This window comes from Saccopteryx bilineata, chromosome 5, assembly GCF_036850765.1.
Source record: "Saccopteryx bilineata isolate mSacBil1 chromosome 5, mSacBil1_pri_phased_curated, whole genome shotgun sequence".
NCBI classification, from domain to species: domain Eukaryota; kingdom Metazoa; phylum Chordata; class Mammalia; order Chiroptera; family Emballonuridae; genus Saccopteryx; species Saccopteryx bilineata.
In genome coordinates, this window is record NC_089494.1 from 251,238,657 (window position 1) to 251,486,942 (window position 248,286).

Here is a 248,286-nt window from a genome sequence, read left to right on the forward strand (position 1 = left end):
GTAGCCTGACCTGTGGTGGTGCAGTGGATAAAGTGTCGACCTGGAAATGCTGAGGTCGCCGGTTCGAAACCCTGGGCTTGCCTGGTCAAGGCACATATGGGAGTTGATGCTTCCAGCTCCTCCCCCCTGTCTCTCTCTCCTTTCTCCCTCTCTCTCTCTCTCCTCTCTAAAATGAATAAATAAAATTTAAAAATTGTTTTAAAAAAAAAAAGAAATTGTGTCATATCAGGGTCTTAACCTTGGTATCATGTATTGATTCATTGGACATTCAGCAGTGGAAATAGCCACAGCAGCCTTGGTGAGTGTGAACTCATGTTATTGAGGCCATTCATGGCTCCCATCTCTGTCACTATGGCCATCTGTTTTCATGTGTCCATTATCCAGGACTAGGGTGACAGAGGCTGGACAATGTTAACCAGACAAGTCATTTTGTGGTAGGCAATTAGACATGAGCAGAGCAAAGACTATAGGCCAGGCTGGAAAGGCCACCAGGGTGGAAAACCCCAGGTGCCTAGTAATGAGCAAAACTGGAAAACAAGGACCTCACCCCCAGGGTGACCTCTCCTCCCTTAGCCGGTCATGCAGTTTAGACTCCCTGATTTCGTGTCACTGCACATAGAATTCAGACCCTCTCCTGACCTTTCCTCCCTGGCTTAGCACTGGTCATGTGGTTTTAGATTCCCTTAGAGGAGGAACAAACAAGAAAGCCAGAGAATAGTGCTTAAGCATTAACCCCTAGATATGACATCTAGGCCTCAGTTATGTTTCAGCTCCAGGCCCGGAAAGGCAGCAAAACCAGACAAAAGAAAGCCATAGCTGACCTCAGGACCAACTGCATTGACTTATGACCCCCCGCCTTGGTGCCGACCCATCAATGAAGACCACGACCCTAAAAGACACATCTGGAGAGCTGATGAATATTCTATTCAGAACCTGCCCTGAGACCTCTGCTAAAATCCTCGCCCCTATAATGCCTTAGGACTGAGGTCCTGGGTGCAAACCCTTCGGCAGCATGCTACCCCTGCTTCTGCTTCCTTCTCTAACTTCTTTTAGGTGTGGTGCCCCTCTCCTCTCCTAAGTTCTAAGGGACCCTAAGAGACTGGCAAGCAGGGGAGCAGTGGGCAGTGGCCACTCACCTTGGGCTAACCCCTGAACCTGTCTCCATGGCCCCTTTCTCTCTGACTTGTTTCTTGTGCAACCAATAAATTCTTCCTTTGCTTGCTGCACTTTGTCTCTTGACTGAATTCTTTCTCTCCAAAAGAGAAGAATCGAGGTCTTGTTGCTCCCCCTGTAACAATTTGTTCCTGTCCCACGGAGGATGCTCTCTGATGGGTATCACTGGGTCTTACAAAGATCTTTTCACCTAGCACCGACTCCTGTATGTTCACTCACATGCCTCTATCCTAGATCACCTTTTCCCTGGTCATCTAATATTTCTCTTTCCAGATGTCTGACCCATTGTCCAGCACAGTTGCATCTTCCCATAAGTCAATATATATTTTAATCTGAAGTGGTCACTCCTCTAGCCACATATAGCTGATAACCAGGTGCACAGCTTGTATGTCTTCCCAAACTAGATGGGACAATCCCTTCCATCCACACTCCATAACTCGCTTACATAGTTCCTAACTAAAAGTGGCTAGATAAGCTAACCTTATTCTGTGCCTGAAATGACCAAAGTATTGTTTTTGCCACAGAGATAACAAAGAATAGGGGAAAAAAGGTAATGTTAAAATTAATAATTGTTGAGAATTTTCCAAAGCTATTTAAGGACAACAATTCTCCAAACTAAGAACTGAAACAAATTCCAAGGAGATTAAATAAAAAGTGGCCATATATCAATCATAAAAATAATACTGAAGAATATCAAAAAGAAAGGAAAGGTCTTAAAAGACAGATTGTCCATAAAGGAATGGAGATTAGGCTCATTTATGACTTATCAACAGCAACAATAAAAAACAGATAGTATTAAAATAATACTTTCAATGTATGAGAAAAAAGAATGTTGAACTATTATTCAAGAAAGAAGATAAAGACATTTTCAGATAAATAATATATGAGAAGCTCAACTCTAGCACAGACACTCCCTAGAGTACAGTCCATGGAATGTATTTTAAACAGAAAGAAAATGATCACAGATAGAATATCTGAGATAGAAGGGTGAGCAAAAACAAAATAAAATTGAGAAATATGTGGGTAAATCGACATTAACACTGACTGCTCGAAATAACTACAAAATGTTGAATCGTTGAAGGAAAAATAGAAGAGAATTAAAATACAGGATCACAATGAGTTTTAAATTAGGGGAAAAAGTGATTACAGCTAAATTATTTAAGGTCCCTGCGTATGTGGGAGGATGTAAAATGGTGGTGGTGATGGTGGTGGTGGATAAATAAGTATGCTAGAGGTACGAGGGTAAGAAAAACACATTGAGCACATAACATCCCAACACAGAAAGGGAAAAATGAAATGAGATTTATACATATAAATCCTATATGTAAGTAAAACAATATGATTGTATTCGAAAGCCGCAAAATGAAACAATATTTTTTTAGGTGTATATATCAAACCATGAAGAAAATTTAGAGAGTTATTTAGAGGAAATTCAGCATAGTGGTTGCCCTGGGGGGAGGTTAGGATGGGGGGAGCAACTAGAGAAGTGCAATGAGGGAGGGGCACACAGGTTTCTATTCTTAAAGCTGGAGAGTGGTACTGAGGGGTTTACTATTATCTTTTAAAAGAATTATAAATGTTTTTAAAATTTTTTGTATATGCAAGACATATTTCATAAAAAAAAATAAAGAGAAATATGTGAGTTGATGATGTTAATTAACTTGATTGTGGAAATCCTTTCACAATGAATACTTCTACCACATCATTCTATTGTACACTTTAAATATATGGTAACTTTATTTGTCAGCTCTACCTCAATAAAGCTGAAAAATAAATGATAAAGTAAGTAAACAAACAAAGAAGGAAACCAACTTAGAAAGCCTGGCCTACCTCTGAGCAGTCAAAGCCCGATGGCTGTTGGTCGTTACCTGTGGCTCGCAGATGCACATTAGAGAAGGAATGGAGAGGATCAATCTGTACAATCGAATGATCCACTCATCAAATATCTTAAATATTAAAAATATGAAGGCATCAATTTGATTGAGTAGAGACCAGTTAGGAGTGGTTCCACTCTGGGCATATACAACCATTTGGAGGGGCTCTTGCTGGGGAAAAGAGGACAGCAGACCGGGTGGAAGTCACTGCCCCTGGTTTAGTTTCTTGGAAACTTCCCTGGATGGTGAGTGCAGGTCTGGCTGTGATGTGTGAGGACCCTGTGTGTGCTCCCTGCGTTGGCATGGTGTGCAGACTGAGCTGTATTCTGCAGGCTCTAGTTCTTTCTATAGCATTACAGTGTGTCCATAAAGTCATGGAGCACTTTTGACCGGTCACAGGAAAGCAACAAAAGACGATAGAAATGTGAAATCTGCACCAAATAAAAGGAAAACTCCCAGTTTCATACCTATTCCGTGCAGTTTGATCTGTGGGCTCATGCACAGATTTTTTAGGGCTCCTTAGGTAGCTATCCCGTATAGCCTCTACAGACTCGCCACTGACTGATGGCCTACCAGAACAGGGTTTCTCCACCAAACTGCCGGTTTCCTTCAACTGCTTATTCCACAGAGTAATGTTATTCCTATGTGGTGGCACTTCATTATAAACGCGCCAATATTCACGTTGCACTTTGGTCACGGATTCGAATTTAGCGAGCCACAGAACACACTGAACTTTCCTCGGTACCGTCCACATCTCGACTGGCACAGCCGTGGGCTGCTCCACTGTATACACAGTGTTACGTCATCATCTGAGCATGCGCACATGCTGCCACATCATCCTACAGAAACTGGGAGGGTTTTCCTTTCATTGGTGCAGATTTCACATTTCTATCATCTTTTGTTGCTTTCCTGTGACCGGTCAAAAGTGCGCCATGACTTTACAGACACACTGTATTTTTCCTCCAGGAAAGGCACAGCAATATGTTACTGGTTAACAACAACAAAAAAGATGGTAGTTCTCATCAAGCTTGTCTTTCTTCTAAGTTGCTTGAACAGTGTCTGCTTCGCTCCCTGAAGATACTTGGATAAATAGCGGTGTACATGTTATTAAATATGCAAGGAGTTTGAACATTAAAGGTGCCATTATCGGTATTACAGTTATCAGTAGAGAAGTTGTATACCTAATTCTCCATATATCATGATAAAAATTAACGCACTGTCGTTAATACAATGTCAGAGACGATGTTAATGCAAAAATTAACTACGGCAAAGTGCAAAAGTGAAAAGAGGGAATTGTAAATGAAAAGATTAGAAAGATGGTAGCAAGAATATATCATTAGCTTCTGGAATTAATCCAAAAAGTTTTCCAAAGCAGCAGGCTGAAAAAATTCACTTGGGGGAAGTTTTACCTGTCGTCATTTACAATGACATAAACGATATATAAAATGGCTAGTTAAAATGCAGTATTGATATTAGATTGATAATGAATAAATAACCAAGAAGTACCAAGACTGCGTCCATCTGAACGGTCATAATGGCCAGACACTGTGCTTTGTCAGAGAGAATGAAGAAGACAGAGATTCTGTGCTTACAGAGTGAGTCCAGCCGCCAGTTTCCTGTCTCTTAGTAGGTGCTTACTGAAACGTGAGCTGAATCATGGTGATGTGGTTGGTGTACTGGGTCAAAGTACGTTCAGAATACCAAAGAGTAGGTCAGTACTCAAGCTGAATCTTTAAAGAAGGGCAGGGCGTATTCAAGAAGGGAAATTTTCATCTAGCAGAGATCAAGGGACAGAAAAATTGTGTCTGCCCGTAGAAAATGTAAGGTAATGCAAAGGTAAACAGAAGCGTAAGCCCTGAAAGGTTCAGAGGGCCTGGAACAGAGGAGGAGGGTCGACTGGGCCATGTCGTGAGAGATAGCTATTCCAAAGCAAACGGCTTGCACTTGTTCCTGCAGAAGATTTGGAGCCTACAGGGATTTTTCTGCAGGGGAGTATGCATACATATTTCTTTCTGTATGGAGAGTTCTGGAGCATAAGAGAGGCTGGATCCAGGGAGGAATGGCCTGTCTTAGGCTCTGTGCTAGGGACCACACAAAAATAAGGAGACCAGTTATTGACTTCTGGAAAGTGGCAGCCTAAGTGGGGTAGGCAGGTACATCAGGGAACAGATGATTGCTTATACAACGGCTATTGTATAGATTGTGAGGACTGACTCTCTCCATTCCTATTGTATAGGCTGTCCTAAAGATATACAGAGTGATGCTTTGAAAGAATGCAGCAGGGCTCTCTACCTCATGGTGCAGAAGGCAGGGAAGGCTTCTGGGAGAAAATGTCTGCTGGAATGAGCCTAAGACTTCAGGAAATAAAGGTATATAGGCTGCTAACTTTTTTTTTTCCTGACAGAGACAGAGAGTCAGAGAGAGGAACAGATAGGGACAGACAGACAGGAAGGGAGAAAGATGAGAAGCATCAATTCTTCATTGTGGCACCTTAGTTGTTCATTGATTGCTTTCTCATATGTGCCTTGAGCGGGGGGCTACAGCAGACTGAGTGATCCCTTGCTCAAGCCAGCAACCTTGGGCTTAAGCTGGTGAGCCTTGCTCAAACCAGATGACCCGGCACTCCAGCTGGCGACCTCCAGGTTTCAAACCTGGGTTCTCCGCGTCCCAGTCTGACGCTCTATCCACTGCGCCACTGCCTGGTCAGGCTAGGCTGCTAACTTTAACTCACTGCTCAGACCACACCATAAGGTCCAGAGATCACAACTGAGTCTTACCCAATGGTGTTAGTTTGGGAAAAATGGCAGGGCCTACATATAAAAGTCATTAATTTAATAAATCAATGGAATTATAAAAATAGTATTTGATCTTAAGCACAGGAACGTTTAATTGGTTAATCACGCACAGAGAGCGCTTAGCAAGGACTAGGCACCAGAGAAGCTGAGAGAGAATTTTCAAAAGTGCTCAAACTGTGGCCCATGGGAGTCGCACTTTGGGAAGGGGGTTAGAATGGGTCACATTTTGCTAGGTCCCTTTGGGTATTGAGGGTCCATTGCTGCTGCCTTCTACCTCAAAAAGGTTATTACCTAACTGACGAAGCAGATTTTTCATGCTAGAAAAAAAATAATGGTCTAAAACAAGGTTCGTTTTTAAAGGTAGTAATAAGGGGTATGGTACAAAAGGCACTTCTCTGTGGGCTCTGAAGGATGAACTCAGGAATGTGTGCTAAAGTGTTCCAGCCAGAGGCGGTGTTCTGAGTAGAGAGCCTCCCTCCTTCTTGCCCTTTCTCATTAGTTCTTCCCTTATTTCCTTCTTCTAATAGACATTCATTGAGCCTAGAATGGCTTTTTTTTATTCAAAAATATATTCCCTCACAGCAAGTTACTCACAGTTGTTCGATAAAGGGACCCCAAAAGAAGCACCCTGCCCCACTTCCCTCTTACATCCAATTCCATCTTCCAGAGGCAGGAGTCGAGGTTTGATCAGAAAACAGAACCCCAAAAAGGTGATGTCAAGCTAAATCATGAAGGAGCCTGGAAGGTACTCACTCCGGGCAGAAAAATAGCTCCCATCAAAGCAAAATAGAGAGTGTGACATGCTACAGGAAGCACAGGGGTTTGAATATAGCGGAAGTGGGAGGGGGGGCTGCAGAGGGGTGAGGGCCGGGAGCAGAGGTGCAGCAGTGATGACTCACAGGACAGGGCATGTCCTGGCTCCCAGTGGGGAACAGGAGGTCAAGTGGGATATAACAGATGGGCTTTGCATAAAAACGGTTCCTGGTCGTTCTTCAGAACTGTGTTTGCGAAGCAATTTTACACACTTGGAAGCAATCTGGGTCCATTTAGGCCTTCTCACTGTGGCCTGTGTTACCTGTAATTATTATTAATTGAGGCTGAGACTTGTGTGTATGTGAAAGGAATGTGGAAATCTGCAGGGTTCATTTTCATATTTGTCAACTTTTATTTGAAAACAGCAGGTGAAATTGTGATGTGAGCCATGTTTCGCCTCAAACTATCATGCTGATTATTTTGGTATCTATGTAATTGCAAAAGCCAGAGCTGGTCAAAGCTCCCAAATACTTTTTTATTGTTAATTTTGGCAATAAACCTGTTAATTAGTTAATTGTAAAACACTAGTGAATCAGGCAAAAAGAATCCATCTGTTTATAAAATTTCAAAGATCTCTTCTGGGCATACCATTTAAAAACAAGAGCTGGCTTGCACTGTACTGCCTACTGACTACAAGCCATTATGGGGTATTTGTCCCGTCTCATCTTAGGGCTAAGAGGTGATATTTTAGTGCAACCGTTTGGTGTATTTGAAGGTAATTTTGCAGGCACGTGGTGCTGCATGCAATTGATTTCAGGAACTGCTGGAAATGAAAATATTGGTGAGGGATATGTGACTTTTTCATCTATATACCAAGCTGGCCCTAGAAATAATTATCCAGGCAGGAAAAAAGCAGAAGGGCATTTCACAGTCATAAAAGCCAGAAGGGGGAAAAGAAAAACTAAGAACTATATGAATCTATACATAGATGGGACATAGAAATGAGACTCAGAGACATGGACAAGAGTGTGATGGTAACGGGGGGGGGGGGTGGATGGGGCGGGAAGGAGAGAGAGGGGGTGGGAGGAAGGGAAGGGCACAAAGAAAACCAGATAGAAGGTGACGGAAGACAATTTGACTTTGGGTGAGGGGTATGCAGCATAATCAAATGTCAAAATAATCTGGAGATGTTTTCTCTCAACATATGTACCCTAATTTATCAATGTCACTACATTAAGTTTAATAAAATAAAAAAGAACCTATAATTCAATTAAAATAAACTTATTTTGCAGCTAAGTTTTCCAAAATATATTAAGTATCTTTTAAACTGCAGAGCATATATCATCCATAGAACTTCTCTGTAGTTCTCAGTAGTCTAAGGTTTGGGTGGGTTTCCTAGCAAATAGAAACTTCCACAAGGACACTGCAAGCCTGTATAACTGGTCTGTTTATAAATTAAACATTTTGCCATGATCTCACATAAAATACTAAAATCCTAACCTTAGACGTATTTTCAAAATATGAACTTGGGAGAAATTGGTTTTTTTCCATCACCATGTGAAATCTGTTATAATGTGATCAACAGAATAAAAATTAAAAATTAAAAAAATAAAAAATAAAAGACTGCAGAAATCCCTAAACAAAGAAAATCAATAGTGTATCAAGAAGGGTGAGAGAGAAGACTGAGGAGCTGGGCGGGGCTGGAGTGAAAAATTTAAATATCCATAAAGAGGGATCTTCCGGAAATTTTACCATCACAGTCATGGGAATTCAATGAAAATACTCCATCTAGAGAGTATGACAAAAGTCTGTTTTTAAGAAATGTCACCAATCATCCACTTGAAATATTGGGAAGCGTCTTCACTGGGAAGGGTAGTAGGAAGCCCAGGGAAGACTGCGCCCCCAAAATAAAGCAGGGGAAAGGTCGCCAGACTTGAACCAGAGATGGGGGCTCTAGTCTCAGCTCTCACTAGAGCTGAGGGGGGGGCGAGGGGTAAAGCCATGGTGATTATCTTTCTGGAATCTCTAATATTCTCTGTTAATGAGAAAGTTGTCTGGGGACACATTTTCCCGGGGTGGAGGGGGATAGATCCCATTTGTAGTCATTTCTATGGATAACTAAGTTACTGGTAGCTATCAAATGGATGTAGGAATCGCTTTAAGAAACTCCTACTGGCCCTGGCCGGTTGGCTCAGCGGTAGAGCGTCGGCCTGGCGTGCGGGGGACCCGGGTTCGATTCCCGGCCAGGGCACATAGGAGAGGCGCCCATTTGCTTCTCCACCCCCCTTCCTTCCTCTCTGTCTCTCTCTTCCCCTCCCACAGCCGAGGCTCCGTTGGAGCAGGGATGGCCCGGGCGCTGGGGATGGCTTCTTGGCCTCTGCCCCAGGCACTAGAGTGGCTCTGGTCGTGGCAGAGTGACGCCCCAGAGGGGCAGAGCATCGCCCCCTGGTGGGCAAAGCGTCGCCCCCTGGTGGGCGTGCCGGGTGGATCCCGGTCGGGCGCATGCGGGAGTCTGTCTGACTGTCTCTCCCCGTTTCCAGCTTCAGAAAAATACAAAAAAAAAAAAAAAGAAAAAAAAAAAAAGAAACTCCTACTACCTAGAATGCCAGCTAATCTGACCTCCTTACATGAAGGCGCAGGGCCTGAGGCTATATTGCAATATGAGCTAACACACCTATAACGAGAACTCTGTAGGCACTGGGGAAGAGACGAGGCTTGAACTGTAAGGTGGCAGAAGGTAGTCTATGGTCTAAAATCATAAGTGGAGTTTTGGTGGACATCTAATTATAATGAAAGTTACGGCATTTGTCATCATCTAATTTTTTTGTTACAATTTGCCTCTCAACATCAGAATGATTTATACTGATTTTTTTTTTACTGCTGATCTTCCTAGATTTTGTTCTATGTTCTATTTATTCTCTGACTTTACTCTCAGACCTCCAGTAAACAAATTTCAAGAGAGCACAAGAAGAAGGCACCCTTCAGATATGTCTACATTTACCATTCGTTGTGTTTCTTTAAACATTCTAAAATATCTTCCTAAAATGCAATTAAAATGAGAGTAGATTCGGCCCCTGGAGAGAATCATCAAAGGCACCCAAACTTTCAAACAGTCTTTCTCTAATGTCTGCTTTTCCTTTCTGTGGGAGTCATTATTATGTCTTGATGCCACTAGCTACTTCAACAGGATGGCGCCACCTCTAACTTCCCCGCTCATAGTTCTGCCTTGACCATCGATTGCCTACGTGTAAGTGAAAATTCCATTCGCTCAATTACTTTAAGGCTTTCTCTGCTTTGGTATTCCCACCTAGGGACCCAGTGGACATCTCTCATTCAGCATTCTGATTTCTTCATGGAGTTCTCATTTTACCTGTTCAGCAAAACCTGAAGAGGAAAAGGTAACACGATATGACAAAACAGCAAGAGCACTTTTTGGGGAGTCAGGAAAGGTGGCCGTGGGGTAGTCCTGAGAGCCATAGGACCTTTAACAATTCATTTCATCTTCCCTAAGCCCCCGTTTCCTTCCACTGTGAAAACGGGCTTGACCAGATATCATTTCTGCTTGCTTCCAGTGACAACATGCTGAGATTTGATTTCCCAGGCCGTTCGGGGGGCGGGGGGCATCTATTTGCTGCCAACTCAAGCAAGCAAGCCGAGGCCAAGGCTATTACAACCTGACAGCCGGGGAGAGAGAGAACAAGAAGGAACACTGCCTTAAGTGCTCCCGATACTCCTTTTTTTGTTGTAAATAAATGAAAAGACTTCATTTTCCAGAGCAAAGCCTGAGTTGCAGATGCCATTCTTTTTTCTTCTTCATGAGGAGGTTAAAAAAATTAGCATTTAAAAATACTCCACCATGTAACATTTTGTTTGTTTCCATAATGTCTGATTTAAGGATAAAGATTTTTTTTTTTAACACAGAAGACAAAACCTCCCGATTCATTTGCCTTCCAGGGTCATTTACATATCCAATGGAACATTTCCTTTATCTGACCAGAATTGAAGATGATACAACATTCTCGGCTGAGATTAAAAGTATATAAGGGTGGAATATTGAGGGCAGTACACAATATGGGGAAGAGCAGCCCAGCTGATGCTCTGTGGATGATAAGAATGAAATGGTTCTTAGCTAAAGTGAAACGATAACCTCAAAAGATATAGATTAATGACAGTAGTTTCTAAGATTGAAAAAAAAGGAAAGGCAAGGATAAAAGAGGAACACATTTAAGCATCTCAACAAAGGATGGAGAAATTTAAAGGCTCATGTTAATTGAATTATGTGTTGTAACCAGATAATACTCTATTATACAAAGATGAAAGCCACAGTCATATCAAACCATCTAGTGGGAAGACATCAACTTGAATTTGCCAGGGCTATTTTTTTAAAGTGGCAGAGTCTAAAGTGAATCTAAATTTCACGAGTACAATTTTACTTGAACCTTCCTCATTTACAACGGTGATAAACTTAGTTTGATTGCTCAGGAACATATATCTAGATTTATGGCAAGGTCAGAATAACTTCTACACTGTTATTTTCCATCCAGAGTTCATTGACTCATTTTATATATTTATTGCATTCCCCTATGTGTCCACAATACCAAGTGGTTCAAAGGGCCCTATTTTTCAATCTTCATTTATTCAACACACTTTTCCTAAGTACCTTCTGTGTGAAAAGCACTATACTAAATTTTAGAGCCTAAAAGAAGTTAATACACTTTTTTAAGGTAAGTGCTACATCATCTTTATCTTTCCATGCCTAGTAAGGGGGCCCAGACTAATACATGTAGTTGGTAAATGTTAAAATGAATTAAATATTCTAGGGAAGCACACGTACATAAAACTATGAACTAAGGGAACCAAATACTATCTTACATGTCCAGAATCATGAACTGAAAAAGTTGGAAGAGATCTTATACTGAAGCTCATGTTCCCTGAGTTTGTTCCATGGGGTAAAAGCAACAGATGTGACTAAAGCAAAGGGGACTGGGAGAGTCCTTGGTCAAAGAAATCTGAAATAGGCCTGACCTGTGGTGGCGCAGTGGATAAAGCGTCGACCTGGAAATGCTGAGGTCGCCGGTTCGAAACTCTGGGCTTGCCTGGTCAAGGCACATATGGGAGTTGATGCTTCCTGCTCCTCCCCCCCCTTCTCTCTCTCTCTCTCTCTCTCCTCTCTCTCTCTCTCTCTCCTTTCTAAAATGAATAAAAAAATAAAAAAAAGAAATCTGAAATAAACAATCAAACAAGTTTCCTCCCCTCTCAGAAATGCCAGTGTGCTAACAGTTTATATTTCCCTCACACTCAGATATAGCACATATCATTTCCAACTGTATTCATCGGGGGCACGTTTATTGAGCTGCATCTTGTGAAACTACTGTTCTGATTTGGGGAAGGGCTCCACTGCTCCGTTTCCCTAGCTTTACCCCTCAATCCCAACCACCCTTCACCCAGTGAAAGAGAACTTTAAAACTCTGCTTGAGTAATTCTCTAAATGAGGGATTCGTCCTATTTTTTGAGCAAACCGGTTTTTATCATTGGCCAGCCTTACCTGTACAGCTCATTTGGAATTTGAGCTGACATCTGCCTCACAGTCCATTAGAGGAGGTGTTGGTGAACAGCGGTCTGCAGGAAAAATCTGGCCAATGTCTCATTTCTGTATGGCCTTCAAGCTAAGAATCATTTTTATATTCTTAAAGACTGTAAATAAAAAAAGGAGAGAGAGAGAGAGAGAGAGAGAGAGAGAAATGTGCAACAGTGATTACATTTGGTCTATCCAGCCTAGAATATTTACATAAAAAAATATCTGGATTTTTACAAAAAAGTTTGCAGAACTGTGCTCTAAAGAAGTGGTGTCCAGATTTTTCCATCAAAAACTCTGTTGTAAGCAACCTCTAAGTCAGTCCCCAAAGATCTCTGCATCATTGTATTCAAGTCCTTGTATAATCCTCTCTTCCTGAGCATGACCTAGATTTAGCAACGCACCTCAATTCTATTGCATTGCATTGCATTCCATTCCATTCCACTCAATTCTATTCTATTCTACAGACTCCCTTTTATTCTATTCTGCTAAATTTAATATGGCGAAAGTGATGGAATGCCTCTTCTACAATTAAGTTTGGAAAAGACTGACTTCTGACTTGGACTCTCTCTCTCCCACTCTCCCCCACTTGCTCTGAGGAGAGCCAGCTGCTATATTGTAAGCTACACTACAAAAAGACAAGATCAGGAGAAAGACCTCCCACCAAAAGACAACAAGGACCTAAGGCCTTCAGTCCAACTGTCTACAAGGAACTGAATCGTACCAACAACCAGGAAAGTGAGCTTAAAGCAGATTTCCCCACAGTAGGCCCTTCAAATGTGACCACAGCCCTGGCGAACAGCCTTATTTCAAGTTCATGAGAGATCTTGAGCTACAGAGAGTCAGCTAAATTACACCCGGATTCCTAACCTATTAAAACTGTGAGATAATAAATGGTTTCTATATTAAGGTGTTATATTTTGAGGTAACTGTTATCGAACAATAGATAACTAACACATACTCTGATTAGTAAAATAACAAAACAAGAAAATGAAAAAACAAACCAGAGGCATGCAGTTCCAATATATGTATATTTGGTTATGAGTTATAAACATGTAGTACTACTAACTTTTACTTTAAATACTAGGAAAGCTTACATTTTTCTTAATTTTAGATAAAAATAAATATAGAGAAAAGTTGTAATAATAACTTGTTAAGGGTGTGGACCCTACTGGATTGGTGTCTCTACTGCTTGATGTGTTTACATCTGCCTGCAGAACACCATGGTAGAGTAGCATATGAAATCGTAATGACACAAACACTCCCCAAATTGTGAGCATAGAATTTTATGTATCTGATAACTATATCATTCAATAGAATCAAATCTTTCTGTCTAAAATATTTTATTTGTTCAGAAGTGTTAGCTCCTCATTTATATTAATCAATGGACAAATCACAGATGTCACCTTGGAAACCTTTACTCAGGTTTGCAGGAAATTTTCAGATGTCTAAGAGTTTATCTGTCTTAAGAGTTGCCTGGTCACTTTAAAAGGAATGTTAACAGCTGCGAGAGAAGCAATTAGTGTCCATTCTATCCTGATTGACAGTTTTCTAAAAGGCCCAATTGCATTTTTCTTATGTTTTTCTAAAATGGCGACCTTCTGTTTCAGAGTGCCGGGTGGCTATTGAGTTCTGCGTAGAGTTAACATCATGCGGATGCCCCATGCGGCTTCCAATTAGGGAATCAAACCTAATTTCACTTCCCAACCAGACTGAAATATAAAAGAGACAGATAAGACCATCATAGTGAGGTATGAACAGAGATTTCAGGCAAGCAGAATGCATGAGTATCAACTTTTAGGAGCATTCAATTAGAAATGCAGAGGCACAGCTCTCCAAGAAACCGAGAGGCTCGGAATGAAAGGAGAGAGATTAGCAAGAACCCTGCGTGGAGCACGCTGTTTTCATACAATGCCCTAATCAGGAGGACAAGTGGCAGTTGTTGCGAAGCAGCGAGATTCAGAACAATGCCTTTCCCAGGGAAGCAGTCACCAGGAAACAAGGCCCGCAGGAGGACAATGCTGACTCGTACACATGAAAAAGGATAATTACTTTAAGACATTATGCCCAACATCTGGTGAGTTTTCTTGGACCCAAAACAAAAATACTAGAAACTTGAAAGTAGTGGGTTATTTTTCCCTTGGCTTCCAAACTTCCTATTTTTCTCACTATGCATTTCATATTATCCCAATTATCTAAGTTAGTGCATTAATACAGAAATACTATGATCTTCCATTTTCCCTAATTAAGACTATTAGGAAGACATTTTATGCTCTTATTTTTTAATGAAATTCAATTTAAAGTCACTGTATCAGATCTTATTAGCTGCTACATTATAAAATATAATATTTCATTGGGGGCGAAATGCCTGAATCAAAAATTAGATCCAAACTTCAAGAATACAAACCATCATAGGAACATAGTCATGGCTCTTTGCATATATTTCATCCTGCATAAAATAAAACTTTTTTGTGTGTCAAGTTTTATTTAATCAAGAATGTCCCCAGGAAACAGTATGGCATGGGAGATCAGGGAAGAAACAGTACCAGCCCAGCTTTCGTACGAATAGGGTGTCTAAATTAAACTTTGCACATATTTTAAGAAGGGTTGGAGAGGTGGATAAAGGACTTGACCCACATTATACCATTGTATAAAGAAATAAAATGGGAAGATTTTATTTAATTAACACAGCAAGCACATTTAAGCGTTATCTGCATGCTAAGTGTGACTCGGGACACAATGGGCGGGCATACTGAAGGCAGCTAGCCCGCTGCCCAGCACCCAGCGGCTGCTGAATGCAAGATTGTTGAATAAATGAGCAAAGTCCTTAGTCTCTTTTCTAAAGGAGCATGTGATATAGTTGGAATTAACAGACCCTCCCTCGTGTGACCTTCGCTATATACATCTGTGAGGAACAAGGAAGCATTTTTCAGCTAATCTTGTAACCGAGGCAGCTGGGGTCCTGAAAGGTTATTTACTCAAGGTCAGAGTATTAGGGGGGCGGTGGAGAAAGGAATGTCATCCCACCTGTCTGACTCCGGAGTGCCGGCTCTTGACCGGGACCTGAATCCTTCGGCTGCGGACGTTTCCCTACTCTGAGAGCGAAGGACTGCACTCCATGATCTCCTGGTAGGCTGGCCGTCCGGGACTCTTCTCAATACGTGTTCTGCCTTCCCCTACGATTCTCCCTTAGCAATGCTTACAATAGCAATCCAGCCTCCTCCAGGAAATCTTCCAGCCATAACTATCAAAACACAGTAAACATGGACACCCCCTCCGCCGCAGAGGTTGAGGGAAAAGCATATTTCCGGTCAAACCTGGAGGCGACCTGGCAAGCCAGTTGGCACATACCCAGGGTTCAGGACAGCCACCCCCAGGACAATTGATGCTCAGGGATGTTTTCTTTGTCATTGCTGAATGGAAGGGACCTTCCTCAATGATTTTCTGTCACCCCATGATAAGTTCTATGAATAGTTTAATGGCCAAATACAGGATTTCTTGGATCCCCTATGGAGGGTATTCTCAATTTTGCTGTGTTCCCAGCACATCTCACAGAGATACTGTCAAGGGCACATCGACGTTCAAGTTTTTACCAAGGCTCTGGATCGTCTGTTTCTCTTAGAACAGCTCAGCATGGGCAGGGCTTGGCTGAGACGCAGATAAAGTAACTTAGGAAATTGACAGTCAATAAAATGGTATGGGGCCTCACTTTTAGCTGATGGGGACAGAAGGATTTTTCACTGGGGGTCTAATATTTTAAAGCCTCAATAAATTTGAATAGAAGAGGTATATACAACCGATAAATAGGCCAAAAAATAAAAATGACAATTAGGATTCCTCAACCAACACCAATGAATTGTGTCACACAGCCAAAATAGTTTGGTGACTGATTTACTGTTGTTTTTGTTTGTAAAGCATAGGATTTTTGATGAACACATTATCACTCTTGAAGGAGGTTCAGCCATTCTTGGGCAATAGGCTTCATCCTTTCACTCAGAGTCTGATCTGGTGAAGAAAATCGAAAATTCTGGTTCCCCCCAAATTGACAGATTGTCAAATACAACAAAGAAGGAATTTATGGAAATGACACAGAATTGGTTACACCCAATTTTTCTGCGGTGCCTGATTTATTGCATATTAATGGTCTACATTGCATTCTACCTGTAATCATCATTGTCTGAGGTCAGAGATTTTCTTTCTTTCCCCATCTGTGGGCCATTGTTCATTGCACACCCTAGACAGAGGTATGTGATCATGGTGAGAAGTACAAAAAGTTAAATCTCAGAGGATTTTTTTTCTCAGTTTACAGAATACTTTCAGATTTCTAATTTGATTCTTGCAGTAACACTGCTATAAAAACATGCATTCGATACATCGGGGAAGAAATTTGGAGCACTTCAACAAGAAGATGATGGAGCATTTAAACATTGGGTCTGGAAATCGATTCAGGTCTTCTGATTCTTAGGCAAATACTCTTTCCACCGCTCCATGATTAAGGTTTAGTTAATTAATTATATACACCCAGTGTTCTCAAAGTGGGCAGTAGCAGTATTACTTGGCCACTCATGAAAAATGCAAATCCTCAGTCACCTCATGCCCAGACCTGCTGAGTCAGAATTTCTGAGATGGGGCCCAGCAATCAGTGTTCTGAAAACCGTCTGGGTGAGTTTGATGCCCACTAATGTTTAAGAACCATTCACATATGCTAAATACAGCCTAGCTAACATTATGATTGATATACAACCTTATATCAAACTGCCTAAGGACCAGGCAATATGTTCCTACTTATGATATCAAAAAGTCATCCCAGCCTGACCTGTGGTGGCGCAGTGGATAAAGCGTCAACCTGCAACACTGAAGTCACCTGTTCGAAACCCTGGGCTTGCCTGGTCAAGGCACATATGGGAGTTGATGCTTCCTGCTCCTCCCCCTCTTCTCTCTTTCTTTCTCTGTCTCTCTCTCTCTCCTTTCTCCTCACTAAAATGAATTTTTAAAAAAAAGTCATCCCCGAAGCAGTCCTTATACCAATAGTCCTTACAGTACACTTCCAGAAGACACCTAGTCCATGAGGAGCAGGACATGTAAAGCTTATCTCTACAGTGCAGGTGACTTGGCCTTTACTTACTTTCCGTCCCCCTCTTCCCAACCACTCGGGGCTAAAGGAAAGGGTTCGCACTTCTTAATCTCAACATCCTCCAGTGACTCAATTTTGCTAGAGTAAAAAATCTTTATCCTATGCAAGTCTTTTCTTAAAAGTTACCAATTCTTTCTGAATCTTCCCCAGTGTTCTTACCCAACTCAAGGACAGCCAGAAAGAGTAGTGACTTCCCCCCACCGTCACCCACTCCAGGCACTGTTGACACCAGCTCTTCCAAGACCTACACCCCGCCATGGGGTAAAGTGTGTGTGTCTTGGATTTCATGGAGAAAAGAGAAGGGAGGTCAGGCCCCCGTCACATGCTCCACAGCACTCCTCTCTATGGCAGGCACTCATCATCGCACTCCTCATTACCCGCTCAAAGTCACCATCTAAGTACTGGGCCCCCACATGGTCTCTATGAAAACTTTTAGAGGCCCTAAGTTCCGACAAGATAATGGTGTCTCCTCCAATATCATATGGATTTTTGGAAATAAGAAATCAAAACTTTCAGGTTAGTTTAAGATGTCCAACAAGGTTCTGCCAGTTCCCATCACAGTCGGCCCCTCCACCGGGTTTGTCGTAAGTGACCGGTGAAGGACTCAGACGGCGAAAGGGTTGGTGAGTGAGTGAATGAGAGGATGAGGTGACAGGAAGAGAATGAGGAAGAAAAGATAAAGCCACAGGGAGGAAAGGATAAGAGAAAGAAAAGAGAGGGGAAAAGAGAAGGAGGGGAGAGAGACAGGGCCGAAGGGCAGGGGAAATAAAGCTTGTTTACTATCTCCCTCTTGCTGTAGCTTAGGAAGGAGAGGTATTGGTAGTCAACGCCCTGCTCCCTCCGCTACTGCTCCAACAATCATCTGTTTCATTGCTGCCTAATTCTAGAATAAATGTTATCATCGTCTTTTCATAGAATTATGAACTGTGTCTTTATTTACTTAGACGGCACCATTTTCAACCATGCACTTGCCCATTGCTCCTGTTGTCTTTGTCATGGAATTAGGGAAATGTAGCATAAGCTATAAATTTGCAGCTGCCCTCCGCTCAGGGTGGGGGGACCACCGGCGGGCAGGTCGCGCGCCATAATACATGAAGTGAAGTCAGCGATTCAACAGTCCCTGTCCTTGGGACTTCTGATTTCTGTCCCCCTGCAAAATAAACAGCACTTGTGCTGACAGCTTTTTTGTTCTTCCCAATTCACCCCTTTTCTAATGAATCTATTGTGAACTGAGAGACGCATTTAAATAAATTTTACACACATATCAGAAGGGCAATATTAGCCGTGCTTGTTGCCACAAAATCCCATGCAAATCACAGGGAACGTACGCACGGCAATCCATTTAGCCAAAATGGGGCTTCTGAATGACATCAATCTTATACGGTGTCAACACCCAGCAATGATGTGCAGACCTTATTTTCTGCTTTTTCTTGATGAGAACAAAAGTAGGGTGTGGTGCAGAATACAAATTCATCAACTAAGTCCCCAAACACAGAGTTACTGCACAGGCTGACATTGAGTAAAGAAGGCCCATATGCTGTGTAAAAAAAGGCTTCTATATCTTTAGGTCCCCAGATCCTAATGTGACAAGGATATTATTATCCACTAGAGTCATAAAGCCTTTTATAGAGATATTTTCTCCTTTGCCCTGTTATTTTAATTTGTGCACAGATTTTAGCACAGGCAATTTCCCTCAGCAAGGGCTTTGCACTAATAGAATTAGACTGTCTTAGCTCAAAAATGGCCTTTGCTTCTTAGTCCACTGGGCTCAAAAGATTATTTCCTTACGGTGGAGAGCTCTCCACACCACCCGGAAGCCCACCGTTATCTGTACTGAACACCCCAATCCTCCACATCCTTCAAGAGGCCGCGCGGCTGGGCCCAGCATGCAAATGACAAGCGTTAGAAAGCTCTGAGAGTTTCTCTTCCTCCGGCTGGCCACCTTGGCTCCTGGACTCCCCGTCAATGCCATCACAACACACGCCTTTCAATAAAAAGAGATCCTAACAGGATTAAATGTAATTGAGAGTCAATAAGGAGAAGTTTGCCATCGGGCGGAATTATCATAGACAGTAGGATCAGAAAATAGACAATATGGAAGGTTTTCAGGGATGCATTCTACTGTAAAAATGAAACACAGAAAAGAGGGAATAAAAACACTTTATTCTTAGCTGGACCCTTTGATTAGTTCCTTTTTTTTTTTTTTTTTTTTAGTTTTGGATTTTAGTTTCCTTTCTTTTTATATAATTTTATTTAGAAAATGACATTTAATGGGATGACATTGATCAATAAGAGGACAGGCTTCATTCAGGTAGACATCTCTTAGCATTTGAACTGTGGATTATGTTGTGTGCCCATCACCCAAAGTCAAATCATTCCATCTTGCAAGCAAATCAGTTCGTGGTCTATTGAAGTGACAAGAACCACCTATTGTCATTTACGGGGGAGGTCACAAAGAGGAAGAGGGACATATGGGAGAAAGGAAAACAGAGCGTCATTTCTCCGTCGGTCTTCTTGGTTTATGTGTGTGGTAAATACCAAGTTTTCGGTTCTGCGTGGTGTGAAACGTGAGCCCACAAACGGTACATGGCGCCCACCACAGAATTAGATCTGATGCGGGCAGTTTCTACGTCATCACTCGGCAGGCAGCAGCCAGTGTTGTAGAAGGCAGCCCTCCATCTCCCGGGCAGCGCGGATCGGGGAAAGTCCCGGAGGAACTGACAACTGGATTGGAATTCTGCTGCAGGGAAGGACACACCTGCGCTGCCAGGTGCACGGGCTGTCTTCTTTTTTTTTTTTTTTTTTTTTTTTTTTCATTTTTCTGAAGCTGGAAACAGGGAGAGACAGTCAGACAGACTCCCGCATGCGCCCGACCGGGATCCACCCGGCACGCCCACCAGGGGCGACGCTCTGCCCACCAGGGGGCGATGCTCTGCCCATCCTGGGCGTCGCCATGTTGCGACCAGAGCCGCCACTCTAGCGCCTGAGGCAGAGGCCACAGAGCCATGCCCAGCGCCTGGGCCATCTTTGCTCCAATGGAGCCTTGGCTGCGGGAGGGGAAGAGAGAGACAGAGAGGAAAGCGCGGCGGAGGGGTGGAGAAGCAAATGGGCGCTTCTTCTGTGTGCCCTGGCCGGAATCGAACCCGGGTCCTCCGCACGCTAGGCCGACGCTCTACCGCTGAGCCAACCGGCCAGGGCTACGGGCTGTCTTCTTGAAGCTGCAGGCAGAAGCTCCTCTTCTGAATCAACGGCTTCAGTGTGGGTGGGAGGAATGGGAAGCAAGGTGAGCAGGTAGCATGAGCTGCCTGCCTGCAGTAATGCCTGTCATCTCAGCGTCTTTGCATTAATATCAACAGAGAAAAGTAATAGTAGCTCACTAGCACCTATTGGACACTGTAGTGGATACTGTTCTAAGTTCTCTCGCATGTATCATCTCATTTAATCCTTAGGACAGTGCTATGGAGTTGCTAGTTTTTTTTTTTACTTCTTACTTTACAGATGAGGGAAATGAAAATCAGAGACATGTGTTGTAAGTGGCCCAAGGTATCCCATAAATGCTGGTGCTCCACTCGAGCCCCGAGTGACTTGACACTGTCCATGCACTGAACCTCCACATCTGCTCTGCTGATGGCCGGAAATGCAGCACTTCTACTGTGGGAACCTGTTCATTCTGTTAGTGCCATTGCTGGGAAAGGTAGCTAGCTACCCTACTAGAACATAGGGCTTAAAAACAAAGTGGCCTGGGTCAGTACAGAAGCAAAGAAAACAATGTTTGCTGCAGACAATGGTCATCTTAGGAGAAGAAATAAACTAACCAACTACCACTTTGTGGAAGCACTAGCTGAGAAGTGTGGATATCAGCTGGCGTTGCAGAGACACAGATGTTGTGATAAGGCTAAATCAGGTATCAGGGTAGCCTAGGGAAAATTACAGGATTAGGGAAAAAACACAAACTCGTAGACACAGACAACAGTATGATGAGTACTAGAGGAGAAGAGGGTGAGGGAAGTAGAAAAGGATAAATGAGGAATAAAGGAACTTAACTTGGGGTGGTGAACACAAAATACAATATACAGGTGATGTATTATAGAATTGTACACATAAAACCTATGTAATTTCTTTTTTAGGTGAGACAATGGGAGACAGTGAGGCAGATTCCCACATGTACCCTGACTATGATCTACCTGGCAACCCCATATAGGGCCGATGCTCAATTACCAAACTATTTTTAGTGCCTGAGGCTAATGCGCTCCAATGGAGCTATCCTCAGTGCTCAGGACCATGCTCAAACCAACTGAGCCACTGGCTATGTGAGGGGAAGAGGGAGGGAAGGGGGAAAGGAAGGGAAGGAAAAGCAGATGGTCACTTCTCCTGTGTGCCCTGACCGGGAATCAAACCCAGGATGTCATACACCAGGCTGAAGTTCTATCCACTGAGCCAGGGCCTAAATCTTTGTAATTTTATTAACAAATGTCACCCCAATGACTCAATAAAATTTTAAAAAGAGAGGGAGAACCAAGGATCCAAAAGCCTTAAGCCAGGCTTATTCTACCACAACCTCATCAGGAAAGAAGAGAAAATATCATTTTGGTGTGCGAAAACAGACCGTATGGGTTGCAATATTAGCTCTACCACTTACTAGCTCTATGGTTTAGACAAGTTACTTTCTCTCTCCCTCAATTTACTCATCTGTAAAACCAGGATAACAATTGTAGAATTTAACTCCCAGGGTTCTAGAAAGGATTAAATGAGTCAATCTATGTCTTAAGTTTCTACTGCAAATGAGAATTTGACTACTGGACATCCACTGCATTAATGATTTAATACATATTTATAAATGACTTAGATATGCCGGGTATTATGCTAGGTACTGGAAATACTAAGATGGATAATACCTCAAATTGTTCACCATTCTAGATGGGCAAACAAACAGAAAACGTTAGGGGCGACAGAGATATACTAAACTGGCGATTACAGATCAGAAGTAGCAGTTAATTTTTAAACATCTCAAAACTGTAACACATACTTAAGAAATATTTGTTGCCCTGATGTGTTTAAAGTATCACCTCGATGAAGTACTGTGTATACTGGGCAACCCCTATCGATTGTACCATTGTTCCTGCACAAAGCCATTGCTGCCTTATCTACCTCCACTACTGCAACAGCCAATCAATCACCTGGGCTGCTGAAGTTTGTCTTTATACATATAGCCTAATAACGAAAGAAATCAGAAGCTAAGTAAGAAAAACTTGGGAGCAAATTATAAAGTAAAAAACAAAACAAAACAAAGAAAGCTATAGTAGTACCACAACTGAGAGAGAGAAACAAAAGGAAATATCAGGACATTAACAGTGGTTTTCTTTCCTCTCTCTTATCACTGTATATGTAGATTATAATATATGACTCTATGCAATACATTCTCTCAATAGAGCATTAACTCTCCCCATGCACAGTTTTAAAACTTTAGGTAGGGGATAATTTTAGATTTACGAAAGAGTTACAAAGGAAAAACAAAAGATTTCATATACTCTTCACCCAGCTTCCCCTAAAACATCTTACACGACCATTGTGTATTTTTTTTTATCAAACCTAACAACTTAACATTGGTAAAACCTTGTTAATTAAGCTAAAGACTATCTGTACTTCCCAGACTCTACTAACATCCTTTTTGTTGTTTCAGAATCCGACCCAAGAGACCCTGTTGCATTTAGGTTCCTGAGTACTCATGATACATAATTACACATTAACTTTTCATGCATGTGCTTCTCACCATACATAGGGTCCTCAGCACATCAGCTGTATGTATACCACTACAAGAAACTTTCTATCTGCTTCCGACATCCTACTTTCTTTGTCATCTTTCAATATGGTGCTTTTTATTTTTTTCTTTTTCCAAGTGAGAGGAGGGAAGGTAGAGAAACAGACTCCGGCATGCGCTCCAACCAGGATCCATCTGGTACTCTCAACTGGGGCCAATGCTCTGCCCATCTAGGGCTATGCTCCCAATCAAGCTATTTTTAGCACCTTTAGGCAGAGGCTCCATGGAGCCATACTCAGTTCTTGGGGCCAATATGCTCAAACCAATCAAGCCATGGCTGTAGGAAGGGAAGAGAGAGGTGAAGGGCGGGGTAGAGAAGCAGATGGTCACTTCTCCTGTGTGCTCTGACCAGGAATTGAATCCAGGACATCCATCAATGTGTTGCTTTAAAACACTGCTATGCTGCTCAGAAATCTTCAACCATGCTCTAAGATCAAACAAAAACATCTTCGAAGGACACCAGAAAAATCTCCATGTTTTAGCACCCCAACCTGTACATGCTCTTTGCCAAGGTGACCTGGCCTGGGCAACTGCCCCTCAACTCCAATGGGCCTTATACTTTTTGACTCCCATATTTTTACCTACACTCTTTTATATGACCATAGTATCTTTTATATTATTTTTATATGACACGGTTTCCCCCTGTCCATAAAGCCATATATGCCCACCTTCCTCTTACTGTCCGGAAAATTCACCAGGCATTGTTTATCATTTTGTGTCTCAATCTTAGTGCCCCAACTAGACCTGAACTTCTGCAGAGAAGAACTGTCTTGTCTACCAGATTGCATCTGTACAACACAGTTGAGTTTAATAAAGACGTACTGATTAGGCAGCAGGAAAACTTCAATCCCAATGATTACAAAAATAATGGTGACTTCCCGTTTCCGGTCTCATATGTAAGGGGCTTGAAAGTCACTGCTCCCTTCTTAACAAAAAAAAAAGCTGAACAAATTGAAAATTAACAGCTCTTCTTAGATCAGTCAGAGAATTGAGGTCACAGGGAAAACAGCTGCTGCATAAATTAGAGAGACAGAAAACGGGAGAGAGGATGAATTGCAACTGACCGGAGACGACACCTCTGCAGGAACGAAATTAGTACCAGAGTAGAAAAAACCAGGACTGTAGCTGAGGAATTGCTGAAGGATCGAGGTGGACACATTTGAGGTTAAAAATAATGGCTCACACTTACCACGCCCTTGCCAGGTTCCAGGGACAGCTCTAAGCACATTACAACTATCAATTTATTTAACTCTCACAATAGCCTGGTAAGGAGCCCATTTTACAGGGAGGAATGTCAAGGCACAACAGAGTTCAGTAAATTGCTTCAATGTCGCTTGGCTATTAAGTGTCAGAACCAAGATTTAAATCCAGGTAAACTGGCTCCAGAGCCTGCAACCGGATTGATTAAGCTATATTTGCTTTATACTGCATTCCAACCACCACTCAGGCAAGGTCACATGATTCATGGGTCGTGGGTCAGGTGACACTGGTAGACGCTGAGAAAACCTGAGACAACAAGCCATGTCTATTCTCTGCAAGTAAACAGTCATTCACCCTCAGCATTGGGAACCACGCTTCCCCGTGACCCTAACCCAGAGCTTCTACACGTCTTCCCACCTTCCCTGCTGCCATCATTAAGATGGCTGATTCTCCTTCATGCTGCCGTCATTCTAAAGGCCACCATGAAGCGTCTCTATGTCAGAACGTCTTCTAATTTCATTCTTTGGCTCATCGTGCTTTGCGCTTAGTACTGTATCCCTCCCAGGACAACTGCAGCCTAAAACATTGTGATCAGTGATGAATATGCTTTCTCTGGGTAAGGTGTATTGCTAGTAATTAAACAGTATTAATTCCATCAGCTTTGATTTATTCTGCTCTCTCGATAATGCAGCTCAATATTTTATTTTCTTTCTGCTTAGCACTGAGCAATAGAATTGGTGTTTAAGGATTATCATATAAATCTACTTTGGGGTCAGTCAGTGTTGGGAAATTTTTTCAATATATTACAAATGTGTTCATTATTCCCTCATTCATAAAAATAATTAAAAGCTACAGGCCAACACAAATTCCCTGAGCACCGAAGCCTGCCCGGCACTGCGACTGCCAAACACCGGGGTTGCCAGCTTCTTAGTTTACGAGGTTCTTAAGGAGAACTCATGCCTCCTCATTCAACAAAGGGCTCAGGTGGACATTTTCTGGCAGTGTTTACAGGAATTATAAAACGAAAACCCTACGCATTCATAATGAAAACGAGCCACTGTTCTCTTCCACATGGTTTTAGCAATTCAGAAATGACTTGCCCTAAATTTAAAAATGACTTAAAAGCAATCCCCAGGATGTGAATAACACCTGTTCATGCTCCCTTAAAAAAAAAAAAAAAAAAAAGCAAGGAAGGAAGATGAAGAGAAAGAAATACAAGGAGCTCCGATCCATCACTGTGATATCCAAGTTTCTCCTTAGATAAAACAGACATAAAACATGTGTTTTACAAGCCTCCCATGACCTCCAAGACATCTAAGTACAGTATCTATGGATTTTTAAGTATAATTAACAACTCCTGTTTTTCTCATTTAGAGCATCCAAGCTCTGTTTCCTTGACAGGCAAAAGGCAATCAATCTCGTTTTCAAATGCTAATATGAGCAATTAAATATAACATTAATTAAAATACTGCAGGGGCTTAGATTTGGGGCGGGTGGGTTCTTTTTGTTGTTATTGTTTTTCTTTTTTCCCTTTATCTTAACCTCATGGCGGTTCTAATTTACAGGATGAATTAGGGAAGCACCCTTGCTTTGAGCCATCTCTGGGATGAATAACTGGACGTTTCACCCAGCCCAGAGGTGCGGGAGCCCGCACACCGAGCGGGGAGCCCCGGTCCTAGCGTTTCTTCCACCGGCTGGACTGGACGTGACAGATCCCGTTATTTACAGTGCGATTATTAATTTTCTTGTTTTGGTAACCAAAGTACAGTGCTCATTTGTACTGTTGCAAAACTTGTAAACAGGCCCTAGGATAAGTAATATTCAAAGCAGCATGCTAATTAAAAGGAAAAATTCGGTTGTCTTGCAAGATAATAGAGGAGGACGCATAAATTGTAAGGAAGATGCATGGTGAAAATGGAAAAGACAGGCTGGATAGGAGAGGAATGAAATAAGATTTGGAAATGTGCTTTTAAAATGAACACAAATTGTGAGATAATGTCTCATTGAACAATAAAAATAACAAACCAGTGTAAAAGATGTAATAGAATTTCCTGTGTATACCATTTTAATCTTCATATAATTTCCCCCAGTGCATCCACGTTTATTGAACGACTACGACATTTCTTTCTCGCTCTGTCCAAAGTTACTGAGAGAGTATTCTCTGCTGTAAATAATCCCCCGATTATGAACATGAAAACAAGCCAGAAATTGACCGCAGTTTTTTGTGTTTTTTTTTAAATGACATAGCAGCTGCGGAGAGCCAAAAGCCCTATGAGCCATTTCTTCCAGCAGCAGACTGAGAACACAGGAAACCCCTATGCACTCCCTCCTGCATAAGGCAACTCCATACCTTTCCTTCTTTTTTCTTTCTCGATTCGAAAAACACAGAGAAGGCTCCCCTGGCCCCCCAACTCATAGTACCAGGCAGAGCACAGAGCTGATGCCAGAGGAAGTGCTGGGTCCAGTACATATGTACTATTGTGACTTTAGGAAAGTGCCCATCAGTGCGGCCTCAGTTTCTCAGTCTGCAAAATGGGGTGATAGGACTTCTTAGTTTTGAGCCCGAGATCCAGATAAACATTTAGTAAATACCACGTAAATAAGGACGCGAGAGTCCAAATGCCACATAGGTGAAGGTTTGCTGGGAGTAGAGACATGAAAACCAGAGGGAGCCATACATCTATGACTAAAAAAGTTCAGTAAAAGGTCAAACTCCACTCGACCCCATATACATCTCAGACATTTCAGCCACCAGTGTGATGAATTACTCTCTCCCCTGCCCACACTCCTGGTCAGTCAATGCATGCACGTGTTCATGAGCGTCATCAATGTTCGTTTGGATCTTAAAATTCTTAAATTACTGTATTGCCCTATGTATCATATAAGACACTCCCATGTATAAGAAGCACCTTAATTTGGGGGCCCAAAAATTGAAAATAAATGTATTACATAAAGTTATTGAACTCAAGTTTCATTCATCATAAAATTCAGACAATTACTCCTAATTACTGTCGAAATGCCCATCCATTAGCTTGTCCTCATCTGTCTCTGGTGACATGACGACTCACTGTCTTCAACAAGGAGCTCAAAAACAAGCGTGAAAAAGCGGGAAACGCAAGTAAGAAAATCTACAACCACTGTATAAAACGCACTCGGTTTTTAGACCTTAATTTTTTTTTTAAAGGTGCGTCTTATACATGAGGAATACAGTACGCAAAAGTAGAGACCATGAAAAGTAGTTTTCATTTGGTGTTACTGTGCAGTAGGAAGCCAGTTCCTGCCAAACACCAACACTCAAATATTGTTTCTGGCATTCTTAGTCTAATTTGTTTCATTTATTAGTTTTCAAAACCTCATCAGGCAAGAGAGAGGTGTACTTTTTCAGGCATAGATATAATATATGCCAAATATATCAACACATTCATTTCACTAAATAGGTTATCAATTAATCCCTTTAGAATGTTTAACTAGATCATGTTGCTTTTTTTATTTTTATTTTTTTCAGAGACAGAGAGAGAGTTAGAAAGAGGGATAGATAGGGACAGACAGATGGGAACAGAGAGAGAGATGAGAAGCATCACTCATCAGTTTTTCGTTGTGACACCTTAGTTGTTCATTGATTGCTTTCTCATATGTGCCTTGACCGCAGGCCTTCAGCAGACCGAGTAACCCCTTGCTGGAGCCAGCGACCTTGGGTCCAAGCTGGTGAGCTCCTGCTCAAACCAGATGAGCCCGCGCTCAAGCTGGCGACATCAGGGTCTCGAACCTGGGTCTTCTGTATCCCAGTCCAATGCTCAATCCACTGTGCCACCGCCTGGTCAGGCTCATGTCGCTAACTTTTAATTTTGTTTTTTTACATTAGATTAACTAGCAGGAAAATTATGGATCAAGTAGAAAATCATAGCTTATGTAACCGGGGGAAAAACTAAAGGCTTGTAAACAAGTATTTTTGTAATACGTGGTCTGCGGTTAGGTTTGCAAATCATAATATATTTTGCATTATTTTTTCTAAAAAAATATTTAAAGAATTTATATAGAAGTTTCTAAGTCTATCTGATTTCTTAATATAAAAATCAATTTCAGTGGTTTGCTATTATATTTTTTTAAATCCTCATTGATCCAAAAACATGCAGAGCAGAGGCCATCATTAAATACATCTCCAGGTATTACATGTTCAAAGTTCATAGTCACGGGTCAGCTGGGAGGACCTGTTGATTACAAAGGCAACTTGAGGTTATCTGAAGGTTCACAGAAGCAGATTTCCTTTACAAACTCAAAGGGCCTCTTCTCCAGGTGATATTGCCCAGACATCTTTTCTATAGATGTCCCTCTGAGCCATTGTTTTGAATGACCTTGGCATACTCGTTGGCTGATGAGTAAGGGACTCTGGGTTAGCAGGGTCTTCCAAATCAACGTGGAAGAAACCAAACCGTATGCTGTACCCCTGGCTCCACTCAAAGTTATCGAGAAGCGACCATGCACAATACAGTTTAAGATTGACTTTATTATCAAGTTGGACAGCTGAAATAAAAAAAGGGGGGGGGGACAATGACCATTTCTGGGAAGGTTCTTCGAGAACACAGACACACTCACTGATGACCAGTGTGAGTGTCTCTCTTGTGTAGGAGATCACAAGGGGAATGGAACCCAGCCTCTCAATCCCCTCCCCCAATTTTTTGTTTTAATCCAGCAGGGACTTCTTTGAAGGAGTTAAATGATATATTATGGTAGTTATTGGGTGATTTTATTCATTTGACACTTGTTTTACTTATTCATTTACCTCATACACAGTTTTTCAATATCTACTACTTTTCTCTCTCACACACACACACACACACACACACACCACTTTCTTCCTAGTGCCTAGAATTCTATTTGGTAAAGGAACCACCTAGCATCTAAATATATCTTATGGATAATCCAGAAAGCCCACTGGTAAACTCAAAGAGGGGAGAATAACACAACTGAGGAAGCCCCAGCCCTTTGCTTGGGTCCCCGGGACCAAACAGAGACGTATCTCACAATTCTGGAAATAGAGTCTCCAGAATGGAAAGGGTCAGCAGGCAGCGCTGGCTGTGCCTACAGCCTAGACAGCGTAGGCACGAAACTGCTCTGGCATCTCCTTTGCCCGTCTAGCCCAGAGTGGTGCTTAAGCCCTCTGAGAGCAAAGCAATGGACCCCCCGCCCAAATAGACACACATACAAACACAACATTCCATTTCATTCATGGCTGCCCCAAAGCCCAAATAGGGACTCCGTATAAAGACACCAGAATGTAGAGAATTCTCTGAGTAGTTTTACACTGAGTCCATCACTTTAGTCACAGAACTGAGTCTATGTTTTCCAATGTGAGGTTGTGCAGATCTTCGCATTGAGTATTTCCCTTTTTAAAATAATAAACCACGTCTACAGGGTGTGCTCATCTGCATTGCTCAATTCAAAGCCTACATTTAAAAGGGAGGCTTCCTTTGTAAGCCAGACAGATTCTCAAATAAGTTGGGTGAGAATGAAGATACATTTAACTGATCAAACTTTAAAATTATTGGAGATTGCTTTCAACCAAGGTAACTCTTCTTGTCTCAGCAAAGCAAAATCTATTCTCTTAATTTTTTCTTTGGTGCATTTTTAGGTCCCTTGTAAGCATCACATCCACATACAAGGCCATATGTTTTGGTCTCCAAATTTTCCTTGAATTTTTTTTTTTTTTTTTACTGTCTATATTCTGTAGAAAAAAGGTTCCTCACAGGATAAAGGATGCATAATGCTTCTACCTTTTCGTATGGAGGCATGACAAGTGCTGAACCTAGAAAAGGCCTTACGAATGGCTTTGGGGCAGAAATCCAGCCAAGCTGGTTAGCTCTTTTAAAATATAGTATAGTCCCTGGCCATTTGGCGCAATGGTAGAGCATCGGCCTGGCGTGTGGATGTTCTCGGCTCAATTTCCGGTCAGGGCACACAGGAGAAGCGCCCATCTGCTTCTCCACCCCTCCCCCTCCCTCTTCTCTGTCTCTCTCTCTTCCCCTCCCATAGCCATGGCCTGATTGGTTTGAGCACATTGGCCTGGGTGCTGAGGATAGCTTCGTGGAACCTGTCTCAAGCACTAAAAATAGCTTGGTTGCCAGCATGGCTCGAGATGGGCAGAGCATCGGCCCCACACAGGGGTTGCCAGGTGGATCCCTGTCAGGGTGCATGTGGAACTCTGTCTCTACCTCCCCTCCTCTCACTTGGAAAAGAAGAAAAAATAAAAAATAATAAAAAAGATAAAGAATTGTTGGAAAGCAGAATAGACAATATGCAAGCACACAGAGGCTTTTCAGGAAATAAAACATTCATTAGTGGCCCTGGCTGGCTAGTTCAATGGTAGAGCATCTTCCCAGCATGTGCAAGTCCCAGGTTAGATTCCCAGCCAGGGCACACAGGAGAAGTGCCCATCTGCTTCTCTACCCTTCTCCCTCTCCTTCCTCTCTCTCTCTCTCTTCCCCTCCCACAACCAGGGCTCCATTGGAGCAAACTTGGCCTGGGTGCTGAGGATGGTTCCATGGCCTCTGCCTCAGGCACTAGAATGGCTCAGGTTGCAAAGGAGCAACACCCCAGATGGGCAGAGCATTGCCCCTTGGTGGGCATGCCGGGTGGATCCTGGTCGGGCGCATGCGGGAGTCTGTCTCTCTGCCTCCCTGCTCCTCACTTCAGAAAAATACAAAAAAAAAAAAAAAAAACCCAAACAAAAAAACATGTATTAGCTATTCCTTCTTCTCCTACTTGTCCACAAAGCCAGGTGTCTCCTCCCCTCTCTGTCAACCACAATCTGCAAAATACCAGTGCTTTTAAATAATCATTTTTTTAAAGCTAACAAGTTCTTGATGATCTAGCTCTAAGAATTCAAACAATCAAAGGCAAATATCAGGCCAGCAAACAACTGCCTCCTTTGATGGCCTGGTAATTCCATCGGGGACAGGTGAGAATCAGTGTATTTCCTTTCTCGTTTGCAGAACTCCGGCCCGACAGGCACACCTGCCAGGTTTAAAGCCAGACAGTTTCTGAAAACACGCACAGTCCCACTGATCATGTACAAAAGGACAGATTCGCGCTCCGCCAGGGGACGAAAACGATGCCTGCCCACTTGGAAGGGAACAGAAAGGAAGCCACGACAATGTCATTGTTAACTGCCAGGAGTTCCGCAGCAGGTACTAAACCACCCGCGTGACACCGGCGGTGGATGTCTCTGCGTTTTCATCGCAGGAACATCCAAGTAGAGAATTGCTTAGTTCGGGCCGAGGAGCCTGCCTGCGGGAATCCTTCACCCCGCGCCGCCGCGGGAAAAATGACAAAGCCGCGCTGGAACCCGCAGGCCTCTCCGCGTCCAATCTCAAGAACAGAAAGAGACCATCATCTCGTTTCTTGTCACCGTGATTTATGAGGTTCCAACTCTTAGTAGGGAAAAAAACACACACTTCTGTGGGTTCACTTTCTTTCTTTCACTGGAGTTGGAAGCAAACACAAACTTACAGCAGCTGATGGTGGGGACAAAGCAACGCTGAGATGAAGGTGACGCTTACCACGGGGTCAGACTTGGGTTGGGACTAAAAGGCCAGTGGAAAGGGTCACATAGCAGGCTGAATATAAAGATGCAAAGAGAAAAGTATCTCAGCCTTTCCCATATGTTATAGAGTCAGGCCGTGCGAATAAGAACCCCATGCCAGTTGTGTTACAGACACAGTACTCACACACATGCACACACATAGACACACTCCTTATATACTGCCCCGTGTTGGCCAAAGTGAAAAGGTGGAGGACAGAGTCCTCCACTGGACTGCCCTCACTTTTGACACCAAATGAAAGTTCAAAGGGCCCCAAACCACCCACAGTTTCAACAACTTGCTAGAAGGACCCACAGTACTCACGGAAGCCCATTATTCACACAGTGATGGTTTATTACTGGGAAGGACACGGATTACCATCAGCCAAAGAAAGACGCGCATGGGGCAGTGTCTGAGGGGCTCCAAACACAAGGCTTCTGTTGTCTCTCCCCCCCCAGGAGCGTGGTCAGGTCACCTCCTGGTATGGACATGTCTCCTCCCCCCAGCAGCGTGGACAGGCCACCTCCTGGTATGGACATGTCTCCCCCCCAGGACCATGGACAGGCCACCTCCTGGTATGGACATGTCTCCCCCCCCAGCAGCGTGGACAGGCCACCTCCTGGTATGGACATGTCTCCTCCCCCCAGCAGCGTGGTCAGGCCACCTCCTGGTATGGACATGTCTCCCCCCCGGGACCATGGACAGGCCACCTCCTGGTGTGGACATGTGGCAATACTCAGAGTGCTGCCAACCAGGAGAGCTCCCTTGAGCTTCAGTGTCCTGAGCTATCACTGGGCTTTGTTACATCATCATGGTTGACTGATGGCCAATGTGGATGAACTCAGTCTCTAAGTTAAGTGACACTATGTGACTCAAAGTCCCCACCCTCTATCACAGGACTGATCTTTCTAGCATGACCAGCTCCCATCCTAACAAGGACATTCTGTCAGGAATGACATAGATTTCTTCCCAGAAGTTGAGGCCGAAGGCCAGTCCACCCTCTGGGAGAAACCAAATTCTTTACTCCACACATTCACACACATACACATACGTGCACTCATGCAGCTTATTTTAGAAGCTCATTGTTTCAGTCTTGGGCCGAATCTTAGGAAGTTGCTGTTTTATAAAGTGTCACAATCATGTCTGTGTTTGCCACATTTCAAAAGGCTAGAAATTGGATATTCAGACTCAGCTGAATTTATATCCCCCAGGTTACAAACAGAGACAGCCTTGTTTCAAGACTGCCTAGGACTTATATAAGATATCCACAAATAGGGTGTAAGTATGAAGCTATCAGATGGACCACTAATCCACAGACCCAAGCCGCCATGACAAGAACCGGTGGAGAGGTTAGGACCAAGCAAAGGGCAGCAGATCTCAGAGAAGGAAACAGATAAAACCACAAGAATGAGGAAAGAACAAAATATAGCCTCTTCCTCACTGTGGTCAGGTAATGGCAGGCCACATTACTTGAGCAAACCCTTCGAATGAAAACAAGTAAATGTAGTGTATAAAATTTTAAGAACAAATCTTCAAAAACAATGGAAAGCTGACAATTTAGGAGGGAATTACCAAGCCAAAGCGGAAGGTAGATGCTGAGATTGGTAGACCTGGAAGCTACGTTAGCCTGATGGAATTTTCTAATCTTAGGGTATCAGAATATTTATTTTCTGGGGTGAGGGTCAGTGTCAAAGCACAGCCACAGCATGTCAAAAATCTAGTATGAGACCTCATGCACTGAAAACTAGGACCCCCAAAGACTAAACTATCAGGATAAGGGGCAGCCAAAAGCAAACTAGTCATTGGAAATCCTCAAGTCACCTGGTGGTTCAATCTATCAAGCCTGGGGTTCTAGGTTGAGATGGCTGCAGACTGATAGTACCCCGAGTGTCTGGAAGATGAATATTTAAATTCTTTCCAAAGGGCTATACCTATATTCTAAACCTCCAATTGTTCTTACACATATTCTAAGTGTCATTTTCAGCCTATAGTCAAATAGAACCAGACAGACATAGAAAAACAATGACATTAAAAATAAAAAAAGTCACCAGAATGAACAGACAACAGAAACAAACCCACAAAGATCTCAGTTCTTAGAACTGTCAGACAGACTAGAAACAGCCGGGTTAACTGTGTTTAAATCACAGAGACGAACCTGAACTGTCTTCAAGGCTCAGGAACTATAACAATGATGCGGCAGGCGTAGAAGACAACCATCTAGATGCTCGGGTCGGAATCAAAAACCCAGGGCTGCAGTGTGTAGGTGGGAGGACCCCTCGTTTCCTCATGCTGTGAGGATTATATGTGATGGCATGGCCCCAGCACAACACCCAGCCCATGAGGGGTCTCTGCTGCTTCCCTCTCTGGCTGTGACTTAGACTTAGGAGAATGCAGAATCCAAAGGATAAATATACATTGACGTGTCTAACATTTAGCCTGAGAAAGAACAGTCTAAGGATGAGGATACAGGTATAAACAGATGTGTAAAACCAAAGCACAGGGTGCTTCACATCAGTTGGCAGCTTCGTTTCTCTTCTCCAGAGTGGCCCCTGGCTTCCCCCCTCCTCTGAGTGCCGAGGAACCCACAAAAGCTCTGAGTTTCAGGTGTTCAAGCCCTCGAACCCATGTGATGTCAGATGGGGAGGTGCGTCCTGGGGATTAGTTCTTGAGCAGCAAATCCTAGCCCAGATGTGCAGAGCACCCGTGGAGGGCGATAGGAGTCAAAATCCTAAGTCGTATGTGTCTAAGTCGATGTCCTAACAGGTACAAAAGACAGGACTCAAAACAGCCTCAGATTCAAGGTCACTGAAACGGAAAGGAAATATCTGAGACAGTGACCTCGGAGTTCAGGAGTGGTCTCAGGGAATGACTGCAAAGGGTCCCGGAGTGTCTTCTATTTGCACTAAATTATTGCTAAATAGGTAGTGTGAAAGAACTGGGAGGATGTAAAGACACAGAGTCAAAGCAAACGTCCCAGACATCTCAGAGTGTAGATCTGTCCACCTGAACCAGTGGCAATCACCTGGAACATAGCTTAAAAACTTCACTGGGCTCACCCTACTAAAATCAGCATCTCTTGGGGCCCTGCTACGGGCTAAATATCGATGCTGAAGCACCAACCTCCAGGACCTCAGCAGATGACCTTATTTGGCCAGAAAGTTCTTTAAAGAGGAGAGTACATTAAAATGAAGTCTAATCCAATATGGCTGGTGTCCTTAAACAAGAGGGAGAGACACTGGGCGTACACGCACACACAGGAAAGACCAGCAAGGACACAGCTGGAGGATGGTGACCCGAAAGCAAGCCAAAACGAGAGACCTCAGAAGAAATCAGACCTGCTGGTACCTTGATCCTGGACTCCCAGCCTCCAGAACTGTGAGAAAATTCTGTTGTTTAGGCCACCCAGTCTGTGGCCCTCCAGTATGACACTACAGTATGACAGCATGACACTATGACAACCCTAGCAAACCAACAGGCTGAGACTGAGGATTTCTGTTTTTGATAAACTCCCTGAGTGATTTTTTATACTTCATCAAGGCTCCTAAGTCTCGTAGAAGCTCTCATAATCCATGACAACTTTTTGAACAGTTTCCAACCCCAGGGACATACCTAGTCAGGCTTGGAAATGGTGGAGAATCGCCCTCAGCCCCTCTCCCTAGGAGTCAAAGCCATCTGGGCGAAGAGCCACATCTCTGTGCAAGGCAGGTCATACCATCTTCCAGAAATGCGTGGTTCCTGAGAGCCTCAGCTGGCGGTGCTGACTGCTAGGGACAGGGGGCACTCAAAACCTGCCAGAGGGGGACAGGGGAACTGGGTCAAAGAAGGGAAGGCATTAGCCAAAATCATAGATACTGTATTCCACCATATATAAGACGCACCTTTTTTTTCGAACAATGTGGGGTCTAAAAACTGGGTGTGTCTTACACAGTGGCTGTGGCATTTCCAATGCCATGGATGGAACTGAGAATGAGGCAATAGATGAAGACAGAGATTGGTCATCAGACACAGATGAGGACAAGCTAATGGGTGGGAGTTTTGATAGTGATGAGGAGTTGTATGAATTTTATGATGAGTAAAACTCGAGTTCAATAACTTTATATAATACATTTTTTTTTCTAATTTCAGACCCCAAAATTAAGGTGCGTCTTATACATGGGAGTGTTTTATATGTGGGGAAATATGATACATAACACATAGATACAGACAACCAGGTAGCGACAGCCAGAGGTAAACAGGGAGGTGGAGAGAGTGGGAAGCAGGCAAAGGAGGGGGAGGGGTGGACAGAGACTTTGCATGGGGCAGCGCGGGCATGATGCACGGTGTAGACGGTGCTGTATTGAGTGGGACACTTGAAATCACGTCAACCCAATAAATTTTTAAATAAATTTTTAAAAATACATAAACCAAAATAACCCCCAAATGCCCTGTTATCCCACTGCTTAGTCAGAGCTAGCCTTCCCCCAGTGGATCATGAGCCACCCTCTCAACTCATGGTGTGGAATGGGTTGATGGACTGTGCCCACAGAAGATCTGTCTATTACAAGCTTGCACATGTAACCTTATCTGGAAGAGACCTTTGCAAATGTAATTTAGGTTTTTGGGTTTTTTTTATATTTTTCTGAAATGAGAAGCCAGGAAGCAGAGAGACAGACTCCCACATGTGCCCAACAGGGACCCACCCAGTATGCTCACTAGGGGGGCAATGCTCCATTGCAACTGGAGCCATTCTAGGGCCTGAGGTGGAGGCCATGGAGCCATCCTCAGTGCCCAGGCCAACTTTGCTCCAGTGGAGCCTTGGCTGTGGGAGGGGAAGAGAGAGATAGAGAGGAAGGAGAGGGGGAGGGTGGAGAAGCAGATGAATCCTTCTCCTGTGTGCCCTGGCCAGGAATCAAACCCAGGACTTCTACATGCTGGGCTGATGCTCTACTGCTGAGCCAACCAGCCAGGACAAGTTAAGGATTTTAAGATGAGATCATCCTTGTAAATGGTGAGTCCTAAACCCAATGACATGTGTCCTTATAAAAAGAAGAGAAGGCAGAGGAGAGCTCTGTCCACAAGCCAAGGGATGCCAGGACGGCCGCCATAGGCGATGAGAGGAGCAAGAAGCAGGCTCTGCCTCAGGCGGCAGAAGGACTCAGTCCTACTGCGGCTTGAATGTCAGGCTTCTGGCTTCCAGAACTGTGAGAGCATACATTTCTGTTGTTTGCCACCCCCACGCATGCAGTCATTTGTTAGGGCAGCCACAGGAGACAAAAGCACTTGTGGGGTGCCCGCTAGATGCAGCCGCACCGCACCCACCTGATCCCGCAGAGGGCTGATGGGAACCTCTTGCAAAGCCTCTCAAAGCCAGAGACAGAAAACCTGCCCAGGGCACAGGACGAAGCAGCTTTCCTGGCAACTGCCTCACACAGTAACTTGAAAAATGTCTTTCCCCGAGTTTGGGTAAAATGCCTATGAGCACTACAATTGGAGGACAGTTTTAGAACCGGCACACCGGCTGTTTCCCCTTTCTTTGGAGACAAATAAAATAAAACAACATCAGGAAGATCTAAACATAGAAAATGCACAGTAAGCACCCCCCCTTTCCAGGTGAATATTGATGGCTGGACAGCATCTGTGAAAATGCTCAAATAATCCCAATGCAGGGGCCCCACCTGCACAAGGGAATGCCTGGTAGCAGAAACGGACTTTCTGAGAAACAGTGTCTTTGAAAACCAAAGGCTAATTTTTAAATATTTTATAGGAAAATGCCAATTAACCAGAAACAAGCTGTACAGATTTCTTAATTATTTGTATTGTTCCTGATACCTACATTAGACTTTGGGGGGGGGGAGCTACAAATAGCAAGCTCTGGAAAGGGATCATGTAAAAATATCTGAATTATAAAGCTGCTCTGAGGATAGTTACATATTCAGTGTCAGATTATATAATTTCTCCATCAATATTACTTTTGCAGTTACTTTCGCTGCCAGAGAGAAGTTCTTATGGAAACCAAAGTTCGCAGCAGGTGAAGCTCTCTTCCACCAAGAAAGCTTCCATCCTTTTCCCCTTCCCTTCTTTTCTCCCCTTCCTTCCTTCCTTCCTTCCTTCCTTCCTTCCTTCCTTCCTTCCTTCCTTCCTTCCTTCCTTCCTCCCCTCCTCCCTTTCTTCCTTCCTTCCTCTTTTCTTCCCTCCCTCCCTCCCTCCCTTCCTTCCTTCCTTCCTTCCTTCCTTCCTTCCTTCCTTCCTTCCTTCCTTCCTTCCTTCCTCCCCCCTCCCTTTCTTCCTTCCTTTCCTCAGTTCCTTCCCTCCTTTCTTCCTGCCTTCTGACTTCTTGCTTTCCTTCCTTCCTGCCTTCCTTCTTTTATCTCCCTCTGAGACTTACTCTCCTCTTCTATAAAATGAGGACTTGAGTATCTTCCCCCTAGGATTGGAGTGGGTATTCAATAAATTACTCTGTATAAAGCTCAGTGAGTAACACCCAGTTTATAGAGGACCCTTCAATACACACACTTGCTGTTACTGTTGACGCTGTTATTTCTCTCAGAGTCTGGGAGGGCAATGAATGAAGCCTGTTTTTTCTCTTCCTCCCATCTGGCCTCCAACAGCTTCCAGAGGGCAAAGAGTCAGCATAAAATGCTCAGTGCTGAGAACCAGAGAAATCGGGGCATGGAGGGAAAGCAGAGCATCTGGGGCAGCCTTGTGCTCAGTGGGAACGGGTCAGCTGTGGGTCACAAGGAATAAATCACTCAAGCCAAGGCTGTGCCAGGGAGGCTGCCAGGAGCCTGGCGGCGCTGTAGCTCCCTGCCTTGGAGTGGTCAGAGCGGGGATCGCATCGCTCAAGGGTTCTGGGACATCCACCCTACGTTTGTCAAATAAATATATACTGTGCTAGGGCCCTGGCCAGCTGGCTCAGTGGTAGAGCATCAGTCCCAAGCTCGATTCCCAGTCAGGACACAGAGGAGAAGCACCCATCTGTTTCTCTGCCCTTCCCCCTCTCCTGTCTCTCTATCTCTCTCTTCCCCTCCTGCAGCCAAGGCTCCATTGGAGCAAAGTTGGCCCAGGCACTGAGGATGGCTCCATGGCCTCTACCTCAGGTGCTAGAATGGCTCCGGTTGCAATGGAGCAACTGCCCAGAGCGGCCAAGCATCGCCCCCTGGTGGATCCCAGTTGGATGCATGTGGGAGTCTGTCTCTCTGCCTCCTTGCTTCTCACTTCAGAAAAATACAAAAAAATAAAAAATAGAAAAATATACTGTGCTAGGAATTGGGAATATAATTGTGAAAGGAATAAACAGCCCATTGTTAAAGAGCTTAACAGCCCATGGGACCTACCTATCTCAATTATTGCCATCCTATAAGCCCTTAATGACGATCTGCGCAAGGTATCACGAAAGAAAGAAGAGGAAACTGTGGGAAAGAACCTAGGTGCTAACATTTATTGAGCATTTTGGTATGACTTCAAGGGATTCGTGCCTGTATTCATTCCGTAGACCTCTGCACTTGATCGCATCCTTGTCTCCATCTTACAGAAAAGGGGATTGATACACTGAGGTTAGGTATCCTTGACCAAATTCACATATCAAGTGGGTAGGAGAGTTGAGAGGGTGGAACCCAGGCAGGTTAACAACAGAGGCTGCAGGCCAAGCCGTGATGCTACTGAGTCTTGATAACCTGCCATCGTGGAAGATACAGCTCAGCCACCAGGGTGGGGAAGGGGTGAACGGGGCCGTCTCCTGGAAGAACTAGCGCCGAGAGCTGTAGAATTGGTCGGAATTCTCCACTGCGACCAGCCAGAGCGCTTTCTTAGCTGTCAGCAACAAAAGCTCACCCAGGCTGATGAAGCATGGGAGGGGTCACGCTCCAGAACTAGGCTCCAATGGAGCTTTCGGGAACCGTGCCCAAAAGCACACTGCCGAACTGGGGGGAGGGGTGGAGGAAACGGCCTTAACTGCTAACAACCCAGTGAGCCCCGGGTCCCACAGTTCTGGGTGCTGTCAACAGCTGCCTTTGCTGCACCACGGCAGCCACCAGCACCTCAGCCACCTCTGCACCAGAAACTAGACGTGGCAACCACTGTCATCCTCCAAAGCTGGATGTCCCTGGTGGCATCCTCACCAGCGCCAACGCATTCTGCCTTCCACAGGCTGGTCACCTTCAAATGGAACTCTCACGTTGATAAGTCTGGTAGGCAGAGACTAGTGTCTGTATTCTTGCTCCAGAGACACCGGGAGAATGTCCTTTGATACCTGGCCTAGACAAAATTTCTAAGTCTGGACACTCCTCAAATGTAGCAAGTATATTCAACAAGTGCTGGACAGAAAGGAAATTTGACAGATTTTTTTGACTCGATGAAGGACAAGAGGATTTCAAGAAAAAGAACAGCATGTGTGAGAGAACAGATATGAGAAAGCTCATGGTACATGCAAGGAACTTACAGGAGAGGGTTCAGTGGCTCATATCAGGAATTTGTGGGAACAGAGACTAGAATGGCAGTTACCATGGTCTGGGGGTGGGGGTCATGGGGCGATGTCACTCAAAGAGCGCAAACTTCCTGTTTTAAGATGAGTAGGTTTGGGAGATTTATGTACAGTACGGTGATTAGTATTAACAGTTCTGTATTACAGACTCAAGAGTTGCTAAGAGACTAGAACTTAAATGTTCTCACCCCGAGAAATAAATGGTAATTACGTGAGGTGATGGGGGGGGGGTGTTAGCTAATGCCACATTTCTCAATATGTAAGCCTATCAAATCGGCACAGTGTGCATGTGAAACTCACACAATGTTCTACATCAGATGTATCTCAAAACAGCCGAAGGAGAAAAAAAGAATTAATCAGGTGAAAGCCACACAAGACAAGGCCTGAGACATGGAGGTCCTTCCAAAAATTTTAAGAATTTCGGTCTTTATCTTAACAGCAGTGAAATGTCACTGAAGGAGTTTAAGCAAGAGAGCGACTTCAGCAAATCTGCATTTTTAGAAGATTCCTGGGATCACTGTGGAGAACAGATTTGAGTGTAGCAAGAATGGAATCTGAGAGAGCGTTTAGGAGTGACTGCGGTAAATCACCAGGGAGATGACGGGGGTGGGCGCCAGGGGCATAAGCGAAGACAGAAAGAATCAGAGGGATTCAACAGATGCTCAGATAAGATCAACAGGGTTGAACATTTCCCGGGAGATCAGTGGAGAAGGAGATAAGGTAGCAAATCTAGCACGATGTAATAATGGATAATGCTGTGGGTCTCTGAGGTAGAACACTGGACACAGATAGGTTTTGGAAAAAAAGGCAGGGAAGATAATAAATCCAGTTTTGGTTATGGTGACTTTTAGTTACCATTTTTGGCTTCCAAATGAAGAGCTGAACAGATTGTTGAATAAATCAATAAAGAGCTCAAGCTAGAGTCTGGGATAGAAATGTAAATTTCGAAGCTATCACGTCGAGATGGCAATGGGAATCATAGTTGTTGAGCAGAATTTATTGAAGAAAAAAATGACATTCTTGTGTAAGACTTATGATATTCTATCATTTAAAGATAGGACTTACAGTATTCCATCTTTTAAAGGTATTCCACCATTTAAAGATAACCTGAAAGGAGACATTGAGAAGGAGGGCCAGAAATGTCCTATGTCCTTGACATGATACAACCATAGGTGACACTTTCTGGGGATGTAATTTGACTAAAGCCACACTCAAAGGGGAGAATTTGGAAATGAATCCTACGGCTGCCTGACTCCAACGTTCGTGGTCCTTATATCACAATAACACAACAAGATTGCAAATCCAGAAAGATTGCAAATCTGGGACTGAGGATGACATCCAAGGGTCAGAGCCACTATGGGAAGCACAGGGCCAGACATATGGACAGCAGCAAGTGGGTGGGGGTAAGGGAGGCACCTGTAACATCAGTCTCTGAAGAGCAAGATCTGGGCGAGGTAGTTATAGTGGGAAAGCTCAAGGCTTTTTCACATCTTCTATAATCCCCTTATATCTCCCCAGAAAAAAATTCAGGATCAAAACCAAGAAACTTGCCCCCAGTAAGAAAGAGTAGCAATCAATTTACAAGACAGTAATTGCACCAAGTTTTTCTGGGGTGACAGTTTTAAAGGGGGCCAGTTGACATGGGGCGGGGTCTCTCTTGCATGTACTCCTGAAGTCAGTGGTAGGATGGCACAGACTCTCTCCCCCTTAGAGGACACTTTGCCAGTGCCCACACTTTGTTTAAAGTCTTTCTTTCCTTATTTCTTGACAGGCTCAATGTTTCTTGACTTGCTTAGGACCAGGACTGAACAGGCGTGGCAACTGCTGTCTGCTGATCTGGTTCCATTTCCTAGGATTGGTCTAGTGATGTTACTTTTTATCCCACTAGAAAGATAAGTTCAGAGCTCTGAAGATGAATTTAGGGAAAACTGTGTCCTTCTCAGCCTGTTTTAACTCTGGGCTTTACATTCACTCTAGGCTGCCTCTAATCTAAGCCAAAAAAATAAAAATAAGCCATATAGTTTAGACTAGCTCACTAGACTTCTAAAGACAATAGGGGGCCCAAGACCCAACTAATAATAGAATTTTATTTTACTTTCTTTGTTTCCTAAGTGTATCTATCTCCATGTGGGAGGAGGGGTAGAATTTGTGACTCAGCTATCGCAAAATTTGGGTCATGGGTCCTCCAGTCAAATACTCTACAATGACTCCAAATCTATATCTCCAGTTCAGGTATTTCCCAAACCTACAAAAATCTACAACTAACTGACCATTTGAGTCCTCCTTTCTGGGTCTAAATGACACTTAGAACTTAATGTGTATATTTGTACACTAACATTTTTTTTTAATAATTTTATTTTTTTAATGGGGTGACATCAATAAATCAGGATACATATATTCAAAGATAACAAGTCCAGGTTATCTTGTCGTTCAATTATGTTGCATACCCACCACCCAAAGTCAGATTGTCCTCTGTCACCTTCTATCTTGTCTTCTTTGTGCCCCTCCCCCCCATCCCTCTCCCATTCCCCCCTCCCCCCCGTAACCACCACACTCTTATCAATGTCTCTTAGTTTCACTATTATGTCCCACCTACGTATGGAATAATACAGTTCCTGTTTTTTCTGATTTACTTATTTCGCTTCGTATAATGTTATCAAGATCCCACCATTTTGCTGTAAATGTTCCGATGTCATCATTTCTTATGGCTGAGTAGTATTCCATAGTGTGTATGTGCCACATCTTCTTTATCCAGTCATCTATTGAAGGGCTTTTTGGTTGTTTCCATGTCCTGGCCACTGTGAACAATGCTGCAATAAACATGGGGCTGCATGTGTCTTTACGTATCAATGTTTCTGAGTTTTGGGGATATATACCCAGTAGAGGGATTGCTGGGTCATAAGGTAGTTCTATTTTCAGTTTTTTGAGGAACCACCATACTTTCTTCCATAATGGTTGTACTACTTTACATTCCCACCAACAGTGTATGAGGGTTCCTTTTCCTCCACAGCCTCTCCAACATTTGCTATTACCTGACTTGCTAATAACAGCTAATCGAACAGGGGTGAGGTGGTATCTCATTGCCGTTTTGATTTGCATTTCTCTAATAGCTAAGGAAGATGAGCATCTTTTCATATATCTGTTGGCCATTTGTATTTCTTCCTGGGAGAAGTGTCTATTCATATCCTCTTCCCATTTTTTTATTGGATTGTTTGTACACTAACATTTAATACAACATTGTTCACAATAGCTGAAACCCAATTGTCCATCACTGGATGAATGGGAAGACAAAATGTGGTACATATCTACAATGGAATATTTCTTATTCAGTATTTAGAAAGAAAAGAATTTGATCATTTTAAAACATGGGTGAATTAGGCCCTGGCCGGTTGGCTCAGTGGTGGAGTGTTGGCCTGGCGTGTGGAAGTCCCGGGTTTAATTCCTGGCCAGGGCACACAGGAGAAGCGCCCAACTGCTTCTCCACCTCTCCCCTTCTCCTTCCTCTCTGTCTCCCTCTTCCCCTCCCACAGCCAAGGCTCCATTGGAACAAAGATGGCCCGGGCACTGGGGATGGCTCCATGGCCTCTGCCTCAGATGCTAGAGGGGTTCTGGTCGCAACAGAGCAATGCCCCGGAGGGGCAGAGCATCGCCCCCTGGTGGGTGTGCCGGGTGGATCCTGGTCAGGCGCATGCAGGAGTCTGTCTGACTGCCCCCCGATTCCAGCTTCAGAAAAAAAAAATGGGTGAACCTTGAAGACATTATCGAAGTGAAGTAAGTTAAACATAAAAAGCTCCACTTATCTGAGTTACCTAATGTGTCAAATTCACGGAAACAGAAAGTAGACTACTAGTGACCAGGACTGAGGGGAGGAGGCAATGGGGAGTTACTGTTGAATGGGTGCAGTGTGTCAGTTTGGGGCAGATGGAATGTTCTGGACAGGATTTGGGGTGACGGCTGCACCACAAGGTGAATGTACTTAGTGTCACTGAATTGTACACCTGGAAATTTAGATTTTATATTTAAAAATAAAGATTTTAAAATACTTTAAAACAAATTTTAATTATGAAAATTTTTCAAATTAAATTTAACCTTTAATAACTTATTTTAAAAAAATTTAAATAAGTAAATGCAATTTGTGTGTAAAACAGACTCTTGATTTTCCTCCCACTTCTCAAACCCACCCCATCATAGTTTTTCCAATCCCAGCAAATGGCACCATCCACCGAGTTCTTCAGAACCAGTGCCTGGGAGTATGCCCTCATCCTTGTCCTCCTGGCCTGCCCACCTGTGGCTGGCTCTGCCTCTGTCCTCTCCTCTGCCCCTCTAAACTGGCACAACAGCTTTCTCACTGGCCTCTCTGTCACAACTCTAGCACACAATGTAGCCAGAAAGTGTAAATCTCTGAAAAACCAATTTGACTTACAGCCTTCCCCTGTTTAACTGCCCCACTCAATGTTTGTCTATTTCATTTAGTGCCAAGTTTAAACTCCTTATATGACCCTTAGGAACCTATGGGATTGGGTTTGCCCAGCTCTCCTCCATCTTTTCCTTCCTGTCATCTACTGGTCACTCTTCAGGCATACTGGGCTTCTCACTCCTCTTGAAATTTTCTCTCCAATTCACTTCTGGGTCTGAGAATCCTAGCATCTCCAAGTTGAACAACCAAGACCTCAATAGCCATTGATTCCGTGTCCCCACGCAGCACCTGTTCCTGGTTACTGTGCTCCTGGCTGTCCCTGTCCGATGGGAAACCAGTTCCTGTTTCCAGTCCCAACCTGGCTACTCCGACTCTCCACCCATTCGGACCTGAGATTTCCCGTCCCTTTCCTCTGGCCTCCCGCTGTCTGATATTTTCCAAAAGCTTCTCCAGGACCTCAGCTGCCGCCGCCACACTTTACCTCTGGTTTCTGATCTATCTCAAAAAACCCTTTATTGGGCTCTTGGATGTTATTCTAGGGGAGTCCTCCTGAGTGTTTCCCCTTTCCTGTAGCAAGCTTTGTCATTCTACTCTCTTGGTCCTGGTGCTAAGCTTGAATAGTGGGTTTTGGTCCCATAAGCCCCTTGGGTACCATAATGGAACCCAAGAAAAAAACATTCCATCACATGACTTCATCATCCCTAGGCCTGAGCTACACACTTTGGAACAGCTATTACTTTTTAGGTCATTAGAATATTGATCCAGCCTGACCAGGTGGTGGCGCAGTGGATAGATCGTCGGACTGGGATGCGGAAGTACCCAGGTTCGAGACTCCGAGGTCCCGCGCGGGCTCATCTGGCTTGAGCAAAGAGCTCGCCAGCTTGGACCCAAGGTCGCTGGCTCCAGCAAGGGGTTACTCAGTCTGCTGAAGGCCCACGGTCAAGGCACATGTGAGAAAGCAATCAATGAACAACTAAGAAGTCGCAACGCACAACGAGAAACTGATGATTGATGCTTCTCATCTCTCTCTGTTCCTGTCTGTCTGTCCCTGTCTATCTCTGCCTCTGTAAAAAAAAAAAAAAAAAAAAAAAAAAAAAGAATATTGATCCACCTGTATCTAGATAGCCTATCTTTAATCTATAGACATCTAAAAATTAGCACTCAAAGAAAGTAGCTGTGCCCCACACGGAAATACCAGAGTCCCATATTTCTACGCTGTTGTTGTGAGTCGGGGGAGCAGAGAGAGAGAGATCAGCAGACAAAATCATCGTGGACTAGCAAAGGGCTACCACTTGCTCAGGCAGATGGTGCCGAGTGTGCGCTGTGTCCTATTTTTATTCACAAGATTTCAAAAAGCTTGTTTACTTAGAAATTGGCATAGCATCAAGCATAACCTTTACTTAAAGAGACATGGAATACATCTGCATGATAGCTTAATAACAATACAATATCAAAAGGCATTAACTGCTGTTGCTTTGATGGTTCCCACAACATTCCTCTCTTTATCTCAAGGGATACCCTTGAAAGAAACAGAAATCTTATGAGAATGTTTTACTGAGAAAAAAGCCCAGCAACCGCCTTCAGTCACATAGACCTGTTTCAGTGACCCGCCTTCAAGTCACAAAACAATTCTCTTGGCAAAACATTCTTTTCTTGTTGGCTGTGTTCCCATCCAAGGCCACACAATGGATTATTCCACTACACTATGCACAGGTAAAAGGCTGAGTTCTAGGTTCTGTGGCTCCATCAGTGGAAAAACAGGTAGCATGGGTGACTAAAAACTGTTATAGCTGCATGTGAGGACAAAGGAGTGAAATGTGTAGTCTTGCCGATGTAAGGCTTTAGAACTGCACTTTGTCAAACCATATCCTCAATAAGTAGACTAATACTAATACCTCTTAGCTTCTTTCTTTCTTTTCTCTTTACAACCACAAAATACTTTATTAAGTATCCATTATACACAAATTACTGTTTTAGGCCAAGTGATTCTCATGGGGATGTGGGGAACCAAACAGAGACTTTGCCCTCAAGGTCAAGTAGTCAAGTAGAGGAGCAAAGATGTCACATAGATTCCCAGCTACGTGCATTTACTTAACACCCTTAACTTCCCTTTGTAAGATGAAGAAGACGTGGAATTAACTACTTGCTCAGTGTCTGCCTTGGAGTCCAGACTCTAAGACCCATGGGGGCAAGAATTACATATGGCTCTTCTATTCCCGAAGCTTAGCATAGCAGCCACTGGTGAAGGGCAGGGGTTTATTGAATATCGCTTAAATAAAGGATGACTACAAATAGATATTGAATACTGAACATAATGTTAGCAGTACAAGAATAGGCACCATGGGTGAAAAGAATATAGAGAACACGGTAGTTCTCAAGAAGGCAAGATTATTTTCTGGACCCAGCTGACAAACTTCGACTCCATACTCACCTTGTCCAAATAAAGAGAAAGACATATCTTATTCCATGCTGATCAACTCACTGCTCATTTTGTATGCTAGAATATTTGTTTCCTGGATCACCTGACTCCGAGATCATGTCCCTTGTCATTTACTCATATTCCTATACATATACAATAAATGGTGAATACATTATATTAAATGCTCCTTAAAAAGCTATTCTCAGAAGAGTCAATGACACCTTTTGTTAATGACTAAGTAAGAGGAAGCAAGTGTTAGCATTTTTCTTGCCACAATAACACCACAAAAATACTTCAAGTGCTTGGATACAGCAGTCATGAGACTTGCACAGATTTGAAAGATAGAAAGAAATGAATAACAACGGCGAGATAAGAAAAAAGAACAAGGATGCCTCTTTAAAATGCCACCGTGTTAAGCTTTCATATTGCTGGCACTAAGTTCAAGCCCAGGTGGGCACACTTCACCCAGACTGCTAGTCCTGGCCTATTGTACAAGTCTCACTCGTCTGCTTTTTAAGGACAAGGAAGGACATGGCTTGGTGATATGGCCACAAGCTGTTCAGGGAAGAGACCTCGCTCAGCACATTTCGGCTCCCGAGCAAGGCTGGGTTCGTTTCCGAAAGGCACATAAAATAAATAATCGTGTGAAAGCAGATTCGTCCTGATCAAGCTCTGACAGCTGCTCCGAGAGGCAGGTCCTTGCAAAGCCCATCTTTCAACAGTGAACTGACCCAAAGATCCGGGAAGGCTCCAGACAGGACCATATGGCCTGGAATAAAAACATATTTCAAACTCTGTTTATTATGCATATCTTTCAAAGGTTCACTACTCTGTGATAAAACATTGCACCTGCAATGCTTTAATAAGCTTCCCCAGCAAGTGCAATTAGAAAATTGCAAGTCCCTGAAAGAACTGGTCTTCTCTTACACTTAACCAGGCACTGCCCACCAATGACTGATCTCAGTCTTTTTAATTTACACAGATTTGCAGTATTTTATAAGCTGTGATCAATAGTTATTTAGATAATACAATTCCTTATGGAACGCCCAGTGAAGGCCATGAAATACCTCTCTACCTACACTTTGGGGACTCCAACATCATGGCGTATAGAACTTGCCAGTCTGTCTGAAAAGAAGAGCAGCAGTTCAATCATGCCGCCCTGCAAAGACAGAAGAGCACTGGATGTGAATTTAAGCTCAGCCTTATCCATTAGCAGTGGCGGGGCGGGAGAGGCCATGAACTGTTTCTCTTTTTTCTTTTTTTCTTTTTTTTCTGTATTTTTCTGAAGCCGGAAACGGGGAGAGACAGTCAGACAGACTCCCGCATGCGCCCGACCGGGATCCACCCGGCACGCCCACAAGGGGGCGACACTCTGCCCACCAGGGGACGATGCTCTGCCCCTCCAGGGCATCGCTCTGTTGCGACCAAAGCCACTCTAGCGTCTGGGGCAGAGGCCGAGGAGCCATCCCCAGAGCCCGGGCCATCTTTGCTCCAGTGGAGCCTCGGCTGTGGGAGGGGAAGAGAGAGACAGAGAGGAAGGAGAGGGGGAGGGGTGGAGAAGCAGATGGGCACTTCTCCTGTGTGCCCTGGCCGGGAATCGAACCCGGGACTTCTGCAAGCCAGGCCGATGCTCTACCACTGCGCCAACCGGCCAGGGCTGAACTGTTTCTCTTTACCAGTGAGCTCTGTGGCTCCACATTTGGTCCCAACATTCGAGAGGCACAATTTGTTCATTACTCACTCAACAAGTATCCACTGAACAGCTATTATGCGCCAGACTCCAGGCTAGGGGTGATGGCCCAGAGATAAGCAGCACACAGTTTCTGCCCTCGGGAGTTGACTGTCTCAGTGAGAAGATAGGCTCAAAAGCCCTTGTTTGGAAGCAGAAAAGGATGCTGGGGTAGGGGGGTGTAATTTAGCTCTCCTGGGAAGTTCAAGGGGGCTTTCCAGAGGAACAGACAATTGAATCAAAACTTGAACGAGAAGTAAGAGTTCACTGGCTAGCCAAGTAAAGGAAGATATGAGCCTTACCTGGGTTAGAACTTTGTCCACATGTCAATTTTAATGGCCTGTCCCAAGGCCACAAGCAGGGTGATTCAGTTTGAAGCTCTGAGTCTTATTTCTATCTCTACCTCTAATTAGCTTATGCCTGAACAAAATATGTGTGTCTGAGATGGCTCATACGATCCAATGATGGGTATAAAATGGGTGATCTCTCTTTCTATTGACCCTGGAATCCCTTTAGGATTCTTTCCAAACTAAAAATCTGCATGAAATAAAATTTGGAACTCTTTTATTTCTCTACCCCAAAATGGAGCACAGTGGTACAACTTAGAATTTTAGAAATAATGTGGTTTTCTTGGTATTTTTCTGAAGTATTAAGCTGGAAGGCAGAGAGACAGACTCCCACATATGCCCCACTGGGATCCACTTGGCAAGCCCACCAGGGGTGATGCTCTGCCCATCTGGGGTGTTGCTCTGTTGCAACCGGAGCCATTCTAGTACCTGGGGCCAAGGCCATGGAGCCATCCTCAGCACCCAGGCCAACTATGCTCCAATGAAGCAAGGAAGGGGAAGAGAGAGATAGAGAGAAAAGGGAGGAGAAGAGTGGAGAAGCAGATGGGCACTTCTCCTGTGTGCCCTGGCTGGGAATTGAACCGAGGACTTCCACACACTGGACTGATGCTCTATCACTGAGCCAAGTGGCCAGGGCAGAAATAGATTTTATGTAAGATGGCTTTCCTAATCATTATACAGAGTGATGGAATAACTGAGTTTTGCTTGGTGAGAGCCTGTCTTATTCCTCTTGAACTCATGGTCCCACATCAAAATATCATTTGTATTGTATCCTGGAAGAATTATATCATATTCAACCTTCAAAATGAAGGCTGTAGGACCAATACAGTAGATAGAAAGCCTTTGATTATGAAATTCCATGGTAGACCTGGAGACATGTAAAAGAAGTGCCTGTAGCTTCCTAGAGGCACTGATGAGGACATCCTAGAGGCATTGACGAGGACATCCCAGGGCACTGATGAGGACATCCTAGAGCACTGACGAGGACATCCTAGAGGCACTGATGAGGACATCCTAAAGCACTGACGAGGACATCCTAGAGCACTGATGAGGACACCCTAGAGCACTGTCGAGGACATCCTAGAGCACTGACAAGGACATCCTAGAGCACTGACGAGGACATCCTAAAGGCACTGACGAGGACACCCTAGAGCACTGATGAGGACATCCTAGAGCACTGACGAGGACATCCTAGAGGCACTGATGAGGACATCCTGGAGCACTGACGAGGACATCCTAGAGCACTGACGAGTCCATCCTAAAGGCACTGACGAGGACACCCTAGAGCACTGACGAGGACATCCTAGAGCACTGACGAGGACATCCTAGAGCACTACACCCTAGAGCAATGTCGAGGACATCCTAGAGCATTGACGAGGACATCCTAGAGCACTGACAAGAACATCCTAGAGGCACTGATGAGGACATCAGTAAAATGCAAGAAGATGGGTTTCTTTGACCAAGGGGTTTTATTTGACAAGTGCATGAGGGCACAAAAGAAAGGAAGAATGGATGTGAGGGAGGAAGGATGAAAAAAGAAATGAAGGAGAGAGGTGGCAGAGAGGAAGAGAGGGGGAAGGAGGAAGGTGGGGACAGAAGGAGGGAGGAAGAAAAACAGGGAGAAACGGCTACTTGCTACAATCAATAGGATCTCTAAACTGTGCCCATCTCCAGGCTCTCAGCAACAGCTCACAGGTGTAAAGCCGGGGTGGGGGTGGTTATCTTTCAAGTCTTTTCAGACTCAAGGTGAACAGCAGTGATGTTATCAAATGATGGCACAGATACTGCCCAGGTACATAGAAAAAGGAACAACTATAAGTCATTGCTTAAAAACCGTATTCTTCAAAACAACCCTTAAAGATTGATGGTGTTATGCCCATGACATGGACACAGAATATGGAGTTCAGAGATAGTGAATGCATTCAAAGTGATCAAGGAAGCAGGTAACAGAGAAGGGACTGAAACCCAGCAATCTGTCCCCAGAGCCCATACTCTTTCCAAAACCCTCTGATGTCCTTTTCATGATTCATCTACATGAGAGTTCACACGTCTGCTGAGGAGGTAAGGAATAGCCATTTCTTTCTCCATTGCATTTATTCTCTGAAAGACTGTTGATCGTAGCTGTGTAGGTGGCCACAGCAGATGAAATGTCAGAGGAATTCTGGATGAGTGCCTGACATTGAGCATGTGACTCACAGGGGCGTGTCCAACCAGTGACCAGCCTCTTTTAACTTGACCTCTCTGTCTCTTGGATATCACTTAATAGTTTCTGGTTTGCATATTAAGAAGACAAAATATTTCTTAGAGGTATTAACAGAAAGGGATATAGACTAGAGAATATGTGTAGAAGCTAAAACCCTCTATTTTACTGTGAACTGCAAGGCAGAAAAAAACATGAGACAAAGACAGATTTTTGTTTTCTTTGGCTTATGCCAGGACTCGATTTGAATTCTTCTTCTTTTTTTTTTTAATAAATATCAGCTTTGTTTGGATTTTAACAAACCCACTGTTTTATGAGCTACTTCAACTGAAGTTAAGAAAACTTACATACCACCTATCTAATTCAATCTCTCATTGACCACCTCCAGGAGCGCCATTCCCCAATAATGGATGGGGTGAATTTACTGCTATTCCAGAGCTAATAAAAGAGTAGTAATTCACATTCACCGAGTGTTATTGGAATCCAAGCACTGTTTTAAGGGTTTTCTATGCATATCTACTTGCTATTTCCAAAAATCCTATAAGGTAAAACTCTTATTATTTTCATTTTACAAGATGAAAAGAACGAGACACAGGGAGGCTGTCATATGCCTAAGGTCATACGTGGATAACACACTTAAGTGTGGTCTCTTTCGTAAGCCTCTTTTAGAGTGGAATGGATTAGCAACTGGAGATGATACATGAAGGATGACAACATTATCTTCTTTTCATTCAGTATACCATTCTTTCATTGAAGAACATTTATTGTTTTTGTTTTAAGACACTGGGAACACAGACACAAGGAGAATGTGATGTTCATCTCCAAGAGTTCTTCTATCCTGTAAGGAAGAGAGAGATAAAAGAGCAGCGATGATACAGTGTGATCAGGGTAAACACTGGGCGGCGTGGGGCCATAGAGAAAGACTTCAGCTCAGTGAAGGCTCCAGGGAAAGGCTGTCAGACAAGGCTGCTTTACAGTCGGTGATGCTAAAATAACCTTGAAAAGCAGGCAGCAGATAATGAGAAGTAAAAGGCCAGAAAGCATACGAAAAAGACAAGGACATGTTCTGGGAACTACATCTAATTTGCTGTGACACAAGGCATCGATAAAGGTAAAAGGGCAGGAATGACCCTGGGTAAGTGCGGGAAAAGTGTGTAAAAAGCCATGTCGTGGGAGACCTTGCTTGTCATGCTAAGAAATTGGGATTTTATGCCGAAGGCTGTGAGAAGCCACTAGGGAGGTTTAAGTAGGGGGAGGAGAAGACTGAATTTAGAACCATCATTCTGCCAGCAGACTCGAGACTGGAGGTGAGGAGGCCAGTTGGGAGGCTGATAAAACCTGTTATTTTTAAGGAAATTGCAATGGGACAGACAGGAGGGAAGGTCCAGAGACTAAAAATATTAAGAAGAAGAATTAAATCTTACCGGCCACGAATTGGGAGGAAGAGTTTATGATGACCTCAGTTTTATAGCTGTGTCAATGGTTTACTAAGAAAGAGATTGAAACTGAAGGATTGGGTTTGGGCCATTCATAATGATAATGAATATGAGGCTTTCAAGTTTACCAATGAAATTGACAGATATTGTTTTATTGTTGCTATAAACAACCTTATGAGGTTGGTGTTATTCTCATCTCACATGAGAATATTGAATAGAGTGATTGACTTGTTCAAGTCCTCGAAAGTAGAAAAACTAGAATTGATCTTTTTCTACATCTCATTTTATGTCCACTACATAATCTGATCCACATAATAAAGTCGCAAAATAATAACAAGAGTTCATGTATTGATTGTTTGTGCCTTCTCTTAAGAACTTTAGCAACTCAATCCTCACAACAACCCTAGGCAGTAGGTACTATTGTCTCCATTATATAACTGAAACAAATCAGCACAAAGAGGAGCTAGCAATTAGCTGTATCAGTTGGGGTAAAAATTGGCCCATTGCCCTTTTCCCTGGAGGGGAGGGTCTGGTGTCCCAGGAAACAGAGACACATCTTTGTGGTGTGTCTCTGAGACTTCCATGCTTTCAGAGCCTATGGGCTGAGCAAAGATGCAAACACAAGCCCTCATGGTTTTAGCCCACACGTGAAAGGTGGATACTTTTCCCCCTGCCATCTACAAGTCCTTCAGTGTCCAGGTGAGGCTATCCAGGATCTCCTTGCTGGGCTGCTAGTATTGCCTCCTGAAAGCTGGTGCCAGGCTCCACGGATCAGGTTTGAGTTTTCAGTAAGGGAATGCATTCTAGCAGCAGCAGTGTGCTGTGCTGTGCTGTGCTGTGCTGTCCTGGATCAGGACCAACAGCCCTGGGCTTGACTGCCCAGAGCCTCAGGCAATAGAAACAGCCCTTCTGAGGACACTATGCACAGAAAGCCCTAGCCAGTTATTCAAAGCCTGTTTAGTGAGTGAGCTCTGTCTGTGCGCAAGGGAGCGTCCTATAGAAGTAAACTTGCAGTGAGAAGCTAGCTCTCTCTGGCCAGATGCCTTTCTCTGCAGCACCTCAGACTCAGGCACGCTGGAAAAGGCAGGATGGGGCAGTGGTCCAGTCAGCCACAAGCTCTACGCCTGGACTGCCTGGATTCTGACCCCAGTTCCGGTATTTACCAGCCATGTGGCCTTCATCCAGTTCATCTGTCCTCAGTTTCCTTAGTAGTGACTGAGTGTCGGAGGACCTATTTCATGGTGATACACCTGGGCCCGGCACGTAGGAACTAGTCAATGAATGTTAGCTAGTATGATTTACTCCTTTGGCCTATTTAATTGGAACAAACCAACTTAGTCTAAGGAATTTGATATAAAAAATTCCAAGGAGGGATATTAAATTTATTCAGTTTTGAGAAAATAAATGTACTCAGGGCATCTGTGATGTCTGCTCTACCCTCATGTGGCAATTAATATGTACCTTATTATTAGTTTGCCTTACTGTGTTGCTAACTGACTTTTCATATACCTGAGTATTAGTTATATTACCAACTTAATTTTTATGCTTCTTGAATACAGGTTCCACATACATTCATGCTCTGCCAAGTAACATCCAAACACTCAACAGATGTTTATTTGTTGACTGATGTCCTTGTGTAAATTTCTGCCAGTCCTGATGAAAATTCCTTGGAGAGAATATTGGTGAATTAGCTTTACTGTACATGAATACTTAATTCTTTGAGATAATTTAACTTCTATTCAAATTTTGGGGTCAAATTAGGCGCAAATACAGTCAGATCCACAGAACATGATAGTAATAAATAAATCAAGGCAAGAACTTATGGTCATGAGCCACAGATAGTTTATTCTATGAGGACTTCGTAACAAAGTTAAAGTAGATGAATACTAGAAAGCCTTCTCTGTCTTAACCCCACTGGAGTTCAACACCAATTAGCCCAAGGTACAAAACACTGAAAAGGAAATTGAGGTTCTTGAGTTATTGCATAATTTTCACAAAAGTTGTACAAATTTGATCAAATAGTTTCATTATCTACAAAATTTTAAGTATATTCTGTTTAAATGAGAAAATGTTTGGTATTATTGAAACATCATTAACACAGTAACCATTTTCTGGATTTGAGTCCTTGATGATTATTTAAAATTATAGTTGTTGGCACTGGCCAGTTGGCTCAGTGGTAGAGTACGAGTACTGGCCTTTTGTGTAGATATTCTGGGTTCAATTCCTAGTCAAGGCACACAGGAGAAGTGATCATCTGTTTCTCCACCCTTCCCCCTTCTCTCTCTCTTCCTCCTGCAGCCATAGCTTGATTGGATTGATTCAAGTGCATCAGCCTCAGGCAGTGAGGATGGCTCCATGGAGCCTGCCCCTTAGATGCTAAAAATAGCTCAGTTGTGCCGGGTAGATCCCAGTCAGGGTAAATGTGGGAGTCTGTCTCTCTCCCCACCTCTCACTTGGAAAAGAAAAAAAAATATATAGTTGTCAAGATAAATATTAAAAATAAGGACTTTGAAATATGGTAAAAAAAAAAACCACATTATTAATATTTATTCTTTTAAAAGCATAAAAGTAATATGTTGATTGTTTTTAAAAAATATAAGAAAAAAATCACATCGTTTGGTAAGCATATGTAGCAGTTGAATGGAAAGTAAGAACTGTATACCTTCAGACCTGTCTTTCAGATAGACTGAGGTAAAGAGTTAATTTACTCTGTACAGTGTGGTGATCGCTGGAAGTTGGGAAGGTGGAGAGGGGCTTGAGGGCATAAATCGTGATGAATCAAGACCTGACTTGTGGGGGTGAACACACAAATACAGTGCACAGAGATGTACTGTAGAATTGGGCCCCTGAAACCTGTATAATATTAACTAATGTCACCCAAAAAAATTCAATAAAAAATAAATAAAATAAAAAGAGAAAAAAAATCCTGAAATAGTTTTCTTTCTTAAGTGTGATCATTTTCCTGATTCCACAAGCAGAAGCAAACCCAATGTAACAAGCCAATTGCCAGTTACACAGATTTACATCCATGTCCAAACACGGGACAATGAAATTACAGTATGTAGTAGCACAGTAGCCAGAAATAAATCCAACACATCAATGCAGTTTATTTAACATTATTAACACAAAATTTATACCTACAGTGCTGTGAATTAAAAATAGCTTCTCCCACATCCAATAGTAGTATTTGCTATGCCAATCACATTAAACCATGAGAAACACAAAAAAGAAGTCTAATCTGTAGCAAACCTTTGAAAATTATGACATTTGCCATGTTCAAAACAGATTAATTACAGTTCTAAACAAACTCTGTCCTTCCAGATTGGAGCTTTGGTTTTCTGTTGCTTTCTGTGCAGAGAATGTACTCTGTACAAAAATTCTGTCAATGGACCCACAAAATCCTTTTCTTTCATCCTCCATAAATTAAAAGAAGAATAAAACAAAAACAAACCTAATATAGATATAGAAGATAAAATAGGAATAGATAGATATTCAATAAGTCCTCATTTAACATTGTTATAAGTTCTGCAACTTTAAGCAAAACAACACACAATGAAACCAATTTTACTATAGGTCAGTGTCACTATTTTTCAACTGCCCATCCACCAGAAATTTTGTGCCAGTTCATGAAAGAGTTAACCATCCTGATGTTGTATGAAGGCAGAGTCTATAATCATTGGGTATATAATCTTCACACAACATCAGGGGGGTTAACTATTTCAATGACCAGCACAAAATTTCTTGCTGACTGGTTGTTGATATACACTGGACTAATTTATAGAAAGTTAAGTCCCTATGGTACCTCATCAATGTTATAACAAATAGACATTATTCAAGGACTTGCAGTATGTGTGTATGTGTGTAAACATATATCTCCACAAATAATCCTACTAGACCCAGACAAATTTAACTATATTGACTTTAAGCAAGAGTGGACTAAATCCTATACCAAGAATGACAAAAAATTCTGGTGAGAAATGTTTATTAAAAATGCTTTACCTACAATCACCCAAGCCTGAGCCATAAAACAATAGAAATTCTGACCTGACCAATTACTAGTAAGGAATGGAATCAGTAATCACAAACCTCCCCAAAACAAACTCCCCAAATTCCAGAACCAAACAGCTTTACTGGTAACTTCTACCAAACATTTAAAGAAGTTTAATGCCCATCCTTCTCAAATGTTTCCAAAAAATTAAAGAGAATGAAAGCTCCCAAATTTACTTTACAAGGTCAGCTTTATCCTAATACCAAAATCAAACAAGGACACCACAATAAAAAAATAAAAAAATTATAGGCCCAAATTCTTGGTAAACATAGGTGCAAAAATTTTCAACAAAATCTTAGCAAACCTAATTCAACAATACATTAAAAAGGTCTTACACCATGACCAAGTAGAATTTATTCCAGGGATGCAGGACTGATTCAACATCTGCAAATCAATCAATTTGATACACCACATCCACCAAATGAAGTATAAAATCATGTGACCATCTCAACAGATGCAGAAAAATCATTTGACAAAATTCAACATCTATTTGTGATAAAAAGAAAAAGCTCTCAAAAAAAGTGGGTACAAAGGGAACATACCTAAATATAATAAAGGTCATGTGTGCCAAGCACACATCTAACAGACTTAAAGAGGTAAAAATTTGGAAGTTTTTCCTCTAAGATCAGGAACAAAGAAGGATGGATGTGCACTCTCACCACTTTTATTCAACACAGTATTGGAAGTCCTAGCCAGAGCAATCAGGCAAGAAAGAAATAAAAGGCATTCATATTGGAAACAAAGAAGTAAAATTCTCATTATTTGTGGGCATGATTTTATTTATAGTCAGCCCTCTGTATCCACAGGTTTTGCGTTTGTAGATTCAACCAGCAGCAGATTGAAAATATTCTCATGCTGATTTGACTTGGAGTGGTGGACACACAGTGCAATGTACAGATGATGTCTGATGAAGCTGTATACCTGAAACCTATATAATTTTATTCTGCAGTGTCACCCTAATAAATCCAACTTATAAAAAATGATTAATGCCTATGAAAAAATTACCTCACCAAAAAAAAAATCCAAATATTTCCAAAAAGCAAAATTTGAATTTGCTGTGGACCAAGAACTACAAGAAATTGATATGAAAAAAGTGATGTGTAGGCATACCCTGCAGTAGCCTATATGCAAAATATAGGTTAAATGCAAATACTATGTCATTTTATATAAGGAACTTGAGCATCTGCAGATTTGGGTAACCACAGTGTATCCTGAATAAATTCCCCATAGATACCAAGGTACGTCTGTATAGAACACCCTAAAGACTCCACCAAAAACTGTTAAAAATAATAAACAAATTGAGTAAAGTTTCAGGGTGCAATATCAATATTGTATATATAATGGGGAAAGGACAGTCTCTTCAATAAATAATTTTGAGATAACTGGATAGCCACATCCAAAATAATAAAACTAGACTATTATCTCACACCATACACACACACACACACACACACACAAAACAACTCAAAATGGATTGAACACCTGAATGTAAAAATTGGTTGAAGTTTTATACACTAACTATAAATATCAGAAAAAGAAATTAAGGAGGAAAAATCCAATTGATAATTACATCAAAAAGAATAAAATACCTAGAAATAAATTTAAGCAAGAAGATAAAAGACCTATACACTAAAGTTGCAAGATATTGATAAATAAAATTGTTGAAGACACAAATAAATGTAAAGATATCCCATATTTATGAATTGGAAGAATTCTTATTGTAAAAAATCACCCATATTACTCAAAGCAATATACATTTTCAATGCAATTCTTATCAAAAGTCCAGTGGCATTTTTTTAAAGAAATATAATTAACAATCTTAAAATTTTTATAGAACCACAATAGACCTCAAATAGCAAAAACAAATTGAAAAAGAACAAAGCTGGAAGCATTATGCTTCTTAACTTTAAACAATATGTCAAAGCTATAATATTTATAACAATATGGCATTGGCATAAAAAATAGACATAGATCAATGGAACAGAATAGAGAACCCAGAAACAAACCCATGCTTATATGGCCAGTTAATTTATGACAAAAAGACAAGAATATATAACAGGGAAAGGACAGTCTCTTCAATAAATAATTTTGGGATAACTGGACAGCCACATGCAAAAGAATGTAACTAAACTATTATCTCACAGCATATACAAAAAAAAATAATTCAAAATGTATTAAACACTTGAATGCAAAACCCGAAGTCATAAAACTCTTAGAAAAAAAACATAGATGATGATCTCCTAGACATCAGTCTTGGTAATGATTTCTTAGATATGGCTCCAAAAGCAATGGCAACAATAGCAGAAGTAGAAAAAATGGGACTACATCACAGTAGAAAGCTTCTTCACAGCAAAGACAACCATTAGAAAAATTCAAAGTCAACGTACTGAATAGGAGGAAATATTTGCAAATCATATATCTGATGAGATTAATATACAAATATATAAGAACTCATATACTGCAGTAGCAAAAATAAATCTGATTAAAAAATGGAAGGAGGATCTGAATAGATATATTTCCAAAGAAGACATACAGATGGCCAATAGACATATGAAAAGATGCTCAACATCACTAATCATCAGAGAAATGCAAATCAAAGCCTCACACCTTTTAAAATCAAGTGATATCACCTAATGAGATATCACTTGGATATCTTGGTGATGATCTATTAGAATGGCTATTATCAAAAAGATAAGAGAGAAGCATTTGTGAGGATGTGGAGAAAAGGGAACCTTCCTGTGTTGTTGGTGGAAATGTAAACTGGTACAGCCACTATAGAAAACAGTATGGAGTTTCCTCAAAAAGTTAAAAATAGGGCTACCATCTGACCCAGCATTCCAACTGCATGAAGAAGAAAATATAAATGTTAAATTGAAAAAGATATATGCAGCAAATGTTCATTGAAACATTATTTGTAGTAGACAAGATATGGAAATAATGTAAGTGTCCCCTGATAGATGAATGAACAAAGAATATATATGATACATATGTATCTTCATATATATATAATATATATATATTATATATGTATATATTTGATGGAATACTACTTAGCCATAAAAAAAGAAAACTTGCCACTTATGAGAACATGGGTGGACCTTGAGGGTATTATGCTAAGCAAAATAAATCGGACAGAGAAACACAAATATTGTATGATTTCATTTATATGTAGAATCTAAAAGACAAATCAAATAAACAAACCAAAAAAAAAAAAAAAGTTCATAGAGACAGAAAAGAGAATAGGGCTTTTCAGAGAAAAGAGAGTTTGGTCTAGGGAGTGAGAAAATGAGTAAAGAGGATCAAGAGGTACAAATTTCAAGTTATCAAATAAATAAATCTTTGGGATGTAATGTTAAAAAAAAAAAAAAAAAGAAAAAGAAGAAAGAAAAAGAAAAACTCCAAACCCTTGTTTCCTGTCAACAGCTTCAGAGACTTATTGTAAAGTCACCTCAGTAAATCTATTTAACTAAAGAGAGAGAAGCCATTTTTAATGGTCCTCAGAGCCCTGGACTTCACAGTGTTCTACAGATGAAAACTGATAGCCTCGAGGGGATCCCTAGTCTGAAAATAACAGCACCATCCACACGCCCTGAGTCATACTCCTAACTCAGCGGCCTCTGCAGCCACCATTAGCTCAGACTTGAAAGACAAAGTCAAGGCCAGTCTTCCAAAGTAGGTGCCACAGTAGCCTCATCTGCAAGTTATGAGCAGATGAACCATAAAGATGAGGCAACAAGAAACGACGTCTGCTCTACAACGCATACAGACTGAAATGGAAGGAAGAAAAGAACGTGTAGTATATTCAATTCAGGGCAGATAGAGACTTTACCGGTCACACACGGTAGTGTGGGAGTAACACGTGGAATGTAAAACTTTCCCCATCGGCAAAGAAGAAATGAATGCACAGCGCCCAATGCCCACAGGGCTTCTCAGCGTTTGTGCAGGTGCCTGGTTACCCTTCACAAAAATAGAAACAGTCAACACAATTGTGTCAGAATTCAGAGAGGAGTTGGCTTTTTTTCTGGTTGGGGATTTGAAATTTGCATTCTGTTAAAACCACTCAACTGAAACTTCAAAGTAAGTTTCTTTGTTTTGTCTCAAATTTACCATATACATCTTAATTAATTCATCAGTCATTCACTTATTAAGTCAGCAAATATTTACTGAGAGCTTCCAAGTATCAGGCACGGCCCTGGATGCAGGGTTACAGCAATGAACGGAGCAGAGCGAGTCCCTGGGAGGGTGTGTCAATACACAAGCGTAGACGTGTGTATATCAGGTGGTGATAGATGACATGAAGGAAAAGAACTCAGGGCAGGAGTTGAGAGTGTTGGAAGATGCTATTTCATATAGACTTGTCAAGGAAGGCCTCACTGATAAAATAACATTTGAGACAAGCATTACAAGAGAAAGAGAGAAAATCCTGAGAATATACAATGAGCTGATTCCAGGCAGAGGAAAAAGCAAGTGCCTGAGCTCTCGAGTGAAAGCATTTTGCACACACCCGCGGAACAACAAGGAGTCCGGGGAGACTTCAAAGAGAAGAAAGAGTGTTAGCGCCTGATTGAGGGAGAAGCAGGTCCTGACCAGTGGGCGGTCTTCTAGGCACCAGCAAGAACTTTGATCTTATTCTGAGTGAGATGGAAAGCCATTAGAGTGTTTTGAGCAAAGAAGAGACATCGACTTGGCTGGTGTGAGAAGAACACACTACTGGAAAGCCAATGCAGCTCAGAGAACAGACAGTCATCAGAGCTTGCTCTAGTCATGGCCTCAGTTCCTCATCCCCCAGCATGATCACCCACCACAGCTCCACCCAACCCACGGTATATACGTGAAACCAGGAGGAGAGAAAGAGGGCGCCCTGTGACAGCTGGTAGACCAGTAAGCTTTCTTTCTTTTAGGACCTTTCCACCGTCCCCTTCTGTACTATTGAGGGAACCCCATGTCTTTCCCAACTCTCCTAAGTCGGGGACTGGTGATCATTTCTCACCTGCACGCTGAGCAGTAGGATCCTCAGTTGCTCAATGTTGCAGAGATGTGGGACAAAGGGCAGGCGCCAGGTGGCGGAGGTAAGGCAGGTGGTGGCTTGAAGGCTGTCTGCCCTCACGCAGATTACTGTGGTAAGGATATAGTTCATTCCTATGGGTTGACCAGATGCCAGAGGATAAAATGATTAAAGAACTTCCACAAGAGTCACTCAATAAATGAGGGGACCCTGCAGCAAGAGGCCATGGGGAAGAGCAGGCGGCCCAGACAGGGTGGAAACTAGCAAGAAGAGGTTCAGACTGCGCCCAGTCTGCATAGTGAAAATGTGACGAGGGCTCTCCTGAGAGCAATCAAGAGGAAACCCTTTGGGAACCAGGCACACAGAGAAGAGTGACAGCCAGTCAGTAACAGAAAGCAGACCGAAGTGTTCTAAGAAAGCCCGAGAAGGCCCTTACCCTAAAACCGATGTGTATGTGTCATAACAATATCACTCCAGCAATCTCTCATTGAGGAATTTGCAGACATGGCTTTCCAGGAATACAATTTAAGTTGTGAAAATACCCGAGTGAACATTTTCTACATACAAGTCATCATAAGAGACTGATTAAATAGAGCTTTTATAGTCTCCTTTTACAGAATTAAATTCAAAACAATTCAACAGAGAAAGTTTCAATAGTTCTCTCATGAAGTCATATTCTCCTTGCTTTTGGGGCCTTTCCAAATTTTTGAAATTGGCAAAAATATCATTTTAAAAAATCGACTACTCTTAAAATCCTGGATGTTATTAACTTAGGAAATGTCTTATTCTGAAGGAAGGGCATTAGAATGGGTTAGGCTGGCTCTACCTTTCCAAATGTGATTCTCTGGAAAGGGCAATCCATTTTTCAGAGCTTACATCCTCGTGAAGGCATTCCTACAACGTATTCCTAACTTGTGTATTTACCATCCTCCGGGGATAGTTCTTCCTAATATCTCCTACCTCCCATCCTGTTATGACTGCAAGGTATTTGGGAATACACTTGAGAACTTCTCATGAGCATCTCTTAGTTTTGCTTACCGTGCATCTACCTGCCACCAAACACTTATACGAGCACCTCAGTTTTTCTGGAAAACCTGTACGGCCCACCCTCAGTGCACATGATTCTAGATGGAACTGGACCCACTCCCTGAATCCACGTGAGGACACAAGATCTATTTCTGATCAATAATTTCCAAAGTTAAAGTCACAGTAAGTGGTCCAGGGATGAACTCCTGTCTCAAGCTATCAAACCAGGACTAAGCCAAGCTGGAAAAGCTGGAGAACATTGTTTTCTGACCTCTGATCCTGAACCTTGAGGATATATATCTGGGTCAGCTAGAAACCACCAGAAGAATTAAGTCTGAGAGCTGAAGAAAGTACACAGAAAACAGGACCAAGAGATGGTGAAGAAATACTTCTCTTTGAGCCTCAGCAACCAATTAATCTAAAGAACTCGGACCTTTCAGTCACTAGAACGAATAATTTCTCTTATTTTTGTTAAGATTTTTTTGTAACTAAAACCAGTTTCTGTTAAGCTCTTATTAAATGTGTTTGGTATATGTACTCTCTAAATTAAATAATTCATTGTCTAATACAGAGATATATAAATATTTTTATAAAATATGTTAATAATGTGCCAAATAAAATATAAATCAGGGCCCTGGCCAGTTGGCTCAGTGGATTGAACATCATCCCAGTTTGTGGACATCCTGGGTTCTATCCCCAGTGGGGGCACACAGGAGGAGTGAACATCTGTTCTCTTCCCCTCCCATAGTCAGTGGAGCAATTGGCTCGAGCGTTGGCCCTGAGTGCTGAGAACAGCTCAGTTGATTCGAGCATCAGCCCCAGATGGGGTTTCTGGGTAGATACCGGTCTGGGCACATACAGGAAGGAGTCTGTCTCATCATCTCTCTTCTTCTAACTTAAAAAAAAATACACACACACACACACACACACACGCACTGATAATATATATATATATATATATATATATATATATCAGTGTAAAAAAATTTAAGCACTTTTATTAGGATTTTTTTCAATCAATATCTAGTAAAAGTACAATTAAAAATTCTGGCAGTCCCTTCAGCTTCTGATACCCTCAGATGTTTAAGAGCCTTTGCATTAGATATATCAAGGTACAAACCTCCGCCTGAAATGGCACAGGGGACACTGTCCCTCAGAGATTAACCAATCAGCAACTGTGGACCTTTGCCTGCTATTGTGAAATGCCATGGCTTTGAGTCAGTGATGTCAGCTTGTGGGTTTGCAGATTAAAGACATAGAAAGAAGGCTATGAATTCCAAAATAAACCAAAAAAGAAAAAAATTAAAATCTAAAAGATGCCTTTTGTTTTGATCCTTTTTCTTTCTTTCTTTTTTTCTTTTTCTTTCTTTTTTTTTTTATTTATTTTGGTGCCAGTAGAAATTTCACAGTGGGTACTATAAATCACCAACGTGCTAATTAAGCTGTGTTTCTTCTCACTTTCAGGACTTCCTGTGCTTTGCTCAGAGTGATAACAAACGGAGCGTCATCATTTTCCTCAGATCTGAGATCACAACACGTCCACGAGCCATTTACAGTGGTCGGGATACAACGGCCAGCAAAATAGAAGGCTTTCAGGCTCACCCACCGCTAACCTGGAATGTATAATGTGAAATTGGCAGCGGTTTGACTAATGGGGTGATTTCTAATTCTCCAGCAACTGAATACCCAGTCCAGGCACCGAGCACGTATAATACTTAGAGAAAACTGACAGATATACAGGGCATTTTATCTTGCGTTATGTGATTTGTAGAAGTAATCTCTACTGGAACTACTTCAAAGGGAGGCATTAAACAAGTGTAAAATAACTAATCTACAAGTATTTATTAACTGTTTGCTGTGTTACCAGCCCAGTCCAAGGTGGCTGAGGAGGAGGCAAGAGAGGGACATCTGAGGACCCTGTTGAGAGTAACCTCATACCTATGTCCCCCTGTTTCAGGCTCCTTGCTCCAACCACTATGCATGTGGCTCCCAGGGTAATTGATTCAAAGCACGTCTGACTCCTTTCAATCTCCAGCTCAAGCACCTTCAGTGGCTCCCTGGTGCCTGCTAAATACATTCTGGATCTCTTAGAGTGACATAAACTAGTCCCTCCCTAATCTACCTTATCTCCCAGTGTTCCACTTTGGGTGACATGGATAGCGGTTAGCATTTTTATCGGAAGAGAAACTAGTTCTAGAATTGCTAGGACGATGAGGACAGCCATGGTGATGGAGGAGGGGGAGGAGGAGACTGTCATTCCAACCTTCTCTGGTTGGTTGCCGTGCGCTCAGTGTTAGTCATTGTGCTAAGTAGCCAGGCTCCTCAGGTCTCATCCTGACCCAATGAGGTGTGTGCTATTTCCATCACCTCTTTTTTTTTTTTCTCTCTGGGTGAGAGTCCCATTAGATAAAAATAACCGTTTTTAAGTAAACAAGCATTTAGTACCTTCACAATGTTGTGCAACCACCATCTCTCTCTAATTTCAAAACGATCCCATCGCCCCAGAAGGAAAGCCCCTATGCACCAGGCGGTCACCCTCGTCCGTCCCTCCTCCCAGGCCCTGGCGGCCTCAGAGCCTCGTTCTGTCTTTCTGTCGCCCCTGATGTAAAGACGAGGAAATTCTGTTTGACAGAGGGGAGGTGACGAGTCCAAATTCTCACTGCTAGGCACACAATGGAGCTGGGATTCTGTCTCCTTTCTTAAAACAACTAATCAATAAGGCTTTTTGAAACATAATTACTTAAAGAACAAACGCTATGAATATGGGAGCTAGACAGAGGTGGGGTGCACCTTGGGAGACTAAGGACTATAAAGTAGTCCGGATCCCCCATCCACCCCAGAGACCCCACACAGTGGGCCCAGGGGGCTTCACCAGCAGCTCTCAGCACCCCAAGGTCCCCCAGAGATGCCTTTCCAGCCAAGCTTTGCCCTCACCATTTCTATACCATGTGATATGTGTTGAGCGCCTACTCTCTATATAAACTCAGTGTAGATGCACGGTCTCCTGAATTTTTTATGCCTTTAAAACTCCCAGAAGTGATCAAGTTCAACACAAAATAGCGATACGCCTAAACATTCCCACTCAGTAAGAGGGGCTACTTTGCTTCTCTCATGTTGAGATCCCATTTCTTTTGTAGATTATGGTGTAACGATTATGATGTATGATGTATCTTATACAGCAGATGTAAACAACCCAAACGATTAGATGCTATACAAACTACAATATTATCCTATTATAATTTATTAGAAATCTAGATATAGTACTATTATACTTAAGAGGTCATATAAATTAACTACAAGAACATAAAGTTATAAGCATCTCACTTGACCTGAGTCTAGATTAACCACTACAGCAGCTATCTGACTTGTGCCTCTAATCACACCCTGGCTACCTGTACTAGTCAGAGTATTCCAGAGAAACAGAACCAGTAGCACGCACATGCGTGTGTGTGTGTGTGTGTGCGCGCGCGCGCGCGCGCGTGTTTACGAGGGAGAGATTTATTTTAAGGAATTGGCTCACATGGTTGGGGACCACGCAGTGCAGAGTCTGCAGGGCAGGCTGGAGCTCCATCTTCCTTTTTCTCTTAATGGCACTGACATACAAACCCCTGTACTGCCTGTCATGGACCAGATTTTGTCCCTCCAAAATGCATATGTTGAAGCCTTAATTCCCAATGTAACCATATTTGGAGATAGGACATTAAGGAGATAAGCAGGGTTAAATGAGGTCATAAGGGTGGGATACTGGCGCCTTAATCTTATTAGGATTGGTGACCTTGTAAGAAAAGGTACCGTCTCTCTCTCTCTCTCTCTCTCTCTCTCTCTCTCTCTCTCTCTCTCATTCTCGCCCTGGCTCTGACTCTCACACTCTCTCTGTCCCCCAACATGACTTTGTAAGAAGAGGTACAATCTCTCTCTCTCTCTCTCTCTCTCATTCTTGCTCTGTCCCCCACCATCACCCCCGCTACCTCCTGCACAGAGCAGACACAGAGAGAAGGCAGCTATCTATAAACCTCTCACCGGAAACCAACCCTTTTAGCACCTGGATTTCAGAATTCTCAGCCTCCAGAAACGTAAGAAAAGACATTTCTGTCATTTAAGCTACCCAGTCTGTGATGTGTTTTTATGGCAGTTCTAGCAACTAATATATCACCCTCATCTTTTCCTGGTGGAACGGCCAGGGGTCCACTGGCACGACAGACTCTGTCCGTTTTCTGCACAAAACCTTTCGATGCCTCTGATGTCAATCAAAGCAGACGCAGTGCTGTGAAGCCCCACCCTTCCCCAGGGCTCTGTTCACACGGTTCCCACTCTCCGCAGTGACCCCTCCCACCTCGCTCATGCTGCTCGGATCACGCAGGCCCACTTCCTGTCCCTGGGCTGTGCCAGACCAGACCCCCACTTGGGGACTCTGCGCTGGCTCCGCCCTCTGACCGCAAGCTTTCCCCCACATACCTGCAAAGTTCCCACTCTCATCTCCTCCAAGACAATCCTCACAAGAACCCCTCTTGGACGAGAGTTACGTTGTAAACAGCCCTTCGCCTCCACCCACCCAACTCTCCTCCTAGTACCCCTGGTCCCCTGGCCCTGCTTCACCTCATTAGTCCTCTCAGAAACCCCGCAAAGAAAGTGCTACATTTACCCCAATTTTACAGACGGGTCGACAGAGATAGATGGTTGAATTACCTTGCCCTTACCCATTATTTCCAAAGCAGAGGAACCAGAATTCGAAGCCAGGAAGTCTTAGCCTGATTCCAGGCCGTTACCACTCAATATTAGACTGTGTCTAGCAGTTTGAGGGAAGCAAAGAAAACGTCGCCTTCTTTTTCTCCCCCCAACTTTATTGAGCTATGACTGACATATAACGCTGCGGAACTTTAAGGGGTACAACACAATGATTTGATACATGTATATATAGCTCAAAATGCTGGCCACGGGAAAGCCTGCTTTCTCAGTGAACACAATGCACCGCGCACGACCCGCACCGCACGCCAGTGTGTTCCTCTGTGCGTTGATTCATTTAATTGTCACGCGATTCTGTGAAATCCATGTGGTTCGCTTTATACACATAGGGCAATGTCCTTTTCGGAGAGATCAGGCAACACAACAAATGAGAGAATTCGAATGTTTTCTCCAAAATCTGGATCTCCACTACTCCAATGCCAATGTTGACCACCTGGCTGTGTGCGAGGCAAGTATGACATACCTGTGTGTCTAGGATGGGTTCAGAGGTGAGAATGCCCTGTGACTTCGGGTCTTCTCAAAGACATAACTAGTAGAGTTCAGGAGTGCCCTTGTGTACAGGGTCGTACGCTACATCGGATTCATTCCTTGTGGTCAGGGCTGACCTTTTACCTGGCCTACTGGTCAGGGCTATCCTTTTACCTGGCCTACATATGATGAGCTAAGGGACACTATGAAGTCTGTTACAGTGCATGAAATTTCATCATCAAATATGAACTTCCGAGTTATCACTTTGCTCGATCCCACTAAACCTTTGGAAATTACAACAGAGTATCTTCCATAATTCTTTCTTTGGGCACTGACAACGACCTAGGCCCCAACAATAAAGGTTTATAGGCCGAGATAATTAAAAGTCTAGAGGCATACCAGGTAAAGGTAAGGTTTGATCCAACAGCTCAGACGACCTCACCAAGGTTGTCTGACCCCCCCCCCCCCACCTGCCTGTTCTCACCGCATGACACCTGCTTCAGCCCAGGCAGTCCCTCCCAGCCCACAGAGCTCCGGGTCCTCCCCGGGGTGTGAATACAACACAGCGACCTATGTTTCAGACTCCCCTTTCTCACACCACATGGAAAAGACCAAGGGAGCCCTTTAGTACTTTCCATAGAGGAGGGGAAACCACCTGTGTAGACACACGGACAGACACCTTCCTGCCTCCCTTGATCTCGTACTGGGTTACATCCCTGCCCACGCTCCAGTCAGAGCGTCTGGGGGCTGAGTCTCTGATTAACTTGAACTAATTAGGGTTTCCCTCCGCAGCTGAGGGTGAAGTCATGCTTGCTAAAATTAGGTGGCTGAAATGGGGATCCAACGAATGGTTCAAAGGAAAAGTGGGACAAGGTTAGATGTAGTGTATACCCATTAGAAAGGGGTGAGGTCTAAAACCCTTTGAGGCCATTAATACTTTTTGGGGATACTGGTATGTTTATTGATTGTCAATAATGGCACCTCCCTGGTACAAGGCAATCAGAAGAAGGGTGTGCGCAGGATGTCAGTCTGGGTGCATGTCCGGGTGTGTGTGGGGGGAACATTTTACCTCCTGAAGCGAGAAACTGACAGAGCAAGCAAATGCAAGAACTGGGACAACCTGAGAGGTGCGAGTGCCTTAGGTCACCCGTGAGCATCAGAGTTACGAGGCAGAGCAAGAGGAGGAAGGCAGGAAGGAGAAATCACCTACTTGACAATTTCTGTCTTGTCTGTGAGGCATGAGCTAGAGGACAAGCAGGCTACAAAACGAGAAGAGAGAGACTCTGCAAAAACAAGCATACATTACAGAAATTCTCAGATGGGATGATCCTCCCGAGAGTTTTGTTATGTCCTAGCTAATTAGCCGAGTAGATAATTCCTGTTACCCTTGAGATTCCAGTTTTCCCCCAGGGAGGAAAATAGTCAAGGTCTGCAAAAAGAGAGTCCCCGATTACTGTGAGTGTTACTAAATACCAAACATTCACCCTCCGGGGCCTGAGCCCAACAAGGACAAAGCAAAGACAAATGATCCGGCTTTGGGAGTAGCCTCTCCTCTCACACTTCCCTTCACCCCCTTCCATCTAGTTTTCCTGTCTCCTCCCCTAGCATGTAGTTTGGGAGATACTCCATGTCATGGGAAGGCAGACCTCAGAGACAATTCCTTTTGTTACTTTCAAAATACCCAGCATGGAGAATCACACCGTAATGCAGTAGGGTGTGGGCGGGACACAGAAGGCACGCCCACCGCTCAATGAGTTAGAAGAGCATCCCTTGGTAATGCAGTGACAGCTGCAGACAGGTTCTTGAGCAACCCAGTTTCCCCCAGGACAGTACAAGGCTGACTGGGGCCACAAGGAAGGTGTGGTTTGACCCACAGATAGGAGGCCGCAGGGAAAAAGAGAAATTCAGCCGTGAAAACATTGGCCAATACGTGTCCAGGTCAGGCAGAGAATGAATGCCCCGGAACAGCTAGTATAATTTTTTTGCCCTATATGGGAGTACCATTATAATTAAGGCGGGGAGATCAAGCTAAAAGATGGTGATCTTATGAATCCTTCTTGTCCCTTGACCGTCTTCTGTTTCACTGACAGCTTTCTTCCAGGAGGACAATGTGTCAACTAATTGTCACCAATATCTTACATCCCCAAGAGCTGTATCTCAAGTCACAAATTTATAAATTGACCATTTTGTTTATAGATCGGTGTCTTACAAGTTACTGATACAAGCCTATCCCATGAGAAACATGTTGTATATACTCTGGGAATGCGGACAGCACTTCAGTTCCATGACCATTATCACTGGCCGGATGTCTTCCAAAGAGCCTTGCTGACTGTCTGGATGGACTTTCTGTGTCTCACTCCTTTGCTCATGCCCTTCATGCTACAACAGCAATGCAGTCAGCAAGATCAGTATCATGGCCAAGGATTAGCCTCCACTCTAAGAGAAATTTTGTGTGTTGAAACTTTGTGGTCATTTTATTCAAAGTAACCTTAAGTCAAACCATCATATAGAATTTAAAAGCTGTTAGTGAGCCCTCATTTCACAGTGATGAAAGAGTCTCAAATGAATCAAATGATGTGTTTATGGTAACATATTTTTGGCAAAAAAAAAAAAAGAGCCCGGGATTCTTAGTTTAAGTCCAGGATTCTTTCCACTTCAACACAACAGGCCCCAAAGGCCGTTGGAGTTATCATCCTAGCCACAAAATGCCAGGTTTCTAACAGTATCCTTGGCAGTCACAGTTATTCTTAAGTGAATTCAGTTTGAAAATACAGCCAACCCCATTTGTTTGTCTTGTCCCTCTAACGGAAGTGTAGAAATTTTTGTTATATTTCAAAGTTGAAATGCTTAAACTAGTTTGTAAGCAAATTATAAATGATCTTATGGGGTCATTTCTTAAGATTTCATATAAAATTTCAACATAGATCAAGTAAATCTTAAGCTCAGTGAGTTGTCAACTCAACGTGAGTTCTTATTTTGACACGGTGCATAGTAAGGTAGCAGTAAAGTCACAGTTGTGTGTATATATACATACACTATTGTACATACATATTTGGTGTCAGGAGATCACACTGTTTTTTCTCTTGGAGAACTGGCATGCATCCTTTTATTGGGTAAAGAAAAGTATACAACTCATAGTACTGTCCTTTTTGTCCGGGCTGACAGGTGAACAAGCACAGGAATTGTGCTAAGCCGCTGCTTTGATTTATTCTCACCCCTCACTTGGCACTGGCTGTGCTGAGCTCCAGCCACAGTCAGACAGAGCTGCCTAAAAAACAAACTACGTAGGGATCATGAAGAGTCAAGAGTCTGGTCATAGGTCAGCTACATTACATCTGGGAGGAGCTAACGAACTAAAAGCTTAGCAAGATGAAAGACAGTTGGACAGGACAAAGAGTATGTCAGACTGGAGAAAGAAACCACAGGCAATAAAATAGGAGTGAAACATGTGTTGATTAGAAAGAATAAAATCTAAAGGAAGGGGCCAGCCAGGACAGAGAGAGATCTGCTGAATTCAGCACCGGCCCCCTGCCTTCTCCCTGTAAGGACATTGATTGGTCTCCCAGCCCAGTTTTCATTCCTAAAGAGTCTTTCCCCTTAGTTTTGCACTTTTGTTACTGATTTGTCTAATTGTATATGTTAGGGTATTTTTTTGTGTGTGTAGGTTGTTTTGTTTTTTTTGTTTGTTTTTTGGACAATAAAGAATATCTGAGGTACTCTCAATTAATTTGCAGTGGGCAAGAAAATGAAAGAGAGAGAGAGACAGAGCAGTTAGCCTCTTCCTAGCCAGAGGCAGCTGCCATGGGGCTGCTCGCGTTCCTGAATAGCTGGAGCTGTAGAACAACATGCAGGCGTCTACCAGCTCCACGAGAGCACCAACACATCCTGCTCGAGCATGGGCTTTCCAGGCTGCTGCCTGCAACCAATCAGAAGTGCTAAATAGTTCTTCCTTACAGACGGTGTTCGTATCATAGACCTGCCCCCAATCCACCTTATCCTGCCCCCTTATCTGTAGCCAATGTAAATTCTTTCAAAGCAGCTTTTCTTCCCCCTATTTGATGTATATTTTTAAAAAAGCACATCAACTCCAGGATGGCAGAGGTGTGGCCTTTTTCACCTAGTGCTGCGGCTGGTGGTTTAGACTTCATCTCCCAAAACTTTCTCCTTTATGGTTCCATAAACCCTTTGTTTTAAAAAGGCTTTCAACAGTGGAAGTCAATTTTATGTTTAACAGCTTTAAACCTCCCCTACATCTATATGAAAGCAAGTAGATTATAAAACACTCATTTTAAAATATATGCTATTCGCAAGAACATATGTGTGATGCACAAACACCATGTGGAGGTGCTGACAAACACCTCTCTTTAAAAATGTGACTCTAGAGAGGCCAAGATGGCGATGGAGTAGGCAGACGTACCAACTTCCATCTTCCAGAAACCAAAGTGGATTACAACTTAATTTTAAAAACCATCATCTGGAAAAACCAACTTTGGACTAAACTAACAGGACTCTTCAACCAAGGAACATTGAAGAAGCCACACTGAAACTAGTAGGAAAAGCGGAAATGCGGAGAGGGCTGCCCAGCTCCCCGGAGTGATTGGCATTCTGGAAAGACTAGCATGGTGGGAAATGAGTTTAGCAGAGAGGGAGGGTCCTGAGTCCCAGCAACAAATCCCCAGCCTGCAGCCCCAGATCCCAGAAGAGGCATATAGACAGTATTTAACTGGAAATAAGACAGGATACTGTTTGGAGAAAGAAACTGATTTCTCAGACCCAGGATTCTTCTTAAAGGGACCACGCAGAAAACCTCTCTCACAACCACTCACCTGGAGCTCCGGGGGATGGGGAGAGAGGAGAGGACCGGAGAAAGGAGAGGACCGGAGCAGCAGGAAGAGAGTGTAATATAGGAGGCACAGAGAGAAACACTTTGAGGGACAGCCACCTTAACCCCTGGGCTGAATCACTCCCCAAATCTGAAGTGAATATTTCCCTGGGAAACAACAATACCAGCAAAGGGAAGCAGGACAACAGCCAAACAAGCTTTCCCATGGCACTCAGAGCAGAGTCACTTAGAAGGAGGGAGCTTTCAGGACTACAGTATTGAGTCTTAGAGTCTGAGTTGGGGCGCCCCCACCCACATGGCTGAGGGCTCGCCCAAGGGCGGGTGGTGGCAGGACACAGAAGCGCGGTTATGTCAGCAAGGGCAGAAGCCAGCTGGCAACAACTGAGGCCCAGGTGTGAGCTCAGTCTTGCCCAGTTGGGGTGGAGGGGATGCATGAAAGTGGTCAAGCCCAGCTGCGGACTGCCTGCAATCCAGCCTGCAGGGGAAGGGAAGGAGCCCTGGAAGGGGCAGAGACCTGCCATTGAGCAAGGGCGCAGGAGCACAGCCTTGCCCGGCCTGTGGTAACTGAGCCTTGCAGCCTGAAGCAGGATCCAGCTCCTCCCGTGGGGGGTGGAGGGAAAGCCCAGCATAGGCAGAATCCCACAACTGAGCGAGGGCACGCAGCCCCACCTGGCCTGTGGAGCCAAAGCTTGCAGCCATCCTGCGAGCGGGCTCCTCCTGCAGGGGCGGGACGAAAGCCAGGAATCAAGCGGAGACCCACAGCTGAGCAAAGGTGCTCACCCCTGCCCTCAGGGCCAAGGCTTGCAGCCAGGCGCAGGGCATAACTCCACCAACAGAGGCAGGGTGAAGACTGAAGCCACTGAGGTTTGTTCACCCAAGCAGGTGATCACAGCCCCTCCCATGAAGGAGAGACAGAAACCACAGCAACAGCCCCAGTGGGCTGGCACCAACAATCCCCATACCCAAATGCCCTAGGTAGCAGCAGCAGAGGGGGTGGCAGGCCTGCAGAGAGACTACACATAGGGAATACAGAGGTCACACCCAGTGGACTCCAGTGACCAAAACCTTCTTTTACACAGACAAAATGAGAAGGCAGAGAAATGCAACACAAATGAATCAAGAGAAATCCCCAGAAAAGGACCCGAATGAGTCAGATATAACCAAATTACCAGATGCAGAGTTTAAAATAACAATTATTAGGATGCTCAAAGATCTTAGAACAACAATAGATGGTCTTACGAACACCTAAATAAAGAGATAGCAAATAAAAAAAAGGACATTGAAATAATGAAAAGGAATCAGACAGAAATGACAAATACAGTATCAGAAATTAAGAACACAATAGAAGGAATTAAAAGCAGGATGAATGAAGCTGAGAATTGAAAAAGCGAGTTAGAGGACAAGATAAACAAAGGCACGGAAGCAGAGTAGGAAAAAAAAGAGACTCAAAAAGTCTGAGGAAACTCTAAGAGAGCTCTGTGACAACATAAAGAGAAATAACATCTGCATCATAGGGGTTCCTGAAGAAGAAGAGAAAAAACAAGGGACAGAGACTTTGTTCAAACATATCACAACTGAAAACTTCCCTAAATTAAGGCAGAAAAACATCTCACAAGTTCAAGAAGCACAGAGAACTCCATTAAAGAGAAACCCAAAGAAATCTACACTAAGACACATCATAATTAAAATACTAAAGCTAAGTGATAAAGAAAAACTATTAAAAGCTGCTAGAGAAAAAAAGACTATCACCTACAAAGGAGCCCCCATAAGGATGACTTCCAACATCTCAACAGAAACACTTGAGGCCAGAAGGAAATGGCAAGAAACATTCAAAGTATTGCAGAACAAGAGCCTACAACCAAGACTACTTTATCCAGCAAGGCTATCATTTAAAATTGAAGGTGAAATAAAAAGCTTTCCAGAAAAAAAAAAAAACCTCAAGGAATTCACTACAACCGAACCAATGCTGCAAGAAATGCTAAGGGGCCTGTTGTAAACAGATCAAAGGGCAAAAAGAATATAGCAAAAGAGGAATACAGATTTAAAGAATAAAATGGCAATAAACAAATACATATCAATAATAACCTTAAATGTAAATGGATTAAATAATCCAATCAAAAGCCATAGGGTAGCTGCATGGATAAGAAAACAGGACTCATACATATACTGTCTAGAAGAGACACACACCTTAAAACAAAAGATGCACATAAACTGAAGATAAAAGGATGGAAAAAAATATTTCACGCAAATAGAAATGAAAAAAAGCTGGAGTAGCAATACTTATATCAGACAAAATGGACTTTAAAGCAAAGGCTATAGTAAGAGATAAAGAAGGTCATTACATAATAATAAAGGGAGCAATCCAACAGGAAGATATAACCGTTATAAATATGTACGCACCTAATATAGGAGCACCTAAATATATAAAGCCGACTTTGATGGATTTAAAGGGCAAGATCAACAGCAATAATATAAGAGTAGGGGATTTCAATACCCCACTAACATTACTAGATAGATCCTCAAGAAAAAAAATTAACAAAGAAACAGCAGACTTAAAGGACACACTAGATCAACTTGATTTAATAGATATATTCAGAACCTTTCACCATAAAGGAGCAGCATATCCATTCTTTTCAAGTGCTCATGGTTTATTCTCTAGGATAGACCACATGTTAGGGCACAAAAGCGGTCTCAACAAATTTAAGAAGATTGAAATCATATTGAGCACTTTCTCTGATCACAATGACATGAAACTAGAAATCAACCACAACAGAAAAACTGAAAAATACTCAAACACTTGTAAACTAAATAGCATGTTATTAAATAATGACTGGGTTAACAATGAGATCAAAGAAGAAATTTTTTAAAAAATCCTAGAAATGAACGAGAATGAGTATACATCAACTCAAAATTTATGGAAAACAGCAAAAGCAGTCCTGAGAGGGAAGTTCATTACATAACAGGCATACCTTAAGAAGCTAGAAAAAGCTCAAATAAACAACTTGACATTGCATCTAAAAGAACTAGAAAAAGAACAGCAAGTAAAGCCCAGAGGTAGTAGAAAAAAGGAAATAATAAAGATCAGAGCAGAAATAAATGACATAGAGGCTAAAGAAACAATACAGAGTATCAATGAAATCAGGAGCTGGTTCCTTGAAAAGGTAAACAAGATTGATGAACCTTTAACCAGACTCACCAAGAAAAAAGAGAGAGGACTCAAAAAAATAAAATTAGAAATGAGTGTGGAGAAATAACAACTGACACAACAGAAATACAAAATATTGTAAGAAAATACTATGAAGAACTGTATGCCAAAAAACTAGACAACCTAGATGAAATGGACAAATTCCTTGAAACATATAATCTTCCAAAATTTTATCTGGAAGAATCAGAAAACCTAAACAGACAGATTACAACAAATGAAATTGAAACCATTATCAAAAAACTCCCCAAAAAGAAAAGTCCTGGGCCTGATGGCTTCACAAGTGAATTCTACCAAATATTCAAAGAGGAACTAACTCCTATCCATCTCAAGTTATTTCAAAAAATTCAAGAGGAAGGAAGACTTCCAAGCTTCTTTTATGAGGCGAACATAATTCTGACTCCAAAACCAGGCATAGACAACAAAAAGAAAGAAAATTATAGGCCAATATCCCTGATGAATTTAGATGCTAAAATCCTCAACAAAATATTAGCAAGCCGGATCCAGCAATATATGAAAAAAAATCATACACCATGATCAAGTGGGATTTATTCTGGTGAGGCAAGGCTGGTATAATATTTTCAAATCAATCAATGTGATTCATCACATAAACAAAAGGAAGGAGAAAAACCACATGATAATTTCAATAGATGCAGAAAAAGCATTTGATAAAATCCAGCACCGATTCATGATCAAAACTCTCAGCAAAGTGGGAATACAGGGAATATACCTCAACATGATAAAGGCCATCTATGACAAACCCACAGCCAATATCATACTCAATGGTTAAAAATGAAAAGAAATCCCCTTTAGATCAGGAACAAGGCAGGGGTGCCCCCTTTCACCACTCTTATTCAACATAGTTCTGGAAGTTCTAGTCATAGCAATCAGACAAGAAAAAGAAATAAAAGGCATCCAAATTGGAAAAGAAGAAGTAAAACTATCATTATTTGCAGATGATATGATATTGTATATAGAAAACCCTAAAGTATCAGTCAAAAAGCTACTGGTCCTGATAAATGAATTCAGCAACGTGGCAGGATATAAAATTAATACTCAGAAATCAGAGGCATTTTTATACACCAACAATGAACTGTCAGAAAGAGAAATTAAGGAAACAATCCCCTTCACTATAGCAACCAAAAAAATGAAGTACCTAGGAGTAAATTTAACCAAGGAGATTAAAGACTTGTACTTGGAAAATTATAAAACATTGATAAAAGAAATCAAGGAAGATACAAACAAGTGGAATCATATACCCTGCTCATGGTCAGGAAGAATAAACATCATTAAAATGTCTATATTACCCAAAGCAATGTATAAATTCAATGCAATACCAATTAAAATACCAATGACACACTTCAAAGATATAGAACACAGATATACTGTCAAATATGTTCTCCCATTGTGTAGTTTGTCTTTTTACTCTGTTCTTATTGTCTTTGGCCGTGCAAAAGCTTTTTAGTTTGATATAGTCCCATTTGTTTACCCTGTCTTATTTCCCTTGCCCATGGAGATCAATCAGCAAATGTATCGCTGCAAGAGATGTCGGAGAACTTACTGCCTATGTTTTCTTCTAAGATGCTTATGGTTTCACGCCTTACATTTAAGTCTTTTATCCATATATACTATGGAATACTACTCAGCCATAAGAAATGATGACATGGGATCATTTACAATAACATGGATGGACCTTGATAATATTATACAGAGTGAAATAAGTAAATCAGAAAAAAAAACTAAGAACTATATGAACCAATGCATAGATGGGACATAAAAATGAGACTCAGAGACATGGACAAGAATGTGATGGTAACAGGGAGTGGGGTGGAGGGGTGGGGAAGAGGCAAGAAAGAGAGGGAGGGAGTGGGGGGAGGGGAGGGGCACAAAGAAAACCAGATAGAAGGTGATGAAGGACGATTTGACTTTGAGTAAGGGGTATGCAGCATAATCAAAGGTCAAAATAATCTGGAGATGTTTTCTCGGAACATATGTGCCCTGATTTATCAATGTCACTGCATTAAATTGAATAAAAATAAGATAAAAAAAAGATATAGAACACATATTCCAAAAATTTATATGGAACCAAAAGAGAACACAAATAGCCTCAGCAATCTTGAAAAGGAAGAATAAAGTGGGAGGCATCAAACTTCTGGATATCAAATTATACTACAAGGCCATTGTACTCAAAACAGCCTGGTGCTGGCATAAGAATAGGCATATAGATCAATGGAACAGAACAGAGAACTCAGAAATAAACCCACACCTTTATAGAAAACTGTTATTTGACAAAGGAGTAAAGACAGCCTCTTCAACAAATGGTGTTGGGAAAATTGGACAGCTACCTGCAAAAAAATGAAACTAGACCACCAACTTACACCATTCACAAAAATAAACTCAAAATGGATAAAAGACTTAAATGTAAGCCATTAAACCATAAGCATCTTAAAAGAAAACAGGCAATAAGCTCTCTGACATCTCTCGCAGCAATATATTTGCCAATTTATCTCCACGGGCAAGTGAAATAAAAGACAAGATAAACAAATGGGACTATATCAAACTAAAAAGCTGCTGCACAGCTAAAGACAATAAGAACAGAGTAAAAAGACAAACTACACAATGGGAGAACATATTTGACAATATGTCTGATAAGGGGTTAATAACCAAAATTTATAAAGAACTTGTAAAACTCAACACCAGGAAGACAAACAATCCAATCCTAAATGGGCGAAAGAAATGAATAGACACTTCTCTGAAGAGGACATACAGATGGCCAATAGGCATTTGAAAAAATGCTCAACATCACTAATCATTAGAGAAATGCAAATTAAAACCACAATGAGATATCACCTCACACCAGTCAGAATGGCACTCATCAATAAAATAACACAGAATAAGTGCTGGCAAGGATGTGGAGAAAGGGGAACCCTCCTGCACTGCTGGTAGGAATGCAGACTGGTGCAGCCACTGTGGAAAACAGTATGGAGATTCTTCAAAAAATTAAAAATCAAACTGACTTTTGACCCAGCTATTCCACTTTTAGAAATATACCCCAAGAACACCATAGCACTGTTTCAAAAGGAGAAATACACCCCCATGTTTATGGCAGCTTTGTTCACAATAGCGAAGATCTGGAAACAGCCCAGTGTCCGTCAGTGGACAAGTAGATTAAAAAGCTTTGGTATATATATACTATGGAATACTATTCAGCCATAAGAAATAATGACATCGGATCATTTACATCAACATGGATGGACCTTGATAACATTATACGGAGCAAAATAAGTAAATCGGAAAAAACTAAGAACTATATGATTCCATACATACGTGGGACATAAAAATGAGAGTCAGAGACATGGACAAGAGTGTGGTAGTTACGGGGGCGGGGGTCAGGGAGGAGAGGGAGGGGGTTGGGTGAGGGGAGGGGCATAAAGAAAACCAGTTAGAAGGTGATGGAAGACAATTGGACTTCGGGTGATGGTAATGCAGTATAATCAAATGTCAAAATAATCTGGAGATGTTTTCTCTGAACATATGTACCCTGATTTATCAATGTCACCCCATAAAAATTAATAATAATAAAAAAATAATGTGACTCTCACCCTCACTCTAGGCAGTCACATGCCTAGCGAATCGAAAAGCAGCAAGAAGGCAGGTGTAGCTAGAGCAGAAGGAGGCAGAAGGAATAACCGGAGACAAGGTCCAAGGATTTGGGTAAGAAGGTGACCATGTAGGGTCCCAGTGATCGATTAAGGCAGGGGTCTCAAACTCGCGGCCCGCGGGCCGCATGCGGCCCGCCCACCAATTTTGTGCGGCCGGCAGACTGGCCCGCAGACTAATCCATGAAGTTTGATTAGTCTGCGGGCCGCACAAAATTGGTGGGCGGGCCGCATGCGGCCCGCGGGCCGCGAGTTTGAGACCCCTGGATTAAGGGCTCTCCCTGTTCCTCTGTGTGAGATGGAAAGCCACCGAAGAGCTCTAGGCAGAATGTCTATGTGACGCAGGATAAGCGCTGCTGCCATAGGCTGGGGAAATGAGAAACCAGTGGAGATCCCACTCCATGACTCCCAGAAGAGATGACTGTAGCTTCAACGTAGGTGTTGGGGGATTGATTTGCTAAGAAAGCACAAAAGAAAGAGAGGAGATAAAAATTAGTCCATGATTTTGGGTTCAAGCCATGGGAAGCACGGAGTTGCCACTGGACAAGATGATAGGCCCAGGAGCAGGACATCCGAGATGAACAGGACACAGCGGCTCTGAGAACCCACTGTCTAGAAGAGGAGATGGATGAGGAAAAAGAAAGTCAATGAAAGCAAGTTGCATGCCCTAGGTCAGTGGTCGGCAAACTGTGGCTCGTGAGCCACATGCAGCTCTTTGGCCCCTTGAATGTGGCTCTTCCACAAAATACCATGTGCAGGCACTACCTCGATAAGGAATGTACCTGCCTATATAGTTTAAGTTTAAAAATTTTGGCTCTCAAAAGAAATTTCAATTGTTGTACTATTAATATTTGGCTCTGTTGACTAATGAGTTTGGCGACCACTGTCCTAGGTAATGACTTTGCACCAGGCACTGAGCTTGAAATTCTACCAATATGACACAACTCAGTCCTCATAATCACTTCATGTGGTTGATACCATTAGTCCCTTTTTTAGATGAAAAAAAACAAAAACAAAAACAAAACAAAACCCCACTGAAGCTCAGCAGAGTGACACGAGGTCTGAGAGCTGGAAGACGGAGTCTTGGTTTGAACCCATAACTGTCTAACCTCAAACGTACGCTACCAACTACTGCACTTTATTCTAAGTCCAGCTCAACTTAACCTGAAGAAATAAAGTCAGCGGGATATATAAAGCCGGCCCGTGAGTACGGGGAGCAGTTTCCCGATGACAGGATGATGGCCTGATCCCTTTAATCCATAAAACAAGAAGGACAGACTCCATGTTTTCCCTGGTGCCTCTTAGCTCTAAAAGCCTATCATTTTAACATATAGCAATGCTTCTTTTCACTAAAGGGAAATTCATTCCTCCCTCTTTAGACTGAATAGCATATAACACAATTCTCTTTATACATAAAACTATTCCAAGCCAGGCTGAATGGAGCCTCCGACCTTACAGTCTCCCCAGTCTGACACAGAAAGAGCTAAGGTTGATGGGGGAGCAGAGAACAGGGAACGGGAACAAAGCAAAAGGAAGAGGCCCCTCAAGGGCATAAGAAAGAGATCTGAAAAAAGTTGTCATTTGTCCAGAAAACGGAAGAATTTTTCCATCTTGTATACCGCAGCACCTTGATGGCTGACTAAAAAGTTTGGGGACAAGTAAAAAGGAATCTTTCATGTTAACAGAAACTTTAATTTTCATCATCTTTGTTGTTCCAGATCGTGGGCTATTATAATATCACACCTTTGATTGATCACAATAGCAGAACCACATGAAAGTATTTTCACCCAGAGAGGATCATACACGGTCTGGAGAAGAGAATGCAGTGCGTTTATGTTTGCCTTGGATTTGGAACATGTCGGCGAGATTGAAGTAGAACTTGGCCTCAATCGAAGCAATCATAAAAAGAAGTCTGGGTGTAATTAGCAGGTGAGAAGCGGCACGGTGTCCTCCATCCTGGTCACTCAACTCGTGATGGGATTCCAGATGTGTGCATGGCTCTCTGGAGCCGCCGGCAGCTGTGGGGCTTTGCCGACACTGAAAGCAAATGAAGTTCCAGAGAACCGATACCAAAGTGTTTTATTGCCGTGAACAGAAAAGGAAAAGCTCTAAACTGGTGTTAAAAACCGTGTCTCGTGGAACGAGAGTGTCGTAGTCCAGACAGAAGAGCCGTCCTCCTCTCTCTCTCCCTCTGTCGCCCCCTCCCTCCCCCTCACTTCATCCCCCCTTGTGAGCCTCTCAGATGATTACATATGAAAATCTCATTGTAAAGCTCTAAAAAATGTGGAAAACTGCAACTAAGATGATAATGAATGGACTCAATGTCTAACACTGTGAGCGAGATGGAAGGCTTTGCCCCTACATTAAGATCATCATTGGCTCTATATACTTCCTGGAGATCGCTGGGGGAAGCGGCATTTAGTTATTCTCAGGGTTATTCTTCTCTTAAAACACATGCTAAATAAAAGATACAATAGAATACTCAGAGGACAGGACAGACACCTCACACAAAAATTCTAATAACGAATAAAACCTCCAGTCTTCTCTGAAATTAAAACAAAGGCAAATGAAAACAACAAAAACATATGCAAATGTACATGTCATATTACATTATCAACTGTATCTTGTCTGTGTGAGTGTGTGTGTTTTAAAGATAATACTGGGTATTGATGAAGATGTGGCAAAATAGGTCTCCTAACAAATATTAAGAAAAAAAATAGTATTTCCAAAAATCAATTTGAAAATATATATCTAAATATTTTTTAAAAGTGCATAATTTTTGACTCAGCAATTTTTCATCTAGAACTGTATCTTAAGGACATCAACAGAAGCTGGGTCAAAAAAATATTTTCCACTGATTTATCAGGATTTATAAAAGCTGTCAATGTGAGCAAAAGCATCTAACTCTCCCAATTTCCATATTCTTATAAACATTTCAAAACAGACAGTAAGTTAAACTGGCATTTATTCTGGAAGCCATAAAGGATCGGTTCCATTTGCCAAAAAAAAAAAGTAAAGTTTTTGGTTTGTCTGCTGGAGAAAGAGGTCAGGGAGCACAGACTGAAGGCAGGAGAGGAGCGAGGTCAGTGTGGACAGAAAGGAGAGAACACACCGGTGGCAGGCTGACACAGCCAGAGGAAGGCCACTGCGTGGACTCTTCCCAAACGAGGAGAAAGGCAGTTAGACCGCTGAGAACGTACTGCCTGTCATAAAAGAAAAACACTCTAAAAATCAGAGACAATGCTTCACGTTAAAAGAGACTTAGTGCAAGAAAAGTATGCGTTTAGAAAATATGTGAGCTTTTATTGTGCTTATGAAACTAAAGTTCGAAGTTTTGAGATCACACACAAAAAGAGCACGTGGAGAAAATAAATTGGTGAATCAAAAACCACCGTAGCGGTAGAGACGAGATAACCAGGCAGAACCAAAAGTCAAATTAGTGAAACAGAAGACACAATTGGAAATCTAGGCCCTGGCTGGTTGGCTCAGCAGTAGAGCATCGGCCTGGCGTGCGGGAGACCCGGGTTCAATTCCCGGCCAGGGCACATAGGAGAAGCGCCCATTTGCTTCTCCACCCCCCCTCCTTCCTCTCTGTCTCTCTCTTCCCCTCCCGCAGCCAAGGCTCCATTGGAGCAAAGATGGCCCAGGCGCTGGGGATGGCTCCTTGGCCTCTGCCCCAGGTGCTAGAGTGGCTCTGGTCGCGGCAGAGCGACGCCCTGGAGGGGCAGAGCATCGCCCCCTGGTGGGCAGAGCATTGCCCCTGGTGGGTGTGCCGGGTGGATCCTGGTCGGGCACATGCGGGAGTCTGTCTGACTGTCTCTCCCCGTTTCCAGCTTCAGAAAAATTCAAAAAAAAAAAAAAAAAAGGAAATCTATCCATATCTCACAGAAAGGCAAAAAAAAGTTCAACTCTATGAGAGAAAAAAATAAAAGACACAGAGAACAGATTCAGAAAAGCCAATACTCTGTATGCAGAAATTAGAACTTCTGTTAGAGACCATGGTAGAGAGGAAGCAGCCCTATTCTTAAAGATATTATGGCACAAAATTTTCCTGATCTTCTGACAAACCTGAAACTATTGTTGCAAATGGCTACTGGCAGGCTACGTGAATGAACAGACAGGCATCATCTGTTATGTATCTCAACAATAAACAAATATTCTCAGAAGCATCCATGTGGATGCTTAATCCCCTACAAAGAGACACAAATCCATCTACAAACTTTGCTTCCACAACACTGACATCTAGAAGAAAATGGATCAAACCATTGATTCCAAAAAGAACAGGGGAAGGGAGATGGGGAAGAGGAGGAGAATTTTAGACACATACCAATTGCTATTCATGTGCCAGGGCAACAGAGACATTCTCAAACAGGACGTTTCAGAGATGCACTGAAATCACTACACCTCTACAAAACTCTTTCTCTCTTTTATTTTTTTTTTCAAAACACTTCTTCCATTTCAGGATTGTTCAACATAGATGAGAACCCCAGTCTGAAGGGTCCCCTGGATACTAGGCCTTTGTTCGGTTCTCAGATCCAAACAGTGTACATTCTATCCAAATGACGCCCCACAAAAAAAATAACTGAGAAAAATGTAGATTTCTCTTTTTTTTATATCTAGGAAGTGAAATGTGATACAGTGACACTGATCTAAGAAGAGGACATATTAGAAGATCAAAGGTCTTACAATAGCACCTCTCTGCATGATCTGCACATTAGACTCTCCTGGGGCACTTGTGAAACCCCTACTGCCCGGGCACCCTCCCGGTGCCGTGTTTAAACTAGAGTCTCTTTCTGCACGCCCATGATTACGGCAGCGTGACTCACCAGGGCCAAGATAAGGAAACAACAACCTAACGGTCTTTCTACGGACGAATGTATACAGAAGACACGAGGTCCCGGACAGATGATAGAAAGACACAATGAAGTATCACTCAGTCATGAAAAAGAAGGAAGTCCTGCCATTTGCAACAACACGGATGGACTGGGAGGCCATTATGCTGAGTGAAGTCAGTCAGCCAGAGAAAGACCAATACCACAAGATCTCACTTATGTGTAGAATCTAAAATAAATAGACGGAACATAGAAACAGGGAAATGAACGGTGGTCACCAGAGCCTGGGGGTGGGGGAGAAAAAGGAAATGTTGGTCAAAACGTATAAACTTCCAGTTATAAGGTGAGTAAATTCTGAGAAATTGGGTGTGCCACACGCTGGCTATCGTTAACAATACTGTGCTATATGTACACTTGAAAGTTGCCAGGAGAGGAGATTTTAAATGTTCCCGCCATGGAAAGAAAAAGACAGTTATGTGAGAGGATGGAGGAGCCAACTAAGCCTATTGTAGTAAGCAGTTCACAATTTATACATACATCTAAATATCACCTTGTACATCTTAAAATTACACAATGGTTATGTGTCAATTATCTCTCAACAGCTGGAAAAATTACATACACCAGAGGTAGAACCCAGTACTTTTTAAATCTCTCCAAGTGATTCCAATGTGTACAGTTAAGATTCAGAAGCTCCCATTTTTGCTCTATGTAGGGTTTTAGTGCTCTAATGAGTACTAACAAAGAAGGACTGTAGGGGGAATGCTTTCTGTTTTAGTCAAAGTGTGCAAACTTGCATTTCAATATTTTTAACTTCCAAAATGCATTGCTTTGGTAGCTAAGATTCTTGTAAAACACTTGTATGCCATGCTGAGTGGACACGTGAGGCCTTGCTGGCTGGTCACCCTTAGCAAATCCACAGTGCTGGCTGGGGAAATCTGTTTCCATCACATGCTTCCTTTGTACTATCTTCCTTTCTCAGAACAGATGAATCTGACCGCATCTGGACTCTATAATTTTAACAATGGATTAATTTGGGGGTCAACGAATGAAGCATAGACACCTACAAAGAGACTTGGGCCAGTAGAAGAATGTCTTGGCCCCCAGACTATATGCCAAAGGAAAAAGATCGCTCAAATATCTTGTATACTTATCAATATAATAATGAAAGCAAACATTAAGTATCTGAGCTGTAACCTGCTCAGGGTTCAAGTGGCTCCCAATGGTATATTAAGCAGCCGAAGGAAGTATGTTCATTCCTCAGGTTACTAGGATAAAATGTGGATCAGTGACTACAGGAAATACTAATGAGATTCTAACCTGAAGGGTGTAAAGGACAGAGATGCTTTATCCACGTGACGGTCAAGGTCATGTCTTTAGCATAGACCGGAACATTCAGACCCAGATGTTACTTACGTTCATAATGTGATATCCTAACCTAACCTCCAAAACTGTTCCGCTAGGATATTTATTTATTAATGTCCTCTACTGCACAGAAAGAGGTTGCCAAGTCACTTTGTGACTGATTGGAGCAGATGTGACTTTAAAGAAATTAAGTGTGCTTACTTATCATTCCATAAAGTCCCTACTTTATAGTTCATGGTTTTGTCATTAATGAAAATCACAGAGATCCAATTCTAATAAAAAAAATATTTATTTCAACAAATTTGGTTAAAGCCAATAGCACACATCACCCTGAGCTCAGCAGTCATAGTAACCAGAAGAGAAGGGAACCAAGGAAAAGACACTAACCTGGATAGGCCATAAACTGCCATGTCACAAAAGCAGAGCCACCGTATCTTAGTTATCCCAAAAACTTCAGAAATGATAATTAAGTGACATGATAGAGGTGCTAATTACCACTACAGTAGCAATCATATTACAATATGTAAATGTACCAAATCAACATGTTGAATACCTTAAATGTACAAAATGTTCTATGTCAAATATACCTCAATTAAAAAAAAAAAAAAAAAAAAAAAAACTAAAAAGCAAAGCCAGAGCTTAAATAGAGACACAAAGGTAGGATGTAGCTATGAAGTGGTATTCTTCTTCCTGCTGGGCATAAGGTTAAGTATTCCCAGTAGGTTGACAGTGTTTTGAGACCTCCTCACTTCACACAGCTCTAATGTGGAATGGGTGAGAATTACAACCGAGCCTTGGCTAAAACTCCCTGAGATCCACAGAATTTAGGGCTAGAAGTTGATCATGTCCGGGCAGCAGCTGTGCCTTATATATCTCTGTATATATAACCAGAAGCAAGAACACTGTGGGTCCTCAATAAATATTAGGTGGCTGTCTATACTTGTGAAAGACCCTCCCACGTGGGACAGACATTCCCCCAACAGTGTCTCTGACAGATGGGTGTCTGGCACCTGCTTCCACACCATCTATTGACAGGTACCTAATGATCTCCTGAGGACATCCATTCCCTGACTCAGGCCCACTGATTATTAGAAAGCTCTGTCTTACGTTGAATTGAAACTTGCTTTCATGTAATCGGCCCCCACTGGCTTGAGTTCTGCCCCCCTCTAACCACATAAAATGAGTCTTTTCAGTCTTCTCCCGAGCAGTTCTTTAACAGTTTTAACAAAAACTAACAGGGCTCCCCCTCTATGAGCTTGTCTTAGACATTCTTTGTCTGGGTACAATTTAACTTGTGAATACTCAGTGGAGCCATGAATGGAAGATCATATTCCAGAGATAAACTGAGAGTGAGGCTTTATACCTTATCATCAGGAGATGTGCCATGGAATGCAAAGAAGGCACATTTCAAGTGACTACACATCTATCCATATGTGCTTCCATGAAGCGTAGTCAACAGTGGCTACCAGGCTGCCAGTCTTGACTCCTTCCAGGTGTCATTTCGAAACCAGGAATCTGGTCATGTCACTTTCTTATCTAATATTCTTCAGTGATCCCCACAGTTTTCTTTCAATCGACAACAGTTTAGTAAGTCCCTACTATGAGCCAGAAATATTCTATGTCCTGGGGTTCCAGAAATGATCAGAGCAGTGTGGGCGCTTCTCTCTTTGAGCTTATAGTCTGTGGGGATGTGTCAGGACACGAGTTAACAACTACAGTTAAAAAGATAGGTTAACGGCCTGACCTGTGGTGGCACAGTGGATCAAGCGTCGACCTGGAATGCTGAGGTCACTGGTTCAAAACCCTGGGCTTGCCTGGTCAAGGCACATATAGGAGTTGATGCTTCCTGCTCCTCCCCCCTTCTCTCTCTCTCTCTCTCTCTCTCTCTCTCTCTTTCTCTTCTCTAAAATGAATAAATAAATAAAAATAAAGTGCTTGGCTTTAAAAAAAACAAAAAATATAAAGGTTAACATCTAAGGCTTAACTACTAATGTTAGCAACTAAAAATACAGGTAAACAACCACAGTTAAAATACAGGTTAAGAAAAAACAAAACAGGTAAAAACGGATCAGAAATGGAGGCCATATATTTGTCAGATCCCCAGCGAAAGCATCTGTGAGCAGGTGAACTTGAAGCTAAGACCTATTTGATATAAATGGACAAACCACTATAAAGTAGCAGCGTGCAGGTTTCTGCTCTCTCCTAATGAGCTTTTTGTCATCTGCAGATTTGAAACACAGCCCCTCAACTTTGCACCCAAATCATTGATCAAAATGTTGCGTGTGACAGGGTCAAGAAGAAAGACACTTTAGGCACCTGGAGAGTTCTCTGGTAAACTGTCTTGTGCGACATCTAATTACAAGGGCTTTGCAAAAGCAAACATTATGCTTTCAAGATCTTCAAAGCAGGGCAGAACATCTCCCTCATTAAACTCACATAAACAATAGAGGCTGCATTGCACTGCCTGTTGTGGGGTCGTTTTCATCTCCAGGCAAAGCGACGGAGGGAGGAGCAAAGGAACTTCAGATGCACACATTTCAGTGTATTGATACTTGTGGCACCAGCTCCAGTGGGAAGCTCGCAGCTTGGTACTCAGCTCAATACAATCCCAACTTCCTTTCCTAGAGCAAGGGCACGATTTGCCCGCCCTTAGTAGCATGCTGTGGATTTAGCAGACGAGGCCTCACAGAAGTCTGCACTGTATATCTGTGTACGTAGAATGGGCTTGAGGGCGGTATTCTGAAAAAGGGAGAAACTGACCTTCCCTTGGTCCTGCCAATGGTCTTCTCTGACCTGGAAAAAAACAGGCACCTTCAACATCTTTCTTGTGTTCTTCATTTGCAACATTTTATCTCTAAAAAAGGTATAGTTTTCCCCAGCCCAAAACATTAGCTAGAAAAGCCTCATGTACATAAATACTAAGCATGCATAGTTTACTTAGATAACAATGGCTGACCTGTTAAACACACAGATTCATCAAACCTCTGTATGCTACCATTCTTCCCACTTACAGCAGCCCCTCCGGCCAGGACTGCTGCCTATGGTTACACAGTTTTTACTTTGCACAGCTCTGGAGGACACCCTTGACATAAGGTTACTGTAAATGTTTTTTAGTCTCTGTGACTAGTTTCCTGAAAATATAAAGAGTATTGAGGAACAGGGGCCTCATTCTAAGTGGTACAAAGACACTTTGTGGGCTAGTGGTAAGGCTGCTTCATAAACTCCCAGGTGGGACATGTCTTGCAAACACATGAGCTACTCAAGGATAGTCAATGCAGCACTGTGTGTAAAAGTAAAAAAAAAAAAAAAAAGTCCATCATTTAGGTCCCAAATGTCCATCAGCAGGAGAACGGATAAATAAATGTGATCTGTTCATGTATCAAAATGCCACAGAGCCATTAAAAAGAGTGACTTAAAGCTAAGAGTATCAACATGGATAAATCTTGAAGAATACAATGTTGAAAATAAATATATATAGTGTGACATCATTTATATAAATATATATAGTAAAATGCACAATAAAAAGACAAATCGGTGATGGTTACTGGTACATGCATTTGTATCAAGATATCTATCTAGTACGTGGCAGATACTTAACTTCCCGTCATGGTCAGCCCAGGGGAGGGAGGGAGGAAAGGGCATTTGGGAAGAGTAGAATCAGGTTACACCTGGATCAGTGGCATTTTCTTTTTTAAATGTAAAATATATGTGGCAAAATATTAACATCTGTTAAATCTGAGTTATAATTATATGGATACCAATATTGTTTCTGTATGCTGAGATAATTTGTTTTTTAGGTAAAAGAGAAAAGTAGTTAAGCTTCATTTCCCCAAAGGAGCTACTATGTTTCTTCTCTGCTGATAATGAGATCCCTATTATTCAGTGCCTTTCCAAATTCCATTTTTAGCAACAGAGTTTTCCTTTCAAATGAACATTGTTATGGATTCCTAATACATGCAACCAATAAGCGTTGAGGTGCCCTGAAGCCCTGCTTGCTTTCCTAGCAGCGTCCCCAAAGGAATCTCCATGGGACCCAAGCTCCACAGAGCACACTTAGAGAACTGCTGATGTAACTACCGGTGAATCCCTTTCTCCCTGGATGCCAGGAAGCAATGAGCCAGTATTCACGGTGTGTCATATCTTTGGTCAGGACATTTGCATGCTCCTTTACCCTCATGTTTGTGGCTTACTATCTGATATTTCTTTTTCTCTGAAATGTAATAAAATGGCCCATCTTCAATAACTGATAAAAATTAATACCTCTCAATGAGTTTAAACTGGCAATTCTTAACTGTCCTCCTTACCATTGTTCTGAATGACATATTTAACAGTGCCTATGTTACCCAAAAAACTATTTTTTAAAAAGCAAAGTACAAACAGATGATAATTTTTTAAAATGGGCAAACTGTTCTTAAATAAAAGGAAAGCAATAAATGACTTAGAGTAAATGTAATTGCATATATTTAAAAGAGAAACCAGCATATACGAGTGTCAAAAGTTAAAAAATAGCTCTGGCAGGTTGGCTCAGTGGTAGAGCGTCAGCCTGAAGTGCAGGAGTCCCAGGTTCGATTCCCGGCCAGGGCACACAGGAGAAGCACCCATCTGCTTCTCCACCCCCCCCCCTTCCTCTCTGTTTCTCTCTTCGCCTCCCGTAGCCAAGGCTCCATTGGAGCAAAGTTGACCCAGGCGCTGAGGATGGCTCTGTGGCCTCTGCCTCAGGCGCTAGAATGGTTCTGGTTGCAACAGAGCAACACCCCAGATGGGCAGAGCATCGCCCCCTGGTGGGCATGCCGGGTGGATCCCAGTCGGGCGCATGTGGGAGTCTGACTGCCTCCCCGTTTCCAACTTCAGAAAAATACAAAAAAATAAAAAAAATAACTTAGACTTATTGGGTGATCATTTCACAATATATAAAAATATCAAATAATTATGTTGTACACCAGAAACTAATATAATGTTATATGTCAATTAAATCTCATAAGCACTTTTTAAAAAAAGCTAAAAAGAAGAAAGATCATATAAACTTCCTTCAACTCTTGACAAGCATAATATTCAGTATAACATTTGCATAACTAGTAATGTATTAGTACAGAAAACTAGTGAAGATATTTGAATAACAATTTTATGAATGTTCTTAAGGTTTAACACTTTCTATGAACATAAATTTATTTGTTCTGCCAGTTGATCTTATACTCTATTTATAAAAATGTCATATTTGTTAAAGAAGCCTATTCAACATTGCAATTGACCATTCTAATCTATCAAGTTCAAAATCATGGTTCCCAGAAGAGTCAGAAGAGTCCCATAATGTGAATATGGTTTGTCAAACATGGAACATCTTCGCATTAGTTAAATAGGTACAAGTCTGCTATAGCTATAGAAGCAACGATATTGGCCTGACCTGTGGTGGCGCAGTGGATAAAGTGTCAACCTGGAAATGCTGAGGTCGCCGGTTCGAAACCCTGGGCTTGCCTGGTCAAGGAACATATGGGAGTTGATGCTTCCAGCTCCTCCCCACCTTCTCTCTCTGTCTCTCTCTCTCCCTTTCTCTCTCCTCTCTAAAAAATGAATAAATAAAAATTTAAAAAAAGAAGCAATGATATTGATACCATTGAGTTCTGGTTTTTACTATATGTCTATATGAGAACAAAAACCACTTTGTGGAGAAACAGCACACAACGGCAGTAACAGGCAACTCACATTACCAACTGAAGGACAGCTACCTAACGAGTTGAGTCTTAGATAAATCACAGGATTGGAGCAGAATGCCTAATGGCTGGTTTCCGGCTATACACCCAGGCTCCCTATCCTCACATAGCGCCCCTCCCCCACACCCATATATCACTAAGGAAGACATTTTGGCTAACGCATCCTAGCAGATCCTTTCTCCATACCAGGGTCAGGTGTTGCCCAAGACTGGAAAGCATAATGAACTACCTCTTCCCTAGGTGTTTTCCCCTTGGCCTCGCTCTCCCTTTAAAGGAAGCAGTAAGCCTCCTTCTATGGCCACCACGGCACGCACTACACTGGGGACGCCGGCTGGCAGTGAAGGACGCTGTGGAAGAGAAGACTCTTGGTTAGAAGTAGGGGCTAGGCAGAGATGCAAGGAAAGTAAGAATGAGGCCAGATTAAAAAAAAAAAAGGGCCAATGAATAACTATGTCCTCTGAAGATCAATTAAACCACTGAAGTCAATCTGCTTGCCTGAAAACGTACCTACTACCTGAGATCAAAATGAGACAATAATGCTGATGAAAATGTATTTAAGAGACTTTATTTTTACCACCAGTCGGTTGTTAAGCCCTATTTTAAAAGCTGCCTATGACATTATGTGTGTGTGTGGGGGGGGGAGGAAAACAGAGAGAAACTGTGGTAAATGAAAAAAAGAATCACACAAATGATCAAATGCATGGTGAAGTTTTCATCAAGAAAAGTTATAGAGCCTAAAGGGCCCAGTGAAAATAAGTCTAAAAGGCGACCGGACAAGAGTAAAGGTTGATGAAAAAACAAGGCAGATTGATTACTAATGTCAGTCGAGATGACCATCTCCAGAAATCGATGGGAGAAGAACAGACAACCATAAGGGCTAGAAGATGGAGTCGCTCATCTTTACAAAACGGGTGGGCTGACCAGCATCACGACCTTGTGAGAAAAAACATGCAAGGGAGACCTTGTGTAGACTCAGACTATTGTCTAAGGATATTTAAAGATGAATAAAGATGGGTTGTTACAGAATAGTCATGGGGTTATAAAGAACAGCATAGGGAGTACAGGCAATAATATTTTAATAACTACGTATGGTGTCAGATAGGTATGAGATTTATTCGGACAATTACTTAGTAAGTTATATAATGTCTAATCACTGGGGTGTACACCTGAAACTAATATAATGTTAATATAATGTTGTATGTCAACAGTACAGTAATTGAAAAGTAAAAAAAAAAAGATTAAAAACAAGAAAAATAATAATTCTAGAACATTGGCTCTAAGAATGGATGTAGGACCAGTGTGAAGTGAGTCTATCCAGCAAATGCCCCAGATTACCTGTAGGGAAGAATTTGGGGTTCAACATTATACAATAAACTCCTTATTAGTCAGATAGTCAGGAAGTGAAGTGCTCCAGCTAATCAAATATTTTCTGTTAATTGTTACTACATGCAGAAGGATTACAAATTTTTGAAGAATGCGAATAAATTAAAATACACTTAACACTGAAACTAAACTCATTATAATTTAATCTTTCCCTAATTATTCAGAATGCATTTCAGGGTCATCAAGAGAAGCATAAATTATCAGTGCTTGATGACTGTGCAGGAAGTCACAGTTTTTCTGAAATCCTGGTTAATAGATGCTGGGTAACAAAGAATTCACTGCAGTTGATATCATTTGGGGGATTTATGTGCTAGGCATTTTGCGAGGATATGAAGTATATCATTAATCCTCGCCAAAAATAAAATTTCACAGATGATGAACTGATATTCATGGAGTTAGAATAACTTGTCCAAGATTATACAACACGAAAGGGTGTCAGAGTTAGGTTTTGAATGGAGAACTGTTTTTTAAAGAATATTCCCTTTCATTTTGTCAAACAAGCATGTCCTTGTTGTATGAAAGTATTCAGAAAAGTTGCTGCCTGTACTCTCTGTATGAAACTTATGTACACTCTGTGGGTTATGTTTGTTTTTTCAGGAATGCTGAAGGAGTTTTCTGAGCCATTTTTGAGATTGCTACCATATATTCAGAAGGGCAACAAACTTTGACCATAAATTATTTTTGAAGTTTTTCTTTTTTGGTTTGTTTGTTTGTTTGTTTTAATGAAAGACCCACAGCTCATTCAAAGGATCAAGAGCATAGAGCATGAATATCTTTGGAAGAAAATTGTTTTAACTAAACCAGTAGAGCCTCAGCCATATAACAAAATGATCTACCAATAAATGTATATACTTAACATGTACGCATTTACTCATATTTTATGCAATGACCTAATTTTTGTCTTTCCACTTATTTTTAACTATAAAATACATCTTATTTGACTATTACTTAGAAAAGAACCTGGTCATTTAAAATTATTGAAGACCTTAGAGTGGGTTTAAGTCTATTAAAGAAATAAATTTCACTTACTTAGGAGATTTTAAAAAATTATTTCAACTACTTTTTAGTACCAAACTCCTTAATGTTCTCTTTTGTTATTGTTATTGAGAAACTTAAGATTTAAATACATCAAATAAAACCAATTTCTGGGGAGAAAAATTCAAAGCCCACAAAAGGGGAAAAAATAGCATTGTCTGGGGCACAGCAGAACCCAGAGAATATATTATTTTAACTGAAAATTTCTAGGTGCTTTATACTGGCTCATCAAGCCAAAGAAGAAACCACCCAGAAGGAAGGCGCTGTTGTTGCCGCTACCTCCCAGACAAGGAAAAACCTAACTCCTGAATGTTTTCACCAAAAACATTTATGGTTTCTTGTTCACCTGCACTCACCAGTGCCAATTAAAACTCTTCAAAGTCCAAATGCCTGTTCTTCCTCCACGCGTAATGGCTTCACTAATCTCAAAAGCAGGAAGTGATTCCCATGATGGAATTTCACAAACAAGAGGGGAAATGTGGCTGAACTTTAGAACGGTGCAAAATAACTCTCATGGTACTTTCATTAGCTGATCTCGCTCACACACAGGAGACTTGGCCATTGCTGAGGTGACCCTATTCAAAGAGACGGGCTTCCCGCCCCTTCCTCTGCACCTAACGTTCCAGATAAGCTGTCAAGAATTGCTTTCTATTCCAAAAGAAACTATTTTCATCTCTAACACCAGGCTAAAATTTTTATTGTATTGAAAAAAAAAAAAGCTACTTAAATGGTAACTTGGGGTAAAAGGAGTAAGCTCCATCTCAAAAGTTCAGAACAAAAAAAGACACGCTCATATATGTCTTCTCTACACAGAATTGTGGCAAGAAAGTAATTCTGAAAAGGCTACAACTTGATCCCACCTTCTGCTCCAGGATCCTGCTTAGAGACAAAAGTCTCACGCTTAAGTTAAACTTAAGGGAAGTTGAAATTACCGCCCTGCCTAACGAATTAAGTGATATATTTATGGAGAAGCTTGAACATTGTGATTGTTGTAACTGCAGTAGGGTTGTTCAGATGGAGATTTTATTTGTTCGCTCAACTTCCTCACTGAGATTTTATACTCTCTACAGTTACTTTGTTAAACTTGAATCTGACATGGCCCTTCTGGCTCTGAACTCCGAGGGACAACTTCCTCAGGGAAAGAAAGGGGAGGGTCATTTTCAATAAGAATGAACAGCAGAGAAAATACCCAGATTGAAGGTCAAGAAACTGCAGTCTGGAACCTGAATCAATATCAATAGAAATAGTTCATTGAAGATCAAGGTCATTTATGACAAAAAGGATGAACATTTAGATCATTATGCTAAGTGAAATAGGTCAGGCAGAGATAGATAAACACTGTATGGTACCTTATATGTGGAACCTAAAAAATAGCCAAACTCACAGAAACAGGGAGTAGAATGGTGGTTACCAGAGGCTGGGGGTGGGGAGATTGGGGAAATGTTACTTAAGGGTAAAAAAACAACAGACCAGTAAATACTGGAGAGCTAATGCACCTCATAGGGACTGTAGTCAATAATACTGTGTAATAGACTTCCAAGTTGCTAAGAGACTAGACCTTAATTGTTCCCACTACAGAAAAGAAATAAATCATAATCCTGTACTGTGAAAGAGGTGCTCGCTAACAGCAGCGTGGAAATCAGATTGCAATGTATAAATGTAGCAAGTAAACAGTATACCTTAAACTTACAAAATGTTATATGTCAATCATACTTAATTTAAAAAGTCATCATCAAATTCTTCCTCTTTTACATTTTTTCAAGACTCTATTGAGTCAACTCTTTATATTGAAAAAGTAGATTTTCTTCAGCTAAATTATACTTCAGTTATTTTACAGTTCTCTTTTAAGTTATAAAAATAAAACTGAGCTTCTGTTTGCTGTTACATCACACAAAAACTACTAGACAGATTGTCATTAAAAATGTAGGGTACATTTGGAATAATCTGAATTTTTTTTTTAAAGAGGCTTTACAGTAGTCATACAATTCACTGGGCTTGCGGCGGTGAGGGATCTTAAACAGTTATCCCCAAGAGAAGTTGGAACTGAATTAAAGTGAAGCCCAAGCAAATGCCCATCTGGAGGGGCACAGCTTATATATTAGAATGCTATGGAAAAAGAAGATAAAGAATGGTTTCCAATCAGAAAGCACAGGATGGATTCTCTGATGTGTGATGGAGCTGCTTCTCACATGGGCAACTCCACGAAACCTGTTCCCAGGCAACCAACGCACCAGGTTCTGACTCTCCGAGGGCATACTTACTGAATGGTGCACGTCCCTGATCATATCAGCATGCGCCTCACCTGGATAAGCCTGGTGAAGGGGCTCAACAACGTGTTTGTGTGTGTGTGTGTGTGTGTGTGTGTGTGTACGTGCACACACGCGCACATATGTATGCACATGCTTCTGAGTTTTACCAAGTGCTGCTCCAGTCACGTGGTCATAGTATGTGTCCCCTAAGACCCCTAAATTGGTTACACTGTCATAGCAATCTAGAAATGTGTAGAAAAAATTATATAGAGCATCTGAGAATGGCAGATGTTGAACGTACCATTTCCTTTCCTTTGTGGTGGACAATACTGAGGTCCAGATAGTGTATTTTGGCCAGAGAGAAAATCCTTCAAAATGTAAAGTAACTATTATCAAACATGAAAATAATCTTTAACATTGTAAGGTGTTCACAGCACACATAGACACAAATTATCGCATTGTATCTTCACAACCGACTTTGTCTTAGGCAGAATAGTAATTAGCATTAGTCCCATTAAACAGGTGCAGAAGTTGACCTTCAGAGAGCCCTAATGATAACTTATCCAAAGGCACAACACCAGAAACGGACTTAGTCCCTGCCTTCACTCCCCAAGCCTGGCAGACTTCCTACTGTGCCACGCTTCGTATGGGCAATGGAAGTCGATGGAAGTCAAGCAGAAGAAATAAGGGAAGGTCATCGGGCATACCTGTTCAAGCTGACCTCTAACCTCAGGCTGTCTGAGTCTCTGCGTGGTGTAAGTATGTAGGCTGGTGAAACGCTAATATATTGGAAATTGTTTTCTTTATAACTTCAAATTCCATATAGTTCTAGAAACTAACCGTTTTTGTGCACAGCCTTTGAATTTCATTCTTTCTTCTCTATTCTGATATTGAGTCCTCTGTCCTGCCATCCAGCCTGACAGTGGCAACAGTGCCAAGTGACTCCAACATCCCTTGCCATGTGTACCCAAAGTTGTGTTATCCATGAGCTATGAGATGAACTGCTTCACCGAGGCTAAGCTGACCAAGGTCCGCTTGGAGAAGCAACAGAAAAAAAAGAGCAGGCATCTCTTTTTAGGTACTTGGGTCTCTGTTCTGGGCTTGCAATGGGTTTTTAATTGGTTAGTTTTTCTAAGAGGTCATTGCATTAACCTTTCAGATCTTCCTTTAATTCTTAGATGTTTTAAATGCACGTTTAGAGCAACACAGGTGCTTAACGCATTTTGTCCAGTTAAATGGGCCTCGGTGATCTGAAATTGGCATAGGCAGGTGGCTGCCAGGTCTGCACGATGTCGGGAAATGGATGTCTTTCTCCTTTCCGCGCTCTCCACGGGAAGGAGATGCGGAACGGGGAGGAGAACGCTGACAGACAGCAGCAGGGTGAGTCTGTGCTCAGCGTCTTGTCTTGGTGGGATACCCAAGCCGCAAGATTTATAACCTTCTTGTTACAATGCATCAGCTTCAACACTCTCAGTGAAGTCTTCAATAACTTTGATGACATCTTGCTGAGGGGTTTTGTCATTAAAAGCCGAAAGCTGGTCATTAACAAAGCTTCTCTGCAATCATCCACTGCTGTGCTCGCTCAGGCATGGATCTGACTGGAAAGTTGGGCTGGCTCAGAAACTTTCCAGAAGGCTGCAGTATTTTATTTTATTTTTTCTCTGTGGGCTATATTTCTTTAGGTAAAGAAAATACAGTACCCGATTATTTAATCATTTATTTCTCATTACCCATTGACTAACGCTTCTCTGATAGGCAACCGTATTCAGCAGACACGTGTAGAACACCTACAGGCATGATGCTCAGGGCTGAAGATACAATGAGGAAAGATACAGCTTCCACTCTGAGAGGGTTTACGGGGCCTCTCCAATGATAACGATAATAATAACAATAATAATAATAATAATTAAAATAAGCATCATTTACAGAATCTTTCCTAATGTGCCAGACTCTGTAGTTAGCCTTTCCAAGCATTATCGTATTCATTTTTTACCAATCTTTAGAAGATTGATATTCTTCTTATCCCAATTTAAAGAGTTTATGGCTGAAGGGTTGGCTGTTTAAAAATTTTGCCAAAATTGCCTGACCTGTGGTGGCGCAGTGGATAAAGCGTCGACCTGAAAATGCTGAGGTCGCTGGTTCGAAACCCTGGGCTTGCCTGGTCAAGGCACATATGGGAGTTGATGCTTCCAGCTCCTCCCACCTTCTCTCTCTGTCTCTCTCTCCTCTCTCTCTCCCTCTCTGTCCCTCTCTCTCCCTTTCTCTCTCCTCTCTAAAATGAATAAATAAAATTTTTTAAAAAAATTGCCAAAATTACTGAGCTTGTAAGAGGCAGAACCAGGTTTCAAAATGTCTTGTCTGACCTGAAGCAAACTCGTGTTCTCCAAACAACGAGATTGGCCCAGGTGGAAGGCAAAGATGGTGGCAGTCTAGGTTGAGGAAAATCATGAGCAAGTGAAAGGCAGGCACATGTTGGGGAGGTATGAAGAATAGTCTGAACACAAGTCCCCTTTGAGGAGACTTCGGTCATGGTTGGAATATTGTCTATTGCGAATAACCTCACACACTTCCTGTCCCCCCCAATAACATAAGAATTATTGAGGTTATCTATTTACGTGTGGATTCATTTGAACTTAAACTTGACTGCTGGCTCTGGAGCAGCAAAGACTGGTGTACATCTTATGGATAGAATAAAGATGCATATGATATGAGTCAAGTTTAATTCTGAAGATCACTGATTTCTTAACTTCTACAAGAATCCAGGTGGCAGAGCCATCTAGGGACCCAATAACCTGACAGTTGTTTCTGCTGCCAGTGATTTGATTTTTCACCTAATCTGGCAACCTCTCTAATGGAAATAATGAATGAAGGCGGTGGTTACTTTCTCCTCTATGAGATTCAACCACCAACGTCACAACCCTCATTCAGAGCTTCCCCAGAAAGAATGGTAGAGAAATATGCCAACACAAGGAACTATTCTGCTATAATTTAGAGAAGGGAGGGGTGTGGAAAGTTAAAAAAAAAAAGTCTTAGGATGACCAATTTTTTAAACAAGAAAAATAGCTTGAGGTGACTTACTCATAAGAGTACATGGTTTGTAAAAATAGGAATTATTGTCATTGATTGAGGACTTACTATGTTCCAGGCAATTTCTGGGAGGAGGATGTCCACAATAGCACATTATATAAAATCTTTACATCTAAAATGCCAGGGAAAGTGTTATCCCATTTTATAGATGAGCTAAGTAAGAGTTTGGGAGGCTGAACAATGGGCCCATTGCCCCTCACTGCATGTGTAGCAGAGCTGGCAGGCAAGCCTAGTTGTTTGCCATTTCAAGGTTTCAGGGTCTTCCCTGTGTTGCTTTTCTCTTACCTATATCTACATTCATTTATTTAAAACACAACCTATTTAAAGGCATTTAAATAATGCAATGATTAAAAAGACATTAGCTGATTTCTTCCCCCCCCTTAAATGTCATTATCCTCTTTTTTTTTCTTTTCCTGAAATGAGACAGAAACATTAGCTTATTTTTTACGCCCCAATTAACTGCTATGAGATTTTACCTGAAGAGATCCATAAGACCTCTAAGCGGACACCATTGATCCAACTACACTGCAGTGCTGGTTAACCTGGTCCCTACCGCCCACTAGGGGGCATTCCAGCTTTCACGGTAGGTGGTAATGGAGCAACCAAAGTATAAATAAAAAGATAGATTTAACTATAGTAAATTGTTTTATAAAGATTTATTATGCCAAACTTAGCGAAAATCTGACATAAAGTACTTGGCAAGTAATTGTTATTATATGCTTTAACTTGCTGTAACTCTGCTTTATAAATTTTATAAAGTAAAGTTACTTCCCTACTTTATAAATCACCATTACTGTGGAACCGGTGGGTGGTTAGAAAATGTTACTACTAACAGAGATACAAAAGTGGGCGGTAGGTATAAAAAGGTTGACTACCCTTGAACTACAGTATCGTTATGTGTCTGTTCATATGCATGATGTTGGAGGGACGGGTTTGTTCTTGGGAATCACAGAGCCCTCCTCCAGCCGACTCCCTGGTTTCTGGTGGGCTCTCACCTGCAGCGCTTCCCACAAATGTCTTCCCTGGCCTGTTACCATTTTTAATTGCCTACGGTGTGTTTCTTACTAGGAAAGTGCTCTGCAGTCAAGATCATCAGTGCTACCTTGAAGGAATCTCGGAAATTTGGTGAGTGAGCACAGCTCTATTCTGAGACAGGCAGGATAGGGGTTGCCTGTGCTCTGCCAAGGGCATAGGGCCGGGCAAAGACAGCATGACGCACTTTCAAAGAATCTACGGAAGCCCAAGACAGAACACAGAGGTGAGGAAGAGGATCTGTGTGACAGGACAAGCAAGCACTCTGGGTCAGGAGGTCCTGAATTGCCAGACCGTCTGAAACACCGAAATAGTAGCAATAACAATCATACACACATTCTACCTCGTTCCAGCAAACATCACTCAGCAACTTTGTGATCTTCAGTAAATCACGCAGCCTCTTTGAAACTCAGTTTTCTCATCTGGAAAGCAGGAGCAATGACCTCAAGTGACTGTTTTGAAAACGAAATGAGATGGTCTCAATTAAGACTCTTTTTGTTCCATGTGATAGAAACCCAATCAGAAGCAGATGAAGCAGAAAGAGTACTTAATTAAAAGTTAAAAAAAAACACAAAAAACTCTCTCTGAAGAACATGCACGCAGCTGGGTCTGAGGAAACCCTGGAACTAGAGGCCCAAGTGTCGTCTGGAATCTCTCTCCATTTCCTGTCGCCTCTTCCCCTCAGGAACCTGCAGTGGCCCTTCTCACTGCTGGTAAGTTGACGGGGCAGGACACAACCACCAATGGCCCCCAAGGTTACATCCCCCTCCAACCTAGGCTAGGAGACAAACAAACTGATTGGTCCAAGGTCTAAGTCCCTGACAAACCTGGGATTGGCCCAACTCCTGTCACATGCCTACATCTAGACCAATCAGTTCTTTTTTGACATGAAGCAGTATCTTATTCTACTTATATAGCTGTCCCTGCGAGTAAGCCCAAAGATAAGGGGAAGTGGGTATTTTGTAGAAGAAAGAGGATGAATTACTAGAGAAGAGAGTTCTACCACAGGTGAAATAATTTGTATCCACTACAACAGTATATGAAAAATACTTATCACTACACCCAGCCCAGAACAGAGACATATATACATGGATATATTTTTTGTAAAATTGTAGATTTCTGCACATTTTGAAAGGCAATTATTTAAAAGCAAAATTAATACAGTATTATGTGTTACTTATAATGAATATAGATTATCGACTGTCAAAAATCAGAAGAGGACATAGATGTTGTTAACAATTAATGTTTAAAGACAATAGAAAGCCAACAAGTTGAAAAATAGGACTTTTTCCCTAACCCTAGAATCTTCTCCTGTCCCTGAGAAGCCTACACCTTCTCCCATACGGCTCTTGCCTTCAGTTACTTTTCAGTGTTTAGTTGTTTCAATTAATTTCTTGGGTCCACCGCTGAGATTTTATCATTAAAGATCTAAGGGACTGTATAAAATACCCGAAACTACTTCAAAGAGCAATTGAACAACCTTGACACTACTCCAAGCTGGAAATGAAAAAAGCCAATTTCTGTTTTTCCCTTTTCCCCAAAAACACACAGAACAATTTTAGACAAGTCATTTGGGGTCCCTACGTCATCCATAAATCTGCCTGGTGGTAACGAGCCTACTTCTCTCTCAAGGTGAAGCCGGGAACATCAATGAATTAAGTATAAATAGGCCCATTTAGGAGAAGTGGGGAAAAGCTGAAAAGCAGAGATTTCCCTTTCTTATCAGAATGTGAATTCCCACCCAGAAGAAGAACATGCTTTCTGTGTAAGACAGAGGAGTTATTTTGCTTGGATTAAGCTGTAGGAATCCAATTGCACTCTGGCAATAAACGCTAGGTCTGAGTGAGGGATCAAGTCAACATATTTTAGGTCTTAGAAAGAAAGTACTTTGTGTTACTTCCCAGAATCCCTTCTGGCTGATCTCAGCATATTGCTAATTAATTTCGGAAAGAACAGTTTCAGGACCTTTCAAATAGAATGATGAGAGAGAAGTGTGCCTACCAGGGTGGAAAAAAAAAAAAAAAAAAGATGTTGAAAGCCTCATCTTGCATTGGATTTTGTTACTATGATAACATTCCCATATAGGCAGGAGAAATTTAATTTATAAAGCAATAGTCTAAGTGGTAGCTAAAAGGGGGGAATTCGCTGGTTTAGAAATGTTAAGTTACCAGTTAAAGATTACTCCTTCACATTTGCTTTCAAATATGAAAAAAAAAGTCCATTAAGACATTACCAGAATAATAATATTGTCTTGAAACAAAGTTCATAAAATCTACAGAACAAGCATAAATAAATAAATAAATAAATAAATAAATAAATAAATAAATATAGCTCCTAACTGGGCTGCGTGGTTACAGCTTAAATGAAACATAGGTTGATCAAAGACTCGTGCCACTTTAAAGTTTATTACACAAATGCTTACTTTTTGTCCTTTCAAAATTCTGTCAATTCATTTCTTGGTAGTTAGGATATTAAAATATGCAAATAAGCATGCGATAGTTGGTCGGTGCTAATCTTTTTGTAATAACAAATGTTCTCTCCCGACAGCCACCACTCCGCCTCTGCATGTCACCTTCACCCACGTGTCACAAAACGCTGAAGACAGTCGCTTTTTACTTGATTAAATTTTAGGAGGTTGAAGCTAGGCCAAAATCCTCACCCTACTCTTTCCTAAATGCTTTTTCTCCTCTCTCTTAATTACATGGCTTTACACTGATTTACATGAATTTCAGCTTGTGAAATCATTGGTCTTTGCTGAATGCAAACGGGCACATAAGTTTGCACAACTGATCTCTCATCACCTCAAACGGTACCTTTGAACAGTTCCTGAAATGTCTGTCTGAAATACTCCCAGTGCCAAGTGTCATCAAGAGATGTGGGGTCACCCCGGGGAAACCCATTCTCAGTGATGTAAATTACAGGGTTATTATACGTATCCTGGAACCAGAGAGCAGAAGTTTTATTCCAAACAGATGTTTAAAAAAAAAAAAAAAAAAAAGAAAAAGCTCATAACATCAGGTGCTTTATCCTCTATCTTCTCTAAGCTACAACCCCAAACTAGTTTTCATCAAACTGCACTGACCCTATTAACTTAATTTTCTATGCTCTGATCTTTTATGACTAACAATGGAAAAGCAAAACTCTGCAAATGTGCATGAAGACAGTCAAAGGATTCTTATTATAATGGGGAGACAGAAATATCTTTTCTCTATCAACACCTACTGATTGTCACTGCTCCTTAACCCTTTTTTCCCACCAGCAGCTGCACTCTCTACCCCCCACCCTACAGAAGGGATCCTAAAAAACATTAACTTGAAACATTCATTTCAGCTACCTGGATGCCATCCAGTATACCAGAGACGCAAGAATGATCCAGCTATTTCAACTCTCAATATGTCTGTTAAGAATCACAGTCATGACCCCAGCCTGAAAAATCTACCCAAGCTATTTCTGTGGCCAGAGCTGACTTTAACAGCTAGGAGTCCTAACTCTGCCTATGGTTTCAAAGACCTTTATCAACTATGTACCCCTCATTGGCTTATATCCTAATCTTCTCTTCCCAGGCCAACAAATGTATATGGTATTGCCTAAAATCATTCTTTTTTTCAGGTACGGATACACCCATACATAGACCTGCCTTCGCATCTTTATGGATGTGGAGGTACATGCAGACACAAACAAATGTCATTTACCTTTTTTTTTTTTTTTAATTTTTATTTATTCATTTTTTTTTAGAGATGAGAGAGAGACAGAGAGAGAGAGAGAGAGAGAGAGAGAGAGAGAGAAGGGGGGGAGGAGCTGGAAGCATCAACTCCTATATGTGCCTTGACCAGGCAAGCCTAGGGTTTCGAACCGGCGACCTCAGCATTTCCAGGTTGACGCTTTATCCACTGCACCACCACAGGTCAGGCCAAATGTCATTTACCTTAATGTATTTCAGTAGTTTCCATGTTCCCCATGGCATCACAGAGACCCAATCCAAACTTATCCAAGAAAGGTCTGGAAAATCTTCAACCTCTGCATCCTGGTAAATACCCACTTCTCCTTTATGGTTCTCCTGGTGCCGGACAAGGTGATTTGAATAAGATTGCACAGCAAAGAAATCAGCTGTCCCTTTGAGCCTTCACTTCTCTTCTTCTGTGGATTCTGGAAGCCTTGATGATGCGTGGCCTTGCTTCTTACTCCTGGAGGCAATCTGGGACTTGACCACTTCCGGGTCATCACCATCCATAAGTACAGGTTCAGCAAAGAAATCCATCTGGAAAGCCATGGCTCTTCTAGCAGCCTCCTGGTCAGACACTGAGTCGGGATCTGCTGGCTCCACTCAGCCAACAAAAAGTACTAGGGACATCATGGCCTTCCGCTTTCTCTGGAATCAGGAATCGTAGCTGCACCAGACTCAGGAATGGACCTCGACCAGATGATGAGCCGCCCAATAGCACCCCGTTCCCAGGTGAGGTACACCAAGAGGGGGAATATACCAAAATCAGCAAGCAAACATATTCAGCTTACTTATGATGATCCACGGCTTGACCCGATCCCCACAGGTTCTGAAGCAGAACCGGGTGTACTCATCAAAGGTCTCAAGGGTGGCATCCAACAGCCAACCTCCTCGGTCCTCTAAGGCCCCAAGCAAGTCTAAGTGGTAGAGCGTCACAACGGGCATTACCTAGTTTGCTAACAAATTGCCAATGATCTTGTTGTAATAGTCAAGTAAAAGAAGATGTATAAGAAGAAAGTATTTTTAGTATGTGGGCAATAGCTTTTAAAAGGGAGAGGTTCGGGGATAGTATCCTAAATAAGCTTGGTTCAAAATAAGGTTTATTACTTCTGACATATAGTCCGTTAAAGGCTGAGAGGAAACATGAAGAACTCCAAGGAAGGTGGGTTAATGGGGAATGGGGCAGTGATGGGGTGATGTGATGGTGGGAGACGTCTGTTCTGAAAGGGACACTGCTGGGCAAGTGGCTATCACATAACTTTGTGTTATTGCTACACACGAAGTCATTTATATGCTTGTATGCAAGATTTGCCTTTTAACTTCAGTAGAATACAAACCCCATGATAGCAAAGAACTTTTATCTATTTTACCTCTGGGTTCCCCAAATCCTGGCTCAGTACCAAAAATCTTTTAGATATTCAATAAATATTTGTTGAGTGAATGAAGAAAAAAAGAAAAGCTCAATGATTTTATATATAAGGTTAAAAAAATGGGACTGCCTTAGTCTGCTCCAGAACTATCAGTCTCAGAAGTCTAGGAACAAAGATGCATTAAACATGGTCACGAGGTCAGCATCTTTCCGAGAACGTGGATCAGTGAGGACAATAAGGAATATGAGGTTGGGGTTGTCTGCTCTAAAATTCTGACAAAGTCCTTGGGAAAACACACCACCCCGGGCTCTGACTCGCAACTGAGTCTCCAGCACTGCGTGAGACGAGAGAGCCCTCTCAGCATCGTGGCAGAGAGCAGAAGACTGTCACCAGGTTAGAGATGGTCGGCCTCAGAAACCAATGCCAAGAAGATGTTGGGTCCACATTAATAATGCCTCTTATCTTGGAAGAGACTTGCTGAGGAGGTGCTGATGTGAGTACTTTGTGTGATTCTGTGTCTAAGAGGCAGCCTACCCTTAGATGAAATAAGCTGTCCTTTCTTTTGAAAGGTTCCTTCCTGGATAGTAATTATAATTTCATATTGGAATTGTGTTTCATTCAGAAGTGGCCTAGGGATAAGGTTCCTTTCCCTATTCTTTGACTTAGTAACTTTCAATTAAAAAGTAACAATGTAGACTTCTGTGTGTGTTTCCATCAGTCATTCATTGATTCATTTCTTTAGTGCACATTTACAGAGAAGCTGCCATACGCTGAACCTGCAAACAGATTAAACACTGTCCTTGTCCTCAGAGAGCTTAAAGTCTAGTAGGGATTCCTGATAAAATTCATAAATAATTACAGGTCAGTATTCTTAGTAAAGGTGAAGTACAGAATGCTACGCAAGCCTATGATAAAGACTACAAATCCCAAACTAAGGGCATTTGAAATTTTATTCTGAAAGAAATGTATCCTGACTATTCATCAAAGTAAACTGTGACGCCGAGCTGCCTAAATTCTATGTCAACCCCTTCACTACAATCTCAGTGACCATGGGCAAGTTACTTCATCTTTGGGAATTATCTTTCACTTTCTGTCAAGTGTAAACAATAATAGAAGTTCACTTCCATAATTTTTATAAGAGTTTAATGAGTTAAAACATTGAACATGCTTAGCACAGGTTTGGGTATAAGATAAGGGATTAGTATAGGTTAGCTATCATTCTAATAATAATTATTATTGCTAGTTTTGTCATTCATGACATCTCAGCTGACACTCAAAAGAGAAATAGAAATTACCCACACAGAACAAACAGAAAAGAGTGATCGAGGAAGAGAAAAAAAAGAAAACAAATGTCAAAAGACCGAAGGAGGTATGGAAATAAAAAATAAACTAACAAGCAAAAGAGAAACAAACTCTTGCATAGAGAGCAGGCAGACAGCTGGGGTGGGGGTGGGGGGTACAGCAAAAAAGGACGAACTGTCTCAGACAAGGACAATGGTGTGGTGGTCACTTGGGGGGTGCAGGTGGAGGAGGGTAAAGAGGAGAATAAATGGAGACGGACCCAGACCTGACTTGGGAAGTGGACGCACAACAGAGTGTTATAGAATCGGGCACCTGCAACCTGTCCAACTGTGTTAACCAGGGCTGCTTCAGTAAAATTCCATTTAAAATAAAGAAAAGAGGGTATCTGTTTACAGTCAGTTATTTCATTTGCAAACTGAAGGCACTGGAGTTAAACAGTCAGTATAATCTTTGCTAGGAGGCAAAATAACATCTTTTTGATCCGTGTTGCCCTGAGAATCGATGAACTGGCAGACTCTCCCAAGCTGGGCCACCTATCCCAGTGCTGTGTGTTCTGAAATGCTTTCAATAAATACTTGCTTCAAAAAAAAACAAAAAACAAACAAATAAAAAAACCCACCACCCAAATGTAAACAGAGCTTGCTATAGCCCAGGAGCCAGCCACCGTGGCTGCCATCGGGCAGAGACTCCAAGGCTGCCAGGGAGGAGGGCAGGTGGTACAGTGCAGCACGGGGGGCTGCGTGCCATGCTGAGGTCGTTGGCACAGGGCCGGAGTGGGACCTCTCGTGCCCCTGAACACACAGAAGCCGGCAGTGGTGACCAAGTCCTGACTGTCCCTTTGACTGCTACAGAGGTTTTAGTGTGCCCTCCTGGGCTTCTTATATGGATCCATTTTATCATCATACGTGGCCTGACCATTGTTCATTTGCATTTTTATTCTCTTGGAAGAGTATGGATTTTTCTGGAAACTGAAAGTTCAGTGTAAGGAGAGCATGTAGTTCAGCAGAGAAGGAATAAGAATGGTGAGAGGTCATCGAGGTAAGCAGAGGTCACATTGTGCAAGGTCACGTCTGTCTGCCTGTCTGTCTATAAAAGTGGGTATTTTTAACAACGGCTCACTGATTTTGCAAAGTGTAACATAATATGCGTCATGTAGAACAACTTCATATTTAGAAGACCCACTTGAATGCCATTAGTCACTTGGCAGACCAGTGGTTCTCAACCTGTGGGTCGCGACCCCAGCGGGTCCCCTGTGTTTTGGTCGTTTGACCCCCGCTGGGGTCGCGACCCACAGGTTGAGAACCACTGTGGTAGACAAAATAAGCTCCCCACCCCCAAAGAAGTGCATACCTTCATCCGTGGTCCATGTGAATGGGTTACCTTGCATCGCAAAAGGGGCACTACCCGTAAAAACTATTAGAGTGGGTTTCTGCTATTGTTCACACGTGATACCGAAAGGGAAAGACAATTCAGAAAGATAAAATCACTTGCCCAATGTCATTGTGATAGTAATGAAGGGAATTAGCACACGTGATTAAGGTTAAGGATTTTGAGATGGAATGATTGCTCCAAACCGTTCAGTTTGGGGCCAGTCTAACCACATGAGTCCTTAGAAGAGAAAAAGGATGGCAGAGTGGGTCAGGAGAGACAGGAGAGATGACAGCATAAGAAGGGCTTGACCCATTATTGCTGACTTTGAAGACGGAGGAAGGAAGCCAGGAACCGAGAAATGCAGGTGGCCTCTAGAAGCTAAAAACGGCCCTCAGCTGACAACCATCCAGGAAATAAAGACTTCAGTCCTACAACCACAAGAAATTAAATTTTAACAACCTGAATGAGCCAGGAAAACAGACTCTCCCCTAGTTCCTTCAGAAAGAAACGCAGCCCTGTAGTCACCTTGGTGAGACCTGTCCCCGGCTTCTGACAAACAGAACTCAAAGCTGATACATTTGTGGTGTTGTAAGCAGCTAAGCTGTTGGTGATTTGTTACAGCATCAACGGAAAACTCATACACTCACTAAAATTTATAAAGGCTGCTATTTCTCTCTTAATGAAAGAGTATTCCACCATCCCGTCTCTGGACCTCTGGAAAACCACACATGCTCATTTGTAACATGGGATCATCTAAGCGGGTATAACGAAATTACTTTGGAATTCATATGTGCTATTTCTCCTTTTGGCTTTGCATATAAAAAATATCAGCTTTAAAAAAAAAAATGCATTTATTCTTAAGCCCAAAAGGTGGGTATTTTTATCCTCAATAAACATAAGGAAAAACTGAGATTTAGAGAGTGTCAACTGGACTTAAAGTGCCAATGCTGTCATAGGGCACAGCCAACATTTAAACCCAATGTGTTTCACTGCAAAGACGGACCGTTTCCACTACAACCTTCCGTTTCTCCCGCTTAGTAATGTTTCGGAACCAGCGATGGGGTGACTCTGTTTTATCAACCTTAACCTTAACAACTTTGGAGCTGACTCACAGATTAGATTTTTTTTTTCCTTTTCTCTCTTTTTTTCTTTTTGAGGAATCGATTTATCTACTGTAAGCATCATTAAATATGGCACAATCATTAATGATGGCAATCAATGCAATTCAAACAACATGATAATCCTCAGTTGAATTGAAGATAAAAAAAAATTAAGTAAATTTTTTGCTCACTCATCAGCACGGCAGAGCACCAAAGCATTGCATAATTAATATTTAACATCCCACAATGGAGCATTTTATTTCTGGTTTGTATCATTTATTCAGTGCTGTAATAAAACTTTCCCATGAAGCAGTGGTGTGAGGTTTTTATGAGTAGAGCTTCCGAGTCAGACAACTCAGTCAAAAAATCCTGGACAAATCCCTTGGGCTCTCTACACCCAAATATCTTCATCTGTAAAAGAAGAATATTAATAGTGCCACCTCGTGAGTGTTGTAAGTATTGAACAAGGAAAATTCATCAAAGGGTTCTTGAGCTTTGCCAGACTGGTACAATTCTCGGCATAGATGTGTATTTTAAAATGATCAGCTGTTACCAATCTAGGATTGTGAAACTTTACCTGTTCCTTGGACCCCATTCTGCACCTGGATATTAGAAAAGGATTGATTATGTTAAGTATTGAAACTTTCATAGCTTTCTTACATTGTTCCTAACATCTTCTCTGTTTTAATTACAACTCTTTCTTTTTATTTGATCTTTAAAAATATGAAGCATCTTTGCATTAAAGGCCTTTTGGATATAGAAAAACAAAAACCCACTTGGATTAAATCAAATATAAAGGCGGCAGGAAAGGCTGGTGGCTGGTGGGAATGGGTTGCCATGAGCATTCTTTCAAATGCTCAAGAGTTATCACATAGCCAATAACAGAAAATGATTGCAAATGGAGCTCAAGGGACCTGAAGCTGGGAGCTGAGAAAATCTTTGCATCGCAGGAAATGCTGGCCTCTCCCATCCCCACTTTTCTTGATACAGCTACGGCATGCCTGTCTTTTCTTGCAGAATCAGTTTTCTTTATGCAGCCAATTTGACACGGTCTCAAAACGGGCATCTCACCTGCCAAGGTCAGCCACCAATCAACTCAGCCTCTTGGCTCTTCCATTCCAAACATCTGAGGGGAAGGGGGGGGGGCAGAGGCAAGAGGATCTTTTTCAGTGAGGTTACACAAATAAAAAGTCACAAAGAAGTCTCTCCCTCACCCAGCAAGCTGTGACCAAGAAGAGTGGAACAAGACTGTGTAGAACAAAGAAACTAGAAAAATTTCTTGAGAAAAGAATGTGGCTAGAACTTGCAAAAATGATGTCTCATTATAGGAAATAACTAAACTGGAATCTCCCTAGGCAAGCTATATATAAATGTATTAGTGTAGAATTAACTTTAATACAAATGTGAGATATATGATACCTGTCTAAGTCCGCTGCTCTCTACGACTCACACCACCGATTTCTCTCATAGCCCCGGGTTCTCCTGGCCCACCACTTATATTAGTTTCCTACTGGTGCTATAACCAACCAGTACAAACTCTGAAGCCTGAAACAACAAATGCATTATCTTACAGTCCTGGGCATCAGATATTCGAAATGGTTCTCACTGAGCTAAAATCAAGATGTCACTGGGGCTGCATCCCTTCTGGAGATTTTCAAGGAGAATTCATTCCCTGGCCTTCTCCAGCATGGAGGCTGCCTTCATCCCTTGGCTTGTGGCCCCTTCCTTCACCTGCAAATCCAGTACTGCTATATCTTCCCTCCTTTCAGAGCTCTGCTTCAGTCCTTCTGTCTTCTCTCTCTCTCCCTGGTCCTATTGCCTCCCTCACATACGGATTCACATGACACTGGAAACATTCAGATAATCCAGGATGATCTCCCCATCACAAGATCCGTAACTTAATCACATCTGCAAAGTCCCTTTCACCAGATAACATATGAACAGTTTCTGAGGATCAGGAATTGAGTAAATTTAGGGGGGTTGAGGACTGCCGCCCTGTCAAATACAGAGTAAGAGATTGATGAAGGTTTCTGTTGTTAATTTATTTAGTTAACATTTCTTCTAACTGTGCCTATAGTTTAAATCTTAAAGTGAACAAGAAATTCTACGTAAGCATTCCTTTTTCTTTTATTTCCAATACTTGAGTCTCCCACTCATCACCTGAAACTTACACTTGTGGCAGATATGAAAATGCACTTGAACGTTTGAGAAATACAGAAATACGTGATTTCCCTTGCCAGCTCAATCTCTTCTTGTTAAACCTTGAAAACTTGACATCTGAAAGAGAAAAGACTGTGTAACGATTCCATTTCGTGAAATATTCTTCCAATTTAGCCACCTAGGACTTTTTAAGCTTTCAAATGTCTTCTTAACCAAGCTTTAACATAGGGAGTCAAACACACAAACAAGGGGACGCCTTGGAAAGAACAGTGACAAGGATTTCCAATTCTTTACATGCTCTTTGAGAAAATATTTAAACAGGGGGAAAAAAAAAAAAAGGATGGCCTTTCTGAGTTAAAACGGTTCCAATTGCTTCAACAGATCACCGCACAAGACTGAGCACCTGCTTATTGAAATTCTGCCTCTTGGAAGGACCGCCGGTGCCCTCGTGCTCATGGAAAAGTCTGTGATATTAATCAGCTATGATTCTACAAACGCTGGGCAGACACAGAGAGCTCCGTGCGGAGGGCGCCTAATCCCCACGCTAGATCTGCTCGAGTGGTCTGCCGGCCCTGTTCCGGGGCCCCCGGGACCCCCGTGCCGCCCCCACCATGCTCTGCCCTGCTTTGCTGCTTCCTGCTCTTGGACGGCTGATCTACGGTGTGTTCTCTGAACTTCTGCACACCTTACGCTGGATTTACATAGCTTGATATATCAGCATTGGTACAGGTTCATAATCCTTTATCTGAAAAAATCATTGGTGGCCAATGTATTTGAAATTTTTGGATTTTAGCAAAGGAAATGCCATGTATTAAGCTTAACACCCCTCGTGGTGTCTGAATCAGTATCCCTTAATATATAAATATCCTCACCAAGCGGAATAAACCGAGATGATAAAAGTCTTTCGCATCCATTTAGAGCAGCTTTTGCTGCCAAGTTAGTTTTAGAACTAAACGTGCTAAAAAAAAAGGATTCGGTATTCAGAGACTTTCGGATTTTAGAATTTCAGATAAGGAATCATGGACTTATATGACAAGCTGCTGAGTTGTTTATGTTTTTGTTCTGCTTTTAATTCTTCTGGGTTTTTTTGTTTTTTTTGTTTTACCTACCAAGTGAAAACCCCAAACTCCTAGGATCACGAACTAGAACCAGGGAGAGACTTGGAGTGATGGGGTGTCTTCCCTTTCACTTTACCAACAAGGAAACTGTGACGCAATGAACGCAAGTCACTTGGCGAGGGCACAGAGGGGTCTAGACTACACACAAGCTTTGTGACATCAGGCAGGCCTAGACTGAATCAGCCCTAACAGAAGTTGTCATCTTAGCAAATGTATGCCCAAACTTACACCCAAATTGCCATGATACCCTCTGTTCAGAGAACCCACTCACTTATAGGAGCTACTAGGAGCATTAAATCAACAAGAGCAGGTACGAGGTGGGCACAGTGAGTTGCTCATAGTACATATTCAATAAAATGTACGGTGTACATTCCTGTCCTTGGAGTGATTTTTATGATTGTTATTTAAATAATTCAGTTAAATTCAGTAACTGTTTATGAAATGCCTCCCTGCAGGGCACTGGTCAAGGTGGCAGGAGTGAGTGAGCCAGGCAGAGTCGCCTCCGGTCACACCGCGAGCGACGAGAGAGACTGTCTCGTGTACCTGCTGTAGCGCCTGGCGCACCTGTCACACGGGCACCTAAGCCATGTTTGTTCCACTGCATTCAGCTCATGCGTTCACCGTCTAACAGGATATATAATAAAACCAAGAGCGGAGACTGCGAGGTATATACCCCAAGGGTTTTACAAAGTGCTATGAAAACAGAAATAAGATTTGTCTTGAAATAGGGGAAGATTTAAAAAAAGAAGGAAACATTAGTGCTCGGCCTTAACGGGAAGAGAGACTTTCAGGGGCCCAGCTGAGAGCTAAGGAAAGGCCCTGGCAAGCAAAAGGAAGAACTTAAGAAAGCTCCAACCAAGGTGGAAAAGTAGGTAGAATATGTCATTGTAATAAGTGCGAGGCTGTGTGCTTAGGGAATGGCGTGGGTCGTACGCATGGGGTGATGTCACCTTGTAATGAGCCAGAGGTAAATTAAGACTAAGTCAAGTAACATCTGGAATAATATATGACAGAGCATAGACTGTACATTGAGGCTTGGGGTGAATAACATTTTTTAGGCTGTTTTGGTTTTAGCACAGATGATGTAAGACAAATGACTTGGACCAAGCTTTAGAAAAATAGCTGTTGGTAGCATTTTGTATAAAGAATTTAAACAAAAAACAAGAAGAGAGAATGAAAGTAGATAGACCTGTCAAGCGGATATCAAAAAGTCCTTGATGAGAATGATGAAGACCTAAACTAGGGCAAGGCCGGAGCAGGTGGCTAGGAGGGGAGAAGCCAAAGAGACACAGAGTTGAATGGATCGTCTTTGGCTGCTAATTAGATATAGGAAACAAAGAAAAGAGTCAAAGGTTACTTAGTTTTTAGACCTTGGGGATATGCTGGTGGCAGAGAGAAGAGAGGCGAATAGATGGTGGATTAAGAAGGTAGATCAGTATGAGTTTATTTTAAAACTGAACAACAAATTACCTTGTTCAAAATCACAAAATAAAACTGGCCAGTAATGTCAAGAAAGTCGACATTCCAAGAACAGCAGTTACTCATGGTGCTAATATCTTTAGAATCAAGCAATGAAGCTGGTCAACTTGTGTTGTTCCCATAGAACGGAGGCTACTCTAAGGCCATAGATGACATGTGAGTCTATGAGTTGTGGCTCCATGGCACAAGAGGGAGATCCTACCTGACATAAAATGAGCATTACAAGTGCACAAGTCTACTTAGAAGCTGTTATCCTATATTGTTCTTACTATATGATATATACGCAATCAGATTACTCACTCGGATAGAACCCCTTAGTATCAATGAAGATTCTTTAGGCTGGAAGCATGCTGAGGCAAGCAGCTGCCTTCGTGCGGGTTCCTACAAGAGCCCATCTTGCACGTGGAAGACTCCAGATTTAATGACTTTTGCAGCTTTGGCACCTCCCTTGCCTCAGCTAGTCCCAGCTCTGGAAATAGCGTAAAATCTCTCCCAAGACAAAGTAGCAATAAAGGTTCTTTATCAAGAAGCCATTGAGTTGTAGTACAGGGGTCACAATACTTTCCTGTGAAGAACCAGATAGTAACTATTTTAGGCTCTGTAGGCTACAAGGTCTCAGCCCCAGCTACTCAATCCTGCCACTAAAGTGGGACAGAAGCCATAGACAACATATAATGATGGGACGTGATGGCGCTGTGATACAACTCTGTTGACAAGAACAGGTGGCAGGCGACATTTGGCCTTCAGCTCATCATTTTCCAACCCTGTGGTATGGAAGGAGGTAGCCAGACCTTTGATTCAGCTTGCAGACCCACCAATTACAAAATATCTGGATGTGGGCATGCACCTCAATAAAACGTGGTCATTCTATCTTATAGAATATATCATATATATATATATATATATATATATATATAAAATGCCTCATAAATAAGCATCTTTCAAATAGGTCATACTATTTTGAATTACAAGGCATAATACAAATAATAGCTAACACTTATTGAATCATTTTATGATGTACCAGCAAGTATAATGACTATAAAGATTATTTCATTTAATCTTCCAACAACTCTCTGCAGTAGGAGCTATTATAGTATCCCTTTCTACTTGTAGGGAAACTGAGGCACCAAGAGACACTTCCATAGCCAGGACGTGACGTAGCTGGCACTTAGCTCCCAGTAAGGGGACTCCGAATTCCTCAGCGCTAACCCCTGTGCTAGTCAATTAGCTCCATTAGTTCAGTTCCTATTGAAATGCTCAGAAGCCTTTCAAGTTCTCCAGGGCTTTTCATAGCTCATCCCAGTGTAATACAATAGAAAGTAATTTATACACAACTTTTGAAAATTCACCTTTGGGTTAACACTCAAATAATGCCTTCTATAAATAAAACACTATTCCACCTCTCTTTCTGCCAATCTACCTCCCCCCTCCCAACAAAGATTTCTGCAGTTAAGGGAAACCAGAATATTATTGAGAAAGCTAATGCAAGCCCATTTCAAAAACAATGTTTCCCATAATCACTCCAAAAACCTGCACTTTCAAAGCTATACTGCAGAATAGCATACTGGATTAATTATGCCAGGCTGCAGCAATAACCTTGAATTAAAGTTGCAACCTTCTATTTTTAAGAAACACTTGCCTTTCTGCTTGATGAAACCTGTCGTCCCATCAGGTAACAGACGTGACCAGGAAAGAGAGAAGCGGTAATGAGTCAATCCAAGCTGTTTGATACATTTCAAATCTTCCTCCCACAGAGTGTAGCTGCCACAAGCTACATCGCCAGTTTGGTTCTTGAAAGCTCTCTCTCCTCCCTGATGGGTGAATGTGTCCCAGACACTAGGGCCTTTTCCATCTGCATCCCAGCCTCCTGAGAAAAAAGAAGAAAATGAAACAGTTACACTCTTGACATCAAGGGGCATATGTGGAATGTAAATATTTGTTGCCAAAAGAACATACCTCATTAACTCAGTGCACCCTGTTTATAACTTTAAAATATCCCTTTGAAATAGCATGCATGAGCAGGTTATGTGTTTTGCTGTCCTTGACCCCTGGAGCTGAGTGGAGGCACATGAAAAATTCCTGCATAATGCTGACACATAGCAGGATCTCCTGGTTCATTATCTGAAGATCTCCCGGCTGGTCAACAGAGGCAGGCTCTAGCTTACCTTGTCTGAGCTGAAAGCATCTCCTTGTGAATTTCTCTTGGCCATGAATGACAGCCTGGTCCTTGATACGCATGACCAAGTCCCGAGATCTTATCTTTGGCCCTCTGCACTTGAAGCCTATTCTCCGTTATTTACGAATGGAGCCTTGTGATGGTCTGGTCAGTAATTTGTGGGTAAGTTGTTGGTTGCTACCATTGCTGATAGAATAGCAGTGTCTCACATTCATTCATCCATACAGCGTTAGGTGCTATGTGTCAGGCACTGTGCTAAGCACGGGAGCCTCTCTGATGTGCTTCCTGTCCTTGGGGAATTTAGCTACAGGCAATTGTGACCTAGCCAACTTTAAGGCCTTTGCAAGATAACTAGGAAGTGATGTTTATCTATATGTGGGCTCAAGACAGAAGTCTCCTAGAGAAGTGACTTCTAGACGGAACCCGGAACGTAAAGGAAAGGGAGGAGCATCAGGGCAGACTGCTTGGACATGGGGATGGGGAAAAATAGAGAAAAGAAAAATTAGGATTTGGCTAAGCCCAGGTGTGAGGAAATGCTGCACATTAGAAGGAAAAAAAAAGGAAAGTAAAAATTGCATTAGATTTGGAATACCTGTTCAGATAGAGATTTTGTTTAAAGAGGTAGTTAGAATCTATTTTACAGGATAAAGGATTAATTTTTAAAATCTCATGACTCCCTAATTCCACTTCAAGGTGCATACCCTGCAGACACACTCATATATTTTCACAAAGAGATTATATGAGGCAGAGAAGTCCATAATATATTGAGGCAGAAAAGTCTATAACAGCAAAATCCTGGAAACAACTTATATTCTATCAACAGCAGAGCAGATAATCAATTCAAGGTGTATCGATAGAGAAGAAATGCTAATCAACAGGGAAAATGAATGAATCAGAGAACAGATAACCCTCTGCGATGGTCTGAATGTTTGCACCCCCTCCAAAATTTGTGCGTTGATATCCCCCTGCCCAAGGTGATGGTATCAGGAAGTAGGTCTTTGGGAGGTCATCAGGTCATAAGAGTAGAACCCTACTGGATCGCATACGTGCTTTTACAAGAGACCCTGCAGAGCCCCCGCTCCTCCGCAACGTGAAGATACACGTCTGTGAAAGAAGGCCCTTCGCCGGCCAGGCAGCGATCTGATCTCAGACTGCCAGCCGGCAGAACTGTGAAGTCCCCTCAAAATTATAATGTTAAACAGCAGCAACAAAAACAATCAAGATTCAAAAGAATGTATACAGGGATGAATAAGTAAAATTGAGAAGTTTTGAGGGCAATGACTCTATTTTGTATGAGACAGTAATGATCGGTACATGTCACGATATGTCTGTCAAAACCACAGATGTGAACTCTCGTGAGTAGTAAGAATCAATACTCCCTCATGAGCTGCACCAAATGCCCCACAGTAATGCAAGAAGTTAATAGTGGAGTAATTGGGGGAATGGGTTCTATGGTAACTCTCTGTGATTTCTGCTCAGTTTTTCTATAAACCTAAAAGTGCTCTAAGATAATAGACTTTAGCCTGGTATTTTAATTAATGTATCAATTGATTGATTTGAGAGAGACAGAGAGAGAGAGAAAGAGAGGAAAATCGATCTGCTGCTCCACCCGTTATACATTCATTGCTTGCTTCCTGTATGTGCCTTGACTGGGGAATTGAACCTGGAACCTTGACACTCTAACCAACTGAGATACCTGATCAGGGCTAGTCTGTTTTATATATTTAAAAATATGTAAGATGATCCATTACATATTAATATATACATATAAAGTATATAAAGTAAACATATAGCAACATGCCTGAAAATTAGAAAATTGGGTTGGTGGTGACATTTGATTCCCCAGAGCCCACACTCTTAACCATTATGCCAGATAAGGAAACTAAATAAATCAAAAGGAGAACAGAAAATGAGAAAAAAAATAAACATATAAATGGTAAGAAAAATAAAAGTATAAAGTAACATGGTAAGACAAGGTATAAATGATCACTTATAACAATACAAGTCAATGGACTGAACTCTCCAGGTAAAAGAAAAATATGATCAGACTAGATTTTTTAAGAAATTCAGTGACATGTTGTGTAGCAATTCATCTAAGACATAAGAATCTAGACAAGTAAAAGTCAAAATATGGTATAAAAGCTATCCCTACCACTACCACCCCCCACCACACACACACACACAAAGCAGAGGACTTCAAGGGAGAAAGCATTAGTGAAGACAATGTGGTCACTATATAATCACAACACTGTTTTAAATGTGTACACACCTAGAATCTGTCTTCAAAATATGTGAATCAAGAATGGACCCGCCTGAAAAGCAACACTGACAAGCCCACCTCATAATGGGAGAGTTTAATTAATGAGAGCTTTACCAAACACTTAAAAAAACAAAACAAAAATCTTACCCTTGCACAAATTACTCCAGAAAATAAAAAGGGAAGAATTCCTTAACTCATTGTATGGGGCTAGAATGACCTTGATACCAAAACCTCTCTCAGTAACTGAGAAAAGAGAGACAGCAACAAGCTTGATCTAATTGATATAAATGATACTGCTCAATAATGAATATCACAACTGAAGATTGTATTCTGTTCTTTTCAGATAAAATCATTATAAAAGTTGAGTACAAACTGATCCATATATAAAGACTCCATATATTTCAAAGGGTTGAAAAAATGCATAGGGCAATCCCTAATAAATTCTGTTAGAGGTGAATGTCTAAAGAACGTTATAAACCCCAGAGTTCAGATATCTGCAAAGGTACATTGGAATAACTTAAGGGTTAAAGAAGACATAATAATGACCACTATAAACTATTAAAAAAACTAAATAACAAAATATAAATATTAAAACATTTTGGCATCTAGCTTAAGACATTTAGAGAGAAACCTTTAAGGCACATACTAGAATGGAAGCAAGCCTCAGAGTTAGTGAGACAAATGTGTTGTCACCTAAAAGATGTAAAGAAGAAAGAGGAAGAGAAGGAAGAAGGAAAAGAGGAGGAGAGAAGAAGGAGGAGGAAACAGAAGGTGACAGAAACAGGAAAACAATATAAGGCAAGGTCAGAAATAATAAAATAGGGAAAAAAGCAGGATAGAGAGGATTATCAGAAGCAAAAGGAAGTTTTTAGAAAAGTCTAACAAAATATAATAAACGCCATGAAATAGATTTTTATAATGAGAGAAAAAAAATTTAAGTATTTGTAATATAAAGAGGAAGACAACTACAAAAACTGCAGCAATGCTACTGATGAAAGAGTATATATATTAATTTTAAAAATTCTATAGAAACAAATGTGAAGTTATATGGAAATGACAAAATCTAGGAAATGAAAACAACAAAATTGGCTTGGCCAAAAGTGAAAAACTTGAAATATCTTTTTTTTTAATTTAGAAAATTAAATTTAATGATGTGACATTGATCAATAAGAATACATAGGTTTCATGTAAACATCTCTAATGGAGCATTTGAACCTTTGATTGTGTTGTGTACCCAGCACCTAAAGTCAAATCACTCTCTGTCACTGTGTACTCGTCCCTCCTTACTCCACTCCCCCTTGCCCCACACCCCTCCCCCACTCACACCCCATAACCCATAACCACTTCACTTTTACCTATGCCCATGAGTCTCAGTTTTATATCCCACCTATGTGTGAAATCATGTAGCTCTTAGCTTTTTCTGATTCATTTATTTCACTCAGTATAATGTTCTATTAGTAGTTAAAATGTTACACACACACACATACACACACACACAAAATGCCATGCCAATTGGTTCTACAATTGAGACCTATTAAACAGTGTTTTTTTAATTAAAAAGAAAAAATTTCTCAACCCACGTTCAGTGGCTAGAATATCTTTGATTTCAAAACCAGAAAGTGGCCCTACCAAAACAAAAAAACAAACAAAAAATAACAACAACAAAAACCATTATAAGCCAGTCTTACTCATTAACATAGATGTAAAAGTAAGTAGAGATATGAAAGATTTTTTTAAATAAAAGATCTAAATTGAACTTCAAGGGATAAAAACTACAATACCTGAGACAAAAAAAAAAAATGCACCAGATGGAATTAATAGAAGATTAAATATTGCAGAAGAAAAGATTAGTGCACTTGAGGATATAGCAAAATGAAGCAGAAAATGAAGCAGAAAACAACTCAATATAAATAGAGGATCAGTGACCCATGGGACACCTTCAATCAGCTTAATAATATACATGAAATCAGAATCTCCAAAGGAGAAAAAAGAGCAGAGAGGAAAAAAATTTAAAGAAATAATTGCTGAAATTTTTTTAATGTGATGAAAACTATAGACCCACAACTCCCAAACCAATGAGCCCCAAGCACAAAACAAATGAAGATAGCACATCACAATCGAATTGCTCAAAACCAGTGGTGAAGAGATACATCTTAAAAGCCACCAGAGGAAAAGAAATGAAGTCTAGAGGATCAAAGATAAAAATACAGTTGTCAAAAAACAATGCAAGCAAGGAAAACTGTAGTAACATCTTCAACATAATGAAAGGCAGAAAAAAAATATCTGTCCAACTAAAATTCTAAACCCAGTGAAAGTATGTTTCAGAAATAAAGGCTAAATATTTTTTTCAGACATAACAAGAGCTCAAATAATTTATCACTTGCAAACCTTCTCTATAATAAATTTTTAAAAGATAGAAATACAAGGTGGAAGCGTGGATCTACACAAAGAAAAAGAAGAGCTCTGGAATTACATGGGTAAACAGGTAAGTTTTTTTATTTAAACTCTTTAGTACATAATGTATTGTTTAAAAAAAAACTGAAACAATGTAGTATAGCGTTGGTAACATATCAGTATAAAATGCATGTACAAAGGCCAGGAGGGGAGAAATGAAAGTTTGCTGTTATAAGAGTCTTCAGTTACGTCAAAGGACAGTAATACAGTGTTCAAAACAAAAAGTCTCCAATTACACATGAAGTGGTATAGCATCACTTGGATGTTGACTATAACAAGTTAAAGATGTATACCGTAACTCTTACTGAAAAGACTGCAAAAGTTATAGCTAATAAGCCTGCAAAAATAGATATAATAGAATCATAAAAGTAATTAATAAAAAAAGACAGAAATAAATGGAAAGGGAAAAAAAAAGATGGATCAAATAAAAAACAAATAGCAAGATGGTAGATTTAAACCTAACTACACTAATAATTTAAATAAATATAAATAAGTCTAAACAGCCCAATTCAAAAAGATTGTCAAATTGAATAAAAACACCAAACTCAGCTATACACTGCTTACAAGAAACTCAAGTTGAAATATAAAGACAACAGGTTAAAAGTGACAGTTTAGTCGGCCTAGCGTGCGGAGGACCCGGGTTCGATTCCCGGCCAGGGCACACAGGAGAAGTGCCCATTTGCTTCTCCACCCCTCCGCCGCGCTTTCCCTCTCTGTCTCTCTCTTCCCCTCCCGCAGCCAAGGCTCCATTGGAGCAAAGATGGCCCAGGCGCTGGGGATGGCTCTGTGGCCTCTGCCCCAGGTGCTAGAGTGGCTCTGGTCGCAACATGGCGACGCCCAGGATGGGCAGAGCATCGCCCCCTGGTGGGCAGAGCGTTGCCCCTGGTGGGCGTGCCGGGTGGATCCCGGTCGGGTGCATGCGGGAGTCTGTCTGACTGTCTCTCCCTGTTTTCAGCTTCAGAAAAATGAAAAAAAAAAAAAAAGTGACAGTTTGAAAAAGCTGTACCATGCTAACCCTAATGGGGGAGTAGCTCTGCTAATAACTGTAGATTTCAGAGGAAGAATATTACCAGGTATTAGAAAAATCATCTTATAATATTCAAGTGGTCAATTTATCAAGAGGATTACAATTTTAAATGTATACGTACCTAATAACAGACATTCAAAATAGATGAAGCAAAAACAGAAAGAAACTGCAAAAAAAAAAAAAAATAGACATTTGGATATTTTAATTAAAAAGACCAACAACACTATAGAAAAATGGACCAAAGATGTGAGTAGTCCCTTCACAGAAGGAGAAACACATGGCTAGCAAACATTTTTAAAAATGTAAGAGATCATTAAAAATCTGGGAAATGCAAATGAAAACCACAACAAGATACCATCCCACACCCACACAGTTGGCATACATTTAAAAGTCGGGCATTCTGAAGCATTAGAGAGATTATTGCATGGTAGGAATGTTTACACACTTTGGAAGGAGAGCAATATGGGAATGGTTAGTAAAGCTGGAAGAATCGATACACTAAAACCCAGTGATGTACGTACCACCACATACCCAGTTTCCACAGTGTATACCAGGAGACATATATTATATATCCATGAGGAAACAACAAAACCCACACTGCAAACTGCCCACATTACCTCTGTCAGGACAGTGAATAAATGGGAGCATAAACAAATCATAGAATAGTCATAAAATAAAAGACTACAGGAGCAAGAATGAATGACATCTGTACAGATCAACATGAATAAATCTTCCAAATATAATTATAAGTGGGGAAAGAGCAAGTTGCAAAGAATATACATAGCATATTTCTACTTATACCATGTCCAAAACATGTAAAATTAAACAATAAATTGTTTAGCTATACATTCTCATGTAGTAAAACCACAACAAAAAACAAAGATTTGATAAATGCAAAATTCATACTTCTGGGAAGAAAGGCAAAGAGAAAATATTAGAGAGAGGTTCTAGAAATACGGTGACTAGGTCAATATTATTTATACTTTTTATACTATACACATAAGATAAGTATTATTTTATCTAATTTGTAATGCTTTTCATTTTTTATAGTAAAGGAGATTTATTAAGTTTTAGCTCTCTGTCAGTCCTATACCAACTTCATCAGCTATCTTGTTAATTCCCTAACAATTACCTTTACAAGATGTGCTACTATTATTACTACTAATAAGAACAAAAGGAAACTAAGACTTACAAAGATTAACTTTCCCAAGATCACCTATCACATAACTAATAACTATCAAATGTGATAATCCAGTCCTATCCTTAACTGGCACCAACAGATTGAACTCTGAAGTCTATTATTTACAATGAGTCTTGGATTAATTGAAATCTTTCTTTGTGAGTTAATGTTTTAGTCCACATTTACATTGCATAGCCCACATAATTATTGCATACCCACTTTCCTTTGAGGCTCTCGCAATCAAGTAAATATCAGACAAATAAATTCATAGGCCACGTTAAGATGAGTTATGTTAAGATCATGAAAAAACGCTATGGGAGAATGAAGAAGCAAGCATTCCAGAGTTACTCTGTCATTGGGAATCAAACTTGCCCACAAGAAAACATTTTTAAGGCATGCATTGAGAGATGAGGAAGAGTTGTCACAGTGAACCCAATAAGGGGAGAAGCAAACATGTCACTTAGTGGCAATGCTGAGGGTGAGTTGCAGAAAGAAGGCAGTTGGCAGGTTATTGCAACATTTCTGGCAAGAAATGATAAGCTCCTGTATGTTATTTTTTAGTAATTTGGAAGAAAATAAAACTGTCTCTGAATTCGCATCACACTAAGACAGAGAAGGCATTCCCATAAAAAATGTAAAATATTGATATTACTGACAAACTTAAATATCAAAGACTTCCAAGGCTGCAAAGTATTGTGAGAAGAGCACAGCCTTCAGAGTGGGACATAATTGAGTTCACATCCCGTCTCCGCCCCTTAGCTGACTTGTCTGTATATAAAGTGGGAGGACAGCACTTCTTTCATGAGGTTCTAGGAAACATCACCTGAGCCAGAGCAGCAGTGCCCAGAAGGCACACGGCAGATGAATGTGCTCAGCATGTTAATTTTCTCCTCCTCCAGACGTGAGGCCATGAACACTCGCTAGGTAGACACAACAAGTGACCAGTCACTCTTTCTTCTTCTCTCTGCCACCAGCTCTTGAGACCGAATTGCACGTGTAGGAGTCACTAACTGAAAACATATGCTAACCTGCCTGTGATTATGAATCAAGTGTCTGGGCTTGAAGGACTTGGTCTGTGGGGCTCTCAGCTTCCCGATTTAGAAGCCGTCGTTACGAGTGATGTCATGTCCGCTTCCCTTTTGCCAAGACAATGTCCTTCAAGAGGACATGGATCTAAATAGAACTCAGTCCTCTGCACAAAAGAAATCATGTCAAGGTTGGCTCAGTAGCAGAGTGTTGACCTGGTCGGTGGAAGTGCCAGGTTCAATTCCCAGTCAGGGCACCCAAGAGAAGCAACCATCTGCATCTTCAGTCCTCCTCTTCTTCCTTCTCTCTTTCTCTCTGTCTCTCTTTCTCTCTCCCCTTCTTGAAATCATGGCTCGATTGGTTCAAGCACATTGGCCCTGGGTGCTAAGGATGACTCTGTAGAGCCTCTGCCTCAAGCACTAAAGTAGCTTGGTTGCAAACAGCCCCAGATGGGCAGAACATCGGCCCCAAACAGGGGATGTTGGGTGGATCCCCGCTGGGGTGCATGCGGGAGTCTGTCTCTGTACCTCCCCTACTGTTACAATAAATAAATAAATAGATAAATAAATAAATAAATAAATCATATGAAGTAAAAGCTAAATAAATGTGAGTGTGTGTGCATGAGCATGTAGACGATTTCTTCAAAATCCCAAAACGACATCACCACATTCTTTTTTCAGTAATACCTTCCAGATCCCCGCCCATGATATAAATAACACAAAACGGTCAGGTTATCTTCTAAAATACCTTGGAGCTCTGTCAAGGAAGGTCCAATCTGTGCTCACTTCTCTGTGTCTTTCCAGTAGCAAGACTAGAAATAGGGACAGAGTGTGTGATGACTAACATCCTGGCACGGTGGGCTTAACACAAAACATCAGTAATAGTGCCAGTGATCTCGCTGCCTCCCGGAGACATGCAGAAGCTACCTCCGTGCTTGTAGGTTACCACACATTCTTTGTCTGAGAGTTGAAATGTGGCTAAAAATTCAAGTCATTCTCATCTGTAACTTATAATAAAACTAGTTACTTTTTTTTTAAACTAGTCACTTTTATCATTAACATGCACTTAGGGTATTAGACATCACCGTTCTCTGAAACCGGAAGGCTGTGGAGAGCGAAGACACCCTGCTCTAGAAGCGGTGCTCTGGTCTGAGGCTAGTGCAAAAGGGACGAGGGCCCCCAAAGTGACCAGGAAAACAACCAGACTTCATGGGAACGCCCTTCACTATTGTGTCTTAGGAGAATGATGAGTTCCAGAAGGAATGTCTCCAAGGGGGAAGAGAATCTAATAATATATCTGATGGGTTCTAACATGTCAAGAAGAAGTTGACATTACTGGCAGACAGGGGATGAATTAGCCGAAGAATGGGAAGCCAACAACACTTGTTAACTCTCCGGCAAAACGAAACCCGGGCCAGGAAAAGAAGATGTTTGGTAGCTCAGTTGTGCACCACAGTGACATAAGAACTGAATGGTGAAGTCAAACAAAATGTGTTAAATAGCCAAACTAGAAAAAGAGAGAAGAGAAAGTTTACTTTGTGAGTATGATGCTTTAAACAGACCTTAAAATTTTTTTCTCTTATATCGAGGAAGTCAATATGTTATCTCTTCAACTAGAACATCAAATGGTAGCTGAACACACGTTCCACTGAGAAACACGGAAGTCAGTACGAGGCAAAGGTAGTGAAAAGACTCAAAAGTGTTGGCTCTGGGAAGAGGAAATAATTCGCAGAGTGGCATGACATAAAATAAACCTTTCTTTGTTGTTGACTATTGAAACTCTCACAGGACCTATCTGGGCTTTTAAACTATGCACCTATGTTACTAAGATAAAATTTCAAATAAAGGTAGAAAACACAAAGATAACCGCAAGAGAAGAGAAGCTGTAGACTGAAGTTCCAAACTAGTAGGTTGTAGTTCAGGGTCAGGAGTGGTATGATGACCCAAGGAGGATGTGGACAAGGTCCCAACTGGGATCCTAATGACAGTGGTGGGGCCAACAGTGAGGTCCTGCCAAGAGCAGAGCAACACACACAACACAGAGATGGCCAGACCGCAGGCCACCAGCACATCCCCCGGAAACACTGGGCTGGTGGGAAAAGGACACAGAGCTGCCATATATAATGGGGCTGGGGATAGAAAAGGGGAGGGCACAAGGAAACTATGGTATTAAAAATTAAAAGAATAATGATACAGCAGATTAAACTGAAGACATCAGTATTCAGAAAAATCACAAATCTATTATGTAATCCTGTTGAAACACAAGTAAAGGTTAAGAGAAAAGCTATTTCTCATGTGAATACTGATAAAAAAAAATACAGTCAATTTTGCGATATTGAGATGATATAAAAATGAACACAAAGAAAAAAGCATTAAATGGAACAAAGTAAAAATTTCATATTAATAAAAGTTACAGCTCACCAACCCAACACTATACAGTAACCATGAACTTTTGTGCATTTAACAATTGAGTTTTGAAATGTACAAGAAAAATCCTGCCACAACTGCAGGGAAATAGAGAAAACTCCACTAACGCAGTGAGAGACTCTCTGAAACTGACAAGGGAAGAGAGAATTTGATTAACAGGATTCGCAAACGTACTCTCTCTTACGGATAGAGGTCCATGTCTGACTTTATACATACAGCTGTATATGTATGTATGGACATATATATACATATGATACACACACATCTGAGAGAGACACAGAGATTACTCATCAACAGGAAATTATTTCCAAACACCTTGAAGCATTCACAAATGTTAGAATTCATGCAGGCTACATTCTCTGACAATGAAATAAAAAGAGGAAAGGAAATGAGCAAAGAGACGAGGGGAGGGGAGGGGAAGGAGAATGGAGGGAAGGGGAGGGGAGGAGAGGAGAGGGGAGGGAAGAGGAGGAGGGAGAGGGGAGGGGAGGGGAGGAGAGGAGAGGAGAGGAGAGGAGAGGAGAGGAGAGGAGAGGAGAGGAGAGGAGAGGAGAGGAGAGGAGAGGAGAGGAGAGGAGAGGGAGATTAACAATAAAATAAGCCCATCTAACCACTTGGATTTTTTTTAAATCCTAACTAAATCTTGGAGTAGACAGAAAATAAAAGCAGAATGATTTTCAAGATCATGTTCTTAAAATTCTCTTTAGAAAAGGCATACACCTGAAAGTCAACATCTTTAATGCAGCTAAATGCTTTAAAATGAACTTTTCCCCAACAAATGGAAGCTGAGGTGGACGGCTGCAGAGAGGGGGTGATGAGCTGGGGGAGACGGTTTCCTACGGGTCTGGGATAGCAAGGGGCCTCCCAGCAACGGGGAGGTCTCTGAAGGAGCCACAGACAGGTCCCTGAGGGAAACAATCAGCTCTGACTACCTGCCCAAGTCAGATGCTGCGAACCCACCCTAACAACCTTTCTTTTAATTACCTCACCTTCAGCCGGGTCAGCCAAGGCCAACCAGGTCAGGAGGCCCAGGACACAAGTGGAAATCTGAGAAGCAGGGGAGGAAGGAAGATGACCCACACCCTCTCCTCCTATAGAGCCAAGAGAGAGACTTTTCACATTAATAGGACTTGAGTTGAACTACTTCTCAGATTAATTATTCTAAATACCAGAAGCGAGACTGTGTTTTGCCACTAGAAGGGGAGGGGCCATATATATCAGCCGGGGTCTCAGCAGGAAACAGATGGCACTCACACTGGGTGACTGAGGAGAGTTTCGAAAAAGGACTGTTTACAGTGATCGAAGTCCGGTGTGGGGATGGTGACAAGGGATGGTGCAGGACCTCAGGGCTTGCAGCAGCAGGAAGCCGTCAGCACCTCTGAAGGGGCGAGGAGCTGAATCTTCCTAAATCCTGGAGCCAGGAAGGGCTGGCTGAGAGCAGGCTCGAGAAAGAGGGGGCCTCGGCCGGGACACAGACAACCCGCTGCCATCCAGCGGGGCCGGAACCAGAAGAACAAATACTTGGGCTTCTCTCTCCTCCCTCCCGACTCTACCGCCTCCTGCTAATACTTCCATTAATCAAGCCCAAACCGAAGCCGCAGGACAATGCCAATCATCCAGGTTGGCCGCCCAGGGCCAAGAGCAGGGAAAGGCAGAGAGTAGATCTGGAAGGGCGAATAGAAAGCAACCAGGACACAATCAGACCTAACGCCACCAGGGGAACGAGTTCCACTGTGTTTCCCCTCAAGGAAAGGGACACGCTGACCCCTCACCAAGGGCAGACAAACCCAGGGGGCCCCGTGTGCTCCCCTTGAGCACGGCACCGACACAGCACATCACAGGTAGTGACTATAATTTACAGCCTGACTTGGTAATTCGCAGAGGTGGTCAATTCCTGCAGGAATGAAGAGTGAGGGGAAATGTTTCAATCCTGCTTCCGGGACTCAGCCTCCTGGACACCAGCCCTACACTTGCATCCTCTGTTTTTGATGACCACATTGTCTTTGGCTACGAGGACTTCTCAGAGCCCCTGGCATGGACTGGGTCAACATAGCTGCGGCTTTCTGGCCGAAGCGCTTTGCCTCTGCTCCTCCGCTGCAGTTACTCCTGGATCTTGCAAAGAGGTCTCTGCATGTAGCCACTAATGCAGGGCATCCCTCTTTCTACTGAACGATGCTTTTCTCTCTGCAGGAAAACCTCTCTCTTCTTTTCATCCATCAGAGCATTGCCTAGGTCTCAGCTAGCTCAGCTGCTGATGGCCACGATGCTAACTTGGGCCCCATTTAAAAGAACGAGAGAATAACTGGAAAAGCATTATGACAGTAATAATAGTTACCACTGATCAAGCCTCTACAAGCTCTTCACATGTTTGGGGAAGGAAAACGTTCTCCTAGAAACCTCTTCGGGATCCTGGCTGGGTGTGCCAGTTAAACCGGCAAAGACAGCCGAACAGGGGAAAGCATACAGACGTATTCGCTGTGAAGGAAATGAGGACCGACAGAGAGGGTTAGACCTGGGCGCTGTACTCCAGGCGTGAGGAAGAGCGGGTGGTCCTGCAGGAACGGGCCAGTCAAGGCACACGAGGGCAGTGTGGCAGAGTGGGGGGGACTCAGTAAGGCCTGTCGGTTCAGATTCTCATCAGTGGCCCTTCCAGACCTAAGGCTGCTCCCTCCTTTCAGGGACACAAGGCACCTCTCACGGGAATGCTTTGTGACCTGTTTCAAGGGAGAAGGGGGTGGGGCGAAGGTCACAGTGACCTCTGTTACTGCTGTTTTCTCAAAGTCTTTCTCAGCTTCCATGGTGCCACATCTGGGGTGGCGTGCCCTGAACCCCATCAGATGTTTTATGCCTATTGATATGACCCCCGTTTAAATGGAAAGGGATCTGGGGTCCCCTTGAGTTTCAGGAGCCAGAAGAGGTTATAGAGCGGCTAACCGATGAAGCCAGCGTCATCAGCTGTTGTGGCTGAGCTGAGCCTGTGCTCTTGATGACATCCTACGGCCTTTTCTACATCCTATGGCCCTTTCTTCTCTTCTCTGCACCTTGCTCCCCTGTGACTCTCAGAAATTCACTCAGCCTCTCTGGGCCTCACGCTCTTCATCTGCAAAATGAAACTGAGAACAACACCTGGGTGGTCCCACTGGGCAGAGTTGTTGGGGACATTAGAGCAGTTGACGCATTTAAAACTGACTCCCTAGGAGGTGTTGTTAATAAACAGTTTGTGTTCCTACACTCTGGGCTACACTGTGCCCCCTGAGAAGAGGTGGCAGAGGAACCAATCCTTTTAGAAGCCCACTTTGTCTTGCTGGCCTGTTTGAGGACTACGGTCCCGGTTCTGTTTCCTGGACCAGCTAGCTGCATTGGCTCTCTGGGCCGGTGACCACCCAGAGTGCGGCCCGTGCCCAGGGAAACCGGCCCACGCGGCTCTGGGGTTCCCGACCCCACCCCGTGCCCTCCCGCTCTCAGGCTCTGGGGTTCCCGCCCCCACCCCGTGCCCTCCCGCTCTCAGGCTCTGGGGTTCCCGCCCCCACCCCGTGCTCTCCCGCTCTCAGGCTCTGGGGTTCCCGCCCCCACCCCGTGCCCTCCTGCTCTCAGGCTCTGGGGTTCCCGCCCCCACCCGGTGCCCTCCCGCTTTCAGCAGTCCCATTCACCCTGCTCCGGAGCCCTGGGGCGGGAGGGGTGGGTCCTGGACCAAAACACTGTAAAAGCTGTCCCCGAGGGGCAAGTTCTTTCCTCAGTGGCCTTTTTTTCTGTTTCTTTTAAAAAATAATAATATATTTCTCTTGTTACATAAGGATGAGACAAGAGATTAAACATCAGTGTTTAATATGCAAAAGGTGCCCCGCGTTCAAACTGCAGTTGCCCAGAAGAAACGCTCTCTACAGCACTCAGCGCTTTAACCCTCTCCTCCCTCTGCTCCGTGAAAATGACAGTGAGCACCCTGCCATCGATCTGTTACTTCCTGCTGACATCACGTGAGCCCTGAAACACTCCAAGGAACAGGGACTCCTGGGAATTTGCCTGGCCTGATTCCACAAGCCAATCAACCCAAGCATTTTATAAACACCAATTTGATTCTCATTGTTTTCTTAACAACCAAAAATCACAAATTTTCATTGTAAAACACACAGAAGCCAAAAAAAATAAAAAGTAAGAGGGGGCTTCCTAAATCTATTCCATGAATTGGGCTAGGTAAATCAACTCTGCTTGTCAGTGAAATTCAAAGGTCTCATTTTAATGAATCCAGTTTTGATGTTTCCTAGAATACCTATCTAATAACCTGGCGTTCGTGAAAATGGGCTAATGGCATCCGTTCTGACAAATGAAGATCACAGGCTTCAGAGGCAGCCGGATCTCCCTTTGCTCCCACCAACCAGGTTTAGGGATCACGGCTCCGGGGTCTGAGTGCTCGTCCTGTTTCCCTAGAGAGGTGAGACGCTCTGCGGAGGGTAGACCCCGGAGCGCCTGTCCTGAAGAGAGGTCGGCCATATGCAGACATTCACACTGAGCGAATTCTGAACCCACCCACTAAGGGCGCAAGGCTTCCTGACAACCTGCCTCATTAGAAATGTGCAGTTCCATTTTCCTCTGAAATTACTAACATTTCTAGAACTGCCACATACTAATTCACCCTGAACAACTTCACTTCTTTGAGTCTGTGCCCCCATCTGTAAAAATGGGGCACTTCTATAGAAAAGCATGTACAATGTCTGGCACGCTGGCAAGGAGTAGTTTGTTAAAAAGCTAGCTGTTATTGGTTTTATTCTTTTCGTTCCCATGATAGCAAGCTTTGTTTATATGTAATTTTTACATTTTCAAACATCTCATGAGATTTGTGCAATATATCCAAACACATTCAATGACAGACTGTGTCATATGGCAACCCTTGCTTATAGCCTTTGACTTTCAGAAAAATGCTGTTCAGAATCAATGCAGCCCAGAAAATAAAAGCCCAGCTTGAGGTATTTTTGGGGTCCTAGTCCCTTGGCCGAGGAGAGCAGAACCATCCATCCCCTGCAGACAGGTCTACGCTTCGTACCGACAGAGAGTACGTATACTATATCTGTATGTGATCCAGGTTTTGTTATCCTTGAAACAGTTAATTAGAAGAGATAGGGGAATCTGAAATGTCACAGCAAGTTTTCTCTTGGCCCACTGTCACGTTTCATGAATTCTCGCGCTGAACCCATTTGGATTAAGCAGTGACCCAATGCAACAAATTGCTTCTGTGCGTCCTACCTCCTATCACTTATTTACATCCCAATACATCTGCGTCCTGTGGCTCAGGACCACCCATTAAGTCCTTGGGCAGTGTTTACCGCTAATGTTTTTTCTCTTTATTATTTCTTTGAGGTTCAGATATCTCACCATAAAATGATAGAAAACTACTTTTCAGACAGTGAGTAAAAGACTTTTAAAAAATGGGGGGGGGGGGGAGAAGTGTAAGATACACGATTTCAGTCCGGGGAGTCTCAGAGCAACCCCGTGGATGAGAAACACTTTCTTGAAGGTTTTAGGTAAAGATACAATTTACATTTATTTGCAGACACTAAACTCTTAAGAAAACATTACTTGCTGTCAATGCCTCTGGCATTAAAAATATTTATAAGATTGAAATAGTTACCAGGAGGCAGACATTTTATTTCCGTGCCATAGGTCAGGCACTTTGGCTAACACCCCAGATAATATTGATGTACCTTCAAATTTTAAAATAATGTTTATAGAATTTATTTATTCATTCATATATAGAGCACCCACCCTGAAGTATCTGGGACACTGAACAAGGTTTACATAAATCTGACAGTTTTTTTCCTCTGGGCCATTTGGCTCAGTCTGATAGACCATAAATATTCAATAATACTTTACAATGACAAAGCATCTTTTATGCAAACATCTCTAAGTACATTATTCACCAATATTGCAATCTCCTCTTTAACCTACTGGTAAAGTCACAGAAACTAATTGACTTTCTTCAAGGTCCCACCACAAATTGTCCTGATCTTAGCTAGAACTAAAAGGACAAACAAACACATTTTTTAAGGTGCTTAAGCTGATGACCTATGCTAAATATTTCCAAATTGAATCTATTAGGCAAAATGTCCTCCTTAAACATGTTAAATGTTGTGATGCATCCAACTGAATTTTATAACTTTTGTTCCAACTTGCCCAAGGCCAGTTAACATTTTCAGAGCCCCAAGAACGACCTGTTTTAATTGAATCCTGTTACAAACGCTTAAACTTTTGCCCTTTCATCAAATCAAGTTTCTAAATAGAAATTAAAGTTGGAGCAGCTGAACAATAAAACTTTTCATGGCAGTAAGAGCACAGCCATACCAGAGTATGTGAGCAAAGTGAGAAGCTGGGAATTACGAGGAGATCGAGGCAAGTCTCAAACAGGGCAGGTTATTCATGCAAAAGGCTATATCTTGAATTTTGTATTACCTCTTCTCCCCAAAATTAAAGTAATACATGTTATATATAGAAAATTAATAAAATACCAAAACAACAAGAAGATTTGAAAAATCACTCCCAACTGTGCCAGACTTAAGACCTTACTGCAGAAACTCCCAACCTCAAGGAGCATAACTGACGGATGATCCCAGCTGCTGAGCCCTGACATCCATCATGTTTGCTGGGGTTTGCACCGAGGCCACACCTCCCCAGGCTGACCCCAGCCAATCAATGCCTAGTGTGGCAAAGCTACTAAGACAAGCCGAACTCTGAAGGTTGTGAGACTCCTGACGGGCAACTTTGGGTCAAGGATTCCCCAAAGACCTTATTAGATGCTTCTCTCAAACTTTCTCCTTTCCTCTCTCCTTGAGTCATCAGCTCTCTATCCTGGCTGCTCCTGGGTCCCACTCCCATTCCTTTCATGGGCATTTCTCCTAATAATCATGGATGTTCGATACCATAGTGGCACCTGCTTTTTGGAAGACCCAGACTGATACATCACCCGATGACGATGATAGCCATAATAGTCATGATGACGATGGTGGTGACAGTCGTCAGGGTGGTGACAATAATGATAATAGGGATGAACATTTACTGAGTTCTTTAAAAACAATTCAAGGCCTTTTGCTAAGAGATGGTAAATGACTTGACGTACTTCTCCCAATAAATTCCAAAAAATAGATATTACTCGTCTGAGGGAAGTAAGTCGTAAGGAAGTTAAGGAACAAAGCCAAGACCAAATGCTTGTAAAAGTCAAATGAGAAGTCTTGTTTTCCTACGTCTGCAGTTAGTAGCTGCCAGTAACTACTGGATTATAGTACTATCCTGTGTTAATATTTTACAGCATAATCTTCTAGTCCGTTTTCTGGATAGTTATTACATACTTATAATTACTGTTAAAATGATAAATGTCCTAAGTTAACCCTTTTTTTTTGTAGAAAATTGAATTTTACTTGAAATTTTTGATTCTTCAAAATTTTACAATCATGTATTTCACTTTGTTTCTATCGGGCTGGTCCAGTCTTTCGAACACTGTTAGTCAACTTAATCAGATATTTCCCATATTTGTATCATATATATGAAGAGCCACCATATCAACTCTGTGTGGTGGCGAGTTTTCCAAGCCGTCGAAACAAACAAGGTCAAACAAGCCAAAGCCAAGTAACTTAGACAATCAGGACCATTAAAACATCCCAAAGAGCAACACCCAGTCTCCAAGTTTAGAATTTATTGACACTATTAAATAGATCTCTTAATAACAACAGAATAGGCTTTTATTTTTTTCCCCCTAAACAAAACCATCGGTACAATGAAATGCACTTAAAAAGATTTATATCCCGTAAGCATCTTTCTGAGAAAGAGCACCAGCTTGGAACTTACAGCAACTTGCTAATTCAGGACCAAACTTTTCTGATAGCAGCAAGTGTCATTTAGAATAGTCTGCGGCTCCTTGTAAGCATGGAGTTGACCTTCCCCAAGGCCTCCCAGGAGACACCGGGTTGTTCTTCAGTCTGGGCAGGTTTCTGCTGATGTCTCAAAACAACTCCCTACCTACAGAGGGCTCTGGACTTCTGATGTGAAAGACTGACTGAGGTAGCTAGCAATAGTGTCTACTGTATGTCACCTGGAAGAATAGAGGTGTGTTCCACCAGTGACCCCCAAAATAGCCTTCTTAAATAAATATGCATTCTAATAAGAAGAGCCTGCTGGCTCTGTATATATAACTTTAAGACAAGTTACCAAGACATCACCTCCCATGCAAGGTGCCACTCTGCCGCAGGTCCTTCCTACACGGAAAGGTAAACTACTTCATCCTCCACTCTGACTCTTCTGCTTACCTCATCTTTAAAATGCCACTTCTGGGCCTGACCTGTGGTGGCGCAGTGGATAGAGCGTTGACCTGGAAATGCTGGGCTTGCCCGGTCAAGGCACATATAGGAGTTGATGCTTCCAGCTCCTCCCCCCCTTCTCTCTCTCTGTCTTTTCTCTCTCTCTCTCTCTCTCTCTCTCTCCCTCTCCTCTCTAAAATGAATAAATAAAAAATAAATAAAAATTTTTAAAAAAATAAAATGCCACTTCTGTTGGAATTTGGATTGGTTCTGAGCAATAACGGGGATGTAGTACACGTGACAACTGCCTCCACTTGGCAATAGTTGGGAAGACCCACTTTCTTTCTCCAATCCAGTACAAACCTTTAGCTCTGACTTTAAGAGGGACAAAAAAACCTGAATCCTTAACTATTTTCTTAGCGTCTAAAATTAACCGCCCCTGCTGTTAAGATCTTGGTCAGGAACTTAATCCCATACCGACCACAAGAAACCAAACTGAGACTTAGAACAGAATAACAAGCAGAGTTTATTGAGCCTTTCCTACAGCAAAACTGGCCCGCCCTAGTGGCCGCAGGCTCAGAGTCAGCATGGAACATCTCCCTGTATGGGTTAGAGGATTTGTGCACTGTCAGCCTGTGGGTGGGGTCCTTATGATTGACAGCAAGATGGATATAGAACATTAATTATACTGTGCATTTTCCCCACAAATGCACCGGGTTTGCCCACCCACGGGGGCGGGGGGAGGGGCAAACCGTAATGTTAATTTAGTATAATAATATGCTGATGAAAATAAGGTTAGGCCCTGGCCGGTTGGCTCAGCGGTAGAGCATCGGCCTGGCGTGCGGGGGACCCGGGTTCGATTCCCGGCCAGGGCACATAGGAGAAGCGCCCATTTGCTTCTCCGCCCCCCCTCCTTCCTCTCTGTCTCTCTCTTCCCCTCCCGCAGCCAAGGCTCCATTGGAGCAAAGATGGCCCGGGCGCTGGGGATGGCTCCTTGGCCTCTGCCCCAGGCGCTAGAGTGGCTCTGGTCGCAGCAGAGCGACGCCCCGGAGGGGCAGAGCATCGCCCCCTGGTGGGCAGAGCGTCGCCCCTGGTGGGCGTGCCGGGTGGATCCTGGTCGGGCGCATGCGGGAGTCTGTCTGACTGTCTCTCCCGTTTCCAGCTTCAGAAAAAAAAAAAAAAGAAAAGAAAAGAAGGTTAACAGAGGACACAGTGCCTGCTTAGTTTGGTTCTAGTCTAGAAGAGTCCCTTCTCCATTTGGGACCCATTCATTGGTAGATGCACCAGCACCCCACATCCGTCCTGCTCAATCTCCCTTCTTCCTAACTCTCCCACTCCTTCCCTGAAAGTCACTATTCATAAATAACCTCTCCCTTGGGCTCATATATTTTCTGCCTCACTTGTCTTGGCCATGGGTTCCATATCATGGCCGTGGGTGTCTTTTGTTGCTTTGCTTATTCTGAGACTTTTCATATCGGGTTCCCCCTCTATCATTCATAGGTTCTTTGACACTGACCCTGTCATTCCATTCCTCTGGCCTCCACAGAATAAGGACTGCACTTCGATGTTGCAAAGCCATGTTCCCGGGAGAGGCATCATGAATTGCCAGGTGGAGAAGAAGCAAGAGAGAGGGGAATGCCCAGCGGACAGGCACAAGTTCTCCCTTGCTTCCCACTAAGCAGAGTAGCTCCGTCTGCATCTGTTTTATTGGAGATCTGAGTTAGGCTTTCCTTGAAAACCTAGCTCTGCTGCATTAAAACACTGTTTTCAAATCACTGGACTGAAAGGTTTCTAAAGTACTTTCCAGTCATTCCAATATTCTGAATTTTCAACTTTTGCTCCTCTTTTCATCAACCTCTAGGACCCTAGTCCAAGCATGCTCTTCCAGTATGCCTTCAGCTATCTGCTAGAAACTGCTGACTGCCAGCAAACCCAACCAGAAATGGAGACAGGAGTTTCCAGTCACCTTCCAGGCACTTCCACTTAAATACCCTACAGCAGGGGTCGGGAACCTATGGCTCACGAGCCAGATGGGGCTCTTTAATGGCTGCATCTGGCTCACAGACAAATCTTTAATTAAAATAGATAATAACGTTAAAAATATAAAACGTTCTCATGTATTACAATCCATTCATTTCCTACCGCTCATGGTCATGGTGGCGGGTGGCTGGAGCCAATCACAGCTGTCCTCCAGGACAACACCAAATTTTTATCGGATAATGTGTAATGTACATAGGTCGTTGTATGGCTCTCATGGAATTACATTTTAAAATATGTGGCGTTCATGGCTCTCTCAGCTGAAAAGTTTCCCGACCCCTGCCCTAAAGGGAATCACAAAAGCAACCACAAACGCCAAATATGCTCCACCGCCAGGGTATTTTAATCTATTCACAGCACCCTCAGCCAGCCAGTTGCCTAAATTAAACCACAATAGGCACCTTAATCTTCCTCCTAGTTTCTACACACCCTACAGGGACACATCTTTTGGGTTTTCCTTCAGTGATGTCTCTTTATGCTTTTTCTCCATTCTGTCCCCTAACCCAAATGCTTCATCATCACATGCCTCATCTATTGCAATCGCCTGACAACTGTTCCCGCCACACCTCCATCCTTCAGTGTAACCCCCACACTGCAGGCAGAACTCTCTGATATACAGACCTGATCATAGTATCCTCTTTGCTTAAGAATATTTCATGGCCACCAAGGTCTATTGCATGTGGACCTAATATCATTTCCTTAGCCTGGTACCTTATGTATATCACAACTTGGACCTACTGTACTTTTCCAGCTTCAAATCCTGCCAATCATCCTATTGTCAGAAAACGTGGCCTGTGACAGGCTTTCCCAAAGCATGAGCTATCAACAGCACAATCAGAGTACTTGTAAAACAACGCAAATTTCTGGCCCTGACTGTAAATACTGCTATTATATAGCCTGGTATGATGCCCTTCAAATCTATATTTGAACAAGAACTCCAGGTGACCCTAATACATTTTAAAGGATTAGAATTCTAAACCATTTACCTACTTTACCAGACGGGAGTATACCATTCCGCAAATATACATACGACGGAAGTATTCGTACTTTTGTGCCTTGACTCCAAATGTTTCCTCTACTTAGATAGACCCGTCCTTATGTCTTTCCCTGAAAATAAAACCTAACAAGCTTCTTAAAAGCTCAACTTCGATGCCCACACAATAACCCTCAATGTTATTCTTGTATCCCCACCCCTCCTTCATATTCTCCAATAGCATCTTGTCTGTCTACTGTTCAAACTGTTACATCATATCACAGTCTCCTTCACTAGAATGTTGGATTCCAACAATTGTTTTATTTACTTTTTATACCACCAGGCTTTATTACCCACAGTAAATAAGTATCTAATGAGGATGAACTACATAGTAATAATTCAAAAAACTAATCACTTAATTTACTTTAATTATGAGTTCATGCCAGAGAACCCAGGTCTCCAGTATAACACAGACACACAAAACTTCTCTAAATTTTGCATGATTCTTCTCTAACCAAGAGAAGTCATCATCCAGTAGTAAGGCAACCGTACTGTAGTCTTAATATGGTGGTTCCTGGTTTTTATCTGAGACAAAGAAAGTGTACACAAATGACTCCAGAAGATGTTCTGGCCTCAGCTGTATAATATCTATGCTGAGAACCCCTCAGTTCTCACTTCACCAAATCAGCTGGATGACAAGAATTTACTGTGTGACCTCATTTGCCAAGTGATTGGTGCAATGGGGACTCAGAGGACACATTAGAGTGCCTACCACCTCCATCACCATATCTAGTTCTTTACATAAACCCTGTGTAAGAATTCTCCCTGTAAAAGAGCCTTGGTCTCCCGTACTCTGTCACAAAGGGGCCAATATTCACCCCTACCCGTGCCTGCAATCCAGACCTGCATAATAACTTATAAGATATACGAAGTAATAGATCATCATGAGAAAATGTTACTCTCTCAAATATCCCCAAGTATGCATCTGGATGACGAAGTAGCATAGCTCCGAAGGAAGATTATTGTCTTTAGAGTAAATAATGCACTTTTTTCCCCCAAGTCTCAAAGTCTGTATTTAGATGATTATACATGGGTGTTAGGGGAGACTTTAAGCCTTAGCTTGGTAATTCCCAACGTAAAAATGGGTAATGTTTCAAAAACCTTGTTTATGAGTCAACTGCCCAGATACTCACTATTGCTTCTTACAATATGTTCCAAATTCCCAAGGCAACCCCTACAAGCTATTTATCTCATTATACACCTGAAGGGTATTCAGGGACATCTACCCCTATTTACAAGATTGTCCCTTAGAGAAAACGTCCTCTAAATTCCCAGTGAAGTAACAGGGAAATCCCATTCCCCTGCACTCAGAGACACATGGGGAGAGACAGCAGGATGACAAAGAGAAGGGAATGGGAGCAGATATTCCCAGGAAGCAAAACCCTGTAAATTGTATGTGCACATTCAAAAAATGCCCTTCTCTACATGACGACTGCTCATTAGAGGTGAAGATTTATAGCCTCCACTATCAGGAGAGAGATTTTCAGAATTCAAAGTGACTCCCACCCTCTCCCTGCTACCTTGTTGAATAAGAAACATGGTTATAAGAAGATCTGACATTGAACGTGCAACTGGCCAACTTCTTTTCTGTATTTTAAATATCCCCCCATCTCTATTAAGTTCATATTATAATAGGTTGTAAATGGTCGCATCATAGGAAATATATGTCCATTTTGAGTCCATTTAAAGCCAAATAAATTTACAGTTTCAAAATATAAACAAAAAGGTGCTTCTAGATTTAAGAAAAAAGAAGTAAACTAGATTGGGTTTTTTTATTATTATTATTAAAATGTAAAGGGTTTTTAAAATCTCATTAATTTTGTCAGTTGGTTCTGTTTCACATTCTTCAGCCCAGGCTTCTCTCAATCATCCGTGCTAAGGAAGGGCGTCGGTGGCCTGGATAATCCCAGTGGCCTGGATAATCCCAGACAGCAGACAGTTTGAAAAGCTCTTGGGTTTGGCCCAGGCATATTTACACTCAAACTCTGATTATTTACACTGATGAAAGGAAGAGCAGGCACCTGGAGGAGGAGCCAAAGCTGGTGTGGATCTGCTCGGCTGGTTTAGGGCCCCTCAGGGCGGAGGCCCACGCAGCACAGAGCAGGGAACACGGCAGAGCCCCAGCCGCTGCCCACGGGGACCACTCACGGCATCCGGAACAGCAACACCGCGAACAGATCCATACCAGCACCTTTCATGATATCAGTCCCCTTTAGAAGCATGAAGTTACATCCAGATGCCCCCGGGTAAGAGTTAGGGTTAGGGTTAGGGTTAGGGTTAGAAGCCATATTAGCCGTGTTATTCTAAAGAGCTAGTATACGAATAGATTGTTCACATGGACTAAGAGCTTCTTTGGGGGCTCCCTTTGCCCCACCTCGCCTCCAGCCCCTAGTACCTCTACCAAGCTCACAGGAACGCGCTCGAAAGAGTAGCATCACAGCTGGCTGTGGAAGAGACAGGGTGCTGGGGCAGGAGAGGGTGCAGCCTGCAGGTTAGGAGGCTTGCGTCCTATCCGCTGCTGGTGTCCGCTGATGCCTGTGTCAGGTAAGCAAGCAGGCCGAGGGAGCAGTGTGACTCACGGTACCTGAAGGTCCAGGAAGGTTTAGAGAACCACACGCACTTCACTTTGGTCAAAGAATAAGATACAAATGAAAAAAAAAAAATCAAGAGATAAAATTGGGATGTAGTCAGAGGTAAAATTACTGAGGTTTTTTGTTTTGTTTTTATGCCATTGCAAGAAGATCAGAAATTATTCTGCAGAAGACAATACTTTTTTTAAAATAATCATTAACATTTATTGAACACATATAGTTTGTCCAGTACTGCTCTACGCATTTGATATTCATGAACACATTTAATATTTACAATAACCCTCAGATAGGCATTATTACTTGCCCATTTTACAAATGAGGAATCGGAGGCATGTTGAGCTTAGATATCTCCCCCCCAATCACAAAATGGAAAGCGGACGAGTCAGGGTCCAAACCTCGTCTGTCTGATTTCAAGGCTCACGTTATCTTTCAGAAAATGAAATGATGCGGTCAGAATTTTACACGACCATTCTAGGAACAATGCACCAGGGAGACTGGAGTAACGTGGAGTGAAGAGGACTTGTTTTGTTTTGTTTTTTAATACAAGAAAGAGAGAAAGAGATAAATCTGTTGTCCCACTTAGTTGAGTAGCCATTGATTGCTTCTCATACGTGCCCTCACCTGGGCTCAAACTGGCAACCCAGGATCGAGCTGGTGACCCTGGGGTTAAGCCAGCCACCCCAGGATAGAACCAGCAACCTTGGCTCCCCGGGATGACACTATCCCCTATACCACAGACCAGGGCAGGGAAGCTGAATTTAAGGAGACAAGAAATGGTGAGTTTCAGAACTAAAGGAAAGGTAACAGTCGTGGTGAAGAGGGATAGAAACAAGAGTCTTAGAGAGCACAGAATAAAAAATAACTGGTTAGGTAAAGAAGAGAATAAGAGGAAAAGCCTAGCAAGTGTTCATATCTCTGGCATGGACATTGTGTGATGGCCTAATTATTTTTAAAGACCCACTCAACCTTGAGCATCAGTGACCTTACCTGGAAAGCATCCCCTACCAGATGGGCAGGCCCAAGAAGGATCAGCACACATTTTGTTCTCCGATCTGATGTTGCCATAAATTCATCCAAATAAACAAATGTTCTATCTTAACTGATGAAATTAGTGATGACAAAGAAACAAAGTCATGGACAAATATGCTGGACAGTCTATAGAACCTACACACCGAGGAAATTATTGGCAAGCAGCATGGGTTTTTTTTCTTGTTTTTCAAGGTTAAATATAATTATATTGACTCACAGTTAGCATTTCATGTTACATACCTGTGCAACTGTAGAAAGACAGGTAAGGGGGAGGAAGGGCACCGAGAAGGGAGAAAAGATGCAAACATAGCATCGCTTATGAAGACATTTATAAGTCTCTTAAAGAAACCAAAACCATTTGTGGGACATTCCGATTAGGGTGGAAAAATAATAAAAGTGTGTGTGCCGGAAAGTTTGTGAATATATAGAAAAGGACCAGAAGTACAGACTCAAAATGTGAAAACACTTCTCTAGTTTTTACATTTCAGTTCTTAATTGTTCATGTTTTTAATGTTCTACAGTTACCTTGAATTACTTTCAAAATACAAACCTTTCCCCCCCTACACATCCGTGATTAATACCCATTCCGTATTCAGAATGTTGCCGATACAAAGGAACAAACAGCAGGGAGGCCCTGGGTGATGAACCACCCACACAGGATGATGATGGCGGCCCTGAATACCTTTCAGCGCCACCCGTGAAGCCAACTGAGAGATGGCAAACCTGGCGCGGGGAATCTGCGTGTTGAGGATAAGAGGGAGGTGAGAAATGATGGAAAGTGCAGCCGGGTTAGGGCAGCCGGGTGAGGGCAGCAGGGTGAGGGCAGCCAGGTTGGGGCAGACGGGTGAGGGCAGCCAGGTTAGGGCAGCCAGGTTAGGACAGCCGGGTGAGGGCAGCCGGGTGAGGGCAGACGGGTTAGGGCAGCCGGGTGAGGGCAGCCGGGTGAGGGCAGCCGGGTGAGGGCAGCCGGGTTAGGGCAGCCGGGTGAGGGCAGCCGGGTGAGGGCAGCCGGGTGAGGCAGCCGGGTGAGGGCAGCCGGGTGAGGGCAGCCGGGTGAGGGCAGACGGGTTAGGGCAGCCGGGTTAGGGCAGCCGGGTGAGGGCAGACGGGTGAGGCAGCCGGGTGAGGGCAGCCGGGTGAGGGCAGCCGGGTGAAGGCAGCCGGATTGGGGCAGACGGGTGAGGACAGCCGGGTGAGGGCAGACGGGTGAGGGCAGCCGGCTGAGGGCAGCCGGGTGAGGGCAGACGGGTGAGGGCAGCCGGCTGAGGGCAGCCGGGTTAGGGCAGCCGGGTTGGGGCAGCCGGGTGAGGGCAGCCGGGTGAGGGCAGCCGGGTGGGGGCAGCCGGGTTGGGGCAGCCGGGTGAGGGCAGCCGGGTGACGGCAGCCGGGTGAGGGCAGCCGGGTGACGGCAGCCGGGTGAGGGGCAGCCGGGTGAGGGCAGCCGGGTGAGGGCAGCCGGGTGAGGGCAGCCGGGTTGGGGGCAGCCGGGTTGGGGCAGCCGGGTGAGGGCAGCCGGGTGAGGGGCAGCCGGGTTAGGGCAGCCGGGTTAGGGGCAGCCGGGTTGGGGCAGCCGGGTGAGGGCAGCCGGGTGAGGGGCAGCCGGGTTAGGGCAGCCGGGTGAGGGCAGCCAGGTGAGGGCAGCCGGGTTGGGGCAGACGGGTGGGGGCAGACGGGTTGGGGCAGACGGGTGAGGGCAGCCGGGTGAGGGCAGCCAGGTGAGGGCAGCCGGGTTGGGGCAGACGGGTGGGGGCAGACGGGTTGGGGCATCCGGGTGAGGGCAGCCGGGTTAGGGGCAGCCGGGTTGGGGCAGCCGGGTGAGGGCAGCCGGGTGAGGGCAGCCGGGTTAGGGGCAGCCGGGTTGGGGCAGCCGGGTGAGGGCAGCCGGGTTAGGGCAGACGGGTTAGGGCAGCCGGGTTAGAGCAGATGGGTTAGGGCAGCTGGGTTAGGGCAGACGGGTTAGGGCAGCCGGGTTAGAGCAGCCGGCCTCAGAAGCAGGTGCCTAGACCACCATTGCTCCTGGCCATAGTAGCCTTTCTTCACTCTGGCTTTCCTCTCCACTGTCTGAAGATCTCACTTTCTCTTGGTCTGGTGTCTGGAATTGCATGTTACCCGTCCTCTTCTAAAGTGTGAGAGTGGAGAATTCACATGTCACATCCAGAGGCTGGGCGTGTCAGCGGTGACCAGGAGAATGAGAACTGGAAGATGAGGGGGCATTTGTTTGTGAGCTGTGAGCGGTGCCTCCCGCTGTATGAAGCACTTCCATACATCGACTCCAGGTAGCTGCTTCGTGCCTGTACCCCTCCAGCCGGAAACACAGCCGAGTCATCTTCACAAAGGGTTAAAGGTCATGAGAGTTTTTTTTGAAATGTTATGCAAGACTCACCTCTGTTAAACAATGATTAACCACATTTTCTCCCCTTCCTCTTCATCTAACAAATACATTTCGACAGGTTTTACCATGTTCTTTACAACCCACCCCAAACGCACACTTTTCCTCCTGCTTATACCACTTGTTTCCTGCGTGTTGTTGGGCTTTTCTCCAACAGGCGCAAGGCAGGCACCACGCAGTCAACTCTTATACAACAAACGTTACATTAAACTCATCTTTACAACCGTAAACAAGGAACCCACCAGAGTGGCGGCAGAAAGGATTTGAACGAGGACTGGAAGAAGGAAGAGCCACGGGTCTGGGGAACTAGGCAACCGAGTCTGCAGAGTGGGCAGGACGCTCCGTCCCGCCTCCTTCGGCCATCACTACCGCCAAGACCCTGTCTTCCTTCTCTTCCAAACAGCGGAGGCCAGCTATCTCCCTCTCTGAGCCGGGGTGCGGGGGGGAGTACCCAGGGGCGTGGGGAAGTGGGAGTATTCTAGCTTTCACACAGGGCTCTCCAGAGGGGTCTGACAACAAAGGGACTTATCCAGACCATGGTGTTTGGAAAATCAGTGGGGACAGGAACGTCCCCAAACTACGGCCCGCGGGCCGCATGCGGCCCCCTGAGGCCATTTATCTGGCCCCCGCCGCACTTCCGGAAGGGGCACCTCTTTCATTGGTGGTCAGTGAGAGGAGCATAGTTCCCATTGAAATACTGGTCAGTTTGTTTATTTAAATTTACTTGTTCTTTATTTTAAATATTGTATTTGTTCCCATTTTGTTTTTCTATTGGGTTGGGGAATAAGTTCGTAGCGTTTTTATATTTTCTTTTATTTTACAACAATTTGTTTGCTGTTTGGCAAAGGGTAAGTATTCATTCAATAAAACTCTTTCTGCTCTACAAAACTATGTTAATTGTATTTTTGAGTTATTTAATTTTTTATTAGTTTTCAGGCTTAGAAATGGAATACCCAGGAGGCAAAAATCAACATTTTCGACACCTGCTCTTCTTTGCTTTTCATCAAGGTCAAAAAGCTGCCGAAGCAGCCCGGGACATTTGCGACGTGTATGGAGAAGGTGTCATAGGCGAGTCTACAGCATGGAAATGGTTTGCAAAGTTCAAAAATGGCAACTTTGACGTCGATGACACGTGCCACAGTGGAAGGCCTTCTGAATTCGATGAAGAACTGGGAAATGCTCTAAAAGAATGCCACGGTCAACAAGGAGCTCTACATTGCCCAGCTACACCGCGTGAATGAGGCTATTCGACTGAAAAGACCTGATCGACATGGTCAAACCATACTCCTTCACGACAACGCCAGGCCCCATGTTGCACAAGTCGTCAAAGCCGCACTCCAAGAGCTCGAATGGGAGGTCCTTCAGCATCCGCCGTATTCTCCGGACCTTGCACCGACCGATTACCATCTTTTCCACTCCCTGTCAAACCATGTGAAGGGCGTTACCTTCGATAACAAAGAGGTCCTTAAAAACTGGCTCAACAACTTCTTTGACACCAGACCAGGCGATTTTTGGCAGAACAGCATCAACAAATTGGTCGAGAGGTGGGAAGAGGTTGTAAACAGCAACGGCGAATATATAATTGATTAACTTTGATATAATTATTGTTTTTTGTTTAAATAAAAGTCTTCGGTAAAAACGCTACGAACTTATTCCCCAACCCAACTTTAAAATAAGATATGTGCAGTGTGCAAAGGGATTTGTTCACAGTTTTTTTTATAGTCTGGCCCTCCAACAGTCTGAGGGACAGTGAACTGGCCCCCTGTGTAAAAAGTTTGGGGACCCCTGTAGTAATGTTTTATAACAAATCAGCCCAACATCAGATTTCTCTTTTTAACAAATAAAATGCATGGTCTGTCCTCAGTTCTGCAGAGTGCCAGGGACCCCCAAAGGCTCTGTAGACTTTCAGAGGCCAAGGCAGCCCAGAAGTTCAGAGACACTCAGAAATCAAAGGGTGACCGCAGCTTTTAAATCCCAGGCCACGGTGGTTTAACAAAACCCCATGACGAGGTTCTGCACGTGCGCTCTGGGCCGCGGTGGGGGGGGGGGGGCATTTTCACTGCAATGCCCCCAGCAGCTGCTGGGAGAAGGGGCCAGGAGGGAGCACTGCTCATTTGCAGCCCAAGGTCCAAATGAACATTCTGACTATAGAGAACAGACAGGTAGCTCGCCTGTAAGTACAGAACAGGAGAGAAATCTGTCCAGGGAAAGGAACAACCATGACACTAAGAGTAATAATAGTAATAATCGTCCTAATATTAATACTAACAGTATTGTTGCTGTTATTTCCTGGGCACTTGCGCTCCTGTTACATTTGCTAACACTGGTTTAATCTCTAGAACAAACCTGCAAAGTGAGTCTGACCATTTCCCTAATTTTCCAAATAAGGAAACTGAGACAAGCTATTTGCCCAAAGTTGCTCAGCTAGTAAGTGCATGAACTGGGATTTAGACTCGGCCCCAAAGGGTCAGTAAGAGTCGGAAAGCAAGCAAACACATCGAAGTCACTGTGTGGGCTCACGAACAGAGCAGGCGCGTTGCTCTGTGCCCCACCCTGAAAGCTGTGGACAGAGTCAACAGCACAAGAGCAGGCTGGAGACCTTCAAGTCAGGCTGCAGCTGGCCAGCGCAAAAGAACATGGGAAAAGCAACTCGGGAAGACAGAGAGGTGCTGTGACACTGAGACCTTGTGAGGACAGGACCTCAGAAGGGAGTGGCAAGGTTATCCCGAGGGTCTGAGTGAGCTGGACCTAGAAACAGGTACCTGAACCCCACCGCCTTGTCACATATAACTGACTGGGTGTTCCTGCCAAGTTCACTGGAACCTTCCACAGTGAGTCATTCTCAGGAATCCTTTTGTGATCCCACTAACTATACATACCGGGCAGTGAGCGCTTACTAAGCCCCAGGCACCTAATACACATCATCTCTCTTAAACCTCTCAGTGACGGTAAAGGCCTCTACTGTAGTTATCTCCACTTTACAGATAAGGAGGCAGGAGAAATCGAGTCACAGGCCCAAAGTTACACAGAGCTGGTAAAAACGAGAGATAGTGAAGGCTCCTCAGGAAACTAAGACGAGAGGCACTGTCTGAGCCAGCAACCTCTCCTCTTGGTACCTACCCAGAGGATCTGAAAACATTTACTCACAAAGACATAGGCACGCCTACGTTCCCTGCAGCATTGTTCCGCGGAGACAGCTGCGCGTCCTCGGACAGAGGCCTGGATAAAGAAGATGTGGTCCGTCTCTTCAATGGAACATGACTCAGCCAGCAGAAAAATGACATACCGGCGTTTCCAGCAACATGGTGGACCGTGAGAACAGCACACAAAGCAAAGTAAGTGGACAAAGAAGGTTAAGGGCCATGTGATTTCACTCACCTGTGGCATGTGAAACCGAAACTCGTGGACACAGACAGCAAACAGTAAGGTGGTGACCAGAGGGAAGGGGGTGCTGAAGGGTACAGGGGCCCAAATACATGGCGACAGAAGATTTGCCTTTTGGTAGTAGATGCACAACGGACTGTACAGATGACGTATCACAGAACCGTACGTTTGAAACCTACATAATTTCATTAACCAACGTCATCCCACTGAATTTAAGAAAAAGCAGAGATAGACCCCAAGTCCTGGGAGTCTGGCTCGGAGCCCATTGTCACAGTCACCATGCTAGGCTGCTTCTAGAACCTGATTCTACACTTCATTCCCGCTCTCTCCCCGCCTCTCTGTCACACCGTCTCTGATCCGTCTGACCTCTCTCCTAACGAGGAAGCTGGCTGTTGGTCAAATGAGTTTGTAAATATGATATATGTGTTTGCTCGCTTGTGGTTTGTGTTGGGTATGGGGGACGGACTGTGGGCAGGCAGGGTTGTTGTAGCCTAGGGTTTAGTTTTAAGACTGGGCTTTTCCCCACACCCTTGACTGATTGTATGATCTGAGTGGTGCACTCTCATGAGGAATCCAATTATGCCTTGGATGAGTGACTTTGTATCAGAGACTTCCTTGTTTGTATATTGGATTAGGGGTTTTTGGTTTTCTGCACTATAAAGTGGGACAGACCAGGAGCTGGCTCACACAGTTCCTGCTATCACAATTGCAGGGTCTTCCCTGATCCCTTGCCCTTCATGGGAAAAGCTGGTTTCCTGTTTTTCCCTTGTCTTCTTTTGTGGTTTGCCTGTCTTGGTGAGACACCAATAAATAGGATGGCCCACCATCCTCCGACTCCACCATTTCTTTATCGTCTGCCGGAATCCAATGGGAACCTGCATGTGAATGGCCACGATGGCGGTTCCTGGCCTTACACTGGCCAAGGCGGTCTCTCTCGGTTTTATTCGTAGAGGTCCAGCCTATTTAGTTACCCAATGTCTTCCAGCCAATAGAAAATATTCTTATTTTTTTAGGGGGGGGGGGTCAAGAAACCATTGGTCAATGCCAAAAGCAGCTGGCCCAGTGCAAACTGACATTGGAGATAAGTTCGGCCAGACTGAAAACCCAGCTGCAGGGGACTTCAGCCCTCGCCACGCTGCCCTGAGCCTCAGGGAAGGAGCACGGAACGAATGTGAGCTCTTCAGTGTGAGAAGGGACACGGTTTCCTTCATTACAGTTACACACTGCAGTCCTTTTCTTTCTGCCTCTGTTGGGCAGATAAAATATATTATGCTCACTTTGTTAAAGATGACGTTGCCCACGTGAGGCCATCGCCCAGGTGATATTAATGTGTGTTGAGAATCCTTGTAGTCTGGGGCTTGGTTTTGGGATTAAGCCTTTCCCACCTTTTTTGATGTAGGGCGGTACAATCCTATCATGCCTCAGAAAGTGACTTTGTATTAGAGACTTCCCTATTTTTATATTGGATTAAGAGTTTGGATTTCTACACTATAAAATGGGGATGGAGCGAGAGCTTGGGCTCTTGGTTTCTGAGATTATCATTAGAAGAGAGAGCAGAGGAGAGCAGAGAAAGGCCACGTGGTGGAGGCCAGAAGAAGCAGCCAAGATGGTGGAGTGCTGAGTGAGATGCCTGTTTGTGCAGAGTTTGTGCAAGGAGAAGGAAGGAGATGGGGAACAGGTGAATAAGTCTGGTGAGCTAGAAACTTTTGATTCTAGGAAACTCGGATAAGTCAGTGGCTTTGTGAGCACTGAATGTGACTGGGTTTTGGAGCCTAGTGTGTATTTTTACTTGCCCGCCGGGTGCAAGCTAGAATTAAAGACTATGGCCCATCAGTTATTGGCTCCGCTGTTTCTTTACCGACTGTCCAAATCCAATGCGAACCTGCATGGGCCGGGCTGCTGTGTTGGTGGCCCTGGCCGTGCCTTCTGGCTTTACAGCCTCCTTGCCCCTGCCCTCTACCCAAGACACACAGAACCCAGCAGAAGTAACTCATCCCAGCACTGGCAAAGTGGAAGGGCCAGCTCCTACCCTCCACTTGATGAGCTGCAGTAGCTGCCCCCCACCCAAACCCCGCAGGGAGAGCCATGGTCCCAGGAAGACACCTGGTCCTCAGGACGCTCAGCCAGCAGGAGCTTGGAACCCTGTTGGCTGTCAGAGCAGCCCAGCACTTACGCAAACAGTAAGTACAATCTGACCCCAAACAAGGGTCACAGACTGCAATTGTGCATGCAAATGCGCAAGGGACTTTTTGACCCAGCTATCTCACTATTAGGAATATACCCTAAGAATGCCAAATCACTGATTCAAAAGAAGAGATGCACCCCATGTTAAATGCAGCATTGTTTACAATAGCCATGATCTGGAAATAGGCCAAGTGTCCGTCAGTGGACGACTGGATTAAAAAGCTGTGGTACATACGCACAATGGAATACTACACAACCATAAAAAAGAAGGAAATCTTATCTTTTGCGATGGCATAGATGGACCTGGAGATTATTATGCTAAGTGAAATAAGCCAAGCAGAGGAAGAAAAACATCATATGATCTCACTTATATGTGAAATCTAGTGAACAAAGTGAACTGAGGAATGGAATAGAGGCAGAGGTGGGGTCACAGGGAGCAGAGGGACAGCTGTCAGAGGGAAGGGGGATGAGGGGATGAGATCAGAGAAGGGATTAGTGAAACTATATATACATAACACAGAGATACAGACAACAGGACAGCAAAGCCCAGGGGGAAGGGGGAGGGGTGCTATTGGGGACAAAGGGGTGGGGGTGAGGGGGTTGTATTGAGTAGGACACTTGAATTCATGTTAACACAATAAATTACAATGAATAAAAAATAAAAACTTAAAAAAAGAAAAGATCCCACTTGACTGGCCACCACCTGGATAAGATGCAAGTCGCTGTGTACCAGGCGAGCATTGGGGCGTTTCTCTCCACGCACTCCCCGATTCTGACCAGAATGACTGGCATGGGTGCTGACGGAGACCTGCTTTGGCAGGCCACCCATTCATCTGACCTTCTGCCTTTTATTTGCTTTTTTTTTTTTTTTTTTTTTGGTATTTTTCTGAAGCTGGAAACGGGGAGAGACAGTCAGACAGACTCCCGCATGCGCCCGACCGGGATCCACCCAGCACGCCCACCAGGGGCAACGCTCTGCCCCTCCGGGGTGTCGCTCTGCCGCGACCAGAGCCACTCTAGCGCCTGAGGCAGAGGCCGAGGAGCCATCCCCAGCGCCCGGGCCATCTTTGCTCCAATGGAGCCTTGGCTGCGGGAGGGGAGGAGAGAGACAGAGAGGAAGGAGGGGAGGGGGGTGGAGAAGCAAATGGGCGCTTCTCCTATGTGCCCTGGCCGGGAATTGAACCCGGGTCCCCCGCATGCCAGGCCGACGCTCTACCGCTGAGCCAACCGGCCAGAGCCTGACCTTCTGCCTTTTAATGGAACACATGGACATTGGTTTTTAAAGCCACAAAATCCGACTGGAGCTTTCCCTTTGACAATTCCTCCCAATTCCTAATCCTCACTCCTTAGAGGTAACTATTTTCACCTTTATCTTCTATTACAGTAGTTCCCTCCTCACCCCATTTGAGGGAGTTATGTCCCAAGACCCCCAGTGGATGCCTTAAAACCACAGATAATGGCAAGACCTATAGATACGATGTTTTTTTTTTTCCTGTACGCAATACCGATGATAAAACTTAACTTATAAATTAGGCACAGTAAGAGACTAACAACAAGAACTAATAATAAAACAGAACAGTTATAACAATATGCTGTAATAAAAGTTATGTGAGTGTACTCTTTCTCTCTGTCTCAAAATAGCTTATTGTACCATACTCACCTTTCTCTTGTGACGGTGTGAGATGATACAAAGTCTGGGCGACGAGATGGAATGAGGTGAACGAAGCAGGCATCCTGACATAGGATTAAGCTACTCTTGCCTTTGGGGCCACTTTTGCCTAAAGTAAGGGTTCCCTGAACACAACAAGCCTTGTGATACCACGACAGTCAGTCTGATGGCCTATTAATGAACGGAGGGTGTCTGCAGCGTGGAGACCTTGGACAAAGGGATGAATCGGGTCTTGGGCACAAAAGAGCCAACATCACAAGATTTCTTCATGCTACCCAGACAGGTGTGCAGAAAGTTAGGCATTGTTTATTTCTGGCATTTTTCACATAATATTTTCAGACCGCAGTTGACCGCGGGTGCCTGAAACCCTCAGAAAGTGGAACTGCAGATAAGGAGAGCATGTTGTATTCACTAGTGGTTTGAGTAACAGGCTGACACTGGTGCTTCTTAATGTCTTTACAGATTTTACATGATTATTGACTTCTGGATATAGAAGTAGAAAATCCTAGTCAACACTCTCTCCCCTTCATCCACTGAACAAGATAAGATTACCTTTTCTGTTTAAGTAAATATTTTCTATTTACATTACTATGCCTATATATGGTTCAAAATTGAGCCATGTGTATCATGCTTATATGTAACTTTTTATTTTACTCTGGGGTTAATCAATCAACCATCTTGTGCTTACATTTAATTTTTCCTATACCTATCACCAATTCATCCCGAACACTTTGAGGGAATCTAGATCTCCGAGTTGCACAAACGCCTCTGTTTTCCGGCTCTGCTCTGCACCGTTTGTTTTTAGGTGGCCACCGAGACACCGAAAACACTGCTTTTGGCCACTGTCCCTGTCTCCTGGGCTTTCTTCTGCTTGGCTTCTCCTCCCTTTCCAGGGAAGCAAATCCTTGAGCAGCTTCCTGGTTAATCGGGGCACAACAGGCACACGGTCAGAAACCTTGCCCTTCAAAAACCATCTTTATTCTAATATCACACTTCATGTGTAGTTTGTGCATCATGGGATTTCATTTCTTTTTTTTCTTTTATTCAGAAATTAAATGGGCTGACATTGGTCTATAAAAATACATTGGTTACAGGATTTAATGATGGAAATAAATACTTTTCACTCAGAATTTTTAAAATGTGGGTTCCTGGCTTTCTGGGTTCCGATCCAGCTAGTGAGAAGAAGGGTGACCGTAGAAGTCTTGATCTTTCACAGGGGACCTGTTTTGTGCTCTACCCCACCCTCCCTGATCCCCAAGCTCCTATTTCCGGAATGTCACAGTCCTGTGCCCTGATGTGGGACTGCTCCCCACCTGGTGTGTCTTCCACAGCAACACAGAATGTTGACAGCAGGGGAAACAGGGCCAGGGGCCCCTGGGAACTCACGGGACGCACTACCTTGGCAATTTTTCTGCATCTCTAAAACTGACCCACAATTAAAAGTTCTTTTTTTTTTTTTTAAATGCCCATGGAGAGCAGAGTTAGGCAAAATCAAAGTGAGGAAAGTTCCTTTTTCAATTCTAGTCTTAGTGATAAAAGAACACTAAGTCTTCCTATACTGTAACCACAGGAACACGAGGTTGGGATGAGGGATAACGAGGTTGAAATCCCACCCTCTCCGGGTCCTCTAACATCAAAAGGAAAGATGTCAGTATAAAAGGAAACAAAGAAGGATATTTAAATATACCTGTTGGGTGATATAAGCATCAAAAATACAGGGGATACTACTACACTGAGTCCCTACAGTCATTCAGTACTGAAGCAATCATAACTTGCATGGAAAAAAATATATATATATCATATATTAAATTATTTTCATGATGGACCACTAGATGGCAGTATTGCAACTTTTTTTAGGTTTACGAGTTGATGTATGGAGTGTTAATTAAAATTTTGTTATCCCACCAGTGGCCACCTACCCCCCCACCCCCCCACCCCCTGCCACCCTGACCTGAGCTAACTGCTACCACTCTTCCACTGATTTTCTTCAGAAAGAACACTGCCTTCTCTGTGTTCCACATTTCCTGAAGTTATTTGACCACAAATGGCAGAATGATTCCATTTTTCTCAAGTCTGATGGGATTCTCTAGCATAGGAGTCTCAAGAGTCTGGTGTAAGGACATCTTTATACTCCTAAAAAGAACCGAGGCCCTTAGAGAGCTTTTTAAAATGTGGGTAATTATATTGATCGATATTTACTCTATTCAAAATGAAAACTGAGATTTAAAAATGATAGTGACAGAGGTCTTCTTTTCAAATAGCATTAACAGCATGGGAACACAACACAATTTATGAAAAACAATTATTTATACTCCAAAACAGAAAAAAAAAACATGTAGTGGGAAGAGAGTTTTACATTTTGCAAATCCCTCTTCTGCTTGACTTAAGAGCAGACAGCTGTACGTCCATACGTGCTTCTTACAGGATATGTTGCCCTGGAAACCCCTCTGCATACTCATAGAACAAGAGGTGAGAGAGGAGAAGGCAAAGCACGTCTTAGTGTCATTACAAAAAGAGTTTTGGCCTTGTGGGTACCCGTAAAGGTCTTGAGAGCCCTAGGGGAACCATGGCTGTCCCGGCACCCTCTCCGGGGTCTCCCCCGGCAACCCACAATCCCTCAGTATCCGCTCACCTTTCAGAGGTGTCATCCCGCTAACACTCCCCACGTGAAAGCCCTACGGTTGTAGATGTGCATTTGTAGCCACTCGCTTGGGTGAGAAAAATGTTATTTTTATTTCTGCATGTTCTTGATACAGAAAGAATTCTGATATCATGGTGCTATCTCTCCTGGCTGGCTCGTAATTTAATTTGTCATCATTTCAGTCCCTTCCATCCCATTTTAGGGCCATACAAGAAAATGCAGGTTTTACAGAGGCTACCCCTAAGAAAAGATACCTGATGTCCCCATTCTCGCATCTCTCAACACCAAGACGTCCACTCTCCAGTCTGCATGCATGCCATGGTCCCTTTAAGTCCACTGACTCTCTGGTTCTGAGGCACAGGGATCCTCTAGGGATGGAACGCTGAGGTTCCCAAACCACCCTGCAATCGCCTTGAGAGCCGCCCCTTCCTAGAGGAGGTGCTGCCTCAGAACGGCACACCAAACACTGCCACTCACGACCGCCCCCAACTGCTGTCCACTGTCCAAGCTGCAGGGAAATAAAAGTGACTTGTGTTACGGTTTTGGCTACTGGTGTGTGTGCTCTTTCTAGAAGTCCTAGAAGTTCTAGCACCCAGGAGTGCCAAGAGACCATAAATTTAGTATCCTCGGGTACAAAATGTCTCTTGCAGAAAGTTTTCTTTGTTAACTGCAAAAGAAGTTATTCTATAAGGACTCAGCCCCATTGGTTGTGACTTTGACCCCTCCCCCATTTGAAATGGCGAAGATTCAAAAACCCTGGTATGCAAATACGCCTGGGTACCTGCGTCAGATGCCTTTTTTCTGTTTGCAGCAAAGACAGCCAAGAACCACGTCCTATTTCCTTTTCCATCTGGGCACACAATTAGACCATGTTTGTCAGCCCTCGCTGTTAGATGTGGCCGTGTGACTGAACCCTGGCCAGTTGAATGTGGGCATAAGGAATGCACACCCCTTCCAGGCTGGGTGGCTGGAGTCCGCCCACACAGCCAGTGGTGTTCCACTCCTGTGTCATCAGTCCCCTCTCACCCACCGACGGGAGGCAGAGGCACCACAGAAAGACCCAAGACCCAGTACTGACCTCACAAGCAACCCACTCAGACTAGGGTGTGAATGTTTACCCTGCTATACCACCGAGACAAAGAGTTCCTGAAAAAGATACTGTCTCTGTAGTGACTGAGTTTTCTTTAAAAAAAAAAAAAAGCCAGGGAAGAAGTGTCACAACATCCAACAGCTTTTCTCTAGCGGGGAGCCTCTCTGGTGAGACCGTGTCGCCGGGGGTGGGGGGCAGTATAAGGGAGAGTGAAGGAGAGCCAGGTGGACCGAGGCGCAACCGAGGGCAAGTCCACCCAGGGCTGGTTGAGCAACGGATGATTCATCTTGACTTGCTTCGTTTGCCAACGAGATCTAGTTAAATCCTGACCGTGGAGGCACCCTTTCGGAAGTGCTTTCCAAACAGGGCCCTTGACTCCTGAGAGTCATCAAGCTGTTTTTACTATTTCAATAATTCTAATTGCAATTATCAAGTCACTTCCTATCAGCTCTCCCAGGCTATCTCAAACATCCATTTTATTGCTTTAGACAGAATTATACAAACTCATTGTGCTAATACCAGCTTCTCGTGCATGGAAAGGCAGACGTGAATTAGTTATAACAATGCCCTCGGTTTCTTAGTGGACAGAATTTGTCAAAACATGAAGTCCTTATAGTGAGCCAGTTATAAAAGAAATCTTTAACTGTGAAAATTGGGCACACTGCGGAGTGTGTGTGTGTGTGTGTGCGTGCGTGCGCGCATGCGTGTGAGCGTGTGCATGTCCTAGGGGTTGCCAGGGGGTTGGGGTATTTATTAATCTGCCCACTCAGGACACAGCCAACTCTCAGGGTTCCCTTGATAACTGCATCTGACCTCCTTTCAGTGTCGGCCTTTCTCTGATGCAGTGTCTGGCTTCTGCAGGAGCTGATGCACCCGGTCCAATCATCCACCGGCCCTGCGGAGTAATGCTAGGCTATCTTCACATCTCACCTTATTATTTACAGGGACTGGATTAGACGTGGGCTTGAGGCCCAGTCAAACCGCGTGACAGGAGGAATTGTACACTGGGCTTCTGAGAAAGCAGCTCTCGCCCTCTTCTCTAGAAGCTATCTAAAAAGACACCGCCTTCCGGCCACCCAGGAATAGGGAAGTTTGGGGCAGCCATCTCATAAACACAAAGGGGACACAGAAGAAAGACAGAAGGAACCAAATCTTTGAGGACCAATACATGTCTTTAATGGTTTAGGCCTATTTGGGTTGCTTTTCCTGTTACCTGCAACCCAAAGAATCATATAAGTTATACACATATATTTGGGATATATGTATGCATCTATATCTTTATCTATAGCTATATTTATATACATGCACACATCTGAGTGTATATGTTAGATATATGTATATATTTATTCATACCTCTGGTTTGAAGTAGATGTATAAAAATGACTGCAGACATAGACACATCAAAGCAGACGTGTGTTATATACATACATGATTGACATGCATGTCTACCCATCATGAACCAACCCCCTTCAAATAAAGGAACTTCAGTGGTTATTTTTCTAGCTGACTTGAATGCAGCCCAGAAATAAAGATATATGCGAGATAATTAACGACAGGCTCAAGTGGGATTCAGTTACATTATTTCCATTAAGCTATTGAAGGCCACCCACCCCGTAATAGGAACCACAAAAGCAATATAAAACAACGCCAGTGAGTCACTCAGTATTTCAAAAAGCCACACTGCTAACACAAGGGTTTACTAGTGAGTCATTTTCCAAACAAACCCTCAAATGCTCTGCCCTTCCAAGGGTTGGCAGGCTGGCACTAACTACGGCATAGGAGGCATCACAAAACCCACCCCACGCCGCTCGGAGCTCTAAGAATAAAAGGCAGGGCGTGGCGGCAGAGCCCTGGCTTCAGGTTCCCGTAGGAACGCGTTTCAGGACACGCCCCATCCCGCCGCTGTGCTGCGACTGCGTCTGTCCACCCCCTTTAGCCACTCAGGGCGTCCTCAACAACGCCGCTGGAACCCCGCTGTATTTCCATGGAACATTTGGAGAGGCGTCAAACTGAGCTGGAACTGGGCTGCAGCAAGTGAGGCACGTCGGTGCCCAGAATCCAAGGAGGAGGCGCTCTGTCTCAGCCCTGGCCCCTGGTGTTAATTACCAGAAAGAGCACACTCAAGTTCAAAGGCCTGGCTACGTCCGCCCCGCACACTAGTTTTACATCTGAACCGTCCCTGCCAAGGCACACCGGCCGTGCGCCTCGGGACTAGACTGGAGCTAATCCACCTAAGTCCCATGAGTGTTTGCACATTGGAGAGTATCTTTGATTGTTAATCTCACTTCAGAGGCTGGGTTTGCAACTTCAAAAGCAGTTTCTCCCCACAATGAATAAAGCAAGACGTTGGAGGCCCACAGTCTGGGAAGAAAGAATGAAGGAGTGGAATGGAGCCAAATAAAATATCAAACCACAGTGAACCGTTTCAGCAATCATAACATTGCTGTGGATGAACTAGGTTGGAAGAACAGCACAGCATGTGACGGTCCGGGAGAAGCACCCCGACCTTTCTCTTATAGGTCCTCAATCGGAGACCACTACATCGCCCGGACACCCCTCGGAACACTTGTCTGTCTCCCACTTCCTGCCACGTGCGGCCGCCTCCAAGAACTGTTGACTCTAAAGCCTAAACACGTCTCACACCTGTCAGTTTACCTTCATCCCTGGGGCCTCTTCTCTGTGCAAAGGCCAGAGAACCCTCTCAAGCCTGGAAAGTTCCAAATGGATTCCCAGCTTCCAGGTTCTCCTCCTACCCCGCCAATCTGGTAGATTCTACTGCAGCCTGATCTGTCTTTCTAAGACACAGATTGCTCGAGGTGGGGTCCCCTGCTCCTCAAGGTCAAACTTCTTGATCCGTGCAAAGCCCACAGGACCTGGGTCCTGTCTCCTTCCGTCCATATTCACACCAACGTTCCTCTCCTGAGCTCCTCCAACTTCCTTCAGCCTGTCAGATCGAGCAGACCCCACGCTCTCTTTCAACAGATTCTTGACCAGTGATGCTTCCTCTGCCTAGAACTCTCTCTCCCTTTCTCCGGGTTATCTTCCTTATCGTCCCTTGGACAGCTTAAGGTGACTCGTTTAAGGACACACTCCCCAGGACAGGCCGAGTCTCCCTCGTGCGTGCTCCCACTGTACCTGTGTATCCCGTACGGTAACACTCATGGCGTTTCTCTTAGAAATGGGTTTAGTTATCTGACTTCCTCATTAATTTATAACTTTTCTGAGAGGAGGACTGCCTTAACCCATCAAGCTAATCATGAATGGCTTACCCGTCCTGTGGTGGCGCAGTGGGTAAAGCGTCGACCTGCAATGCTGAGGCTGCCAGTTTGAAACCCCAGGCTTGTCCGGTCAAGGCACCTATGGGAGCTGTTGCTTCCTGCTCCTCCAGCCCCCCTTCTCTCTCTCTCCTCTTTTCTCTAAAAATGAATAATTAAAATCTTTAAAAAAATTAAACATGATAGCCTTCACCTATTCGTGTACTAAATGAACACCGAGCCATTTCTGTGAGCCAGGCACCATGCTCAGCAGCTCAACCTGAGGGAAAAGGTGGTCGAGCAATCCGACCAAGCCAGTCCCTGAACCATCAGGGTGGGCATCGTCTTCCAATCTGCTACTTCAAGTCCCCCATCTCCGCTTTAAAGCGTCCCTTTCACACCAAGTCACGCAGGTGAAAATCGAAGAGTAAGTAGAGTTACCTACAGTTTTCCTAACATCTCACTGACACTCCTTCCCCCCAATAGCTCACAGATTCAGAGGAGAAAAAGGAGGAGGAGAGGGAGGGAGAGAGAGTGTACCAGAAACTAAGGGAAGCTCTGTCCCACGGTGCCTAGGAGAGGTGGAGAGGAACCCTCCGGGAACACTGGCTGAAGCGGATTGCAGATTTAATTCAGGGAGCTAGGATTAAGGATGCTCATATCTGCAGGTTGTCTGTGAAGCCCTTTGGCCTTAGGGTAGCTGACATAAAAACCCATCTGCCCTCCTTGCCGAGCCGACAGCATGGGCTCAGCCCGTGCACCACGCCAAGGGTCCCGTCCTCCCTGCCTCCGGAAGGCGGCACTGCCGTGCAGTCACATTCCTGTGACTTGGGAACCTCGTGACACCTGAGCGTGGCATGAGCCCTCAACTTACATTCCTGTCCGTACCATTTAGAGCTAAAGCACACTCTGCTCATGTTAGTGATGATAAAGGACTTACATTCTCATTTCATGTGTGAGTTTTATGTACTTGCACTATGATTCATGATTTCTTGCACTGTAATCTTTATATATAATAATCAGAGTGCGTTACGGAATGAGCAATATATTAATATAATTCATGAGGTTCAAGTGAGGCCATTAAATATGATAAGACAGTTCGAGTCAGTGGGAAGGGGCTTCTGCAGAATGAGAATGTTCCCTGAAAATCCTTTCTATAACATCCACTTCAGCCTGACCAGGCGGTGGCGCAATGGATAGAGCAGGGGTCCCCAACCTTTTTACACAGGGGGCCAGTTCACTGTCCCCTCAGACCATTGGAGGACTGGACTATAAAAAAAACTATGAACAAATCGCTATGCACACTGCCCATATTTTATTTTAAAGTAAAAAAAAAACAAAACCGGAACAAATACAATATTTAAAATAAAGAACAAGTAAATTTAAATCAACAAACTGACCAGTATTTCAATGGGAACTATGGGCCTGCTTTTGGCTAATGAGATGGTCAATGTCCGGTTCCATATTTGTCACTGCTAGCCGTAACAAGCAATATGACGCGCTTCCGGAGCCATGAAGCGTTCGTCCCGTGTCACCGGAAGTAGTGCTGTAGGTGAGCAATGCCGCGCTTTGTGGCGCTGCCACATACAGGACTCCAGGAGTAATCACAGGCTGTATCCTGTGCTTCTCTCACTGACCACCAATGAAAGAGGTGCCCCTTCCAGAGCCCTGAAGCGTGCGTCCCGTGTCACCGGAAGTAGTACTGTAGGTGAGCACCGCCACATACAGGACTCCAGGAGCAATCACAGAATCACAGGCTGCATCCTGTGCTCTCTCACTGACCACCAATGAAAGAGGTGCCCCTTCCAGAAGTGCGGCGGGGGTCGGAAAAATGACCTCAAGGGGCCGTAGTTTGGGGACCTCTGGGATAGAGTATCAGACTGGGACCCGTAGGACCCAGGTTCGAAACCGCAAGGTCGCCTACTTGAGCATGGGCTCATCTAGATTGAGCACAGTTCACCAGCTTGAGCCCAAGGTTGCTGGCTCAAGCAAGGAGTCACACACCCCCCGCCCCCCGTCCAGGCACATATGAGAAAGCAATCAGTGAACAACTACAGAGCCTCAATGAAGAATTGATACTTCTCATCTCTCTCCCCTCCTGTCTCTCTGTCCCTATCTGTCCCTCTCTCTGTCTCTGTCTCTGTCACAAAAAAAACAACCAAAAAAAAAAAAAAAACATTCATTTCATGTGCTTAGAGTTTCACTGAAGAGATCGACATTTTATACCAAGACAAGAACAAAAAACCCACAAAAAAATTTTTATCTGCTCATAAAAAATCAGAAGTTCTAGCTTCTGATAATGGCAGTGGGATTTGAATCAGAATGAGCCTTTTTGCCAATGTAAACTGCAAATGCTAAGCATAGCACCAAAGACAACCTATGGAAGGAACTGAAGATGGTGCAGGAGTGTGTAGAAACCGGGGAGGAAGAAAACCACACGAGAATGGGAGAGAACTAGTGTGGGCATGCTCGATGAGTAACTTCCCTTCCAGCCCTGCTCTCCTCCCCGGAGCATGGCCCATGGGGCTCACAGCTCCATGCTTTTAATTATGTCTTGGCCTTTCTGGGGGCTAACCCCACCCAGGAGCCAACAGTCAGCTCATTGGAGCAAAAGCTGCTCCTGTCAGCCAGGAAAGTGGAACTTTAAAAAACAAACAAACAAAAACAACCTCTGAATCTTTGGTTTTATTCATTTAATATTCCAAAGCAATATTTGCTACACTTGCTACAAGTAAATTTCAGTCCAGTAACACAGTCTGAAAAGTTCTTTATATAGTTTTGTCTTGAGGTTGACCTTAAATTCTTTAGAGTGGCGATCAGAAACTATAAAAGTAAGAGAAGCAATGGGGGATACTAAGGATGAGGTCCGGTCCCTTCTTCTATTTTAATGCATTTAGTTATGGCTTTTGTTAGGACACACCCCAGCGTGCATCACCACATCCATTTCTGAAACACAGTCTGCATCTTGTAGCTTTTTACTTCTGTCTGTAATATTTAGGAGGCTGGAAACTTCAGCTAAAAATAAGGAATTTCTTTTCTGGCACCATGGTTAATGCACAAGGCAAATATTTAGTGTAACTTGGGTATTTTCCTCAAACTAATTGACCTCTTCATCAATAATTTTTTTTTCAATTGAATCGCCAATGATTAAATGGCAAACATTGTTAAATTCCCCCATAATTGCCTTTATTTCCTGTCATGTTAATTTATTCCATTTCGCCTCTGGTCTGTTGAGCTGTGTCTATTCTAATTTTTTTTTCTCATATTATGTTGTGGTGCTCTTTTCTCTTCCTCTCACATACATAGATGTAAACTTCCAAAAATTCTAGTGACTGGAATTTTGTGCCAATAGAATGCAAGATACTTACCAAATATTTTTCTTTTTCCTTCATGGCCATCATTCATGTATACCCCTACTAAGAATTTAACAAAAAACTTCATCCATATAAAAGAAGTGTGATTCTTTATTTCACCTTTTTGGGGGGATGTTTACTCATAACTGTCAATTCTGCAGGCTATGGAAGAAACATTTTTACTTGCAGTGATTGCCACAAATATGCTATGCATGGCTCTCATAGTTAAAGAGGCATCATCTCTGCCAAGTGCAAATATTTTCTTGGGATGAGAAGTCCTCTAAAAACATGGGTGCCTGGTCTTTGTGGCTGGTGTAAACAAGCTCTGTTTTTAGAGCCTTCAGTCTCAAGATGTGACAGCCACGGTTTTATTTTAAAGCTTGTACTTAGCGTCTTTGAAAAAGTATTTGCAAGATTTATTCATATGCGGTTCAATGTTCCACATCTCCGAAGTCACCTGCTGGGGTCAGCCCCCCTTTGCATATGGGAAATCACTTATGGGAAGTGAACAATATTTCCTTTGTATCTAACCACACACTGGCTCAGCCTCGCCTTCACAATTAACCAAGTTTCCAAAATTATTTTCCTGGCGGGCACTGGGATTCTTTTCTTCTCTCAGACCCAGAGAACAAAATCGCCTTATCCAAGCCCTTGCTTCAGCTCTGGAACACCAGCAACTCTGTCACTCTCCTGAAATGTGCAGCTGAGCCCCGAGGACGAGGGGCACAGTGCACAGAACCTGGACTTGCTGCAAAGGTCACTGAACTTCTCCGGGTCTCTTTCCCTAGGCACGTGGAGGGAACGCCTACCGTCCCTGTCACTTTGGCTTCTTTTGTGTGTGTGTGTGTGTGTGACAGAGACAGGGAGAGACAGAGAGAGGGACAGATAGGGACAGACAGACAGAAAGGGAGAGATGAGAAGCATCAACTCTTCACTGTGGCACCTTAGTTGTTCATTGATTGCTTTCTCATATGTGCCTTGACCAGGGGGCTACAGCAGAGCGAGTGACCCCTTGCTCAAGCCAGCGACCTTGCGTTCAAACTGGTGAGCCTTGCTCAAACCAGATGACCCTGCGCTTAAGTTTACGACCTCGGGGTTTCAAACCTGGGTCCTCTACGTCCCAGTCCGACGCTCTATCCACTGCACCACTGCCTGGTCAGGCTGACTTCTTATTAATACATTTCTTAAAAGTTTTATTTGCGAAATGTGGTCATTTCTTGGCGCTGAGGTTCTGATATTTATCTTCACTATCACTTAGACTTTCACAAACGTTTTATAATAGTAAATTTTATATATCAGAAGGAGGAAAGCATTTTTCATACAATGAGACCATGTTAGAAATAGATCAATTCTACCTAGCGTCACCAGATGCTGATTTAACCGCTAACATTCTTACAAGTGGGTTGTGTATGTGAATCCCACTCTCCCGTGAGAGACAAGAGGAAAAGTAGAGTCACACAGGCCTACTGTCCTCGTGAGCCCTTCCAACAACTGTCCTGAATGTCAGCATAGAAGCACTGGATAATCATGTCACAACTGCTTGTCAATCATTTGGGGCTAAACAAAGCTCATGTTCCAGAGGCTCTTGACCTTCCTCTACTTGGTCACTCTTTGTCCACTCCAGCACATCATTGCTAGGAGGCAGAACTGCTTGCAGGACAGCTGTGCTTTGTGCCACACGGCAGAGCAGTTAACAACCCCCCTTTCCAGAGCTCGCTCCTCCCTTCCTACAGTGGAAGCCAGACTTTAGTTAAAAATTATAAAACATAACTTAACCTGTGGTGGCGCAATGGATCAAGCTTTGACCTGGCATGCTGAGGTCACTGGTTCAAAACCCTGGTCAAGGCACATACGGAAGTTGGTGCTGCCTGCTCCTCTCCCTTCTCTCTCTCTCTCTCTCTCTCTCTCTCTCTCTCTTTCCTCCTTCTTTAGAATGAATAAAAATAAAATAAAAAAATTATAAAACATAGAACTAAAGAGGCCTTATTCATGGGTTTCGGAGAGGAATCTTTAGTAAGGGTCATAGAGTCCTGTGAGCTAAAAATGATATAAAGACCACTTAGCAAGGTGCCATCGTTTACAAAGAGGACAAGGCCAGAGAACTGCCTGGAAAAGCACGGTTACAAGTCAGCAGAGCCAGGGCTCACGTTCAAGGTTTTCCATTCCAAGGCTTGTCTTTCCAGAGTTTTTACTCTATTTGAAGACACAGTCTATAATTACTCTGGAAGGCTGGCCACATTTCTACCCTCGTGCCCGTGGAAGAGTGTTTCCCAAATTCTCTATTTTTTTTTTGGCTTGCTAGGACATCAGAGAATTCTATATTCCTTTTTACAGGCACTTAGCTTTACTTGGTAGATGCCCCTTTCAACAGGCCTCTAGCTAACAGTACCCAAAAGGATGGTGAATACCCCACTCCTGGCCGAAGTTCCTGCATTCCATGCCTGTGGATTTGTTTTAATCGCCTCCTCCACTCTCTCCCTCTCTCTGCCTTGTGAAAAAGCAGCAGCGGCAAAGGGTGAACCGAATCTGGAAATGTGTGGTGATAGATACACGCGTGGGCACGGGGTTCGTGCCACTAGAAGAGAGGCAGCTGGTGGTGTTGGGGCACACAACACGACTCACAGCTCACAGATGAGGAAACAGGGAACCGGGCCTCCAAACCAAGAGAAAGATTTCAAGGAAACAGGATTTTTTCGGGAAAGATTTCTCCTGCCAGGATCAACACACTACCAGCATTCTGGCTCTCTGTTTCTGTTGGATTGCCACTATACTTAAAAAATAAAAAATGCTTTTGCTTTTATTTTCCCATGATTGCCATCATCCTATTAAAAAAAAAAAAGACGAAGAGGGGCCTGAGCTGTGGTGGTGCAGTGGATAAAGCCTTGAACTGGAACACTGGGGTCTCCAGTTCGAATCCCTGGGCTTGCCTGGTCAAGGCACATACGGAGAGCAAACTACTATGAGTCGATGCTTCCTACTCTCCTCCCCTCTTTCTCTCTCTCCCCTCTGTTTAAAAATCAATAAATAAATTTTTTAAAAAAAGACAAAGAACTACTTGCATGAATTAATATTGATCAGAATGACCTTTGCCTTTGACAAGGAGGAGGAAGTCACACCCCCCTAAGCCAGATCGGGTCTGCTCTAGCCCTCCCACTTCCCACTTCAGCTTGGACTTCCGAGTCCAAGACACAGCCTGATTCTAGACAGCCATACCACAAGTGCGTGTCTGGATAAGGGGGTAGCGTGGGCTCCCCACACCGAGAGCGGACTGAAGGGGTTCAGAACAGGCACCCCAGGGATGTGCTACTTTGGCATCCGGGTTATTTCAAGCTTGTAGGCAATCAAGACCCTGCAGGCTCAGGAGAGACTTCCGTTCCTCCCTTAACTCCCTGGAAGAATCAAAACTGGGAGCCTTGCTCACTTACGATGCAGTCATCACCAGAAATAACTTGTCTTGACCATCGATATGGAAAAGCAAACATCTAATTACTAAACATCTGCTCTTTTCTTTCTTTTTTTGTGTGACAGAAACAGAGACAGACAGAGAGAGGGACGGATAGGGACAAACTGGAAGGGAGAAAGATGAGAGGTATCAACTCTTCGTTGCGGCTCCTTAGTTGTTCATTGATTGCTTTCTCATATGTGCCTTGACCGGGGGTCTACAGCAGACTGAGTGACCCCTTCCTTGGGCCCAATCTGGTGAGCCTTGCTCAAACCAGATGAGCCTGTGCTCAAGCTGGCGACCTCTGGGTTTCGAACCTGGGTCCTCCACATCCCAGTCCGATGCTCTATCCACTGCGCCACCACCTGGTTAGGCAACATTTGCTCGTTTCATTGTCTTGCAAATGATTTCCTCCCCCTGAAGCCCCAGGTGTAGTAATGCATCCTTAGTTCCAAATGGGATATAGACCTCACTTGAATGCTTTGTCTCTGAACCTCTAATGTGAGGTTCACAGATTTTGGAACTTATCTATGTGGGGTTCCCATACATACATACGTAATTCAATTTATTTATTTTCTGTTTCATGTAGATTGAATAATTAGACCAGCCCCCCCCCCCAAAAAAAAAAAAAAACCCGTGACGAATATGAATAGAGTAAGATGTCTTTCTCTTAGACTTGAATGTTTACCTCTGTTCTCCTTTCTCTCTTCATAAGGACCCAATGCAAAGGCCAATGGTTCACGGTTGAACTACAGATGTTTTGGGAAGCGGAAAGGGTTGGAATAACAGATGTTATTTTTTCAATGACTGTTGGCAATATGTGTGGGAATTGGGTCCACATTGCTGACATTAACCACCTCGGTTTGTCGCAAAGCTGTGCCCATTGTTCACAGTGAAACTGGGTCTGAAGGAGGGAGGGTGAAAGAAATCCACACATGTGGACCAGGGTTCACCCCAACCGCTTTGCTATGCAGACTTAGTTCACAATTACCCTGAAGGCCAAGACGTCTTATTCCCTTTTCAAAGATTTAGAAATAAAGGGTTATCAACTTGAGCAACTTTGCTTAATTCAAAACTAGAAAAGATTGGTTCAGGGGTTCATTTGACAATAAAACTTAATAGCTCTGCCCCAAATCACAACCCTGAAAGCTTCCTGCCCATATTTGAAGAATATGTGAACCTTGTAACTCTTCCCTCTTAGGCCAAGAAGACAAGCCTTTCCGTGACTCTGAATTCCTAAAATATCACCATTTTCCAAAAAAACAAAACCTAGACTCTTCCAAACAAATAAATGGTGGCTAGGAAGGAGGAAGCTTAGCCCCGGGGGTAGGACTGTGTATTCGTGATGATACGCGGGGTGGGGTAGGGGGGACCCACACAGAGTGTGGGAGCCCTGCCTGGTTTCCCTCGCAGGAGGCAGTAGAGACAAAAGCCCAAGAGCGGCCACCCTCCCTTTTTACTGCACACGTGCTTGTTGCCCAGACTCCCCTCATGGAGCTCTGACTCCTGACTTCCTGGGCAGTTAACACATTCATTTACAAAGCTCTCCCCCAGAGACTCTGCCTTGGAGTAACAGAGGCCTGCCCTCTCTTTCCAGTGGTAGATTTTAACCTCTGTGTGTGTACTGACTCTGTCGCAAGTACTGTTTTGACATCCTCAAGGAACTTGCACCCGCTCTGCCCGGTCATTCTCTTGCCTAAGGCAGCAAGAAAGGGAGGATTAGAAGGATAGCGATAAGGTTTGGCTACTGAAACACACACACACACACACACACTCTGCTGTTTTTTCCCCGCTTTCCAAGTTCTGCCACCTTTTTTCAAATCCATTCCCATGAATCATCTTGGCCATTCTCTCTTTCTCATCTTGATGCCTCCCTTTATCTTTTTAAAACCATAAATCAGATAAGACATATATAGATGTTCACTCACATATAGCACAAATTTACTTCATCGGCAAAATTTAATTTTCTGTTGGTGGACAAGCCCAGACTTGAACGTCTCCTGAACTGTGACCTGTTCGTGATGTGTTTAAGTCACTCCAGGAAAATAACTCAACAAACTGGGTCTGATGCCCACGGCAAGTACCACATCAGTGGGTAGAGGTGCCTCCTGATGGAAGGATGTCAAGAGAAAGCAAAGAAAGGGAGAATACTGGTTGTTCTTATGCATGATGAGAAGTCTTCGTAGAAACTATTTCTGCTTGCCTTATTTTATGAATGAGGAATGTAAGACACTTGCTAACAGTCACTAAAACCCATGGCAATCAATCCTGTAACTCACTGCCTTCTATTCACAACTCTAGGTCGGCTAGAGGTGCCCATAAAAGGATCAGAATGCCACAAAGATCGTCTTAACAGCCACTAGAAAACCTATACATTTGAACTGTTACTTTCAAATAAATCACTGTATAGATCTACACTGTGATTACTGTTACAAAGCATCCTACGATATGAGGTCAAGCCCTGAAATAATTCTGTTGTCTCGAAATGTTTTTTACTTTGCATTTATATTAATCAAACCCTTCCAAAAACTCTTGCTCTTGGGAAAATAGTAAGATGTGATGGTTACAAGGTTAACCTGTTCTAAGAGTTCAACCAGGCTCTGTCACTTAATAGTTGCAAGTATGTGGAGCAACCTATGTGTCAATTTCCTTATCTATAAAGTGGAAATGGTACCTATTTTGGTTAGTTATGATTAATTTATCTCACAGAGGATACTTAGAACTGTGCTAAATGTATAATAATCATTAATGTTAGCTATTACTATTCATGCTAATGAGACATCTCAGATTTTTGTCAATTTCTTTGTGGGAAGAAAAACGAGACAGATGGTCTAAAGAAGAAGACAAAGAAATGTAAAATGTCAGGACCTACCATATGGATACTGAGAAAATGGTGAGCCTGAGGCCAGAAGATTTCAAGGCATCAGTAAGAACAGGATGAACTTGGGAACATCTAAAAATTTCTGTTTCTCACGGTTCTCATATGCCTGTCTCCAGGATTGTTTAATGATCAAACAAATCCTCAGTTGGAACCTGTTACAACTTGAGAAACGTGATACAAACATCAGTTTGGTTATCTGTCTTAGTGTTGATTTGTGCCAAAATTATTCTGACAAAAGTTCTTATTAAAGTCTATTATACAATAAATGAATTCTATGTCTACTTCCAACTTCTTTTTTTTTTTTTTTTGTATTTTTCTGAAGTTGGAAACGGGGAGGCAGTCAGACAGACTCCTGCATGCGCCCGACCGGGATCCACCCAGCACGCCCACCAGGGGGCAATGCTCTGCCCATCTGGGACGTTGCTCTGTTGCAACCAGAGCCATTCTAGCACCTGAGGCAGAGGCCACAGAGCCATCCTCAGTGCCCGGGCCAACTTTGCTCCAAAGGAGCCTTGGCTGCGGGAGGGGAAGAGAGAGACAGAGAGGAAGGAGAGGGGAAGGGGTGGAGAAGCAGATGGGCGCTTCTCCTGTGTGCCCTGGCCAGGAATCAAACCCGGGACTCCTGCACGCCAGGCCAATGCTCTACCACTGAGCCAACTAGCCAGGGCTTACTTCCAACTTCTTAAAGTACAGTTTTGATCAGGTCTATTGGTCACTCCTACAAGTCAGATACAATTTGTTCACAGACTAAATATTTACTTCTTCCTTTTCTTTAAATTTCTCATTTCTTCTTCTTGTTTTTTAGGTGAGAGAAGGGAGACAGTGAGGCAGAACTCTTGCATGCACCCTGACCAGAATCCACCCAGCAACCCCATCTTGGGTCGATGCTCGAGTACCAAGCTAGTTTTAGTGCTTGAGGCTAGTGTGCTCCAAAGGAGCCACCCTCAGTGCCTGGGGCCATGCTTGAATCAATCAGGCCACTGGCTGCAGGGGAAGAGGAAGAAAAGAAGGAGTAGAGAGGGAAAAAAGCAGATAATTGCTTCTCCTGTGTGCCTTGACCAGGAACCAAATCCAGGATGTCCATATGTTGGGCTGACGCTCTATCCATTGAGCCACCAGCCAGGACTCCTTCTTCTCTTCCTAATGCTCCTCCTGCCATGTGGAATATTTCTCTCTCTCTCTCTCTCTCTCTCTCCATCTGTCCAATTCTTAGTCACCCTTCTTCAAGGTCCACATGTCACTCCTATAAGATCTTATCTAATTTCCCTGGAGTCAATATTATTTTCTTCCTCCTCTGAACTCTGTCAGTGTTTTGTTTATAACGTCATGGGAAATCAAAGCTCATCTGGCATGCCACTGCATGTCAACAGCCATGGCAAATGATTCGCTCTTCCCCACGTCAACTCTGCTTCTCTCTGCTGGGAATCTTTGTGCATGCTGGCTCCCCAACCTGAGATACCCTCCCCTCCTCTCATTCACTTGGCGGACTTCTAATCCTGCAGCACTTAGTCTGAGGTGCTGTCAGTCAGGACTTCCACAGGCAGAGTGCAGTAAACCCCGTCCACCAACTCCCAGCACCTAGCTGACACTGAGCACTTGAAGGGCGCTGGAAGGTATCGTTTTTGAAACTTGGCAACCCTGTATTTGAATCTTAGCTCAGTCACTTACCACTCTGACAATTTTGATTAAGTTAATTACACTTACTATAAAATCCAGTTTCCTCCACTAAAAACTGAGAAAGCAACTGAGAAACAGAGAGCGAGAATATTATTATTGGGGAGAAACGACCGCGATGCCTTACAACGTCTTAAGAATTTGCAGCATTGTTAATTAAGCACATGGCATATTTAGGAATTAAATAAGTCAAATATTTTCTGACTTTATGTTAGCTCCTACCATAATATATCACAATTATTTATTGATGCTCTCTCTGTACCATGAGCCCCTGAATGGCAGCTATTAAGGGAGTATAAGAGTCTGAGAGCCTGACACACACCTGGGTTTGGATATCAGCTCTGTCCCTTAAGAGCCGTGTGTCACTGAGCAAAACCCTGCATCTCTTCATGCCTCGATCTCCCTACCAGTAGTAGGTGGGTATCGTTAGCTATGTGGAGAGTTGTTGTGAGGATCCAGTGAGGATAAATTAGAGGCTCAGAAGAAAACACAGGACATAGTAATGTCTCAATATATGACAGTCACATCAGTAGCTCACTATAGAACATAGCAGATGCTAACTAAATGTTTCTTGAATAAAGAGATGAGTAGACTATAAAACTCTTCCAAAACTCATGCTCTTGATTTATCTAATCATCTTTCTGCAGGCTCCCTGTGGGTCATAACAAAGAATGTTGCATCTTACTTTCTTCTAGAGGTTTTTTTTTTTCCTCTCTCCTTTTCAATCCCTATGATCAAACATGATATTTGTTGAGGGCTTAAAGTTTGGCATTTGTAAAGCAAGGGTTTTGAACTAACTAACCTTTTTTTCAAGTATTGAATTTACTATTGTGGCACTGGTTAATAAAACTATACAGGTCCAGGTGTTCAGTTCCCTAACATACCCTCTGTACACTGTATTGTGTATCACACTCCCAGTTAAGTCCCCTTCCACCGCCATTTGTACCCCCTTTCCCCTGTTCCCCCCACCCCCTTGCCCTCTTGCCGTCCCCATACTGTTGTCTGTGTCTCTGAGTTTGCTTGTTTGTTTTGCTCAATCCCTTCACGTATTTCATCCAGCTCCCTTACCCCTCCCCTCTGGCAGCTGTCAGTCTGCTCTCTGTATCTATGAGTCTGTTTCTATCTTGTTTGTTCATTTATTTTGTTCATTCGTTTCCACATATGAGTGAAATCGTATGGACTTGTCTCTCTCTGACTGGCTCTTTCACTGAGCATAATGCTCTTCGGGTCCATCCATGCTGTCGCAGAGGGTAGGATTTCCTCCTTCTATACGGCTGAGTACTATTGCATTGTATAGATGTACTCCTTTTCTTTAAGATTCCTTCTAGGATGCCAAGGTGCTCAGCACTCTGCTGGGATCCATGGAGAGATGACTAAGTGTAAAGCATGTTCCTTTCCTTCAAAAGCATCTATGGTTTCAGTGCTAATATTTTTAAATAAAACAACTGATTAGAAGCGGAGCCCAGTGGTTCCCAGTTCAAGACTGACAACGTGGCATCTTTTTCTCTGAGCCATTGTTTTTCACTGTGACTGGAATCTCCTGATTCTGTCATGCAAAGAATGGCAGTGTCACCTGTGCGTGTTCCACAGCAAGCTTTCCAGGAGACGCACTTCCCGTGGGCCGTCTCCTGACGACTCCGTGCTTCTCTCCTGTGTGTTCCTAACAGCCTGACCGGGTGCCACCTTTCCGACGTGGGTCACTTGTTTTGCAGATTCTAATGACTTTCCCAGCGTCCACATTATCTCGAACACTTGTCTGTTCACCTCAAATATGGCCGTCTTAAAGGTGACAGTGAGCATTGAGGTGAACAATAGGTACATGAAGCACTGTATTATTATTTTTGACCCTCACTGGAAGAGCTTTTAAGACATTTCATCTAGTTTTAAATTTATGAATGCTAAGAATTACCTATTTTGTAAGATTTATGCTACGGTGTGCCTTCCTGAAAAGTTTCTTAAAGAACTGATCCTTTGCAGTCATTTTATATTTATTAATTTTGGCTTGTCTAATGTTAATTTTATGCTAACTCTTCAAATGATTTGTATCTTTATCCTATTTCCCCTGACAACAGCCATTATTTTTAAGTGCTTAATATGTCTCAGACACTAATCAGTCTCATTTCATCCACAAGAACCATATTAAGAAAGGTATTATTAACCCTATCTTACAATTAAGAAATAAGGTTATAAAGGGTATATAATCTGCCCCAGAGCCGACAGTCAAGAAGCAGAAGAGCAAGACTGGAGCAAGTTTTTCCAACTCTAAGTCCTGACTCTCGTCCCTGTATCTTAGCAGCCCCTGGACCACATGGAGCATCTCATTAGAACAGAAACAGAGCATGGCTCTGATCTTTATATTTCTTCCTAATACCTAGCACCGGGCCTTGATCCTGGCAACTTCCTTTAATTAATTAATTTATTTATTATATTTTCTGAAGTGAGAAGCAGGGAGGCAGAGAGACAGAGTCCCACATGCGCCTGACTGAGATCCACCCAGCATGCCCACCAGGGGGTGATGCTCTGCTCTTCTGGGGTGTTGCTGCATTGCAACCGGAGCCATTCTAGCACCTGAGGCAGAGGCCATGGAGCCATCCTCAGCACCCCGCCAACTTTTCTCCAATGGAAACTTGACTGCAGGAGGGAAGAGAGAAATAGAAACTAGAGGGGGAAGGGTGGAGAAGCAGATGAGTACATCTCCTGTGTGCCCTGACCAGGAATTGAACGTGGGACTTCCACACACCGGGCCGACGCTCTATTGCTGAGCTAGACAGCCAGGGCGATCCTAGCAACTTCTTAATAAATATTTGTGAAGAGAAAGGAGGAGGAGGAGGAGACAGGTTGGGGGGGGGCGGAATAAATGCCAAAAATGCTATAGCAACTGTACACAGGATTCCTCTTTCTGAGAGGCACCCACAAGCCTGGCTCAGAGCTGGGGGCTCCAGCTGACCGTGCCTGCTCTCGGCGTGCGGGTGAGTCCGGGAGATGGGCGGGCAGTGCATTTCTAATTTTCTGCATGGATGCCTTAGCTACTATTAAGATATTGTCAAAGGGAAGTAATTTCAAAGAGGAAAAGCTAGCCTGATTAAGAAGATCGATTAGAATTGACTTTTGAGAGAATATTAAAAGCTCAAAGGAAAAAAGAAAAGATTAAGATTAGGAAGCATTAAAGGGAGCCATCAGACAGCACGGTGGCGGGCGGCGGCTGCCAACGGACACAGCGGAACCTCTATCCTGACGACTCCTCTTCTGATGGCAATCGCAGCGCAAGTGTGCGTGGCCAGCCTGTGCCGGGCCACACACGCCCGCGTGAACTGCCATTCTAACCAGCATGGTGTTTCCATTCTGAGCCTGGACGTCGTCTGCTTAATACTTGTGCATCCTCCGGGCTTCCTCCTCCTGCTGGGTACATCAGGACTTAGACCGTCATCAGCGCACATGCAGTTTAACTTAGTCCCATGCCTTACATTCTGTGAATTAATTTTTTTCTCTTCTTAGAGATGTGATGAGACCAAAGTAACCATGCTAATCACCTCTCATTTAAGCAAGTGATTTATTACTTTTAAAGGAGAGTATTACCATATGTCAAGCTCCTCGCTTGTGGAGTCCTTGGCAGACTGACCAGATTCCTCTAAACGCCCTCCTCTGCTGGCCGGGGCTGCCCCATAGTTGATGTTCTGGCATTTGGTCTCGTGAGTGTAGCCAAGAAAGGGTATTGATGGCTGGTCCGTGGGGGGCTCTCAGAGATGGGTCCCCTTGGAGCAGCCGACACAGAGATCCATAGTCCTTGACCTCCGCAAAGCCTACTATTCCCACGTCTAGGCTTTATATCCTTGGCAGCGTTTGAAAGCTGTCACTCAAAATGGACTCTAGCCACTCATCCTCAGGTCAGGCCAAATATACCCAAATTAAGTGATCTTAACACAAACAAGAAAGGGGAAAACTGCCTGTCAGGTTGGCCGTTGTGGGAACTGTGGTCCGCAGGGCATGCCTGGAAACTCCATGATGACAAAAACATTGGCTATCCCTAGCAGGCACTGGGGCTAGGACACTGGATTTATCAGAACTCTAGAAGGTATGTTTTTATTTAAATTTATTTTCCTAATTTTTCTAGTGTAAGAAGCAAATCCCTGAGTTTCACACACTCTCACAGAAAACAGGGCTGGTCCGGGTAGGAGTTTGTGATGACTGGTGGACAGTTTCTGTGTTACTGTACACGCATGTGCGCTTGGCCTCGATGGGGGAGGGAGCTCACCGGATGAGGCACAGCAACGCTGTCTTCCTCAATTTACTCAGAGCAATGTGAGATGGAAGGTGACAACAGTTTGCAACTTTCCACTTACCCCCAGGATCTGTGTAATCATATTCTACTTTTAGAAACCCAAAGAGAGGGCATGTTCGAAGAAGGAGGGAACAGGCCAGAAATACACAGCATGCCTTGGAATGAGACATCAGAAGCAGGTCATGTTCTATTGTTACATCTATCTGTTTTCACTCAGTTAACCCCCAAATAATTCTAGTTAATATTTTGGGTGTTTTTTTGGATATGTGTGTATGTATGTGTGTGTGTTTTAGTCAACTTGAAATAAAACGTTTACTTTTTTCATGTTTCTAAAAACATAAAGAATTATTTTAGGTATGTTAGAAAGAACAGAGAAGTAAAAATAAGAAAAGAGAAATCCCACTCACAGAGGAAGCTAAACTTGACCATCTTAGAGTAAGTGCATTCCAGCTGTCAGTGTGTTACATTTTGTTATATTAAAACCAAGAAGCCAATTTCATTGCATCTTTCTTCCTAGTGCTCTTCAGTAAAACACAGAGTGACCATCTTTGCGCCATTTTTCACATCCGCAGAGCAGATCTGACGCAACAGAAAGATGGGACGCAGCCTGTTTGGGTTTTCAGGGGCACAGAGACTCGGAGAGAGCATTTTACAAGTAAAGGGGACTAAAATTAAACACGGCAAAGTGAATAGTCATCTACTTTGTGTTCAATCTATGCTTCTTTTGCATATCCTATCCAAACCTATTAAAATAACAACGTACAGAGAAACTCACACCAGAGAATGGGAAAGGAGATAATGGTGACAAATTCTGAGATGATAGAAAACAAAGGGACAAGTAGTAACAGGCTTAGCAGAACCCGGAAAGCCGGGAGAGACAGCCTGGAAGCAGGTTGATTCAGTCCTTGGAATTCAAATATCTCAAAGTGAGATTGCTGGTGGGGCTGAAAACTGGAGGGCTTATTGGAAGTCTAATAAGCAGCAAGAGCCACGAGTATGCTGTTCCCTCCTCCTTACCTCCCTCTTCCAAACACACACACACACACACACACACACACACACACACACACACACGCCCTGCTCGCCAATGTCCCTGGTGTAAACTCTCCTCACACACAAGCCCTGCTCGCCAATGTCCCTGGTGTAAACTCTCCTCACACACAAGCCCTGCTCGCCAATGTCCCTGGTGTAAACTCTCCTCACACACACGCCCTGCTCGCCAATGTCCCTGGTGTAAACTCTCCTCACACACAAGCCCTGCTCGCCAATGTCCCTGGTGTAAACTCTCCTCACACACAAGCCCTGCTCGCCAATGTCCCTGGTGTAAACTCTCCTCACACACACGCCCTGCTCGCCAATGTCCCTGGTGTAAACTCTCCTCACACACAAGCCCTGCTCGCCAATGTCCCTGGTGTAAACTCTCCTCACACACACGCCCTGCTCGCCAATGTCCCTGGTGTAAACTCTCCTCACACACACAAGCCTTGCTCGCCAATGTCCCTGGTGTAAACTCTCCTCACACACAAGCCCTGCTCGCCAATGTCCCTGGTGTAAATTCTCCTCACACACAAGCCCTGCTCGCCAATGCCCCTGGTGTAAACTCTCCTACCGAGGCTACTTTCAATCTGCTGACACAGTGTCAGTGGCACAGGATTAGGAGCACAGTCATCCTAGAGAGCGGGTGCGAGCTGGCTCCTGCAAACCTTCGGTCAGACCCTTATGTTCAGTAGCAGGGGAGTGACCCTTCTCCTTCTGCAGCTAACAGGACGGCTGCTTATTCTAGGAAGACGTCCCAGAGGGAGACCTAGGACTCGGGAACCCGAGGCTTCTTGAAGGAGGGGAGGAGTCACAGCCCTGGAAATTCAGTCCCCTGCTCCTCTTGCTTTCCAGAACTGCCAGGGGCTGGAGACTGGGGAATCCCTTCGTGAGGAAACTGAAACCCAAGGACCAGGATCAGTAGGTAGGCCATGGGGGGCGGGGTTCCCCCGGGAACACAGCAGAGCCACATCACATCAACGTGAGGCCGCGACTGAGATGCTCCAGTCCTGCCCACAGCTTCCAGTCAGCTTCTTAGTGTGCCCCATTTAAAAACAGACAATCAAAAATCATACTGGTGTCATTAGTACTGCTCTTATGAAACCACTCTGTGTAGCGGAGGGTAAGGCACGTGTACTGTGGGGTATCCGGCTATCTTCTGTGTCCCTGAGAACCAAATGTGTTCATGCAGAGAAAAGCAGATTCAACGTCATATAGAAGGCGTAAAACCCTCAGCTGATTTTTGGCAAAAGTTTCTGGGCAAACAAGGGAGAAAGGAAATTACCAAAACAATTGAATATTCGTAAGCCAAGAATATAAACTTTGATTCCTACTTTACACCACCTGTGAAAATTAACTCAAAAGGGATCCCAGACCTACATGGCAGAGCTAAACCTACAAGAGTCCCAGAGGAAAACACAGCTGGGGACCTCTGTGACTCGGGATTGGACGAAGACTTCTTTAGAGATGACACTGAAAGCAGAATCCATAAAATTAAAAAAATAATAATAAATTGGATATTTTTGATAAATTTCATCAAAAGTCAAACCTTTTATCCTTCCAAACACACAGTTCAATAATGAAAAGGCAATGAGCAAACTGGGATAAAATATGTATAACCCATATCTAACAAAGGACTTGTATCCAGGGCATAAGAAGATTTCTTGAAACTCAGTAAGAAGCCAAACCACCCAATAAAAAAAAAAATTGAAGAGAAAAATGTGGGTGGACACAAGGAATAATATACACATGATTGCCAAGCCCATGAAAAGATGTTTAACATCAGTAGCCATCAGGGAAAAGGCAAATGAAAATCACAATGAGCTACCACTACCCAGCAATTAGACAGCTACAGCCAAAAGTCCGACTGTACCAAAAGTCTGGCTGTATTTGGCTGTAGCTTAGATACGGAAGAACTGCACCTACTATACTTTGCTGGTAGGAAAAATGGTTAGGAACTTTGGGAAACAATGTGACAGTTTCTCATGATTTCGCTTATATGCAGGATCTAATCAATAAAATAAATGAACAAATAAAGTAAAAACAAGTTCATAATTCAGAGAACAGACTGAAGGTGGGCAGAGGAGAGTGTGAAAAAGGCAGAGGGGGCCTGACCTGTGGTGGCGCAGTGGATAAAGCGTCGACCTGGAATGCTGAGGTTGCCGGTTCGAAACCCTGGCCTTGCCCGGTCAAGGCACATATGGGAGTTGAAGCTTCCTGCTCCTCCCCCACTTCTCTCTCTCTCTCTCTCTGTCTCTGTCTCTCTCTCTCTCCCCCTCTCTAAAATAAATGAAAAAATAATAATTTAAAAAAGAAAAGAAAAAGGCAAAGGGATTGAAAGGTATTTTGTAAATTTTAAGTTATAAAATAGTCCTGGAGAGGTCAAGTCCAGCAAAGGGAATGCAGCCAATAATATTGTAAGAACTAGGTCCAGTGCCAGGTGGGTACTGAAAATGTCAGAGGCGACACTTTATAACTATATGATTGTCTGACCACTGAACTGCGCACCTGAAGCTAATACAAAGTAATATTGGATCTCAGCTAAAATTGAAAAATGTTTTTATAAAGTTAACCATGAATGTACCCTACAAAACCCCAAAATTACATCCCTAGGTATTTACCTGAGAAAATTGAAAACTTATATCCACCAAAGATATGAATGATCATAGCAGCAATATTCATAATAGCCCCAAACTGGAAATAACCCAAATATCATCAACTGGCAAACCAGTAAACAGAAGATAGTCTAGCCATGGAATGGAATACTAATCAGTAATTAAAAAGAAAGGATTACTTTTACACAGTACAACAGAGAGCCTCAAACACATTATGCTTTAATGAGAAAGCCAGACACAAATGACTACACATCTTGGAGGCCATAAATGCAAATACCAGAAAAGTAAAGCCGTGAAGACAGAAGCCAGACCGGGGGATGCCTGGGATTGGGCGTGGGACAGCGGCCGCTGCAAAAAGGCACAAGGGAACTATCTGGGTTGATGAAATGTTCAGAAGTTGGATGGCAGGGAAGGAAACTCTAAATTTATTAAATGTCATCGAATTGCACAGTTACAATGAGTGGATTTTATGGCTTGTAAATTATATCAATAAAGCTGTTAAAAAAATAAAGAGAGAGACTCAATAGTCATATATAACGCGAGCAGGAATAGTGGTGGCCAGCAGCACACACACTTCGGCACTGAGTCTAGGAGGAAATACACTGCTCACAAGAATTAGGGGATATTTTATCACTTCATATTCATTTTTGAAATATCCCCTAAGTTTTGTGAGCAGTATATAAAGAGGGGACTATTATCCCATTTTTAAATTTCAGCTGTATCCCGAATTCCCATAGTGTTCACCACCCCATGGGTGAGAAAGATGTCATAGTGACAGATAACCCGCACTTCCGAATGCAGAACTGTCTTCCTGCAGGATTTCTTGCTTTCTGCCGAGTCACCCAGAGTTAATTCAAGGAGTCCAGGCCAGGGTCTTGCTGCTCTCAGAAACTGAACTCTCAGCCCAAATTATCTCATGGGTTCGACTCTGCCCCTCATTGTCCTCCTCTGAGTTAATATGCGTGTCAGAGCTATGAAACAAATTACGCAATGTTGGTGACTCAACATATGAGATGAATGCTCTTATCATTGCGCTTAAAACTGATATTGCACAATATAAAGAAGAGTATCAAAATCTAGGCGAATAGTTCAAATTTTTAATTTTTCTTTTAGAATGACACGAAAGAGAAAGTTTTTTAAAAAAAACACCACAAAAGTCTGAGAGAAAGCCTGTGGAAGAAAGATTCAAACTTTATATTTTAGCACCTTGAACACTTTATTTTCCCAGCTATCTCAACAAGAGGCCTTGCATTTTCACTTTTCCCTGGACCCCTACAATTCTGAAGGGACCCGAAGGGACCATTTTGGCTCAGACAGCGGGGCTCAGGTATGACAGCTAAGATCGCATACTGGTAACTGCCTGGGAAGGCTGCCCCAGTGTCTTGATGTTATTTCCCCAAGACCCCGGGACATACGCACAGGTCTGCCTCCGACCCTGCATGCAGAATTTAAGACAAGCATAAATTTGGAGGGCCACCAGCCATGTGGCTGAATATCAGAAGTTGTAAAAAACGGTTAGTAAACTCGTAAATTAAGTATGTTCTACCCTCTCACCTTGAAAAGACTGTTTCTTTGTAGCACCTGGAAAGGTGTTACAGGCTCCCGAGTCTAAGGCGTCTTATCCTGCTGCTGCAGGCTGTGGAGACGCAGGGACGTGGGCCCAGCCCCCATTCCCAGCTGTGAAACAAGCCCACGTCCTGTCCACCTCTAGCTTCCCCCCCACACGGAAGGGCCTCACACCACGGTGAGCAGACAGCACAGCTCAGACATTCGAGCTTTGTGTGCACCCACAAACAGCCACCCAGCCCTCCCCTTAGACCCAAACACTGAGAGACTGACTATACCAGCGTCCGGCCAGAGCAGATAGAAAGATAAAGCGTGGCCCCCAACCTGCTGCAAACTGCCCCGGAGACCGACCTCTGTGTGGACATGAACAGCCTAGGAAGCCAACCTGCTCTGAGTTGGACTGCAGAAAGCCAGACTGCTCTCTCCAGGGACCATCCCGGGGGCTACGGCAAAACTTTCTGTGATACTTGGTCCCAAGTGGCCAGGGCAGCTTCCCTAATTTGTGTCCCTGCTTCCAACTTTACCTGGAGACACTTCCACTGGCTGTGCAGGCCAGTGACAGGAGTCAGGGCCAGATCTAGACACAGGCAGCTGTGGGGTACCCGGATGTCAGAGCTGGGGTTGCTGGAGGGCCCTTGGTGGCTGCAGGGGTCAGGCAGACATCGCACACACACACACACACAGACACACAGACACACACACACACAGATACACACACACACAGCCATGAACATAGATACATACACACACTACACACACACACAGAGACACACAGACACACACAGACACACACGCACACACACAGACACACACACAGACACACACACAGACACAGACACACACCACACAGCCATGAACATAGATACATACACACACTACACACACAGACATACAGACACACACACAGATACACACAGACACACACACAGACACATACACACGTACACAGACACCACATACACAGACACACACACAGACACACATGCACACACACAGACACACACACAGACAGACACACACCACACAGCCATGAACATAGATACATACACACACTACACACACAGACATACAGACACACACATAGATACACACACACACACAGATACAGACACACACCACACAGCCATGAACATAGATACATACACACACTACACACACACAGAGACACACAGACACACACACAGAGACACACAGACACACACACAGACACATACACACGTACACAGACACCACATACACAGACACACACAGACAGGCACGCACACACAGACACACACAGATACGCACACACATGCTCACAGACAGGTACTCACACACGCGCACACATGCGCACTTACACAGCAGCAAGGCCGCGCTGTGGGGCCTGAGCAGGACCCGTGCACAGGCACAGCTACAGAATCCGGCTGCCTGCGGGCCCCAGGGGCCCAGGGCTGGGGGCACCCAGGGCAGCGCTGTCTGAGGGGGTCTCACACAGGGTGGAGGTGGAGAGAAACTCAGGCAGCAATTGCAAAGCAAAGCCAAAATGAAGCCCTCAGGGGAGAAGCCTGCAGGGTCCATGGTGGCTTTGCTGGCCATTGTCTTTGTCAGCAGGAAAACCACAGGAGTCCTCTGCAGAGCAGCCCCCTGGGTTCCTGACATGACAGGGCGGGCGTGCAGTGATAAAACCTGTGCAGGGTCCACAGCTCCTGAAGGGCCACTGGAGTCCTTGGTGGCAAAGAACACCGGGGTCCTCGCAGAGCACCTGCTGGGACCTGCAGTCACTTCCACTATGTGACTGATGCTGGTGGCCCCTGGCCTTCCTCCTTGTTCCTACCTGTCTCTAGATGTCTCAGCTATGCCAGTCCCTGGTGACACCAGAAAGGGTCCTGCATGCGGAGCCCGAGGCTGGGGAAGCCGGCATTCACCGTGGCGACAGGAAGAGGCAGATTACTTAGAGCTGTAGAATCTTTTGCAAACCATCTGGCCTTGTTTAATCATATATCTTATTTATACTATTGTCTCATGTATAAAATAGGGATAATAACATCTATTTGATTGGAACGATCGATGTTTATATCGGAGGTGGTTATATTATTGTATCTGGCATATAATTGCTATTCCATAAAATATTTACTGCTGCTCCTGCAATTGAGGTCATTGTCCATCCTGTCACTCAGCATTCTATTGGCTCTATCTGATTTGGTGTAATGATTAGTTCCTGTCATATTCTGCTAAACAAGGTACCAAATTGTGTATTTATGTAGCAAGGAGAGAACTCGAACACACACACACACACACACACACACACACACACTGCATGTCAGCAAACAATCTTGCCCTGACGGGAAGGAGAATAACGATGCCCACTGGCTCTTTTTTATTTCTAATTTCAGTCACTCTGTGGTCCTGCAATTATTATAGCCAACTAATCAACTACACGTAATTATGCACAATTCCAAATATATTACAAAACAATAAGGTCTTTATTTTTCATTGTGCCCTGAATACTTGTATCATCAAAGATGTAAAAACAGAATTTAATTTGGGCCCACAGAGTGTGAAAGAAGGCCTCATTTTTGGGTTTATTTTTCCTTTTTAGCTCTAAAACATATAAACACCTGCATCAAATTTTAAGTGGGTTTGCATCCTCACAGCTGCCAGATCTTGTGGGGAACTGACCCTACTCAAGTCAACATTGTAGGAGTTTTGTCCTTGAATCCTTTGAGAATGCCTGTAAGGAAGTGTCATACGTCTCTGATGAAATGGCAGCAATTAATAGTATCCTGGAAGAATGAAACACACCTGTCCCAAGGTCATTGGGACATGTCTTGATTGTCCCCCAGCCTGGCAAATGTGCTGAGTTCCACAGTTTCCTAGGTTCAGACTGAATGTATTATAAATGGAAAAATTAATTTCAGAGGCATATTAATGTAAAGCAGGTTGGAGCATAGAGGTTGGTACAAAGTACAGCAGTTACAATACAACTCCTGTAGCATATCATTAAATGAAATAATGAATGCCACCCGTCCTATAGCCTATAATATAGTCATTATTGTCTCTAATGATGAAACCTAATAAAATTCTCGTAATGAGAACAGCATCTTCCGTATACAGCCCGGTGCAGTAGCCATCAGTATATGCTTTGCAGAGAAAAAACCAAACAAAAAAATGCGTGCACCTTTCAAAATGAAAAGAACAGAAAAATCCCACAGTTAAGTTATGAATTATTTTAACCATCCTTTCTATATTAGAGGCTGAAATATGGCGGCACTAAATTTTATCTCCAAAAAGGAACAGAGCCAGCGGTTCTTTTACATTCTAGATGCAGCAGATCCCACTTTCCCTGCAACCCGCTCTCGTTTTAATCTGCATGACACCAACCTTTATGCTGTGTGCTCTCAGGTTCTTTTGTATTTGTTACTCAGATTTCCATGAAGAGCACTGAGCATAGCTAAACCTTCATCATTCTCTGGGCAAAACCACGTATGAATGTGAATTCCAAAATCTGTCCCTTCTGTTTTGGCCCTAGATGGACAGACATTAATGCTGACTGACTCTGTGAGGTGCCGTCATGGATGAGATAGAAAAAAACCAACAACTGAGAAGTGCTTAAATCCAACTAGTTGGAGCTGATCTTTTAGGATCCAGAGAGGAAATATGTTGTATTTTCCTCCCTAACTCTTTATTCTTATGTAACTTCTACTCTTTTAGAAGTTAGAAGAAGAATGTTGCGCTTAACATCAAAGATGTATCGTTCCCAAAAAGGGCCATTTATCAGAGAAAATATTAATTGCTTGCTGGAAAGCAGAGCTCCCAGAATGAAAGAAACTCGGTTGAAATGAGAGATAAAAGCGAGATGTCGCTAACAAAGAATGGAATTTCCTCTTATGCGTGTGGGAGCTTGCGTGCCTGTGTTCATTTCCCCCAAATATCTAAGCGCTTTAGATGAGCAACAACACGCCGCTAGCTTTGCCAGGCCAGTTTTAGCTTCTGCTTCGTCTGGTGTGTGACAGATTTCTTCGCCCTCAGCCTCCTGACAAAGCATTATCATTCTGCTCTGCGTTGCAGAATGCCCACATGGTTGCTCATCCTCTGACCAGCTGCAAATTGGGGACACAGAGGAGGCACCCCCTTACTTGTGATCTGGGCTGAGATGCACAGAAGAGAAGCAATATGCAAGACCACTAAGTCTTCTGGCAGACTACAGAGGGAATTCCAGATCTGCAGGTGTTCCAGCAGGGTTTACATGACCCTAACCAACAGATCGGCAATCGCCGCAAAGGGCACCCAGTCAGAGTGGGGGCTGGGGGCAGTGCGTGCAGATGACCGAGCAATGGCCTGTTGGGAGTTCTCAGGAAGGCGGAGCAGAAAGATGAGGGTGAGCAATTCTTCCTGCTTATTAATCTCTTTGCCTAATAAAAACCCAAGAAAGGGATTAGGGATCAAAGAACCAGACGTAATAGGAGCTGATGAGATAAGTGACTTGCTTGGCCACACCCCACACTCCAGCTCCCTTCTTCCCTCCCCCTGCTCTTCGACTCCCTGCAACATTCACAGGCTGTGCCTGGGCGTGGGGAATAATCGTTCACGAGAACTTGCCCTGGCCAGCTCACCTTTCTCCTTCCCAGCGTTCCTCTCGTCTCAGTCCCAGATCTTCCACGCCCCAAAGGTCTGAGCCTCCCTATCAACAAGAATATGGACAGCTACTGCTTATCGAGCATTTATTATACATCAGGGCGCTCTTCTTACTATCCTCCCCCCTTTCAAATCACACCAGCCTGTGAGGCTCATCCTCTTCCCATCTCCCTTGCATAGACGAGAAAACGGAGGCTGGCAGAGTCGACACAGCTTGCCTGTGTTAACACAGCTTATCTGGCACGGGGCAAAGATGTCAAACCTTGATCCTCTGTCTCCCTGGTATACACTTCAAATCACTATTGACATTACCACTTTTCCTATCCCTTTCTCTCCTCATCAAAACATGATGACCAGTCAGTATTAGCATGAAGGAAACTAAAGTTATGTAAAGTTCCTACACTTTAGTCGCTGGCTATACTAGGGGCTCTATTAATACCACCACATCCCCTATTTTCAATAGGAAATTATAATACGAACCAGCCCAGGCGTCTTGTTTGGCTCTAACTGCCAACTGTCAAATATCAATGCCCTAAATTGCTAATTGCTAAGGCACAAAAAAATACGGAGACTCTCAGGCATCCTGGGAGACGAAAGGAGAATTCTTTTAGGGCCGCAGTCTGGTCCTGGTTACAGCTGTCAGCAGAGGGGTGCACACAGCAGGACAGCCAGGTGGGCGATCTCACAGGACGCGGAGCTCCGTACCGATTAGGGAAGGGTGCCATTGTCATGGGAGAGACCCCATTCAGGACCTTGAGCTCATCCTGACAAGGGGCTAGATACGGCGGTCTGTGAAAGAACATAACAGTATCTGGACTCCTGTGATTTCTCAGGATGGCCAGACAAGTGAAGAGACGATTACTGGGCCATAACGATGACGTCCAAGAAAACGCCAGTCCTCAAAACCTTCATTACTAATGTCTCAGCACTGGTGTCCACTTTATGTGGATTAAAATAAAGACCAAATGCAGTATTAGGACTAGCCAAGTAGAGAAGAGAGAGGAGTGTTTAGGGCAGGCGGAAAAAAAAACCTGTTCAAATGTCGTGAGGCGGGAGAAAAGACAGCATGTCAAGAAACAAGAAAAAAAATCCAATGAGATTAATGTGTGAAAGCAAGTAGGGTAAAAGGTTAGAGGATGTTGTTGTTTTAGGCGTTTGGGTCCCGATCTCTTAATTTCCACAATTCATCCTTACTGAGCTTAGCTGTAAGGTGACCCCAGCCTTGGAGCTTACATACAGCTGGGCTGGTCCAAAGAACTCCTGGCCAGTGTCTCCCTGAGGGCATTTACACGAAACACATTGACTGGGTGGTGCTAGAGGATGTGGCTCATGTGCTGAGAAGAAAAGGTTGTAGAGAGGACATTGCAGGATCTAACTCTGTTACCTGGCCCGTCCCTGAGACTCATGCCTGGGGCGAAGAGCTCCAGGTGAAGCGAAGTATTTATTAAAGGGACTTGAGTATGGGGGCTCCAAACACAGGCAGGTCTTGGTAAAGAGATGGCTCCAGGTGCAAGAGCTAAAATAATTGGCTCCCCCATCCATGGGATTCTTTCTTTTCCCCCACTCAGAATCTGGCAAACCAAATGATATACAGCCTTTCGCTCAGGTGAGACGTACATATCAGTGAGAACAAGGATTTGGAAAAGTTCCAAAAGCCGAGTCTCCTCTGAAAATTGTCAGTGAACAAGGAAGCCAGTACAGGCTGAGTCTTGAATAAGGGATTTCTTTCTTGGGCTCAGGGCTTTCAAGGGGCCCCTCAGAGGATAAACTCACTCTCACAACAAGGTCTCAAGAACACATGGGTCGTCAAAAGAAAAGGTTCTTCCTGTTATATCATTTAGAAGATGACAAAAGTCCAGACTGGGAGAGCATATGCACAATACATACACCAGACAAGGACCTGTATCCAAAATGTAAAAAGAACTCCTACAGATTCGTAATAAAAGACAAATATCTCAATTGTTTTTAAATGGGCAAAAGACATGAAGAAAATGCTTCACAAAAAAAGATCTATAAAGGTCCAATAAGCACATGAGAAGGCCCATAATGTCATTATTATTCTTTGCAAGAGAGAGAGAGAGACAGAGACAGAGAAAGAGAGAGGAACGGACAGATAGGAAGGGAGAGAGATGAGAAGCATCAGTTCTTCGTTGTGGCATCTTAGTTGTTCATTGATTGCTTTATCATATGTGCCTTGAACAAGGGGGCTCCAGCTGAGCCAGTGACCCCTTGCTCAAGCCAGTGATCTTGGGCTCAAGCCAGCAGCCTTTGGGCTCAAGCCAGTGACCATGGAATCATGTCTATGATCCCACGCTCAAGCTGGCAACCTTGCACTCAAGCTGATGAGCCCAAGCTCAAGTGGGTGAGCCCGTGCTCAAGCTGGTGACCTCGGGGTTTCAAACCTGGGTCCTTTACATCCCAGGCCAATGCTCTATCCACTGCACTACCATCTGGTCAGGTGGAAATAATTATTAAAACTAAAATAACATACTCTTTCATACCCAGGCGAATGGCCAAATATTTAAAAGCTTGAAATTCCAAGTGTTGACAAGGACGAGGAGAAACTGGAACTCTCATACAAAATGATACATCGACTTGGGAAACTGGAAGTCTCTTACAAAGTTGACCATATCCTTTCCTAGGACCCCAAAACTCTACTCCTAGGTATTTATCAAAGGGAAATGAAAACCCAGCCATGTCCATACAAAGAGCTGTGTAAAGATGTTTGTAGCAGCTTCAGTCATAACAGCTCCAAAGTAGAAACAACCAGAAGTTCATCAAGAGAATATATACTATTTCTATAAATACACACATACACACACACATATATATATATACTTATTTATGTGTATATACATATATGTTTATTAGAGTAAATATTTTAAATATAAATTCAGCAATAAAACATCTACAAACTACATAAAATAAAATGGATCAACCTCAAAAACTACACTGAGCAAAAGAAGTCAGATGCCACATAGTCCGCGGCATACAATCTCGTTTCTACGAAACACTCAAGCCCGGAACACGCCTCTGCAGCAGTCGTGGCAGAGCCCCTGGCTCAGGTGAGGGTTAGCCGGAAAGGGGCAGAGAAGACATTCTGCAACGGTGGGACGCTTAATATCTTAAATGACACGGTGGTTAATTGAGCATATACATCTGTCATCTAATTTTATATCCATGATCTATAATTTTATTATCATAACATATGGTACAATGAAAAACGAGTGCGATAAAAAAAAAAAAAAAAGTCTTTTCTAAGAGAAAAAAAAATATGACCCAAATTCCGATTCACCTTATTAAAAACAGTTCTCTCTGGCCCTGGCCAGATAGCTCGGTTGGTAAGGGCGTCATCCTGCAGCACAGAGGCTGCTGGTTTGATCCCTGGTCAGGGCACATATAGGGACAGCTCAGTGTTCTTCTCTCTCTCTCTCTCTCTCTCCCTCCCCGTCTCCCTTTCTCTCTCGATGAAATCAATACAATAAAATAATTTTAAAAAATACAGTTCTCTCTTAAAACAAAGAGTGCCTCTGTCATTCAGGAACCCATGTTCGGCACTGACAAGGTGAGCACGTTATCTCTGTAGGGATGGAAACACTTCTCTTAGGCATAGCAGCGGAGGCCTGCAAATTAAACGGACAAAAAAACAGGAGAAAAAAGGGTGATTTGTGTATAGACAGAAGCCAACAAAATAAAAGTAGCTTGCTCATTAAATGGTTGACGTTAGGGGCTTATCTACACCTAGCTTACAATGAGAAAGTTGCTTTAGATAACTGTCAAGAGGACACAAATTATGCATAATTTTGGTTACAATGGCATAATTAGTAATTTCATCAAAATGCAGACAAGAAAAATAAATTTTATAGATAATCTATAAATTAGTTTTTACTATTTATTCATAAATCTTTGCTCTAGCAACAGAACATCCGGCCATGTGCAAAAATAGTAAGTCATTCTAAATACATTTTGTCAACTTACAGTCATCTGAAATTCATAGCTTTATGTATGTTTCTTTTTCCATTTTGTCATCATAAAGGCACATTTTTTTTCCAAGGTAGAAAATATTACATATTTTATTTAATTATTTGTTATTTGATTTATATCTTTTGAATAACTAGGTGATAGCATTTGGGTTTAATTTTGACTCATGCCCAGGGCTCTGTAAATGGGAGGAGAGAAAGATAAACCCTCTCGTCAGCCTATAACCAAATGTCCTGCCTCTTTACAGCAGGAGTCACTTGGTTGGTCATTTGTGGGACAATCTCGTCTTTGCCTTGACAGGACAGGTCCTGGATGTCTCTGGACCAGTATGAGGCGAGGGAACCTCTTTACGCTTCCGGTGGCCTTCTAGCATCCTGCTGGCTAATGCCAATACGTCCCACGAGGGGGAGGAAATGGGGCTTCCGAGAAGGGGACCCTTTTTTTCCCCATTGTATGGCTTTCAGCACTACCCCATAAAGCAAGTACATGAATCATTATCTATAATTATCTATAAAGAGAATTATTTACAGAGCACGTAAACCTCCGCAGGCCACCCAGCCCACAATGAAGATCACGTTCTCCATCACTATACAGAGAATTTCTGTTCCCATTGCTTCCTCCTCCTTCTCCAGCCCAAACAGGGATTTTCCTTTGCCTGTGAAACTGGGGCCTCTCCACCTTCCGCTCTACCCTCCCTCACCAGTCTTCATTCTGTGAAGCCTCAAGAGAAGCTTGAAAACTGTTTTCTTCTTCTGTCTGGGTCTAGATCCAGGGTTGCTACCTCTCCATGTTCATTGTCACCAGGAAAAAAAAAAATTGCACAAAGATTGTTTACTCAATGTTAAGAGTAAACCATTACAAATTTTCTTCAATTTTCCAGAATGTTATAGGGCAGGCTGATCAAAAATGAGGAACCACGTTCCCTCTCTTGCTATCTACATCCCTACCGCACTGTGCCCACACAGTCACGCTGCCGGCCTCATAGTGCTTTAGGCTGGCCAGTTCCCCATTTCTCAGAGACACGGCCAGAGCAGAGTGGGTGTCAGAAAATGCTGGGTTTACTGCACAGCTAAAGATGCCTACTTCAGGACTCCTCACTGTGCACGTCCGTTCAAAGCTCTAGAAGGGGCCATTGCTGTGTTCTCCTCATCACGTATATAATTTTTTATGATTTTTTTTTCTCATGCATAATGTGTAGTTACTTACATTACTAATTTTACATGTATGAATGTGTACGCTTTATCCTAAAGAGGATCTCCGAAATTATATAAGGTTCTGGCCCCACAAAATCCAGACATGGCCCTAATGAACGTTTTGGAAATGTTTGGGGCAGGGATGAATGACTTTCTACGAGCAGGTAAATTGTAAGTTATTTTATATAGCACCTAATTTTTATTTTTAAAAATTAAAGGCAGTAAATTAAATGCCTGAATCTTCAAATAACCTCAGTACATTGGGAAAAGGATGGGAAAAGCTACACTTTAGAGTCCTGTAAGAATAAGTTTACATCCTTTCTCCTAGCAGTTTAAACTTGATCGAGTTATTTCCTTTGTTCCTCATTTTCCACATCTGCAAAATAAGGGTAATAACACCACTTCGCAGAATTATTTTGCGGATGAAACGACACGATATATATATATTGCACTAAATCAGAGTGCTGAGCGTGCAAAAGTCATTTTTAAAACGTGGGAGTCATTGTGGAGGGTTGAGCACACACAATCTGGGACAAATTACTTTATCTCTCTGTGCCTCTGTGTCTTCATCATTAAAACAGGAGTAAAAATGGTACCTATATAATAAGGTGATTATGAAGATGAAGTGAGTTAGTATTTCTAAAGCACTTAGAATGGTGTCTTTGGCACAAGGTACGCTATAGGAGTATATATTAAATTGTCAGCTATTTATTTATGGAAAATCTTTATTCCACTAGAGCAGAACTGTTCTATTAGGTACATGCTCTAGAAGAGTAATCATAACATTATCTCTGGAAACGTGGGAAGTTTATTCTAATTAAAGCCACACTTCCTTGTTCGGGTTTCTTAGAGTTGCAGACTCAGAGATGACTTTTTCAAAACCCAAGGTTCTGAACGTACGGCAACCTGTCCTACCTTGTTCTTACACAAAAGGCCCCAATTATACTACTTGCTTACTGCTTTCCAAAGCATTTTTTTTTTTTTTGGTAACAGTTTAAAAAGAAAATTCCAGCAACAACAATAAAAAAACTATTGTTTTCTCTGGGATCCAAGAAAGTTTAATTAAAATGCCAAAATGATCAAGCAAGCTCAGACTGTTTTCTCATTATTCCAATTAAGAGTCAGTATGATTTGATTAATATTATTCCGACTGCTTCGGGCTCTGGCAGATTTGTATATTTTCATTTAGTTATTCAGCTCTAGTATATCCTATTAATTATCTCTCTCCCTCTCTCTCCACCTTTCTCTTCTTCAATTTAATCCTTCTTTTTCCCCCTAATGGCCTCAGGAGATTTTTCCTTAAGAGAGTAAGAATTATTTTAAGTGCTACAGTTAATTTTAGTCAAAACTTTAAATATCATTTTGAGCTAATTCATATTTCAGATTCTTTATTTAAAAGGAAATTGTAAGTTAAAAAAATAATGGAACTTTCCCAGGATTGATATAATTTACTATGTAACGCAGTGTCTACCAGAGAATTAAAATGACGATTCGTATTCCCCAGACATGGAGCATTAGGGGAATACTGAACTGTGCTGACTTTTTAGAACACAGTTGGAATTGTTTAGTAGCGCTTCCTTTGTACGCCAAGAGCCCGATACATTAAAATAGGTACATGCGTCTGTGTCGGTTTCAAGAAAATAAAGGTGAGCCAGTTTATTATCAAAGCGTGCATATTCAGAACCCACCCGAAATTACATAAATGCAGGACCACGTTGGAAATATTAAATGAACAAAAGTCTAAAATCTAACATTACGAATCCCAAGAAAACAATAACTCATTCTCTTATATATTCTGCAATATGAAATTCTTGCTTACTCTATAACTGAGTAGGTGTGTGAACTGGTTTTCTATGGGGAAAAGGCCTAGTTAGTGCTCTTTTTTCCAGTCTGGTAATTTTGCTGGTGTTTTTAAATATGTTATGATACCCAGAGGTTTGAGAAATGATTACATTTTATAAAAACATGATGAAATGTGAGAGAATTATATTGCAATTTCTGGGAAAACCATAATTCTGAATTGAATGCCTTTTTTTGTTTTTAAACCTCACCTGCATAAACCAAAAATCAAAATTTGAGTTTTAAAGGAAAAGGCAGCTGTAATTAATTCTGGGTTTTTGTGTTTATTAGTTTCAGGCTTTGGTGTGTGTGTTCATGCACACTTTTGATTTTCTGTTCTGTGAAATGAATCCCCCCCCACAATTACATTGTTAGGAAGACACAATATATTAAACATGATAGTATAAAGAGTTCCTGCTTTTTATATTTGGTGTATTTTAGCTTTTTATTTTTAATTTTTAATTTTTTTTCCTTAAGAATTAGAGCCTGGCCAGGAGGTGGCACAGAGGACAGAGCGTCAGCCTGGGGTGCTATGGACCCAAGTTCAAAACTCCAAGGTTGCTGGCTTGAGTGCAGGTTCACTAGCTTGAGCACAGGGTTGCCAGCTTGCGCGTAGAATGACAGACATGACCCCATAGTCACTGGCTTGAGCCCAAAGGTCAATGGCTTGAAGCCCAAGGTTGCTGGCTTGAGCAAGGGGTCACTGGCTCAGCTGTAGCCCCTCAGTCAAGGCACATAAGAGAAAGCGATCAATGAACAACTAAGGTGCCGCAATGAAGAATTGATGCTTCTCATCTCTCTCCCTTCCTGTCTGTCTGTATCTCTCTCTCACACAATAAAATAAAATAAAATAAAAGAATAAGAAAGAGAGAACAAAATGTCTCTCCCCTTCCCCATTTTCCCACCATCCCCACAGCTGGAAGCTACCACGCCTGGTCCATTTCATCCTCCAGGTACGCACTGATATCCCAGGAAGGCATCTTTCTTGACAGTAATTTTATACACAAAATGCTTTGTAACTTCATTTACCCAGACTGCATTAAACAAAGGATGAAAAGAATAGTTATGGTTTTAATTATTATAATTTCACATGATACAAAAGCCTTAATTTATTCAGCTCTTTATTGATGACATAAAGAAAAGAAGTCAAAGTGAAGAAGTATGTCCTTTTAAAAAAATTTTTTCCATTGATTTGAGAGGGAGAGAGAGAGAGGCAGAAAGGGAGGGGGAAGGGAGATAGGGAGAGAGAGAAGCATCCACTCATGTTCCACTTAGTTGGTCCATTTCGGGGTACACTCATTGTTTGCTTCTCCTGTGTGCCCTGACTAGGGATTGAACCCACAGTCTCGGCTGGGATGATGCCCTATCCACTGAGACACCTAGCTAGAGCCAAGAAGTACATCTTTTAAGAAATGAAAAATTAAAGCTTTTGAGTGACACTGGTGGTTAGGAAAATTCTTCCATAAAGAGACCCAAATGCAGCACCCTGAGTCACTCTTTGATGGCCAAAGGCAAAATACAATGGGATACATTAATGCTATGATCACTTTATTTCAAAGCAGAAGAGAGCCCATCACTAACCATGTTAGATCCCAAGTCTTCCTGTAGTTTGTGTTCTCTTTACCTCAGGTTTCGGGTTTAAAGCAAAATAAGGAAATTATACTCCTTTCTCTGTTGATGACAGACCTCAGTGAAGTAATGCACATGAAATAGTCACTGCCTAATATACAGGGGTACTGAGAAATGATAGTTCCTATTTCAAAACCAGATTTCAAAAAATTATTTTCTTATGTTCTGGTCGGGTAGCTCGGTTGATTAGAACATCGTTCAGAAATTGCCGGTTCGATCCCCAGTTGGGGCACATACAGAATCAGACTGATGTCCCTGTCTGTCTCTATTTCTCTGTTCCTCCCTTCCTCTCTCACTAAAATCAATAAAGAAATTTAAAAAAAATTAATTACTTTTTTTACTATCTTTAACAACATAAATCTCTTCTCTTTAAAGTTCATACCTTACTTCCATCCTTACAATGTACAACAGTGTTACCTTAATAAAATATTTACCATCATTTTTCTATAAGTCCTTTTAATTTTACTATTTATTTTCTCTTAAATTTTTAATTATAAAAAGCACTCTCTTCTTTCTATTGCAAAATTGTATGTTCAGACTTATTCACCAAATGTGTTTTGAAACCAAGTTCCTCTCCTTTGTGCATTAATGAGAATATAAGAAGTTTCATAATTTAATTTTCTTACAGGATGCTTCAATTTTATGGATAAGAAATAAACAACGCCCACTACCCTAGCCTCCTGAACTCTCAATAATTAAACTAAAATTCATACATAAACATTTTGGAAAGAAAATGAAATTATGTTTAAACTTCAACGTTAGTTAGAATCAAGAAAGTGAGAAGGAAAAATTGAAAGTAACAATTTCTACTCAACCATATGTTATCTACCAGAAACCCACTTTAAATACACACACACACACACACACACACACACACACACACTAAAAGTAAAAGGATGAAGGCCCTGTCCAGTTGGCTCAGTGGTAGTGCGGATGTCCCGGGTTCAATTACCAGTCAGGGCACACAGGAGAAATGCCCGCTTCTCCCCCTCTCATTTCTCTCTCTCTTTCTCTCTCTTTTTCTTCTCCTCCCCTCCTGCAGCCATGGCTCATTTGAAGCAAGCTGGCCCCTGGCGCTGAGGATGGCTCCATGGCCTCGACCTCAGGAGTTAAAAATGGCTCCAGCTGCAATGGAGCAAGGACCCCAGATGGGCAGCACGTCGCCCTCTACTGGGCTTGCTGGGTGGATCCCGTTCAGAGCACATGTGGAGGTCTGTCTTTCCTCCCCTCCTCTCACTAAAAATAGAAAGAAAGAAAGAGAGAAAGAAAGAAAGAAAGAAAGAAAGAAAGAAAGAACAAGGATGATGAAAAATATACCATAAAAGTAACAATTTGTTATATTTAACTTAAAAGTGTCCATTTATTTCACTTAGCATGTCCTCTCCAGATCCATCCATACAGTCCCCAAAGGTAAGATTACCGACTTTTTTTATGGCCACATAGTATTCCATTGTGTAAAGGTACCACAGCTTTTTTATCTACTTATTTCCTGATGGGAATTTGGGCTGTTTCTAAATCTTGGCTAGAATAAATAATGCTACAATGAACATAAGGGTGTATTTATTCTTTTGAATTAGTGTTTTGGGTTTCTTCGGATATATTCCTAAACGTGAAATTTGTTGGGTCATAAGGCAGCTACATTTTTAATTTTTTAAGGAACCTCCATATTGCTTTCCACAGCCAATAGCACCAGTCTGCGTTCCCGTCAACATTCCACGAGGTTTCCCCTTTCTCCACATCCTCACCAATACTGGCTGACTATGGCCTTTTTGCTAGCCATTTTGACAGTTGTACGGTAGTATCTTACTGTGGCTTTAATTTAAATTTCTCTGATATATTGCATCCAATCAACAAATAAATTAACAAGCAAAATAGAAAAAGACTCATAAACACAGGGAACAGACTGTCTGCTGTCAGGGATAGGGGTTAAGGGGCTGGGTGAAAATGTGAAGGAATTAAAAAAATCATAGACAGACAACAACAGTAGGGCACTTACAAGGAGAAAAGGGGGTAGGGGGAGGCAGAAGCGGGTAGAGGGGAGATAAATGGTGGTAGAAGGAGACCTGACTTGGGAAGGTGAACACAATACAGTAGACAGATGAGGTATTACAGAATTGCACACCTGAAACCTCCCTAATTTTTATTAACTAATGTCACCCCAATAAATTCGATAGAAAAGAATTTTAAGCGTCCCTTTGGGATGGTGTTTGAGTTTAACTATATAAATTGCATTCAGGATGCACAAGCCCCTTTTTCTAATCATAGGCTGTCAAAAATCCGTTTAGGCAGTCACCTGGGTTAATATGCATGATATTGTTCCTCAGGTTGGAAAATGAAGCTTCAGACAGAATCCACTAGCCGTGTTTGTTGGTTTGCCTCAGCAATTGTTTCCCAAATGCATATTAATTGTATTTTTGTTATTTTTAGCTCCGATCTAGTTAGGTTTTTCTGCCCTGAGCCCCTGGATAAGGACAACTGTTACAAGTTATGGATAGCTTAGAAATAAAAGCTATGTGTCCCAGACTGTGTAACTCTCAGAGACCTTGACCTTCTGAGAGTATCACTGAAGGCATTCCAAAGGTCTCCTCATTATCCACAGCGAATCCCAAGAATCATTAGTTCCTCAAATGCCAAGAAATTAGTGGCCAAAAATTGGGGAAAGCTGTATACTATAAACCCACTGGCGAGCCACCTTGTCCATTGCTGATCATAGTTAAGTCTGTCAAAAGGCATTATAGAAGCCTTTAATTTTATTTAACTCAGATCTTCCCAAATTTATTTGAGCATGGAACTCTTTAAACAAAAACAGCCATGAAGACTTTCCCTTTTTCCCTTTTACCTTTTTCTAAGTGTTCTGCAATGAACAAATACTACTAGAATAGACAGCAACACATGTACAGAAAACAAAACAATTAAAGTCACCACACTAATAAAGTAGAATTGCAGTTAGCAGTCCATGAAATTCCGATTTCCTTCAACACATTTTTTTTCTCACACATAAAGCACAACTGAAATCACATTCTCTGACCCAGTTTATTGTTTAGAGCAACATTTCTCAGAGTGTGTCCTATAGACCATTAGTTTCCAGAGATGTTAATGAATGCTTCACCAAAAAAAAAAAAAAAAAAAAAAGTTTCAAGATCAAACACTTGGGATCGACAAAGTTGTGTTTCGACTTTCCAGAAACGTTCATATTCGAACATACCTTGCACTTTCCTAAAAGAGATGGATTTGCCGTGTTCCACCAGATTTATTTGACCCTAGATCTCCTTTTTGTTAGTAATATCCTGAAGGACTTTTTCCCTACCAAATTTACTTTGGAGAACACCGGTTTAAAATGTTAGCTCAGCAAGTGTTTGGAGAGTCAGAGAAGGCCAGCATAGAAACGGGGCTCAGCAGCTGACGTGAGTCCTCCCCTGAGTTCTGAGAGGTGTGCCTAAAATCTGTCAAGAACAGTTTGGAAACCAAGGGCCTTGGTTTTTATATGTCAAAGAAAGAAAGATGAGATGGACATCAGAGTGATAAATTACATATACACAAAATATATTGCTCAACTGAGTGAAAGAATGTGTGTGCATATTTCCCCCCTTTTATTGGGTCACTCAATTCGGTACCGATTCTGTTCCACAAACAGGTATAGTACAAAAGTTACAGAGGCTCATGACCTCTGAGTTTGCAGTTTGATTGACGAGGCCGCCATGCAAATAAACCCAATACTATGGACACCTTAGGAAGAAAATGACCTCTAGACAGCTATCGGAGCAGAGAAAAGGGGCCAGACGGGAGCAAGTTCACCCCAGGAAAGACGGTCTAGAAGAGTAGTTCATTGACCCCTATGTCACTCCGTCCCTAGCTCCGCCCCCACTTGAAGATCTTATAAAAGCATGAAATTGCATCCTATACAATTACCTTCATTTTGTTCCTCTGACAACAGCGGCAATCTCTTCAAAATTTGAATTGAAAGCTATGTTTACCCAGCGGTAATAAAATAGTGCCATTAAGATAACAAATGTGACCTCCCGTGCTTTATATAGAAGAAGAAATTATCGCTAATGAAGACAGAAAATCAGAATTAGCTCTGAGAATGAGGTGGGACTATCATTCAGCTCACCCGTGTTGAGGAAATACTAAAAATCCTCTTTTTGCTGACTGCAGACCACTGCTGAATCGAACCTTTGAACCATTCAATCATTAATTTCAAAAAATTGCATTTTGCCAGCCAATTATTCAGCATCCCGTGACATGATCAATGATGTTAAAGGTTTTCAGTTCATTGTATTAATCAATTAAGCACAGACTATATACAAAAAAACAGCTGTCAGCTGATCTGGGCCCGCTGCTGATGAACTGCTATTTAAAACAATTAATAATGAAATAATGCTGGAAAACTAAGGGCAAAGGCCTAATTGATTTTTCAAAACTAAAAACACTCTAAATGCTCAATTAGTTAATAACTTGCCTACTAATTGATTTCTTCAAGGTGTCTGGCTAGCAAAATTGAGAAAGGTTCTATAATCACTATCCTTCTACAAAAAGCTTGTCTCGAGGCATCCTGCAAGGTTAGAAGATGAATTTAGACTCCCATTCATAGGGCAGGACATTTTCTCTCAGGACAAAAAAAAAAAAAAAAAGCAACGATCAAAAGCAAAGACATCATCAACTAATAAAACTCTGGGGAGCATGCCATGAATGAACCAACTTCATGAAGAATAGTAATACATTAAGTTGGGAAAGAAAACAATAAAATGATGCAAATGTCTATCAGAAATAACAGACGTTTCCCAAGTGCAAAAGGATGATATTGAGACCGAGAGACTTGTGATGCAATACCTTTAATTGCAGGTAATGAACTAAACAAAGAGACATGAGCAGACGAGGATGCCACGCATCCTTCTAACAATGTTTTATTCCCTAAGTCTGTATTTTCACTGCACGGGGCTAATTATAGGACTTCCTGGTAATGGAACCTTATAAGCGGTGAGTAAATAAATGGTGTAAAAAAATTATGTGTTAAAAAAAATAATCTAAGAACATCCTGAAGGCAGATTATAAGGCCAACAGTATAATGAGTAGAAGCTAACATTTATTGAACATTTATTACGGGTCAGCCACTTTTCTAAATATTTTACATAGATTAACTTATTACATCCTCGTAAATCCCTGGGAGAAGGTGCCTATCCAGAGGCTAAGTACTACTATTTCAAGAATTTGAAGACAGACAGTAGACAGGTTGCAGGGTCCACATCCTTAACTTCTGTTCTCTATCAAAGCTGCACGGTCCTAGAACTTAAAGAGGTCTCCTTGTTGACTCTCACAACAACCCTATGTGTTTGATATGAACGTATAGATATTTTACCAACTAAGAAATTTTGATCACGTAACTTTCTCAAGGGCCATAATGTATAATGTCTTAGAAACTCGGAGCAATGATAACAGAGCACCTGGTCTTTGAGCATGCGTAGCAGCAGACAAGCTGAGGCTCCATGACTAAGTAGCCGGTGAGCTCAGATTTTTTTTTTTAAAGGATGGGAAAGTCTTAGTCTTTTTATTTTTATTTTATTTATTCATTTTTTAGAAAGGAGAGAGAGAGAGAGAGAGAGAGAGAGAGAGAGAGAGAGAGAAGGGGGAGGAGCTGGAAGCATCAACTCCCATATGTGCCTTGACCAGGCAAGCCCAGGGTTTCGAACCTGCGACCTCAGCATTTCCAGGTCGACGCTTTATCCACTGCGCCACCACGGGTCAGGCGACCTCAGATTTTTAACTGAGGGGGTTTTATTCTAACTGCTTACTGCTTCTCATTCTCCTCTCTTCCCATTTTTAATACTGTACAACAATCTGACTTTATTTCTTTCTCAGGGGTACTGTGAAAACAGGGTGAACAAATACAAACTGTGTGCAAAATTATAAAATAGAAAGATATTTGCATACGTCAGAATATGTAGGTTTATGTGCATAAATATTCCAAATTCATCAGTGTAAATTGACTCACATGATGATCAAAGAAACAAGGTTAGCTAAAACATACGGACGCTACTGAGCTAAACGGCCAGAAAATGATTTTATCCCGTGGAACCATCTGTTAGTGGAGGAATGCAAAGGACCAAGACACTGGAGGGAAGAGGGAGGCGGAAGGCCACCCTGAGTGGAGGGGAGGAGCTGGGACACAGAGTCCAGGTTAGGTCTCTAACTTCACAGCCGCCACCATGGGGAACAGCAGTCTCACCAGTTCCACCAGATGACCCACCAAAGAAAGGTTAGGACGCGCCCTCTCCCATCCCTTACTGTCTCTTTGTTTATCCAATGAAAAAACAGAAATGTAAACAGACGTAAGCGATTCAGTACTTGATTTTAAAGAATTGGGACCATCTACCTCTCACCTCGCTTTATTCCTGAATACCTTGGGTTGGAACAGTCTGCTATGAATAAAAGATAAGGACTTTTAATTAGGGTTTTAAGATTCTAACCCAAGTTTCTGTTTTTCTTTAACTTGAAATCAAACATCAGGGGTTTTTTTTCCTTACTGTCTGGTGTAATTGTGAGGATTAACCAGATAATTTATCCAACGTGCCTGTACATAGCAAGTGTTCAGTGCATCTTAACCTTCCTTCTTTCTGCACACACACTGGCACACAAACACACACAGACGCACACACACACACAGACGCACACACACCTCCTTCCCAGTTACATCTTCATTGCACTGGGGAGACAATTGCTGCTACCCACGTGTTGAATTAGCCATTCTTCCCTGCTTCAAGTCCCAGCCATCCAAGTCACCTCCTCCAGGCTGCACACTCTCTACCCTCCCCCCACTCTCCCTACAACTAGCTCTGGCTTTTCCTGGCCTGAGACATAACCTAAGACGCACTTTCCTTTCTGCTTTCGACCTGGACATATGCACTGTCTGAGGGCAGGGACTCCTGGGAATACAGAGAACAAAGCGTTATCCTGGTTTTAGAGTTCCAAAATTTGCTCCTGAACCTCATAGTTTAAACAACAGCTTTGAAATAAAATTACTTTGGTTTATGAGCGTCAGATTTTTTTTTTATTCTCTCTCTCTCAAAAACACAAAAGTTTGGTTGCATGTGTGGAAAGCCAAGCAACAAAAGAACTGAGCCCCAAATGATATGTCAGACACTAGATTGAAAAATAGTAACCGAGGACCAGAATGCGACCTGGGTAACCAGACGAGGGTTTTCTTCTGAGGGAAGAAAATAGCAGTGCCTACGGGTCCAGGATCCTAAGAAGGCGGGGCAGGCAATGGTGGAAGGTAAAGGGGGTGTGGCAGAAAGCACAGGTGGGTTTAAAGGATCACAGGGTATCCAGACCTCAGTCAGCGAGGTGTACTTGGCAGAGAGTCTTAGGAAGGTTTCACCATGATGACCAGCAGCAGCACTAGTGTCAGGAGTGAGCATCAGAAATGGTGGCAGGGTGTGTCCAGGCAGAGAGGACCTGAGTCCATCCACTGAGCTTCCTTCAGCTCCAGGGAAAGTGGATAAGCATCCAGAAGTGTCTCATGACCTTGTAAGGGTAAGAGATGTCGTGAGAAGGGACATCAAACCAAAAGGAAACTTCCATCAGGCCGGAGCAGATCTCTAGCGAACGCATTAATATGTTGTTAACAACAAAACGGGGAACTTCACTGGTGATGATAGTAAAGGACAGACTTCACACAGTTACTTCTTCCTTTAAAAATGTCTATTTTTGTGCTCTCATACTATTACGTCCCCACAATGGAAGGAGTTTATTTCAACAGATGTCTCAGCAGCCTCTCTAGATTCACTAAAATGTATCTGAAGTTTTGAAAACTGGGAATGCTGACTAAGAGTCATGTCAGTTTCTGTATTTTTAATTTGCCACCTATAGAAATATTATATGGGCTAAAACCATGTACATAGCAGTGAATGCATAAACAAATTGTGGTGTATATATATCATATATATGCAATGCAGTATCACTCAGCTTTAAGAAGAAAGGGAGTCCTGACCAGGCTATGCAGATAAACCTTGAGGACACAATGTTAAAAGAAATAGTCAGAAAAGGACAAATATTATATGATTCCATTTATATGTGGTGTCTAGAATGGTCAGATTCATAGAGACAGAAAACTGGATGGTGGTTGCCAGGGTCTGGGGAAACGGGGAATGAGGATTGAACTCTGTTCGATAGACGCCGAGTTTCAGTTTTTCAAGATATAAAAGTTGTGTGGATGGGTGATGTCGATGGTAGCCCAAAACGGGAACGTCCCTAATGTCAGCGAACAGTGCACGTACAATTCAAGGATGGTGAATTTTACATTATGTGTATTTTAGAACAATTTTTTTTAAATTAAGATTACAATGAAAACAAAACATTCTGTGGAATCACAAGTGACTTCTGTTTGTATGTACACAGCTCCATCCCGGAAAGCTTTGCAATATAACTCTCCTCTATACAAGAAATATATGTGACCACACAGGGGTACGAAGTCTCCTGAATCTAAATCTAGTGCTTCCTACATGAACTCCAATACACATACATTTCAATATATTGCAGCAAATAGCATGTACACAGTCATACAAGTATAGTTGTGTATGGTTCTTAATAGGAAACAAAATGATACATTAATTTTGCTGAGTATTTTAAGGTTACCTTTGAATAGTGAATTTCAGATTAATTATTTTCAAATAAAAAGTATTTTAGAATGTCTTTGATGCCCAATAATTCCACTAAGTCTACTTAGGGACTTTGTTCTATGAAAGAGTAAATCAGGTTTACTAAGTATTTAAATATCAAATGGTTTCTTTTCATTGTTTCTAACTCTAAACCAACAAAAATGTATCTATGTTCACTCTTTTAAAAGTGTATCTGAATTTGGCCCTGGTCGGTTGCCTCAGCGGTAGAGCGTCGGCCTGGCATGCGGGGGACCCGGGTTCGATTCCCGGCCAGGGCACATAGGAGAAGCGCCCATTTGCTTCTCCACCCCCCCCCTCCTTCCTCTCTGTCTCTCTCTTCCCCTCCCGCAGCCAAGGCTCCATTGGAGCAAAGATGGCCCGGGCGCTGGGGATGGCTCCTTGGCCTCTGCCCCAGGCGCTAGAGTGGCTCTGGCTGGGGCAGAGCGACGCCCCTGAGGGGCAGAGCATCACCCCCTGGTGGGCAGAGCGTCACCCCTGGTGGGCGTGCCGGGTGGATCCCGGTCGGGCGCATGCGGGAGTCTGTCTGACTGTCTCTCCCTGTTTCCAGCTTCAGAAAAATACACACACACACACAAAAAAAGTGTATCTGAATTTTATGTTTACCTGTTCCTAGTGAAGTCCAATATACATAGTTGAAATAGAAAATAGATGGTCATCACTAAAATTGAGAAATGTCTTCATATTATATAATGTTTACACATCATTAAAAAGAACTCACAAGTTCCACTAGTCTAAAAGCTGACATTTGAGTGAAAAAAGGAACAAATAGTTTGTACATTTAAGAGCTTATTTGATTACATTTTGCATTCATCTCAAGTTTTGTTTTGATTTGGATTTAAACAGAAATTGGATGTTTTTTCCCATAGTCATACTTGGAAGGGTCACAGCGCTTTATGGTAGAAGGCCATTGGCATGGTAATGAGGCATCCAGGCTCTTCTGCTGTGCGTAAGTTATTCCACCTCCCTAGAGCTTACTTTTCTCCCCAATAAAGTAAGACAGAGTCGTTGGACTCGAATATCTTTCCACTCTTCGATCCCACGACCTCATGCTTCCGAGACGCTGACAGCACAGGCTGCCTCCAGCTCTCGTGATACAGGGAACCCAGGCTCTTCCCTTTCACCAGGCTGGACTAAACCAGTTCAACTCACTTACAATTACTGAGGACCTTCGGTGGTGACAATAATGACCTAATGATGAAGTTTACTGAGCACTTCACTAGGTGCCAAGCAGACTGTGGGAGACTGATTGCAAAAACAGCCTCAGTTTTCCCAGCCAACCTCCTATCCATGCTTCTTGGAATATGGCTTTGCAGCACCACTGAGCACAAGGTGCAGAATATCTCCTTGTCCTCTGAATCCAGGCTGCCTCGTGGCCTGCTTTGGCCAATAGAATGCAATGGGCATAATGGCGTACCTGCTCTGAGCCCAGGCGCCCATGCATGCTGTTGGAGCTTTGCCACCAGCACGAGAACAAGCCCAGGTGAGTCCGTGGTAGGATTCAGCCGGTTCACACCAGTTTGGCAGAACCAATACCTAGTTTTTTTTTGTTGAGTTCTGTGAACCGGTTGTTAAAATGGAACTTGTCATCAGGGTTCTTTCTAAGGTGGGTGCCTAGGCAGCCTCCCAATGTGGAAATCACAAATTGACATTCCTTACTCTTCTTTAACGTTCATCTGCACAACAGCGTATTCTAAGCACCGTGACACTCAGATAAAAGTGAGGAATATTGCAAGTGAGGACGCCAATCAAGAAGCAATATGAAAATACCTTAAAGAACAGTTTTATTGTTTTTTGTTAGGTATTATTTAACAGTTTTGCATTAATATTTTAAAACTCTTATAATCTAGTTTTGTGTTCCTCTTTTATTGTTCTTATTTAAGTATTATTTGCATGAAATAATAAACTACCTTTTGTTATATCATTTTTTTTATACTTCAAATGGTCATCAGAGCAGAGAACCGGTTGTTAAAGTATTTGAATGCCACCACCGAGGCGAGTCCACCAGGAGATGGAAGAACACGAGAAGATACTTCTCTTCATCCGGCTCCAGGCCCTGGAAGGAGCCCCGCCGAGCCAAGCAGTGTCTCTGGGCGGACCCCAGCTCTGAGGCGGTTGGTTAGGCAGTATCATTATGGCAACCAATAACTGTTACTCCACTCTAAACATGTCACACGGCTTCCTGATTTACTCCTCTCAACAGCCACATACGAGAGGCATTATTATCCCACTTCGAACACAAGGAAACTGAGGCTCGGAGGTGAATTAATTTTCCCAAGATCACAAACCTACTCTCTTTTACATACTATAAAACACTGTCAATTGTAAGGCATGCCATTATTTTATACACCACTGAAACAAAGTACAACTTAAAATAAGATGTATCTGAATTTCAGAGTTGTCAACACATGGAAAAGAATTTCATGGTTTCATGTTTCAGTGGTTGCCAGGCATTAGGTGGAGGACGATGTGAACAGGTGGGGCCCAGAGGATGGTCAGGGCAGGGAGACTATTCTTTGAGATGTACACCGCCAAGAATAAACCCTAGTGCAGATTACGGTCTCTCAGTGATAATAATGAGTCAGTGTAAGTGCATCAGTGGTAACAAACGTCCCACTCGGTGAGGGTGCTGATCATGGGAAGGCTATGTCTGTGTGGGAACAGAAGGTATATGGGAAGTCTCTGTACCTTGCTCTCAATCTTGCTGTGAACCTAAAACCACTCTTAAAATAATGCCAGTTTTCTAAAAACCTGAACAAGAAGAAATGCATTTTAGAATTGTTGAGATGAGGGAGTAAGTGTTGTGGCCAGGTCCTTGGATGGGGCACTGTGACTTACTGAACGAACGGAAGCCACTTGAGTATTTAACTGCTGGTCTGGGGATTGTATTAGCTTCTACTGTTCTCTAGGATGGTAGATGATGTGTAAGGGAAAAACCTCTGTTAACGCTCTGGGATTTCAACTGTTTCTCTGCCCAGTTCTGTGAACTGAGCTACCTCACTTGTGCTCTAACCAGGACTCCTATTCTTCACTGTATACTTCATTGCCTGCATTATATCACTAACATTTCCTCTTTCTAAATCCCTCCCTGCTTGGTTGGTCTCCTAAAATTTCCTCCAATTTATCTACGTCTCTTAAAAGAAATTAGATGCTCACTTACTAAATATAGTATTAATGAGACCTAATCACTAGTGCTGAATTAGATTAATTACCTTGCTTGTTTGGAATGTGACACTCATCAATCAATTAATATTCCACATATGTGTGATTGCCTTAGTGTATTCCTTAAGACAGATTAGTCTGACCATGGCTTTTGGAGGTAATAGCCCAAGATCATATATTACTTCTTTCTGCTGCTCACTATTTATATAATATAATCTTGGACAAAATACTTATCATCTTTGAAATCCAGTGTCAACATATAAAAATGTATATGAACACATCCCAGCCTGTATCATTCATAGTTTGTTCAAAGAAGCAGAATTACTGAAGGAAGATGACACAGATATACAGATATAGAAATAGATAGACATAGATATAGATATAGAGATGTAATTTATTCCAGAGGCTTATTCTTATACAGTCGGGGGATCTGATGAGAGCAGCCAGGTGAGGTTCTCGCTTCTTTGTCTGCTGCTGTGGCCCCAAATCAGCAGGGCTGGCAGTCGAAAAGAGGAAATGAACATGAGGTAGGGAAAGGAGAAGAAATAGGAACCCGTGAGCCTGGAAGGAATCTATGCGAATGTTCTGGAATACACACTGGTCTCTCACTGTCTCCAGGCTCCTAGAATCCAAGATGGGGCTATGCTGCTGGGTGAGCTGCCCCCTCTCTCACTGTTTTAAAGGCTGCATAATCTACCATGGGATGTACAGATCAGATTCCCTTTACCCACTCATCCACTGAGAGACACTTAACTAAAAAAGCATCTCCAGTCAACCAAACCGAGGGAGGAAACAAAGTGGTAGCTAGAGGTGCTGAAGATCTGGCTGGTATCCCATGGTGGAGGGTGGACCCACATGTCCTCCAATGTACACGAGCACCAGCCTTTTTAGTATTGCCAGATTGAGCAAATAAAAATACAGAGCAGGTTGCCATCCCCAGTCAGGTCAGGGCACATACAAGAATCAATCAATGAATGTATAAATAAGTGGAACAACAAACCAATCTTTCTCTCTCACTCTTGCTCTCTATCTGAAATCAATAAAAATTAAAAAATTGAAAAAAATACAGAGTGCCCAGATAATTTAGAATTTTATAAAACTAATCATTTTTTACATATAAATCTGTGCCAAATATCACACACAAATACTTTTTAACATAAATATGTCCCATGCAGTATTGGGACACACTTATACTAAAATTTCCTTTTGTTTATCTGAAATTCAAGCTCCGCTGGGCCTCATTTTTTATTGGCAACCCTACCTGCACTGGCATAAAGATTATGATCATTACTTTATGTTTACTTTTCAAATTGCCTACAAAAACTCTCCTGTTGGCAAATTAAAACCACCTCAAGCCCATTAGGCTGACCTCTATCAAAAACCAGAAAACAAGTTTGATGATACAGAAAAACTGAAACCCTTGTGCCATGTTAGAAATGTAAAATAGCGACGCTGCTATGGAAACAATACGGAGGATCCTCAAAAAATTAAAAATACAATTGTCATAGATCCAACAATCCCCTTCTGTTTTATATATGTTAAAAAAAAGCAAAAGCAGGGTATTGGCACATCCACATTCACTGCAGCACTATTCAACATCGCAAGAGGTGGAGCAGCCCCAGTGTCCAGCAAGGAATGAATGGATAAAGAAAACGTGCAATATGCATACAATGTAATATTATTCGGCGTTAAAAAAGAAGACCCTGTTACCTGCTATATATAACATGGATGAAGCTTGACGACAATATGCTAAGTGAAAACAAGCCAGTCACTATAGGGCGAATATTGCATGACTGCACTTATATGAGGTAGGGCAAGACTGATCAGGGAAAAGCAAAAATAAGCAACATTAGGAACTTAAAAGGGAACATAGCTACAGATTTATTATGGAGAAAGACAACACAAGGGTTCAAAACTCTAGACAAATAACTTTTAAAATATAAGTGAGGCCCTGGCTGGTTGGCTCACTGGAAGAGCGTCAGCCTGGTGTGGAGTCCCGGGTTCAATTCCTGGTCAGGGCACACAGGAGAAGCGCCCATCTGCTTCTCCATCCCTCCCCCTCTTCTTCCTTTCTATCTCTCTTCCTCTCCCGCAGCCAAGGCTCCATTGGAGCAAAGTTTGCCCGGGTGCTGAGGATGGCTCTATGGCCTCTGCCTCAGGCGCTAGAATGGCTCTGGTTGCAACAGAGCGACGCCCCAGATGGGCAGAGCATCGCCCCCTGTTGGGCATGTCGGGTGCAGGCACATGAGGGAGTCTGACTGCCTCGCCATTTCCAATTTCAGAAAAATACCAAAAAAACAAACAAACAAACAAAAAAACCCAAAACATAAGTGAGAGAAAAATCTCAGAAAACACCAAATTAACAGAGCTGACTCAAAAAGAAACAAAAGTCCTAAATGATCTTAAAACCAAGAAATAAAATCACTCATTTTAAATTTTTCCATAAAGAGCACTATGTCACTTTACAGTCAGAATCTATCAAGTTTTCAAATCAAACTTACTCAAATTCTAAGAAAGAGAAGAAAGGGTAAAAAAAATTGCCAAGTCATTTTGTGAGGTTATTATAATCTTAACACAAATACTAAACAAGGGCAATATAAGAAGAGTAAATTATCTCGCATATGAACATATATGGAGAAACCTCAAACAAAATGATGGCAAATCAAATGCAGGAATAGATTTAAAAATTCATGATGACCAAGGTGGATTTCTTATAAGAAAGGCACCTGGTTCAATTTTAGAAATATCTTGTAGTGAACTGTTTTTGGCAATATGGCAGGTTGGATTTGTATACTGACAATTTCACTGAAACCAACAAAAGTTCAAGATGTCAGATTTTAAAACTTGTCTTCCTAGCATCAAAGGGCTCACTGAAAAGTAAATCATGCTCTGACCAGACACTGAAGAGAGGTGAGCTCCCAGAGAACAATGGAATATTGAAGCTACCATTCAATGTGATAGCATTCACTGAACCCCTCAAAATTAATCCTTAGTCACAGCTTTAAAAGTACAGGAAACTAGGCTCAGGACCACGCAAAGTCAGGAAACACTCTCTTCTAAATCTGGGACCCCAAATTTCAAAATAAAGATGAACTCGATATAAAACTTTTATTCTATACCCTCAGAGGTCTACAAGAAAAATGCCTGTCTGAAGTTTGTCTCCTTAGCAAAGGGGAAAAAGCCCCCTAAGTAATTTTAACCCAAACCTGTTCTTAACATTGGTCTGCAGCCTAAGCTGGTTGAAACTGGGTGGTCCAAAAAACCCCAACCAGGGAAAATTTTGTTTTCTACCTGGGAATGGGCAGAAAGAGCTTAAATGGTGTTAAGTGGAGACAAAGGACATTATTTGGGATTTATATAACCAAGGGCTGGGACGGAGATGTGGAAGGAGAAGAAAAAGCCATGCGAGCCAGATAAAGACATTGAAGAGGGGAGAGTATGAGAGGTGAGATCTACAAGCAGAAGGTGTGTAGGATGGCAATAGATGGGAGATAGAAAAAAATATTAATTACTGTTGGGGGCAAAAGCTATAAAAAAGAAAACCATAGACTGAGAATTTTAATTCAAGGCATGGCTGCTTAGAAACATTCCCTTGTTAGGAGGAAGAAAAGGTCTGACTACACTGTGGTGGAGTCCACTCATGCCAACGTTTCAGCACGGAAGAAGAAGGATTTTCTTTACGCCTGAACACATGTAAGACCTTCTCCAAGACTGCCTGTGGTCAGCCGGGACAGAAGGGGCCTCTTGCCAATCAGACAGGGAAGATGAGACACTTTGAAGTTCAGCAGGGGAAGGAAAGATGCAATTTGAAAAGTCATGTAAAAAGCCACTGGAATGTGTTATTAATAACATACACAGCATTTATCTGGCAAAACATGTAGGCTCTATGAAGGATGACAGCATGTGTGTTGAAATGTGGAAAATCAAAGATTTGATTGATTATTGAGATTTTATTTTAACCTTTAGAACATGTGGCAAGAATTTCTGTGGATTGAGGAGGGGGTGAGTTCCACATCTGTACATGTGCCCATCTAGATATAAACAAATCGACCAATTTTTACATGGACATTCATCAGGCTATACATCTGCCTTTCCAAGGTTGTAATTATTTGTTCATTATTTGTCCAAAGTTGTTCATTACTTCTTTAAATGCCCCTGGAGGGTGATAAATATAGTGAGTGTCATGGGAGAAAGACCTTACTAGCAGTCATAAAATAGCCAAGTGGTTTTCCAGTTTGCAGCAGTGGTCCTGCGGTCACTGGTCTGTTATTTCCCAGATCTCTGTGTCTCTGTTGTGGTCTCCCCTCAGCCAGTGTAGAATTCCCCAAGATAATTGCCATTTCCTATTTTAAGTCTGAAGCTGCCACAACATGGTGAAAATTAGGAGTTCCTTTCGGGGTTTTGAAATCTTTAGGGGTATTTGGAATTTAGGGAAATCCATCTTGTTTTTTGGGTCATTTTGACATAGTTAAGACCGAAACTCTCTGATGCACCATAGGAGAGATTCACAGTAAGATGTGTGAATACGCAAGGGTGACCCCAAGCACAGCTAAGCCACAATGGTAGGCAAGAGAATTTCCCAGGGCACAGTCCATCCAGGCGCAAGGCAGTTTTAGCCCAGAATTTCTTTACAGAGATCCAGTCTCCAATTAGAAAGAATGTGTAGATGTGGAATACATTATTGACCGGGTAGCACATATATATGAAGAGGATTACAGACTTTGTAAATGACACTCCCATGTTCTCCACTTTGGAGAGAAATGGAATATGAATTGGAAGCTGGGCATCATCCATGATCCTTTCAGTGACCCGAGTTCCCCAGAGTGCACAATTGCAGCTCACGGGTCCGTCCTGATCACTAGACGGTCACTGCTGTGTACACCCTCACTCACTGAGAAGATACTTAGTCTTTCCTTAACATCCTACTTATCTTTCTCTCTTTTGAAAAAAAAAATTGATTTTGATATTTAGGATTTCAAATACATATGGAAATCATGTCCTATAATGTGATAACCCTGATCAAAGTGTATGTTCCCCTGCAATAAACCTATTCCTTGAGCAAAATTAATGTTTATACTAATGGAAAGTTTTAGCCTATCTAAAGATCAGGACATCGACATAACCCCTTGGACAGGAAATTCAGTTATTTCCTAAGTGAGCACGGGACCCCGAACTACCCAGCGGAACCCTTTGTTGCCCTTGTCATGGCTTCCTTGCTTTCTAAGTAATATAAGCAGCAAAAATGGGGCAGGGCACACCCTGAGGTACTATTCTTTGGGAAAATATGCTGTCTGTTGTTACGGTTATTGTTGCCATTATCCGGTTATCCCTGAATGTGTCACTTAGTGGAATCTGGACCAGGACGAAGGGTTGGGGGGTGAAGCCATGGGCAGCTAACACCTGTGAGCAGGGAAGAGTAACTAATCTGCGTGTAGGCGGCCTTTTAAGAATCAGGGCTCTGATCTGTAGGTTAGGGGGCTAAGCAATGAAGTGTCATGGAACAGAAGATTGCAACAATGTGAAGGGAAATATTCTGCGGCCGAAGGACATCTGCAGCTGAATCACCTCAGCTTTTCCCTCAGAAACACTACATTTGGCTAACTCAAGAACTAGAACTTCCCGGGGTCAGAACTAATTCTCATAAGTTAAATACACAAAGCTTCTACATATCTTAGATGAGATATACCTATATAGGATTGTTTCTTAAAATCATATATCTAAATATCCTATTTCAAGTTCATTAAAAGACTGTGACTCTGTCAGACCAAATCCTAGCTTTTATTATTATAACATATAGCACTGAATAAGATTCGATTCTTTAAGTTAGCTTTCCTCTTTTGTATCAAATGATACAGCAACAAGTTTTCAGATTTAAACTATGTCAATTGACCAGAGAGCCATTATCCTCCTTTTGGTGCTCAAATTGTCTCAAGTACACTTTAAATTGGTTCCTGTGGTCTTCTGACATAACACCATTAATCTTCTAGAGTGTCCCAGCTTTCTGGCACAACTAGATGCTCCGTTTCGCACTGAATCTTCCAAAGCTGACGTGGAATCAACGATTTCTCCAAGAGGTCCCGTGCTCCTAGGCACGCGAGTCCATTACAGAGTGACCTTGCTCCTGGGTCCTGTCACTGAACAGAACTAAAAATGACACATTTTCCCCACAGAATGGCCTGAATTCATTCTTTTTACAGTTTGACAGAGCCAAAATTGACAAGTAAAAATTGGGTGTAATTAAGATGTACAACATAAGCTTTTGATATACGTACACATTTGAAAACAATCACCACAATCAAGCTGATTAAAAAATCCATCATCTCACAGTTACCATTTTCTTTAGTATGTGTGTGTGTATGTGTGTGTGTGCGATGAGTATGCTTAAGATCCATTCTCTTAGCAAATTTCAAGTATAAAGTACAGTACTGCTATCTATACTCACTCTGCTGTATGTCAGATGTCCAGAATTCTTCATCTTGCATAAACGAAACTTTGTAACTTTGGCCAACATCTCCTCAGTTGCCCCTCCACCCAAACCCTGGTCACCACCATTTTACTCTTTGCTTCTCTGAAACTGGCTAGTGACATCATGCAATATTTGTCTTTCTGTGTTTGACTTTTATCATTTAGCATAGTGTGCTCCATGTTCATGCACGTTGGTGCAACTGGAAGGATCTCCTTCTTTCTTAAAGATAACTAATATACCATTGTGGGTGGATGGATGGATGGATAGATGGCCAAACAGATGGATGGACAGACAGATAGATATAAATATCCACACTCCCATGTTCATTGCTACCTTCTTCATAATAGCCAATGTATGAAAACTAGCTAATTGTCCACTGAGGGAATAGGAATGCTATTCCATTAGAAAGATGAATAGGAATACATGCCATTCCACTATGGATGAAAACAAGGACACATTGCCGTGGCCCACTAACAATCTCAGCCACAGTTCAACATATCTGAACAAGTATGAGTGAAATCATAACTGCTATATAGCTTTTTTAATTTTAAAATAAATTATTATTTAAGTGGGAAACATTGTATCCAAATATTGTTCTAATAACATGACATTAAGATAAATTTAAAATTTCTGAAATACTTTAATTTATATTTCTTTTATAAAAGCATAATCTACCTTCCTGAAATGTTTCTTGGCCTATGCCTTCGATAGCATTCAAAATTTTTTCAACTTAGTGAAAATTAAAAATCAACTGCAGACGTTTGTCAGAAAATGGTCTCCCTTCATAACTACTGAAACCAACTAAACTAAAAAATATTTTAAAACTTCATGCTGATTAAAACAATAATTTCTCTTCATTGGCTTTCTGTGGGAGACATAATATCAATTGTTTAGAAAAGCTCCATGGCTTGTCACGTCCGTGTTAATTTTAGGTGAACCGTTTCACAAAATAAAAATGTCATCCAAGGGACAGGAGCACTAATGCGAGGATGTGACAGTGGGAACTGGTGACTGAGAGCGTCAGTTCCCCGGGAGCCCTAACCTGGCCGTTCAATCTAATTCCGGTTTCTGCAGGAACAAAAGTAAGTAGAAGTGCAGGAATAAATCAAGACAGGCTTAAAGATTTAGTCCCGTATGTGGCAGCATAAATCAGGTTGGCAATTCTCTGACACCGCTCCCAGAGAGAGTAGGGCCTCCTCCTTTGGAATCTGGGTGGGCTAGAGGGCCGCCTGGCCAAGAAAATATGTCAGAAGTGACAATGTGCTGATTTGCAGAACTATATATTGACAGTTTCTACTTCCTGGCCTCTTGAAACACTGGTTCTTGGAATCCTGAGCTACCAGGTAAGAAGTCAGATGACTCTGCTAGAAAGATTATGAAAGTAAGTTCTAGGACTCTATGGAGAGAACAAACCAGCAGAACCCAGACTTTCAGCTGACCCCAAGAAGGCACCAGACATGGGAGTGAACCCCTTTGTGGACTAGACTGGCCTCTGGCTAAAAAGTACTACATGAAGCCGGCTGGAAACACACAGAGGGCAAGAATCGCTTGGCTGAGCCCTGTCCAAATTCCAGACCCACGGATCACAAACATAGTAAGTTGTTTATACAAAGCACAGAGTTGGCAATGTTTGTTACATAAAAAAAGGTAACCAGAAAAAGTAGACAGAATTTTAGGTGTTTAAAATGGGAACTCTGTTTCAGCAAAATTGCAGCCTATCTATTCTGAGATACCTCCACTTGCAGAAAACTAAAATACTGGGTAAATCATCTTTTTAAATTATTTTAGGCCCTGGCTGGTTGGCTCAGTGGTCAAGTGTTGGCCTGGCATGTGGATGTCCCGGGTTCAATTCCCAGACAGGGCATACAGAAGAAGCACCCACCTACTTCTCCATCCCTCCCCCTCTCACTTCTTTCTCTCTCTCTCTTCCCCTCCTGCAGTTCGATTGAAGCAAGTTGGCCTGGACACTGAGGACGGCTCCATGGCCTCCACCTCAGGTGCTAAGAAGAGCTCAGTTGCTGAGCAAAAGAGCAATGGCCCCAGATGGGCAGAGCATTGCCCCCGAGTGGGCTTGCTGGGTGGATCCTGGTCGACGCACATGCAAGAGTCTGTCTCTCTGCCTCCTCTTCTCTCACTAAATAAAAAAATAAAAATTACTTTAAATGCACAGCTAAGCTCACAAGAGAATAAGAAAGTATGCAGAAACAAAGGAGCCCTGGATAAATATGGACTAAAAAGCAGGAACAAGCTGGCAGCTGCCCAAAGATCCTGGTTCTAAGGAGCTTGAGCCGGAGTTTTAAAGGCTAAGAGAAAGTCTTGGGACTTCACAGTCAGGAGTTGGCACAAAGATGTTGAATAAAGCCCAGAACCTGAAGGATTGTGTCCTGAATGAGACTGAATATAAAAATATCAGCCCTGCAAAGTGATATAACTGGGAAACTATTTTTGGCCTTGACCGAAGGGGGAAAAAAACCCCAGCAAAACGAAAACTATTTCTTCTGAGTATCTGTTAACAGAAGCAGTCTTCCAAATGGATTTGAGGTTCCAATTCAAAATGCCTGCGTGCTCCAAAAAAAGCTAAGAAATTAATTTAAATTGGTCTGCAACTGGAAACAAGTCTGGGTACTATCAAAAGCAAAGGCAAACCTCCTACAAGGAGTGGACGTTTCATAGTGCGTTAGGAGGGCTTCTGCACAGAAGAGAAGTGAGTTGACAGGTGCTCATCTTTTCCCAACTCCACACTCAGCAACACTACTCTGGTAGTTAAAATTGGCTATGGTGGGAAAATTTACACCACAGAAATTGGAAGCACCACAAATTGGGCTTAAAAAAAAAAAAAGGAATCAGTTCATGACTACAACACTAGATAATGGCTCCACTCATGAGTTCACTACTAAAAATTTCCCAACAGGCCACAAACAAGAATCCCAGTAGAACACAGAAAAATTAAGCTCCTAAAGTCTTCACAAAATTGAATTATAAGATAGAGACTATCAAGTGAGAATCACAAACATGGGCAAAGAACAAGAGATTGTAAGAAAGTGACTAATAGAGTTGATAAAGAATTTGAGATTGTGGAACAATAAGATAAAGGGACTTTGGAATCTTTAATAATTCAGTTATCTAGTGAGATTGTATGCTATCAGCTGGAGAATACATCTCAACCCAATAAACTCCACAGTCCTCCCAGGAGCTGCAATTCTGCCACTGTTCCTTGTCCTCTTTCAGGAAATAGGCTTCCGGGGCCATACTTTTTACTCACCACTCAAATGGAATTATCCCCATATGTGATGAATTAAAACAGTTCCTGCTTTTTTGGTATTTCTCTATTTCATTAAGAAATACATCAACTGGCCCTGGCCGGTTAGCTCAGCGGTAGAGCATCGGCCTGGCATGCAGGGGACCCAGGTTCGATTCCCGGCCAGGGCACATAGGAGAAGCGCCCATTTGCTTCTTCACCCCCTCCCCTCCTTCCTCTCTGTCTCTCTCTTCCCCTCCCGCAGCCAAGGCTCCATTGGAGCAAAGATGGACCGGGCGCTGGGGATAGCTCCTTGGCCTCTGCCCCAGGTGCTAGAGTGGCTCTGGTTGCAGCAAAGTGACGCCCCGGAGGGGCAGAGCATCGCCCCCTGGTGGGCAGAGCGTTGCCCGTGGTGGGTGTGCTGGGTGGATCCCGGTCGGGCACATGCGGGAGTCTGTCTGACTGTCTCTCCCGGTTTCCAGCCTCAGAAAAATACAAAAAATAAAATAAAAATAAAAACACAAAAACAACAAAAAAAAGAAATACATCACCTGACCAGGCGGTGGAACAGTGGATAGAGCGTCAGACTGGGATGCGGAGGACCCAGGTTTGAGACCCCTGAGGTCACCAGCTTGAGCGCAGGCTCATCTGGTTTGAGCAAAGGTCATCAGCTTGGACCCAAGGTCGCTGGCTCGAGCAAGGGGTTACTCGGTCTGCTGTAGCCCCCTGGTCAAGGCACATGTGAGAAAGCAATCAATGAACAACTAAGGTGTCGCAATGAAAAACTGATGGTTGATGCTTCTCATCTCTCTCCCTTCCTGTCTGTCTGTGCCTATCCATCCCTCTCTCTGACTCTCTCTCTGTCTCTGTAAAAAAAAAAAAAAAAATACATCATCCTAACAAATACTATAGACACCAATATAATGAACATCCAGGTATGATATTATGATGTAGTAGAATTATGTATTTGGTTGTCATCACCCATATCTGGCACAAAGTTCCTAAAACCTTTGGAATTTCGTGAGTGAAAGAAGTGACATAAGTCATTTGTTGTAATGAGACAAGTCTTGGTGGGGCCCTAAATGGCTGCAGCACGAGAGGCTAGTGGCCTGAAAGAACAAACCTTGAGTCAAAGCTCGAGACTTTCAGCTCCACATCCCAGGAGTGAAATTGCTGGATCCTATAACAAATATATATATACTTTTAAGAGAATTGGCAGTTTTGCAGACTGTACTGGTTTATAGTCTCTCTAGCAATGCATGAAGGTAACATGCCTATTTAATTTCAGCCACGCTAATAAATATATAGTGAGCGTTCTCTTACCTTGGTTTTAATTAAGCATTTCCCTGACAACTATGTTGAAGATCTTTTCATGGACTTATTGACTCTGCTCTATCTTCTTTTGTAATGTGTTTCTTCAGATATTTTTCCCACTGTTTATTGGACATATTCTACCATTCATCTTATTATTGAATTATAAGAGTTCTTTATGTATCGTGCAATATTTTCTCTTTCAGTCCACTGCTTGCCTTTTTATTTTCTTAAAAGTCTTTTCAAGGGCAAAAAAAAAATTATGAAGTTCAATTTATCAGGGTTTTTTTTTCCTTCTATACTTCATGATTTTTTATGTCTTATCTACCTAAAATATTTGCCTATCTCAAGACAAGGAAGAGTTTCTTTTATGATTTTACTTTTATAGCTTTATATTTAATGTTTCATTTATACTTATATATTTATTTCTTTACATTTTATTTTTAGTAAATTTTATGTATGGTACAAGACAAAGGTAGGGTTTTATTTCATTCCTACGGATATCCAGTCATGCTGGCACCATTTATTGAGGAGACTATTCTTTCCCCTTGACTACTTGGCAAATTGTTGAAAGTTAATTGACCATAGATAAGAACAGACATATTCCTGACCTCTCTATTCTATTCTATTCATCTATTTTCACATCTTAATGTCAATACCACACTCTCTTGATTGTTGTAGCATTATGGTGCGCATACACATTGGATAAGTATTGTAATATTTTTCTTCAGAATTTTTTTTAGGGGAAAGCTATTCTAACTCCTTTTTCTTTTTCTATATACTTTTTAGAATCAACTTGCCCCTTTCTGTAAAAATAAATAAATAAAAAACAAAAAAACAGTCTTCTGGGATATTGAGTGTAATTGCATTGAAACTACAGGTCAGATTGGAAAGAACTGTCACCTCAACAACACACAGCCTTCCAACTCATGAATACGGTCCATCTCTCAATTTATTTAGGTCTTCCACAATTTCCCTCTGCGATGCTCTTTTACTGTACAGGTCCTTCCACGTATTTTACTAGATTTATGCTTAAATGTTCCATGTTTTAAAATAATTTGCAAAATAGTAATTTAAAATTTTCTATTTCAATTGTTCATTGATAATATTTAAAAATAGAATTGGTTTTTGTGTCTTGACCTTATAAACTACCAACTGGTGAAACTCACTTGTTAAAGACATTCCCAAGACACACATGATTTTAGATGCTTTTGTAAATGGTATTTTTATTTAAATTTCCAATTATTCTTTACGGATATAAAGATAAAATTGTTTTTGTAAATTAACTCGTATTCTGAGAATTTGTAAAACTCGCTTATTAGCTCTAGAAACATTTTGTAGATTTCTTAGGATTTTGTACCAAGTTACAACTTGATCATGATCTCAAGATCATGACATGAGACTCATTTTTCTTTTCTGATTTATAAGCCTTTTATTTATTTTTCTTTCTTATTTCACAGTCTAGTACTTCCAGTACTGTGTTGAATTACAATGTTATTCCCACTCTTAAGACCTTGTGCACATGTATTAGTTTTTACCTTTAATGATGCCAGTATGTCAGTAGGCTTTGCTGTAGATGCCTTCTTTCAGGCTAAAAAAGTTGACTTCTGTTTCAAATTTCCTGAGATATTTTTATCATAAAATGATATTTCACAAACTTTTTTTTCATTTAATAACATGATTGTGCAGTATTTCTCTCTTATTTTGTTAATATGATGTATTTTATTGATTTTTAAAAATATTAAATCAACTATGCATTATTGGTTCAGGTTATATTATACTTTTGTACATTGCTGGATTTAATTTGCTAATATATATTTTTTTAATTTTCCTGTCTTTGCCCATGATAGAGATTGGAATGTAATACTCTTTCTTCTGAATATTTTGTTTGGCTTTGGTATCATGGTAATGCTGATTTCAAAAAATGAGTTAGAAAGCATTGCCTCATTCACTTTCATCAAAGATTTTTTGGTTTTTGGAGTGTTTTTAAAATTGAAATTATTTATTGCTTAGATGTCTGACAGCATTTACAAGTGGAAAAATCTGAGTCTGGAGATTGATTTCTTTCTGGAGAGGTATTTAATTATCAGGTATTATGTGATGATATGATATAATATAAAAGTAATTATAAATTCAATTCAAGTAAGTGTTATAATTTTTCTTTTCTGAAGTTAGAAGCTGGGAGGCAAACAGACTCCTGCATTCACCCGACTGGGATCCATCTGGCATGCCCATCAGGGGGCGATGCTCTGTCCATTTGAGGCATTGCTCTGGATGGCCAGAGCCATTCTAGTGCCTGAGGCGGAAGCCATGGAGCCATCCTCTGCGCCCGGGCCAACTTTGCTCCAATGGAGCCTTGGCTGAAGGAGGAGAAGAGAGAGACAGAGAGGAAGGAGAGGGGGAAGGGTGGAGAAGTAGATGGGCACTTCTCTTTTGTACCCTGACCAGGAATTGAACCCAGGACTTTCACACGCCAGGCCAACACTCTACCCCTGATCCAACTGGCCAGGGTGAGTTATGTTATTTTTTAATCAATTTTGATAATATATATTTAAAGACTTACCCATTTTGTCATGGTTGTTTTATCTACTGGTATAAAATTATTCATAATATTCCTTTTTTTGTTATTTTAAAGTCTATACCTTTCTATTGGTATTTTGGGTTGTCTCTTTTTCTTAATCAGTCTAGCCCAGTGGTCGGCAAACTGTGGCTCACGAGCCACAGGCAACTCTTTGGCCCCTTGAGTGTGGCTCTTCCACAAAATACCATTTGCGGACACTACCTTGATAAGGAATATACTTACCTATATAGTTTAAGTTTAAAAAATTTGGTTCTCAAAAGAAATTTCAATTGTTGTACTGTTGATATTTGGCTCTGTTCACTAATGAGTTTGCCGACCACTGGTCTAGCTAGAATTTTATCAACATTATCAGTTTGGAGTTTTTTTTGTCAAATAACAACTTTTGGTTTCACTGGGTTTTTGAATATTTTTTATTGATTTTTACTTAACTTTATTATTTATTTTCTTATTTATTTATTTTTAATTAATTTTAATGGGGTGACATTGATAAATCAGGGTACATATGTTCTGAGAAAACATCTCTAGGTTATTTTTACATTTGATTATGCTACATTATTTTCTTCCTATTTTGGTTTAATTTGTTCTTCTTTTTCTAGGTTGTTATGGTGAATGCTTAAGTCATTTTTAAACTTTCTATTTTTCTAATAACTATACAAGTCATTGTGAGTGCTGTGTTACCTGCATTGCACACATTTTGGTATGCTTTTTTAATTTTCTTTTTCATTCCATTCAAAATATCTTCTAAGTTCTCCGTAATTTACTGTTTGACAATGCATGAGTTGAATTTCCATATACTTGAGTATTTTCCAGATGTCCTCTATCATTGGCTTCTAATTTAATTTTGTTGAGGTCAGAGAAACTGTTTTTACTCATACCTCTCACACCAAGGATCTGTGGGCTGGTTCCCCCAAACCAACCAGTTCTCCAAATCTGCAGAGACCAAGGGGACGTCCTACCATTTAACTCAATTCTGCCACAGACGATCCAGAATTAGCGTAGACCCCACAGGTTCGGGGCTTAGTCCCACAAGGGCACCCCCACTTCAGATGCCAATCACAGAAGCCTCTGGACTTCTGACTGACCTGCTTCACATCAGAGGTTGCCATCCCCCCTCTTTGGGTTCAATATTTTGCCATAATTCCCCAGTGAACTCAGAGAAACAATTCACTTACTCCTACCAGATTATTATAAAGAATACAACTCAGGAACAGCCACACAGAAAAAAAAAATGCATGGAGCAAGGCATGGGGCGGGGGGGGGAAGGGTGCAGAACCTCCCTGCCCTCTCTTGGTGCACCACCCTCCTGGCACCTCTGTGTGCTCACCAACACAGAAGGTCTCTGAACCACAGTGTGGGGTGGCTTTTTTTTTTATTATTCATTTTAGAGAGGAGAGGGACAGACAGAGAGAGAGAGAGGAGAGACAGAGAGAGAAGGGGGGGAGGAGCAGGAAGCATCAACTCCTATATGTGCCTTGACCAGGCAAGCCCAGGGTTTCGAACCGGCAACCTCAGCACTTCCAGGTCGACGCTTTATCCCACTGCGCCACCACAGGTCAGGCCGTGGGGTGGCTTTTTGTTTAATGGTGGTTTCACTGTGTAGACATGACTGATTAAATCACTGACTGTTGGTGATGAGCTCAATCTCCCACTCCTCTCTCCCTCCTAGAGGTTTGGGGTGTGGAGCTAAGGTTCTAACTCCCTAATCACGCCTCGGTCTTTTTGGTGCCTGGAACCCATCCTGAAGCTGTCTATGTAGGAGCCCCCAGTCACCAGTTTTCTCATTAGTATACAACAGACACTTTTACTGCTCTGGAGATACCAATGGTTTTAGGAGCTATGTGGACAAAGACTAAATATATATTTTGATTTGTCTGACCTGTGGTGGCGCAGTGGATAAAGCATCGACCTGGAACAATGAGGTTTGCTGGTTCGAAACCCTGGGCTTGCCAGGTCAAGGCATATGTGAGAGTTGATGCTTCCTGCTCCTCCCCCCTCTTCTTTTTTTTTTTCTCTCTCTCCACTCTCTAAAATAAATAAATAAAAAATCTTTTAAAAAAACACAAACTTTAAACCTCAATGGATGATACAAATTCACTAAACTGTATTGACACTTATGTTATAAACCAGCTTGTGATCTATTTTAATGAATGCTTTGTAAGCACTTAAAAATAATCTGTGTTTTTGCCCTGGCTGGGTGACCCGGTGGAGCATCATCCTGAAGCACCAAGGTTGCAGGTTCAATCCCTGGTCAGGGCACAGACTGGAACAGATTGATGTTTCTCTCTCTCTCTCTCTTCCTCTCTCCCTTCGTTTTTCTCTGAAATCAACCAATTAATAAATATGAAATTTTTAAAAAGTTTGTGTTTTTACTTTCTTGGATATCATCTTCCATAAAGGACCCTTAGTTTAGCTTGGGTAATAGTGGTTAAGAGCTTGTCTTCCTTATCCTTGCCAATTTTCCGTCTATTTGCGTGATCATTAGTGGGAGCAGAGAGTTGAAACCTCAAAATAGAACTGTGACTTTGTCTATTTTCCCCTTCATTTCTGACAGTTTTGCTACGTGCACTTTAACGCTGTTATTGATATATACTTATAAAGTATTTTATGTCATTTTAAAATTTTTTAATTATTGTTTTTAGTGAGAGAGGAAGGAAGAGAGAGACAGGAACACTGAATTGCTCCTGTATGTGCCCTCACCGGGGATCAAACCAGCAACCTCTATGCCTTGGGCCAATGCTCTAACCAACCAAGCTATACAGCCAGGGCAAGGATTTTATGTCATTTTGATGTAAGAATCCCTTTATTATCGTTACAAAACATATTAATCCCTGATAATATTACTTGTTCTGAAGTCTGCTTTCTGTGATATTAACAAAACTGCTCCTGCTTAACTTACATTTATTTTTAAATCCTTTCCTTTACCTTTATCCATATCTCTACATGTAAACTGAGTTTCTTATAGACAGCATATAATTAGGTCAGGTTTTTTTAATTAGTCTGAATCTCTGTCTTTTAATTGAGATGTGATGAACACATATTCAATGTAGGTATTGATGTGGTTTGGCATGTATTTACATTTTTTGCTACTTGGGGTTTTTTATTTCTTTATTTATCTTTTCTCATTTTTTTCTATAACTTTATTTGGAAGTGATTGTATTTCAGTATTCTATTTAGCGCCACTATTGGCTTATTAGTATGTCTTTTTGATTTTTTTAATAGTTGCTCCAGAGTTTAGACTAAGCATCTTTAATACAACCCACTCCGAGTAGAATGAAGGACTCCGACAGCACACTCCCATTTCCCCGCTTCTGCATTTAGGGGTCTTGTTGTCAGACATTCATCATGTATTAGTTTCATATATGTGCAGTACCTTACAATGTATTGTTAATAGTGTTGCTTTAGGAAGTTAATTATATTTAAATAAAACTTTAAAATGCAAAATAAATATGGCTTCACCCACATATTTACCATTCTCAGTGCTTTTTCTTCCTTTGTGTCAATTCCAATTACTACCAGATACCATTTAACATTTCTTGTAGCACAGGTCTGTCTACAAAGTGCGTTTTCAGCTTTTGTTCATCCAAAAAAAAAAAAAAGTTTTTATTCTGCCTTCCCTTCTGAAGGGACACGTTCCCTGGATATAGATTTCGAGGTAGAAAATCCCTGCCAACACTCTGAAGAAACCCAATCCATTGTTTTCTGCCTGGCGTAGTTTTTTATAAGTCTTATCTTTATTCTACAGGACTAACTCTATCTCTTTGCTCAGCCTGCTTGTAACATCCCTCCTTTTCACTGCTTCCTGCAACTTGATTGTGATGTGTCTTGGTATTAGTGAGGCTGTAAGTTATTTCTTCCCCCTTTGGGATCCCTGAGATTCGGAGCTATGTGTTTATTCTATACTATTCACCTTATTGGGAATTCTCACCCACTATTTTCTCAGGTGTTTTCTGTGACACATTCCCCTATCACCTGTTAGAAGAATGCAATTAGTGTCGGTTAGATTGCTGACATTTTTTCACCGGCCACTGAGACACCGTTCAGTTTGTGTTTTGGTTTATCTTTCTCGCTGTAAAATCTTAAGTTCAGTTGATGGTTCTTTCTGCAGTTTTTTTCTGATAATCTCAGAAAAAAAATGTGCAGCGACATTTTATTTCTGAGGTTTTGCTTTTCATCTCTCAATTTTCCATTTTTAAATCTTCCATCTCTCTTCTCCTGTTCATATCATCCTTTAAATACTTGACCATAATTATATGTAATGTTTTTGTCTGCTTATTCTATCAACCCTGTTATATCTGCGTTTGCTGCTATTGAGCACTTATTTTCACTCTTTTTTTTTTTTTAGGTGAGAGGAGGGGTGATAGTAAGGCAGACTCCAGCATGTGCCCTGACTGGGATCCAACTGGCAACCCCATCTAGGGCTGATGCTTGAGTACCAAGCTATTTTTAGCACCTGAGGTTGATACACTACAATGGAGCTATCCTCAGTGCCCAGGGCCACACTCAAACTAATCAAGCCACTGTCTGTGGGAAGGGAAGATGGAGAGAAGGGTCTCGGAGAGAGAAAGGAGAGAAGCAGTTGGTCGCCTCTCCTGCGTGCTTTGACCGGAAAAGAACCCAGGAGGTCCATATGCTGGGCCAATGCTATATCCACTGAGCCATTGGCCAGGGCTTTCATTCTTTATGAATTATATATTCTTGCTTCTTGAAATGTCTAGGAATTTAATAGTACAGTGAACCTTTTGAATGTTCCATTTTTGAGTGTTTGGGTTTTGTTGTCTTCTTTAACATTTTTGTTTTGGCTTTTCAATGCCCTTTCTTACAGCTCTGATAGAAAAATTCCAGATTAATTTATAGATTGAGCAAAACCTCTAGCAAATGTCGATTTTCCTTACAGTCTCTCCCTACTAGACAGATTGAATTTTTTAAATCCACAAGCTCTGTGTTTTTTACAATAACTCCCAGTTTCACTTGAGCTTATTTGTGTACATTTATGTTCCTTACAAAAAATAAAAAAGGGGAAAATAAGAAGAAAGAGAAAAAGAGTAAATAAAATAGTGAACACTTGCATGGGGTTTACTATATGCCAGGAATTATTCTCGTGTGTGTGTGTGTGTTGTATGTGTCTGTACACCTTCCAGAATGTGAAGGAATAACACAGGATAAGCACAGACGAGTTCACATGAATAGGAAAAAGTGAAGGGATGTTAACTAAGGCAGTAAGTCATCTAGGGTCTAAGTTTCTAGTCACAACATTATAGTCACTTTCTGAAAATGTCCCTATATTAGTTTGTAAAGGCTGCTATAACAAAATACTAGGGTGCCTTAAACAGCAGGAATTCTCACAATTCTGGAGGAAGCTAGACGTCCAAGAAAAAAGTATCTGCAGATGTGGTTTCTTCTGAGGCCTCTCCTTAGCTCGCAAATGGTCCTCTTGTCATCATGTTCCCACATAGCTTTTCCTCTGCACACGTTTACCTGGTGTCTCTCTCAGAACAGTTACTTTGGATTCAGAGAACCGTCATATTAGATTAGGGCCCCTCTCTTATAACCTCATTTTCCCTTCATTATCTCTTTAAAGGCAGTATCTCTAAATACGGTTACACAGGGGGTTATGAAATTAGGAACATAATTCAGTCCATAAAAAACAGACCCTAAATCTGCAGAAGGAAACCTCACCTCAGAAAACTGGGTTCATGATACCAGAGCAAATGCAGAAATTAGTGGAAAACAAACACACAAAAACACCCTATTCAGATGTAAATGTTTGAGTAGCTAATTGTAATTATATAAAGGGCAAGTTCATAAGCATATTCCATATACATTAATAACATAGGTTGGCGATCCTTCAGAACCTTCAGAACCTAGAGAAGCATCCTTGCTCTATTTGTATCATTGTGTTTTTGTGAAGATGAAAGATGATTAGCTCGTACATACCTAACACTATATGTCTTTCTTCATCCTTCATCTTTCATCCTTCCTCCCTTGTCCTCCTGGAAGAAGCAGTTTCTAACTGGACCCTTTTATGTGCCTATGAGAAGGAAAACAATTCAATGGTCTTCAAGATTTATTGCATGAAAATCTGACTAAAATTGTAAGCTTAAAAAATTATAATAAGGTATATAATCTTATTAGATTTTTTTATATATATTCATTTTAGAGAGAGGAGAGAGAGAGAGAGAGAGAGAGAGAGAGAGAGAGAGAAGAGGGGGAGGAGCAGGAAGTATCAACTCCTACAGGTGCCTTGACCAGACAAGCCCGAGATTTCAAACCAGCGACCTCAGGGTACAGGTCATTGTTTTACCCACTGTGCTACCACAGGTCAGGCCCCACAATCCTATTACTACCCAGAGTTATTGTCCTAAAGCTTCAAATTTAAAAAAAAAAAAATTTACTTATTTAGAAAGAGAGGAAGGGAAAGAGAGAGAAAAGTCTGCATGTGCCCTCACTGGGAATCAAAACTGCCACCTCTGCGCGTCAGGACAACACTCGAACCAACCGAGCTATCCAACCAGGGCAGCTTTAGATTCCATTCCTAAATATCTGTGAGGTATGAGGGATATTTTCAGGAACAGTCTCACTTTGTTTATACTGTGTAAAATATACTTATTATACATCTCTGAGCTTTACCCATTGTGTGTTTTGCAAATTAGTCATTTATACCTTCCCCAAATGTGCATGCCTTCCAGGGCTGGGCTTAGCACCTTGAGCTTTGTGAACCTCTGAATATGTCATTTGCAGTAGAGACATTCTTTTAAATAAATGTATGCATTCCTATTATGAATAGGTAATGTCAGCTGCCCCAAAATGACAACAAAAAAGCAACTCAACACATCTATTAAAAGCTAAGTATGGGAATATATTATTTCAAAGTCACTTCAAGTAGCTAGTAACTACAATACTAAAATTAAGTAAATTTACACAGTCTCACACATTTTCATCTCTTAAAGAGTTATATAAAGAAATTGACTCTTTGTAGAATGTCACGCTTTTGGACAATCATTTAAATTAATGTTCCATAAATGACAATTAATCTTATTTAGCATATTAGTTCACATAATTAGTTTACATACACATGATTGGAACAATAATATTCTCTTAGTTATGTAATTGTTCATAATTAGAATATTAAGTTACTGCCCTAGTTTTCAATTTCCAACCGAACTGTCTTAATAATTATGTGGCGTTTACTTAACTCACAGTTTAATTGCTAAACCTGGATATCTATTTGAAAAGCTCAAATACAACTTGTTTAACGAGTGAAGAAGATAAAATATTTAGGTTAATGTCAGAGTAGCTGAGTATGTCAATCTCGGAAACAGATGAAAAGGATTGGACTCCTTTCTGATAGCAACCTAAAACCTAAAAAAAGGAAAATATATATCATCTCAAATGCCTTATCCTTGCAGAACACAGACATATTAGAGTTTTGTTCGAATCTGACTTTAAAATCTGTAGTAATTCCATATCATTTGTCTCTGACAGTCATATCAGCAGGGAAGAATTAATCTATCAGAATTACTGTCTCTTCCTCTTCTTTCTTTCCTCTGTCTTTTGCGATTGTTCTTTCTCCTTCTCTTCTGCTTTTGAACTTTCTTTTGGTCCCCTTTTTCCTTTCCTTTCTTAATGTCAAAAAAAAAGCTTACTTTAATTAAACCAAAACTTCTACACCTGACATCCCAGAATTTCATAATGAAAGGCTTTACCTTCATAGAAATTTCTGCCATAGCCGAGGCAGAAAATAATCGGTTTTGGAATATATGGTAGTTAAGTTGAATCTAGAATTTTTCTAGCATTGAGCAAGAAAAGTCAAATAAACAAGAATTAGTCATATTTCAACCTTACTCCATGAATAGCAATACTGCAATTACAGAGATGTCATTTTCAAATTTATTATTTTAAGGTCTATTTTAAGTGTCTCCATGAAGGCTTTAGAAAACAGGCAGTTACTATGGATTTCATTATGCCCCCACCCCCCGCACCAATACCATGAAGTCCTAAGCCCCAGTACTGCAGATTGTGACCTTATTTGAAGATAGGGTCTTTACAGACATAATCAAGTTAAATGAAGTCATTAGAGTGGGCTTTAATCTAATGGAACTGACCTACTTATAAAAACAGGAAATCTGAAGACAGACACCAGGCACAAAGTAAGAATCCCATGTGAACATAAGGGGGAAGCATGCGTAACCCGAAGAACACCAGAAGTTTCCAGCAAACCACCGGCAGCTACGGTCCGGACATGGAACAGACTCTTTCTCCAAGTCCCAGAAAGAGCAAGCCCTGCCAAGAACTTGATTTTGGGATTCTAGCCTCAAAAATTGTGAGACAATAAATTTCTGTTGTTTAAGCCACTCAGTTGGTGGTACCTCTGCTATAGCTACAACAGCAAACTAATCCAGTCGCTGACTTTCATGGGATTTCCCTTGTTAATCTGTGGGGTTTCTAATTCTCATCATGTTTTCATATGGGTTGAAGACTCATTGCTACCAAGGATTAAAACAACAACAACAAGCAAACAGAATGAGACAGAAGTAGGGCTGTTACATTATAATAGTCATTGGTGTTACCCCTATATTTTAGCATTTTATTGAAAGCTCACATTTTTAAAATAAAACTTTTCCAGAATGGACAGTTGAAGTAAAATTAAAAGAAATCAGTTAATATAATACATGATATCAATAGAATAAAAGGCAAAAACCACATGGTCATCTCCATGGACATAGAAAAGTCATTTGACAAAAACCAACAATTTCTCATGATGAAGACAATCAACAAACTAAGATTAGAGGAGAATTTCTTCAACTCAACAAAGGGCGCTTACAATAAACCACAGCTAACATCATACTTCACAATGGAAGACTGAATGATCACACTCACTCACACGTCCCACTTTTAAAACTTATTACAAAACTAGTGATCAAGACAAAATGTTACTGTAACAGACACATCGGTCCTAGGAATACACCAGAGAGTCCAGAAATAAACACTCATGTCTATCATTAATCAATTCTGACCAGAGTGCCCAGACAATTTGATGGGCAGTGAATAGCCTATTGTACAACTGCTTCTGGGGCAACTGGACAGACACACATAAAAGAATGAAGCTGGAACCATTCCTCACAGCAGATACAAACATTTACTCAGAATGGCCCATAGTCCTAAATGCAAGAGCTAATACTATGAAGTCTTAGAAGATAATGTAGGAGCAAATCTTCATGACCTTGGGTTAGGAAAAGCCCTCTTAGGTATGACAACAAAATTACAAGCAATACATTAGACTGTATTAAATAGTCTGGTTTCTCTAGAGAAACAAAACCAACAGGATGCATACATATGTAGAAAGCAATTTCTATACATATATATAATACATATCTAGAAAGAGACAGGGAATGACATACAGTGATGAAGAGTGAGACGTCCCCAGATCTGCAGTCAGAGAACTGGAGAACCGAGAGAACCAATGATGTAAGTTCCCATCCCAGAGCCAGCAGGCTTGACACGCAAGAGGAGTTGATGTTGCAGTTGAGTCCCAAGGCAGGGAAAGATCAAGGTGCCGGCTCAAGCAATCAGGCAGAGTGAGTTCCTCTAACTCAAGGGAGGGTCAGCCTTTATGTTCTATTCATGTGTTAAACTGACTCAATAAGGGCAACCCACCCACTTTTAAAAAGGAGATCCCTCACCTAGTAGCCATCACTCCTCATTCCCTCGCAATGCCCCTCAGCCCTGGGAAACCACTGATCTGCTTGCAGTCTGCCTGGACATTGTACATGAATGGAATCCTACAATACATGTTTTTTTGAGACTGGCTTCTGTCACTTAGAAAATGTTTTCAAGATGCCTTACGTTGTGTCCTAGATTCATGTTCCATTCTTATTTATTGCAGAATAATATTCCATTGCATGGATATTTGTCTTTTATTAATCCATTCATCAGTTGATATAAATTTGAGTGCTTTTTGGTTTTTTGCTTTTATAAATAATGCTGCTTTGAATACTTGTGTTCTAGTTTGTATAGCAGTTCTCAGTTTTTTTGTGTTGAGTCAACAGGCAGGTCTTAGCACTTTGGGGGCGACCACATCGCATGCTCTCTTTCTTCCAGTCTGGAGCTGCAGCCTGAGAGCTGAAAATCTGGGGAATCGCCTCCCAGCACCGTCCTTAGCTAGGCAGTACGGACTCCTGCCCCGGGCCCCACGTCTAGTAGACAACCAGAAATCACAAAGCGCTCTAACCTCCAAGAGCACTGAGAGCGCTTGGGCTCCAGCATCATGTAGGACCAGAGTCTTCCTACTGCGAGGCGCTCCTGTTAATAACACTGCTCAGGGCCCAGGAAATTCCTTTCCACCTCTCTTCTCTTGTGTCCCTGCTGGTAGAGATGAAAGTTCGTGATTGTAAAGCTGGTGATGTTGGAGGCCTCCAAGTGCAGGAAGGATGTGCTCGAAGAGCCCACAAATTCATGGAAGAGGTCCGACTCCTCTCAGCACGACGGCCACGGGCACTTGCCCGAGAAAGTACCGTTTCCTATCAGGGCTCCGGTCTGCGCTTCAAGAGGCACTTAGGACTTAATTAGCACAGTGTTCGCAACATTGCACATGGCAGCTGATGGACGTTTTATAATAGTAATTAATATTTCTCTCAAATTTGCATTATGTTACTCGGGCTGTAATATATGGGAAGCTTGACAGCAACCCTTAACGTTAGCAATTTAATGGACAGTGAATACAAGGAATGTGACCAGTTTTATTTTTTGTAAATGTGTTTAAAATGACAATTATAGTTTCAAAAAATGAATAAATTAATTAATCATTCTTGGTGAAAATGTTATTTATTACTTGTATTTTTATTTTAGTTTGAAATAACCAAGAATAAAAATAACTTTGAAAACTTGCAACAAAGCACTCTTTGTTTGGAATAACCAAGAATAAAAATAACTTTGAAAACTTGTAACAAAGCACAAAAATTGTAGAAAGCTAGTTTAACATTTTAATATTTTATATTTCATTTTGTGGGAAAATATATTAAAATGTATTCATTTGGAATATAATAGAATTGCTTGGTCTTTTATATAATGGCTGCTAACCGAATATCACTCATGGGGAAAGTAACAATTACAATAATTATTGACACTGCTGAGATGGAGACAAGAAAAACAAATCTCATGAGATAAATAATAATTGATGTATTTTTATTTTATCAGTCATCCTTCTATCGAGGTAACTCCATGATATATACAATTAATCATTAAATCAAGTTGTCTTCATTATTTTGCTACCACTAATACAAAAAACTTAGCTCAACACATACTTTTGAGTTTATTGTAGAGGTGTATTTGTGAGGTAGGCAATTAGGGCATGTTGTACATAATAGTTTGTTAGCTTGATTGATGTACTTCAAATATGGCGAAGAGTCTTGTATTTGTGCTTTTGCCCCAGGGGCCCCAATGGTAGGAGCAAGACCATTTGCTTCTAAACTTAGGACCTTAAACGTCAGTTTATATTTGCACTTGTCTCAGTAGTGGCTATAACATAATTTGCCTCTGTATATATATGCGTGTATGTATGGGTGGGGAAAAGTAGGTTTGCAGTTGTGATACAAATAAATAATACAAAAGAAAATAATAATATAAGAATAAGTTGTTTCAGGTACTCACAACCTAAACCTACTTTTATCCACCCCTGCCTATCTATCTATTCCCTATTCTTATTTTAATTATAAATAAACCAAATGTAGAACTCTGAAGCCACTGCATATAAAAAAATAGCTATTATTTTAATATCATACAAATTCCTACTTGCCAATTAAGAATGCTATAAAATATAACCAGGGTGTCTCAAAATAAAATACAATTAAATTTTCCAAAACTGGAAATTATATTATACCATTGGACTGAACTGTGTCCTGTCAAAATTTATAGGGTAAAGCCCTGATCCCTGCCTCAGAATGTATCTGTATTTGGAGACAAAGCCTTCAAAGAGGTCATTCATGGGAAATGTGGTCATCAGGGTGGGTTGAAACCCACTCTAACTGGTCCTTATGAAGAGAGGAGATCAGGACTCAGAAAAGAGACACGAGGAATGCGAGCACACTGGGGCCCTCGGCCAAGGTCCCCTTCAGGCATCTCTGCCACGGCTTTCTTAGGCGGCCAAGAGGAGAATCTTGAAGTCAGTTTTTCCCCAATCTCAGTATCTAGTCCATGTCTATTCTGAGCCATTCCTCAACCCTCGGGTTCCATCAAGATGCCAGAGCCTTTGGCTGGTGGCGGAAGGGGGATCCCACAAGATGACCCCAGTGTCTTCACTGGCCTACTGAGCCTGGCCCAGTGCTCCAACTCCCAGGGAGAAGCAGAATAGGAGGAGATGGCAGTTTCCCCAGGGGTAAGCCTCTTGCTTACACCGTCTCAGTAAATGATTAAAGACTTAACACTTTTTTGTGTGTGTTTGGCTTGTTCCTTTCATCAGCTACTCTGACATCTAGCAGCTTAGCTCTCTCTGCCTAGCCCACTTGAGCTTCTGATATGTCTGTGGATGCATCCAGATTATCATATGTTCTAAGCAACAGAATTAGGCCAACTCAGGAATCCCCTACCCTTGGGCTGGGTGATTCTTCCCAACACAGAAGTGAGAATGGACGCTGAGCAAGAGAGTCCATGAGCAGACTCAACTCTGTCGTCCACGGAGTGCAGACTTTCTAATGTGATTTTATCGCTCATTTTTCAATATGATGGATTAAACACCTTTGTATTCAAACACAAACACCAAAACATATTTCTCGTAGTCAAAGACTCCTATCCACTCTGCCACGCATTAATATGAATACATCAGATTGTTTCTCAAGTCAAAGAAAAGGCAAAGTGACTTGAGTAATAAAGAAGCCATACTGGCAGCTCTAAATGACAGCCCAACACATAGGGCAGGCTTTCGGCGGGGCCTGATTACAAGGTAACGTCTCTATCTCTGTCTTGCTGTGATTCTCCCGTCCCTTTCTTTCCCTGTCTGACCTTATCCACAAGTAGGCTTTACTAACAAAATACAATGATTTCCAGAGTTGTAGATTTCACATCAGTGAATCATCCCATCCAAAGCAAACGAAGGACCCAGCGTTCCCAGAGTTCCCTCTCATTTATAATATAAACTGCGGTCACATGCCAATTCCTGAACCAATCACAGCATCTAGAGGAGACAACTGGTCCAGCTGGCTTGTTCAGGTCCTGTGCTCTATTCCTAATGCTAACAGATGAGTTATTATCATCCTTAAAACCACATTAAACCACAAATAGAAGTCAGGGTCCATTGAGAAGAGGTGACTCCATATTTGGGTGGCAACTACATATGTCAAATAAATTGTGCCGTAAAGAATTGACTATACTTTTGCATTTGATCCAGAAATGAATGTACAAACCAGCAATTTTCTTACTACTTCTAGCTTGCTTAATTAATACAAATGCATTTTTGCACAAACATTATGTCAGGACCATACTTAAAGTAATGTACTTCAAAACTCCATTTAAGAAAATTTTCTTTGCTATTAACAAATTGTAAAAAGTATCATTATTATAAGCACTTTCTGAAAACAAACAAACAAACAAAAAACCCGTTTTAAATATTTAAAGTCCTACTGGATAAATTAGTCTAAGAAAGATTACAGCAGCTTCAAAAGTATCTCAGTTGTTTCCATTCCTAAAAATAAGTTGGTGGCAAAAAGCTGACTTGAAATACTCGGTGATAAGAGTGCCAGCTAATGTGGGTGAGCCCCTGCACGGACTGGAGCAAAGCAAGCAGAACGCGGTGTGTCTGCAGCACGTCAGAGGTAAGAGAAATGGAAAGAACAGCTTCCAGGCCTACAGAACGTCTTCATTAGCGTGCCCTAAACACAGAGTACTTTCTATAGATGGGGCTCTAATAAATGAATTTATTAGCTACTTCTTACCGTTAGTGTGGATGGTATGACATATACTAACCAATTTTAAATTGTCAATGTAAAATATGTAATATAATTATCAGTATTATTCAGTATTATATTATTCAGAGTTATATTACTCAGTATAATTCATTCATACTGCAAAGAGAAAAAAAAAAGTATTTCCACCTTTAAAAAGTTTCAAAATATATCTTAGGTGATATGAACAAGGACGACTAATGCAGTCCTTAATGAAATCTACAAAATGAAGTCAAGAGAGAGCCCCTTTTCCTATAGCAACGGTACATCTGTACATTTTTAAAAGTCTGAATCAAATATATGAATGATTTTTATCATTTGTAAAAACAGATATTTATAGAATGTTTCAATGTGGTAGCACTGGAGATACAAAGATAAACAAGACAGTCTCTGTATTCAAAGATCTCCCAGTTGACTGCTACAGCTACAGATGTAAGCCGCAATTAGCTCCAGGAGCCCAGGAGAAAGACGGAGCAGGCTTCCCTAAATGTATAAAGGCCACACAGAGGAAGTGCCATTTGAACTGGACCTTCAAGTACAGGCAAGACTTCTAGAGTTGGAAGAGAGAAGGCAAAGCTTCCTAAAAAGAAAGTCGGCCCTGGCTGGTTGGCTCAGTGGTAGAGCGTCGGCCTGGCGTGCAGGGGACCCGGGTTCGATTCTCAGCCAGGGCACACAGGAGAAGCGCCCATCTGCTTCTCCACCCCCCCCTTCCCCTCTGTCTCTCTCTTCCCCTCCCGCAGCCAAGGCTCAATTGGAGCAAAGATGGCCCAGGCGCTGGGGATGGCTCCTTGGCCTCTGCCCCAGGCGCTAGAGCGACGCCCCGGAGGGGCAGAGCATCGCTCCCTGGTGGGCAGAGCGTCGCCCCTGGTGGGCGTGCGGGGTGGGTCTCGGTCGGGCGCATGCGGGAGTCTGTCTGACTGTCTCTTGCCATTTCCAGCTTCAGAAAAAAAAAAAAGAAAGAAAGTCAACGCAGATGAAGAAAAGCGTGGAGTTTTTGGAGCAGAAGAGGCTTGGAGGTTCCTCAAACTGAAGTTAGCCTGAGTCTGGAAAGAACACTGAGTGTAAAAGTGGTAAGGCTTGATTTTATAAGCAGGGAGCGCCCATAAAATATTTAAGGAGGATACGCGGTACAATTGGTTTTGTTTTCACGAAGGATGACCTTGGTAAAGCATGACTAAATGGCACTGAGGACAGGAAGCGGTGGACAAGGCTGCAGAGCCAGGCGAAAGATGCCCGAGGCCCGGATTAAGGTCATGGCAAAGGGGTCAGAGAGGGGAGATGAAAATGCAATACGACTTGGTTAATGAAGGAATAAGAGAAGAGGCCACCCTAAATCATGGAAAGAAGACTGGGTTTGCATCCTGGAAGAGCTGGGTTGACTTCAGGTACTTCCATTTATTTGCTCCTTGAGCTCATAAATTACCCTTATCTATAAAATATAAACATACCTAGCCAACAGCTTATTCTGACTAGATATAATATTTATAAATCCCCCCAGACCATTAATTTTAGTATGATTAATATTCAGAATATGGAAAGGAAAGCCTGGGATGCTACTAGCTTTCTGACACGGGAGACTGGATGGGTGATGAGGCCATGAACTGAAAAGGCTTTAAGCATGAGTTCATTTCCAGTATCCATAGGGTCACAGGTGCAGGTGCCCAGAAGATAGTAGAACATATGAACCAGAAACTTGGGAGAGTCTGAGTTTCAAGATGTATGGAGCCTATCAGCATGTAAATAACTTTTGGAGTAAAATGCAATTGGTCAAAGACAGAAACAAAATTGCTAAAAAAAGGTATTCTAAGACCTGAACTCAGGTCAAATGACCGTGAGCCCTGCACCTTCCCCCAAAAGTTATCTCTGAAGTTCTTTTAAAAAGGTCTGTCATTTCAAAAAACGTCCATGTTGTATTAGTGTAGGCTTGCTTTTGTCTTTGGAGAATTCAGACTCTCGGTTTATACGTATAAATATATATGGGCTAGAAAAAAGACATACAAGGCCGAATCAAAGGAGTCAAATTCTATTGTGTAAGTTTAGGACCATAAGAAGCTAGACTGCTTTGCATAATGTAAAAGATTGCCCTCATTAGGGCAGTGAGATGACTGCCAAGGTCAATCCAGTGTTAAGAGGTCTTCATCCACAAATCTCTCACAAAGACATTCTTTCACAGCTTAGCACAGTCTCTAGAACTTCCAGCACACACTCCCAACTTAATGACCTTATCTAGTATTGCGGCTTTAAATACAATGTAAATAATGATGTTTTTTGTTTTGGGGGGTTTTTTTTGGTGAGAGGCAGCGAGGCAGAGACAGACTCCTCTTCCATGTGCCCTGACTGAGATCCACCGGGCAAGCCCACTAGGGGCGATGCTCTACCCATCTAGGCCAATGCTCTGTTGCAACCAGAGCCATTCTTAGTGCCTGAGGCAGAAGCTATGGAGCCGTCCTCAGCCCCTGGGGCCAACGTCCTCAGCCCCTGGGGCCAACTCTCTCCAATCGAGTCATGAAGGAGAGGAGGAGAAGAGAAACAGAGAGAGAGAATAAGAGAGAAAGAGGTGAGAGGGGGAAGGGTAGAGAAGCAAATGATTGTTTCTCCAGTGTGCCCTGACTGGGAATCAAACCCGGGACATCCACATGCTCTACCACTGAGCTAATCGACCAGGGCCAAATAATGATGTCTTTAAATTTTTTATTTACAGCTCAAACCTTTACCTTGAGCTCCAGAAACATGTATCCCCACCATCACATCAACACCTCTACTGGGATGTCAGGCATCTCAAAGTCATCATGTCCAAAACTTAACTCCTGACTCCTTCCTCTCCATGACAAAATCCTCTCCTCCTGGAGTCTTCTCGTTCAGAAAATGGCCATCAAATCTTTTCAGTGGCTCATGCCAAAAATCTTAGAGCAATCCTAGAGTCTAATGCTTCTCTCATACTCCACATCTAGAGCCTCCAAAAATGTTTAATTTCAAAAATTTATCCAGAATCTGCATATGAAACAGAGATTTTAGAACTATTTAGTACCCTATACCAGTGGTCCCCAACCCCCGGGCCATGGACCGATACCGGTCCGTGGGCCATTTGGTACTGGTCCAGAGAGAAAGAATAATAACTTACATTATTTCCATTTTATTTATATTTAAGTCTGAACAATGTTTTGTTTTTTAAAAAATGACCAGATTCCCCCTGTTACATCCATCTAAGATTCACTCTTGACGCTTGTCTCAGTCACATGATACATTTATCCATCCCACCCTAAAGCTGGTCCATGAAAATATTTTCTGACATTAAACCTGTCCGTGGCCCAAAAAAGGTTGGGGACCACTGCCCTAGACCATAAATAGGCACAGAAATATAAAGTCATTAACAATACACCAACAGCATACTAACTGATCTCCTGGTGTCTGTGCTTGCCTCTTGTAGTAGGCTCCTTCTCACATGGATTCCAACGATCCCACCCTGGGTAGTCACACCCCCGTGTCAGCCTCTCTCCTTGGATGTGGGCCAGACTTCATGACTTACTTAATGAACCCAACACAGTAATAGTGAAGGGATGTTACTTCTGTGATTAAGTTACAAAAGACTCTGGCCTTTATTTTGCTGGGAGTTCTCCCTCTGGTATTTCCTGCTTACTTTCTCTGATGGAGAGGAACTCACTGCAAGGAAATAAAGAGAATTTTGGTCATCAGCCAATAAGGAGCAAAGAGCCCAGTCCAACAGCCAATGAGGAACCGAACTCTGCTGACAACCTCTGAGTGAGTTTAGAGGCAGGTCCCGCCCCGCTTGACCTTGACGTTACTGACGCCCCAGCCAACACCCTGACTGCGGCGCTAAGAGGCCTGAAACCCCAGGCCCCAGCGAAGTCATGTCCCAATTTCTGACCCACAGAAATCATGTGACAAAGAAACGTGTATTGCTTACAGTTGCTATAAAATAATCTGTAACGAAGCAGTAGATAATTAACACAACTCGCTAAAGTCTATTCCAGAACAGCAGCCAAAATGACTGTTGGAGAAAAAAAAGCAAGGCATTCCTCCAATTAAAACCACCCAATGGGCTGACCAAGCAGTGGTGCAGCGGATAGATCATCGGCCTGAGATGCTGAGGACCCAGGTTCACAACCCCAAGGTTACCAGCCTGAGGTGTGGGCTCATCTGGCTTGAGTGCGGTCTCAACATCTTAAGCACAGGGTTGCTGCCTTGAGCAAGGGGTCACTGGCTCAGCTGGAGCCCCCAGTCAAGACACATATAAGAAAGCAACAAATGAACAACTAAGGCGTCACAACAATGAATTGATGCTTCTCATTTCTCTCCCTTCCTATCTGTCTGTCCCTCTCTCTCTCTCTAGCTAGCTAAAAAAAAAAAAAAAAAAGACACAATGGCGTCCACTCACCTGGAGTTGACCCCCAAATCCTACAATAGGCAAGTGGTCCCTCCTACCTGACCAGGCCCTCTCTGTTCTCTGACTTCATCTCCTGTGAGTCTTTCTCTCATGTCTTTGTTCCACGTTGGCCTCCTGGTTGCCTTTGAACATGCTTCCTTTTTCAGGGTCCTTCCACCTGCTGCGTCATCGTCTTGGAAGACCCTTCTCCAGGTAGCCACATGGTTACTTCACTCCTTTTCATCTCTGTTCCATTGTCTCCTTCTCAGTGAAGCCTTACAAAGCATCAACCACCCCTCTCCCTGGCATTTTCTATCTTCCTTCTGCCCCCACTTACAGCATCTTACCTACATCTTTACTTGCGTACCTATGCCTTGTCCTGCTCCCCTTCCTGCTTAAAACATCGTACGCACTCAATTTGTCGAATAAATGAACGAATTTCTGGTTCTTTAGCGGTGAAATTGGTATACTTAAAGCTGTAAATGTTGAATGGGAATAAAATGAGGACGGGACCAGGCTCTAGTCAAGAACCATGTCGCAAACAACACATAAGTAGCCGGAAGAATATGAATTGCTATTAAAAGAACCTACCATTGGTTACGATGTGGAGCAAAATTATAATTTAATGCTATTGTAAGCTGGTAATTTTTCACATAAAGAAAAAAAATTAGTTTCATCATCGCAGACTGTACCCCTAACCTTGGCTAATCATCTTGCAAATGCCTGTGATTAGTCACAATGGGTAACGCGGAAGACAGTGTCAGCGGCTCAGGCAGCACCATCCATCACCGACACCGGGGAAATAACTCAAGTTCCGTGTCCTACTCATGGTGGGCCAGGAGCATCCATTTTGCGTTCAGAGGGCGATCCAAGTCCAAGTCCCTCAAACGCACCCAAATTTTGATAACTACCCTCGGATACAGCTAATGTTATCCAACAAAAACAAGAGATTTGACGTCGGAAAAATCCGTAGCCGACGGGAAAGCAACCAAATTAAGAGCATAAACACCAGTCCTGCAAGGCAGTCGTGTTGATGGGTCCGATAGAACATCCGGATGGATGGCTACTGGAAGAAATAGCATTGTATCAAAAAGTTAGAAAGTCGACTGCTTTTTTTTATGGAAGTTAACAATTTGATTCCTATTGCCCTTCAATACAAACACCCTATAGTATACCTTTTGGACCCAAAAAAGGTATGATATATAGCTCTGTGTGGAAGCACAGGCGCATCAATTCTCAGATGTCATGTTTTAACACTGGCAGGTGAACATAAAGGGATAAGAAGAATCTCTAAGAATAGTCAGGAAGGTAAAGAGCTAAGGGAATTAGGGCATCTAAATACATTAAAGTTGACAGAAAAAAAATGTCAACTGTTTGGAGCAAGAGAAAAAAATGGGATAGGCCTCCTGTTTAAATACTGTAATGTTCACAGGTGATAGAACACTAAAATATTTCTATTTGGTCTCCTTCAAGTTGGAAAGGTACAATTTAAAAAAAAAGGAATTATAGCCCAAGATAGTTGAGGAGATATTGAAAGGGAATATAGCCACTTTGAGAGAATTTAAGTCCCTGAGAGCAAGCAAATTACCTCCTCAGAAGCCGAAGGACTTTGTATATGGAATCTGAGCACCACGAATTGGAATGAAGACTGGAGTAGAAGCCAGAGAACTGAAGGAAGCTCTATGCTGCTGTTTTATTTTAATGAAAAATATGGTGACTGTCTTTTTTTTTAAGTCGCAGACATAGATTGCAGAAAAATCTAAGAGTAGAATTATTAAGCATAGGTATTTTAAACATCTAGAACATATTGTAATGATGGTTATGCAGTAAAAAGAGCTTACACACAGAAAGTCTACACTGAACTAATCTGCATTATCATTCTGCTTTTGGTTCGCTGTTAGTCTGTTTTCTTTTCCAATCAGATAGTCCAGCTTTGCTAGAAAGAGCTTCCGGTGCTTTGGAGGCAGGAGCTGAAGATGGATGTGGATAGTAGACCCATCACTTTCTTCCTGGAAGATCTTGGAGACCCCATGCCTCTCTCTCTCTCTCTCTCATTTTCTCACAATGCCATCTCAAATTGCTGTTATAAAGATCTTTCAGGCTAATCACAGTGGAGCACGGGGCACGCTTGCTGGCGCAGAGTTGACTTAGTACTGTGTGTTAGTGGCAGTCGCCATTTCTGTAGCTCTGCCTTCCCTCTGAGAGAGACTGGGCTACAGTGACACTCCTGGCTCCAGCCCTCACCCTTGTTGACCTTCTCTGTGTACACGGGAGAAGGCGGCGGGCTCGTCCAGCTCCAACCCTTCACTTTCTCTTTTGGAACCCGCCTAATTACAAGATACACACGTCGTGGTCGCCTGCCCCGCCGAGCAGAAAGCTTATGCGGGCAGGCGTGGTTCCTGCTCAGGCAGGCGTGTGGTTGTCCCCACTGCCTATGGCCGGATGGGTACAACCGCCTAACGCAGGAGGATGTCAGGAGGCCCTGAGGGCCACAGAGTAAACCCCATTCTTCAGTTTACCCACAATAAAGTGGACGTTCTGATCTGCAATTTCTCGGTCACTGTGGCGGTGGGGGGGGGGGGGGAGGGAGGAGGATTGGGGATTGAAGGTGGAGAAAAAAGTGTTATTTATCAGCCAACTAATACCCAATAAGATGACAAAATGATGATAAAACTATTAAGTCAGGGATAATGCTCAGATATTTTACACCTGGAACTCAGTTCCTTAACTGACAAAATCTTCTATTGCATCCCAATGAAGAAAACGGTTAAATGAATGCAAACCAGGCAAGTAATAAATTACATAATACCAAGAGGATTGATTAATAATAAAGTTCCTTAGCACTTAAAACACCTGAGACACTTAGCTATGTTCTTCATATATACTCTCTTATTCTTCTCAACAGCCATGGGAGGCAGATAGTGCACTGCCCCATTTTATAAGAGGGGAACTTAGAGCTCTAAGTGATTTGCCCACGGCCACAGGTAGCAAGCAGAAAAATAAGGTTACACATAGCTCTAATTCCAGAGCTCGTGTTCTGATCTGGTGGCCAGCAAACTACGGGCCGAATTCCTCCTGTTGCCTGTCTTTGTGAATAAAGCTTTATTGGAACAGCTGCGCCCACCCGTTTACACACTTCTTGTGTGTGCATGACAATGGCAGAATCGAGCAGTTGTGACAGCAACCACATGGCCTGCAAGGCACAAAATATTTACCAGCTGTCCTTTCCCAGGAAAAGTGTGCAGCCCTCTGCTCTGGTGTAAACCAGGACTTCCTGAGGGCGCCATTCCATGCCATAAAAAAATAAATGACTCAAATTTGGTTTTTCCCTTAATGCCGGGTGATGAGATAAAAGCTGGGACAACATACATTACACTTTCGGTCAAAAGCAGGGTCACTTGAAGAGAACGTGCTGTTCAAAATCCACTAGTGAAAGTGTGCAGAAACAGCACCTATGACGTGGTGGTATCAAGTGACTTCAGTTATTCACCCAACAGTGACTCTCCAGAGGACCAGAAACCAGAGAGAGTCCTCACGAGAAATAAACGTGAGGGCAAGAAAGAAGGCCATGCTGGCCATGCCGTGCCAACAGCAGTAGCAAGTACACCAGGCGCCATGTATTACTGAAAGTTCCTACACCAGAGTTACTGAGACCATTATAGATTTCTCAGGATTACACTGACGCTGTCTTTTAAAGGTGCAGGCAGAAGTTATAGCAATTTGTCTTTTAAAGATCCCATCACAAATTGGTCATCTGTAAGTATTCTCGAAAGCTAGACCTGTAATTTTGCTCTATGCAAAACAATTATAAAAAGACCTTGTTGAACGTGGGCTCCTGAAATATTCCCCAACAGCCTATGGACAGCACAAGGCAAAGTGTATTGCCTACTGTTTCCATAGAGAACGGGACCTCCATAAAGTTTTGGTCATATCTTAGTAGGAGAGAAAGTCAGAATTCATTGAGAATTCATAGTTAAAGGCAGGTCTCTCAGTGTAAGAGGGCTTGAGGGGAATTGTGTGAGGATTCAGAAACCAACAGTCCAGGATTGTTGAAAACAGGAAGGCAAGGATTTTTGAGGCAAGACGTTCAAAGAATCTTAGGATGCAAACTGCGTGTTGATGCTTTCCACTGAAGTCTGGAGGGGGTCTTATGAAAGACACACCAATGAAGACAATGGAATAGTCAAGTCATGTTAAGGTAAACTGCTATGGGGCGGAAGGGGAATAGGACTTTTAATTCTCAAATGACTAAACTGTGGCTAAGGATCACTGGTTTTAGTTCCCAACCTTACTCTTCAAATCAAAAATCTTATCTTCAAATAAGCTATAAGGAGGTAGATAAGCTATATAATGATGAATTGATAGAGTATATACCTCTACGATTTAATATAATATACTCTGATGGGATTCAGAACAGACCTCTCTCAGATAAGCTACTTAGATATTTGGATTATTTTTAGCTAAAAGCAATTGAGATTCTGTGGGCTCAAGAGAAGCTTTTACCTCTTCCTTAAGAAATACAAATTGGGGTCCTTGCTCATAATAAAGAGTTATCCCCAGAAAAACGTTTTTTATGACCAACCTATAGGGCAGTACAAACATATAACTATGGAACACCTGTTCTTCTTACCATCCTGTGATGACCTTCCTCCCTCTGAAGCCCTAAGGCACCTTACACCTCATCCCTGAGAACATCCTATGTACCACATTTCCCTTTCTATCTTTGAACTGTCATGTGTGTGGGGTCTCTGCCCCTCTGCTGTATGTGGGGTTCCCATGTGCACAAATGTAATTAAGTTTGGTTATTTTCTTGTGTGCTTCTGTCCCATGTTGATCTGATTACTAGACCAGCCAGAAGAACCTAGAAGGGGAGAGAAAAATGTTCTTCCTCTCCACAAGTCCATATCATGTTTAATCAGTCTACCAGATTAGTGGATAAGATGCCAGTAAAGAGACTCTAAATATGTTTCATTAGTATCTTTCCTCTTCTTCATTTTGGTGTTTTGCTAATCTTTTCTTCTTCTGTCTCTTGAGCAGTGGCCCTACTTAACTCTTAATATCCTTGGAGGCTTTTTACCAATTGCAAAGAACTTCCAGTCTTGGCAGAGAATTTCCTGTCTCTGCATCTGCAAGGGTTCAAAGTGCAGATGGTTAACGTAGATGCATCCACTGTAGTAAAAGGTTGAGAAGGAATTTCATTTAATTCTTTCCACCAAATGCTTGCCCCTAGTAATCTAGAACCCAAGTTTTTCCCCTTTGTGTTATGCAGCTCTTCTGAGATGTGTCACGGATACAAACATTATAAAACATTCTTCCAATTTAAAGCTTAGAGTTTAGTGCTTCCACTTCTTAGCTTTAAGCCCATATTTCTACACCATATTTCTGGTACCAACAAATAATAAATTACAGAGGCATTTCGGAAGTTCCAAATAATTTGCTGTAACAGTTGCGTGAGTGGGAAGAATCCAAAAAGTTAAATTCCCAGTGTCACTCCCTGCAGTGACCATTTCAATGTGGCTAGTGCTCACCCTACTCAAGGTACAAGTCCTGCGATGTGTGTTCCACCCACCCTGTATGTGAAAGGAGAAAGCATTCCACACTTTCCGTAGGTTTCTGGCATTTCAGCTCAGAATCAAATTCACCTGGAATATTCACTCTCTGAAATCGTGGGAGAAATAACTCCTGAGAGTTGACACTCACTGGCGCCTGGACCACGTCACCATATCCTAGGGAATGCACCTGTCTCTCTCCCGGTGGCCTCTTACAGTTGCCTTATCTGACTAGCCCAGCTTTTAGCCTTGACAAACACCCCCTGTTAATATACTATAACTTCCCAATTATCTGACCATCTCTTTTGCGTTAGCTTGTACAAACTCTCAGTCACCCCAGTAGTCCCAGCATGCTTCCAAATCACTGACTTCCCCCTGTTCATTGGATGGCCGCTCTTGACTTGCCTAAGAAACCATGTTCCATATAAGGAGCCACCAACTTTGTTCTTTTATCGTAGAAGGAAACTGCTTGTACTTGTAATAAAATTAAAACTCAGCTTATCCCAAATTGGAAACTCGGGAAGAGTATCTGAAGGGGACAATTCTGTCCTCTCTTTGTCTGTATGGCGGGCGGGGGCAGGCGGAGGAACAAAGAGGAACAGTATTTGCAGAGGAGAGCTGCAGGGCTCCCTTCGCTGTGATGCGTAACCTTACAGGGCCGTGGACTATTTTCAGGCAAAGGGCGAGGGGAGATCAGGCTGGGTGTCTCCAAAGCTCATTTGGGTGAATAAAAACCTACCCTCTTTCCGATTAGCCTTTTCAGCTTCAAGTGCTAGTGGCTGCTCTACCTTAAATGCCTCAAGGAGAGTGTCACCAGAAGAAGTTGAGCAAAGGGGAGGATGTGGTGGTTTGAGGAAGAGCGTGTTGTGAAAAGGCTATCCCAACATTTCTCACCAATGACCTTTCTTCAGCTTCCAGAGTCTGGCTATTAGTCTGAGGTTCGATTTTGAGAATTATTCTTGGAAAGCCTGAGAGTGACAGATCTTTATTGTGTTCTTGTTATCAAGTTCAGAGGACCTCTAGTTGGTCATGCCTTCCGGCTGATCTCATCACAGGACTGCCTTTGTAGAAGACCGCATTTTCTTCTGTCTCAAGTTAGATAAACAGTGGGAAAATGAAATAAAGGCTTCGTCCCAAGTCATCATTATGAGTTGGTTTTATAAGAAGGATGCATTTTAATAGAGAAATAGTATAGATTTTCTGAAATGGGGTCGGCAGATCGTCTTGGGTATAAAACATTCAGAAGAAATTTGCATGACCTTATTGGTTAAATTTAGGTCAGGTAGCCTGAAACAAAGACAGATAATAAATGACTTGTACCACTTGTTAGGAATTGTACCACATTTCTGCCTACTTGACATTTTGGCCCAAAGTGACTCTGGCTAAGGGCTCAGGAAACATTCAAATTCATTTTAAGAATTCGTATTGATTTTGCAGGCTGCTACCAAGAGAACTTCTCAGGTTAGACTCCCTCCCAAAATGGCCCTAAGTGCTTATAATTACATTTCAAATATCTGCTTCAACATCAGCTCCAAGCCGGCTTTGGTTCCCTTGAATTGACAGACACCCTTCTCACCGACAATACTTCTGATTCAGCTTTGGCTCGAGGGGTGAGAATTCGTCTTTGGAAGCCGTATCTGAGCTGTCACCATTATGTCTTATCAACCCCAGGCAAAAAGCCATCCCTGGACGGTGCAGACTACCGAGCTTGCCCGGACTAAGAATGTCGGAAGAACTGGACTCCAATATTTGCCCTATTATTTTGCCCCCACCCCCAGGGTTTAACATTTTCTTTTTCAACAACTGAAAAATAAAGTTTCTGAATTAATTATTGGGTAGAGGGAAGAAGGAGGTGACAGTCCAGGTCAAGGCCTGCTCTGCTGGTCGCACGGAGAGCAGAAGTCAGTTGACCGTCTCCTGTTAGGAAGTCTACAAGCTAAGATGGCTTTCGTATTTTTAAATGGATGGTGGGGAAAAATCAAAAGGATAACATTTCATGACGCATGAACATTACATGAAACCCCGATTGCAGTGTTCATGAATAAAGTTTAATCGCAACACAGTGACGCTCGTTAATGAATGTGCCATCCATCCCCACTTTCAGCATTGCGGTGGTCACAGAGACTATAGAGCCGGCAAAGGCCGAAATACTTACCATTTGGCCCTTGGTAGGACAAGCTTACTGACCCTGGCTTCGCATTCTAAAGACAATCAAAAGAGAACCAAACAAAACATAATAAAACACTTCTTCTGGAAGTCGGCCCTCTAATTTTACCAAAGGACAAAATTTTGGTGGAGACTTTGTGAAGAACTAGAATATTTAAAAATAAATAAATGGGCAAAAAGCTGCCCCAGTTCAATGACTTACTGGTAAGGTATTCTTGCATTGTGACTGGCTGGCCACAGAATCCTTAGAAAGGCCTTGGGTGCCATCGGGCATGGAATGTTAAGCTCTGTCTTCTAAAAAACTGAGAGGAGACACAAAGAAAACCACCATTCTCTCTTGATTCCTGCCACAGCTGCAGAGAACTCAGCTACAGTTTCCAAGCTTATTAGTAAGACTCGGAAGCACCTTATAAGAAGCCGCATCAGGGACAGTAAAGGACTCTGTTAGCTCAGGAGAGGGGATGACAGCTTGGGGGGACAGAGTGTCACTGGGTTGGGTGCGGCATGCCGGACGGTGATCTGGAGCTTTCCGGGCTGGCGTGGCTTTGTTCCTCTGGTGCTGGATTGGCATTCATTTCCTCCGGTGTTTCAGAGGCCACTTAAGAAAGGTTGATGATTCAAAGTAGCTATTGCTCTTAATTAAGAAAGATTTCTCCAAATCTTACTTGTCAAGTACGGTAATCTCATTAACCGTAAAACAAGAAGAAATCAAATGATCATAGAGATTTATCATCAGTCAGGCATTACGACATTATTAGTTTTTGAAAGTGCCCAACTTGGGCTTTATTTTCTTATTGCCAACCCTTCTTGTTCCTTTTCTGCTACCTGCTTCTCTCCCAACGCTTAAAAGTTTTAAGTTCTTTAGGATAGATGGTACCTAATCCCTTTTCCCTTCTCTCTCTCTCTCTCTCTATATATATATATATATATATATTATAAATATTTTTATTTATATAAAAATATAGTTTTTAACTTAATAAATCTCATTCTCACCTATGCTTCAAATACAATTTATATGCTCTGACAATGACAACACACACACACACACACACACACACACACCGTATTTATTTATTTATTTATTTATTTATTTTGTATTTTTCTGAAGTTGGAAACGGGAGGCAGTCAGACAGACTCCCGCATGCGCCTGACCGGGATCCACCCGGCATGCCCACCAGGGGGCGATGCTCTGCCCATCTGGGGCGTCGCTCTGTTGCAACCAGAGCCATTCTAGCACTTGAGGCAGAGGCCATAGAGCCATCCTCAGTGCCCGGGCCAATTTTGCTCCAATGGAGCCTCGGCTGCGGGAAGGGAAGAGAGAGACAGAGAGGAAGGAGAGGGGGAGGGGTGGAGAAGCAGATGGGCGCTTCTCCTGTGTGCCCTGGCCAGGAATTGAACCCGGGACTTCTGCAGGCCAGGCCGACGCTCTACCACTGAGCCAACTGGCCAGGGCCACATCGTAATTTTTGCTCCATAAGACACAGTGTTTTAAGGAGGAAAATAAGAAAAAAAAAATATTCTGAACCAAATGAGGTGATAAATATTTAATAAAATACCGTATTTTTTGCTCCATAAGATGCACAAGCATTCTCCCCTCTACTTTTTGGGGGAAAGAAAGTGCTTCTTATGGAGCGAAAAATATGGTGTGTGTGTATATATATATCTCCAGATCATGCTGCAAACTTCCAACTATAATAGGGCCATTCACCACCACCGGTTGAATGCTTCAAATAGACCTTGGCCTCAACATGTCCCAACGACGCTCCTGATCCTCCTCTGCAAACTGCTCCTCCTCCAGCATTTCCTATCCTCCTGAAAACATCCTCACACACCCAGGCAAGTCAAAGAACTGGGGGGCACCTGTGACATCTCCCTCCAATCTCAAAAAGGAATCTTGTGGTTTCTTAAATATTTTATCATTCACATAGACCCACTTCTCTTCATCCCTATTTCCACCGTCCGAGTCGAAGCTACCGGAATAATCTCTCATCTCTGGCTAGAGATACCTAATTGTTCTGTCGACTCTACTCCTGCACAGTACCCCACCCCCCTCCAATTTCCACCTAGGAGCCAAAAGCAGCGCATACAACTGCAACGTGCATTGTGTCTTCCCTCTGCTCTCCACCCTCCCATAGCTTCCAACTGTTATTAAGGTGAAAAACAACCTTCTTCATGAACAAACACACACCCTTGCCAGGTCTTCCCTTTGCCAGATCTTCCTGGTGTCTACTTCACCAGCTTCAGCCCACAGCACAACTCCCCTCCATTGGAATCCCTGAAGAATTGGTCTTTTCTAATCTTCCCAGATGTTCCATTTTCTCTGCAGCTGCAGGAGCCTTCCACAGGAGGCACTTGCTGAGCTCAGCTAAAATGATCCTCACCACACAGCCCCCTCAGGACCACTTAAGTCCCTCAGAGAGGTAAAGCCACGAGCCTCAGCAGGGTCCTGGAGCCTCAGTAGAGTCCTGGAGCCTCAGCAGGGTCCTGGAGCCTCAGGGTGGTCCTGGGCAGCAGTCTCATCCCTGCGCTCCCAGGAATCTCCCTGGTCCCCTCACAAACTTACTTGCCCTCAGTGCCCTGATCTACATTTGAAACGATATTTTAAAAGCCTGGTTTTGGTTAATCCCCCTTTTTTTTTCAAAGGACTTCCTTAGGGCAGTAGATACTTTCTTGCTTTATAGGTTTTTCACAGGTAGGTCATTGTATTTTTTACACTTAAATAAGAAGAGGCTTTTAAAAGAGATTCTTCTTGAAACAAATAGAATATATTCTGATGATTTGCTATCTACTAATGTCAAAGATTAAAACATATATATACAATTTTTGCCCTCAGTCTATTTTTAACTCATTTTGTCTTCTTAAAAAGTAAATACTTGCATGTCTAGATTTTTTTAAATCAAATATTAAAAAAAAGGTATACAATGAAATACATTTCCTCACAGGCCATCCCTCTCCCAGAGTTAAAGTATCCCTTTATTAGGCTTCTTTGTATCCTCCCAAAGGTACTCCACCATATATACACAGTACAAATACACACAAAAGCACATACACTTATAGAAATGAGTATCAACTATATTTCTTTTTTCAAATTAACTAGGAGATCATCACCGCACACAGAGATCCTCCTTTACTCTCTCTCCTCAACTCTTCCCTTGAGGAAAAGTGTCATTTCTGGGCCTGACCTGTGGTGGCACAGGTGATAAAGCATCAACCTGGAATGCTGAGGTTGCCAGTTCAAAACCCTGTACTTGCCTGGTCTAAGGCACATATGGGAGTTGAAGCTTCCTGCTCTTCCCCCCTTTCTCTCTCTCTCTCCTCTCTAAAATGAATTAAAAAAAACTGTATAAAAAAAAGTGTCATTTCTTAGTGCTTTAATGTAATTTATCGAACCCACTCTCTTTATTTAACTTGCTAATAGACATATGCTGTTTCCAGTCTTTTGTCATTACAGAAAACATGCATCAATGTTCCATGAAGTTGCTATATAAAAGGATATTAATAGTAAATACCTGTTAATCTTTTTGAAAGATGATACCAGATTAGCCTACAAAAGAGTTGTATCCGTAATTTACAGCATGGTGAGTATAGCTAGTAATAATATATCATGCACTTGAACGCTGCTAAGAGAGTAAATTTTAAATGTTCTCAGCACATGTAACTACATGACAGGATAAAAGTGGTAATCACTTTACAATTTATAAACATATCATATCAAACCATTGTACACCTTAAACTTAACAGTTAATTATATCTCAATAAAACTGGGAGGAAAAAGCAAAAGAAAAACATATATCCATTTGTATTATTCCAACTATCCAACTATGTAGAAGGAAGTTGGCTCTTCTGCCCTAGATGTTACCAAATATTACCTAACTCTTTAATTTTTTTCCAATTTGATGGGTCAAAATTAGTTTCTCTACTTTTGTCTGTGGGTTTGTTTGCCTGCATTTGATAAACAGTGAGACTGGGCATCCTTTCACATTTCACACCTTTTATTTTTCTTTCTGTAAGACAGCTATTCATATACTTCACCTGTTGAACATTTTCTTACTAATTTGTAAGGTGTTTTTTTTTTCTTTCACATGACATAGTTGGTGAGGGCACTGTCCCGAGGTACAAAGGTTGCTGGTGCAATCCCCAGTCAGGGCACATACAGGGACAGCTAGATGTGCCCCCTCCCCCTTCCTCTCTCACTGAAATCAATAAATAAAAATTATGTTTAATAAAAATAAATTATTCCTTTACTATATCTAGTGCAAAGTTGTGTGTGCGTGTGTGTGTGTGTGTGTTTTAACAACTTGACTTTGGATTGTTTCACATTATTGGTTCAGGCAGAATATAAAATTTTATGAGATAAAATTAACCTATTTGAGGTATGTGTCTTGTGG

At 42.5% G+C, this 248,286-nt stretch overlaps 1 protein-coding gene and 1 non-coding gene across 2 annotated transcripts; one reads left to right on the forward strand and one right to left on the reverse strand.

Moving 5' to 3' along the window:
- Positions 1–28,638: 28,638 nt before the first annotated feature.
- Positions 28,639–158,431, reverse strand: LOC136337734 (beta-glucosidase A-like; the record flags this gene model as incomplete). The annotated part of the gene is given in 4 exon segments (XM_066279432.1): positions 28,639–28,715; positions 28,718–28,843; positions 115,848–116,075; positions 158,353–158,431. Coding segments are annotated over 4 exon segments (510 nt in total), but the record flags the coding sequence as incomplete, so codon positions are not given.
- Positions 90,602–90,677, forward strand: TRNAF-GAA (transfer RNA phenylalanine (anticodon GAA)). The gene has a single exon. It is a non-coding gene; the product is annotated as a tRNA-Phe (tRNA).
- Positions 158,432–248,286: the final 89,855 nt, after the last annotated feature.